The sequence below is a fragment of the Triturus cristatus genome, chromosome 7, assembly GCF_964204655.1.
Source record: "Triturus cristatus chromosome 7, aTriCri1.1, whole genome shotgun sequence".
NCBI classification, from domain to species: Eukaryota; Metazoa; Chordata; class Amphibia; order Caudata; family Salamandridae; genus Triturus; species Triturus cristatus.
Window position 1 is genome coordinate 1020992816 of NC_140590.1, and position 288358 is coordinate 1021281173.

General features: G+C 46.6%; 1 protein-coding gene and 2 long non-coding RNA genes across 6 annotated transcripts; 1 reads left to right on the top strand and 2 right to left on the bottom strand.

Annotated features, from left to right (window-relative positions):
• Window positions 1–4205: 4205 nt before the first annotated feature.
• On the bottom strand, window positions 4206–107088 carry LOC146811036 (uncharacterized). 2 transcript variants are annotated; one of them, XR_014966674.1, is made up of 3 exons: window positions 106938–107088; window positions 105346–105497; window positions 4206–4417 (listed from the first exon to the last, which is right to left on the bottom strand). It is a non-coding gene; the product is annotated as an uncharacterized LOC146811036 (long non-coding RNA). The 2 variants fall into 2 exon arrangements; XR_014966673.1 differs by lacking the exon at window positions 4206–4417 and adding an exon at window positions 76838–78522 and having other exon boundaries at window positions 106938–107087.
• A 4-nt stretch (window positions 107089–107092) lies between these two features.
• Window positions 107093–211377, top strand: LOC146811037 (uncharacterized). Of its 3 annotated transcripts, none has more exons than XR_014966675.1 (4): window positions 107109–107218; window positions 120799–120866; window positions 210825–210899; window positions 211285–211377. It is a non-coding gene; the product is annotated as an uncharacterized LOC146811037 (long non-coding RNA). The 3 variants fall into 3 exon arrangements; XR_014966676.1 differs by having other exon boundaries at window positions 210828–210899; XR_014966677.1 differs by lacking the exon at window positions 120799–120866 and having other exon boundaries at window positions 107093–107218.
• Window positions 211378–242790: 31413 nt separating this feature from the next.
• DUSP1 (dual specificity phosphatase 1) lies at window positions 242791–246917 on the bottom strand. Its single transcript, XM_085618078.1, has 4 exons — window positions 246156–246917; window positions 245308–245459; window positions 244430–244649; window positions 242791–244057 (listed from the first exon to the last, which is right to left on the bottom strand). The coding sequence occupies exons 1-4, from the start codon at window positions 246523–246525 to the stop codon at window positions 243693–243695; spliced, it is 1107 nt and encodes a 368-aa protein (XP_085474204.1). The 5' UTR covers window positions 246526–246917; the 3' UTR covers window positions 242791–243692.
• Between the last annotated feature and the right edge of the window lie 41441 nt (window positions 246918–288358).

Below are 288358 nucleotides of genomic sequence, written 5' to 3' on the forward strand. Positions count from 1 at the left end.
CCGGTATGCGTGGTAAATGCATTTTCGTGGTAAATGTTATTCGTGGTAACGGCATTCGCGTTGTAACGCATGCGTAGTAAAGGCATGCGTTGCAACGGAATGTGTTGTAATGACATACAACCGGGTAATGACAGTATGATCTGACTCCTTACACCCCCAGTGGAACATAGAGTCAGTCTTCCATGCCCCTGCATCACTGCCTCATTCGTGAGGAAGGATTTCTATGCACTTGTTGGCGCATGACAAAATCCCTCTAAAACAAAAACACTCACACACACACAACCACAGCCAATAGAAAGAGTAGCAGCAGAGCCATTCAAGACCTTCTATATACTTACCCAGGGACGGGTCCTGCCCTGATTGACTTCTGTAATGTACCCCCTACACTTACCTCTACTTCGCTGCTATTTTCGGCACACGTCAGGCTCTGCATCACATTCACAGTGAGTCTGACTCCACAGGGCCTGGTACACATCCATTCCCGTACAGGGTCGCTTCATCATTAATCACCATGCACAGCCTTTCGATGGGGTCTGGATCTGGTGTGCAGCAGTCTATTCAACATAAAGAATATATACTGCGCATCTTGGTGGGCCGAGCATGCGCAGTTTTTCACTGCCACTCGGAAGGTCTGCAGCTGTGTTGCACATCTTCAAACCCTTGACATGAATGTGGGAAACAAATGAAAGGTTGGCAGCATATCCTTTGTAGTTTCACTGGCTGACTTTGTGTAGTGTGACTTACTTTAAGGCTGGATAAAATAACGTTAATCTGGAGCATCTCTTGAGTAGCTGTGAGTTTTCATTCATGCACTCACTTCCTTCCTGCTGATTTCCTCACTTGTGTGTGTGGCTGATGATTTGCATTGCCTCCCTCTTGATCTTCCTACATGTCTCCCTTGATACACCCAGCCTACCAGACAGCATAAACTGACTGGTTGCAAAAGACTTATTGTTGGCTTACTAAATACTTACAGTGGCATAGAGACTGTGCACTGCTTACAATAGGTTGGCTATATTGTCAATCCCATTTGCTAGCCTCTTATTTAATAGCTTTCCTTGTCCATCTTGTGTTTGTCCCTCCCCTGGAGCATAGCTTCTTTACTTTTTTAGGTTTCACCTGCACAGCTCTTGCAAAATGTGTTGTACTAAAAGAAAAGAAAAATCCTAAAAGGGCTACCACCTTTATTTACCATTGGCTGGCTCTCACGTCGGTCTTGTTTCCTTGCTTCCTATTGATCAGTGCCCCCTCCTTGCCTCCATCTTTCTCCCTGGCTTTGAGTCTTTGTCCTGCCATGGAGAGTGGACCAAGTACTGCCTGGTCGCCAGTGTCCTTCCACTGCAGGCTCTGGCAGGTACCCTTATTTTCTTTTTTGGGGGGGGGGTTTCTCCTCCACCCACCCCTCACTCCCCCATCTCTGCTAGTTTTTAAAACCCTTCCGCTCGCCATTGTTCCTTTAAAACCCATTCCCTGCCATCTTCACACTCTCCTTAAACCACCCTCCTGCTTTGCTTTGTTTCTAAACCTCCGCCCCCGCCCCTCCGCCTCCCCTCTCCCACTCTCTATTGGGTTTCCCACCCACCTCCCTCGTGTCCCAACCCCCCGACGCTAATTGCTTACATGTTGAACCACAGTGTAACATGGCTTAAAGTTTTATTTAGAAAAGCAACCTTGTTCCTGCAAAATACCCTCTCCAACTGCTATGTGTTTGTTCTCTTTCTCTTGCTGTAGGGTCTGGGATGAGGGGAAGAGTCAGCTGAACAGGCGAGAATCAACCTCTATATTCCTCACTCAGAAGGCAAAACAAGCATTGGCATGAGAAAGGGCGAGTCGAGCGCACCATGGACAACGGAGGCAGATGTGAGGGGCTGGGAGCAAGCCAGTGGCGGCTCCTCCACAATGGTGGAGGAACATCACCCCACTGCCTGGTGCAGAGCCAGCAAACAAAAAATAGAACAATGCTCTAGCATCGTTTTATTTTTCGATTGCCGACTCTGAGCCAGCTTGTGCATGGAAGGGTGGGGCATGGGAGGGGAAAGGAGGAGTGCTACGTGTACTCCATTCCCTAAGTGCTCATGTGTGTTTGGCCGGCCGTCTCAGGCCAACCTATGCACACATGCACAAGTAGGTTTCTCCAGCATGGCTGCATTCAGCAGCCGGGCTGGAGAAACCCCCAGAGACTCTATGACCTGAGCGGAGTGTCTTTCCTGCCCGCTCAGGCCAATCCCCATTCTGCTCTGCAGCACGGGAAAAGGATGGGAGTCGTCCCAGGGGCTGCTGGGATCCAGGAAGAGGCCTGCAGGTGCAACACAACATGAGAGGTGGCCAGTGGAGTCAGGTACATTTTTTTAAATACTATTATTAACCTGCCCCCGTTCCTACCGCGCATAATCGCCCCCCTCTCGTGCTCCCCACAACCTCGTCACCACCCTTTGTAAGTGGCCGCCGCCACTGGAGCTAGCACACAGACAAAAGACGATGAAAAGGCTGGGACAAGCAACAGCAGAAAAAGGCTGGAATGGGTGAGGCAAGGAACAACGAGAAGACAAGGGAGGGCTGAAGGCAAGCAAAAGGCTGTAGGGCGGGTGGGGAAGCAACAATGCAGACAATAAAGGAGAGAGCGAGGGTGGAGGCAAGCAACATGGACGAGAAAAAGCAAGTGGAGACCAGCAACAAGGACGAGGGATGGAGATAGGGTGGTCGGTTGCGGATGAGCAGCACTGATGTGGGAGGAAGGGAGGAACATGAAGACCTAAAAAGGCGAGAACTGCTTAGGACATTGCGCATTCATACTGCACATGTCCTCAACTACATTGTTCAAATTAGGTGTGTTTATTGATCCACTCATATGTAATTATTTTAATTAACAAAGGAAAGATGAAAAGCTGAGTCAGTCCTGGCTGGGTCTGCAACTCCCAAACTGAAGACGATTTTTTTCGGTAGCCTCTATAGCTGTGCCATCACCCCACTGGCCCATATTTTCAGGCTTACCCTATCCACTGCCAAGCGTAAAGGATCACACGAGGAAGGAAAGAGTTGAAGTCATAGGGCACTTCTCTTCTGTACCTGGAGACTGCATTAGTCTTGTGGTGTTTGTTGTACTTTCCTCTTGTTAGCCTAGTCAGACGCCTGTCCTTGTGTTACCCCTTGTAAATACTGTGTGTGGTTAAGGAAATGTTTTAACAATTCCTGTTTGACCAAGGCGAGTATACATTTATTTGACAGTTAAAGATATAAAACCTTTAGATTGTGCAAATAAATACCATGTTTTAGCTAGCACAATGATAATCATTGTTTGTACTTATGGTAGATGAAAAGTGGAGCCACTTATCATGGTGTTTGTATAATACTGCCTCTGTAATAATTAGCATTGTATATGTATCATCAGTGAGTGATTGTTACATGGGGATAGAGTCAGATATAGGCCACGTCAGAACATATCTCCTGATTTAAAATGCTCCCTCTGCTGTCACTCACCTCATCTCTCACAATTTCTTCATTGCTGACTGCTCTCTAACAGTTCCTCGCACCACGTGTTTTTTGCAGTTTTATATAGTGTGAACTTGACCCGAAGGTATTGGAGCGCTTCACATGTGCACCATTTATAATACATGAAGTTGCGTTTATGTTTTTGGAGGGCACAGGGAGATTATGTGATTTGCCCATAATCATAGGATGTGGAGCTGTCTCCTAGACTGGAACCTGGTTCCCCAGTTCCAAATTCGGCAGCTCTGGCAGTAACGCCACATCTTCTCATGGTATATATCTTATGCCAACATACCCACAACTATCTTCCTGTCTGTCTCTTTCACCTCCCTTTCTTTAACCCTATCTTGACTCTTTCCGTCTAGCTCTACAGCTATCCATACATTCATCACTATGTTCACCAACCTAATACCACCCATCTGCCACCCACTCACCCATCCTTCGACCATACCCCAATCATCCCGCCAACATTCCATCCAGCAGCTCATTTAGCTCTGTAAATGTGTGGGAACAAAAAGGTACCCCAAAATTTAGACACCTTAAAATTTACCTCATTAAGTACTCCCACAGTTTACTGTATCGGAGACACTGTGAAACCCCAATCTCATGGGGCAAGGTTTCCCCGAGTTAAGGCCCATTCCAAAACATCAAAATCAAGAACAACACAGTTCATCAAGAAATAATGAATGAGCCAATCAATGACTGAGTTCCATATCAGTGAAAGTTAAAGGGGTTTTATTACAAAAATTCAAAGTAGGCAGTAGAGAGTGCATGCCATGAAGGCTCTTGGATGCAGAATTATACAGAGTATGTTAAAGTCAGAGCATGTTCCAATGGGCAGCAGAATCAGGAAATAACCAGCCAGTATCCCTAGTAGAACAGGAAAGTTTTCTGGCTCTCCCACAAAACTGAGGTTTTTTTCATGCAAAACCTACATAGAAAATAAGAATGATTACAAAATCATCATGGTGTGGGCAAAAGTATCTTCACACATAGGCACTTTCCCATGCACTTGAATTATTAACCCCCTTTATTCGTATCTGGAGATGTTCTAACAAATATGAAACATTTCTCTGAATAAATAGATCCAGTGCGGAAACGGAAAACAAAGCTACATGTAACAATATTGCATTCAAACCGGTGAGGGTTCACCATGAGCAGGACAACAACATCAATGGAAATAAACTATTAGGACTTCAGCTTGACTGTGCGCTGCGGAGGCTGTGGGGAGAGGATGTGGGGGACATGAGTGAGTGTCAGAGATGACTACCAATTTAATGCAAAACAGGGTTTACACAGAAATGTATCCTAACTAAAACACATTATTAAACACACTTTTACAGATCATAAGAAATGTTTTTCTAATGTAATTATGTTAATTGAAACTATAGCTATAAAATCATATGTGAAAATGGCTATTGCACATTTTTAATGATACCCAAAAATATAAATCCACAAAACTCTAAACAAATCTTTGTCTCACATTATTCATCCATCTACTCATTCAACCATCATTTCTCTGTCTGCTCTTACAACTTTTTTGTACTACTTTTCAGCCTTAGCATGTAACCGAAGTAAAATATCCAACATCCCAGATTCCCAGCCCAGAGGCTTGGGAGGATGCAGTCTGTCATCGTCTTAAGGTAGCCTAATTGAGCTGGACAACACTGTGGCCCATATTACTGACAGCGAAACAGCATAAAGTGCTGCACCACAAACGAAATAAAAGCTAAATCTCAAACTGAGCTGGTACTCATTTTATCAACATTGGTGGGGTAAAAAGCGGAGTCGAGGCAATGCAATACCCGCTGTGACCACGCTTGATGTCCGATTTTGAGTATGGTATCTGCTTTCGAGTTCTGATTTCTTTAAAATCATCAATATACCTTGAATTACAGCGGAGTGAACTCTGACCTGACCTGGCCCCGAACCTCACTCACGGATACAGGAGGATCTGTTTCCAGAAGGATTCACAGTTGAACCAGTTGCATGTTGCAGGTGAAGCACGTGGGGCTTGAACAATGTCAATATAGCCCCGCGCCCACAGGCCAAGACGTGCTAATGTAACCACTCTGACCCTGGGGGTGAGCCCACCATGCACATGGAACATTTAAAAAAAATGTATTTAAGCAGCATCAGCTATCCAAGGAGTACACAATGTACGGAACAGAAGAATCTAGGTCATTCAAGTTCAAATTTAATTATTAGAGAAAGTCTGGGGCGCTTTCTATTGGAGCTACAAAAAAATCAAGCATTGGCAATGCCAGCAGATCTGATTGTAGGTGCCAGTCTTTTGGCTTTTTCAATTCTTATTTTGATTTGTCATGGGTTTTGCAAAACTTTACTGCTGGGGAAGCTGCTGTCCCTCGTCACTCTGAAAAAGCCATTGGCTAAAAGTAAAAGTATTTTGGGGTGTCAAACAGCACACATTACCACAGAAGTCCCCAGCACTGTAAGGAACTTCTTTGTGTGTGTGTAAGTGTTCCCTGATAAAGGGCTGAATGCCATCGGTCACAGTGAGGCTAGCACATTTCTGAAGTGGGCTGGCCTACTGCACCATGCTGTAAGTTGCAGTGGGTGAAACAAAAATGTGGATAACACAATAACGGACCAATGGATAAAGACGGCAGGCGGATAGTCTCTATAAGTAAGTATATTATACATATTATTTTAGTAAAATAAAAATGCCTTGACTAACCCCAGACCAAAAAACAACATTGTTGTAATTCCAGCCATTCTTCTTCTAGTAGCAGAAGACCAAAACAGTGCCATCACTCCACCACCCTGCAGACACCACTCAAACATACAGCACTCAGGATATCTGCAGGCATGTTTAGCAAACTCAATGGGCCCCTGCCATGGCACTGTTTTTTGAACACATGTTCCACTTGTTCTTAAATTCAGGTTAAGGCCGATGGGTAGTAAAGAGCTATATAAATTCAGATACCATACTGTAACTGTGACCACAAATGACTGTCTGTGTTGAGCCTGTCTATTACAATGTCACTGCTCCCTCTGTACCTAATAGAATCTAAGAGATTTAAATGCTTTCCTTTCGGCCTCAATGGTGCTTGCGTATAAGGAAGAGGGGTTGAAGAGAAGTGTGTCCTTACTAATAGTCTCTAGCTCGAGAGGCCCTTCCCTGAATACAATGCTGAACCTAGCGGCAAAATCAGACCTGAAACATATTGTAATGTTTGCCCCGTGCCCTGCTGCACCAGTTTGACAATTGGCATGAGGGTTATAGGGTGGACCACTCAAGGAAATTACTTTAGAGAATAAACTGTTGTCACAGGCAAAGACTAAAAGACAAAAAGTGACTTTTGGTGTATGTAAAACATGAGAGAGAGAGAGAGAGAGCTTTTCTACTTATCAAAACGGTGTGACCCTAGGCAAAATGTTTATAACAGCAGCACCCGGGAGATTAAGTGATTTGCCCAGAATCACAGGATGTTCAGCGTCATTACCGAGACTCGAACCCAGTTGCCAGGTCGAGGGCCCTAGCCCTTAGGCCAACTCCTCTCCTATTTAGAAGACTATAATGTGGCTCCATCCATAATAAGAATATAGGCCACATTAGCGGTTCACGTGAATATTGACTTGCCTCTTAGTTCATTATTAGCATTGCCATCAAACAGGAGGCGTGAATGTTTCTCAGTTCATATTAAAAAACGGTTACTTTTAATACATATTCTGTCTCTGCAGCGCTATAATCTGGTGTACTAATTTGAAACACTTCTGCATAAACGTTTTGGAATTTTGAAAGGACTGTATCGTATCCTGCACATTATACATGCCAAACATTTTCATGGCTTGACTCATACATGGACAATTAGAGCCAGGCCAGACCATTGACTCGACTCTGGCACGACGTAACCTATTATTTGCTAACGTTCCCCCCTCTGTTTGCGAATCGGACCTAGTACGTTAGAGTCCGGAGACAGGGCTGTTATTTCTGTTGGTTTTTCTTGCTGTTTTCATTTCACTAAGAGCTTTTAACTTTTTAACTTGTTAATTTTTGGAGCAGAAACGTTAAAAAATATATATATATAGAGAGAGAGGTGTGTGTGTGTGTGTGTGTGTGTATGTGTGAGTGTGTGTATATATATATATATATATATATACAAAATTCCAGCAATCACCACCTCAGTCACGAAATTACCAACAAGTAGTCAATGTGCACTCCATAAAAGTACTACTTGAAGGGGTGCAAATTTACTACATTTTAGAATTCACTGACATTGGCAGTAGTATGCCTGGAAAGCTGTGCCACTCTCAGATTTACAGGGCATACAACTGGCCTCCCTCGTGTTCCTAACCCTGACATCAAACTCCCTGAAGCCCCAGCCCTAGCAGCTTTAAAGGCAGCCTCCTTCTCGAACCCTCCAGCTATGGCAGCATGCGCCTGCCTCAGATCATCCTTCCCAGAGAGAAGCCTCTTTTCGTCCATGCTGCCTTGTTGGGTGGGGTGAGGGATGCTCTGTACAGTGAGCCAAGCTCTGAGATCTCCTGATATGACGTCAAACCTCAAAGCCATTTCCCTGAACCTGACCCCTGTTTGAGACACAGTTTAGAAAGAGTAGTGTTCAACTGCACCTCGCAGCTTTATGTCTTTCACACAGTGGACACAGCACAGTGACATATGCAAATTGGCACGTAATCAAGCATTCCCGCGCCTACCTAATGGTGTGGCCAGCTGCCACGTCATCACTCCCGTTTTTTTTGCCAATGTTGGCCACCATCTGCGAAAAATATTTTTGGGATACAGCATTGACAAAGCAAGTAGGTGTCAAAGTTGAAACCAGGTGGCTTTTCCAATGCTTCTAGGCAAGTAATTTTCTATTTTGTGTCCTATCCCCCGAAAAGTCACACCACAATAATTCATTTTTGATCGAAAGCAGAGCAAGTAATGCAATGCTCTGCTTTCTGGGTTTGACGATTCAGAAATATTGCGATTAACGATTACGCATGATTTCTTTAGCCTGGTGTGTGTATGCTATGCATGTGATTCCAAATGAGAAATTGTGATCTTTTCAATTAATTTTGTCGAGTAATTTTGCCAAATTGTTATTTTTTTCAAATGGGCCGTATTGAATTGCAGTTTGCCTTTTAGTCATGTATTCTCTTTTTCATATTTCTTATATTTAAGACGTAACTGCACAATGTCTAGTTCATTTCATAAAAGCAAAAGTTCATACTTTTTGTGTTAAGTCACCATCTGCAAGACAGCCCAATAAAGTCAACATCAGGCCCCATGCGGGGCCTTATCTGTCATTTCTTGCTAGATTGTCTGAGGCGGTGCCTGGGAGCTGGGCTGAGCATGTAGAATATGTTCCTTGCTATGAACGGAATGCTGGCTTATTTCCTGCACGACGGGCTCTGACGTCAGAGCCTTGCTAAAAGGCAAGCTGGCACGAAAACACAGAATCTATCCATCTTCCACACCTCCCCTCCTTCGTCCATGTTTGGGGGCGTTTAGGGGTAGGAGATCGTGGGCATACACAGTGACCTAACGCTGGGTTTGGGGCATTTTGTTACATCTCAGTAGACAGACGCTCGACTCACTCAGCTATCTATGTGAAATTAGTTTGGTGGTCCCAGAACGGGTGCTCATAGGGAGGCGGGACAGATACCCAAAGCAGCAAGAGACAATATTTAGATTAATACTAGACTCACATAGCAGGACACCATCTCAGTGACGAGCTGGCCAATCAGGGTTCTTGCTCCATGAATTTTAAAAATAAATGGAAAGTAAAGATTAACTCTGCAGCAACAGTATAAACAAGTATTGGCAAAGCCAATAGATCTTGCGTTGTCCACCAACCATTTGGCTTTGTCAATGCTTATTTTGTTTCCTCATGTTTTTTGTAAAACTTTATTGTTGGGGAAGGTGCATGCCCTCATTAATCTATAAAAAAACAAAAAACATTGGCTAAAAGCCAACATTTTGTTTGTCTCAGAACGATGGACATTGCTATATTAGTCCCTTCCACTGGAGGGAGCTACTTTTGTGTGTTGATGTGTTCCCTGTGAAAGGGCAGAATGTTGTCACTTCAAGTGAAATTAGCCCGTGGTTTAGGTAGGCTCACCTACCGCTGCTTGCTATGACGGGTGGAAGAAAAATGTGAATGACACTACCTGACCAATGGATACAGAGGGACAGCTGAAATCCCCTTTAAGCATATTAGACATATAATTTTAGCAAATTTAAAAGGTCTTAGCCAACGCCAGACCTAAAAATAATTGACAACAAAGTGATGTGCTTTACATGTATCTGTCAAGAAAAATACATAAAATATTGTAATATTCAGGTTTTCACGTGTCACAGGAGCATTATTTTTCTACGCTATGTTGAAAATGTCCCTGCATAACTGATGATACCTCGTTCAACACAGCCCTAAAAGCAGCCCCTTCCTGTATCCCATTTGACCACTGCAGCCCTGCCATAGAGGTCTGTCCACAGTGGGAAGCAGACATAGATCATGCTTTCCTGCCTCGTATATTTCAGCCTTCCGTTTTGAATCTCATTCAATGTCTCTCGTCACCCTCCTGTGGCGGTGTGGCCATCGCTTCACTGATCCATCAAACGCTCGACGCGTCATGCACTCTGACTGCACAAGGTGCTGCTGGGCACCCTCAGGGCAGGAGGGTGGCTCTCCATAGAGGTCGACGAGCTAGAGAATTTATGCGGAGAGTCAGTTTAATTTGTAAAAAAAAAAGATAAGTGCCAGGGCTCTAGTCAGGAGGCCATTGCAGCTTGCAGCCGCCATTGCCACTGCCGTCGTTGCTAATGACAGTACCCACACAACTACTACGAAGCAGCACACTACAAGTGTGACAATTCAGCCTATTCCAGGCCCCCAAAGCTATGAAAATAGCTGGGCGGCAGGTATTAGTTGTTGTTAATGCGTACTGAATTAATAAACAATTGCTGTTCTGCTCATCTCTAATTTATACAAACAGCACCACCAAGTGGCAGCTGTCATAAGTGCCAGTGTTGACAACTAAATGATGGTGCCGAGCACCGGAAACCACTGGCTAAAATTAAGCAATGGGGAGAGCTGAGCCAGAGCCAAGCCAAAGTCGAGTCAGGGGTCTGGCTTGCATCTTAGAGCCAAGTAACAAGCTCAGCCAGCAACTTCCTGGTCAGTTTATGGCAGTCATGGTGACAGGAAGAGGGAAAGAGGGATGCACAGGGATGGGGCTGCTGCAGACTGGCCCATTGGTGGATGTGCCACATTGTAACAGACTGGTGCCCGTCTTAGGCCAATATTAGAGGCAATCATAGTCAGTCAGTCACATGTCACAATACTGACTCTGCCCTAACCCTGCCAGCTTTTCACATAATGCTGTGCCTTCTCAATTCTATTCCTTGGCTTATCTCCCCCCCTTTTATTTCTCCCCCATTTCTCAAAACTCTTCATTCCAAATGTCCTTTCTTTTCTTGTCCCTCTGCGGGGAGTCACCTGCCTCCCTCTCGGCCCTACCTCTTTCTAAGCACTGGCGTTCTTCCCCGGCCATGTCTCTCTTTCTATCTCCTGCCCAGTTTCTTCTACAACCTCTTTCCCCTCCTTTCTTTCCCCTCCTTCTCTGGCTCGCTTTTGACCCGAGGGTCCTGTAGGGCCGAACCAGAGCCGAATCCAGGCTTCAGTGACTCGCCCACCTCTTGCTCTATACTGGGGCACTACTTCTTTTTGGACAAAGAACAGGTACACATGACGGCCACATCAAACTTCTTGTTCAGGGAGCTACACATGCATTTTGGCATTCTTTTTCAGGAGAAACACAAGGACTGCGGGGCCGACTCACAAAGAGTTTCCATGCATGCGTTAGATTTAGATATAAAGACAGATTGCAGGAGCGTTCAACCAACCAGCACCCGCAGGCTGCAGTCTTCCCCCATAGCATTGTGGGACTCGTAGTCCTAGCATTTTTCATTTCGTTTCTCAGTTTTTTTTTCAAGAGTATGATAATGATACATTTTTAATGAGGAAATATCTTTTTATTTAAACAGTTAGCATAGGCCAATGTTCATACACGTAATCTGGCATCAAAGGATATGAAAGACGCAGTTACTACATCTACCACAATCCCATTGGGCAGCACTGAGGATCACTGTTATATCCTACTTAATTGATTATCATTTTAGTCCAGCCCTGCTGCCACTAGCTGCTCAGCCAGAGCGTGAGATGGTCATAGAATGTTGGTGTGCCTGTGATGCATGGAATGCCTGGGTGTCTGAGTGGATGAGTGTTGGCAGTTGAAGATGGGCTGAGCAGCTAGGGAGGCTGCTCCTGGTGGGGCTGGTACCACACTAGGCTGGCTGGAGTAGAGACAGATGTAACCTGAACTGGAGACTGAATAAAGATGGCTTAAGAATACCTCCTGGCTCCAGGTGTCTTTCTACAGAGATCACAACATTTATTTTGGCGACGAGGATGGGATCACAACAATCACACCTCTGAAGTGTTTGCTTGCTACCAGAGTCCGTATTCATGAGCTCCACTTAGGCCTGGAAATCTTAATATAGGCATCAACGAACTGTGCTTGAGTCACAAACTAAAGCCAAAGTCAAAGTCAATATAAGTCGTCAACACGTTCTATGGGGTGCGTCATGTATGCAGCTCATGCAGACATCAGGTCCACTTAATGGGTGTGCACACGTGGCCAAACTCAGGGGGGTTTGAAGAACCACTAGCCCAGTAGTAACTTTTGCAGTATTCACAGCCCTCTCATATATTATGCAAATGAATAGAACATTTTGTGTACCAAACAATGCACTATTATCAAATTATGTTTTCGAAAGGGTGATATGTATGGGGAAAAAAATCAATAATTGAAGAAGGAAATAAAATGTAAATAATTTTGTGATTAATCAATTTTGCTAAGCTTATTCGTTTGGAACCTACTCAAACCATTAATGTGCACTGACAGCAATAAGAAAATTGTTTTATGTATCCCAAATACACGTGCTTTGATTATGCACAACTCATACACATCTCCGTGAATCATCATATAGCAATTACTTATGCAAATGGGGTATATGTGGTTTATATTTTGCAAAAGTTGTTGGGGCAGATTTACAAGCCCCTTGCGCCTCATTTACGCTGCCGTTGCGTCACTTTTGTGACGCAGCGGCGGCGCAAATCCTGCGTCATAGTGCGGGGTACTTACAATGTGACGTACAAGATGCGTCACGTTGTAAAGCCCTGCGCCACATGTAGGCGTTCCTGCGCAGGGGGGGCATTCCGGCGCAGGAACGCCTCCTAAAAGGGGCTGAGTGAAATCTACAAGATTTCACTCAGTGACTTTTAGGCCCATGCTGCGTCAAAACCCTGCGCCTGCTTGAAGCAGGCGTAAGGATCGACGCAGCATTAACAAGATAGGGCCCCCCAGAGCATTGCTGGAGCTGCGTCGCGCTTGCGACGCAACTCCAGCAATGCACCACTTTTACGGCACAGATGCGTCACGCATCTGTGCCGTTTTTGCCCCATGGTGCGCCGCATTTACAATGCGGCGCATCCATGGTGGCGGAGCTGTGGCGGACAATAACTGGCGCATCCCTGCTGATATTCAGGGATGCGCCAGTTATTGTAAATATGCCCCGTTGTTTTTACTCAGACTTTTATTAATCGGGCGCTGTGTTCAGGCTTGATCACTACTCCATAAAAGGCTGATTTACTCGAGTGAAATATCCCCAATGCCTTGAGCAGACCATGCGATAGCCACCCCACCTTTATTTATCTGAATTTTACGTTTTTTCCCCTTAATTTTAGTGCCTAGGCCTCTTAGTCGACCTCTTAGCTCCCTTAAATGGAATACCCGCTACTACGATATATGGCGTCATTTAATCCCCCCAAGAAGTTGACATTTCGCTACATTTTGTACTTATCCCTACTAAATATCCAAAGTAGGGCAATGACAAAATTATGTTCTCCCACTTTCTGCTGCCAAATTTCTTTTCAGGGTGTTTCTAAATGTTGGCACGTATGCCCCTTTCTGACCAGGCATCCTGTTTGCGCAGACAGGATGTGTGGCATTCCTGCAAGCCGGCGGCAGGCGCGGGGGTCCTGAGGAAGACAACCGAAGGTGGAGGCCACCTCCTGCCACTGCCCGGTGGAGACGGTGGCCAAGGGTGTCTGCCGCCATCCGGCCTTCGTCTCCTGCAAATAGAGTCCTCGGCCACCATGTTTACTTCCTCCCATATGTTCGTAGAAAGTTCAAGAATGTCGCCGGATTCTTCGAGTCGGCCTATTTTCCTGCTTATTGTAGCACACAAAGGCCCTGCTTGAGGCCTGATTTACCGTTTGGCAGGCAGCGCCTTAGAGTGCCGTTGACAACAATGCACTTGTGATACAGCAGACAGGATATCCTCTAGGGGTTTTTAAGTGCATTTCTAAGCTTTATTAATCGTATGTTAATGTGTTATAACCAAAGCTAACTATTCCTGCGTCTTAACCTTGTTTGTTTAATAATTTTTGTGTTGCGTTTTTTTGACCAGGTACAACTTGCTCAAAAAAGTACCAGGCGGCCGAGCCACAATGCAACCCACCTTGGGCAGCCAATTCCCACTGCAGACGGCCTTCAGCCTGGCCCTGTCACAAACCCATTACAGGTGGCCGACCACGGTGCGCATGACTATAAACTACATTCCCTAATGGCAAAGTTGGGTTTTTAATTGTATTTGGTCTCCAAATGTGTCTGTAGTCTGCTGACATTTTGCAAGCACACCTAAAAAAGCGCCAATAGACCAGGACTTTGACAAATGGACCCGTGACAGGCATGGAACTCCCAAATCTGCACATTGTCTGCAGCCTTGGGATTGAGACCGCAGTCTATAGAAGGGGGCTCAACATCCGTCCATATAGTCCACAGTCATGTCATCAAGGGCATTGGCATGGTACATTTAAATGGCACCCATAGTTCGCCATCTAGATATCATGACTAAGCCTCTGCAAAACTTGCCGTATTTTCTTTGTGGAAATTATGTGAAACTCCAAGAATTTATGTGAAATTATACGCTAATATGCGAATTGCAGGTCCAGCACGTGTTCAAAATGGAAGCAAGTTAGGCCTCAGACTTGGGGCTCTATGACAGTCGGGGTCCACAAGTCCTACAGGGCTTCATGGATCCTGTGACACAGACAATATTGGGGGGAGCGGTTTATGTATTTGGGAACTTTTTTGGGGTCTCTAATTTAGGCGAGAGAGTCAGGATGTGCTCACCATGTCTCTTTATGTGCTTATCTTGCCTTTCCAAAATGTTTGAAGGATGTGGAGACTAAGTAAATATTAGAAACATTTTCAATTGTAGGTGTCCAATCAGATTATCCAAGTGAGCGGTCTCTGTTTTGGATCCACTGACCCAAAATAGATGACAGGAGAAAAGTTCAGTCGTTTAATAGAATGTGAGTATTGTTTAAAATGTGGGTTCGCAGATGGTCCTCAAACCCAGGCTTGCAGACCATCCACACAATAACAGTCCGGAAATCTCTATCTTGAATTACAGATTATCTCAATGTGAAGCCGAAAAACACTTTTAACACTAATTTCTCAAAAAGTACTCAACGGACTAACACCAAACCAAGCAAAGGCACTTCCTTGAGTAAATTTCACTTTTGTGTCACATGTGGAATTCCGTTTAGTTGTTTATTCTGTAGCGCAGTTCAAAGCGTCCCATGGGAGTGAAAAAAGCCAATTTCAACTTTGAATTTTATTTTTGCCCCCATTGAGCACATCGGTATGAAATTAACCATGCCAAACTCAAATTGCATGAACATGTTTTGAAACGCTTTGTGCAGACAATGTCTTTTCAATGGAAAGTCAGGCCAAACAATAGCTAAACAGTCACACTTGCCATCTGTGTAAGATATTCAATTTCTATCTATTTATTTATCCATCTAGCTCTATATATATATATATATATATATATATATATATATATATATATATATACACACACACACACACACACAAACACACATATATGTATATATATTAACAAGTGGCGTAGGTAGTTATAGTTGCGTTAGCTTTTCCATAGACGAGGTATTTTTTGTTTTTCTAATAAATTTGGCACCATTTGACGAATATTCACAAAACTTTACAAAAAAAAGCAGATTCACTTCAGGTCCTTATTGTGAAGTTTTTGGGTGATCTGCCAAGCAGGGGCTGAAAAAAAAGTGGGGTCCCAAAAGCATATTTCCCCATTCATTTTCCATAGACTTCTTTAAGAAGTGCTATCGGAAAAGCTGCTGAACAGAATTACAAATTTGGCAGGAAACTAGATCTTGGTTCGCAGAATGTTCTGTTTGTGATCGGGTATAAATCCGTTCAGTATGGTAATCCCAAGCCACGCACGACCAAAGACCATGTGTGGTGTGAAATTGGCTGCCTCCAGGTGGCTGCCTGCACATGTATTTCTTTTTTTATAAATATATTTATTAACATTTTCTTAATTACATTACAAAGATATTGTTCAGTAGCAAAACGTAGTATCATATTCAGTGTGACATTGGCATCATACATAAACGACAGAGGTGGACAATCAAATAGCTGCATCATATACATATACATCGTTTTGGGCCCCTTCCTGTTTCGCAACCCATCCACCCACCATAGGAGATCATTGTGTATCAGAGAGTGAAAGTCCATAATGTGTAAGCCATGGTTTCCATATTTTCCAAAACTTTTTGGGACATCCCCGTGCTTTATAAGTCGTCTTTTCCCCCAACATATACGTATCCATGCTTTTTCCCCATTCAAGTAGAGATGGGTTTGCCACTGCCCTCCATGCCTTAGCCAGGTCGCGTTTCGCCACCACTAATCCCAATTGAAGTAGGGTTAGCTTTGGTTTGGGGAGATCAACTTCAGTGGATATTCCCAGCAGAACAAACTGTGTACTGAGTGGAATTGTCTCTCCCAGGACAGTACCCAGGCTGCCTGCACATGTTGATGTGCTAACTCCTTGATAGAGCTAATAGGCCTGCTTCTTCTTATATTTTGGTATTCTGACCAGTTGACAAAGTCAGTAGGTATGCTTTACTTAAAATGAAACCTTTATATTGTTACATGACATAGTCAACCATGCACAGTGGTGGGGCGTTGGACGCCCAATCCCACGTTGAGCATGAATGAAGGCCCTGTATGGCTTGGGGTTGGATACCCTCTGAGGTTGGGCCCAGGCTGGACCAGGGCCAACCATGGCCAGACTTGATGCCAGGCCCTGGGCCCAACCCCATGCCATGATTGGTAATGACATCTTATTTTACATTTTTAAAAATTAACTGAAAAAACAAAGGTTAAAGTGACATTATAATCACTAATTGTAATGTTACTTTACATTAAAAAACCCTTAGATATTCACCGGGAAAAACAAAGGTGAAAAGAATGCTATAGTTAGGTGAAATGTCAGTTAAAATATACGGTTTTAAACTGACAATTCCACGGAAAGGCACCAGTTATGGTTACCTTAAGTAACTATTACTCGTGCCCTTGCAGCACGATGCTAATTATTGCAAATATAACATCACTGCAACATCTAAAATGGCCTCATTGATGACAACACAGTGCATGGCGGAACAAAGGATTCTATTATCAGAAGAGGAGTACCTTGAAGCCAGATTCTAGGAGTTTTTTTCACAGGTTACAGTATTGTTACCTAAGGGGAATGAATTTGAAGTGCAGCGATAACGGCCATGGCTGCATATATTCAATATGGTCACTGTCACCTACCTAGTGATTCATGACCAAAATTCTACCAAACACATGGACACAAGGTACGGAAGCCACAAAACCCAATGTGAGACACATGCACAGACAGAGCTGACGCGAAGCAAGAAGTGCCACACAACAACTTCTTCCCAGGAAGGGCAGGGACCATTTCACGATGCACACCCAGGATGCCACACCTAAAAACAATTTCATCATTGCTGGAGCTTCCCTTCATGGAATGATAGTCCACATTCACCTGCAAGTCGTAGCCCAATTAAAAGGGCGCACAGCACAATCAGCGAAAACATTGTCAGCCATTCCACACCCAGCCAAGGACAAATAAACGCAACCTCCAGTGAACCACTGAAGCCAACACCACCCACGCCTGCAACTAGACAACTTCCTTTGAATTAAGGCTCGTGCATATGGACCTGTAAAGGAGCAGCACACCTGAAAATTATACTCTGAAGGCACACTGCTTGAAGGTATTCCACACTACTGCAGTCCTACAACACTAACAAGGTATTGCAGAGTGAAGCTCACACAACAGGAGAACTGCAGCACTGGAACATCAAAACACTGGAACATTGGAACATCAAAGATCTTCAGTTGCTACCGGGCTATTGACTAATGGATGACATACACCCACCTCAAATTGAATGCCTCCAAAACCGAAATACTCACCTTTTGGCAACTGGAAAAACTATGACCCTCTCTACACCTGGCCTGACGATCTAGGACCACGGCCAAAAATATCTAATGAGATAAACTTTCTTGGAATTACCATTGACACCAAGCTATCATTAAATGCACGTGTTTAAGGTATCCAAATCAAGCTTTCTCCCAATGAAAACACTGCAACCCATATTTCCGCACCTAGGATTTCCCCACAAGGTTCAAGACAAAATCTCTCATGTCCTATCAAAACTGGATGAGGCTAATGGTCTGTATCATGGCTCACCTTGTCAACTATAGGAAAATTACAGAGAATGCTGCTGCTAGACTTCTTCAACCTGTAAAGTCACAAGCACATATCTCCCCTGCCTTGAGGGTCTTACACTGGTTACCAATTGCCAGAAGATCCACTTTAAAGCTGATTTGTATCACACACAAATGTCCACTCTTGCATGGAAAAGGACTACTTTTCATCAGGAGCAAAATCAACAAATACATACAACAAAGGAGCCTATGCTCGAGAATGCCTCCCCACCACAAAATTCCCAATAAAAAGAAAAAAACATGGACGGAAAATCATCTTTCTCTGGTCAAGCAGCCAGGCTATGGACTTTGCTACCTACAAACATAAGATGAACTGGCACCCATCTCATTTTTAGAATATTAGTCAAGAACTGGCCCATCCTCATGTGATGACTATACTCACAACACAACAGTGTACCACAGTAGTGCACTCAGACATGACAACCTAATCTTCTCAGTATATGTAGATGGGGTTGTCATTGTGCATGTGTCATTTTACATTGAACTATACCTCCTGTTATAAGCATATACATTTGTATAAGGGGGAAACGTATATTACACTAACAAGATACATCTGTATATTAGTCCATGCCAATATTGCTGCTTCTATCTATATATATGATGGGTTTATGCCTGCAACTAAATACTTAAGAACATATACATATGGGTACTTATATAGCAAGGTTTACTCCAGCCACTAAAACTTTACCAAGTGTCATGTACATATATGTATTTATATATGTATGTATAAGTTAATTTCAGTTTTGTTATTTAAAAAAAATGCTAATTTCAACCTTTGCCCCATCGCTCCTCACTTTTACTCCCAAACTTTTCTGACTACTATCAACTCCCAAACATCCTTATCAAACTTCTCCCTCCATTTAGGCCAATTCACTCAACTAACAGGCACACACGACCACTACTTACAAAAACAACTTACTACTTCCTCTTTTCCAATCCATTCCTTCATTCCATCCCTCCTCTAAGCTCTACTAAGCACAAGAAATCAAGAGCACAAACTTAACACAACTGATGCAAAAGGAAAAAAAACAATCATCACTAATCTACTAAACATTAAACTCTGTTGTTGGGTTCCAGAGTAGCGTGCAAAGCACTTCAATGCCTCGTCAGGGGGTAGTAAGCGCAATATAACGTACGCTAACTTGCCCATTGGAATTATAAATTCCCAGTAACTGCACTTGTGTGTGGTATTCCACTTATGAAGTATTCAGGTGGAATATAAGAGAAACAAATTCAAGAATCGGCAATGGTAATTTAGACTTCTGCATTTCTCGGTTATTTTACTCTCTAAGGAACGACCTGGACTCCCAGTAATGGCAAATCAGAGGGGGAAGAAATTCCGGAATTCATAACAGGCTCTTGTAATAAGGCTCAGGTGCATAGAAAAACTTTATTTTATCATGATTAACATGTGCTATGTATTAGCTCTATCTCTCTCTCTCTTTTTGTTCCTTCTTTCTCTATCCTTTTCTCTCTTCTCCTTCCCTTCTTTTTGTCTCCTCGTTCCGCTTTTTCCCTCTCTTCGTTCCTACCGGATCCTTCTCTTTTCCCTCCCTGCTACTGGAACAGAGTCATTTGCATTTCAAGGTTAACTATTGCTCATGCAACACTATATGTCATCCAGGTGCTTCACACTGTCTGGAAATCGCGGCATTTCTCTATTTGCTTCAGTGGACACCATCTCATATCTGAGGTGTTGGAAGACGGACCCTGGGGGAGTGGGAGAGACCACCCAGGGGGGCCCCCACACTGTACGAAGTAGCCGAGCGCTGCTGAGAAGCCTCCTAGGAGAGGTCCTTCTCCTATACCGTACCAGCACAGTAACACCACCACACAGGACTCGAGGCTGTTTATCACGATGAGCAATTCTTTATCAGCATTTAGGAAGTTACGGTTATCGATATATACAAGGGGGGATCGAGGGATACGCAAGAGTCTCAAAGTCTTCGGTAGGGACGGAGTAGCGGGACAGTCTTTGGTAGCAGCTGGGTACGAGGGTACCTTAGGCCCAGTTCTTGTTCCTCAAGCTGGAGGGACTCCGTGTCCCGGAGTGGTCGAGCCGCGACGGCGTCAGCAGGGCTCTGGTGATCAATTCGTGGAGCTTGAGCCGCGACGAGGTCAGCAGGGCTCTTAAGGTGGTTCAGCTCAGCTCGAGCCGCGACGACGTCAGCAGGGCTCTGGGGGAGGCTTCAGCGAGGTTGGGCCGCGACGGCGTCAGCAGGGCCCCGATGTTCCGTGAGGTTCCTTGTCTCAATAAGGTGGAGCCGCGACGCAGTCAGCTGGGCTCGTGGTATAGGGTCAAGCAAGAGTTCTTCTCCGTAGGGTCAGCCGCGATTCCATCAGCAGGGCTCTTGACTCCGGGATACAACTGCCATTCCCTTGCGGGGCCGCCCCAGATATAGGTCTGGAGCCCTTTGATGTCCGGACCCTCGCGCCTGGGGGGGGCGGAGAGGCCGGGCTGGGAGAGGCCAGACGCCCAGCGGGAGAGGCGCCAGGCCCGGAGAGGCCGGAGGATGATCGCACCTAGGTGTGGAGGGACGGTGGGGGTCCCATCGAAACTCTCCTCCTCCGGGAGAGGTGAAGTGGCCATGTGGTGCCCCCTGGCCAGATCTTGGTGCCTCAATGTCGGGGCTTCGCTGGGGCCGAGGCCGGGGAGAGCCGGGTTGCGTGGGCTGGTGCATGGAGCAAGCATGGGGGGAACCCCGAAGAGATGAGGGGCTCCTGTGCGGCCTGGAAAAGGGGGCCGCTGAGGCGGGTGTAGGCAAACGGATACAATCCAAGGGGGACCTCGAAGGGAGGAGAGGTCCCTGGCGGCCTGAAAGGGCGGCCCGTGTAGGCCGGTGCGGGGGACGAGCACAATCCAAGAGGAGTAAGACCACGCCACGAGGCCGGGTCCAACAGGCGTCCCCCCCAGCCGAAGGCAGGGAGAGTCACCCATTTCCTTGGGGGTTCTCCTCGTCGAGGCGGAAGAAGCGGGACAGGCCGTCGGCGTTGGCGTGGTCACTGCCGGGCCGGTGTTCAACAGAGAAGTCCATCCCTTGCAGCGAGATGGACCATCGCAGCAGCTTGGGGTTCTCGCCCCTCATTTGCATTAACCACCGCAAGGGCCGGTGGTCGGTCTGGACCCGGAAGTGGGTGCCGAAGAGATAGGGCCGGAGCTTTTTGAGGGCCCACACTACAGCGAAGGCCTCCCGCTCGATGGTGCTCCACCGCTGCTCCCGGGGCAGCAGCCGTCGGCTGATGAAGGCCACGGGTCTGTCGAGTCCCTCTGAATCTACCTGGGACAGGACGGCCCCAATTCCATATTCGGAGGCGTCCGTCTGCACCACGAACTCATTGCTATAGTCAGGGGCCTGTAGCACGGGGGCCGTGCACATTGCCGTTTTGAGAGTCTCGAAGGCCGCCTGGCAGCGGGGGGTCCAGTGCACCTTCTTGGGCTGTTTTTTTGACGTGAGCTCTGTGAGGGGGCCGACAATGCTCCCATAGTCTCTGATGAATCGCCGGTAGTACCCGGTGAGGCCCAGGAAGGTACGGACAGCTGTCTGGGTGGTGGGGGGTTCCCACGCCTGGATGGCATTAACTTTCGGTTGGAGGGGAGCCACCTGACCGCTCCCTACTTGATGGCCCAGATAGGTCACCGATCCTTGGCCTATCTGGCATTTGCTGGCCTTGATCTTGAGCCCGGCCCTTTGGAGGGCGGTCAGGACTGCTTTGAGGTGCCCCAGGTGCGCAGCCCAGTGGCTGCTTTATACGGCAATGTCATCTAAATAAGCCGCGCTGAAGGCCTCTAACCCGGCCAGGACCTTGTTCACTAGTCTCTGGAAGGTGGCCGGGGCGTTCTTCATGCCGAAGGGCATCACCCGAAAGTGGTAGTGCCCGTCAGGGGTGGAGAAGGCGGATCTTTCTTGGGCACCGGGGGTGAGCTGGATCTGCCAGTACCCGGCGGTGAGGTCAAAAGTGCTCAGGTAGCGGGCTGCCCCTAAGCGGTCGATGAGCTCGTCGGCCCGGGAAATAGGATGGGCATCGGTCTTGGTAACGGTGTTCAGGGCCCGGTAGTCCACACAAAATCGTAGCTCCGGGGGGGTGCCTGGTGCGGCGGCCTTGGGCACCAGGACGACGGGACTGGCCCATGGGCTGTCGGAGGGCTCGATGACCCCGATTGCCAGCATCTTCGCCACCTCAGCCTGGATGCAGGCCCGCACCCGGTCGGGTACTCTGTAGGCTCTGTGTCGCACGGGGGGACTGTCCCCAGTGTCGACGTCGTGGACACACCATGGAGTCACCCCCGGAGTGAGGGAGAAGAGGGCCGCAAAGGGCTGCAACAGTTGCTGACAGTCGTGGTGCTGTTCCGGGGTCAGGGAGGGGGCCAGGTGGACGCCTTCGATGGTCCGGTCGTGGTCGCTGGTCCGCAGGAGGTCGGGTAGGGGCTCGGAGTCGCCTTCGCCCCCGTCGTCGGTCGCTAGCGGTAGGCTTAGTTCAGTCCGGGCAAAGTGTGGTTTGAGCCGGTTAGCGTGCAGAACCCGGAGGGGGTTCCGGGGAGACTCCATGTCGATCAGGTAGGTGACAGGGCTCTTCTTTTCCACCACCTTGAAGGGCCCGGTCCATTTGTCCTGGAGGGCGCAGGGGTCAACCGGTGACATGACCCAGACCTGCTGGCCCGGCTCAAACTCGATGGTAGAGGCGTTTTGATCGTACCATCTTTTCATGTCCTCTTGGCTGGCCTCGAGGTTGGCTTCGGCCGGGGCTCGGAACCTTCGTGTCTGGTTGCGGAGGGTCAGGAGGTATTTGTAGACGTCGGGAGGGGCATTTCGGGGCTTCGTCTCCCAGCCCTCCTTGACCAGGCTGAGGGGTCCTCGGACTGGATGCCCGTACAACAATTCGAAAGGGCTGAACCCCAGGGACTTCTGCGGGACCTCCCGATAGGCAAACAGGAGGCACGGCAGCAGGACATCCCATCTCCGCCGTAGGGGCTCTTCCAGGCCCTTGATCATGCCTTTTAAGGTTCTGTTGAACCGCTCGACCAGTCCGTTCCCCTGAGGGTGGTATAGGGTGGTGAACTTGTACGTGACCCCGCACTGCTGCCACAGGGACCGCATATATTTAGAGATGAAGTTCGTACCTCGGTCGCTCACCACTTCTCGGGGGAACCCCACTCTCGAGAAGATCCCCATTAAGGCCCGGCCCACTACGGGGGCTGTCACAGTTCGAAGCGGGATGGCCTCAGGGTACCTGGTTGCGTGGTCTATGAGGACCAGGATGAAGCGGTGACCCAGGGCGGTCTGGGGGTCCAGGGGCCCTACGATGTCTATTCTGACCCGTTCGAATGGGGTGTTGACTGCTGGGAAGGGCTGGAGAGGGGCTTTGACCCGTCCCCCCGTCTTGCCGCTGGCTTGGCAGGTCTGGCAGGACCGGCAGTGGTTGTCCACGTCACTCCGCATCCGGGGCCAGTAGAAGTGGGTCACCAGGCGGCTGTAGGTTTTGTCCTGCCCCAGGTGCCCAGCGAGGGGCACATCATGCGCCAGGTTAAGGAGGAACTCCCGGAACCGGAGGGGGACCACCAGCACTCGACTGGCCCCTAGTTCTGCAATCTTCTGCTCGCTGTACAGTAGTCCTTCAGCCCAATAGACCCAGTGGGTTCCGGTCTGGTCACCGTTGGCCTGCGAGGCCGCTTGTTGCCGGACTCCTTCAAGGGAGGGGCAGGTCTTCTGTTCCTGCAAGAACTGTTCTCTGGTGGGGCCCCCGTCGTGGCGCCATTGGGCAAGTTCCGGGAGGGTGCCGAGAGAGGCGATCCCGTCCGGGGGGGGCACCGTGGATCTGGCATCGGTGTCCGCTTCTTCCTCGCTGGAGGCAGGCGGTGGCACGGGCCCCTCGGGCTCGACGGTGTCGGCGACCATGGTCGAACGGGGGGCCTGGGCGGCCATGGACCGGGTGGTGGCGCAGGCCCATTCGGGTAGTCCTAGCATTCGGAGATGCTCTCGCCGCTCCACTTGAGCCCAGGGGGAACTCTCGAGGTCGTTCCCCAGGAGGCAGTCCACCGGAGCGTCGTCGCGGACAGTCACCTTCAGTATGCCCGTCACCCCTCCCCATTCGAAGGGAATTTGTGCCATCTGGCACATGCTCTCGCTGTTGTCGGCCGTCCGGACGGGGCATAGCACATTTGGCAGGATCTGTTCGGGGGCCACCAGGTGGCAGCGGACTGCGGTGACACTGGCTCCGGTGTCACGGAGGGCTTCGGCCCGTCGACCATTGATAGTGACCCACTGTTGGTACTTCTGGGTGTTGCTCGGGATGGGGGTTCGGGGCACCATTTCTCGGCTGCCCAGGCAGACCAGGGACATGGCCGCCGGCTCCCACTCAGTGGACCCCCCGCTGAGGGGTTCTTCCTCTTCCTCCCCTTCTCCCAGGGCGGCAGCCACTAGTTGTCGCGGCGGGGGCCCGCTGGTCCCACTTCGTCGGTTCATGGGGCAGGCAGGGTCGCTGGCATAGTGTCCTGTTTGTTGGCAGCCGTAGCAGGTTATCGTGGGCCTGGGTCCGGTTTTGGCTGGCGCCGTCCCTCTTCGTGTAAGGCACAGGGAGGTGTGTTGCTGAGGCGGCCCCCGAGGCGGACTCCGGGGCGGCCCGGCTGGGATGTCCCGACTCCTGTTCGACCCTCCTCCCCCGCCGCGCTGGCGGGGGGGTCTGGTGGGGTTTCGCTGGTACTCCCCCATCGAGCTCCGGGGGACTCGGGTGTTAACCCATCGATCGGCCTCGGCGGCGAGCTTCCGCGGCTCGGTCAGCTTGCTGTCGAGGAGGTGTTGTCTTAGCTCCACGAAGCAGTTGTTGGAGAGGTGTTCCCAAATAATGAGGTCGACCAGCTGCCCGTAGGTGGTGACCTTGCTCCCCTTGATCCAACCTTCTAGGGCCCTGCTGAAAAAGTCAACATACTCTACCCACGTGGTACCGGGGATTTTCTTGCAGTCTCTGAAACGCTGGCGGTACATTTCCGCGGTTAGTCCATAGCGGGTGAGCAGGGCCTCCTTCATATGGTCGTACGAAGTCATCACCTCTTCCGGGAGCTGGAGTAGGGTGTCTCGGCCCTCGCTAAGGAACCGACCCCATAGGCCGGCACCCCAATCCTTCCGGGGTACCCGATGGGAGGTCATGGCCACCTCGTACGCCTTAAACCACTGCTGGATGTCGTCGTTTTTATAGTACTCTTTGAGGACATCTTTGGGAATATGGACCTTGGCTTCGGTGGGCGGCAGAGGGTCTCTATTGCTGGGGGTGCCGGTCTCCCCCTTCTGGGCCTTTAGCTCGAGTTCTTTGAGGCCCCGCTCGTGTTCGAGGGTCAGCCTTTTCTCCTCCAGCTCTCGATGCCGCTTCTTCTCCTCTATCTCCTCTTGTAGCCGTAGCTGTTCTATGGCCAATTTCTTTTCGGCCAGCAAGAGTTAGCCGTCCAGCCGAAGTCGTGCGAGCTCTAGCTCATGGGTCCGGACCTTCTCCCGCTCTCGTATTTCTTCCGCGGAGAGGCCGGTTTCCAGGCTGTTTCTCCCTCCGTTCGCGGGGGTCGGAGCTGGTGGCGCGACTGCATTCAGGGGCAGGGGACCTTCACTCTGGGAGGGACCCGCCTCGGACTCTATCCAGGTTCTCAGGGCTTCCTGCATCTCTTCCTTGGTACCTAGGCCGGTGGTCGCAATGCCCTTGTCCTTGCAGAACTGTTTTAACTCTTTGTGTGTGTACTCTTCCAATCGTTCTGGTTGGAACTCCATGGTCTCTGTTCGTCTGGATGGATAGCGAGTGGGTTACTTGCTTGTACGCTCTGCGTTCGGCTCGGATCCCGCTGCTGCCACCAAATGTTGGAAGGCGGACCCTGGGGGAGTCGGAGAGACCACCCAGGGGGGCCCCCACACTGTACGAAGTAGCCGAGCGCTGCTGAGAAGCCTCCTAGGAGAGGTCCTTCTCCTATACCGTACCAGCACAGTAACACCACCACACAGGACTCGAGGCTGTTTATCACGATGAGCAATTCTTTATCAGCATTTAGGAAGTTACGGTTATCGATATATACAAGAGGGGATCGAGGGATCCGCAAGAGTCTCAAAGTCTTCGGTAGGGACGGGGTAGCGGGACAGTCTTTGGTAGCAGCTGGGTACAAGGGTACCTTAGGCCCAGTTCTTGTTCCTCAAGCTGGAGGGACTCCGTGTCCCGGAGTGGTCGAGCCGCGACGGCGTCAGCAGGGCTCTGGTGATCAGTTTGTGGAGCTTGAGCCACGACGAGGTCAGCAGGGCTCTTAAGGTGGTTCAGTTCAGCTCGAGCCGCGACGACGTCAGCAGGGCTCTGGGGGAGGCTTCAGCGAGGTTGGGCCGCGACGGCGTCAGCAGGGCCCCGATGTTCCGTGAGGTTCCTTGTCTCAATAAGGTGGAGCCGCGACGCAGTCAGCTGGGCTCGTGGTATAGGGTCAAGCAAGAGTTCTTCTCCGTAGGGTCAGCCGCGATTCCATCAGCAGGGCTCTTGACTCCGGGATACAACTGCCGTTCCCTTGCGGGGCCGCCCCAGATATAAGTCTGGAGCCCTTTGATGTCCGGACCCTCGCACCTGGGGGGGGCCGAGAGGCCGGGCTGGAAGAGGCCAGACGCCCAGCGGGAGAGGCGCCAGGCCCGGAGAGGCCGGAGGATGATCGCACCTAGGTGTGGAGGGACGGTGGGGGTCCCATCGAAACTCTCCTCCTCCAGGAGAGGTGAAGTGGCCATGTGGTGCCCCCTGGCCAGATCTTGGTGCCTCAATGTCGGGGCTTCGCTGGGGCCGAGGCCGGGGAGAGCCGGGTTGCGTGGGCTGGTGCGTGGAGCAAGCATGGGGGGAACCCCGAAGAGATGAGGGGCTCCTGTGCGGCCTGGAAAAGGGGGCCGCTGAGGCGGGTGTAGGAAAACGGATACAATCCAAGGGGGACCTCGAAGGGAGGAGAGGTCCCTGGCGGCCTGAAAGGGCGGCCCGTGTAGGCCGGTGCGGGGGACGAGCACAATCCAAGAGGAGTAAGACCACGCCACGAGGCAGGGTCCAACATGAGGCCTTTACCAATGTTGAGCCGGCACCCTTTGCATTCCACAACAAGTAGGTCTAATTTTCCCTTTATTGGTATGGTCCTTCAATTGCCAATGTGCAAAATGAAGTTAGTAAAAAGACAGGACTGGCTGAAGATTCCAGACATGACGCAGCTTGAAGGTAATGCACACTTTATGGCAGTCCACCTCTAGTCTCAGGCCTTCGGCCTCCTGAACGTGCATCACCCGTTGCCCCCCCACCACCTCCTTCTACCGCCCCCACCCCCTTCCCCACCCTTCGCCATCTTATTCTTTCCATTGTCTCCGGCGATTTCAAGAGACCCCGTTAGGTATGATGATCTTTTCCAGAATATATTTTCTCTTTCACCAAAAAGTACTCCCCCATTTCCCAATCACTGGTACGCAGTTAGGTCTGCTGGAACAATCCCTGAACTTTTTCTAAGTGGAAACCCCTATGTGAAGCTGCTGATGGAACACCACTACTGAGTGGGAAAGGAGGCGCGTCCTTTTGTTTTATATTCCCTCACACACCCTAGTGGTGTCATGCTTCATCATCGGGACACCCTGACGCCTAGAAGTCAGGGTGGGCTCGACCATCTTTCAGGGAGCTCTTAAGAAGATGTTTTTGGCCAGGGGGATAAAGATTAAAAACCCACCAACAGATCCCAGTTTCCCTTTATTCTTTTTTAAAAAAAATCTTTTTTTCTTTATTAAAAGGTACAAACTTACTGAATCAAATTAAGGGTTACAGTGAAATCAAGGTAATTACAGTACAATCATTCAATTACATTGGACGTTACATGGATGGGGAGTCATCATCATCGGCTATTTGGGGAGGGGCACATATCTCGCCCCGATATGTATTCCAAGGGGACCAAGTCTTCAACCATTTCCGGGGGCAACCACGGGCGATGTCCACTGTCTTTTACCTTCCGTTTCCCTTTATTCTTGGATCTGCCGGGGATAATAAAAAATAGAAATTGGGTCGGTAGAGATATTATGGTCCTAAGACCCTATACCCAACATGTTTCAGTCCGTGTTAGCCCCATAAAGGGTGCTGGACTTTCTTCAGGGCAAGACTATGTGCCCCCTGGTATGAGTAGTAGAAGAGAATTACCCTATGCGACTTTATATAAGGGCAGATAGCTGCTCCTTGTTAACCTTAGACAAGTGTGTCTCGTATATTCACTCCATCTGGGGAAGGAAAAAGAGAGAGACACCACACAACCACAGTTGTATTTTAAGTTCGAAATTGTTCACATCTTCATGCGTTCATGTTAATTAACCCGTGGTGAAAGGTTTTTCTAATGTAAAAACGCAGAAGTTGCGCGTGATATCACAACCTATCCTATCACACGCTCGTGTTTTTGTAATGCCCATTTTTGTGGCGGCAAATCGCCGCATCCTGTCATCTTCCACTCTCTAGTGTTTATTCGGCATTTACGAAACATCTGTGTCATTCCCACCCACTCAAACTTGTAAACTTAAAATCGCCATATCTCTCGATATTGTGAAAATGTGTTAAACATACACTCACTCCGTACTTGTTCATATGTGCACACTCCTTACCCCGTTTTGGGAGAGGTTTCAACTCCTCGTGGAACCTCACCACACTTTGGGGTAGCCCTGTAGTCAAACTCTGCTTATTCAGAGTAGTATGATCAATCACGAAAATCAGGATTTTAATTTCGGTACGTTTTTGAAAAGCCCAACTGGTAAATCAACGTTTGCGATGGGAGAGAAAGAACAAACAACAACAATGAGAATAGTGATAGGGGCCAACTCCTGAGTGGGGTGGATCTCTCTCATACCTTATAGTCATAATTCAGGTTCGTATTTACTCACGCCATCAAGGGTCCTGCCCCTCATTCCGTCCTACTTGAAGGTGGCTCCACTGCTTGGAGTTACGAGTGTTCCTCGATCTTCCGTTATAAAAGAAACTCTAACTGTTGAATAGTGACGTGTAGCCCCGCTCATTTCCGGGTCGCGTAGTTCGAGTCACAGCGACTTTTGTGAGTGTCATGGGTAATGTAGTTCTGTGCTAGCAGTTTAACACTATTCTCATGGTGAATTATCGCCCCCAACACTTAATTTGGTGTCTGTAGGGTTTAAAGAGGTCACACCTTAATGATATAGTTGGAAACCTAATAACGATTCTATCGTTTTTGTTATAGTTTTGTGTCTGTCACTGGGGCTCATATTGGCATTCTTAGCTCCAAGATCGTTTTTTCTAACTCTAAATACAGGACTCTATTTCTCGCTATTTAGGAGGAAAGATCGAGGTACCTCGGAGCAGGATTAGTTAATCACTATCACTGTGGTATTGGAGAGGTTTCTTAGAACCTGAATGCTAATTCCAAATAAAACCAAAAATTTAAATGGCTGTGATGCTAGCGAGATTGTGGGGGCTGTGATTAGTAGCGCCGATTGTGCTTTATATATAAGAGAAAAGACTGACTGGATTAGTGTGGTTTGAAGTGGTTGGTATGCATATTGTGATAGAATCTCTTGTCCTGTCACGTTTAATGGAGATTGTGAGGGTGGGGCTGCCCAGAGTGACTCACTTTAAATTTAGGGCAACCACTCTATAAGATTAAGGTACAAGCTAATCCTAGCTCGTCATTATAATTACCCTATCAGACTGTAAAGGCCCGTAGACACAAAGTTGGAGGTTATTTTTGGCCCGTGTGACTCATCTGTACTTTAAATTCACCAGGCTTTCTATTGGATTTTTCACGGAAAGATTTAGTATAAGATACTGCCCATGGGACTGGCACCTCGGTTTCGGTTAGCTACCTATTTTTGTTAAGTTGGTTCCACGGTATAGAATCGTTTAGTCCAGAGACGTGGGTTTTTAATCTATAGACCCATCATTGTTCTCGTTCTAGTAGGATTTTGGACATGTCACCATCACCCTTCACCTTCTCGATTACTGTCCACCACAGATCTGCGTCTGTATGTTTTTTCTCCATGTAATGAGCAGTGAGTCTGGTTGATACTATTGCCCTTCTGATTGTGCTCCTATGCTCGCTTATACGCACCTTTATTTTTCTCCCTGTCATCCCAACATACATGTGTTGGCAAGGGCACTTAATGAGGTAAATTACCTTGTCGGTGTTACAATTTGTGTGCGACCGTTGTTCCCATGCATGATGCATGCCTAGGTCTATTTCTTTTGTGTGCTCTGTGAAAAGACAGGCCACACAGGAGCCACATGGGTAGTGGCCCATGACTCTTGGCTGATTCCATAGTGTCAGTTGGTGTGTTGCTTTTGTCTTCTGGAAATCAGCGTGTATGAGGGAGTCCATAAGACTCCTGTTCCGTTTGAAGGAGAACATCGGTTTCTCAAAATTCAGTTTATTTGCGGTCAGGACTGGCCACTTTTTGTTAATAATTTTTTTTATTTCATTAGATGACGCATTGAAAGTCGTTACACATATAAGTGTGTCTTGTTCTTCTTTCTGGTGTGATTCCAGCAAGGCCTCCCTAGGTGTATTACAGGATTGTTTTTTCGATTTCTCAATGATCCTCTTTGGGTAGGATCTCCCTTTCAATTTTTTTGCCAGATTTTCTGCTTCTGCTTTGTACTCGTTGAGGTCCGCACAATTTCTGCGAATTCGTAAGAACTGGCCCACAGGCAAGTTTTCTCTCAGGGCGCGGGGGGGGCGCTATTAAAATGCAGTAAACTGTTTTTATCTGTTGGTTTAGAAAAAAGGGAGCTGGTAACCCCACCATTCTTTGCACTGATTTTAACGTCCAGGAATGAGACCAGTTCCTGATTATGGGACATGGTAAATTTCAAGTGTGTATTGAGTTGATTTACCCACGCATGAAAATTTGCCAAGGTGGCTGTATCTCACTCCCAAATCACCACAATGTCATCTATGCAGCGCCACCATCCCTTTATTTGGTCAGAATAGGGGTTTGGGGTCCAGATATGCTCTTCCTCTAGTTGTCCCACATACAAACAGGCTATACTGGGCGCAAATGTGCTGCCCATCGATGTACCGTGGACCTGGAGATACAATTGCTCCTCGAACCTAAAGAAGTTATCTACTCGAATGCTTTCCTCCTGCGGAATACTGGTAACAGTGCTTCCACATCTAAACACACTAAGACATTGCACCTAGGGTCGTATGTAACATCTTGTAGGACATTCAGCCAAAAAAAAAACTCCAACTTTGTGTCTACGGGCCTTTACAGTCTGATAGGGTAATTATAATGACGAGCTAGGATTAGCTTGTGACTTAATCTTATAGAGTGGTTGCCCTAAATTTAAAGCGAGTCACTCTGGCCAGCTCTACCCTCACAATCTCCATTAAACGTGACAGGACAAGCGATCCTATCACAATATGCATAACTACCACTTCAAACCACACTAATCCAGTCAATCTTTTTTCTTATATATAAAGCACAATCGGCGCTACTATCACAGCCCCCACGATCTCGCTAGCATCACAGTCATTTACATATTTGGTTTTATTTGGGATTAGCATTCAGGTTCTAAGAGACCTTTCCAATACCACCGTGATAGTGATTAACTAATCCTGCTCCGAGGTACCTCGATCTTTCCTCCTAAAGAGCGAGTAATAGAGTCCTGTATTTAGAGTTAGAAAAAACAATCTCGGAGCTAAGAATGCCAATATGAGCTCCAGTGACAGAAACAAAACTATAACAAAAGCGATAGAATCGTTATTAGGTTTCCAACTATATCATTAAGGTGTGACTTCTTTAAACCCTACAGACACCAAATTAAGAGTTGGGGGCGATATTTCACCATGAGAATAGTGTTAAACTACTAGCACAGAACTACATTACCCATGACTCTCATGGAAGTCTCTGTGACTCGAACTACTCAACCCGGAAATGGGTGGGGCTACACGTCCCTATTCAACAGTTATAGTTTCTTTTATAACGGAAGATCGAGGAACACTCGTAACTCCAAGCGGTGGAGCCACCTCCAAGTAGAACGGAACGAGGGGCAGCACCCTTGACGGTGTGAGTAAATACGAAGCTGAATTACGATTATAAGGTATTAGAGAGAGCCACCCCACTCGGGAGTTGGCCCCTATCACTATTCTCATTGTTGTTGTTTATTCTTTCTCTCCCATCGCAAACATTGATTTACCGGTTGGGCTTTCCAAAAACGTACCGAAATTAAAATCTGATTTTCGTGATCGATCATACTACTCTGAATAAGCAGAGTTTGACTACAGGGCTACCTCAAAGTGTGGTGAGGTTCCACGAGGAGTTGAAACCTCTCCCAAAACGGGGTAAGGAGTGTGCACATATGAACAAGTACGGAGTGAGTGTATGTTTAACACATTTTCACAATATCGAGAGATATGGCGATTTTAACTTTACAAGTTTGAGTGGGTGTGAATGACACGGATGTTTCATAAATGCCGAATACACACTAGAGTGTGGAAAATGACAGGATGCGGCGATTTGCCGCCACAAAAATGGGCATTACAAAAACACGAGCGTGTGATAGACGAGGTTGTGATATCACATGCAACTTCTGCGTTTTTACATTGGAAAAACCTTTCACAACGGGTTAATTAACATGAACGCATGAAGATGTGAACAATTTCGAACTTAAAATACAACTGTGGTTGTGTGGTGTCTCTCTCTTTTTCCTTCCCCAGATGGAGTGAATATACGAGACACACTTGTCTAAGGTTAACAAGGAGCAGCTATCTGCCCTTATATAAACTAGCATAGGGTAATTCTCTTCTACTACTCATACCAGGGGGCACATAGTCTTGCCCTGAAGAAAGGCCAGCACCCTTTATGGAGCTAACACGGACTGAAACATGTTGGCTATAGGGTCTTAGGACCATAATATCCCTACCGACCCAATTTCTATTTTTTATTATCCCCGGCAGATCCAAGAATAAAGGGAAACTGGGATCTGTTGGTGGGTTTTTAATATTTATCTCCCTGGCAAAAAACATCTTCTTAAGATCTCCCTGAAAGATGGTCGAGCCCACCCTGACTTCTAGGTGTCAGGGTGTCCCGATGATGAAGCATGACACCACTAGGGTGTGTGAGGGAATATAAAACAAAAGGACGCGCCTCCTTTCCCACTCAGTAGTGGTGTTCCATCAGCAGCTTCACATAGGGGTTTCCACTTAGAAAAAGTTCAGGGATTGTTCCAGCAGACCTAACCACGTACCAGTGATTGGGAAATGGGGGGAATACTTTTTGGTGAAATAGTGTTAGAACACGGGAGGGTGCACTCCCCTCCTTAGTTCCTCTTGGCCCCTCATTAAGCTAGGAAGTTTTTCTTGCTTACATTGTGTATCATATATTTTCTCATTGCAATGTGCTGCTTGTAGTTTGACTTCTATTATGGAGAAAGACAAAAACGAGTGGCAGAATGAAAAGCAACTGCACGGATGGGCGATCTATTCACACCATCCCTGGGTCATTCATTTTCCGACCTTCGTGTTTTGATACTCTTCTATCATTTGCACAATGTCCCTCTCTGTCACACTTCACTGGGGGCAGTTGCTCCTCTTTCTTTTCAAGCTGCCTTCCCTTGTCTCTGGTTTCTTTATTTTCCTTCCTTCTATACATCCGAGCACCCTTCACGTTATATTAATTATTTCACAGTTTGTTTTGCTACATCAGCTTTTTGTCGATGCCAAAAATGTGCCCTAATTTCTGGACAGCGACTTAGTCCCAAAGCCCTGTCCCGCGGCCCTTCTCGAGACATGCAGCCTGAGGTTACACCTCAGAGGGCAGCATAAACCCTTATTATGGTAATCCCATAATCACCTGCGCTAAATCTACCTTCTCAAGGCACGAGCCGGAAGCAGAAAGGCACGTCCTGTCAGCACGTGCTGTGGCCAGGCTGCAAGGAACAATAATCTCACCCTGTCACAGCCTAAGGCACCGACCGAGGGCTCATAGTCACATCCTAGTTTGATTGTCTTGCAATGTACCCAATCCGGCGAACTTCATGACAGTTCTATTGCACATTAAATGTAGCAAGCAGATGTGAGGGGCTGTTTCAAAATACAAATCTAAAAGGCATAAGACAGACACATTTAGCACAAAGAGAGGCATGTAGCTGTATTATTGACTGTGCTCTGGGAGCGCTACCGTGGTGTATGCACCAGTTTTTTTGGCACACTGGGACACCTCCGCCTTTTTCTATAGCTGAGACTGCCTTAAGAAAGGGAGACCCAATTCCCCTAACCACAATGCTGTGAACTCCTAAATTAACACACTGGCAACAGGTGCTTCAAGAATGAGCCCCAAAGGAGGCAAAAGCCAATTGGTAAAAAACCTCCTGACAAGATGGCGCAGCAAGAAGGAATTACCTGGAGAACTACATCCAGGTAAACGGTTGAAGATGAATGATGGGAAGGCCAGCAAACTCTGAGAATCTTCAAAAGCCTTGGAAAAAACAATGGCGTTCCAAGAAAAATGGTCAGGGACAAAAACGTTAACTGGGGCAAAGAACATGTCTAAAGTTACTTTTCAGAATGCAATGTGGCACAGGGAACCTCCATCTTACTTCTCGATATGTAGTGGAAGATGTGCCATAATTCCTTGGATCCTCAATTTTGATTTTGGAAAAAACTGATAGGATTTTACATGAATCAACCATCTTAGATTGGGGAAGAAATAGAGGCCCCACCCACATTTATGGCTTTCGGCATTGAATTCTAGGAAGAAGAAAGACATGGAGCACCACCAATTCTCAAGTTGTTCCATAAAGAAAATGAGGTTTATGCAATTCAATTCCCCAGGTTGTCCCCATAGCGCAGACTGGTTGACCAAGACTTCTGCATCACAAGAGGTAGTGCTTGGGGATGGATACGACTTCCAATGTAAGCCGGCTGCCATCAAAGGGAAATCTTTCTGCTGAAGGCTCTCTAAGGACCACTTGAGCATGAGTTTGTTTAATGTCGCAAAGTCGCACATAAGCTTCTTCCCTGGCTAGCAAACAGTATAATCCTTTCTGAAGGTCTTGGTTTATTCAAGAATTACTCAAAATATTAATGAATTAAAAATGGGGCATGAACTCTAGGAGCATTTTCACAAGGCTGTTTACTTGATGGATTTTACTTTCAATATCAAGAGTCCCAGATGTCTTGTACTTCATATTCTGGAGCGTCGTTGACCAAAATAGTCAAAGGCAAGGGAAATGCGCATTGATAAAGACCTACCCAATAAGGCTTTAAATAAAAGACTATACATTTGGATGAAGTTTTCAAGGTACAAAAAGCTGTATTCCACTCATCTCCTGCCTTGATGCATACGAAATGACAGGCACCTCAGAGGCCCAATTGTTGTCTTTTATTAGTAGAACAAGGTATCTATCCTTGATGGTAATGTTGTTTACGGTTTTGTAATCAATTTAGGGTCGAAGCTCTTTAGTAAATTTTGGATCAAAAAACATTAAAGACCCAGTAGGAGACATTGAATGGAGAATTAGACCATTTTGCAGATTCTCCTGTAAGTTTTCCATAAGGACCTTCCTTTCTCTTTCAGGCAAGGAGCACGTTTTTCCAAAAGGAACAGTGGAACCGGCAAGTCAAAATGATGCCTGCAGGCTCTTCTTCATGCTAGCTTTCTCCCTTTGTCACTGTCTTCCTATCCTTCTCTTCCTCCATTTTTCTCCCTTTTCTTCCTTTCCGTATCTCTTGCACTGGGTCAAAGTTGGAAGATGAAAATACTTTGCTGTCCTCAAAAATGAGTGCTAGTGATCACCGTCACTACAAATTAAACACTGCATTGTAGGAGAGATGAGGGGGCAGACTAGAAGAGTAGGCACTTGTGTCTGCAGCATCCATCTTGCTGTCCTTGAAATCAATGTAATTATTTAATAGAGAAAGTAATCTGTAATTTTGACTTACCTCAGTATTACCAATCATCGATCCCGATCATCCAAGTCTCCCTTTCTTAATCTCAGTCATTACTAAATGGAGAAGAGTCTACACCTCCTATGAAAGACACTCAGCAGCTATGCTTTTTTTGTTTTTTACATTTAAAGTAAAACAAAGCCTACCCTGCCCCCTTTCTTTTCCGCAGGGTCATCCAGGGGCACATTCGCAGAAAAATTCCTGAGTTGATACAAACCACCAGTCTCAGGCTATAGTGACACATAATGGCTTATCAGTAGCAACTCCTACCAGGAAAAAATCTTCAGAGGATGTGGCCTAACGACTAGAGCGGTCAACATTGAAGCTGGGGAATCAGGTTTGAGTCTCGGCAGGGACGATCAACATCCTGTGATTCTGGGCAAATCACATAATCTCTCTGTGCCTAACAAAATGAATGTGCCGGTCTGTAACACAACTGGTGCTCATGTAAAGAGCTCTGATACAGAGTTCGCGCTATAAAAAACTCCATAAAAAAAAAGCTAGCTTCTACCTCAGCCAAGGGCTCAGAGGGAGAGCAATACTTAGAAAGCTATATTTTGATCACAAAGTTGTTTAATGAGAAACAGTGTGAGAGTTCCACACTGACAGGCGTTGGGCTCTCTAAAGGCATTCTAGGCAGACCACTGAAGCCTAAAAGGAGACAGTGCTGGAACCAAACCGAACAGATCTGGAAGGAGCCGAGGATGAGAGGGGCACTGAAATTCTATGAAAGCCTACCCCTGAGAGAACGCCATTCCTGACAGGACCCCCATTAATGACCATTGACAGTACAAGGCTGAACTCTTGAGAGGGAGTGCTGAACAGTGACCGCATGATCACAGAGGGAGCTCCAACCACTTAAAGCATACCTTCACAGCCGAAAAACAGAGATGCTGGCTCTTCCCAGATGAGAGTGTTGACAAACCAAGGGAGCACATATCACTGGGAGAAGCCAGTCAGCATCCATGGCCAGCTGACGAAAAATAGATACCTATTTCATGACTGACAGGTACAAGCCTGCCAGTGCATCCTGTAGCCTGATCCTTAACCAGAAACTGGGGTTATTTGTAAATGAGGGCTACGCATAGATAACAAGCCTTCTCTTAAGTTTGAAAACACTAGAGAGGAAATAAAGCATTCCCCTGATTCACAGAGTTTGCAATAGCTCTCAAGGCCAATCTTTTTAAAAATGTTCAGCATGAAGTTTCCCCCATATTATCATGCTAATCCCAAGAATACACAGGCCACCTCAGCAGTGCTTCCTAGCAGTGCTGTATTCTGGTGCTGCTACGAGAAGTATGTAGTAATATGTCTTATACTTATTTGGTTACTTGTTCCATAGCTGCTCAGCCAGTGTGAATGTGATGCATGGAATGTTGGTGTGATGGTCTTGAATGGAATGTTTGGGTGCGTGGATGCTTGAGTGTGACAGTTGGTGTATGGGCTGAGCAGCAAGCACACTGCTCCTTGTGGGGCTGTATCTCTACAACTCAATTACCTGTAACTGAATTCAATAAATCTACATGAAACTACAGCCTGGTTGCGGACCTCATTACTACAGATTTTTGGCGACGAGGATGGGATACGAACCCACGCGTGCATACATGGGATTAGGATCCCATGTATGCATATTGTTTGTTCACTTATCCTCCACGAAGAGGTTCTAATGGGCACGAGTCCCATGTACTCAATTCTTTTGTTCACTCTCTAACCTCTACATAGGGGTTCTAAAGGGTTAGAGTCCCATGTTCTATATTGCTAATGGGTACAAGTCCCATCTTTTCTGTTGCTTTGTTTACATTTCTAACCCCACGTTGGATTCTATTGGGTTTAAGTCCCATGTGTGGTTTTGTTTTGTTCACACTGTTGTACGTGCTTACTTTTGTTTGCTAAGTGTTGAATTTGTTCTGTGCTTTTTGTTTGTTGTTTGGTTTATCTTTTTAGCAAACACAAGGAGATGATGGACAGAGTGCTGAAACTTTTCAAACACTCACCCCCAGTCACAGATCTGGGTTGAATCCATCATCGTTCTTTAGCTCAATTTGCCACCCCAGTTCAGACACAGCTATATACAAATCAGTCTTGACTCTGTGCCACATGGAAACAGTCCAGCCCGAACTGCCAAGCCATGTCTTCCCTGGACCGGAAACAAGCATCCTGGGACCGGTTTCGGGCTAACAGCCCTCATCAGCCAGGCTAGCTTGAATCCAGTGGCAAAGTGAGGAAAGGACCCACATCTGGGCATACCCTGCTAATGTAGGGCATACAAAGCAAACACAAGGAGATGATGGACGGAGTGCTGAAACTTTTCAAACACTCACACCCAGTCACAGATCTGGGTTGAATCCATCATCGTTCTTTAGCTCACTTTGCCACCCCAGTTCAGACACAGCTATATGCAAATCAGTCTTGACCCTGTGGCTCATGGGAACACTCCAGCCCGAACTGCCAAGCCATGTCTTCCCTGGACCGGAAACAAGCATCCTGGGACCAGTTTCGGGCTAACAGCCCTCATCAGCCAGGCTAGCTTGAATCCAGTGGCAAAGTGAGCAAGGGACCCATGTCTGGGCATACCGTGCCAACTTAGGGCGTACAAAGCAAACACAAGGAGATGATGGATGGAGTGCTGAAACTTTTCAAACACTCACCCCCCGTCACAGATCAGGGTTGAATCCATCATCGTTCTATAGCTCACTTTGCCACCCCACTTCAGACACAGCTATATGCAAATCAATCTTGACCCTGTGCTTCATGGGAACAGTCCAGCCCAAACTGCCAAGCCATGTCTTCCCTGGACCGGAAACAAGCATCCTGGGACCGGTTTCGGGCTAACAGCCCTCATCAGCCAGGCTAGCTTGAATCCAGTGGCAAAGTGAGCAAGGGACCCATGTCTGGGCATACCGTGCCAACTTAGGGCGTACAAAACAAACACAAGGAGATGATGGACGGAGTGCTGAAACTTTTCAAACACTCACCCCTAGTCACAGATCTGGGTTGAGTCCATCATCGTTCTTTAGCTCACATTGCCATCCCAGTTCAGACACAGCTATATGCAAATCAGTCTTGACCCTGTGCCTCATAGGGGCAGTGCAGCCCGAACTGCCAAGCCATGTCTTCCCTGGACCGGAAACAAGCATCCTGGGACCGGTTTCGGGATAACAGCCCTCATCAGCCAAGCTAGCTTGAATCCAGTGGCAAAGTGAGAAAGGGACCCACGTCTGGGCATACCGTGCCAACTTAGGGAGTACAAAGCAAACATAAGGAGATGATGGACGGAGTGCTGAAACTTTTCAAACACTCACCCCCAGTCACAGACTGCTCCTGGTGGGGCTGCATCTCCACAACTCAACTACCTGTAACTGAATCCAATAACCCTACATGAAAATCTACATCTTGTTTGCGGGCCTCGTTACTACAAAGGGAATAGAGCCAAAAGAGTGCCAATGAAACTCATCCTTCAGTGTGTTTGATTGTGTGACCTCCTTACTGTTGTAATGCGATCCAGCGTGTGGATGGTAGGTTGTGGAATGTGGAAGTAGAATATGGAAGGTGTGGGGAGTAAGGATTCTTGTTGGGATGGTTGGTGGTGGAGAAAGACAGTCCTGGAAGGTTGGCGTCTCCATCCTTTGTTACTTGTAGCTTTGTATCGTCAAATTAAACACCAAACCAAAAGAAATTACTTATTTTCACTTACCTCAAAAGCCAGGTGTTTAGACAGAATATCAGCAACAAAAATATCATGGGACAAAATATTGTGTCAAGTATATTGAGGACAAACATATTGCGAAAATGAGTTTCTATAGGTAAGCAACGTTTTACTATGTATAAATCCACATATATGCATCTTGACGATACATATATCTTCAAGGTACTTAGATGTGGGGAGTTAGAATAGTAAATCGATACTTACTTATTTGCACTTACCTTCTCGATATTTTGGTCTTCGATATTTTTGACATTATATTCTATGCACACGATATTTTTGTTTCCGATATTCTGTCAGTGATCCCTAAGCAATTGCATGTTGCCCGTTACTAGTAGATTTTGGAACCACAGTCTGCTGTACTCCAACGGTGCAGCCTATTGACCCCTTCCCCTTGTAAAAGTATAGTAACCTCCATAAAGGGGATCTTCTTGTAGTGACTCGAGTGTTTGTGGGTTGCGTGTTGTACCACTTTAAAAACAGGCTCATGTGCCTAAAAACAGTGTATGTTGGTAATGTGGCACAATAACATACCCAATCCCATTATCCTATTTTTTCTGCTCTGTGAAGCCTTACTGTCGTCTTTGAAATGACTCTGAAATGTAACCAGCAGAATGCAAGAATTATATATGATGAATTGTTTAGCTCGTGTCTGGCTTCTGCCTGGAATAAACATGTACATAGCCCAAGCCAGCTCGAGCTCTCCAAAGTCTCAAAACGTCTAGATGCCCTAGGAATTAAATCAGCTGGTGTCCAAACCTTGAATGTACTACACTCTCTTTGCAGGGGCTTCTTCTTAACAGCCCACATGCAACATAAATGCTGGTGAAACACTCAATTTCAAGATCCTTCAAACCTGCCCTGCTTAGATGTCTGGTACTTCCACACAATAAACAGTGTGCTTTGTAGCTCTACAGTCTGGGCCTAAGTCTAGAAATAAGCGAATGGCCTTGCTGTTTTGCCTGTATGCCTGTAGATTCCCTGTGTGGACCTCCACTGAGCAGATAGAGACCCTGACAAACCCATTTATTGCATTGCTGCCCTCAAGCGGGTATCTTCCCAGAGACTAGGGAAACTGTATCAAGACAAAAATGTGCTGAAGAGCTGATCCCCAAAGATGTGAGTAAGCCTGATGAGCATGTGACCCTGAACCATCAAATGACCTTTGATCAAGGAAGGAATGTCCTCCCTCGAATAGCCCTTCACAGACTTACCTGGAGCTGGTTTGATGGTGGGATAGCTCTCCCTGGCATAAAAAAGTACTACTAGGCGGCACAGCTGACAGCTATTAACCATTGGGTCCATCTCCCGGAACGGGAGCCAGTGTACAGGATAGACAGGGATAACATGCAACCAGGGGGTTATCTTAGAGCCATCTATGGGGGTCCAGAGGCTGCACCTTCTCTCAGCCCTACTGCGACTACACTAGCCCTCTGTCACACCACACTTCACAATATAGGGTGGAGAGACAAAATCACACAGGCCACCTCTTTGTGGGATGTGGCAAAGTTGGGCACTCTGGCGACACAAAAAGATTTTGATAAGTGGGACTAGATTGGTCTGCCCAAGGTGGGGGATCTGTGGAAGCATGGGGATATACTTCCATTTTCGGAGTTGCAGAGAGTTTACAAGCTGGCACCCACTGAGACCTACCAATATTTACAAATCCGACAAGCTCTGCAGAAGGCAATCCCTAGGGGTGAAGACCTCCCTGAGCCCTCCCCACTTGAGAATTGATTACTGGATGATTACATGCCAAGGAGGGTGATCTCACTTACCTATATAAGATTGTTAAATAATTCTCCTGATACTCTGACCAAGTTGCGGACGAACTTGGAGCGACATATAGGGGACTTTGGAGATGAGGAGTGGCCGGAGGCCCTGGCTTCCCCTAGGTAGGTGGCCATACATTCAAGATTTTGATTGGTACAATTAAAAATCCTTCTTCAAAGCTATTATGCATGTACCACACTGGTCAAAATGGGCAAAACAGATAGTGCTCTCTGTCCCAGGAGGTTTGGACAGGAGGGCATTCTTTTCCATATGGTGTCGAGCTGCCCAGCGCTCCAACATTACTGGGGAGGGTGCTTGCTTGCTTTAATTGTAATTGTAGATGTCGTGGAGAGTGATTTGACTCTGTGCCAAGTGGTGCCTCCTAAATGTGTGGGCTGAATCCGACGACCTGAATCGTATGGACCGACTCAGACTCACATTGGAACTGATGGTGGCCAAGAGAATTATAGCTCGCATGTGGAGGTCCAAATTAAGCCCAAGTTTGAGGGACTAGAAAGAGACATGGATTGGTGCATGCTGGCTGAGAGGGTGGGCTATGTGGGGAGGGGCTGTCCAAACAAATGGACAAAAATATGGGGAAAGTGGAATGCTGATAGGGGCGAGCTCTGTGAACCTCTAGTGTATACTAACCATGATGTCCTGTAGTAATGAAGGTATGGATCTTACCGCTGAACAGTGTATTGTTGGTACAATGGTTGAATGTCGATATGTTTCTATAATGCTGGTACTTTGTGAGTGGATGTGGCTATCTTTTCATTATGATCAGGAATGTCTGCGGTCACAACAGTTTTCTTTGTTTGATCTTCTAATGAAAATAATTATTTAGAAAAAGGAAAGAATGACCTGATTCTTCTTGTATCATGTCTAGTACACAATAGCCTTTGCCTTGCAACTGGTGAGCATAGTTCCCAAAACAGCCTTGCGAGTAGATGCTGGAAGAATGCCCCTGTACCGAAGTAGGGCCCCCCCCCCTCGACTCTGCTGGGTGTGTAGCACCGTATGCTATAGATGCTAAGATTGTTCCACATGATTTTTAAAGACTGCTTTGTGACCTTGGCCCAATTAGGCTTGCAGATTTCCAGCTTGATGGTAAAGCAATCCCTAACCGATTTCTAAGAGAAAGAATCCCTCTGAACCCAGGACCACTGGTCCCCTCAGTCTAGCATCTAAGTTACTAGATACACAGTCCTCACGTGTAGCAGGCCCTGCTTCTTACAGGGAGAGAATAGATAAAATTGTTGCTCAAGAGAACATATTTATTGGAATTTTTATACCACAACCATCGGTTTCTGATATATTGACACTTTTCATGTTGGAGTCCCCTGTCACTAGCAGGAAGCTTCCCCAGTACCCCAGCCGCCCAGGGGAAATGGAACATTCCTCCGAGTCTGGCAAAAATCATGGAGATCCTTAGAAACTGAGACAATTGCACTTTTATACAACTTTCTGGAAAAAGCAAGAAGAAGTGTTTTGATGTTTGTGGAGGCTCAGCTCTGGTTCCCCCTCGGCACTGCGCTGATTTCGTGCATAGCTTTCAGTGTTCAAACATTATACCGATGGCAGAACTTACATAGGATAACATTGACCCATTGCTGAACTATTGCTTCCTACCTGATATTTCCTGAAAAAATGAACCACAGAACAGGAACCTGAGCCAGTCACTATCCTCAGCGCAGGCCGTGGTGAGGCTAGCAGAATGGATAATAGACCTCATACATAAAACAAGCAATCGCAAAGTCAACAGGTTTCCCCTTTGAGCCTTGTAGAGTTTGTCTTTTGTTTGTATTCATGCTATACAGCATCTCTGAGCTGAGCAGCATGGCTTAATAAGAAACAAAGTCTGCAACCCGGCCAGCTAAATCATTTTGTAGACAAATGCACCGTGCAGGTGTCCCCTACAAAATGACACTGCCGCTTATTTCCCAAATCAGATTGGTATTGGCAAATAAAAAGAAACAAGCATTGGCAAAGCCAATAGGTTTCGATTATGCAAGACCTATTGGCATTGTCAGTGTTTTTTTTTTTAAATATGCTGCACAGTAGTGACAGATGCTGTGCAACATGAGTTAAAGCAAATGAAAAAACAAAGTGTTGTGGCATGGCCAGCGTTGACCGCGTCATAGCGTTTCTTTTTGTTTACTTTAAGTCAGGTTGGACAGCAGCCCATGCCGCTGTGCAACATCTTTAAAAAACATTGACAAAGCCAAATAGCTCTGCGCAAGCTGTTTGGCTTTGTTAATGTCTTCTAAAGAGAATGTGGCATTACGTCCAGAACTGCTGTCTGTGAATATGGAGAACCAGGTTTGATTTTCGACATCGGCTCAACATCCTGTGAGTCTGGGCAAATCTAAAATGAATGTGTCCATGTGTAAAGTAAATGGTGCTCATGTAAAGCGCCCCAATAACTATGGGTCGAGTTGATGCTGTAAACATGGGGAAAAGAACATTAAAAAAAACAAGAATGGGGAAGGTGGGAAACAAAAGGGGTGGCGTGAGTGGGTCAAAAAGAACAACAGGGTACCTACAAATAAATAAATTACAAAATTAGTACCTTATGAGCCCAGTAGAAAGCCGGAGGCCAGGAGAAAGCGCTGCCAATAGTAGGCAAGGAAACGAGAGGGAAGTGGGAGTCAACGAAAGATAAGTACAGGTAAGTAATTGAAGGGCTTTAAGCCCCTTTAAAGATTTTTTTTTTGAAGAACAATGGCTTTTGCTGACAGCACTTGTGTGCTGTGGGCGAAACCTAGAAATGCATGGAAGTGTTTTTTGAGGGCAACAGGAGAACCAACCAATGTTAAGCAGTGGGCGGGCTCCAAGCTCCACTATGTTTTTGATATGCCCACAATATGTCTTTTGCAAACAGAGAGTTGTACTCTCTGGTAGGCTCAACTTAAAAAGGTTCACACTCTGCATGGGTCTAACTCAGCTCCAAAATCTTTGCAACAGATTTGTTTGCATGCACCAATCTGGCATAGTTTTTTGTGAACTCAAATTTGGTAGACCGACATGTCTTTAAGTGGCTCTAAGAGAGTGTAGATGTGAGATAAAAGGAAGCTAAGTCTAAAGTCCCTTAAGCCTTTTCTGATGGAGACTTTAAAGTCATTGCCGCCATTAAGAGTGAGTGACATAGCTAGCCCATGTGCCCCCATGGAAGGTCCCTGCATTTGCCGCCCTCAGCAGCATCTAAAAACTGCTACAGCCATTTGACTGGGCGTGGAGTCCCATGATGATGCATGCTACTAGATATCCAGTCGGTGAGGACCCTATACAAAACCTTAGGGTTACCATAGACAGGTTCTAACAAATCGAGTAAAGGCAGATTGATTTTGTGAGTCCAGGCGACTCAGATTCAAGATTAGGGTATCCTCGTCCTTTTGGTTATAATAATAAAAAATGGGCAACTGACAAGGATCCATCATTCCCTACTTTGGTTCGTGAGAAATGTGTAAATAGGCACTTGACCACCACCATATTTTCTTGCAACATGCTCCTTCTGCTGCACCTCCTCACCCTTACTCCTTTGTCCTAGGGGTGACTTTAGGTCTGGGGTGTTTTATGTTCTAAACTGCCTCATATTGTGTTATGTGCTAAAAATTCTTTCCTGTCCTGGTCACCAACTTAGCATTTCAATTTCGCAGAATCGTTTTTCCAGCAAGAGCTGCAGTACGTGGAAATGATCTAATAATTCATGCCTTGAACTCACCCAAAACAGGATTATGACACATACACAGCATTGTAAGATGTTTCATATCAGTTATCATACCCTTATTAGACAAAGAGAGAGAGGGTCGTGAGTTAGTCAGATCCCAGCCTAAAACATGTCATCGATAGAGACTAAGAGGGGATAATCGCTTCAAGAATTGTTAAAAATATTAAAAAGGAGGAAATCGATTATTTTAAAACAGATCTTTTCAAATATATTAATTTAAAGGTTTTACAGCTATTCTTGACAAAAAAAATTTGAAACATTACTTTATGCTCGGTTTACCTCACAACCCAGATCCATAATTTCTTTGTAGCAACAATTCATGCTTGTGCCTCGAAGACAATTTCAGACTTCTCCCTCAGGAAATATCATCCCATACATACCTGCCCTGCAGCCTAACATGGGTTATCCCTGTGCCCAACATGGCCAGTCCAGCTTTGGGACCACAGGGTGGAGAGCAACCTGTTTGAAGTGCATTGTGCACACACGCGCCAGGTTCAAAGCATAATTCTAAGCATAGAAGCCAGGAACACCTGCAGAATTTCTACCTCATCCAGGTGGACTTGCACAAGAAAGAGGAAGAAAAATCCTGCATCTCTCTTTGAACTTAAGTCTTGGAACATTTACATCTGCAGCTTTCAGGGATGAGCAGACACCAGAGCAGGTGCATGTAAACAGACTGACAAAACGTACTGGAATGTTGCAGCCAATGATAAGAACTAGGTTGTTCAGGTGCAACCGCACCCACAAGCCTGTTAGAGGCCTGCCAGAGAGTGTCCATTTATCCATAGAGGCCAAGCTGTCTTAGATCATTCCAAATGCTGAGCAGGTTCTGAAACAGTGCAGCTCCTCCGCTAAGGCGGAGGAGCGTCGCCCCACTGCTTTTTGCAGTATAAAAAAAGGAAAAATAAAATTACAATAATTCGAGGTATGTTTTATTTTTTTATTTTATTGTTTGATTAATACCATGATTATACACAGCATTAAAAAATCACATAGTACACAGTCCCCCTTGGTAGCTTGGCACGAGCAGTCAGGTTTATCTTAGAGGTAGTTTGCAGATAACCCACAGTAATACAGTGTAAGCACTACAAAAGGACACCACACCAGTTTGGAAAAATATCAAAGATTTGTATATACCGAAGACAAGACCAAAAACGATAAAAAATCTACAATACATTAATTAAAAATCTTCAGTTATCAAACTATGCTTGAAAAACAGTTCCTTGATGTCCATAGCTCTGTTTGGGGCTAGCACGGCATCGTGAGCAAACAAAACCAAACAGTTCTGGCTGACTGCGGCATCGCAGGCCAGCTACGGTGCCAGGAAGACCCGCAAACAGTATCTTTAGAGATGCAGGGCATCAGCGACCTCTCGTTGAGCTTCTGAAAGCCCAGCGTCCACAGACATTGGTTTCGGAGGTCAGTGCAGGAGTCGTCAGGCCCTTGAAGTCACACGCATTGCAGATAGAACTCCTCTCTGTTGAAGTCAGGAGTGCTGGCATCGGGAGGTGTTGGGTTCTGTGGTGCGAAGTGCAGCGGTGTGGCGTGTGGTGCCCTCAGGTCGCGGTGCGTGCAGCAGCTCGGTGGCAGCGTCAGATGGCGTTCTTCAGTGAGACCAGGGTTGCGGTGCGAAGTGAATGCGGTGCTCGTCTCGGTGCTGGCAGATCACGGTGCAAGCAGCGGCATCATCGTTGCTGAAGCGCCATCGTCGGCTGACTAACTGGAGTCGATTGCAGCAGCGTCGGTAGGCCAAGGCTGCGGTGCAGGATGAGGGCGGTGCGTTGTGTAAATTTACGAGCAGTGCCCTCGAACCACGGTGCAAGCAGCGGCATCGATTTCAGCGTGGAGTGACGTCGTCGGGGATACCAAGGCGTCGTCGTGAAACAAGGCGGTGTGGAGTGTGGTACCAACCGGTCGCGGTGCGAGCAGTGGCTTGGTGGTGGCATCAGTGAGACCAGGGTCACTGTGCCCTCTGCGGTGCTTTCGGCAGCGGCGTCGTAGACGGTGTCGAGTTGGTTTTTCTTCTGATGCAGCACAAAAGACACAGTTCCCAGTGCTGAGGGCAGAAGAGCTTGAAGTCTTTGCTGTTCCTGAGACTTCTTGAACAGGGGGCAAGCTCTACCTCAAGCCCTTGGAAAAACTCACAAAAGTAGATTGCAGAAAGTTCAGTCCAGTCCTCTCACTGCCCAGGACAGAAGCAGCCACTGCAGGCCAACACAGCAAAGCACACAGCAAAGTGGTGGTCCCTCCTCACAGCTTCTCCAGCTCTTCGTCTTGGCAGTCTTCTTGGTCCCAAAGAGTTCTAAAGTTCAGGGGTCTGGGCCCCAATATGTATATCCCCAAATCCTTTGATCTGTTAGGCAGAGAGTGTCTGTGTCCAGCCAGAACCAGTTCTACCTTCTCTGGGGTGGCTTCCAGGCAGGAGGTGGAGACGGCATTGTCAGAGGCAGACCAGGCCCATTCAAGTGCAAGGAAATCTCTTTCCCCTACTCTAAATGCAGCACAGATCTATTCAGCCCTTTCCTGACCCACCTAGACTATCCGGAGCCACTTCTGCTCCCCAGCCCCTGTCATCCAAAACCCAGACAGTCAATCCACAACCCCAGCAAAGGCACACAGGATGGTTAGTCAAGAAAATACCTACTTTCTAAAAGTGGTATTTTCAAACACAGAATGTATAAATCACCTTCACTAAAAGATGCATCTTTAGATTCTGAGTTAATTCATAACCAAATTTGCCTCCTTTTCTTCCAACATCATGGGGATTCTGAAGGTACTCAGGGTTTGTGGATTCCCCTGGAGGGGTCACAGAAATGAGCCAAAATACAGCAAAATGTAGTTTTTTGGGGGAAAAATGGGAAAAACGGGCTGCAAATGAAAGCATTTGGGTTTTTCCCTGCAAATGTTATCAAAAAAGGGGTTGTGGGGCTGAAATAACCATTTTCCCAGCTTTTAGGGGACACCAGACTTTTGTCAGAAACCCAACATTTTTTACACAGTTTTGGCATTTTTCTGGGACATAGCCTATTTTTGCTATTTTTTGTGCTTTCGACCTCCTTCCAGTTAATGGTAGAAATGGGTACAAAAGCAATAATGGATTCTGGAAAGCTATACATTTTAGAGAAGTAGATAAAATTCTGAATTCAGCAAGGGGTCATTTGTGTAGATCCATCAAGATTTCTTTATAGAAACTAACACTTAAATATAGGATAAATTGAACATTTGTTAAAGAAAAGCCTTTTGTGTCAACGTTTTCACCTGTAACTTCTTCTAATTATGACAGCTCTTTGAAAGCAATATACCTTTACATCCGCTGGACATTACTGGTTGTGGGGATATATAGGACTTGTAGGTTCACCAAGAACCCGACGAACCCAGAGCCAAAAACTGAGCAGCAACTTGCAATGGTTTTTTATTATGTACCGGGTATATAGTAATTATTCTGTAAAAATGTGTACATGGAAAAATCGGTATGAACGACACCTATGTATTTCTGAAATGGGAACAAAATATAGAGTTTAGAAACAGTAGATATTTGCACATTTCCGTAATTGGGAATACTCATACTAGCATGAGAATTATCAGTCATTTTTTAGAATGACTTCTTTTTTACACAATGTCTTTCATTTGGAAGGCAGAAATGCATCGGAAGTCAATAGGTAATAACAGTTTCTTTACAAACCTGAATTACCCTAAGTCTCCCGATAAAAATGGTACCTCACTTGTATGGGTAGGCATAGTGCCCACAACAGGAAATGGCTCAAAACCCAAAGTGAACACACCACATTTTCACAATGCAAAGTGACCCTTTTTTAGCAGAGTGCCTAGCTGTAGTTTTTTAACCCTAGCTCTGCCGGCACCTAGGGAAACCTAGCAAACCTATACATTTTTGAAAACTAGACACCCAGGGGAATCCAGGATGGGGTGACTTGACTGCTTCCCACCAGGTTCTGTTACCCAGAATCCCTTGCAAACCTAAAAAGTGCCCAAAAAAACACATTTTCCCCACATTTCTCTGGTGGAAAGTTCTGGAATCTGCGTGGATCCACAAATTCCCACCCACCCCGCGTTCCCCAAAGTCTTCCGAGAAATATGGTACCTCACTTGTGTGGGTCAGCCTAGTGCTCGCGACAGGAAACGGCGAAAAAAATGACGTGGACACACCTTAATTTCGTAGCGAAAAATTACCCTTTTTTGGCAAAGTGCCTAGCTGTAGTTTTTGAACCATAGCTCTGCCGGCACCTAGGGAAACCTAGCAAACCTAAACATTTTAGAAAACTAGACACCCAGGGGAATCCAGGATGGGGTAACTTGACTGCCTCCCACCAGGTTCTGTTACCCAGAATCCCTTGCAAAGCTACAAAATTGCCAAAAAAACACATTTTCCCCATATTTCTGTGGTGGAAAGTTAGAGAATCTGCGTGGATCCACAAATTTCCACCCACCCACTGTTCCCCAAAGTCTTCCGAGAAAAATGGTACCTCACTTGTGTGGGTCGGCCTAGTGCCCGCGACAGGAAACGGCGCAAAACGCAACGTGGACACACCTCAATTTCGCAGTGAAAAATGACCCTTTTTTAGCAAAGTGCCTAGCTGTAGATTTTGAACCATAACTCTGCCGGCACCTAGGGAAACCTACCAAAACTATACATTTTTGAAAACTAGACACCCAGGGGAATCCAGGATTGGGTGACTTGACTGCATCCCACCAGGTTGTGTTACCCAGAATCCCTTGCAAACCTAAAAAATTGCCAAAAAAAGACACATTTTCCCCACATTTCTGTGGTGGAAAGTTCTGGAATCTGCGTAGGGATCCACAACTTTCCACCCACCCCGCGTTCCCCAAAGTCTTCCGAGAGAAATGGTACCTCACTTGTGTGGGTCGCCCTAGTGCGCAAAACACATCGTGGACACACCTCAATTTTGCAGTGAAAAATGAACCTTTTTTGGCAAAGTGCCTAGCTTTAGTTTTTTAACCCTAGCTCTGCCGGCACCTAGGGAAACCTACCAAACCCACACATTTCTGAAAACTAGACACCCGGGGGCTTCCAGGGAGGTATGGCTTGAGTGGATCCCGGTGCCTCACTCATGTGGGAGGCCCAAGTACCCGCGACAGGCAAGGGCCCACAACGTAGTGAGGCGACATGAAAATTGCCTATCTCAAAACGACCTGGTTTTGCAAGGTGGGTCTCTTGGGTTTTTGGCCCAGTGCTCGGCGGCCACCTAGGGAAACCTACCAAACCCACAATTTCTCCTGTGGGAGACCCAAGTATGAGTGAGGCACAGTTTTTATCGGGAGACTTGGGTGGTAGGAAATTTGTGTCAGCCCGGTGATGCCACTACTTTCCCACACAAAAATGTGTGAAAAAGGTGATTTTTTCAGCTAAATTTGAGGTTTGCAGGGCATTCTGGGTAAGGAAACGTTAGGGGTTCCACGCAAGCCATACCTCCCTGGAATCCCCCGGATGTCTAGTTTTCAGAAATGTGTGGGTTTGGTAGGTTTCCCTAGGTGGCCGCCGAGCACCGGGCCAAAAACCCAAGTGACCCCCCGTGCAAAAGCAGGTTGTTTTGACATAGGCAATTTTCATGTCGCCACACTACGTTGTGGGCCCTTGCCTGTCACTGGTACTTGGGCCTCCCACACGAGTGAGGCATCTTTTTTATCGGGAGACCCGGGGGAACGCTGGGTGGTAGGAAATTTGTGTCAGCTCGGTGATGCCACAACTTTCCCACACAAAAATGTGCGAAAAAGGTGATTTTTTCAGCTAAATTTGAAGTTTGCAGGGCATTCTGGGTAAGGAACCGTTGGGGGATCCACGCAAGCCATACCTCCCTGGAATCCCCCAGATGTCTAGTTTTCAGAGATGTGTGGGTTTGGTAGGTTTCCCTAGGTGGCCGCCGAGCACCGGGCCAAAAACCCAAGTGACCCCCCTTGCAAAACCAGGTCGTTTTGAGATAGGCAATTTTCATGTCGCCACACTACGTTGTGGGCCCTTGCCTGTCGCGGGTACTTGGGCCTCCCACACGAGTGAGGCATCGTTTTTATCGGGAGACCCGGGGGAATGCTGGGTGGTAGGAAATTTGTGTCAGTTCGGTGATGCCACAACTTTCCCACACAAAAATGTGCGAAAAAGGTGATTTTTTCAGATAAATTTGAGGTTTGCAGGGCATTCTCGGTAAGCAAACGTTGGGGGATCCACGCAAGCCATACCTCCCTGGAATCCCCCAGATGTCTAGTTTTCAGAGATGTGTGGGTTTGGTAGGTTTCCCTAGGTGGCCGCCGAGCACCGGGCCAAAAACCCAAGTGACCCCCCTTGCAAAAGCAGGTCGTTTTGACATAGGCAATTTTCATGTCGCCACACTACGTTGTGGGCCCTTGCCTGTCGCCGGTACTTGGGCCTCCCACATGAGTGAGGCACCGTTTTAATCGGGAGACCCGGGGGAACGCTGGGTGGTAGGAAATTTGTGTCAGCCCAGTGATGCCACAGCTTTCCCACACAAAAATGTGTGAAAAAGGTGATTTTTTTCAGCTAAATTTGAGGTTTGCAGGGCATTCTGGGTAAGGAAACGTTGGGGGATCCACGCAAGCCATACCTCCCTGGAATCCCCCGGATGTCTAGTTTTCAGAAATGTGTGGGTTTGGTAGGTTCCCCTAGGTGGCCGCCGAGCACCGGGCCAAAAACCCAAGTGACCCCCCTTGCAAAAGCAGGTGTTTTGAGATAGGCAATTTTCATGTCGCCACACTACGTTGTGGGCTCTTGCCTGTTGCGGGTACTTGGGCCTCCCACACGAGTGAGGCACCGTTTTTATCAGGAGACCCGGGAGAACGCTGGGTGGTAGGAATTTGTGTCAGCCCGGTGATGCCACAACTTTCCCACACAAAAATGTGCGAAAAAGGTGATTTTTTCAGCAACATTTTAGGTTTGCAGGGCATTCTGGGTAAGGAAACGTTGGGGGATCCACGCAAGCCATACCTCCCTGGAATCCCCCGGATGTCTAGTTTTTAGAAATGTGTGGGTTTGGTAGGTTTCCCTAGGTGGCCGCCGAGCACCGGGCCAAAAACCCAAGTGACCCCCCTTGCAAAACCAGGTCGTTTTGAGATAGGCAACTTTCATGTCGCCACACTACGTTGTGGGCCCTTGCCTGTCACGGGTACTTGGGCCAACCACACGAGTGAGGCACCGTTTTTATCAGGAGACCCGGGGGAACGCTGGGTGGTAGGAAATTTGTGTCAGCCCGGTGATGCCACAACTTTCCCACACAAAAATGTGTGAAAAAGGTGATTTTTTCAGATACATTTGAGGTTTGCAGGGCATTCTGGGTAAGGAAACCTTAGGGGTTCCACGCAAGCCATACCTCCCTGGAATCCCCCGGATGTCTAGTTTTCAGAAATGTGTGGGTTTGGTAGGTTCCCCTAGGTGGCCGCCGAGCACCGGGCCAAAAACCCAAGTGACCCCCCTTGCAAAAGCAGGTGTTTTGAGATAGGCAATTTTCATGTCGCCACACTACGTTGTGGGCTCTTGCCTGTTGCGGGTACTTGGGCCTCCCACACGAGTGAGGCACCGTTTTTATCAGGAGACCCGGGAGAACGCTGGGTGGTAGGAATTTGTGTCAGCCCGGTGATGCCACAACTTTCCCACACAAAAATGTGCGAAAAAGGTGATTTTTTCAGCAAAATTTTAGGTTTGCAGGGCATTCTGGGTAAGGAAACGTTGGGGTATCCACGCAAGCCATACCTCCCTGGAATCCCCCAGATGTCTCGTTTTCAGAAATGTGTGGGTTTGGTAGGTTTCCCTAGGTGGCCGCCGAGCACCGGGCCAAAAACCCAAGTGACCCCCCTTGCAAAACCAGGTCGTTTTGAGATAGGCAATTTTCATGTCGCCACACTACGTTGTGGGCCCTTGCCTGTCGCGGGTACTTGGGCCTCCCACACGAGTGAGGCACCGTTTTTATCAGCAGACCCGGGGGAACGCTGGGTGGTAGGAAATTTGTGTCAGCCCGGTGATGCCACAACTTTCCCACACAAAAATGTGTGAAAAAGGTGATTTTTTTCAGCTAAATTTGAGGTTTGCAGGGCATTCTGGGTAAGGAAACGTTGGGGGATCCATGCAAGCCATACCTCCCTGGAATCCCCCGGGTGTCTAGTTTTCAGAAATGTGTGGGTTTGGTAGGTTTCCCTAGGTGGCCGCCAAGCCCGGGGCCAAAAACTCATGGGACCCCCTTTGCAAAACCAGGTTGTTTTGTGATAGGTAATTTTGATGTCTCCTCAATTGGTTTTGAGCCCTTGCCTGACGCGGGCACTAGGCCTACCCATGCAAGTGAGGTACCAGTTTTCTCGGAAGACTTTGGGGAACGCGTGGTGGGTGGAAATTTGTGGACCGACGCAGATTCCAGAACTTTCCACCACAGAAATGTGAGGAAAATGTGTTATTTTGTACACATTTTTAGGTTTGCAATGGATTCTGGGTAACAGAACCTGGTGAGAGCCAGTCAAGTCACCCCATCCTGGATTCCCCTCAGTGTCTAGTTTTCAAAAATGTACAGGTTTGCTAGGTTTGCCTATGTGCTAGGGCCCAAAATCCACAGGTATGCACATTGCTAAATAAAAGTCGGAGCCCAGTGGGCTTTCTGCCACCCTGGGGGGGAATCAGGGAAGGGGGTTTCATCCCGATATATGCCCCTAAAGGGGGAGAAAGACTGTGGCTATTTTTTGTGGGGGTGGGGGCATTGGTATGACCATTTTGGGCAGCCCCCACCCCCACGCATAAAAAAAGCCTGTGTACTCGCTGACGCCTAGTGGGCTTTCTGCCCCCCCAGGGGGGATCAGGGGCCACTGCCACCATCTGTCCTCCCGGGGGGGGCAGAAAGACTGGAATTTCTCTTGGGGTGGGGTGGGGGTATTGTCATGCCCATTTTGGGGAGCCCCTACCCCTACACTAATAAAACAAAAAAATCCATGGTTTCTAGTGGGCTTTCTGCGCCCCCCAGTGTGGGCAAGATTGGGGGCTACAGCTCCCATCTGCCTCCTGGGGGTTAGAAAGTCATCTTTGTGGGAGGGGGGGTGGGGGCATTGGCATGCCCGTTTCAGGCAGCCCACACCCTAAAAACAATTACGCAAAAAAAATCCCTGATGGATAGTGGCCTTTCTGCCCCTCTGGGGGGGCAGATTGGGTCAACTGCCCCATCTGCCCCCCAGTGGGGGGCTGAAAGGCTGTGATGGTGGTGCAGGGTGGTGGGGGCATTGACGTGCCCGTTTCGGGTAGCCTCCACCCTAAATAAAATCCATCACCCTAAATAAAATCCCTGGCGTCAAGAGGGCTTTCTGCCCCCCCGAAGGGGCAGATTAGGGGCCAATGCCCCATCTGCCCCCGGGGGGGCAGAAAGGCTGTAATGGTGGTGGGGGGGTGGGGGCATTGGCGTGCCCCTTTCGGGCAGCCTCCACCCTAAAAAAAACCTTCTAAAAACAAATCCCTGGTCTTCAGTGGGCTTTCTGCCCCCCCGAAGGGGCAGATTACGGGCCAATGCCCCATCTGCCCCCCAGAGGGGGCAGAAAGACTAATGATTGTGGGGTTGGGGGCAAGGGCATGCCTGTTTTGGGCAGCCCCCACCCTTATTTTTACTTTCTAAAAAAATCCCTGGTGTTTAGTGGGCTTTCTGCCCCACCGAAGTGGCAGATTAGGGGCCAATGCCCCATCTGCCCCCCGGGGATGGCAGAAAGACTGTAATAATTGGGGGGTGGGGTGGGTGCATTGGCCTGCCTGTTTTGGGCAGCCCCCAACCCTATTTTTTTTTAATTCCCTGGTATCTAGTGGGCTTTTTGCCCCCCCGGGGGCAGATTGGGGGCCAATGCCCCATCTGCCCCCAGGGGGGCAGAAAGGCTGCAATGGTGGTGGGTGGGTGGGGGCATTGGCATGCCCATTTTGGGCAGCCCCCACCCTGAAAAAAACTAAAAACAATTCCCTGGTGTTTAGTGGGCTTTCTGCCCCCCCCCCCCCCCGAAATGGCAGATTAGGGGCCGATGCCCCATCTGCCCCCCGGGGGGGCAGAAAGAATGTAAGGTGTGGGTAGGGTGGGGACATGGGCCTGCCCGTTTTGGGCAGCCCCCACCCCTTTTTTTTTTAATTCCCTGGTGTCTAGTGGGCTTTTTGCCCCCCTGGGGGGGCAGATTGGGGGCTACTGCCCCCATCTGACCCCCTGGTGGCGCAAAAAGACCCAATGGTGCCAAAGTCATATGGGGGGAGCAAAGGCCCTTGCCCAAGGGGCTGCTCCCCCCTCCCTTGTGTCTAGTGGGTGGATCCCTGCTTGGGGATCGCCCTCCTGTGGCGATCCCCAAGCAGGGATCCACTGGGGATTCTCCCCTTTCCAACGATACCTCTCCCGTGTTTCTACGTGCTCAGGGGGCTGAGATAGCCCCCTGAGCTTGTAGAAATTGAAACTGAAATGAGCCTCTTGGCTAATTTCAGTTTCAGTTTCAGTGTAATGACGTCGGCGCGACGTGCGCGCCGATCGTCATTACACGGAAAGCACGGGGGATCCTCGGGAGCTGGGGAAGCTCTTCCCCAGCTCCCGAGGCTAATATGAATTAAAGGGAATCCCTCTGGTGCCCACACCAGAGGGATTTCCGAGGGAATGCCTGATGACGAGCTGGACTCGTCATGGGCACACAAGAACTGTGTGCCATGACGAGTCCAGCTCGTCATGGGCATTCAAGGGGTTAAACTTCAATTTCCTACTAGTTCCCAGGGCCAGTTATGTTTATAAGATGTTATAAACAAACTCCCTATTCTGTCCTATGGGGAACAGGTAGCTTGCAATAGTGAAAAACGAAATTGGCAGTAATTCACTATCAGGATATGCCACACACACTAGGGCATGTCCTACCTTTCACATACACTGTACCCTGCCCACAGGCGCACCTTGGGCCTACATTAGGGGTGACTGACATGTAAGAAAAGGGAAGATTAGTGCCTGGCAGGTGGGTGCACTTGCCAAGTCGACATCGCAGTACCAGACAGCACACAGGCTCTGCAATGGTAGGTCGGAGTCACATTTACAGGCTGTTTGGGTGGGTGGCACAATCTAGTGCTGCAGCCCACCAACAACATTTGATTTACAGGCCCTGGCACACGCAGTGCACTTTACTAGGAATTGACACATAAATCAAACAGGCCAATCATGGAAACACCAATCCACAACACATTTGACCACAGGAGCGCTTGCACTTTACCACTGACCAGCAGTGAGAAAAGTGCGCAGAAACACTAAGCCAGCACAAACAGATTCAAAACTGGGAAGTCAGAAAGCAAAAACTCAGGGGAAACACGCCAAAAGATGCCAAGTCTGACACATCTTCCCTCCAGCTGAAAGTAAGGAGAGCTACCCACCCTCCTGGGAGTTCTCTTCACTAAGGCGAAAGAACCTTGACAGACCATCTGCGTTGGTGTGTTCTGTGCCAGGACGGTGTTCCACCATAAAGTCCATTCCCTGTAGCTGTAGAGAGATGGACCACCTCAGCAGTTTTGGATTCTCACCCCTCATTTGCATTAACCATCTGAGGGGCATGTGGTCTGTCTGAACCCGGTAGTGAGTCCCAAACAAGTAGGGCCTCAGCTTCTTCAGTGCCCAGACCACAGTGAAAGCTTCCCTTTCTATGGCACTTCACCTCTGTTCCCTGGGGAGTAGTCTCCTGCTAAGGAAGACTACAGGCTGGTCTAGGCCCTCTTCGTTCAGTTGTGAAAGCACCGCTCCCACACCATGCTCTGAAGCGTCAGTCTGCACGAGGAATTCCTTGGGGAAGTCGGGTGCCTTGAGCACAGGTGCCATGCACATGGCGGCCTTCAGGGCATCAAAAGCCTTCTGGAAGGACTCAGTCCAGATCACCTTCTAGGGCTGCTTCCTGGAAGTCAGCTCTGTTAAGGGGGCAACAATGGTGCCATAGCCCTTAACAAACCTCCTGTAGTACCCGGTGAGACCTAAGAAGGCTCTCACCTCTGTCTGGGTCCTGGAGGGCTCCAAGTCAGAATGGTATCAATCTTGGGCTGTAGGGGCGCCACCTGGCCACTTCCTACCTGGTGTCCCAAGTACACCACAGAACCCTGCCCGATCTGGCACTTACTGGCCTTGATCGTGAGGCCTACCCTCTGCAGCGCCCTCAACACTTCCCTGAGGTGCTGCAAGTGTTCTTCCCAGCTGGAACTGAACACTGCAATGTCAGGCATGCGGCACTGAAATCCTCCAGACCTGCCAGCACCTGGTTGACCAGCCTCTGAAAGGTGGCAGGGGCATTCTTCAACCCAAAGGGCATCACCTGGAACTGGTAATGTCCTCCTGGGGTTGAGAATGCTGATCTTTCTTTGGCCCCATCGGTTAAGGCAATCTGCCAATACCCAGACGTAAAATCAAACATGTTGAGGAACTTGGCAGCTCCCAGCCGATCAATGAGCTCACCCGCTCTGGGGATGAGGTGCGCGTCAGTCCCGGTGACGGCATTGAGCCCACGGTAGTCCACACAAAACTGCCGCTCTGGAGTGGCACCGGGTGCAGCAGCCTTTGGGACCAAGACCACTGGGTTGGCCCAAGGACTGTTGGAGGGCTCAATCACCCCTAACACCAACATCTTAGAGACCTCATCTTTGATACTGGCACTGACCCGGTCAGTCAACCTATACATTTTGTGCATCACAGGAGGGCTGTCACCGATGTTCATGTCATGGGTACAACAGTGAGTAACATCTTGGGTCAAAGAGAACAGTCAGAGAGGGCAAACTGTCCTAACAGCTGTCGACAGTCACTCTGCTGCTCTGCGGTCAAATGTAGGGGAGAGGATCACATCTTCCACTGACCCATCGTGCTCCTTGGTAGATAGGAGATCAGGGAGAGGTTCACTCTCCTCTTCCACCCCATCATCTGTTGTCAAGAGCATGCTCACTTCAGACCTCTCGAAGTGGGGTTTGAGGAGGTTCACGTGCAGGACCCTCAAAGGGTTCCTTGGAGTCCACAAATCCTCCAGGTAGGTGACATCACTTTTGCGTTCCACCACCTCAAATGGCCCAGTCCGCTTGTCCTGCAAGGCACAAGGTTCCACTGGGACCATGACGTACACTTTATGCCCAGTTTGAAATTCGACCAGAGTGGCATTTTGGTCATAACACTTCTTCATTTCTTCCTGGCTTGCTTCTAGGTCCGCCTGAGCGAGCTTCCTGAAGCGGGCAGTCTGGTTTCTGAAGGCCAGCATGTAACTAAACACATCCTGGGGAGATTTCCTGGGAACTGCCTCCCAGCCTTCCTTTATCAAACTCATAGGTCCTCTCACAGGGTGACCATACAGAAGCTCAAAGGGACTGAACACAAGAGACATCTGTGGCACCTCCCTGTATGCAAAGTGAAGGCATGGCAAGAGGACGTCCCACTTATGCCCCATGGGTTCTGTTAGACCCTTAATTATGCCCTTCAAGGTCTGGTTGAATCTCTCCACCAGACCGTTACCTTGTGGGTGATAAGAGGTGGTGAACTTGTAGGTTACACCACATACCTTCCACAGGGATGTCATATACTTGGATATGAAATTGTTCCCCCTGTCAGAAACCACCTCTCTGGGGAACCCCATGCAGGAAAAGATCCCCATTAATGCCCGGCCCACCACTGGCGCCATTGTTGCCTCTGAGTACCGGGTGGCATGGTCCACCAAGACCAGGATGTACTAGTTGCCCATAGCTGTTTTGGGATCCAGTGGCCCCACAATGTCCATCCCTACCCTTTCAAAGGGTGTTCCAACAACTGGAAAAGGTTGGAGAGGATCTTTGACCTTCATCCCACTCTTACCACTTGCCTGGCAAGTTTGGCAAGACCTGCAATGTCCATCTGACTGCCTTCGCATTTGGGGCCAGAAGAAATGGGTGACAAGCCTGACAAAGGACTTGTCCTGCCAAAGGCACGTCATGAGCCAGACCCAGTAGGAAGGATCTGAAGTGCTGGGGTACCACCAGCAAACGGGCTCAGCGACCTTAGGCTCACTGTACAGGAGACCATTCTCCCAGTAGATCCAATGTGATCCGGACTGATCACCAGCTGCCTGGTCTGCAGCCTGTTGCCGCAGACCCTCTAGAGAAGGGTACTCTTTTTGCTCCTTTCAAAATTCCTCCCTGCTGGGACCCCCTTCTTGCTGCCAATGTGTCAGCTCAGAGATGTCCCCCAGTTCAGCTACCTGCTCCCCTGTAGGCACCGGGGTGTCCCCCTCAAGGTCAGCCTCCTCCCGGTCCGTGGGGACGTCAGGGACCAGTTTCCCACACCCCTTGCCCTTTCGATTGGCAGGGACTTGGGCCACTGTTTCAGTCTCAAAGTCCTCTTGGTAATCCTTTCTGGCCACCATTGACCGATTGGACACGCATGCCCACTCTGGCAACCCAAGCATCTCCAAGTGAGACCTGAGCTGAACATCCTTCCATAAGGACTGCTCCAGGTCGTTACCTAACAGACAATCTACAGGCATGGAAGGGCTCACAACGACCCTCAAGGGACCTGAGACCCCCCCCCCCAACTCAAAGGGAACCTGTGCCAGCATACACTGGTGCTCTGAAGTGTCCACAGCAATTACTTGGTGGAATGCCCCTGGGACTACCTGCCCCTCAGAGACCATGTGACACCGGACTGAGGTCACACTGGCTCAAGTATCTCTGAGAGCCTCTACCCTTTTCCCATTGATGGTCACCCAGGTGCTGTATTTCTTTGTGTTAGGGGGCACCTGGTTTCCTGGGACCATCTCACTGTCCCCTAGTGAGACGAGAGTCATTTCTGCGGGATCACCACCGTCCTGTGGGTACTCCTACTTCCCAAGCGCTACTCTAGCCAACACCTTGGACTACCCACCGGTGGGTGGCTGTGCCCCCTTAGGGCACCTGGGGTCCCCCTTCATGTGACCCACCTGGTCACATGCAAAACACTTGTGGGGCCGGTCTTAGCAGGCTTTCCTGAAGAAACCGCTTGTTTCTTATCTCCGTGGGGATGTGAACCTTTACCCTGGGTGTTATTTTGGGGCCCTTTAGAGATCTCCTGTGCTTTACCCTTGTCCCCTCCACTTTTCTGCTGGGGACCCTGCCCACCTTTGGCTGAGTCTCCCCCAAATGCTTTCTTGTTGATCCTGGTACTCACCCAGCGGTCCGCCTCCATAGCAAACTTCCTGGGGTCAGTCAGCTTACTATCGACTAGGTGCTGGCGTAGATCTGCAAAACATAGACTAGACAAGTGCTCCCATGCCATCAAATTGTAGAGCCCCTGAAAATCGGTCATATTACTGACCTTCACCCAGCCATCAAGTGACCTGTAAAACATATCTACACATTCCAACCAAGTGTTGGCATCAGACTTCTTACTGGACCTGAACTGATCCCTGTATTTTTCAGGAGTGAGACCACACTTAGTGAGAAGGGTCTCCTTCATGTCAGCATGGTGAGGTTCTACCCCTTACCCAAAGCTATTAAAGTATCCCTTCCTTCTTCTGGAAACAAAGGCCACAATCCTGCTCCCCAATTCTTCTCAGGGACCCCATTCATGCGTATCGCTGCCTCGTAAGCCTGAAACCACCTTTGTATGTCATCCCCCTTCTTGAATACCTTGCCCATATTTTTAGGGATGTGCACAATCCTGTCTGCCTGTCCTGGCGGGTTGCTGCCACCATCTGAGCTGGCTCTACTCCTCTGATCCAGCTCCTTTATCCTGATCTCATGATCTAACATCATCCTTTTCTCCTCCATGGGTAACTTAAAATCTCCAGTTCTACTGCAACTCTCCTTGCTTCCCGCCTGTCCTCCCGCTCCTCTGGGAACAGGCCACTGCTGCCTGGCTTGGAGGGTTCCACACCTCCCAAAGCACATCCACCCCACCCTAGGAGCAGGATCCTCCGCCTCTCTACTGAGATCACCAGACTGCTCGCTGGCATGTCTGGCTGCTACCCAGGCCCTCAGCGCCTTTTGTAGCTCCTCCTTCCTAGTAAGGTCTCTGACTTGGACTTTTAGGTTTTTGCAAATCGCTTTCAATTCCCTAACACTGTAGGATTCCAACCTATCTTCCTCAAAGTCAACTTCCAGGGATGCAACAGATGATACTCCTGATTCTGGCATGATGAAGTAGCAAGTTCAAACTGGCAAGATCAAAAATAGGTCAAAAACAAAAAGAACCAGTGAACGACCATCGATCCGCAACTTTCCCCCTCCAACGGGGTACGAGGCAGGGGTGTCGGTTGTCCCCACTTCTTTTCGCCTTGGTGCTTGAGCCCCTGGCCATTTGGATCAGGGGAGATCCAGAAATAAGGGGACTCAAATGGTCGAATGACCATGAAGACAACATTTTGCTCTACGCGGATGGTATTTTACTTTATTTAGCCTCTCCAGCCAGCTCACTGAGGAGGGTACTCCATATTTGTCATATATTTGGTGTGCACTCGGGATACCGGATTAACTGGTCCAAATCTTAGCTGTATGTCCTGTGGCGCTAGCCCCAATCCAACCCGCGAGGCTATGAAATTCCGGTGGCGAACCAGGGCTTTCGGTATCTGGGCATCTTTGTTACTTCCGGTGTTAATACTTTTTTTGAGCGCAACGTTTAAGGTCAGACACCCGACATTGGCAATCTCTCCCTCTCACTCGCTTGAGGCGGGCGTCCCTGTTTAAGATGCTTGCGCTCCCGCGCTTCCTCTATGAGTTGCAAAATGCTCATAACCCTATCCCGGACTCTTATTTTTCCAAAATCAATGGTGTGGTGCGGGGACTATTGTGGGTGGACCGCCCGCCAAGTATTGCTATGAACAAACTCACCATGGCGTGGTACGACGGGGGTATAGAGTTACCTGATTTAAGACTTTACTACCAAGCTTCCCAACTCTAACCGATCAATAGATGGGTTTTCGGTCCACACGACGATCCCAATTTTCGCACTGATCATTGGCTCATGGGGCAGGGGGGCTATAACAGGGCGCTTTATACCAATCCCCGTAAACTTAACTTTACTGGCCCCACTGCCCGCACGGTCGAGGTGTGGCATTGACTCATGAGGAAGCTGGGGTGGCACAACCGGCTAACTAAAGCAACTCCTCTCTGGGAGCCCGAGCTCTTGGGTCGCCTGAGAAACTGCCCCAGGTTTGACAAATGGGACACAATCGGGATTTCCACGGTTGGGGACATGTGGGTGAAAGGGAAATTCGCCACGTTTGCTGACCTCCAGAATAAATATCAACTAGCTCCCTCAGAGACCTTCCGATATCTCCAAATTAGCCACGCTATTTCAATGGCCCTACCGAGGGGAACCCCTCTCCCTGATTCCTCCCCATTGGAGGACCAGCTGTTGTTAGATCCAATGGACCACAAGGCCATCTCCCTCACCTGTAAGAAACTGGTGAATAATCGTGCAGATCCGATGCAGAAATTACGTACACGTTGGGAGGCTGACCTGGGTAGTATGGATGACGACGATGGCTTCTCCCTCAAAGAGGTGGCGATTCCCATACGCCTTCGCTTCATTCAGCTCAAAATCCTGCACCGGGTTTACTTTAACAACAAACTATTGTTTCGCCTGGGCAGAAGTCCTGATCCACTCTGTCTCCGACACTGCAATCAAATAGGCACATTTACACACATTCTCTGGGAATGCCCACACATACAACATTATTGGGAAAAGGTGACTCGCCAAATGGCCAGGACATGTGACAAACCCCTGAATCCATCCCCTAAACTCTGTCTCCTAAATGTGTGGGAAGCTACTGACCTCTCCCAAGCAGAGTAAGCATGGGCCTCAATGGGCTGGATCATCGCTAAGCGCAACATCGCGCAGAAATGGAGGGTGGCTGCGAGCCCCCTGATAAGTGACTGGGCTAGAGACATGGATAGCACAATGATCGCTGAGAAAACTGTATTTAAGGGATGTGGATGCCCCAAGATATGGTACCATAAATGGGGAAGGTGGAACAAATACAGGGGTGACATCTGCGTCTCCCCTACTGTGGAACTGCGGCGTGAGAGACAAACACTGATGGCCCAGCTTGCATACGAAATTGTCTCCTCCCCACTGGCGACCTAAATACCTGTGTCCGTTTTATCTTATCGTTTCATTTTATCATTGTATTTCTTATCCTGTGTTAGTAATGTATTTCAAAGCGGAATGGACGCCTTCCAGAGGCAGCGTACTGACTTAATTTCTCACCACTGTACGATGTGGGATGATGCCTGTGTTTGGTTTTGGACATTTTATAATGACTGTAAACTGCTATGCACTGATGCTCTTTTTGTTGCAAACAAAAAAAATTTACAAAAAAATAAGCCATTTGTGGCTTAAAAAATAAAAGAACCAGTATGAGGCACATAATGGTCTGCGATATGGTAGTAGTGCACACCAATCACTGTAAGTTAAGTGCAAACGCAAGTCCTATCCTCTCCGCTGACACCAATGTTAGAAATGGGGGACTCTAGTTCGCAGAGGTAGGTACCTTTGTCCAAATAGGGACCCTTCTTCCTAGTCAGGATAAGGGAGTTATACTCCTAAAATAAACCCTGCTCACCCCCTTGGTAGCTTGGCAAGAGCAGTCAGGCTTATCTTAGAGGCAGTGTGTGAAGCATTTGCAGTAATACAATGTAAGCACAACAAAAGGACACCACACCAGTTTAGAAAAATATCCAATATTTTTATATACTTAAGACAAGACCAAAAACAATTTAAAAAAATCCAAAATACAATACTTAAAAAGCTTCTGTTATCAAAATATGCTTGAAAAACAGTTCCTTGATGTCAATAGCTCCATCTGGGACTATCACGGCGTCAAGAGCAAACAAATCCAAACAGTTCTGGCTGACCGAGGCGTTGCGGGCCAGCTACGGTGTCAGGAAGACCCGCAAACAGTACCTTTAGAGATGCAGGGCATCTGCGACCTCTCATTGAGCTTCTGAAAGAACGGTGTCCGCAGGCGTCGGTTCGGGAGGTCAGTACAGGAGTTGTCCGGCCCTTGAAGTCACACGCATTGCAGATGGAACTCCTCTCTGTTGAAGTCAGGAGCGCAGGCAGATGTCGGGTGCTGTGGTGCGAACTGCAGCGGTGCGGCGCCTTCAGGTTGCGGTGCAAGCAGCGGCTCAGTGGTGGCGTAAGATGGCGCCATCGGTGAGACCAGGGTCGCAGTGCGAAGTGAATGCAGTGCTCGGCGCGGTGCTGGCAGATCGCAGTGCTAGCAGTGGCATCGTCGTTGCTGAAGCGCCGTCGTCGGCTGACGAACTGGAGTCGATGGCACCAGCGTCGGTAGGCCAAGGCTGCGGTGCGGGATGAGGTAGGTGCATTGTGTAACTTTACAAGCGGTGCCCTCGAACCATGGTGCAAGCAGCGGCATCGACGTGGAGTGGCGTCGTCGGGTATACCAAGGCGTCATCGTGAAGCAAGGCGGTGCGGAGTGCAGCGCCAACAGGTCGCAGCATGGTGGCGGCGTCAGCAGGCATCATCGGTGAGACCAGGGTCGCAGTGCGGCGTTGCAGCGTTGCCCTCTGCAGTGCCTTCAGGACACAGAGTCGGCAGGGGCATCGTAGATGGCGTTGAGTTGCTTTTTCTTCTGTTGCAGCACAAAACACACAGTTCCCAGTGCTGAGGGCAGAAGAGCTTGAAGTCTTTGCTGTTCCTGAGACTTTTTTAACTGGGGGCAAGCTCTACCTCAAACCCTTGGAGAAACTCACAAAAGTAGTTTGCAGAGAGTTCAGTCCAGTCCCTTCACTGCCCAAGACAGAAGCAGCCACTGCAGGCCAATACAGCAAAGCACACAGCAAAGTGGTAGTCCCTCCTCACAGCTTCTCCAGCTCTTCTTCTTGGCAGTCTTCTTGGTCCGAAAGAGTTCTAAAGTGTAGGGGTCTGGGCCCCAATATTTATATTTATATCCCAAAATCCTTTGATCTGTTAGGCAGAGAGTGTCAGTGCCCAGCCAGAACCAGTTCTGCCTTCTCTGGGGTGGCTTCCTGGCAGAAGGTGGAGACGGCATTGTCAGAGGCAGACCAGGTCCATTCAGGTGCAAAGAAATGTCCTCCCACTACTCTAAATGCAGCCCAGGTCTATTCGGCCCTTTCCTGACCCACCTAGACTATCAGGAGCAACTCCTGCTCTCCAGCCCCTGTCATCCAAAACCCAGACAGTCAATCCACAAACCCAGCAGAGGCACACTGGATGGTTAGGCAAGAAAATACCTACTTTCTAAAAGTGGTATTTTCAAACACAGAATGTAAAAATCACCTTCACTAAAAGATGCATCTTTAGATACTTAGTTCAGGCATACTAAGCTTCATTTTCTTACCTAGTTTCCAGGGCCAGTTATGTTTATAAGATGTTATAAACAAACTCCCCATTCTGTCCTATGGGGAACAGGTAGCTTGCAATAGTGAAAATTGAAATTGTCAATAATTCACTATCAGGACATGCCACACACACCAGGTCCTACCTTTCCCATACACTGCACCCTGTCCACAGGGGCACCTTGGGCCTTCCTTAGGGCTGACTGACATGTAAGAAAAGGGAATGTTAGAGCTTGGCAAGTGGGTGCACTTGCCAAGTCGACATGGCAGTACCAGACCGCACACAGCATCTGCAATGGCAGGCCGGAGTCACATTTACAGGTTGTTTGGGTGGATGGCACAATCCAGTGCTGCAGTCCACTAACAGCATTTGATTTACAGGCCCTGATACACGCAGTGCACTTTACTAGGGACTGACACATAAATCAAACAGGCCAATTATGGAAACACCAATCCACAACACATTTTACCACAGGAGCACTTGCACTTTACCACTGATCAGCAGTGAGAAAAGTGCGCAGAAACACTAAGCCAGCACAAACAGATTCAAAACCGGGAAGTCAGAAAGCAAAAACTCAGGGGAAACATGCCAAAAGATGCCAAGTCTAACAAGAACATACTGCTTGTGGCAATAATCACAATTTAAAAACCTCCATGACCAGTTACTGAAACTAAATGTGTCGAAGACCACGGAGATAGGTAAAATTTCTAACCTCTTCTTCATTCATTGCTGCCCACACCAATACATCAGTTCCTCTTCTTCCGGGATGCCTGGCTCCCACCATGATATCCCTGTCCCGTGGAATGATCCTTGGAATGGCATCCAGTGTTAAGGTTAAAGGTTGCTCTGTCATCTGGCCCTCTAGTGCCCAATGCCTTATATCCCTTCTGTCTTGCTACATGATGTTTCGCAACAGGTTATGGATGGTGTGGGCAAAAATCCAGTAAACTACTCTGTTGACGGGGCATGCCAAGGATATATATTTTGATATGGTAGGTGTGCCTTGTCCATTGTCTCATCCTCATCCACATCACTCTACCCGTTACACACAGCCCAACCCACCCGCCTTCACGTTCCAATTAGCGTAATGCAAATCTATCACTATTTCAACACTGTGGTTGCACCCTGGGTGGGTATAGGTTTGTGCATCTTAGGAGGCGCATCAAAGCACAGGATGTTATGCCTTCATCAGCCCAATTTCCTTTACACCCAAGTGGCCCTGCATGTCCCAGCTACATGGGTTCTCCCTGGGCAGTGTGTGCATATTATGCATGTGTGCAATACATAATCCCTTTGTTGTAATTGCCATACGCTGTGTTCCACCAGAGCCTAAACAGGCCCATCCAACCTCTATGAGGGAGCAACCTGTATGGAAAAATTTCATTTCCATATGGACCAGCCAGCCTGACACTACACTCATTTCAGGCATACAATTCACTGCCAAGGCTGATAACCCGCAGCACGCTTTACGCTGAGTCACAGGTTAAAACAAACGTGTTTACTATAGGTTCCACCTGAAAAACTGTTTTAGCAGCAGGCAGGCGACCATGATCTTGGAGATAGAAATGTCTATGAGTCTTTCACTTGTAAGAAAGCGTAGGATGTCCAATGTCCTCTCCGTACAACATGGTTGTCCAGCACATCAAACAGGCATCCTAATATTTGTGTACTTGATATTCTGACATATAGCCAATTCAGACAAAGCTCCAACAAAAATGATGAGATTCGGCCCACACGAGGGGCAATGTAGGTTTGACGCAATGAAGTGGTCTCTTAAGGATGAAGTGTTGTCTGTGTCAAATCACAAAATGTGCTGATAAATCACCCTTGCTAAAGGTGTTACAACTTTCAGAACCTAGTCCATGAGAGGGCTTGCGCCTTCAGACCTCTGCCACTAGTATACATTTCCTGGTTAGGGTAAACACTTGTACTGTTGTATATTCCTTCCCTAGCTCTGCTGTCTATTCAGAGGTAGTGGCCTTCCTGGAAATATCTTGATTTTCTTATGGACCAATGGCCCTTTATCCCACCACACGTATATTGAGCACCTTATAATATCTTGCCCATGGACTGTGCATGTCTCCTTAGGCTGTGCTGTTCAAATTACATGTTGCAGTTCAGCACACCGATCTTCAGCGTGCTGTGGAGCCAAGGAAGCTCGAGTCAATGCAGTTTATCTCAGTCACTTTTTGTTCAGCTGCAGCCTGAAAGCTGGAGTTCAGACAGAGGTGCTGAAGTCTGGGCATGGTAACCATAAGTAATAGTCAAGGCTACTGGAATTATGTGGCAGGGGAGGGCCTAATTATGCGGTAGGGTTGAGTAAATTATGCAGCAAGAAAAGGCAAATTATGTGGCTAATGTAGCAGATTTTGTACCACTATTTTTTAATTATTTTGTCCTTTATACACTTGTTAAGATTGCCTGGGCTTTGGTTGCATCTCATCAGTACCAGTTCAACATCCAAATACAGCAATAAGCAACAGAAATGTGATCAGTCAACCTTAGCAAAAGGCCTTCCACTACCCAGCAATATAAGTGTCCCTTCGTTGTTATTAACTTTTGAACTGTTTGAGCTAGTAATACATTTTTGTTGTTGTTAAAATCTACAGATTATGCAGCGGGTGATTAAATATGCGCCAAATGCAGCAAATGCATAATTATGAGAAAATTGCATCAGCTACACAATTGTATAATTCCAGTGGCCTGGTAATAGTCTATAGAAAGTGGCTTGAACTGCCGTGCCTATAATAAACTACTTTTTCCAGACCGGAACAATGTAAACACTACCATGTGTCACATGTTCCATGTGATCAGATCAAAAGGTCATAAGCACCACATCAAACCATCCACAACTGGTCAGCTGCTCTCTGGGAAGTGTGCAAGTGTATTTCGAGTTAGATTTGCCACATTGTAGGGTGTAAAATAAGGAACCTGGGTGAAGAGTTGTTATTATTTGTGTCTGCATTGACATAATGTTAAAAATATATATCTTACTGAAATTAAGTATGTAGATTACTACCCAGTATCTACCATTAAATGGATTGGAAGAAGTCCCTGACAACAATAATCAGCTTGGGAAAAGTCGTACAAATCTCAGCTTGGCATAATTCACGGGGGTAAGTACATGGTATAGCTAATTGTTGTTTAATGTGTGCAAATACAATAGGTAAACGAATTCCACAGACAACATATGTGATACCATTTATCTACTCTCTTATATACTGATTCTTCATACTAAGGAGGCTTCTGTGTAACTATAGCTCATTTGCGAGGGAAGGCAAGGGTGGCTATACAGTCAATCCCTTGGTACAAGTCGTCTGACAGCATGCCTTTCTGGAAGCATCTACACAACACGTTACTCCTCATGTAGAGAAAATTTCAGCATATACGAATGAAAAAGTTGTCTGTGTTACCAAAATGCAATTACATTGCTCATTACGAGTCATGTTGTACATTTTAGAGGATGCAAAAAGAACAACTGATGGACAGAATGCAGAACAATATCATACATTCACGCCAGTACAGAGATCTAGGCCTAAATCCATCATTTTTTTGCTCCCCATTCCATTCCAGTTTGAACCCAGACATATACAAATCAGTCTTGACCCTGTGCCCAATGGAACAGTCCAGCCCGAACTGCCAGGCCACAGGGGCGTAACATTCACTCCAGTACAGAGATCTGGGCCTAAATACATTGTTTGTTGCTCCCCATGCCATTCCAGTTTGAACCCAGCCACATGCAAACCAGTCTTGACCCTGTGCCCAATGGGAACAGTCCAGCTCAATCTGCCAGGCCAGGTCCTCCCTGGACTAGAAACAGGCATCCTAGGAACGATTTCAGGGTTTCACCCCTCATCAGCCAGGATAGCTTGACTCTAGCGGCATCCATACCCGTCCCACTCAGGGTGACAAATGCAAAAAGAACAATTGATGGACTGCATGCAGAACAATGTCATACATTCGCCCCAGTATAGAGATCTGAGCCTATAGCAAAACAGAGAAAAGGCTGGGAGATTGGCACACTCTACCAAATGTGTAGATCGAATTTCGCAAGCAAAGAGATTTCTTAGAGCAAATGCCTATAAGATCTCTGGTGCTCCGGAGGAGGAAGAGCCGTCCATTCTTCCCCAATAGAAAGATTCCGGAATTGTTGTTACTATTCTCCAGGCACACAGAAATGAATTGAGGTTGTGGTATCAAAAGTCTTTTTATTCCTTGATTTTGGTGATACGAGCTCTTTTGCCAACACATGTTTCGTCTCAAGCTGTTGGTGTCACAGCAGACTTCCTCAAAGCAAGATTTTGGTCTCTCCAAACAAACTCAATATTATGGTCTTTGTCAGGTTCTATCAACGGTCGTCACATTAGACTCAAGCTGTTAGTCGCTGTGCTTGAATTCATAATATAGAAGAAGTGGATATATTTTAAGTCGGTGTGTACGTTCCCTTAATTATCCGGTCCGGTCCCCCGTAAGTGTCGGCAACAATACTTGTTACCGACACTCGCTGTGGACCGGATTCGAGGGTTGATGCCCCGAAACCGGTCCCAATGATGCTTGTTTCCGGTCCAGAGAGGACCTAACTTGGCAGTTCGGTCTGGATTGTTCCCATGATGCACAGGGTCAAGACTGATTTGCATTTAGCTGGGTCTAAACTGGGGTGGCATGGTGAGCAAAAGAACAAAGGACTTAATCCAGAACAATTGACTGGGGGTGAATGTTTGATTTGCTCTGCATTCCGTCCATCATCTGTGTGTCTTTTGCTTTGTCGCCCTAAGTGCGCTGGGTATGCCCAGACATGGGTCCAGGGCTCACTGTGCCACTGAATTCAAGCTAGCCTGGCTGATGAGGGGTGATGCCCCGAAACTGGTCCCAGGATGCTTTTTATATTTGGTCCAAGGAGGACCTAGGTAGGCAGTTTGGTCTGGACTGTTCCCATGAGGCACAGCGTCAAGACTGATTTGCATTTGGCTGGGTCTAAACTGGGGTGGCATGGTGAGCAAAAGAGCAATGGATTTAACCCAAATCAATTGACTGGGGGTGAATGATTGATTTGCTCTGCATTCCATCCAGTCCATCATCTGTGTGTTTTTTGTGTACATTTTAGTGGGTCACATGGTAATGTTTTCTCCTGCAGTAACGACTTCATGGTCAGTTTTGTAAGACAGCAACCCCACTGCCAGTAACTATAAACTTTGCGCTACACAATGAAAGGAAGTAGACTTCGGCATGTTGTTCTGCCGTCGTTATGTTTGTCTGTGAAGTTTACCACTGGTGTAGTGCGTATTTATGCCCTAAATGTTAGCATTACGGGCAGTGCTGTCATAGTTTTGCCTCGTGAGGGTATTTTCACGGATTAGGCACCAAGCTCTCAATGAAGGTGTCGGGAAAGGTGGATGAGAGGGTGAAGTGCTTCTGAGTCAGTCAGCCCGCAAGGTCTTGCCTTTGGCGCCCCGGGTAATTGCTGCCGGTAGAGGCGTTATCAGCACACAGTCCTACTCCCCCACCCCCAGGTGCACATCTGGACAGTGGGAAGGGGTGGCACCAGCCCGGGCTCCTTTCAGGAATGGGTGCAGCTCGGTGGGTGTCAGCAGGGTTCAGGGCTCAGGACTGGGGCATCCTATGGTACCCCGCTCCCATCTCCACCACACTCCTGTTTTCTCACGCGTTGGCAGCTTCGAGTTTGGCGTGTAGTCGTTCTGCTTTCGGTTTTACTACTCTCTGCTGGGCATGACACCGGCGCTGCCTCGGTCTGTCTGTCTCCATTCTCCCGACGCCTTTCTACGCGTTTTTCTGTTGCTTTCAGGGACGTCACCTCTCTACCGTACCTACCGTTCACTTGCCCTTCAGCCATGCGGCTCCTCTTTTTCAAAGTATTTCCAAATCTACATCTATCCCTCCTTGATCTTCCCTGCTTAGCTTCTGTGTGTTTCTCTCTTTCTTTCCTGGCCAAACCATTTTCCTCAACTCCTATCCAAAGCTTTACCTCTCTCCACTACTTCTTCTCTACGCGTTCCTTTATCCTTTCTATTTCTCTCTTTGTATTGCCCCCTTTATCTCTTCCCTTTGCATTCTACCTATTTCCGTTTATCTTTTTGTTACTCTCCTTAACTCCGTCTAACTTTTTCTGTTTCTCCTTCATCACCTTTGTTTCCCTCTTTCACCACACATCGTTATTCCTCTTACCTTTTCCTTCTTTCTTTTACTGCCCATCCTCCTCCTTCTCTTTTTCTTTTCCTCTGCTTAGCTTCTGTCTGTGTCTCTCTCTTTTCGTGGCCAAGCCATTTTCCTCCACATTACTAGGCTCCCCTCCACAATTTATTTTACCTACGATATTCCCTTTTTTTCTTCCTCCCTACATGTATGCCTCTCGTTTGGCACTTGTCTTCCCCATTTCTAGCTCCTTCGTGCTCCCTCTCTTACACCAGTGAGCTATCTATGCCCCCCCTTCTCCACGCGTCTACAGTTTGAACCACGTTATTCTGTTTGCGGTGGCTGCTCACTTCCGAGTAGACGGATGAAGCCGGATTTCCCCGTGAGGGATGCTGAGGTGTTGTCTGGAGTCTCACCCGTTTGGATGACTCCCCGGGGTTTCACACACCTGGAAAGTCGTGTTACTACCTGGCCTCATATAATGGGCCACACCCTGGCTTAGAGCAGAGCAAGGCGGGCACCGCCACTGCCAACTGGTAATTACAGTGTAATAAAGGCAAACCCGCAGCAGCCGTGGGCTGAATACACACGCCCACGCCACTGCATGTGTACTCCTTGGAAATACGGGGTACTCCACTCTGAAATCATTGGGAGCAATCTAAAATAACACGACAAGCACAAGACGTGTAACCCAAATACAACTATTTGAACTCTGTGGCAAAAACTGTCCCCATTGCGTAGATCAGAAGGATGGCACACCGGGGGCAAATATGGAGATTTCCCAACACGCTGGCACTACTCAAAGGAATCTAGGGCAAAAGTCTGAGCTTGTAAGATGTAGGGCATTGTGTTGCTTTTTTTCGGTACAATTTCCATGTATAACCTTTTTTCCCTTTGTGGTGTCAGCAGGAATGAAGCTGAGCAAATGTGATGCTAACTTTCATAGAAGGAAGGAAAACATAAAGGAAGTAAGCATTGAAATATAGAAGAAGTAACATAAGAGAGACGGATGGGAGAAAATTATGATTGGAATGGTGTGGAATTAAGAAAAAATGGAAGGAAAGAAAGGCTGGGATGGGGCTGTCCCCTACATAGCAACCCCAGCCATGGTCCCTTGTGTCCGGACATTCTTATTATGGCCTAGTGCACGCAACAATCATGCAGGCACACTGTGGTCAAGGCGATCCTCAAAGTTGGGGAACCAAGAGCCTAGCCCTGTGGTCTGGAGGGCACATCAAACTTGCACTCGAGCTGACACGACTACTGTCTGTGGCTTGGGACATATACATTAAGTGGCGGTGAAAGCCTATGGTATGTTTTCGAATTGATGGTCATAAACAGGCCTTTTAGGGAGATTGTGCTGCCTACCAGCCCCACTCCGGTAGAGTTCCGCTTGCATGTGGTGCTCAAACCCTGCGCTGACAAGCAGAGTGAATGTTCACATATACTTGTTTTGTATGTGATGCTGTTAGCTGGGCTTCATTTAAAATGTATATGCTTGCACAGCACACTGGAATACATTTAGGATAGGAAATGTACTCTTGGCACTTCAGCAACGAAGGAAACTGTCGCAGACAAAGAGGTGTGGGAGAATGGAAATAGTCTGCAGCAGTGACTATGTGGTAGAGGGTCTGTAAAATATCTTTCAGAGAATTGTGGTCAGGGCTGGTAGTGGACCAGGGCAGGGGAGCCCTCAGATTATTTTCAGATATAATGGGAATCTTTCTGGAAGAACGTGCCCTATTATCTCCCTTGAAGTGCTACTCCATTGCCTGTTGCCAGAAAGGTGCAGAGCTTCACACTAAATTGTGCTGTCATTGTGGGTGCTCCTGTTAGCAACATCCTAGTCACTACCTGACTTAATTATTTATTTTTGTGATTTTATATAGCGCGGTCTTGGCCCGTAGGCATCAGAGCACTTTACAATAAAGCAGAACGTATCCATAACAAATAGAAATTATGCATGTAACATCCAAGGCGGAGAGAACACCAGGTTAGACTCCCCGTGAGATAGAGCGCTTCGCATGTATTCACTGTAAAACATAGCAGTGGCAGGCAGGTAGTAAAGTACCATGAGTTGGACAACAATTTGTTAATGCTGGTTGAGGTTAGTCTGCTCTTGTGGGAGCATGAAGGGATAGGAGCGGGTTAGGCCAGGTGTTGTTCAAAGAGAAGAACTTTGAGGACTTTTTTGAAGATGACATGACATGGTCAGGCAGAGGCTCGTAGAGGGAGAGTTCCATAATCTTGTGGCGCTTCCGGAGAAGGATTGGCTCATGTATTGCTCATGCTTGAAGATGGGGGGGTTCAAGGAGTAGCAATTTAGCGTTTTGTGAGTTTCGACCTGCACACGAGATTTTCAGTTTCTCGGAGAGGTAGAAGGATAAAGAGGAGTGTAGAGCTGTACGAGTGATGCAGGCAGTTTTAAATCGGGCTCTCGCGTCTATGGAAAGCCACTGAAGTGAACGTTGAATGGGGAAGATGTAATTGAATTTCTTGTGTACTTTCAAGAAGCGCACTGCTGCATGTAGGGCTGATCTGAGAGGACCCAGGTGAACTTTGGGAATGCCAGGAACAAGTGAAATTCTGTACCTGAGTCTGGAGAGCTCAAGCGCCTGGACAACATAATTAAGGTTGTGTGAAGGGATGAGGTACCTGGCAGGGGAGGCTCCTCCGCTACGGTGGAGGAGCATTGCCCCACTGCTTTCTGCGTTGGGAGCGGGTGGGTGTGGCTGCTCTACTCTCCGAGCAGGGCAGGGGAGGAGTGGTGTGCCGACTCCTGAGTGCGCATAGACTGATTGGTTGGCCCTCTCGGGTCGCCCAAACCAGCCTTTGTGCACTCTGCCCTTCTCCATGCAGGCTGCATTACAGCCTGCATGGGGAACATGCCCACCCCATAAGCCCTTGGCTGGGCGTCGTCCCAACCAATCACAACTGGTCGCCACTGGTGACCTGAAATACCAACAACTACCAGTAGCTAATCCAATCTCCCTAGAGGACATAATCAACAATCCTCAAAGTGACTGGTTAAAACTCTGCTGACCAGCCTGACCCCACTTGACGTAGCTGCCCAATTCCGAGCTCCAGGGTGATCAAAGGCAGCCCCATGAGGTTCCAACCAGCATGGAAACACACTGGGAGAATCCAAAGAAGGCAGAGCTGCCACGACGGCTAACTCAAAAATATGAAGTACGTGCTCATTGCAACCGAGTGGTACTACCCAGGTAAAACTAGAAACTGTTGAACTCTCACAAGTGCCGCATGCACTGAATCAAAGTGGGTTGGGACAATGTTATAAATTTATTGTAAGGAATGACCTATGGGTCTATAACCACGGAACCAAGGAAGCTGTTTGCACATTCTATAGTGAGCATGCTACTGCACAGTCTGTTCTTATCTGAAATCTGTAACTCAGTAAGTCCTGTTATCACTTAGCATTTGCCTCTTTGCAAACTGGGCGAGGATTTCTTTGAGCTAACCCACTGACATATTAATAGTTTTACTGCTTCCCATAGTCTGGGGTAAATAACATTTCTGATACGAATGTCTTTTCCTGTTTATCAATCGGGAGAGTCATTACATTGTATAGGCCTGGCAGATTTAAACTTTTTGGGATATGGCCATGTTATATGTTTTGGTATAATTTCTCTCTCCCTTCGCACATATAAAAGTGCTGTTTATTGTCTAGGAAATTCATATATATATATTTGATGTGTAATTGCATAGTCTCTATTGTTATGTAACTATTCTGTCTTTTAAATTGTGAGTTTTGTTGATGTTTTATACATGGTGGTTCTATGTATGTAATATTTATGTGAGTTTTAGGCATATGAGTTTGTGGGTCATTTGTAAATATCAATGTTTTCCTGATGCATGTTGCGTGCTGTTGACGTTATGTTTTGTCTATAATTGTTACAGCCCTGACGAAGTTCCCTCTGGCAAAATTGGGAACGAAACGCGTTGGCTGTGTGCCGGTTTTAAAGATTGACTGAATAAAAGAAGTAATTTTGGAACAAAAATTTCTGCTTGCTTGATTGACTCCGCAACGAGTGCACCTTCCATTTCTCTTGAAAATTTGAGTACTATTTGCACCTCTGGACTGCGGGTGCAGGAAGTGATTGCATCACTCCTTAATATATTGTACATGTGGATTGGATGTGCTTGACCTTGGTCTGCCATTTGTTCTTCTTCCGTTAACTTATTTAATTGACTGTCTAGCACTCTTTTCCTACTGTTATTTATTAACACATGAAAATGTCCAAATTTCAGGATGGTAGTGAAGAAATGGCCCTGAACCTTTTTAGCATTAGTTCCTTCCAATACCCCTGTAACACAAACCATTCCCACTACGACTAGTTTAAAAACATTGTTCCTCAGACTCGAGAAACTAAAAAAACACAAATTATCCAGCTGGTGGGACGGGATAACCCTTCAGTAATATGTGAGTAATAAGAAAATCCCACGAGGGCTAAGAATTCTGATTCTTCCCACGTTCGAGGACCTTAAGGAAAATCTCCTCAACGAGTGGGAGAGTAATCTCGAAAATGCATCACAAATAATGATGCAAATATTGATATGCCATGCAAGGGACAAGGGAGAGAAATTACAGGAAGAAATAGAAAATGTAGAGAAGGAAATCAATGCAATGGAACAAAAGGAACTCATAACCCAAAAATTTGCAATACTTAAACAAGTTATGGAGGAATAGCAACTCTACCTTAGAGACAAGAAACTTAAAAAAGTTAGGAGCGATGACAGGGATTATCGATACGGGTGCATGTACACATTCGCCCCAAAAAATTGATAATGTTCAAAGAGGTGAGGAGAAGAAAAGACCCAGGGAGGAAAGAGAGGAGAATGACGAAGTACGCTCCATCAGTAGTGCTTCCTCCTCATCATTGAATAGTGTAGCATCAAACGTCACACAAGACATCCCTTTAGCAGCGGGAGCTTCTTTTTTTCAGAAGGAGCTCGCCAAATTAAGAATAAGCAAAAACAAAAAAGAGACCAGCCAAAACCCGCAAGGGAGGCAGGAGGGCAAAAGGCAGGTACAGGCAGAGGCCGGGGATCCTTGAACAAGGGGAACACGGGAGCAAGTTCCAAATGATGAATGACAATATGATATGTAATGTGGCAATATGTGACAATATATCTGCTGAAAATGATTTGAAAATTGTAAACATGTTGAATAAAGTGCTTTACAAGGATGAAATGTCCATTCTGAGTAAAGGCTTGAATTTCTGTCCCACTCAGAGTGGAGATCCGACAAATGTTCATATTGACATGTACAAATTTGTCAGAGTATTGAAGTTAAGAGATTATTTTTCACAACATACCACCAAAGACATGGAGCACACTGAGATCCCATGTGTTGCAAGACAAACAATTGGGGAAATTTGTAATGTCCAATTACTGCTAAGTCTGGATGGGGATGCTGGCCCTGAGATGCCAACATTGCTAAGTGATTTTGAAATTGAACAAGATCCGAACACCAATAGTGGTTTAAAACCCAGGTCCAAATTTGTACCCGCATTTAGTTATCGCCAGAATATCAACACTTTTTACGACAGAGTCACTAGGGACCTATACAAGATGGAGATATCTAGGAAGACCCTTACACCTATTAAACAGAACATTACCGCCAAAGAAAGGGAAGCCTTGAACAGACTCAAATCCGATGAAAGTATTGTGATACGAGAGGCAGACAAGGGCGGTAATGTTGTGGTTATGAATTTCTGTGATTACATGTCAGAAATAGAACGGCAACTTAATGATGCACATTGTTACAAGAAACTATTGGTTAACCCCGTTCAGAACTTAACTCAATTGATCAACTTGAAATTGAGCGAATGGAAAGAGACTGGTCTTCTGACACAGGATGAATTTGAATACCTTAGGGTACATTATCCTACGTACCCATGTATTTATGTCCTGCCCAAAGTCCATAAAGGGGGTCACATCCCCCCTGGGTGCCCGATTATCTCGGGTGGGATCACCTACTGAAAAAATCTCAGAATTCGTGGACCTAAGGCTTCAAAAGCATGTTGTGAACTTACCATCGTTTATCAGAGACAGTAAAGACATTCTTGTCAAACTAAAGGATTTCCAGTGGTCTGAAGACCTCACATTTGTGACCTTTGATGTTGTAGGTTTATATACCTGCATACTTAAGGAATTTGGTTTACTGGCAGTGAGGACATTTCTGGATAAAGAGAGTGCCAATCTGTATGAATTTAATGAGATGGTTGGAGAAATGATCAATCTAATCTTGGATAATATTTTTTTCCTGCATGACAAATGCTGGTTCTAGCAGATACTTGGGACTGCGATGGGCTCCAGGTTTTCTCCCTCGTACGCCTGACTTTTTATGGGCTGGTTTGAGAGGGAGTATGCCTGTAGCCGACGTGCCTCCCCCTGGATAGAACATATTGTATACTGGGGGAGGTACATAGACAACATTATTTGTCTATGGTCAGGATCCAGTGAACAGCTGCAGTAATATTTTCTGTATCTAAATTCAAATGACTTTAATGTTAGGTTCACAATAAACTGTGACAAAGTGAGAATTAATTTTCTTGATATACAGTTTTAGATCAAGGATCAGGTGATCCAGAGTATATTATACAGGAAGGACACAGCATGCAATGGGGTCCTCCATGCTGAGAGCGCCCATTCCCAGTCAGTCATTAACAACATTCCCTTCAGGGGAGATGACGCGAATCCGCAGGAACTGTAGCGAAGAGGAGACCTACCGGAAAAATATACATGAATGTGAAAAAAGATTTTTTAAAAGAGGATACAGAAAAGAGATTCTAAACAAAGCAATCACAAAAGCTAAGCATCCAACGAGGGAAGATTCTCTCCGTGATACTCCAAAACAATGGAAAGAGAGTGCAAATGAGAGGCCAGTGAGTCTGGTTACACAATACAACCTCAATAGCAGTAAAGTCCAGAACATCTTGAAAAAGAACTGGGGATTATTACTAGATGTACCTGGGTTGAAGAAATGCATTTCTGATGTACCCACATTAACTTACCGTAAGGGAAAAACGTTACGTGATGCTTTATGCCCGAGCGATGTCATCAACAAACAAGGACAGAACACATGGCTACCCTCTAAACCACTAGGCTTCTCACTTGTGCTTCCTGCAATGTCTGTCCCTTTGGCTGCAATAAAACCACCAGTTTTACATACAATAACTCTGTGTCCTATAATATTGCACATTTTATAAATTGCAATACCACTCATGAAATTTACGTTTTAGGATGCGACTGTGGCACCATTTATGTAGGCAGCACAGTACGCCCATTAAAAACCCGCATACAGGAACATCGAAGGGCAATACTCAACAAAGACAGCCGTTACCCGCTTAGCGACCATTACAGGGACATACATCCTAACAACAACACATTCTGGTTCCATGGTATTGATCACATCCCAGTTGGGAACAGAGGTGGGAGCCGCGAACTCCTTGTCAGACAAAGGGAGGCAAAATGGAGTTGTTGCCTCCAAGCTACCCTGATGGGACATTACACAGATAGGGAGCTATACTATTTCTTGGGTTAAAATTTGATTGACCCGCCCATGTGGATTTAGTATGTGGTCTTTTATACCATGTCATATGGTATACCTCACCTACCTATTATAAACTACACTTTTCCTATTCCTTTTATGAGTCTACAGCATCCAGGATCCTCTACTGAGACCTCATTTTTATTTGACTCTGTGCAGCGCCATTCCTTACTGGTTGCGCGATGTAGAATTTCCAGCGACACTTCTACATTACGGTTGATCTCTAATCAAATAGGAACAGATTCCGAGCTATGGCCATTAACTGTTAATATTCACTACACAATCTTTATACTCAACTGCCATCCTTGTATAGTTTGAATAGTCCTCCCTTTTGGGATTTGATTTTCCTTGAGCACATTTCCCATCGTATCCCGTCACTAATATGTGTATCTCTATATTTGGTTGTTCAACCTGACCTTCAGATCAGGTCTTGTTGTGGTTTCGCTGCCTCCATGTACTTAGGTACGGATTCTTTATTCCTTATATTTATCCGAATTCTACGGATCGCTGTTATTCTACTTTTTGGCATCGAGACGCTAAATTTAGGCGTTTTTGTGCTTTTTAATAACACTAGCCGACTCTGCCGTGGTTTTCTCACTATTCAGGTTAACTACTCTCCCCCTTAGATTTTCGGTATATTTGGCACATTCTAGCCACTTCAAGATGGCTGCCGCAGTTTTAAAATGGGACCATTGGTTGAAGACGTTCCTTTTACGTCTCCTCCTACGTCTCTGTCTACGCCCATGTGACCGTAATTCTCGGCATGACGTAGTTCATACATTGGGCTTTAAATATTGGCGCCACCTTGCCTGGACCAGACCTGCCGGTTATCATGCAGAACACGAGAGTATACTGGTTTACGGGTAAGATGAGCGCAGGTTTACTTTTAGCTTTACTTTTGTATAATTCATGCCACTTTAGTAGACATAGTAGGGTTTTAAATATTCTCGTTATTGATATGCTTTATTATACAGTGGCACGGCACCTTCTGGGGGTCGATAATAGTTATTATCATGTACTACATGCACCCAAATCGGGGCTACGAGTTCGCCGCAATGTGCTTTACGGCTCCTTTACTTTTGGTATGCCGGCATGATATTTTAACATTACATTCTTTTTATTGAGCGTCTTAGGAGTTGACAGTGTATACTTATTTCTTTAAATTATATACGCCAATTGGTACTAAGGGTGCGCCGCATTACCATCGGAGCTCCCCTGGCTGGGGTTACTCGGCATAAAACCCACAATAATACCCGTTAGATTAAGCACGTCGCAATGCTTTTATAGTTCCTTGACTTTTCGCAACTTGTTATGGCATTTAATATTTTTTACCATTTAAATTTATTACAGACTTATGTTTATGTGACTCCGATAACACGATTGAGCCTTGTCGCCATTAATGTGGTTACTCACCACGCTATGAAGACATATTGCCTATTCATTTATTATTAAACTTTATATATTACATTATTTATAAAGTTTGGTGAGCCTTTTTCGATACAAGCGTTTGCGGTTGGTCACCGTGTGCCTCTTTTGTATATTGCACTTTTCTCCTCTCCTAAGGAACATATCTCCTCTCCTATGGAATATATCTCACTGCTCTCGGAAGCACAATGGCCCTTTTGGGGTGCGTTCTCTATAGCCTTTTCTCCTGTATAGTATTTCCTTCTCTAGTCCTTTTTTTCTGGTTTATTAGGTCTGTTTGCCAACATGATATGTTGTCAACCCTTTGTGCGATTTTCGGTCATAGAGGTGGTTGATAATTACAACGGGTGGTTTTCTCGGAACATGGTGTGGGTTGCTAAACGTTGCTAGAAAGTGAACCCTGCCATAATGGAACACCTAGTGCTGTGTCTGACACTCGATATTCTCGTTTGAACATGGTATGGGTTGCTAAACGTTGATATCAAGTGAACCATGACATAATGGAACACCTAGTGCTGTTTCTCGTTATTCTCGTTTGACAGAACATCCACCAGGACCTTTTTGTCCATAAATATTATTAAAATTGCTTTAAAACATTAGAAACATTTCATGAGGCTAAAAAGTGCATTCTAATAATTAGGCATTATTAGCGCTTTCCATAAACTAAAAGATGAATCGTTATGTGGCCCAAAAGAGTCTATGTTCAGATCCATGCGACTACAGGTTCTTAGAGCAATTTTGAGCGGCGCCATCCGGTGGACGTGACAGTTGAAAGGTGGACTGTTGGTTGCAAAAGGCTTCTGCGGGTTTGTGCCGTTGTGACCAATCCATAGTGGCTGAAGTATTCTTGCTTGTTTAAAAAGGAAGAATTTGATATTTTGTAATTGAGGTGGGCGCAGCCAGAATGTCTAGGCGCACAGCTTATATTGATTTATGACGAGTGCCGTTTTCTTGAGACCCCTTCGTGTCAGCGTAAAAGTTTAGAAGAGTCCGAAGTTTTTTGCATATGCAAGGTTTTAGCGTTGAGGTGGTTGTTCCTTGTCGTTGCCGAGTGGGGCAGTTGGACTTAAATGCCATGTAAGTTTGTTTCGTCCAGTCTCTCCCTTCTGGCATTCTGCTTTTTTCCGCTTTTTCCAGAAATTTGACAAGATGGCTATCTAATTGGATGTTTTTGCCATCAAAGCAGGCTTTGACCGCCTGCCGGCATGTTCTTATTCCCAATTTCTTTAGGGTTGGTTTTAAATGATAACTGCGCTCCTTTTCCAGTACTTTGCAAATGCATATTAGGTGAAGAATGTCCTCTTTTGGATCCCCACATAAATGGCAATTTGTTATCGTTTGTGGCCGTTTCCACGGGGGAAGATGGTTTTGTGATGGAAGAATACCCAGCCGTAATCATATAAACTTCTCCTTTATAGTCCGTGTGTAACCGACTCCTAGGTAGCTTTGGCTGGAGCTGCTGATATAGTTTTGGATGATGGTCCAACCGTGAGCCCTGTTGGCTAGTGTTGCTTTGTCCTCTATTAGCGAAATAATCCTTACAGATTTATTTACTAGTTGTTTGAACGTACGATGAGATCCAATGCTCTTCCAGGCATCTTGTAGTTCCAAGGAGTCTATTGAATGCTTTAAATAGTTTGCAGCTGTACTCTTATTTTTCCTTTCTAACTCCTTCCAGAGATGGGGATCCAAGCTTGAGACATCAGCTCCCTGTATTTTAGGCCAACTTTTGGCATAGGCGCCCATTCTTTCTATTCTTTGATTCCTCAGGCCGAATTCAAGCCTTATTTGTGCCTGTGAGTTGTACTTAGGCAGATTGAATATCATTCGCATAGCCCTGGCTGTTGTGTTATCCAGTATCTGCGCATCCCTCCCTCTGAGGCATTCGCTTCCGTAGGTGATGGCCGGTATTAATTTTTCTTGGATTGCTTGTAGTAGTGGGGTAAAACTACGGCCAGCTGCTTTCGTTTTAAGATTCCTCAGTGCGACCGATATTGTGATTCCTCTCCTTATTATTGGTTCTTTCTGCGGTTGAAATGTCCCTTTTCTATCAACAATTACACCCAGATATTTGTATTCATCCACAGTTTCCAGTGTTAGTCCTCCCATTTACCAGCAAAACTTGGGTGCAGATGTCTTCGCGTTTATTCTCATGGCTTTTGTTTTTGAGAGGTTTATGCGGAGGCCATTCGTTGCCGAATAATTATATGTTGTGTCGATTAGGTGTTGTAACCCTATCGGCGTGCGGCTAATAAGCACAATATCGTCTGCATACATCAAGTTTGAAAGATTTAGTCCTCCTAGATTCGGGACATGAGGGTTACTTTCGTCTAGCATCAAAGAGAGTTCCGACATAAAGATGTTAAAAAGGGTTGGAGCTAGCACACACCCTTGTTTAAGACCCTTGGTTGTCTGTATTTTCCTTGACAGTCGCCTGAGCCCAACTTAATTTGTACCCACGTGTCCGTATGTAGTAACATCAATTGTGATAGTAGGGTTGATGGTATTTTTCTGTTGGCCAGCTTCTCCCATAGTAGATTTCTGTTGATGTTGTCGAAAGCTAAGTAAAATCGATGAAACATACATAAAGAGGCAGGTTTGCGAGTTTGACAGCATCTATTAGGAGTGTTAAAGGCAGAATATTTGTTGTTGTTCCCAATTTTTTCCGAAAGCCTGTCTGGGTGATGGGGATCACAGCATTTTCGTTCGCCCATTCCTTAAGCTCCTCTAATAAGAGGGCGGCATAATATTTGGCATCATTGTCGATTAAGGCAACAAGTCTGTCATTTTTTGGATCGTTTTTGCTGCCTGTCTTGTGGATTGGCGCTATTATTGAGCCTTTCCATGAGTCAGAGATTATTTCAGTTTCAGAAATCTGTTTGTACAGTCGTGATAGCGCCGCTGTCCAGTATTCTGGGTTTTGTTAATGCAAAATGGGGGAATTCCGTTGGGGCCCGGCGCCCCCTCTGTCTTTCCTTTCGCTATCCTGCTTATAATTTGTTTTTCTGTGAAGGCCAATGTAGTTGTCTCCGTTAGTTGTACACAATCAAAGATTTTATTGTTAGGTTCTAATAGCCTCGTAACGGAGTGCTTTGGTATTATGTTGAAATGAAACATAACGTTGTCGGACCAAGCTTCTTCGGTAATGTGAGAATTAATGCTGGGTCTTCTGGGTTCTGGAGGTTGTTCACCGTATTCCAGAATCTTCCGCTGGTGTTATTTCCTTTTGCGTCATGGAGAAACTTAGCCCATAGCTCTTCCTCTGGTTCCCTTTTTAAGTTCCAAATTAGTTTCTTTTTGATGGTTTTTAGTTTTTGCAGTTCCTTTTGCACATCATTGTCCGTACCGTCTCGGTGTAGTTGACGCAGTAATTTGTTAATATTTCTCTTAAGATTCTTTAGGTTGATGTTTTGTTTTATTACCTTTGTGGAGCTTGTTTGGTTTTGGTCTTCCATTGTTGTGTGGGCCTTTTTTTTCTTGTTTATGCAGTCCCAAGGCTGCTAGTGAATAGCTCCCATCGACTTAAATTATCTGTCTGAGTCACAATGTTTTTTTCCCACAGTTTTTTCGCTTCCTTTTCAAAGTCTTCCAGGTTATGCGTTTTACATTTTATTCTTTTTTGTGTGACCGAATGTGAAGATCCCACGTTTGCTGCTGGCAAGGTTACCGCTGCCCCGTAGATGTTGAGGGTAATCTCTTGCGGTAAGTGGTCACTGGCTGCCATTGCTCCTATTGTAGTGATGAGAATGTGAAGTCTATAGTTGAATTTGCGGTCACGTTATGAAAAGTGGCTGCTGAGGGGCTGTCGTTGGTAAAACAGCCGTTTAGAGCTACAAGATTAAGGTGATCTAAATCCTTTCAGCTGTCTCTAGCCAGCCTGTTTTGTTTGCCCCATTTGCTTGCATCCTGTTGTGGGATGCCCCATAAACAAAACTGCTCTTCCAGAAGTGCATCCCTTGTCTGGGGCCCTCCAAGATACATATTGAAGTCCCCTGTTACTATGAGGTTAGATGTTAGCTCCTCTGACAATGTTTTTGTCACTTCTGCGGTCGGTAGTTTCATCCCAACTTTTTTTTCTCTCGAGGGTGTAAATATACATTTAGCAGTATTAGCTTTTGGTTTTGTTCTTTTCCCCCTAGATCCAGCTCTATTGTTTTTATGCTGTTGTTACCTAACTGACGTCTTTGTTCTTTATTTCATTAATGCTCTTTATTGAGGTGTATATTGTTTGGCCTCCTTTTAAGTGGCCGTATTTGGCATTTCTTATAGCTGGTAGATGATATGCTTTGGAGCCCTGTATTTGGTACGGTTGATCTGACCAGGTTGAAGGGCAATTATATCAAATTTTTGGAGGTAAAGTAGAAGCCGAGTATCGTCTGCTTTGTTCCCTAGACCGTTTATGTTCCAAGAACATATTCTTAGTTGGTGATTTATTGCGGTATTTCGTTGCAAATTTTGTCATGCCTCCAAGGCCCTTATGTTAATAGTCCTTGCTATCCAATTCCAGTCATTTTTTCCAGGTGATCCTTGGGCTTGTCTTGGGCTCAGTCAGTAGGTGTCCATCTGTGAGATTGATGAACTTCGAGCCTCCTTCAGGACACTTTTCGTTTTCTCTGTTTTTTGTTTATTTTGGATGCTGCGGTTGTCTCTCTCTTTTTGTGTCTGACATAGTGGTTCTGGATACCCTGTTTTTTCCTGTCTTTTTAGGCGTATTCCCCTTGCTTGAAAGTGTGGTTCCATCTCCATGATTCTTTCGGCTATTTCCTGCATGGCCCAAGTTGTTTTAGTGACCTCTTGGTCTGACAGGTAGTTATAGTGTTCAAACGCCACAGATTCTAGGTCGTTTGTACTTATATCCGTCAGTTTGCTGATGGTGGATAATAAGCATAAAATGTTGCCTCGGTTTAGAATATCCCCTCTGCCTCTTGACTTGTACTCCGGAATGAGTAAGATTAGGCCCATCGGCTCCCTCCTGCCTATGGCCCCGTTGTTTGGGTTCTTCCGTGGCTGGTTTGACCAGTGTCCAGTCAGCTCTCTTTCTTAGTAGTGGCTCTTCTACTCGCGCTTCTGATTCCTCCGTGTCTTCTACCGACATTGGGCCCTGTGTCACGAAGGCTCCTTTGATGCTTACTATCGACGTTCCCAGCCTTTGGGATTTTGGTGGATCAGTACTGTCTGCCCTCTCTTTCCCATTGTTGGGCTTAATTTTTCGGATAATGGTTTCTGTTTTGCGCTGGCTGTTTGTGCCTTTGCCTGTGTGGTTGGAGTTCTGACTTTGTGCGGATTGTACAGTCTCCTTGGCTGGTGATGTTGTGGTGGTCGCTGTTGGACTGTCTATTTCTGCTTCGTCTACTTCTTCTGGAGTCGAGTTTGCCACTTTGAAGGATGCTTTTATGTTACTGGTCTTTTTTCTCCCTTTCCTTTTTTGTTCTCGTCCTCGTTTATTTTGTTCCCTGAGTTTTACTGGGCTTTCATTCCCCAAGCTTTTGTCATGAGGGCTGTGGTGATTGATGATTTCTGAAACCTTCCCCTGTTGCCCCTGTTGCCCCTGTGCATAGCTGGGCTGTGTGTTCGATTGCTCAGAGCGATCCTATCGGTCTGTGGCGATAACTGTCACTAGGTTGCTGGTATTGGGTCCTGGATTTGCTCTTACTTGGTCCAGCGCGTTAGAGTCCTTGGTTGATGGCTGTCTTAGGGTTTGTGGCTCTGAATTTCTTGATGGATCTCATTTTCTGTCGTTAGTGAGCTCTTGATTGTTTCGCTCGGCCTCTGTTACTGTAATTGATGGCTGCAGAGTTGGCAGGATTGCTATCCTCGGCTCAAGCAGGTAGCACCTTTCGTTAGCGATGCTATTATTGACTTTGTAATTTTCCCTGCAGCCGCTGTTGCCAGTGCCAGTCATTTCGGCTTGGGTGGGGCTTTCCTTGGGGGTGTATGTTCTCAATTCACCCACAGCCTTCCCCTCCATCCCACTTCCTTGATCTTAATCTTAATCTTGCCCCCGTCCGGCCCTTATGCCTCTCTCATATCTCAACGTATCTTGTATTATTTTTTGAGTGTTTTTTTCCGCCTCCAGGGGCAGTGTTTTGGGCGCTCCCCTCAGGTTCCATGGGGGAAGGGAGTCCCTTGAGGTTGCTAATTGAAGTACTTAGGAGCGTGCCAGGATCTTTCAAAAATGAGAAGATTGTGTAAATTTTTGGTTGATGGCCCTTATTTGCTGGTCTACTCAGGGTTTACGAGTCTTCCTCTTCACAGATCAGGTTTTCTGGTGGAGATAGCTCCTGCACCAACAAGTTTTTTGTTTCGTCTGGTGCCTTGGGCTTGCTGTTGCCGCGCCTTCTTGTCGGAACGTTGTTTGTCACTTTCCTGACTTTCCCTGACCTCATTGCGCTCTCAAGGGGTTACAGTTGTAGTTAACCCCCCCCCCCCAGGTGATTAGTTCTAAATTGTCTGCTTGCTTGCTTGCTAGCCTGCTAGCCTGCTCGAATGGTTGATTTCTTTGGTGTTGATTTGATTTGATTTAATTAGTTGGTTTGGTATGATGTTTGGCTGGTTTTCCTGGTCTTCCTATATGGATTTCTGAGTAAAACTTTCTACGGTTCTCCTCAGTACTCTACCTCTAGGCGCCTTATTCAACTCCTTCTTGGTGCCCGCATGGTGTTGATAGGCATGACGATAGGCATGGGAGGAAACCTAATTCACCACCCAGATCGCTCCCCCAGTTCGGCCTGTTTTTCCACCTGGCGGAGCTCCGGCTCCGGCTCTGTCACCCGCTCCCGCTCCTGCTTCAGCTGCAACCACTGCAGCCACTCTATCGTTGTATCGTTGTATCTGGGAGTGAGCTATCTGGGAGTGAGTTTGGGGAGTCCGGTGGCTGGAGGATAAACAGGACACTCAGGGCAGGAAAGGGCCGCGGGGTTTCCCGGGTGTATTGCTCTACCAATAACGAGCACTCGCTACGGCTGCTTGCCGTTTGCCTCAGAGACTTGGGAACTCAGAGGCGTCACACCAATGTCGGCAGTACCTCTTGAGTTCTCACGCTCACCATCCGCAATCGCAATCGCTGCCTTACTTTCTCTCTATGGAGATGTCGGTCCACAGGAGGCAGTGTTAGCGGTGGCTCGGCGGCTCGGTGATGTGGCGATGGTGTTTGAAGGGAGTGGGAAGCGAGGGAAGCCGATTGCTGCGCTCTGCTCCGCTGCTGCTCTGCTCTGTGGCCACCCCTGTCCTCTAATACAATCCTGGAGCCAGTTGCAGTTCCACCCGCGTCCACCCATGTCCAGGGGGGCGGCAAAGACAGGGAGTCAGGGACCAAAAGCAGCAGTCAAGCAAGGGGTCAGCTATTTCAACCTCATTTCAATCATGTTCTGCTGGGCCAGTTCACCATCTCCTCTGCTGCCCGCTTCGCCACACTTGCAGTCTGCTTACATCGCCTACAGCGCACCAGTCTCTGCGCTCCGTTCTCCGCTGCCCTCCGCCACCTGCGGTCCTCAGCTCCGGTGTCAGATGGATCAGCGCACCGACCGGAACACCGTGGAGCACAATAGAGAAGCACTGCAGGACTCCGGCCGCGTCCAACAACACCGGATGCCCAGCCTGTCTGCAACTCACCATACAGGGGTGGAGCGGCAAGTCTCAGCGAGGCCACGGGAACCGGGGGGGTGCGAGGGGCCACAGACAGCAGTTCCCAGGCAACAATTCGGAGAGGCAGCGAGGCAGCGTCCTCCTTCTCCTCCTCTCACACTGGCGGTTTGTCAGCGCGAAAACACGGACCGGAGCAAATCGATAGACAGCACAACCCTGGCAGTCAGTGGTAATGGCCACCATGATATTTGATGTGTAATTGTGTAGTCTCTATTGTTATGTAACTATTCTGTCTTTTAAATTGTGAGTTTTGATGATGTTTTATACATAGTGGTTCTATGTATGTAATATTTATGTGAGTTTTAGACATATGAGTTTGTGGGTCATTTGTAAATATCAATGTTTTCCTGATGTATGTTATGTGCTGTTGACGTTATGTTTTGTCTATAATTGTTACAGCCCTGACGAAGTTCCCTCTAGCAAAATCGGGAATGAAACGCGTTGGCTGTGTGCTGGTTTTAAAGATTGACTGAATAAAAGAAGTAATTTTGGAACAAACATTTCTGCTTGCTTGATTGACTGTGCAACGAGTGCACCTTCCATTTCTCTTGAAAATTTGACTACTATTTGCACCTCTGGACGGAGGGTGCAGGAAGTGATTGCACTGTGGATTGGATGTGCTTGACCTTGGTCTGCCATTTGTTCTTCTTCCGTGCACCTGCACTTATGTTAAACCTCATAGTTTTTGTGTCGAAATCCCCTAACACATCCTTAGAACCATATGCATTTATTATTTCTAAGTGCAGTGTGTAGTATTGTGTCTTGGACTCTATTAAAGTACTTATATTTTTCACAAAAAGAAGTGGTGGCCTGTGCAGTAATTACTGTGGCTGTTGAGTTCTACATCTCCACGCTCAAACTACCTCCCCGAGAAGCCCTGGACTAGTGTTCGCCTCCCTACCACTAAGGGTCAAGTGCCTAAAGGGTGTACTTGGTGTTCAGTTGCAGGATCACAGTAGGTCAGACCCCTGGTCTACAAAGGTATAAGGCCATAAACCACCACAATTGGGGCTCTGTAGCCCCTGTTTGCCCCGTGGCCCGCAAGCCACGAGTTGAGTCATGAGCTGACATAAGTAAATTATAAAAATGAATAATAATAGGAAGGAAGGGAACTAGAAATGAAGGGGTGCAGTAAGGAGAATGGAAGCGAAGGGTAGAGAGGAAGAAGGGACATGTAGGAGTGCTAAAAAGGGAGGGGGGGGTTTGTTATTGTTCCCTTTTTAGGTCTCGCCTAGCGTTGCAGCGCATGCGCTGCTCACTCTGCGAGATCTATTGTCGTCGAGGAGACTTGGAAGGGGACTTGAAGCCCCGCCCATTCTTCCCATTGGCCGGCATCATTATTTATGTAAAATGCTGACCTCCGATTGGAAACGAGGCTTCTTGGTGAACGCACTGTCTCCTTTTCGGCCAGCCCATCTGGACTGGATCGTGTGCTTGCGGCTTGAGACTGCCTCCTTTAATTAGTGGGTGAGCACTTTTTTTTTTACATTGGCGCAATGGCGACGGCTTCTTCTGAAAGGACTTTCTCCTTCCTACCTGATGTGCGTCTGTTCCGTGCACTTCCCTCCCACCCCCACGCTGATTGTTTAATAATTCCAAACATACATTATCAGCACGGCGCCTGTTTCTGAGCGCCACGCTGGGTTTGCTTTCATTGTCTTTTCCCAGCTCCTCCATCAGTTTTAATCTCTTTCACTTAGGGGAACACTTTCCGCCATTTTGTCCCCGTGAGCCTGGGAGTCGCGCTCAGACTTCCACGATCCAAAGTCTCACGTAGGTGTGAGCGACAAATACGGGCAGCATGGCACCCACGGGGAAGGAGAGCATGGCACCAGTGGTCTGGCAGCACCGCCAGCACCCTCCAGAGAGGCCGGACAAGATCAAAGCCTGCAAGCTGGGGATCTCGCACCTCGCCTGCTACGGGACGGCATTGTCCCCAGGCCGAGCAGGTTACACAATAGGCGCCTCCCCTCGCCTGACCCCTTTAGGACGGAATATAATTACCTCAGGTGAGTGAAGGGCAGCCCTAAATAGGCCGGATAAGGAAATTGATGACTGTTTGGAAGGCCTGGCACCCTCCCTTCTTAGAAATGCCAACAAGTTTATTCAGCGGCCATTTGATGTACTGTTAAATGCTAATAGATAGTCAATTAGGCATCAATGGGATTAATAGCAAGCGAATAAACGTGTTTTGTTTAAAGCATCCGCCGATAATAACTGGCCCATTAGCCCTGTCTCTGCTGGGACAAATCAGCCGGGCTGGTCGTTTCCCTGCCGGGCTTCATGGCATGCCCACAGACATGCCAAACACAGTGGCGCCCGGCTAACAAAGTGTTAAATGTTTAGTAGGGGCTGCTAGATGCTACATGACTTCTCCGTTTCTGATAAAGTGGCCATGCGGTCAGAGATGCCGATTTTAGTACTGAGGGATGAGGTTCGAGTCTTAGCTCAACATCTTTTGATTCTAGGCAAATCACTTAATCTCCCCGTGCCCACCAAAAAATAAATGCATCCTTGTGTGAAATAACTGGGGTTCATGTAAAGTGCTCCGATACCTTAGGGTCAAGTTAGGGCTATATAAAACTGCAACAACTGATGCACTAGGCATTTTCGGTATGAATCTTTAATTACAAAGTCAGAGGTTGATTGGTTTGTATATGGGGTTCAGTCTACTGCCATGTATCTGAAGAAAAAGTGAGAGAAATGTGCATTTGCAGAATGTGGTTCTGAAAATATCAGCTAACTTCGGGATTGCAGATTCTCACACTGTGAACAGTCCGATGTTGTTTGGAGATAGGGTTTTGGATGTGCCAGGAAGTATGGCGCCTTGCTGTATGTGCATATAGTAAAAGTAGTGTGTGTGTAGAACAGTGCTGCCAGGTCGGAGGAAATACCCTATAACCCCTGTATGTATATGTGGCTTCCAGCTCACACAAGTTACTGAAAAGCCAAGTCCTGGGCACACGTTTGTATAATAAAAACAATTCTTGTTGATGTTCTGAGCATTTATAGAGCTGTTATTAAAGTCCACTCAAATAGTCAATGTTAATATCTTTAATCTCAAATAGAAAAAGGACAGCCAGCCAACATTTGTTTCGTCACAGACTGTTGGTCAGTGGGTCAACGTCTCCACGGATCTTAAAGATGAAGGAAAACCTCTGTAAATCGAATAGGGAACCTCCGGGGTATGAACCTCACATGGAACAGAGAAGAGTCAGTGCCAGCGGTCCTATGGAATTACTTCTACACTGAAGATCATGTAGACCGGCTGACTCGCCCATTTACAAGCTGCTGGCACAACTTTGGGATCACCAATACCCTGGAGGGTCCCTATTCGATTCACAGAGGTTTTCCTTCATCTTTAAGATCCGTGGAGACGTTGACCCACTGACCCACGGTCTTTCAATCATTCACTTTTGGGATCACCACTAGCCGGGGCTCCCCCAACATTATATTGGATCTCAGCACCTTTTTCTTTAACCAGACCAGCCGGGTTAGAATTATCACTGGCGGAGCGCCCTGAAGAAGTCACGGGATACTTCCCATTGTGACGAAACACGTGTTGGCTGGTTGTCCTTTGTCCTTCTTAGGGCTCGCGCCTGCGTTGCAGTGCGCAGCACTGCTCACGCAGGCGAGAGCCCTTTTGTCCGGGGTTTCAAAACGGAGCCTGGAATCGCACACGCTTGTGCGTGTGCTTTTGCTTTTGGCTTCCGTTATTGGGCTTTGAGTGCGTGTTTTTTTTAGGGGTGGGCGGAATTTGCGGAATTAACCTTCGCAAATTATCGCGAAAATGTTTAAAATTATCGCAAACAAGCGGAAATATCGCGAAGATGCGGAAGTTTTTTTCCGGCATGTTCGCGAGATTTTCTGCATGGTTGCGGGTCGCCAACTTACCCATGTGGTTGCTTGCGGGCGCGGCCATCTTGTTTTGAGTTGTTCTCGCGGTGCATGATCGCGAGAAGAAAGACGTGATCGCGCGACGCATGACGTCACTGCGGGCGCGAACTGTAGCGAGACAGCGCAAATGGCTAAAAACAATACAACATCTCATGGAGAACGCGACCGGATCAAGAAAACTTGTCGGCGAACGCAGGGATTCAGGTAAGGCGATCGCGCGCGCGCGAGAATGTATTATTTTACAGCGCGAGCAAGAAACAAATTATCGCCAAGCTGCGGAAACCGGAATTTTTGACATTTTCGCGCTCTCCGCGGAACGCGAAAATGTCAAATTATCGCAATTTCCGCGAACGGAACGAAATTTTTGCCCAGGCCTAGTTTTTTTTACACAGAGCACGCAATAGGCCAAAGGCGGACGCATTGCTCCACCCATGGCCTATTGGTGTCTGTTACGCGCACCAAAGTCAATGTGTTTCAATTATCGTGCCCAGACACGGGCGCGATAATTGAAAACATATGGCTCGCGGTGGCGCGCGCACTCCACTCGCGGGCGTTTTTTCTTTTTTTTTTTTACATTTTTCTGCCATGCTGAAGCAAATATGCTCAGCTTGTTTCACAAACACTTCAAATGTTGCTTTTTTTTAAAAAGTATGCATTATAACGGGGACATTTCAACGTGCGCACAACACAGCTGCTTTTGTCCTCTTGTGCTGAAATAAACATTGTAAAAGGATGATAGTCTCGCGGCGGTAAGCTACACAAACTTGATTCAGGTTTGCTATGCCTAACTGGTGTGGTCAGGGAAGCTAGGCCTGCTGCTTTTGGTGCTATAATGTGATGTGCATAACGAATCATTAACAAAAAAAGGAGGAGGTAAAAATTAAATTGTTCCTATGCAATCTGTTTGTATCTTATAGCTTAAACACTATTAAAAAATGCTTCCTAAGTGCAAAAAGAATCATTGAAATACTAGGACTAATCAATAAGCAGACCTGGTGCACGTTCTATATAAGATGGACAGATTGTGGCTGGATATTTCTTAAAGGGAGTGGGAGACACAACTCCTTTTCTAATAGCTTTGCGCTGCCCATATGTCCAAAGAAATAAATCAAAGATAAGACCGGCTGATTGTACCAGCACTGGTGGGATTCGGAGCAGTGGCACAGATGCCGCTGATATGCTTTTAATTTAAAAGTAAAGCTTTTTGTAAAAATGATTTAAGATGCCAGTGATAATGGGATGAGCTGGATGAGACTACATTTGTTCTGTCGGTAGGAGGGGTTGGGAATTAGGGAGGGCGCTGACACATCTTTATCAGCTACAATAGCAGACAAGTGCGAGCTGCATATAAGGCCCGCTCATATCTAAGTGGTTACCATTTTTAACAGATTTGTGGGGCTTAGCTCGACATACGCAGGGCACAAGTCCTAAAAAAAGAAGTGGGGGGACGCTGACGTCACGACCGGAAGTGATGTCATGAAAGGTGGCTTGCACCATCAGACTCATTGCCTCCCCTCGCTCACCCCTTAGACGCGATTGCATCAGAGAAGCCAGCGCGTGAGCAGCGTTCTGAATGGGCTCCGATCTCGCCCCAGAGAGGCCAAAGAGTGAATGTGTGGCTCCATTTGCTCCAGTTATCGAGCTCCCGGTAAAATAAGTGGGGGGACGCTGTCCAACCGCGTGGTACCCCGACTCGAGCCCTCGACATACGGATGGCATTAAGAGCATTACAGATTTAGAAGATGTGATCATCATGAGAACAAGAAGAGAAAGTCTGCAATGAACCCAGAGCTGGGCGAGCTGGATGACTTTCCTTAATCTGCCATAGATATTCGACAGCACTTGACAGAAATCAAACGAAACATGTTTGACAGCCATCATTACGAGTAAATACTAGCGGAAAAGGATGTACAATAAATAATTCTGCTGCATGGTCTGAGCATTCCACTAGAAAAGTCACCAACAAAGCGAGTTTACAGTAAATGCATCAATGCAATACAATGCAAGTATTGTGTGTGCAATTTTAGATTTAGCCTTAGACAGCTGCTGCTGAACGATGTTTGTGGGGCGCAAAGATGCCCCTAAGAGTGTCCGAGCTCTCTCTGCTTTGATGTGCTGCCGTTACATCCGAGTTCATTTTAAGTGCCGTTTACGAGAAAGAAAGACTTTTACTGCAGTATTTCTCTACTTTTCACCACACTTCATTTATAGTGTTTGTAAAGTTATGGTGTACACTGTGAATTACTGGAAGCATTCGTATGAAGTAACGGGTAGGCAGGAAGAACAACAAACAAGCATTTGCAATGCAATAGGTCTCGCATTATTAAAGTTTGAGCTATTGGTGTTGCATTATTTAACAATGCCAATAGCTCAAACTTTAATAATGCGAGACATATTGCATTGCAAATGCCTATTCTATTTGAGATTAAAACTATTAAGATTGACTATTCGAGTGGACTTTAATAACAGCTCTATAAATGCTCAAACATCAACAAACATTGTTTTTATTATACAAACGTGTACCCAGGACTTGGCTTAACAGTTCGATGTTGTAGGCTTATTGCTATCTGGGAATCTAAAAGATGTAAATATTAAAGACCCCCGAAAGGTCAAAATAGAGCTTTGGAAACAGGAGGCGTGGGTTTTCGATTTCCCATTTTTTGTGATTTATTACTTAATTACGTAGGAAGCAAATCCTGTTGAAGACACCTGCATCAAGTTGGCCCGGTTAACTGGTGCTCAGTAGCACCCTTACTTTTATTCGGTATTTTATTTTACCCTCTCCCGTGTTCACGCTGCTCATTTGTTATCCAATCTGTAAAACACCATGACACAACTGGGCCCAGCAGAAAACATTTGCAACTGGTCAACTGGAATTTGAAACGAACGGGCAAAGTGCGTCAAAGGCATAGATCCAACAGTGCCTGAGGTCTCAGGCATGCCTCTGGATCTCCTGATAAATACCAAGAAAACAAAAGCTGTGAGTGTTACATCTCCTGTCCTGAATTTGGCCATTTCCCTGCGCACTGAGGACGTGCTTCTTTCCACATGTTATTTGTAATTCTCTGTGCACTGCATGCATATCAGAAAGTAACTCAGAGACCTTGCACGAAAGTATTTCAGTAGACAGCGCATACTTTGCAAATTGTTTATAATTGAACGATTTCCCCTGGGTGATCTATGGGGACAAGTTCAATCATACGTTGTAATAGTTTACGCGGTTTGTTTTGCCATTGCACACCCAGGAGAGCATATACAATTCATTATGCGGAATGAGACATATCTGATTGGGTATACCACTGTCACGCTGCACAGGGTTGCATAATGCCTTCAGTGCTGCTTAAGACGTCTCTGATTGGCTGATACCACTGTCACAATGCACAGGACTAGGACATGCCATTATTGCTGGCTCCACGGAGTCTGCCACGGGCTTGGAGAGGTTGGGATGCAGATTGCTTCACGGCCAGCCTCTTGGGCCCACCCCCTTATGCTAATGACATTAGCTTGTTAGGGTCAGACTACGGATCCTGCAATCACCCTTGCATAACACAGGCACATAAAAAATTGGTGCAACCAACGTCCGCCGCCAAAATTTATTGGTCTGAAAAAATAATTTAGGTCTCATTAAACATGCATTTCCGTCTGCGGGTATTTCCTATTGAGCCCTACTGATAGCAAGGGCGCTTCAAGGCGCCTTAAAACTGCTTCTTTCATAAGCACTGCCCACATCTGCTTCCAATGGGACCCAATCTGAACCCATATCCGCCAAATAGTGTTGGTCCCTTTCTCAGGCTTTTTCAACCCAAGTGATTGACCCAATTGATCCTAAAAGCTAGCGACTAAAATATAGTGTGTCCAATGTATCTGTCACTCTTGCAAGACTGCTGATTGTATTGATTTTCAAAACTAGACTAAAACCGCCATCAACAACACAAAACCCATCTGAAATTGACAGCTGCACTACGAAGACTATCAGTACCAACCTCACACTCCACACAACACATCCTTCTCTCGTAGTCTTTATCCTCCCAGAACACTATGCGCCCAAATTTAAATGATTCCCTAACACACCCATCTAAATGGATTCTGCCACAATACTCTAGACTCTGCTATGCTTATCTCACAAAAAATTCACACTCACACATACCACCCGAGGACAATATCAAACACTGCCACCACAACTTATCCACACACATGGATCACCACTATTTCTAAAATGTGCAGAACACCTCACAGTCCACTTACACCCAACCACAACTTACTATAATAACAGTACGAAAATAGACCTCCACCTCATCACTGGCTAAGCAAACTCAGGTAAATCCTTGCTAACCAGGACACAGGGGGCACAGTAGTAACGAAACTCAAGCCTCCCTCCCCCCCTACAAAGTACATGGAGGGAGCCCCTGGAGCTCACCCTGCCCCCCACCGTGGAGCTGCAGGTGCTTTTGTTACGTCACTAAGGGGACACCACTTCAATTGACACACATTCCACAACATGACGCCTTTAGGATACCACATTAAAATTCCGTGTGTATGTTTTTGTTGTTGTTGCAGTTTTATATAGTGCAAACTCGGCCCAATGGCATCAAAGCGCTATACATGAGCACCAGTTACATTACACTCGGTCATTCTTAGGCACAGCGACATTAAGTGGTTTGCCCAGAATCACAGGATGTTAAGCCGGCGCTGGGACACAAACCTAGTTCCCCACTTCCAAAGTGGGCTCTGGCGGTAACGCCACATCAACTCTCCATAGTAGCTGTTTGCCTTTAGGAAGAGTGAGATTGGCCTGCAGGTGAGAGTGCCACAGTAAGAAGTAGAGGCTCGTGTGTATTGTTAAATTGGTCAATTGTCAACACACAGGATGACACAAATGGCCCACGGAAGAAGTTGGAAAAATGAGCACACGTGGACACTGGGACACAAAGTAATCCATTCAATCCTACCAAAGGAGAGTGTGCAGGAAGAAAATAAACTACTTCTGAGCAAAAATGTATCCTTCATAGCTCCATGAAGCCGTACCAATGGCACACATGTGTTATACAAATACTAAGTATCGTAGCATGGCATATTGCTTTTGCTTGAATGGGTAAATGTAAAAACAGTGTACGGTCTGCAGTAGAAATACTTAGCAACCGAAGCGTAGTTAAATGTAGTCTCCCACTGTGACATATAAGTCCGAGGTGTTACTATTCCCCCTCCCCCACGATATAATATACGTTTTATAATACTTTAATGTTGTTTGTCCTGTTCCACTGTATGCCTCCCTGATCAGAAACTTTGTACAGGCAGATTGTAACTTGAAACCGAAGTGCTATGGTTTTGGTATGCTGCACTGGAGAAAATTTAATAACCTACATTTACATAAAAACAGGTACATGCATCAATGCATCTCCTCATAAGGCCAATACAAACAAGCATTTGCAATGCAATAGGTCTCGCATTTACGCAAGTTTAAGCTATTGACATTATAAATGATAATGCCTTTTATTTATATTTTAAAAACTAAAACATAAATGAAATGCATTTTCATTTACAATGCCAATACCTCAAACTCGTGTAAATGCGAGACCTATTGCATTGCAAATGCTTGTTCTTTTTTCCCATCCAATCCTCCTCACCGATGTTTGATGATGGAGCTTTACTGGCGGGGCGAGGGCAGTTATGGAGCAAATAGGCCTAGCACGCTACAAGGTTTATGTAAGACTAAGCACTCCCCTTCTGCGCACAGAAATGATGGGCAAAACCCTACAAATTGTTAGCCTTAACATCCGGGGCCTTAACCACCCGGTGAAGCGCTCGGCAATCCTGTCCCTCCTGGGTAACTCTCAGGGGGACATCTGCCTCTTACAAGAAACCCACCTCCTACAACGGACGTACATTGCATGCGCTCCCGGTGATTTCCCCACCAGGTATGGTCCTCCAACACGTCCCAGAAGACCAATGGGGTCGCTATTCTCTTTAGTGTGATATTTTGCGGCAAGCTCTTCTCTACAATTGCAGAAATTTAGCTGTCAGGATTCAATGGGAGACCTCACAATTCAAGCTCACTAACTTATACACCCCAAATACACAACAGGAGCAATTCATACGCAAAGCCCTCGAGGAGACTTTGGCATGCGCAGATGCAGAAATGTTGGTGGGTGGAGACCTTAACTTGTTAATGGACACAATTCTAGATCGCTCAGGACAGCGGCACGCACAATCAGGGTCCCTGTGGGCGGATGGCCAGCGCTGGCTCTCAGATCACGGTTTTCTCGATATCTGGCGCAGCCACCACCCAGACACCAGATATTGCACATACTATTCGGCAGCACATAAAACGTACAGGCATATAGACCACTTCTTAGCCTCGCCATCGCTGGCCCCGAATCTCTCTGATCCCACCATTGAGCTTCGGTCTCTGTCAGACCACGCCATGATTACGGTTTCATTGCACAGGAACAGGCATTCTCCATACCTGGTGGGATGGCACATTAGGGACAGCCTCCTACAATCCAAACCTGCAGCAGAGAAGATTTGCGCCTGAATCTTAGACTATCTGAATATCAACAACACAGGGGCTACGTCCTTAGCCACAGTGTGGGAAGCATTGAAGTTAGTGGCTAGGGGAGAATGCATCACGATCTCTGCGGGAGAAAACAAACTGCGTCGGGAGAAAAGGCAGAGCCTAGAGCAGGAAGTGAGGGAGGTGGAAGCAATACATAAGAGAACTGGGGCTCCTGGAGTTTGGAGGGAATTAGAGAAGAAAAGACTTCTGCTGGCGCGTCTGGGCCTTGACAGGGCAGAATATGCACTTTTGAGGCTTCGTCATAAATTCTTTCTAAGCAGCAACAAATGTGGTGAAATGTTGGTGGAAAGACTTGGAGCAAAGACTCTAGTGACATCGATTCAGTCCATAAAAACCGTCTCAGGAGACACGGTGCATGTAGAACGGGACATAGCGGGGGTATTTCAAAACTTTTACCAGACCCTACACTCGGAAGAGGACGTGACTCAGACATCCTTCCACCCTTTTCTCCGGGATATACATGTCACCAGACTGCCAAAAGCCATAGCAGAGCAGCTGGACCAACCAATTCGTACTGAAGACGTGATCACAGCCATCACACACCTCCAAGGGCATAAAGTCCTGGGCCTTGACAGGTTTATGGCGCAATTCTACAAACTGTTTTGCTCAGAACTGGCACCCTTATTGACACGAATATTTGACTTCTTCCAGGAGACAGGCTCACTAACTGACTCGATGCTGGAAGCTTCAATATCTGTTATACTAAAAACCAATGAAATACCCAGTAGAATGTGGCTCTTACCGTCCTATTTCTTTATTGAATATCGATGCCAAGGTGTTCTCCGGAATCCTAGCGGCTCGGTTACACACGCTGATGGTGGGACTGATAGACCCTGACCAATCGGGCTTTATCCCTACCCGGCAAGGGGGAGACAACACGAAGAGGCTGCTACACCTCATGGATGTCATACACAGGTTTCTCTCCATTGACGCCGAAAAGGCGTTTGACCGGGTGAGATGGTCTTATCTCTTTGACACGTTGCAGCATTTCGGTTTCGGGGCGGGCTTTATTAAATGGGTCAACTGTATATATCGTGCTCCGAGAGCCTTTGTTCGGATCAATGGAGTGTCTTCAAATCAGTTCCCTCAAGCAAGAGGCACCTGACAAGGATGTCCCTTGTCGCCGCTCCTTTTTGCACTCTATATGGAGCTGTATGCGCAGTAAATCAGCGACAACCCTCGGATCAGTCGTATTAAGTTTGGAGCGGACACACATACCATCAGCCTATATGCCGATGATGTGATTCTCTCATTAACGCACCTACAGACATCTCTACCGGCCCTGCTAGCGGCTTGGAGCACTTCAGGAAGTGTTGGGATTCAAAGTGAACCTAAGTAAATCCCAGATCTCAAACCGCTCGGTAGCCCCTGACCAGAGGGTCCAACTAAAAAGAACACTCCCACTACCATGGGCAGAGCAGTTCATAACGTACCAGGGCATCTCGATGGTCTCTGCCATTTCTAAGACCCTGACGCTGAACTATTCGGCCCTTATAGCACAGACGTCGTAGGCTCTGAGCAGCTGTGCCCGATTGGGCCAGACCTGGTTCCGAAGGGTGGCGGCACTTAAAATGACGGTCTTGCCGTGCATCTTATACACTTTTCAAACCATTCCGTTGGCTCCCCCCAAAAAGTGATACGATCCTTGCAGTTGGCCATCAACAAATTCGACTGGGGGTGGGTGAAAAGGCATGAATACCTATTGCCCAATCAACCCGCCCCAAGCGGGAGGGAGGGGTGGGACTCCCTTTGATTCATAGATACCCGCAGGCAGCACACCTTCGGTTTATAATTAAATGGAACCGTCCTCTGTCAGAAAAAACATTAGTCCTTCATGGATCAGAAGGTCGCAGGAGTCAACACATGGAGGGAGGTTTGGCCCCCCGCATAAGCATAGAGCATGGGGCTTGTACTCCCCAGTGACATCACACACAATGAAAACGTGGGACAGAGTGGCATGCCCCAAGGACCTGACGTCTTTCCACTCCCCGATGACTCCGATTACGGGGAACCCTGACTTTCCTCCGGGGTGCAACTCAACGGTTTTCGATAGATGGTGAGAGAAGGGCGGTAAGCGTGTCAGGTCGTTATTCGACCCGGACGGCTTGATTCCCTTTGATCGCCTGAAACAGGACTAGGAACTCCCTCCGTCGAATATGTTCCATTACCTCCAATTGCGTCAGTGAGTCACCGGACCCGCATATCAAGAGGCAGCATCGCGGAAGCCGACGGCCTTTGAGAAATGGATAGTACACAAGCATGACGATAAACACCACATATCAGAGCTCTATGCGATGCTGACAAAGAGTGCGGGAGGGGACCGCTTCAAGGGACAGCAACGATGGGAGGAGGAACTGGGGCGGGTGCTCTCGGAGAAGGTATGGGAGGACATATACTTTAGAGCTCCTCATACAACGCATAAAACAGCAGGGACACAGTCAACATATAAAGTGCTTTCATACTGGTATCTTACCCTGGTGCGCATTCACTGCTGGGACAAAAGCCTTTCTGAGAAGTGCTGGAGGGGGTGCAGTCAGACAGGTTCGCTTTTCCACTTGCTCTTGCACTTCCCCAAGTTGGAGCGCTTCTGGGGGGCGGTCCTTGATGACAGAGATAGAGCATTTGATACTGCAATCCCGCACTTTCCAGCATACACGCTCTTGGGTCTTCCGAATCCTCTGACATTTCCCCTGCGCTCCTTAAGAGGTCGACAAATGGCTCTTGCACTGCTGGCTTCACGACACGTAATCTTTGCTAGGTGGGGCACACCGAACGTCCCAGACCATGTAACATGGCTACATAAACTGTGGCTAACTCTGGCAATGGAACGCATGTCAATGGTGGCGGAGCACAAAGAGGAGACTTATAGCGACCTTTGGTCCCCATTCATTCAGATACTTTCGACCGAATTGCGGGAAGCCACTTGCCCTCAATATTTATGTATCCTTGCGACTCATCTCTAGCTGAGGGGGTAACACCGAATGTTATGCGGAACCTGCTCATGCGATCAACTCCCACAGACTGATGGGAATAGATAAACCTGCCTGGGTTGATGCCGCTGGGTTGAGGGGAGAAGAATGAGGGGGAGGGGGGAGAAGCAGGGGAGGAGGGAGGGCGTTTACCTTTCCCTTCCCTTTTTAGGTCTCGCTAGCGAACGCAGCGCATGCGCTGCTTCACCATGCGAGACTCAATTGTTGTCGCTTTCGTTCCCGAAGGGAGACAGGAGATGGCACGCGCGGACAGGAGATGTGCTCGCATACGGACAGGAGATGTGCTCTCCGTACGTGTGCACATCTCCTGTCCCCCCAGGCTGGCGTTACACAGCGTGCGCATGGCGCGCTTTCATTTTCCCTCCCCCCGTCTGCTCTACGAAGCCAGCTTGTTATAATGTAGGTTCTAAAACGTAGCCAGGGTTAAGCAGCCTACAGTGTTGTGGTAGGTTTGGGGAAGCCGGGGTGTTATTCGGAGCTGGCGAGTGGTGAACCTAATGGGGGCAGCCCCCAGTAGCTGGTGTTTTTTGGGGGGGGTTTTAAGCAGTTTTATGTAGCGCGAACTTGATTTGACGGTATCGGCGGGCTTTCAATACAGCACCAGTTACATTACCCAATGACACGTTAATTTTTTGTGTGTTTTTAGGTGGGGGGGCTAAAGAGAGGATGTGGCGTAATGGCCAGAGCTTCCGATTTTGAAGCTGGGCAAATAACTTTATCTATCTGTGTCTACCAAAATGAATATGTCCTTGTGTAATGTAACTGGTGCTCATGTAACGCGCTCCAATACTTTCGGGTCGCGCTATCTAAAACTGCAAAAAAAAGTGATTTGCCCAAAATCACAGGATGTTGGATTCACCTGGATCCCCAGTTCCAAAATCGCCAGCTCTGGCCGAGTATGTATGTGTCACGGACAGATGATCTGCTAAACTCCCCCTCAAAGCATAAAGGCCGTGCTTCCAGAACGATCTTTATAGAGATTACAAGCAACACAGAGGAACGCCCCCAAACTGGAAGTTGTACTGCCTCCAAAAGGTAAGTATGATACTCCTGTGAGCAGAAGGGACTTATTACAATTATAAAGTTGTGACATTGTTGGCAGTACTTAGTGAGGCACTAGGTTTCCGTGGTTTACGAGCATCGTGTAAACAGTGTACTGTCAAGTCAATGTATGCACACACGTGCTGCATTCAAATGTCCTTGCAGATTGTGAACGTGTAAACAGGAAGACGTGCACACAGAGCAGGTGCTTGCTCACTTTATCGAAATAATTGTAAATATGACCACTTTGGTCAGGGGAATGCCCTTGCACCAATGACATGGGCACATTAGCAAGCAGGTTCGCGTGCTGCATCGTAATGACTCCCACTCTCAATTTACTTACGTGCACGTGCTACATGCTACTTACAATAAATCTTTACCGTTATTGTGAATACGTACATAGCAGTCAATGCCCTTGCAGTTTTTTTTAGCATAAATGTAAAGAGGTGCACATACAAATGCCAGTTCAAGTTGTGCACTCCGTTTTATAAACAAAGGCACGTGCTCTATGTCAAAGCCCTTGCACATAGTACTCACATGCATGCACATAGATGGAAATGCTACGGCGGAATGCTCTTGCACATTGTAAGCACATACACATGTAAATAGGTGCACATCCTGTAACAACCTGACTGTAAACGTCCTGTACTCTGGTTTATCAGACTGCCCTTGCACATTCCAGATAGATACTGTTAGAAGTGTCACATGGTGCATACAAACACCCAAGAAAGTGCATGCACCTGCTGCATCATCCCCACTCCTATCACACGTGTATATTGTGTACATGATCGTGGAGCTCCAGTTAATATTATGCGCCCCCCCCCCCACCCTAAGGAAAATACGGTGGCCCACAATTATAATAACGGGTCCCATCAGATGGTGGTGTGTACTGTTACCCATACTTTCTGCAGGCTGTGACTGGCCTTAGAGGCCCCTGCTGAAGGCACCACCATGCCTAGAGTCTAGCCTTACGTCAGAGGATGGTACACCAGCCACCCACTCCCTCCTCACCCCCAGTGACTGCACAGCAAGCTCCTGTCAATAGTGGGGTCGAGTACAGCTGTAAAACCTGGGGGTGGGGGTGTGCAGATTAAAAACACAAGTGGGACAGACAACCTGAACATGGGCTGAGTTCTCGGTAGGGCCTCACTCTGAAAGGCCACCTGGACTGGGTCACACACAGGTCTGCAGCCTGTCCAGGGACTGACTGCCCCACCCATGCTGGCTTTTTAAAGGCAGAGACCTGGTGAGAGGATGGCGACACTCCCCGGGTGGTCTTCTGTTTGGCAGTGGCCCCCAATATTACTGCACCTTCAGCATGCAATGAAGAAGAGTCCAGCCTGTTGTCAGCGCAGCCCTCCTCGTCCGGAGCTCGACAGACAGTAAGCAGGCGCGAGTAGGCGTCCCTCCAAAACTCTCAGCATTAGTGAGGTCAGAGGTTGGTCTGGGGGTTGCAGAAAAAGGTCTCCTTGCGCTGGGCAAAGGCACTGCATAGTTGTGAAATAATCAGAAAGCAGGCATGAAAAACATTTAAATTCAGATATTTTAGCAGTCTTTTCTTCCACCGAGTGCTGGGCGTAATAACAAGCATTTGCAATGCAATAGGTCTCGCAGTTACGCGAGTTCAAGTTATTGGCATTGTAAATAACAATGCCTTTTATTTAGGTTTTTAAAAAGAAAACAAAAATAAAAGGCATTGTTATTTGCAATGTCAATAGCATAAACTCTTGTAACTGCGAGACGTATTGCATTGCAAATGCTTGTTCCTTTCTCCATTGGTTTTGCTTTTCTTTCTGTTTCCTTTTGTTTTTATTTGCCCTCCGACATTCATGATCGCTGCCGGCCCTCTGGGTTGTTGGCATACAAGCTGTGTAATCCACTTGCTGTTGAAACGCTGCCGGCCCCCAGGTGGTAGGCTCTTAGCTGTGTTTGAGCCTTGGCTCTTTCAATAAACGGAATGGTTCCATAAAAAGGGATGTAGGAAGGATGATAGAATGAAGAAGAAATGATGTAATAAGAGAAGAATGGAGCAAAGATAGGACTGAGGGATAAGAAGGAGCAAGAAAGGAATGCACAGTGCCGAAGAAAAGAATACATTAAGAATCTATGGAAAAAGGAAGAGCGGGTAAGAGAAAGGTGGCATGATGGAATAGAATGAGGGAAAGATGTATAGAAAGGAACACAAAATAAATTAACAAGAAAAAGTAACCAGTAAAAAAGCGAATGAAGACAAAAGGAAGGAAATTGTGAAGAGAGAGAGGGAGGGAGGGAGGGAGGGAGGGAGGAAGGAATGAACGCTCACATTGGAAGGAGAGGTAGAAAGAAGAAAAGAGGAAAGAGGTGAAATAGAATGCCATGATTTTGATAATAGAGCTGAATAGAAGAGCGAGAGGCTTCTCGTGTCATGAGTCTTTGAAAACTGCTTACCCTCTCCTTGGTCAACGCAACCTTTTCTGTGAGTCGGAACATGAGTGATGGGTCGTGAAGTGTTTCGAGAACACTGTTATTCTAGGTTGCATTCATAGTTCAATAGTAGTCCTCCTTGGAGTGTTGTGTCCTGGTAGCAACTGGTCAACCTCCTGTAAAGGGGTAAGAATGAGAGAGCTTAGGAAGAGTCTCTACACTGGTGCACCTGCATCCTTTAGAAATGTAAGTGCTGCTTAGTCTATGGTGTATAAGAATAGAGGAAAACTAAGACAAAAGGGAGGAAGGAACAATGAAAAGGAAGGCAGTGTGCAATGAAAAGGCAAATGAAAAGATGACATGAAATTGGAGGCAGGTGAAAATTAAACTTTGAAGTAAGAGACAAATTTAATGGAGAATAGAAACCAAATACAATAATGGAACCAAGAAAGAAAAGAAGTGAGGAAAGAATAATGAATAAAAGAGGCAAACAAGGAAAGAGGGGAAGAAACATAGAATGAAAATGAGGAAATTCGGAACAAAGCTAGAGAAAGGAATGGTAAACGTAGAAATGGAAGCCAAAAAATAAGTGAACAGGCATTGGCATAGCCAATAGGTCTCGCCTTTGGGACATTATAAGTGTTTACGCATGCAACAGTTAATGTTGTTGCACCAAGGATGCATTACTAAATACTTATACAGTCCCAAAAGCGAGACCTATCGGCTATGCAAATTCTTCTGCATTGATCAAGTGCAGAAAGAAGACAGAGGGGGTGACAGAACCAGAAATTTGCAGATTCTGTTGTCTAAATATATTATCCAGTTGCACACAAAAGTTCCTCATGGGCTGAATAATGAATAGGAAATGTGGGTACATATAGGCCAGTAATAGGCGTAAAGGTTTTGCCTCCACTAAACTGCATGGTGAACTCAACAATTTATTGGTAGCCATCTGAAACTATGTTGGATGAATATTGTCAGCAAGTGATGCTCCACGAGGCCATGTATTAAGCCGACGGGGTGAAAGGTTGCCCAGTCAGAGAATGATTGTACCATACTGTGACTGAGTTATATAGAGGGGGCATTAAAGAGTAATGACTACTAGCAGTCGATTTTACGATTGTTCTTAATTGATTGAATTGTGATCAGCAAACGCAATAATATTATAGATTGCTTAACATATGAAGTATTGACTTTTATGCATGTTTATTTGCGGACCATTACACCCCTCCTTGCTTTTTATTTGTATTTTTATTTTGCACTGCATTGCATTGAGTATTCCTTGTGGACACGTAAAGTGAAGTGTTACACTGACAATTCTGAGTGTATATAGAAAGTAACAGGTTGTATATCGATGTGACAAAGCACATACAAATGTATATTACCCTGCTGACATACCTAAGTTTCACATTGAAAGATGGCCACCGCTCGGGCGGGGAGAAGATGGCGGCCGGCTAGAGTGACCGGTCGGGAGCACCATGCTCTATGAGCGGAAAACGGATTGAAGCGCTCAAGACCACCACAAAATACTGTGCCTAAAGGGAATCAGGGAACTAGGAAGACATGCTGTCTACAAAAGTAATCTTTTTTGATACGGAGTTAAAGCACGAACTTACCGTAATTCGAGGGAGCAGTGAGAAGGCAGCACCAGCTGTCAGCAGTACGCAGCGCGTGGTCGGAGGCTTCAGAAGCACAGTGGAACTGCCGCAGGGTGGCCGCCAGAGTCTCCTTCCGGGTTAACCTGGGAAGAGTGATCGCGGCTCTCAGCGATTCACTTCCCCCATCAAGAACGAACGGGACGCCGCGAGGGGCAAGCGAAGCGTGGCTACACGAACCGCTTGGAGCTCACACAGCTGAAGGCGAGGAAGACGAAGGCGAAGAAAAGTGCATGAAAGGGGTAAGCAAACTAGCAGGGGTTGAAAAACTTAAAGGGAACGTCTCAGGCACAGGGCGAAGGCATCACCATATCATCTGGAGAGGAGTGGGGGGGAAATTCAAGTACCTCTTTTTCCCCAGAGTTAGGCACAACGGCTGACAGTGAATTAAATAAAGGCACTAGTTACTGCCTAAGAAATAGGCAGTTTCTTGGGAATACCCCGATTGCTGCACTAAAATACAACATAGCCCCCCTAAGTACTAGAAAGAAGGGTAAGAAACAGGTTACGGCTGCACTCCCCACCAGAACTAAAGGGAAACAAAATAAAGGGAAAGGAGCAGGTGCATCAGGTGCAGCCCCGGGACTCAAGGTTAAAGTTACCCCCTCCCTGAGATCATTCTTCAAAGCACAAGTGCAAGAACAACTTGGTCAAGTGGAGGGCGAAATCATACATCCCAATAAATCTCACCCGATAGATAACCTTTCTGATAACCTTTCTGACAATAAGTGAGTGGGTAAGGAGGTAGGTATGGAGGAAAAGTCATCACAGGTGCAAGAAGCAGAGGGTAACACAATAAAAGAAATCCAGACTCTAAGCACAAATGCAAATGGAGACAGCACAGTACGTAGCAAACAACATTCGAAACCCTCTGAGCCCCCCCAGAACAAAGACTGGAAAGAATGTTAGATGAAATGAGGGCTAAATTTGCAATCTCTTAGGAAAATCAAACTAAGATACAAGAGGCTTGTGAGATGCTGGACACTAAATTGAATGCACTGGGGGAGAGAGTAACAACAGTAGAGGCAGCAGTTGAAACCCTGAGTAAAGAAGTGGAACTGCACCAGAAGGAAATTAAGGCACTGAAGTCAAATGAAGGAAGCCTCAGAGACAAGCTAGAATCCTTGGAAAATAAAGCAAGGAGGAATAACGTAAGGGTCTTGAATGTGCCAGAAGGGCAAGAAGGGGACGACATTAAAAAATACATAGTATTACTGCTAGAGGAGAATTTTCCCTGGGCAAAAGCAGCAGTTTTAGCGGAAGACATACAGAGGGTGCATCAAGACCCCTTTGGCAAAAACAAGACGAGGAAAACCCCGAGGAAAATCCTGATACATTTTAAAACCTTCACCCTCAAGGAAAAAATTATGAGTGAGGCCTTGAAAAAGGGCTCCTACAACAAAGACGAGTGGTCATTCAGAATTCGATCAGACATTTCTAAGGCAACTAAAGACAGACAATGGGAACTTGGACAGTAGATGCAAGTTAAGATCTCTTGGTGCAACAGTTCAGATGCAGTTCCCAGCAGCCCTAAGAATAATGTGGAGGAATAAAATGCACAACATTAGGGAGCCAAAAGAGATTGAGCACATTTTGGAACAAATGCAAGAGCAACAGTAAAACAGAATATCCGTGCGGAGAGCATGGAGCTCAAAGAGGGCTATCAATACTGCCCAGTGAAGAAAGAAGGCAGGCTTCTCCAGGGAGGGATGAATCAATAACGATAAAAGTAAAAAAATATAAGCACATGGGTGGGGAGCAAAATAGGGAAAAAAACAAAAATAAGTCCTCACAATACAAAACGAAGGAGAAAGGGATCGGTAAGATGGTAGGAAGACCCCAGAATAAAAATTAAAAAAAGACAAAGCACATACGAATGTATATTACCCTGCTGACATACCCAAGTTTCACATTGAAAGATGGCCACCGTCATTTTGAAATGTTTGGTTATATTTATCTTGCCTTCTTTTATGTTTGCGAAATGCACTTCATGTTTACGCTGATACGAAGGATTTAAAATTAATTATGTTTGTGATTTAAACTGACATTGAGGAAGTCGAAGTGCCGAAACGCGCCTGTCAGTGCTGGCTACTTGTCAATAAATTAATGCTTTATTAAAGACCCGGGAGTGCACTCATTGTTGACCACACAACAGCGAGACGCCATGTGTTTGAAAATGTTAGCGGCTCACCACCGCACGAGTGGCACCCGAGACGTGAGGTGCAGCGGAAGGTGGTAGTTCGGTTTGTAGATAGATAGATAGATAGATAGATAGATATTCAATGATTATTAAAGTTTAGAAGTAATACACCAGATTTTTGATTTTACACAAATTCATGTTAAAATACTGTTTCCAATTCCATTCATAATTTCAGAGCTGGACAAATATCTGACATTTTTATCTTAAACTTAATGAAAAACCCAACTTCATCTGTCATCTCACTTCTCTATATTTATCCCTCCCCCTTCCTTCAATGTTCAACTTGTCTTGCCACCAACCAAATCTATTGCCAGATGTAATGGAAGTTCCTGGAGCACTGCAGCGTTTCCTATTATTAATTGCTCTATGGGCAGGGCAGGGCTGATGCCCTTTCAGCTGAATAGTTGTTGCAGTCCTACATTAGAAGTACTCGAGCAAATGGGTGATTTCGCTCCATTTGTTGCATTTGTCTAACCGACGAGCTCCTGGCCTTCTGGCTACATATACATCAATTTTTGAGGCAGAGTGCTTTAAAGCACACGTGCCAAGCCAGGGCCATTGGCACATTAGACAATATTACACAAATCGACATGACATGTGTAAAATGAAAAAAATATAAAATACCCCTCTGGCAAACGTCAGATGTGATAAGCTGGGAATGAAAGAAACAGGAAGATGCTACGAAAACTGAGGGAAAGGTTAGTAGTTGTGTTTGCTTTTCAGCAAGGTACCACGCTGCCAAAATGTGGTGTAGCATCCTGCACATCTTAGAGTTCCATACTGGTTGCCAGGTGACTCAGAATGTTATTATGTGACTGATGTGCAGTTGGAGCCAGGGTGTTAACCTGAAGACAGGCTACTTGTGGATGAGATCCTTACTCTTGGAATAAACTACTTTTATCTAACCAAATCTACCTTTTTGTGGTATTGGATTCTTATAATTGGCGACAGAGGATGGTTCTTTGATTCCAGGAAAAGATGTATGAAGGATCTCAATACTACCTTCAGGAATGAAGAAAACTTCCAACTTTCACAATCTCTTCTAACAAGGTATCAGATCTCCGTTTTTTTTATTGAACTACCTTGGTTTGAATGACATTTAATGTACAAAAGATTGAAGGAATTAGCGAATATCCTTGTCTCTTTCTATTTGTCAACTACTTCTTTTTTTTTTTTTAAAGAGATCTGACTGTGTCAGCACATCCATTCACCTTCGTTTGGGCCCGCAATCTATCTATTTATATCAACTTTACAGGAAAAAATTTATGATAATTCCAGTTTTGAAGTTGACTGACTTTTTGAGAGCTGTGAGGTCGGCGTGATTTCGTGCTGATTATGATTGGCCATATAGATGAAGAAGATATCGAATGAATTGACTTAAGAAGCATAAGATTTTCAGAGTGATAAAGTAATTACATCGACTGGCGCTTCATTTGAAATACACGTTGGTCAAGACGGGCGCATGTTTTAAAACAGCGGAGAAGCCTTACCTCGCTCTCCCGCGTGTCTTGCAGCGCTGTCATGGTTACTTCTCTTTGTGTTTCCTCAGCCAACTTCATCTTCTCTTCGGCATTGTTTTCCATTGAGCCGTAGGGTACGCAGAGCGACATTCACACGTCAGACGTAATTACGAACGCCCCATGTAATTACGTTTGACGTACGGCGTGGGGGCCATTTTGAAAAATGAAAGATTTTGGTGGAGCGCATAATACAAAGTTGAGCATTTAACTGGAACGATAATGTGCAAGGCAAGCTGTGCTGAGCGCTCTCATCGGCTATGTCAAGCGGTGAACGCCTTAGCTTTGGATCTTCACACCGCATCACTTCAGTGATGCGCACACTTTACCAATAATTTGAATACACGCAAGCTATAACGCTCAACTTTTAACATCGGATCTTCACAGCGCGTCACTTCAGTGATGCGCACACTTTATCAATAAATTGCATACGCGCATCAACGCGCCATGAGCCACGACTTCCAGCACTTTACATAATAAGGCAGCGCTTCACCACAGTGATGCGCACACTTTATTAAAAGTTGGTAATCAAGTGTGAAAAGTGTTAAAATCACACAATCATAGCGTGCTGCTTCAGTGGCTCGCACACTTTATTATTTATAAAGTTTTTGTTGCAGAAAGAAGATACCAAATGCAATTTCATAATTTCATTTATTTATAAAGTTGTATAGGTACTCACAACGGAAGACGTCCATGGTGACACGCACACCTTAATTGAATACACTCACTGTCTACAGTGCTTTGTTTCAGTGACACACGTGTGCAAATCTGCTGAATTTTTCATAATTTTGCATATTTTAGATATTTTGCACCTTATTACTGTAAATTTGATCAGTGGTGATATCTTGCTTGTCAATTTGTCATGTACCTTGGTCTTCAATTGTTACACTAATACAAGGTTGCATACGAAGATTGTGAGAAGTTATAGTTTGTCAATATGCTAAATGTAACTGCACCCCCTTTCTTCTTATCATCTCCGGGAGATCCACCAATTAAATGGCAAAAATGGCGCAAAGTCTTTGAGAGGTGTGCCAGAGTTTGTGGATCCTCCCTAAGTGCTTTGAGAAAGACTGCACTGTTACTTCATTGCTTGGGTTCGGAAGGACAAGAGGTCTTTGACCGTCTTCCGGAATTGGATGATCACAGCCTCAATGAATATGAAATATGCATAGCAATACCGCTACCTGCTGGTCTTGGTATGCTGGAGGGAGACTACCGCTCCCATACTGCCCAGAGCTGCCCCTGACGCTGCCGCCACTGCAACGCTCCCAGAGGCGCTTAAAATCGAGCACGGCTTGCGCTTCGCGGGAACTGCTACCTGCTGGTCCTGGTGTGCTGGAGGGAGCCTACCGCTCCCATACTTCCCAGAGCTGCCCCTGACGCTGCCGCCCCTGCACCGCGCCCAGAGGCACTTAAAATCGATCGCGGCTTCCGCTTTGCGGGAACCGCTACCTGCTGGTCTTGGTGTGCTGGAGGGAGACTACCACTCCCATACTGCCCAGAGCTGCCCCTGACGCTGCCGCCACTGCAACGCGCCCAGAGGCGCTTAAAATCGAGCACGGCTTCCGCTTCGCGGGAACCGCTACCTGCTGGTCTTAGTGTGCTGGAGGGAGACTACCGCTCCCATACTGCCCACAGCTGCCCCTGACGCTGCCGCCACTGCAACGCGCCCGGAGGTGCTTAAAATCGAACGCGGCTTCCGCTTCGCGGGAACCGCTACCTGCTGGTCTTGGTGTGCTGGAGGGAGACTACCGCTCCCATACTGCCCAGAGCTGCCCCTGATGCTGCCGCCACTGCAACGCGCCCGGAGGCGCTTAAAATCGAGCGCGGCTTCCACTCCGCGGAGCGCGCGCGGGCGCGCCGGGCGAAGCCAGGGCCAAGGGCGGGCCCGTCTGCGCCCGTCCGAGACAGGGCGAGGCTGGGCTGGGCCACCCCCTTACCATTTAATCCCGGAACTGACTGAGGTACCCAATTTAAACACCAGAAGGTACTGTTTTTTTCTGTTAAGACTTTCTCCATGACACTTCACCTTGTACCCTGAATTGTGGAGAATTCCCTAGTGGAGGTGTACACTGTTAATCCATAATCCATCATCTTGGAGTTCAAAATGGGGAAAAGGAAACTACACTGTGCCAAGTCCGACAAATCTTCTAGCAATCCTAAGGATGTGAAAATGACTCTGTTAAATTACCTTACGGGTGCTGTAGGCGTGATAGAAAAACAGATTTCGTCAGTCGAGGAGTCATTAAGTGTAGAAGTGCAGGGATTAGTAGGGAATGGCCGGGAAAAGAACACATTATGTAAGGGGGTTGTGGAGAGCTGCTTAACAGAAACCTCTGGTACAATGCTAAATGGAAATGGTTGTATCCAAATAATAAACAGCGTTATCGAGGAAGTCTCAGTCAGTGACAGGGATTCTGACCCCTGACCCCCCCCCAAAAGGCAATGTAATTCGAAGCTACAAAAACCTTCTACTAATGTCCAGGTAGATCCCCATATGCCCATGATTGACAACAGCCTTACCAAGAGTTCCTTGACTAAAAAACAGGGGAAAAAATGTTATACACAGAAACACAAGGACAAAGTCACTACCTCAGGTATAATAGCTAGAAATAGTTCACAATTACTAGGTGACAGTACGAAACTAGAAACTTTACTTCTAGATTTAACAAGTTATGTTAAATCATATATGGGCACCCTGGAAGATAGACTAAGTCAAATTGAAAAAGGTCTAGAGAAGATTACGATAAATCAGAATCTAATCATATCTAGTAAGAACCCTTCTAGTCAGTGCACTCACAGTTACTCAGCCACCTTAACTGGCTGCCAAAGTCAAAATGTATTTAATAAACCCCTAGTAAAAGTAAAAGTTAGTAATCCCGTGGATAGTGATGACTCACAGAAGAAAAGTGCGGTAGGTATAGATAAAAGGATTATAAGTAACAATGGAGACCTACGCATAGCAGAGAAGAGAATCTCAGTAAGTCGACAGGGGGGCATAGTATCTAATGACTTACAACCCGGATCAAGCCCATTTCCGCTTTTGCCTCAAGTAAGCCCACGTCAGGTACATAATCTTGATCTTCCGCCGGCAGCGGCTCCATATACGCTAATACTGGCAAATGTTCCTGTTCTTAAACTAGGAGAAATTGAAACATGGGACACATTGAGAAATAAAACTATCCATTGCTTGGGGAAGAGAGTGGGACTAACTGCTGAAATGTTTGGGGCATTTAAAATGGTGAGGCGGGTTCCCTGGGTAGGTGAAAGTCATAAAGCCGTTAGTGGTGATTGCATTGCTCTCTCCCTTGGATTACCCACCTTGGTTAGGGAAGTGTTGAACAGAGTAAGGGAAGTGGATACTTCAGGAGTAGGTATAAATATATTCCCACTGGGATTTTTTTATCGACCCAGTTGGCCCAAGAATCGATCAGAATCTAACTGTAGATCACTGTTAAACTACCAAGGGAATTATAATCTGGAGATGTCTTATAGATTCGAAATTTTGCAAACACTAGATGAGAATGATTGACTGGTAGCTAAGGAAGGCCGGAGGCCTAGTTATAATGAGAATGATAACCTGAAGGATTGTGAACCTGATAGACTTAATATGGACACAAGCTTGAAGTTCGGCAGGACATAATGTACGATCACAAAGGAAAAGGACGTTAACCTAAGATCTAGCTTTAGTGGTCCATTAACATCTGCACACCCCAATGTATTAAACAGTGGTGAGGGTCTGGGGTCGGTATTGACATGTCAGACTGAATCTGTCACAGAAGAAATTTGTACTAATAAATAAAAAATCCAGAAGGTTATTAGTGTGCTATTTTGGAATGTGGCAGGCCTCCGGAGTAAAGAGAATAACCAAGTTTGGCTTGAATTTGTTGACCGTTTTGACATCTTTTGTCTTCAAGAAACTTGGCTAACTGAGGAACTTCATATTGAGGGGTATGGGACATTTCATACGCCAGCTATTCAATCGAATCATGGTAGGCATAAGGGGGGACTCTGTATCTACATTTCGAATCTTTTGGATGTGCACAAAATCTCCATAATAAAAACGACTAATTATTACCAGATAGGTTCGATTCATGTCACCTTGAATTGCCTTTTAATCCTGATACATTTTTACAATAATATAGAGAAGGATCTTTTGGGGGACACTTAGAGTCAGCTTAGTGACGATATTGGAAAATTGAGAGCTCCTAAAGATACAGACATGATCACGATTTGGGGGGGTGATTTTAATACCAATCTATGCTCCAAAGCAGAGTTAGGGGCATGTGGTTTAACAATTGAGGATGATGATCTATTAATACATTTTGAACATACGGAGCGTGGAGAAAAATGTAATGAACTTTTGTTTGCTCATGATTTTGGCTTTGCAAACCGACTGTGTTCCCCTAGCGTGGAGTTTGATTACACCTTCGTAGGTAGAGGCTGTAGATCTACTATCGATTTTATCATCGTCCCAAACTGTTATGCAAATTGGTTAGCTAATTTTAAAATACACCTAAACGCCTTGAGTGACCATCTGCCTCTAAGCATTGATTTAGTATTGCCAGATGCACAGATTAGGCGACGAAGCAACAATCTGGTTGGGACACAGGGTATCCATCTAGCTACTCAAAAGTCAGTGAAATATACTATGATATTAATGATACTTGTGAGTCTGCAGATGATGTAGATTGTGGTCAAATTCAAGTACAGGTAGTCCAAAATGAAGAAAAAAAAATTGCCCCACTGACGAAATCTATGTAGAGGGTAAACCAACAAAAGTGCTCTTTGATTCCGGTGCTAAGATCACCATAATTTCAAAAGATTTCTACTTAAAAGAGATCAGAGAGAAAATCAAAGTTTATTCTCCCGATATTAGATCCTTTGCCTATGGGGGTGAACCCATTAAGTTATTTGGTTATTTCTGGGGCTTACTTGAATATATGAATAGATTAGCCAGCGCTAAAATATACATATCACAGAAAGGTGACAGTATATGGAGTTGGTTCCACCAGAGAGATCTTGGTGTGATTCCAGACCCAAATGCCTCTCCACCTATTTTACTCAAAGAAAATGTTATCTCTAAGTCAGTACCCACTGTTGAAAGTAATACTGAAAATGACCTTACTTGTAGGTTAAGAGAAGGGTTCCCCAAGGTATTTTGTAGTACCTTAGGTTGTCTTAAAAACTATACTCATCACATTCGCTTGGTGGATGGTGCCAAACCAGTTTGTTGCAAAGTAAGAGGTATTCCTGTTGCGGTCAGGGAACAGGTAGAGACAGAATTGGAACACTTAAAAAAGGATGGAATCATTGAAGAGGTTGAAGCAACGCAATGGCTTGCTCCAGTCGTGGCCGCAAAGAAGGCTGATGGCTCTCTTTGGCTATGTGTGGATCTTAGGGAATTAAACAAATGTGTAGTGATAGATAAATATCCTCTACCTAAAGTTGCAGACATGTTGATGTTGTTAAAAGGAGCGAAAGTCTTTAGTACTATAGACCTGAAGTCTGCATACCATCAAATCAGACTGGATGAGAGTTCTAAAGACTTGACAGCGTTCGTTACGCCCTTTGGCACGTTTCGTTTCTTGAGATTACCTTATGGTTTGGTCTCAGCAGCCTCAGTGTTTCAGAGGGCGTTGGAGACGGTTTTGAAAGGGCTACCTGGCGTAAGAGTGTATCAGTATGATATCTTGGTTTTTGGTGCAGACGACAATGAGCATGAACGACGAGTGTTACAAGTTCTTAAGAGACTAGATGAATTTGGGCTAACTGTCAAGATTGAAAAATGCTAATTTAAAAGGAGGTCCATAGACTATTTGGGACATACAATTGGTGAAGGGGGAGTTTCACATAAAAGAAAGCTTAATAACGGCCATTCAAAAAATGCCTCCCCCAAATAACAAAGAAGAATTACTACGTTTTTTAGGGATGGCTGAATTTTACAGTAAATTTGTGCAAAAGTTTACATCTCTTTGTGTTTACATGAGGGCTCTGTTACATAAAGGATGTGAGTTTATGTGGGATGAAAAATGCGAGAAAGAATTTTGTTTTCTTAAAGAGAGATTAAATTCTGCACCCAAACTCAGCAGCTTTGATCCTGACAAGAAATCTATTTTACTAACCAATGCCAGTGTAAAAGGTCTAGGGGCAGTTCTCCTACAAAGAAACAAAGGAAATGTTGAGGTGATCTTATTTCTGTCTAGGAGCTTAAGAGGAGCTGAGGTGCGGTATTCAGTGATAGAAAGAGAAGCCCTTGCGGTATACTGGTCAATAAAGAAATTGAAGAATCTGCTGTGGGGTGGCACATTTGAGGTCAGGACAGACCACAAACCTTTATGCGAAATCTTTAAACAAAAAGGAATTGACGCAGTCTCTAGAAGGATTACTAAGTGGGTGGTTGTACTGCAGGATTATAACTTTGAAGTTAAGTACATACCTGGTATACAAAATAAAGTAGCTGACGCCTTGTCCAGATTAGTTTTTTGCAATGATTCATGCACAGATGATGAGGAAGATGGAGAAATGGTTTGCTTTGTTGAAGGGGGAATTATTGACAAAGAAATATGGTTGAAGGCTGTTCTTGAAGATGAAGTTTTAGTAAAAGTAAAAGAGTGTATAAAAAAAGGTTGGAATGCCAAGATTAAAAATGAAGAAGTAGACAAGTTTTGGCACGTAAAGGATCAAATTTCAGATCGAGAAGGCTTACTTGTCAGGGGCGCGAGACTCATTTACCCTACTGTACTTAGAGATGAACTCATTTCATTAGCACATGTTGGTCATCTGGGAGTCTCTAAGACCAAAGAGCTTTTGCGCTCATCTTATTGGTGGCCAGGTATGGATCTATGAGTGGAACGGAAAATAAGGGACTGCATGCAATGTACTTTGAGTGAGAGAGTGGTTAAGCCTAAAACCCAACCTATGGTTATTATCGATCGGCCTGATGGTCCATGGAAAGAGGTTGGGTTAGACATTGTAGGGCCAATTCGCTCGTCTGGCACTGAATGGTACATACTTGTCCTCTATTTATTCTCACGAGGGCCTGAAATTGCAATAACGTGAGGAATTGAAACTAAACATGTCAAAGTTTTCTTGGAAAAACTCTTTGATAGAGAGGGCATACCCAATGTGATTCTCACAGATAATGGTGTTCAATTGGTTTCAAGGGAGATGGAGGATTTCTTGTGTGCTCATGGGGTCAAGCATAAGAGGTCTTCCTTATATCACCCAGAGACCAATGGGCTAGTAGAGCGCTTTAACCGTGTGCTCAAGGAAACTATTGAAATGGCCAAATCAGAGGGTCTAGATTGGCTTTCTGAAGTTTAAAAAAAAAATCAGAGTGTATAGATTATCCCCTCATGCTGTCACAAAAAGGACACCGTTTGAATTGTTTAGGGGGAGGTGTGCTAATTCTATAGCAACACCCTCTTGGGTGAATGATTTACAGCCAAATCGCTTTGTTGAAAATGAGAAGGATGACTGGGGGTTGTTAGAATAAAAAAAAATAGAAGAAAGAAAAAAAATTCATGACGTAAAGAAATGTGTAAAGAAAACTGTTGTGAAAGTAGGGGATTGGGTGTTGATTAAAAATCCTTGTAAGAGTAAATCAAAGGATGCTTTTTTAGGTGGCAGTGCCATTTGTCCTTTGACTGCGCTTCCGTGTTCAAACTAAACTAAAATTGAGCTGGCATCGGTGATTCTGTGCCATAATAAACTAAGAGATCCATCTTTCCTCTTTGTTTTGATGCCTAATCAAGGGCTGTGAGTGAAACACGCGATTTGGTGTGAAGTTAATCAAAAATCAATAGCTTTCCTATTGTGTGCGTGAAAAAAATCAATTTGAATTAGATAGAAAATGTGTGTGTTATTTGGTGTTTTTTTGGTGACGGCTGTTAAACTAATTGAGTTATCGCCCATCGCCCGCCCCGTTGGGGTCAGCATACATAGCATTTGGCTTCATCAGATGCAAGTAGGCCGGAAGATAAATACCGGAGTGTAGGGTGTTAACTTGATGCAATGATTGGCATATGGGTACCAAGAGGTGGGTGGGGAGGAGAGCAGACCCCTGCAGTGAGGGGGTGAGAGACACAGCCACCCTCTGCTGATTTCAAAGCATTCCCAGATAGGAATCTTAGACCTACTGACAAATTTTTGAGAAGGTAGGGGACATTTTGCGTTAATAGAGCTGATGTGAGCAACATGAGTGCAAATTCCTCGGGTATTTGTTTAAGTGTGGGTGGTGCGAGGAACTATGGTATATTTTACACAGAGCGAGGAAGGGAAGGACACATCTATTCTAAGTAAGACGCCATCCACGAGAGAAGCCACGCAGAGGCATAAACTGAATATCCCAAGAGAGTGGGGGTGGGGTTAGTTGCCTGCAAACGGGTTGCGAGTTCAAAGAACGATTGCTTCTAAAATTGATTTTTCCGGTGCCTTGCATATTTCTATGTCTGCCTTTACCCACTCAATGCCTTTCTAGTGGAATGCTTCAGCACTGTGATGTACTACGGAATGTTGGGTGCTGATTGAAGATAAGCCACAGTTATGATGGGGCTGAGCTGCCTGCTGGCTGCTCCTGGTGGGGCTTATTCCAGGATACTTATCATCTAACAATAAATCTTCTTGAAATACCTCAACCTGTCTGGACTACATTACTACATCTTTTTGGCGACGAGTTGATCTTACCTACGTTGGCAACTAATGGAATTCAAGTTTCAAGAAGGCAACTAAAGAAGTCAAGTTTCAAGAAGGCAAGAGATTCAAACCTCATCAAATATCAAGCAAAGACTCTGGCTTCAGAGCCCCACCAGTGACCATCACACCGGTCGCCCCAACCTGCGCATGCCAGATTCTTTTTCAATATTTCATCAACAACTTCAATTTCAAAGAATATTTTCACTTTTTCAACTATCCAACTATTTCAAGAGGGAAGGTAAAAGCAGAGATTTATTTCTACAATCTATGCTGTTTTTTCAACTGCTGTGGATGTGCCAGATCCCACTTCACAAGCTTGTCTCAATTTAATGGGTTTTTCAATCACCGCACAAAAACATTGTGGGTCTATGGATGGTCTGCCTTCAAGCGTCGTTCTATATCATAGCAATCCCTGTGCGCTTTATTCAACTTCAAGTGGCCACATCCTCTCTATCTGAGTCATGTGTCTACATCTATGTCAACTGTGTGGCATCTACAATTTACATGCATCTGGTAAAATATTCAAGACTCAAGGAACATTTACATTCATTAAGCTGTGGTATCTACAAACAAGTAATTCAACGCCCAGCGGATGCCCAGAAACTACAGGTACCTACAGAGTAACGTGGTAAAATATTCGAGACTCAAGGAACTTTGTTGTGTTCTCCTCATCCAGCACAAACTATCTTTCTCTATGTTTGTAGCGGTAATTATGACTGTGTTATTTCAATGGCATGAAGTGAGGTGTTGCTATTTTGCCTCTTCGATCTACTGTGTCACCAGCAGCTTTCAAAATGGCACCATATAATCTGCGTGGGATGTTCATACTGGTTTTATGGAACTCTATTCTGGTTTCTAGCAGTGCTCTTTGGTGTTTTTCCCTGAGTTTATTTACATTTTGTACAATCTGCATTTGGAAAGACAAGTTTGTGTCTCCATGTGATTCATATACACCAACCTGCCGTGTTGGTTGATGTACACTTGTCGTTTTTTTTGGATGGAGTCTACAGGTTTGGCTGGCGCCATTTGTCAATACATGGGTGTTTGCGGTTGAAAATGCACAGTTTCTTCAGCGCGAGCCGCCCATTCAAATTATCTTCAAGTTGGCTCCAGCGTGCTCCAGCGCGCGCATCTTACCTCCGTCATTGTTTCCTTAGGTTCCTTCATGACATTTTCGCTAGCTGCTTATAGACGCTTTGCTGCCAAAACGTGATGCGAGCCACTCCGCTGAACGTCAAAAACGTGCCGCCATCTTGGGAAACTGCGTTTCAGTGTAGTTTATATCTCCTTGCCAACCGTGTGTGGTTTCTTTTCAATAAAGTTTATCTGTTGTTGAGAATCACTTGCAACGACGTGGGACGGCGAGGGATGAAGCCTGTTTTCACCGTGTGGTTTCTGTCTTCTGTAGTTGGAGTCACAATACGTCAGCCTGCGGTGGAAAGTGACAGTTCCAAGGAATTTTTCCGTGGTGAGATGGTGAGACTTCTATTGCCAATTTCTTCTGGTGCTTTCACATTTGGCTCTATCGCTTATGTCATTGAACTGTTTTCTATTTTTTGCGCCAACCAAAAGTTTTTATCCGTGGGGCATACCTGTGCTTTTCTTCACTCCGGTGACAGGCACACCATGTTTTAAGACTGCCTGTTTGTTTTCTTGTGCACAGCATTTGGTTTGTCTTGTTGTTTACTTCATTTTCTGAGCACACAGGTGGTTCATTCAAGTTTTCAAGTACATTATTTTATTATGGCATGTCTTCATGAATATGCTCATTTTCAATTGCCACATTTATTTATGTTTCAAGAAGGCAAGTGACATGCTCTCAAGAAATCGATTGTTCAATATTTTTTTTATTTTTTTATTTACAGTGTGCAGGTTGGCAGAATTTCAAAAAAACTCAAATTCTCAATTTTCCTCTAGTTTTTCAATTTGTGCATGGAATGTTTCCTGTACAGAGTTTGCTTAGTTAACATTAACATACGTGCAGCTTTTCCTGTAGGAATTGCACATATCAATTTATCTACTCAATTATCAATGTATACGCATGCGTCCAGTATTTCTTGGTAAGAAATGTGTATCTCTATCGATTTATCAATTTGCATGTGTTCTAGTTGTTTTCAAAAGGGCAACATTTCAATGTTTATCAATGTATATGCATGCATCCAGTATTTCTGGGTAAGAAATGTGTTTCTCTATCGATTCATCAATTTGCATGTATTCTAGTTGATTTCAAAGGGCAACATTTCAATGGTTTTCAATTTGATTGAGGTTGTCAATATGTGTTGTTGCTTCCTTTCAATTATTCAATGTTTTTCAATGTTTTCAAGGTTGTCGATTTGGGGTTTAACCCTCTCAAGGTTTCAATGGAATTTCTATCGAGCCGCGTTTTTTCAATGTATAGTCATTACGAGGTTCTCTCTGTATGAGTTATATCTCTTTCAAATGTTCAATAATATTCAATCTAATTTTTTTTTAATGCTGTTTCACAGGGCGGTGTGAAGGATCTTTTGTTTGTTCCTCTGCCTCTCTGTTTTATATCTTTCTATTCCCTTTCTCGTTGTTTAATGAAGAAGGGAATAAGAGTACTTATTTGTGTTTGTACCTTTAGGTGGTTTTCTCTAAGTCTTTCTTTCTTCCTGTTCCTTTTGTGTTTTTGTTGGAGAAGGGATGAAGAGTACCTATCCTCCCAGTCTAACTATTCTTTTTGTTCCTTTTATGTGTTGGTTTGATGATGGACTAATAGTGCCTATGTTATGTCAACTTAAGGAGCGTGTTTGTATTGTATTGTGTTCTCAGAGAAGGAATGTGTCTGATTTTATTCTATCATTTCTTTTCTGTATTTTCTGCATGCTGTGCATTGGTTTCTGTCACATCTGTCTGGCCAGTGGGTGTGATAGAGGTTAATGATTGGTACGCTTTCTTTGACAGGTGTTCCTATACTTCTATGTTTAGTTTTCTGTTGTGGAAGAAAAGGAGGTATGTTGTATTCTATCTATTGCATATTTCTATGTCTGCCTTTACCCACTCAATGCCTTTCTAGTGGAATGCTTCAGCACTGTGATGTACTACGGAATGTTGGGTGCTGATTGAAGATAAGCCACAGTTATGATGGGGCTGAGCTGCCTGCTGGCTGCTCCTGGTGGGGCTTATTCCAGGATACTTATCATCTAACAATAAATCTTCTTGAAATACCTCAACCTGTCTGGACTACATTACTACACCCTCTTAAAAGATTAAAGTACATGTAGAGACAATGGCGAATTTCTCCCACAGCTATCCCCTCTGTTGGTTTTGTTTCTTCACTGGTAAGGATGGCAGCGCATGGATTAGTAACCAATAAATATATTAAGATCCAACCGGATCCCTCTCACGCTGGGAGGATGTATGATATCGAGCTGCAAAAGGGCCAAAGGGCAAATTGATTTGTTGGCAGCACGATGTCAACTTCAATGATTGATTTTGGATCCGGCCTGTCAGTTGTGTTTCCCTCCAGTGTAAAGCAAGCATAGGTCGGGTAAAGAAAAACACTTGTGATTGCTGCGCGGGATGTCTTAATTAATTAACAGTGCTCCGAATGGAAAAGACAGGAGGGCAGGTACTTATCTCAAAATCCCTGCAGTGAAGCAACATTTCTGTCCATTAAAAGTCCCCGCAGCCCGGTAGGGGGGACACCTGAGAGTCTTAAACAAGCATTGGCCGCGCGGCCCGCGAAAGTGATCGCGATCAAAGACAGATGGTGGCTGCGCGCGTGCACGCACGCGTGAACGCAAGCGCTAGGCCACCAAAAGCCCGTGGCAGCCCTTTGAAAACCCATACACTAAATTTCTCGCAGAGCAGTGCATGCGCTGGCTCAGCGAGACCTCAAAAGGAATGCAATATGTAAGCAAATTGGGAATAAACTATGATAAAGGGAGGGAAGAAAGGAAAGTCTAAAGGAAGAAAATAGGAATGTAGGACAGTAACAGAGAAGAAATTATGGAAAGAAGAAAATAGATGCAAAAGTAAGAAAGTAATTAAGAAAGAAAAGGAAACACACAAATAAGGAAAACATAATGATTACATAGTACAAAAACTGCATACGAGAGAAAAATAAGGGAAGTAACAATATAAAAGGAAACAGAAGGAAAGAAAGAGAACAATAGAATCAACAACTACACATTAACATGCAAATGAAGCAAGGAGTAATTGAACACAGTACAAAAGCAGACGAAAGAAAAATCTGTGAAATAACCAAGGAAAGGTGAAATGCACACAACGAATACAGTGGAGAGCAGGACAGAGTAAATATATGAATGTTTTCTTCTGAAGAAAGGAGATATATATATAATGCACTTGTTCTGAAATGTTTAACGGTGAAAGCTATGGAACCATGATCTCATTCTTAATGTCAGCCATCCTGGCAAGCTAAATACGGGTCAGAAAGAGCATAACATAATTTTCATTCGTGACATCTTTTCTTAGATATGTTATCGTTGCCAGATCTGATCACTTTTATCAACTGTGGCCTCGCTGAATAATACGGCATTCCAACCACTGAGGACAGAAAAATAATCATTTAACTTGAATAGCGTGCTTAAAATCGAAACCATGTGTTTTCCACATTAAAAACAAAACCATATCCAAAAATCTGCAGACCTCTGGCCGCTCCAGGAATAGAATGAGCTATTCTCGGGACCCGTTCCAGCAACGTAAAAATAGCATCTTTAAATCACAGCCCCCACTCCCCTCGGCTCGGCTGTCCTCGCTGATGCCAAGCGCGCGTTGGGGGGGCCAGCCAATGGGCGCCGGGGCTGCCGACCCCAGGCCCTACATGACCAGAGAAGGCCACGCGCCGCTAATAGGGCTCCGTCGACGTCTGTCTGCCGATGTCACGCTGGGGCATGTTCTCCCCCTCGCCAGACCACCGCCAACCCTCTCCCTCATCTTCCCCCAGTTTACACCCCCCACACACGCAGAGCTTGGCCCGGGCATCCGGATTCCGAGGATTTAGGAGACCCGCGTGCCACAGCGGCGTGCAGCTGGGCGTGCGGAGTGACGCAAACTCTCCCTGGGAGCCTGGCTGACTGAAAGCAGGTCCCGAAAGAGGGCAGGAATGAAGGCTCGATGGTTGCCATCCTGGCCTAGTCCCTCGGGGCAGATCGGATAACCTGTGCACGAAGGCAGCTAAATTGAGAAATGTCTGCTAGCAGTGCTTAGCGAAGGAAGGGAGGATTTTTTGGAGTGCTAAAATGGCATAAATATAAATGTGGACACCGGACACTAACAAACCCATTGCGTAACAGTAACCGCGAGGCCAACCAGGAGATGTTACAAGTGGAGAATGTTCTCCACGCCAAAGGAAAGGAATGGGTTGGTACCTGGGAAATGTAGGCATCACTGGCGCGCATTGGACTGGATCCTGTGGACCAGTTATATAAGATTATATAGTGCAAGATTGGTGCTTAAACTTCATTGTTCTTACTTATACTGCACCTGTCTATACTTGTGTACTCCTTTGTACACATGGGCAAATTTTGGACTATTGATTACTTCTATGCTCTGCTCAGTGAATCACTGTGTAACTCTGTGACCGCTATGCTGATCTTTGCAGTTCTCTGGCACTATGCACCTCTCTATACCTGTGTGGAACTGCATTCTGCACCTTTTGTAAACCTAAGCAAATCAATAACTTTAAGCTGTTAAATGTACATCAGAGATGCCATATGTGCCCGATTTGTGCATTGAATAGGCATCCCTGTACACCTGTACCCGAATAGCATCTGTTACCACGCATGCCAAAACTACGTGTTGCTTAACAACGCAGTCAATACCACAACTGTGTCATTAACACGAGTTCCGTTACAGCGCAAGTCATTACAACGACTTGCTTTAGGGAAGCGCTGGACTTTGGAATAGTTTAAAATACTATTCCAACTCCAGTCGGTGTATCAGTAGGGAAGGTGTTGGACTTAAAATCCAACACCAGTTCAACACCACTCCCTAAAGCAAGTTTTGTAATGACTTGCGATAGAATGGTACTCATGGTAACGTCGCAGCTGTGGTACTGACTGTGTTGTAAAGGCACTACGATGTAATGCCTGCGTTGTAATAGATTTATTCCCCTGATTTCTTTTGTATTACATTCAGTTTTTCCTGCCTTATTATGTTATTCTTCAATTTGACCAAATAGTGCTTGAGGATCTTGTACCCATGGAACAGACCTAAGTTCTATGTTATGGTCATTTCAGTCTTTTCAAATAATTCTATAATATGAGCCTTTGACACTAGAGCATTATAACTATTATTCACATTAGTATTCAAACAGTGACCCTGCGGTTGCTTCTCCTCCTCAATTCTTCTTTGCAGGGGACCACACCAGTGCTAGAATGTGGGTCTCAGGTTCTGTTCATTTTGTTCTTTTTGCTGAGAGTTCATGACAAAATCACAAGAGCTAATTAACTTAGTCATCGTTTCCAGTCAAATAATTGTGGCTGTGAGCAGTCAGTCAGGAGATCTTTCTTTATGTCAGTGGCTGGGGGAGAGATCTATGTTTCTGAGAGCACAGCCTTTTTTACTGTATCCCTCGAGGGAAGTCTACATTACTACATAATCGAGACCCTCTTAGGCCCCCCGCGAGTAGATGTTATCATTTGAGATATGACTTTTGAAGCTTCTGCCTTACTTTCTTATGTCTGTCTGGGGCCTTCCACATAATAACCGCCCAGACTCACCTCTCGAAAAGGTGAGCGAAGAAGCCCGAGACCATGCCTCACTGCTGGGAGAAAGGAGTTCCACAAAGCAGTTGTTTTCTCATGTCCAGCTGAAATCCAAACAAGTGCTCTGTGGTCTGCCATGGAAGAAAGCCCCTGAAACAGTCCCGGGATCCATATCTGGTTGATAAATTACAGGTTTCACTTGGGGCATAGGCCTCGGCATTAAAATCTTAGCTCTCAGCTCCTAAATGGCGAAGTACAGCTGTTCCCCCTTTCTTTGTTAAAAGTGACCCAGGCCAGCACGCCTATGCGATCTAATGCCTAAACATCATCTTCCATAGACCAATTGTGAAATACAGACATCAAGAAACATTGTGATGGTAGGTTCATAGTTAAAATAACCAATATCACTCTAAAAAAGCAGAAGAGTAGAAAACAACGATTCAACCACCAGCACCCAGTGAAAAACTTGTCACAACAAAAGGATATCATAAGGGGCAAAATCTTGAAACTGCACTGAGTCTGTAGCTAACTCCAAAAGGCAAAAAGAAGCTGTAAACTGTCTTTTTAAGGTAATGCATACACAGAGAATCAAAATAAACCTACAAGCGTTTCTAAATGGCCTTGGCGGTGATATGACCCTGTCCCCCATGCACAATCACAAAAATAAAGTAACACAACAGAAGAGCAGACTAACTACACACCTCAAGAGCACAAGACTTCACTAAAAGAGAACATCATTTAAATACCCGATCTGCCACCATTCAGACGCTGTTACCTGAATTTGTGATCAACTCTATAATTCACCAGTTAGAAGATGAACTTCATTACTGGAATGTTGCCAGACACACCACAAACCTACCTGTTAACATGAGCACTGAATAAAATCCCCTCTATCCTTCACTTCAGTCCGACAGTTCTCAATGGCCTAATACTTGCCTGAAACTCCTCTCTGTACTATTTACACTACTTGGGACACTCATTACTTAAATCCATGTGCCATAACCCGATCCTAGCTTCTTACTGAAGTCTAGACTGCGTATTCATGTTGCACTAACATTCCCACACATGATGACTCCTTACTGATGAGAGAGTGTACATGCACTAGCTCTTCAAAATCTCATCAGGGTACAATCTTAACATGAGTCGAAATACAAAAACCCACTGGCACACATACTGGTACAGTATTGTGATGCAAAATGAAAAAAGGCAGTGAATTTGTTTTAGTTTAGGGGAGTTTAAGGAGGCAGAGCAGATGTTCCTTATCACAAATCCAACCTTTTCTCTTTCCTCGTTCAAATTATCACATTTGCAGTGTTTCTCCCTTAGGAACAGTGCAGAGTTGTTCGAAGCTTCAGGAAAACAGACTTTTTCTGTTTGAGCACTTACTATCCACTAAAAGGGGATGTTGGGGCTTTTTCTTGTGATTGTTTTGGCCAACTAGTGATAGCATATGAGGGTGTTATTTCAGGATGTAAAAGTACCTGCCCTTCTCTCAGCTGGCAGTCCAGAATGCATCCAGATGCCAGCTTTGATGTTCTACCCACAAGTGTTGGACTGTTCCTGGTGATGGAGACCCCAAATTGGAACCTACAATGACTTATTGTACCCTGCGCATTCAGACCTTTTAGAAAACAAAGTGAAGCCTCTTAAGACCAATTGAGGAAAGCATTTTCCTACCGCCACTGCTGTTTCCAGAGATATAGATCGTTGACCTTACAATCCTAATAACCTTTGGGGCCTCAGAAAATGTAGAGTGTGCCTAGCTCTTTCAGTGTCCTATGCACCGTACCCAGGGCAGAAGCAGTATTCAAACACACGTATATGTCTCTAATACTGGCCTTGAAGTCCATGCAGAGCCTAAATCTTTACTGTTGAGCTGAACAAGGTTCTGGGGTAAGTTTAACAGCTTTGACTTGAAATGTCTGCTGATAATAAAAACCCAGGAACCTCACAAACTCTGGTTTTCTCCGCTGGGACCTAATGGATTTGTTTGCAGTTTCCAGCTGTAAAAGCCTAAATTGCTTACTTTGAACCAAAGTAAGCCAAGACTTTTCTTACTACTAGGCTGTGTTTGCACCTCTTGTCTGTGTGTTCCCTTTCAATGAGTATTACTAGAAAATGTAAAGACCATAGCAACTTGACGATGCGAGCCCTATGGTAAAGGTTCTGAAAACCAGTCCTACACAGTGAGTTGTGTTTTCGCTCCGCCTAGCAGAATTGGAATATGGGTGGCATTATACGTCCCTATCATTGAGTGCCATGCATTACATGTTTTCTTCATTGTGTTCTGGTTTAGCTGATCATTTTTTAAATTATTGAATAGAAGACACATCACTTTAAACAAAAATAACCCTGGTTGAACATTCACTTTTATTAGTTGCAATACAGACTGTGTTATATTGTACCTAAGATAAAACGCCTGTCTGCATCATAGACTGAGTTTTCATTGCAAGGCCGCAGCTCATCATATGGAAAAGTAAAAGAGAGAAAAGATACTAAACTGATTATAGAAGAGGAATCAGTAAGATCATTGGGGAAAATATGCTGGGTTTAGCGGTTGTGATGTGACTGACGCATTCGTGAATGTGTGGTGCTGAGGACAGAAGAGAGGAGGTGGCCTTCAACAACATAGGAGGTGTTTCCTATGTTAAATACAACTTCTTCCTTTCCCATAGGTAGGATACCAAATCCTAAATCAGTCCCCATAACAACTGTCACCAAAATCTGTGGGACCCAGACAGAATGTGGATAGTAAGAGGAAGCACTGTCAGACTGGCAGCACGCGCTCCTGCAGCCAGGTTCCACCTGGCACTTCTCGTATGCAGGCTGGCGGCACCGCCTCACAGCGACAGACGCTCAGCATCGTACAGGACATCTTGTATATGATTAATTACTACCAACACCGGCTGTTGCGTATCGCTACCGGTGCAGCGCTTCTGTTAATTTTGGATGGTCTATAATCCTACTGGCTTTTCATGATAGGATCACTTTAAACAGCAGCAGCTACTCCGCAATGGCGGAGGAACATCGCCCCACTGGCTCAGAGCCAGCAGCTGAAAAATAAAACAATATTTTATTATCTTTTTTTCTTCAGATGCTGGCTGAGCCAGTGTGTGTAGGGAGGGGTGGGGCAGGCCATGGCAGATAGGGTGGAGTGATGTGCACTGCTAAGTGTGTATGTCAGTCTGGCCGGCCGCCTTAGACCTGCCAAACAGACAAGCGCAGTGAGGTTCCTGCAACCCAGCTGTACTGCACAGCCGGGTTGGAGAAACAGCACAGACTCCCTGTGCTTCAGCGAGCGTGAAACCAGCCCGCTCAGGCCTTTCCCCGAGCTGCTCTCATTACGCCTGGTAATAGCATGAGAGCGGCGTGGGGATTCGATGGGGAGCATGATGCTGTCCCAGGGACTGCTGGGAGCGGGAAGCAGAGGATCACCGAGGTGCAAAGCGGCCGACAGCATCATGTAAGTTTTAGTTATTTATTATTAAACCCCCTTGTGCTTATCCGCCCGTGCTCCTCCCACACTCCCTCCACCTGTCTCACCACTTATTTGTGTCGGCCGCCACTGACTTTAAAGCCAAAATCTATGGGCCAATCTACCACTAAAGACACTGCACTTTACTTAAACTGAACAGTGAACGCAATTTGAGGCCCTACTGTCTTCAACTAACACATGGGCTTAGGAATTAAGGCGGGAGTATGATAATGGGGTATTGTGTGGTGGGCAGAGGCAACAAGGTACAGAAGGTCAACTAGGGTATTGTACTGTTATTTTGGCTGCATGGTTTAGCAAACACAACCATTTCGGTGCACTATGCCAGGGCACAATGTTCAGAAGCACCGCAGGGTAGCCTGCAGTGTTTCTTCTGGATTCTTAGATGAAGCATAAGGTGGACCACACAGCAGGAATTACATTACATCCATCAGAGCCACACTTCCAGAATTAGTTAAGTGAATATTTAGGGAGCTGTTAGAAGGTGGTTCTGACACTATGGGCCGCCCGGATTTTTTTTATTTTTGAGCACCTAATTGTTGAGCTTTTACTGTGGGGGAGCCTCATAAGTTGGGACTCACCCACAGTGAACTCAGGATGTAAGAGACTGCATGGGGATTTTACTGGTGTTCCCCTGGCTTGACCAGGCCACTGCGCAGCAGCTGGAGTAAGGGACACCGGGCTGGTTACATGCAGACACATGTGTACATGTGTGTGCACACGTGTACGGGCAGCTCAGGGGAGATTCCTAGCGTGTGCAGTCCAGGAGCAGCTACAAAGTGAATGGTGTGGCAGGACTTATGCAGTATTGGGTGGAATAGGCTTTATACACTGGAAACATGCCAGGGAAAGTCAGTGTGTCTTACTGTGTTTTCACTTCATTATTTCCCTAAGGGAATGTGGGGCCCATGGCTAAATTAACTTCCACAAGGCCTACAGTTTCCAGACATGCACTAAAGTCCATTGTATTGGAGGTGAAAAGAAGTATTCTGCAGAGTCCAAAGTCATATTTGTACTGCTTTTGGGTCATCCAGAACTGTCATATTTCTGTGAGCCAGCCAGGACCAGACCCAGGCTGAGGGCTGACCTCAGCTGGATGGATTGATAACCTTTCTTCCACAAGCAAGGGCCTCCTCTCCACGAAGGGAAGATGGGAGGGGCTAACAAGGAGGGAAGGTAGTGTGGGGGATGAGGCTTCAGACATGTGGCCAGAAACCCTGGAGGACACCATTTTGAACAAGCTCAGAGGCTGGACAAGGAGGGAGCAGGGGCAGGGACGTGATGTGTCGCTGTTTGATAGGACCAACAGAGACTTTCTGCCAGCCCCCTACTCAACTTTTAAAAAGTGCTTGCACAGGAAGAGAAGCTCTCTGGGGTGTGGTCTGCTGAGGGTGAAGGTGCTGGAGCCTGGCGCAATGGGCAGTTGGAAGGAGAGACCCCCTGCCTGCCCCCAGGACCCTATCAGCACCAGAAGAAGAGCCCAGGACTGGTGCACAGAAGCAGGGGCCTCTGCGCAGGGGGAATCAGAGACCCTGAGGGAAGAGGAGAGTGTTCCCAGTGGCGGGGGCTGGTGAGTCCCAGAAGGAGAGCCTGGCGAGAGGCTGGCGCAGGGAGCCAGTGAAGAAAAGCACCCTGCTGAATCAGAGACCCTGAGGGAAGAGGAGAGTGTTCCCAGTGGCGGGGGCTGGTGAGTCCCAGAAGGAGAGCCTGGCGAGAGGCTGGCGCAGGGAGCCAGTGAAGACAGCACCCTGCTGAATCAGAGACCCTGAGGGAAGAGGAGAGTGTTCCCCGTGGCGGGGGCTGGTAAAGAGGAGCATGAAGTGCCCCATAATGCCTCGCCAGGAATTTGGAAATCTGCTGTTTTGGTGCTTTGTGGCCCCCAGAGGAGAGGGGCCACCCTCACTTGTGAAAAGGTGCTGGGGGAGCGGCTGGGGGAGCACAGTCTTTCCCCCCCCCCAGCACGAAGAAATCTGCCATTTTTGTGCCTGGTGGCATCCAGAGGAGGGGGTCAACCTCATCTGGGAAAAGGGGTGCAGGGGGGGCTGCAGGAGACCGCAGTCTCCCCCAGCATAAAGAAGAACAGTCCACCCCTAAGTTTCACGGGGCATCTGAAAGAATAACCCCTCAAGGGCTCAGCAGAAGGGCTGAGTTGGGGATGTCTGGAGAAGGGCATCCCCTGGAGGTGAAGTGGTGTAATTGCACCGAAATGCATTTACTATTGGTTATTTCTTTTTAGGTGGACTGAAAGACACATGTGTAAAGTGAAGTACCTGTGCAAGGTGATGTTAAGCTAAATGGAGTTATGTTGCTGGACCTTCCTGCTAGGGGGTCTGGCTGTATTTATGTAATCCCATGCTTTTACCTATGATTCCTTTTAAAGTGAAGAGGCACACTGCAGGAGAAGTGTAGTTGCCAGGAGTACTTCTTTTGAAGGGACTGTAAGTCACATGTGTAAGGAGATGTCATAAGCCAAGTGGGGTTATGTTGCCAGACAGTCCTGCTAGGGTGTCTGGCTGTATATGCGCAATCCTGTGATTTCATCTGTGATGCCTTTAGGGGCTGTAATTGCAATGCATTCAAATGATCAACCAAGGTGATGAGTACTGTCATTCTAAAGTGTGCGTAAACATGGATTCTTGCTGCTGCGCTTAGGTGAAGACCCCAGATAGCTAGCCCTTAAGATATAGAGGTGCATACTTTATGGTCAGTAGGAGATGCTCAGTCAGGGTCATGTGTCACCAAGGCAGGTTTACCCCTTTTTAATGCTTGTTGAGGTAATGGGGTGGGTCGCCACTGGGATGGTGCCAGTGCGCAGGGCCCTCGCTCCAGGTTATGTTCAACTAACTGCATTGGGGGCAAGTTGATGTGCATACATGGGAGTGGTGGTACTAGACCCCACCCCCCCTGCGGCAGGGGTGGAGATGTTATGCAATGTCACAAAGTAATTCCAACAGCTTATGTATATTTGTAAATTGGTGCATAGTATTGAGTGGTGTGTGTGTTTAATAAATGTACTCCTACTTTTATAAAGCAAAGTACAGACTGGACAATCAATTATTGAGTGTTATTTTTGTGCACCTACAAATGGCGATTACTAGCCCACACCACCTCCCTTGAGTAAGCCTCAGACTGCTCTGCAACGCTACCCTCTGAGAGTCAGGCGCTACAATTGGGTGTTTGGTTCCCAGTGAAGGACAAATGTAGTCATGTTATTTGTGCAGGCCTCACAGATGCTGCCTCGTTTTCCAACATTGGTGTCTAGCGGCGGGAAACATAGTATCCCATTCTGGTGTGCATTTATAATTGTAATATTTATGATAAGTCCAGTTTTGCCACACATTACCTATGCAGCAATGAGCAAATGGAAGAGCACAAGGCTCGGAGAAGGGTTCAAAGTTTTGGTTATGTGAACTAAAGGTATGGGAAAGGAAAGCCCCGCGCCCATATGTGTCATGTGAAGTTATTATGGTTTAAATGTAAGCTGTATTGATATGACTGTGCTATGTTGATTATAATGTGCTAGCGGGATGGTGCTTTCCAGGAAATGATTGCATACAAAAGTTCTAAGCCATATTGTACACCTTTGAACCCTAACACTACATACACTACACCTGCATGAGGAGGGTGTCTCCTCAAGAGATAGGGACAGCAACTGATACCTACAGCACAGGTGGGGGTGTAGGGGTGGATTGACCTTCAAGGGGGACAGGAGAAGTAGGGGTCCTGGGAGGTTCCCGTGCTTTTTAAGGGCAGGGAGGGTTTCCACAGGAGGGGCCCCAGATATCCTCCCCCCACTGGAAGTTTCTTGCTAATGGCGCAGTCCAAAACCACTGGAAGGGTGGGGCAGGAGGTTTCTTTACCCCAGGTAGTAGCGCCCCAGGGGTTCCCATGGTGGGGGACCCCAATAAACTTTTTCCACAGTGGGAGGAGGGTGTGGTAGAGTTGAGTGTCCGGCAGGTCCCCCAGGTTAACTGGAGGGGAGGTGAGCAACACAGGGGTGGCCCCTGGTAGTGGGTGGCCCCCAAGGAGGGTAGTTCTTGAGTGGTGGTGTGTAGTGGTAGCCCCTAGGTACCCTAGATGGGCTAGGTAACTGACCCAGTGGAGATCTGAGTGGGGGCGATGTGCTCCCTAGTTCCAGGTGAAGGGTTAGTGGTGGACCCTGAGGTGTCCGGGTCGGGTGGCTGGTGACCAGTCAGGTAGGCCCTGTGGGTCTTGAACCCCAGGACCAGGAGCATGGGGGTGTTCCTTAGCTCGAGGCAGGAGGTGGACTTCTGCAAGGTAGTACCACCCTGAAGCCAGGTGGGGCCTATCTTAAGTGAAGGGACCCTGTGTTTCGTGAAGGGGTGGTGCAGGCCTAGCCGGGATCTTTAGGGTCCCTGGCTGAGAGTGGTAGTACTACCCTGAAGGCAGGTGGGGCCTATCTTAAGTGAAGGGATCCTGCTCTTCATAAGGGGTGGTGCAGGCCATCCAGGGACCATGTAGGTCCCTGGGCGGTCTCCCAAGGCGCTGCAGGGAGACCAGGGAGAACCATGAGAGGTGGGCCTGGGTCTAGCTAACTCGGGGCCCACAGGCTCACTAAGGGTACTCCGGGAGGAGAGCGCACCTCTCGGAGGGAAGGGTACATAGGCCCTGTTCTCGCAGCGGAGAACAAGGAAGGGGTCTAGGTTCCCGGGGTAGTTTCCGGGTGGAGCTACTGACGGGGGGAATGAGCTGTAGGATGTCTGATGAGGCACCCTCAGTGTTCCTCCCTGGCACTGCCAGTGTGGTGGTGAGGCCGGTCTGAGGTCCTATCAGGGAGCCAGGCCAGTGGCCAAAGGGTGCTTTTCTGTGTGGGGAAGCACAAGTGGCTGTGCTTTCTTTAGGGAAGACAGTCATCCCGAAAGGGTGGTGGCAGCAGAATGACCTCAGCGGCAGGCTGAGGGTGAGGGTCCAGAGAGATTGCATCTTTGGGGTGCAAGGACCAAACGGAGAGAGGGTACTGGTTGGAACAAACTCTGGAAGGGAGACCAGCTAGTGACCCAGGGGATGGGATTTAGACCTATCCCAGAAGACCGCATCGGTGCTGAGGCACTGGACCCTTGTCCGGAGAAGTGGTAGGCATAGTGTTGCATGCCCAAGGGCAAAGGTGAGCATAGTTAGGCTGAGTCCATGTAGACCATGAGTGACCTAGAGGTATCTAACCTAGAGCCCGGAGGGTTCTTAGGGTAGTCTGGGATCCCTGTCATGGGTGGAGATTTCATGGATGGGAGGAGTAGGTGGTCTAAGCGGATAACTGGTCAGTAAGGGGGGTCTGGTCAGAACCCCTTATAACTAGTTATCGCTGACTACGGGAAGTGTACCCATGTAGAGTGGCTACTTCTTCCCTGTAGGAATCAGCTGGGCGCGGCGTGTGTTAGAAGGTGGTTCTGACACTATGGGCCGCCCGGATTTTTTTATTTTTGAGCACCTAATTGTTGAGCTTTTACTGTGGGGGAGCCTCATAAGTTGGGCCTCACCCACAGTGAACTCAGGATGTAAGAGACTGCATGGGGATTTTACTGGTGTTCCCCTGGCTTGACCAGGCCACTGCGCAGCAGCTGGAGTAAGGGACACCGGGCTGGTTACATGCAGACACATGTGTACATGCGTGTGCACACGTGTACGGGCAGCTCAGGGGAGATTCCTAGCGTGTGCAGTCCAGGAGCAGCTACAAAGTGAATGGTGTGGCAGGACTTATGCAGTATTGGGTGGAATAGGCTTTATACACTGGAAACATGCCAGGGAAAGTCAGTGTGTCTTACTGTGTTTTCACTTCATTATTTCCCTAAGGGAATGTGGGGCCCATGGCTAAATTAACTTCCACAAGGCCTACAGTTTCCAGACATGCACTAAAGTCCATTGTATTGGAGGTGAAAAGAAGTATTCTGCAGAGTCCAAAGTCATATTTGTACTGCTTTTGGGTCATCCAGAACTGTCATATTTCTGTGAGCCAGCCAGGACCAGACCCAGGCTGAGGGCTGACCTCAGCTGGATGGATTGATAACCTTTCTTCCACAAGCAAGGGCCTCCTCTCCACGAAGGGAAGATGGGAGGGGCTAACAAGGAGGGAAGGTAGCCTGGGGGATGAGGCTTCAGACATGTGGCCAGAAACCCTGGAGGACACCATTTTGAACAAGCTCAGAGGCTGGACAAGGAGGGAGCAGGGGCAGGGACGTGATGTGTCGCTGTTTGATAGGACCAACAGAGACTTTCTGCCAGCCCCCTACTCAACTTTTAAAAAGTGCTTGCACAGGAAGAGAAGCTCTCTGGGGTGTGGTCTGCTGAGGGTGAAGGTGCTGGAGCCTGGCGCAATGGGCAGTTGGAAGGAGAGACCCCCTGACTGCCCCCAGGACCCTATCAGCACCAGAAGAAGAGCCCAGGACTGGTGCACAGAAGCAGGGGCCTCTGCGCAGGGGGAATCAGAGACCCTGAGGGAAGAGGAGAGTGTTCCCAGTGGCGGGGGCTGGTGAGTCCCAGAAGGAGAGCCTGGCGAGAGGCTGGCGCAGGGAGCCAGTGAAGACAGCACCCTGCTTAATCAGAGACCCTGAGGGAAGAGGAGAGTGTTCCCAGTGGCGGGGGCTGGTAAAGAGGAGCATGAAGTGCCCCATAATGCCTCGCCAGGAATTTGGAAATCTGCTGTTTTGGTGCTTTGTGGCCCCCAGAGGAGAGGGGCCACCCTCACTTGTGAAAAGGTGCTGGGGGAACGGCTGGGGGAGCACAGTCTTCCCCCCCCCCCCCCCCCCCAGCACGAAGAAATCTGCCATTTTTGTGCCTGGTGGCCTCCAGAGGAGGGGGTCAACCTCATCTGGGAAAAGGGGTGCAGGGGGGGCTGCAGGAGACCGCAGTCTCCCCCAGCATAAAGAAGAACAGTCCACCCCTAAGTTTCACGGGGCATCTGAAAGAATAACCCCTCAAGGGCTCAGCAGAAGGGCTGAGTTGGGGATGTCTGGAGAAGGGCATCCCCTGGAGGTGAAGTGGTGTAATTGCACCGAAATGCATTTACTATTGGTTATTTCTTTTTAGGTGGACTGAAAGTCACATGTGTAAAGTGAAGTACCTGTGCAAGGTGATGTTAAGCTAAATGGAGTTATGTTGCTGGACCTTCCTGCTAGGGGGTCTGGCTGTATTTATGTAATCCCATGCTTTTACCTGTGATTCCTTTTAAAGTGAAGAGGCACACTGCAGGAGAAGTGTAGTTGCCAGGAGTACTTCTTTTGAAGGGACTGTAAGTCACATGTGTAAGGAGATGTCATAAGCCAAGTGGGGTTATGTTGCCAGACAGTCCTGCTAGGGTGTCTGGCTGTATATGCGCAATCCTGTGATTTCATCTGTGATGCCTTTAGGGGCTGTAATTGCAATGCATTCAAATGATCAACCAAGGTGATGAGTACTGTCATTCTAAAGTGTGCGTAAACATGGATTCTTGCTGCTGCGCTTAGGTGAAGACCCCAGATAGCTAGCCCTTAAGATATAGAGGTGCATACTTTATGGTCAGTAGGAGATGCTCAGTCAGGGTCATGTGTCACCAAGGCAGGTTTACCCCTTTTTAATGCTTGTTGAGGTAATGGGGTGGGTCGCCACTGGGATGGTGCCAGTGCGCAGGGCCCTCGCTCCAGGTTATGTTCAACTAACTGCATTGGGGGCAAGTTGATGTGCATACATGGGAGTGGTGGTACTAGACCCCACCCCCCCTGCGGCAGGGGTGGAGATGTTATGCAATGTCACAAAGTAATTCCAACAGCTTATGTATATTTGTAAATTGGTGCATAGTATTGAGTGGTGTGTGTGTTTAATAAATGTACTCCTACTTTTATAAAGCAAAGTACAGACTGGACAATCAATTATTGAGTGTTATTTTTGTGCACCTACAAATGGCGATTACTAGCCCACACCACCTCCCTTGAGTAAGCCTCAGACTGCTCTGCAACGCTACCCTCTGAGAGTCAGGCGCTACAATTGGGTGTTTGGTTCCCAGTGAAGGACAAATGTAGTCATGTTATTTGTGCAGGCCTCACAGATGCTGCCTCGTTTTCCAACAGGAGCACTTTGTAAATAATACTACACTCTTTTCCTACTATTTGATAAATACCTGAAAATTATCTGATTGAATCAAACAATGATTCAATTTACATATTCTTCAGCTTCTTTTTATTCTTAATAAAACTATAAGAAATTCAAGCTCGATTTCTTTCCTTAGTCACAAGTAAAGTCCTCCCAAGTGTGAAAGCAAACTGCTGTTCAAAAATCTAGTATGCTTTCAGATTTCTGTGTTTCAATGCTGTATGTTAGGCCTTTCTAACAAGAAAGCTTTAATTAACTAAAAAAAACATTCAAAATAATACATGAAGGGTATGGAAAAAGTTCACATTAGATGCACGTATGCTACTAAAATATCCCGACTGGAATATGAATTAAAAACGCGTTGGAAAAAAAATTGAAATTCTTTTTAAAAGGTTCACAAATTCTGCAGGGAGAGTAGAAAGTGAAGGGTTAGCATTAAACATTATTAAGGGTCGGGTTGTAGGACATACCATGTAGCTGTAAAGAAACACATTTGGCACCAAGAGACTAGGCTGAAATCCCAGCTTCCATATTTGATCAAATGGTGTGATCCTGGAAATACATACTGGTTTTCTAAGGCAGGTACAGGCAGGCAAGGGACAATTTGTGAAAATTACACCGTACGATGGACTTAATGGCTTTCCTCAGCTTGCAATCTTTTTTTCTCTGAAGTGTCACATATATGTTGTCACTCCTCCACACTTCCTCAAAGGAAACATACATCTAGCAATCTAATATGAATGCTAGATCTGCCCCTAGCCACACTGTTTTCGTTCCATCATGGCCAACAACTATGTGCAATTTGTTGTGCAGTGTGGTTGGTGAAATTGCAATGTAATCAAACCAGAATCACCACTTCTACGTAACATCCCAGGCAGGCACATACTGGGATTATTCATTGTGCATATGGATGCACCTGTAAATGTCCATAAGGGGGCTTATACTACTGCTGCCTATCCTCTGTACCACTCCCTGTGCTTTATGAAAGAGAAGCTTGCACTACTGCTGCCCATGATTAGCTATACCATTCTGCTAATTGCCATCCGTGTTAAAGTCTTTTCAATATGCAATTGTAGGAAGATGGAGTATTATGTGATGATGCTGGTTAGGCTTCACCATGCAATACTTTCACAAACCCCAAAGATGGTCCTTGGATTCGCAATAGTAAATCCTTAGCTTGGAGTTCCCTCAAGGTGCAGCGTTGAGTAAAGGGAGTGGTTGCCAGACTGGCGACCACTAAGCCTTAGCAGAGGTAAGCCCAGTAGAAAATTAGTTTGACATCTGGAGGTCCAGGGGAACACTGCAGCTGCCTGAAACTTTGTGGAGGGCAGGACTGCAATTCCCACAATGCACTGGACTATCTACTTCTGGGCGTAGATGGCAAGCAATTCTTTGGTTCCAGTACATTATTTTTACCAGAGGCAGCAGAAGACTAGTGCCACTATTTCAAGGGAGTATGAGGTTGCTCGGGCTCTCACAGGGGTCCCTCTGACTGGGAACAGACCTTTATCCTGGGACGAGCCTCGATCGTGCAGTTCCAGGAGTGTTTCAACAGGTGCAGAGTCTCCCTCTTTTAGTTTGTGCAAGTCTTATTGTCACAGACTCGGTTCTCTGCTTTGTCTTCTTTGATGCAAGTTGGCTCAGAAGTGACGTTCTGGTGGCAGGGGTAGCCCTTAAATCCTTAAGAGTTAGGGGAGTTAGGGATGTGGGTGCGGATGTATGACGTTACAACGCACACTTTTACAACGCATGCACTTACAACGCATTTTTTACAACGCATAATCCATTACAACGCATGACATTACAACGCATGACACTACAACGCATTTTTAAAAACTACCTTTACAACGCATTTCCATTACAACGCATACTACCTTTACAACGCATACCATTACAACGCATAATATTAAATTGCATTTAAGGTAAGTATTAGATAGTATAGGGGTAAAAGTTACTTTTCTAACTCCAGGGGGTGCAACAGTAGGGTAAGTGTTGGATAGTATAGGGGTAAAAATTACTATTCTAACTCCAGGGGGTGCAACAGTAGTGTAAGTGTTGGATAGTATAGGGGTAAAAATTACTATTCTAACTCCAGGGGGTGCAACAGTAGGGTAAGTGTTGGATAGTATAGGGGTAAAAATTACTATTCTAACTCCAGGGGTGCAACAGTAGGGTAAGTGTTGGATAGTATAGGGGTAAAAATTACTATTCTAACTCCAGGGGGTGCAACAGTAGGGTAAGTGTTGGATAGTATAGGGGTAAAAATTACTATTCTAACTCCAGGGGGTGCAACAGTAGGGTAAGTGTTGGATAGAATAGGGGTAAAAATTACTATTCTAACTCCAGGGGGTGCAACAGTAGGGTAAGTGTTGGATAGTATAGGGGTAAAAATTACTATTCTAACTCCAGGGGGTGCAACAGTAGGGTAAGTGTTGGATAGTGTAGTGTAATATTATGCGTTGTAATGGTATGCGTTGTAATAGTAGTATGCGTTGTAATGGAATGTGTTGTAAAGGTAGTTTTTAAAAATGCGTTGTAGTGTCATGCGTTGTAATGTCATGCGTTGTAATGGATTATGCGTTGTAAAAAATGCGCTGTAAAGGTAGTGCGTTGTAAAAGTTGCGTTGTAAAGGTTGTTCCCCTGTGGGTGCACATGGCCAATCGGATACTTGTCTCAGCAGATAATACGTCCCTGAAGCGACCAAATACGGGGGTGTAGGTCATCGTTTCTACCCAGAACCCACTATTCTACCACTTCTGAAGATGGCAGAAGTCTTCCTTAGCTGTACATACCGGGTAGCCCACCCTAGAGGTATGGCTAGCTTTTTGAGGGTATACACTCCCTGACTACCTCATTTTCCCACCTGCCAGGTGCAAATGTGCTTGGGGGTGGGTGGCTGTTTCCTCCTTTGGAAGGCAGCCTGCTTATATATCACAGGCTCTGCAGCTTTTGAAGCTCACCGCCTTGATGTCCCACATCACTAGCCAGCCTGTCAAGGGGGAGGTGTGACCTCCTTTCCATCTAGGCCATTATTTCTGACTCCTGGAAGAGTACACGTCTCCTGGTCAGAGGCTCAGATTCCTGTCTTGGTGGCAGCAAGTGCAGGCTATCTGCCAGTGCACAGGAAAGGGTGGGGAAACCAGGTGGGCCTCCTCTAATTTAGCCACCTGGGTTCATGCCACATCGTCCTCAACACAAGCTTTGTGTCAGGGGTGATGAGGCACGTTGTGGGATACCATATTTAGGCAGTGCCATAATGGAGCTACCAACCTCGGGTTTGCCCAGGAGCTAGCCAATGTTATCCTATGGACATCTATCACTTATAATGTGCTTTAATGGTAAAGGTCACTATAGGGACATATAAGCTTGTACTAACATGTCCACACCTTTAATCCCTCTGGGATTTAGTATTCCTTTCTTAGGGATGACTGTCATATATTAAAAGCAGTGCACTGACTTTGCACACATGCTGATGGCAAAGTCGAGCTTGAGCAGTTTGCACTGCTCCTGCAGTCTGCAATGGCAGGCCTTCTATCACTAGTTTACTTGGGTCACTCTGAGTGGCACAAACAGTGCTTTAGGCCCTGGTGACCCCTTCAACACCCATGCCCTGCCTACCACTGGTACCATATACTAGGAACTTATAAGGGGATTAAAGACCTTGCCAATTGGGGTTACCAATTCACACATAACAGTTTGGGGAAAGAGGACTGGCACTGGGGTCTGGTTAGCAGGCTCAAGTGCACTGTCAAGAGTCGAAAACCAGCATCCAGTAGTCCAAATGGGGGCAAAAAGGGGGGGCATCTGCAAAAAGGGCCTGTTTTATTACTGTAATTACTGCAACTATAGGCTTTGTCAGTGCTGAGGTGTTTTGAGATGAGAGACAGCGGCAGGCTCTTAGTTGCTCCCTTCTCACGGGCACCCAGGTTGGTTTACTCAGTGAGCCACGTGCCAGCTCATGTTGAGAAATGGAGAAAAAAAGCTGATGCCCCTTTAGTATAAGTCCCTCGACCATGGGGCACAATAGTGACACGACACAGGAAAGACAAAGCTGAAGGTAAGCCATACAGAATCACGCAGTCTCCTTTATTGGTGTGTATCACTGCAGTACTTTCTTTAAAAGTACAATTCCAGAAGACAAGACAACCTTAACAAATGCATCTCACGCCTCCAGCATGCCTGCCTCAGGGCCCATGGGGTGTAATTATACCTTCACCGTCAATCTGAGAGAAGCACACATTCCCTTCGGTGGCAGAAGCTGCCTTCGAGAAACACAGGAACACCTCTCCATATACAGTGTACATGAGAAGTTGAGAGCAAAACACGTTTACTCAGACCATTCTCTGCTCCAAAGCCACTTTTTTGGCCCTTCAGTAATGTCCCCTTCCCATTTTTTAATATTTGTTTTGCAGTTTTATATAGCGCAAACTCCACCGAAGGTATTGGAACGCTCACTAGTTATATTACATTCCAAAAGGATCTATTCATTTTTGGGCACATGGAGATTAAGTGATTTGCCCAGAATCACAGGATGTTAAGTATGCCTAGGTTTGAACCTGCTTCCCCAGTTTCAAAGTCGGCAGCTCTGGCCATAGTGCCACATCCTCTGGCTCCAACAGGTCTCTCTTTTGTCTCATATGATATTCTGTGTGGTCTCACAGCCTACTACTCTCCCCACATGTTCCAAATACTATATAACCTGTACGGAACATTTTAGTCTTGTGCCCAAATATAAGTGGTCTGCTAAATTGAGATCCCATGTACAGTGACTTGAGGGTTCAGGGGCAGGGCCGGACTGGCTGTAGTGGGCACGGGGTGTTTCCCCGGTGGACCGAGAGGGTAGGGACCGGTTTTCGACTGGTGGGGCTGTTTTTGTTACTTGGGCCCGGTTTTGCAGCAGTGCTGAAAAATCGTCCCCTTGAAACAAAAGCGCAGCAGCAGTGGTCCTGCCAGCACAGCACTTCCCCCCTCATCCCGCCCAAAGCCCCCCAAACCTCCCCTCAGGAGCACTGGCGTAACGAAAGTTGAGGGGCCCCCCTTCAAGGTACATAAAGGGGCCCCCACTCCGTATTTCCAATGGAGCTCTCAGGACTGAGTACGGTGCGGAGGGGGCCCCCTGCAGCTCGGAGCCACCCCGCACCACTGGGACTGCGGGGGCCTGTGTTATGCCCCTGCGCTGGAGGCTGGTCAGACGTAATTGCCAGGGCTGGTTTGCTATCCCAGCCCGGCCCTGTTCAGAGGTGGGTAGAGGTAAAGGGAAGTGAGATTGACAAGAGGGTTCAGGGGTGGGTAGAGGTACAGGGGGGTGAGAGTGGGTTGATGGTTCAGGGGTTGGTAGAAGTAAAGGGAGGTAAGGATGACTTGATGGTTCAGGGGCGTGTAGAGGTAAAAGGAGGTGAGGGTGACTTGAGGGTTCATTGAGGTAGAGGTAAAGAGATGTGCGGGTGAATTGAGGGTTCAGTAGTGGGTAGAGGTAACGGGAGGTAAGGGTGATTTTAGGATTTAGGGTTGGGCAGAGATAAATGTGAAACATAAATATTTTGAAATAGCCACGTTTAAACATGAATAAAACATCCCCTAAATTATAAAAGATGTAACCAACAAATAATTAAATGAGGCACAGCGGCAAACCTTCAGCACTTGGATATACCAGGAAGCGCAAGCTTCAGCTCCAGTATTTTTAAGTTGTCTTGCAAGCAAAAGCAAACAAGCATTGGCATAGCCAATAGGTCTCGCTTTTGGGACCTTGTAAGTATTTAGTTATGCAGCACAATATCCTTGGTGCACCAACAATAACTGTTGCATTGTTAAACACTTATAAGGTCCCAAAGGTGAGACCTATTGGCTATGCCAATGCTTGTTTAGTTTCTTTACTTTGGATATTGCTATCAGTCAGCTTCCTTTCTTTTTTGCGCTTGAACACACTCTGCTTTCACTTTTCTAACTTTTAGTTTACCATTCTAACACTGCTGTCCACAATGATCGAAGGGTACATTCAAAATAGAAAAATGACTGCTGTGCATCACAACGCATGCGTGCATCACGACACGTGCACGCATCACTAATCAGCTCGGACTGGGTTTTCTTTAATAATAAACCACTGCAAAACTGATATGCATGCGTACGTCTGTATGATGATGCAGGTATTTCCATTGCTTGCCCTTTTAAAGACAAGACCTTTTGACTTTGCCAATGCTTATTTTATGATGCAACGGTCAGACAACTATCTATGATGAAATGTGCCATTGAGAGATTTTAATGTTATTCATATTTTTAAAGGTGTATGTGAGGAGCTTTGCCCACGTCATTTTCGTACATCAGGTGTTTATTGTTAAGTGCTGAGCATTAGCTGCTTCTTGCAACAACTCACCCCACTAGCCAATGTCACAAGCACGGGGGCAGTCTGACCAGAAATAACAGAATCCACCTATTTCTCACACCAGGATGACTCTTTGTACTATTGGATGAGGCCGGCATGCGTGGACACCTCCTAATGGACACCCGTAAACATTTATGAGGACGGGGTGAGAGGTTAAACAAGACTTGTTATTTTTCCGAAGCCAGGCCCTGCTGGCAGTGGCATGCACCTCTGAAAATCATACACGCTGCGTGCCAGCAGGGCCTAGCTTCAGAAACGTAACATTTCTTGTAGATAGAAATGTTTCTGAAGCTAGGCCCTGCTGACACGCATCGTATATGCTTCTCAGAGGAAGTGCATGGCAGGGTCTAGCTCTGCTTCAGAAACATTCTTAAGTGTCACTGCACCAGTGTGTCTGTGTTCCCGCTATATAAACATTAACACTCTTTGAAGTGCAGAGTCACTCTGCACTTCAAAGAGTGGTAATGTTTATATAGCGGGAACGCGACCCGAACCAAAGCGCTACAGGCAGCTGCAGCGCCGCAGGGGCGGCTGGCTTACGTGAGCGTGTCTGGACTTTGCAAAGCCCATGATCAAACTAGTAGTCAGTACGCACAATCGGAAATACTTTTTTAATCACAATAGAAATAAAATCTTAATCTTCCCAGCCATGCCTAACGAAAAATACTTTGTTAGGCACAACCGGGAAGATTAGGATTTTTATTTTATTAAGTGATTCGCCCAGAATCAGAGGATGTTGAGGCGACGACGCCGATACTCGAATCTGGTTCCGTTCAGGTAAACCAGGTTCGAGTCTTGGCGTCGATGGCTCAACATTTTATCGTGCGACGTAGTGTGCAGCAGGGTTCATGGCCCAAGAACCCTGCTGCAAACTACGTTGCACGATAAAATGTTGAGCAATCGGAATCATGGTCATAATGCTCACCCACCAAATTATTTGTTGGAAGGCGGGTGACAAGTTATGGTTGGAGAACTGAATCATGTGAGGAAAGGTTAAATTAAATAGATGGTACCTTCTCACATAAAGGTTATAAGGAAAAATGTGGTAATTCTAGATTGGAGTGAGCTGGGGAACAGGTCCTGGCTGGTCAAAGTATAAATAAGGATGAAATTTGTTATAACTCACTTGTGCTCCGTTATTCTCTTGCCAAGGATGAAATGTGTTATAACTCACTTGTGCTCCGTTATCCTCTTGCCAAGGAATCTTACAATGTGTCCTGTGGACGTCACATGTGCGGGACCCCCCATGGAAATAATGCCAAAGATTCTGTCCATTGCCCGGAAACAACATCGGGTTGTAGGGTGAAAGGATGGGTAAGGGGCAGAGGCAGGGGAGACGGACGTAAGCCTAAGGGCGAAGGGATGACCCCGCGTAAATGTAGGGACACAGAAGACAATACTTTCAGGGTCAGAAGTGCAGAGGCGGTGTCAGAACATGGCGGAACTAGGGGGCGGGAGGAGAGGAGACAGACGGGAGGGGTTGCAGTAGAAGAGGAAGCCTTCCTTGGAAGAAAGGGAGGCTGATGGCTGATTCGGGCCGGCAAGAGCTAAGATCGATCGCGGTAAAAATGCTACCACCGGCCACAGCTTGCAGTGCATGTGCGCGAGTGGTGCTTGCGCAGCAGTAATCACGCCATATGGCGCCTCTGCTCAAGCGCGCGCCCGCGCACATGCACTGCAAGCTGTGGCCGGCAGTAGCATTTTTTGAAGCCCATACTTAAAGTCTCGCCAGGCCAGCGCAAGCGCTGGGTCAGGCGAGACCTAAAAAGAGTACCCCCAATCCAAGCACAAGCATTACCAAAGAACACTAATAAAAAAATCAATCAGTACTTGGTCCATGCTCCAGTGAAGAAAAGAAACACAGGGACACAGTGAGGCTGAAAGGTGCTGATGTGATCATCAAGTGAAAAGAATGTAAGAGTGACAATGAAGCCAACCGATTGTAAGTAATGAACGGGCTAAAATACCACTTTTAGAGTTGTTTTGTTTTTTAAGTAACACTAGATCGTCGCAAGCGACAGTGCATGCATGGTGTCTCAGGCGAGAACTAAAAAGCAGTGAATTTAAGACACGCACTTTAGTCAAGAAATCACGTTTGGATCTGCACCAGGTTAAATCAAGTACATTATATTGCGCTAAAATGCTGTGGACTGATTTAAACTCTAAGCCTGAATAAACTCTAAAGCTTAGAAAAGCAAATTGGCACCTTTCCTGGTACAATCAGTGCCTTTCAATGAACATCCCTCCTAAGGGCCTAGCAAATGTTTTTTTTCCTACGGCCGCCACAAAGAACTACCACACACCAATTTAAGTGTATGGGTGTGTAGTTCAGCGCTATGCACATCTGGAGGATGGTAATAGCATTTTGCTTATGGAGCTATCCTAAGACACCCTAGAGTGTGCCTGCTTGTGCAATATGGAGTCCTTGCTGAGCGTGATCTTGGGCTTGTGTGACGGTTCACTTTAAACCGAGGTACATACGAAGTCACGTGACTTAAATATGTACATCACTTCCAGCAATGCCGCACTCAAAATTGTGTGGAAATGCCATTGTTCTAGGGTTTGTTTATATTATGCAACCTGGTTACTAGCGGCGGTGGCTGATGAGCTTCGTGAGATTTTTTGTTTAACAACAAAAAATTATTTGTCAGCATCAGGAAGCCACAGAAGCTCCTTCCTCACAATGAGGGAAACTCCAAGCGGTTGCCATGGGAACCTAAAATATTTTTACCGAGATTTCATAATCTTAAAGCTACAGTACACCGCTGAAGTCACCTGCGCTGGGATGTACAGGGGGTATGATACTGTGAAAAGCGATAGGCGATGGGAAGTTTTACAACGATGACAAGACATACAGCTTTTTTTTTATTTGGCCTAGAGCACAAGGGCAGCTGAGAGAGGCTTACTTTCTAAAGAAACAGCAGCACGTTTTCCAGAACTTGTTCATTGATAATAAAAATGACTGTCAGTGACATGATATGGGAGTAAAATGCTTATTTATACATAGTAGATCTTGGGAAAAGAGAGTAACCGCCCATTTTCAAAGAGGCTGTTGCTGTTATGTGTGTGTGGCGCACAGTTAAGTTGCATGGGATGGGAGTGGACAAGTGGTAACTCCACCTACAGTCAGGAAGTGGTGAAAACAAACTTTTCAGACCCACAAGGACACATAAAACCAGGTCTACAAAAGAAAATCTGCAGCTGCTTCTCTGGACATTACTCTGGCTCCCAAGTACATAGAGAACCTGCCCATTGACTTGTAATGGTTGGTACTCCTTAGGTATAGGTGCATTGTGGCTAAGTGCACCCACCCACCCATCTCTTGCTGCACTGTACAGGTCTGCTTGAGACTCCTCATGTCCAGCCCCGTAGGGAGGGAAGCACCCTTCTCGTCTGCAGTTGGGCTGCTGTGCACAGTAGCTTCTTAATCTCACTCAGGAGAGAGGCAGCATGTGCACCTCTAAACAAACACAACAAGATGATGGACAGAGTGCTGACACTTTTCAACCACTGACCCCCAGTCACAGATCTGGGTTTAATCCATCATTCTTTTGCTCACTGTAGCACACTAGTTTGGACCCAGCCATATGCACATCAGTCTTGACCGTGCACCTCATGGGGACAGTCCAGCCCAAACTCCCAGACCAGGATCTCTCTGGACCGGAAACAAGCATCCTGGGACCGGTTTCAGGGTATTACCCCTCATCAGCCAGGCTAGCTTGAATCCAGTTGTCCAGCGAGCAAGGAACCCATATCTGGGCATACCCTGGCCACTTGGGCGAACATAGCAAACACAATAAGATGATGGATAGAGTGTAGAAACTTTTCAACCACTCACCCCCAGCCAAGCATGTGCACCTCTGTCTGGAATGGACAAGAATTAATGTTACCTGCCTCCCGGGATTGGCACAAAAGTCATACATAAGCCAAGAGGTCTCTGATGGCTGACACTAACCTTTGGTGACGAGCGCAGGTAGAAAGGAAGCCATCACTGGCCCCAATATGGTCCTCAGCCTTTGGCACGGATTGAATCCACTTCTCATCAGTGCAGACTCCTGCGTGACTAATTTTGCCCACAGATCAAGGCTAGCTTGAGCCAGTGGTAGGCCGCACATCATAAAAGTGTAACTGCATTGTCTAAAAAGTAAGGGCAAGAGCTGGACCTCTATTGGTTCCCAAAGTCACTTTGTGCGGTGACATCCAAGTGGTCTCATGAGTGCTTTCTTTTCAATGGAGCGAGTCCTTCCCTCTCAGTTAGTTGGAAGGTGGACCTGACTCTCACTCTGAGGCATACAGGAGCCCATTTACAGGGCTCTGGGTTTTTATGAGAAGACGTTTAGAGAGGAAAAACCTGCTGTTTGGAGTTTTCTTCCTGGACTAATGCTACGTTTCTGGACGATATCTTGGAATGAATTTGCCTAAAGTGAGACACATGCCAATTTACAATCCTCTTGCTGTTTGCCTCCCTATTTATCTTACTGGCCCAAAGATCATCCTAACAGCCACCAGCCTCCTCTCAGGAAGTAGGGGAGTGGGAGGGAGAGTGCCGAAAGCACAAAATAACCATGCTGGTGTTCAGAAGTGAATGAGCAATAAACACTCCTTTAAAATGTGTTTTTATCTTGTCACATTTGCTGACCATTCAAAGACAGAGGTAAAATATTAGGCCCTGTCTAGTGAGGGTGGTTGGTGTTTACTTTTGGCTCTCTCACAGCAAAGCGAGAGGATTTATGTGACAATCTTGCTGACCACTGGGGGCTGCAAGGATAGGCTGTGGGATGTTATTTGTTTCTAGCACTGAACAAAACTTAAATGCCAGTAAATGAACTGTACAAACATTCCAGAATATATCTGAGTTAGGAAAGCATAAATTAAGCATATTTTATTGAAATTCTGAAGTGTGGTGGAATCAAAAAATTTGAATGTGATCAAAACAAATCAATGCACTAGGGGATGCCAATTTCCACACATTATTGCTTGTGCACTGTATATCTTTATCAGTAAAACTGTATGCCTGTGGAAATGTATTGTCAATTTCAATTCAAAGTGTATTGTCCATAATCGAATTGTGCTATCACATCATGCATACCCCATTCTATGCCATTCCACTCTTTACCACTCTACATCACTCCATGAATGTCTACATCACTCTGTCACTCTACGCCTCCCACCCTATGTCACTACATACTGCTCCATTCTTCGACACTCTACTCCACTCTACCCCACTCTATGCTACTCGACTCTATGCCACTGTACTCCACTGTACTCCATGACACTCTACACCACACCTACTTACTCCAGTAAAAGGAAGCTCCAGTCTACAACACTCTACTCCACTCTACACCACTCCACACTACGACACTGCACTCCACTCTATGCCACTCCACACTATACCAATCCATGTCCCTCCATGCCACTCTACTCCACTCTATGCCACTCCATTCTACGCCACTCTCCTCTACGCCACTCCACTTTATGACCCACCCACTCTACAACACTCTACTCTATGACACTGCTCCACTCTACACCACTCCATGCCACTTTATTCCACTCTGTGCCACTACACTCTACGCCACTCCACTTTATTCCGCAAACTTTACTCCGCTCTATACCACTCCACTTTACACCACTCCATTATACTACTACACTCCACTCTATGTCACTACACCACTCTACAACACTCCACTCTAAGACATTCTACGCCACTCCAATCTGTGCCACTCTACACCACTCCACTCAACAACACTCTACTCCACTCTACGACACTCCACTCTACGACACTCCACTCCACCACACTCTATTCCATGCACACCACTCTACGACACTCCACTATACACCACTCCACTACACTCTACTCCACTTTACGCCATTCCACTCTACACCTCTCTACTCCACATTCAATGCCATTCCACTCTGCCACATTCTATGCCATTCCACTCTGCCACATTCTACGCCACTCTACCCAGTCTATACCACTCCATTCTATGCCACTCCACTCTGCAAGACTACTTCACTCTACGCTCCTCCACTCTTTGTTACTACACTGTAAGCCAATCCACTCTATTGCACTCTACTCCACTCTATGCTACTCCACTCTACACCACTAGAGTCTACACCACTCCACTCTAATCTACTTTATGTCACTCCACTCTATGACACTCCACTTCACTCTACTGCACTCTACGGCACTCTATAGCACTCTATGCCACCCCACTCTAGTCCACTCTATGGCACTCTATACCACTCCACTCTACCCCATTGTAAGTACGCACTCCTAGCTAGTAACTTTCCCGCTACCTCTACGGCTTTCGGCATCCTTGAAGAGATAGGTCTGCAAGCCGATGCAATTCGGGGAGCCAAGAACCACAACTCCCCGTGTACCTCTCCCTTCCAGGCTTCCACAGAGGCCACCAATGTTCCACAATTCATGGGTGGCTCACTTAGTGCTATCTTACCTTACATGAGATCTGCAATTAAACACAAATTTGAATTAGAATGTCTGCTCCAAACCACAAAAACACTGAAACATGGGCTACTGCCTCTTCTGAACAAGACTGGCCGATAGCGCTTCCTTGGGGCTACTCGCTAGCCAGCTTGGCCCGATTAGGGAAAGTGGGCAGTTGGATCGCTATTATTTACAGGTCCGAGTTCAAAATAGCTTTTGAACGTGTTCTGCTGCCAGGTGCAGATGCCATGATGTTCAACATCAAAATCAGAAAAGTGTTAGCCTTTCTTGGGCTGCTCCTCTATGACCATCCGGATCCAAATCCCTATTCGCTCAAGCCTTACAGTCCCTGCTGCAATCATGCCCAGACTCCTCGACATTCACCATATATGGGGATTTCAACTTTTATCTAGAATTTAGGGATGATGCCTGTACCGCTGTCGTGATAGACACTCTTGAAGCCTTTGGTCAGAACCTACCCACAAGGCACATATGTTGGATGGGATTTTAACAAACAACCCTTCCATTAGCATCAACAGAATTCTGCCACTTACCAGGACCGACCCTATGGCAATTTTCTTCAACCTACATGATGGGCACAACAATGATCCGCTGTCACCACCCCTACCTCTGACTAAAGCTCGGTCCTGGCGTAACATTAGTTCGGAGGTGCTTACTGACCTGTCGAACAACAATATGCACACATTAGCTGAAGATTCTAACCTGGCAGCCGAAAGCTACGATGATTGGATCATGTCACCCATTAATCAACTGGCCCCAGAAAGAATTGTCAAACAACGTAGGAATAAACCTACCACACCACAACCTTGAGCTGAAAACACTAAAATCCACCTGCAGAAGCTTAGAACGCGAATGGAGGAAGGACTATAGTACGAAAGCCAAAAAGAACTATAACCAATCATTAACTGACTATAAAGCAGCCATCATCAGCTCTAAAAAGAATAGAGGGGGCCAAAAACTCCGCTAGAGAACTCTTTAAGACCATCAATGCACTAAACTCCAACAGTACAATGTTTTCTCCCCATATCAAGTGTTTGTTGATCAAATGGCCACCTTCTTTCAGTCAAAGGTACAAATAATATATTTGGAATTAGAAAGTCTGAGCGCTGGCTGCTCCTCTCCTCAGGTCATTTTCACGGACGACGTGTCACCTATCACCTGTCACTTGACCAGTTTCTCCCCCTTGACAATCAACAGGGTAAATGACTTATTATTGGCGATCAAGACTGGCTCTCCAATGGACCCATGCCCTCCAAACATCATTTATGGGGTCTCGTACAAAGTTAGCACCCTGCTCATCCCCCTCCTGAACAACGTTATCAATAATGGTGTCTTCCCAATCTCTTGGAAGAAAGCTTGTATCAGACCCATTTTAAAGAAACCCTCCCTGGATCCTCTCGAAGTAACAAACTAACGCCCGATTGCGTGTCTGCCCTTAGCAGCCAAAGTCCTGGAAAAAGCCATTAACTCAGAGCTCACGGAATACCTAGATACCAACAACCTCTTGGACTCAACACAACATGGCTTTCGATCTGGCTACTCCACGAAGTCTGCACTAATTATGGCTACTGAGGAAATATGCTGGCAAATCAACAGGGGTGGCAGGGCCATCCTGATCCTACTTGACCTATCAGCCACGTTCTATACGGTTAGTCATACTTAGGCTATCAGGTTTTAGGTTTAAACATATAATAACTGATAAAACCCCACCGAAAGGAAAATAGTCATCATCGGTGTAAACATATAAAAACACTGAAAAAACACCTTTGCAACCACAAACTAAGTGCCATTCGAAGAAAGGAAAAGATGAGTGAAAGAGACATTTTTATTTCTTCCTGAAGGGGCCAATACAATGTAACTTTGCTATACAAGGTAGCATCAAGAAAGACTGGGCTAACATTATTCTGCTTGAGTTTTGTTGTTTAGGGATGTCACTAAAACATTGTTTTTTTTTCTTCTGCTTTTTTCAGTTTTGTGGTCTTTGGTCTAAAGATGCAGTCTTTAGAAGAATGTTTTAGGTCTTATTTAGTCCTTTTATAAACTGTAGAGAATCAGGAAATATCAAAATCATATGTGATATTTTGGCTAGATTTGATTTTACTGATAGGTAAAATGGCTGGTTTCATTAGAATCTTTCCTAGTATGTACCATCACATTTACCCACAGACAGAGAATGGGTGAAATCCTTTGATACATCAGACCTTTTTCTTGTGAGTCTGTATTGATTGCAAGTGAATTGCCAAACACCCCAAGCTTTAAACATTCAATGCAAGATGTATGGACAGGTATATGTGAAAGAATGTTCTCACCAAGCATCTGAGATAGTGGTGAAAACATGACACCAGACGTTTGGTAAAAATGGAACGCAGTGTCACTTGGGATGCTGCTGAAAAAAGTTCCTACCTAGTTCAATAAAGATTGGAGTGATATTATTTGTATTTGCAGTAATTCTGCTATGTCTGTGAAACAGTTGTATGATGGTCTGTTAAAATCGATACCTGAGCTGAAGTGCCTCACTGTAAGAGATTCTTGTCACTTGCTAGATGGTATGCTGAAAGCATCTTTACAATCTTCAGAGTTAATGAAGAATGCTATTGACTTTGTAGTCCATTCTGGTGCAGTAAAAAGTGTATTTGGACCTCATATACCCTGTGCACACCCTATCTATACACATGTACTATCAGTGCAGAAAGCAAGCAATAAGTTAAATTAAATTAAGTTCCATAAACACACGGAAAAACACGGTTTCTGTTATTTTTAATGGCGCGAAAATGTGTAACCACTGATAACCACTGTTTTTTTAAGGTATAGAATACACTGAAAAAACCCCACCAGAATTTATCAGAAATAGAAACTGAAAACAGGAAAGCCTAGTCATTCTGTACTTACGTGACCGCTAGAGGCAGTGGGACCCTTCTCACCTCCTTCCTCTCAGCTAGAGAACAAAGGGTGTGCTGGGACACCCTAGAATCAGGCAAATTTGACTGACTGGGGGGGGCGCTGCCACAAGGGTCCGCTCTCTCTCCAACGTTGTTTAACATCTATGTTACCCCTTCGGCCAAACTTATCAGGGCCCATGGTTTCTCACTAGTATCGTATGCGGATGATACCCAAATTATTATCTCCATTTCATCAATGACAGATTAGGTGGCAGACAGATTCCATAGCAGTCTAAGGCACATTGTGAAATGAATGCATAAGAACTACCTAAAATTAAACACGAAAAAAACCGAGGTCATGGAATTTGGAAATGGTCTGCCAATCTGGACCCAATCATGGTGGCCAGCAGCAAGTGGAGTCTGTCCTACCCCTGCTACGAAAGTGAGAAACCTAGGTTCCTTATGTGATGCCCACCTCAACTTCTCAGGGCAGATCAATCAGCTGACATCTATCTGTTACTTCCTTTTAAAAGCGCCACGTAAAATCCTACCTTTTCTACCTATGGATTTGACGAAAACAGTTGTGGTGGCCCTTATTCTCTCCTGCCTAGACTACTGGAACATCCTGTACCCAGGCGTTGACAAACGCCAGCTCTCTAAATTTCCATACCTACAGAATGCAGCTGCACGTACTCTGTTAAACATTCCAAAATATAGTCACATTTCTGGTGCCATTAGAATTCTACATTGGCTCCCAGTTAAGCAGAGAACTGAGTTTAAGGTACTTTGCCTGGTTCATAAAGCCATATATAGGGGTGGGCCGAACGACTACCATAAACTATTCCAATGGTATGCCCCGCCGGATTTTAAGATCGGCCAACAAAGCACTGGCCCACTTTCCTAGAGTTAACAAGACTGGATGGGGAGGCAGATGTCTCTCCTTTATGGCATCTAAGCTCTGGAACGAACTTCCACTCAATATTAGGCTATCTCCATCTAGGTCCCAGTTCAGGAGACAGGTTAAAACTTGGCTTTTCCCCCCCTATAGCGATCAAGCGTCTCCTGACTCTTGACCTTTGCACCGTCTTGCTTCCTCTAGCGCCAAGATGCCCCGGCATTCATGTGCTTTATAAGCCCTTTAATTACTTACTTTCTACGACACTCTACATTATTCCAGTCTACAACACTCTACTCTACTCTACGTCACTCCACCCTATGCTAATCTTTGCCACTCCATCTATGATTCTCTACTCCACTCTACACCATTCCAGTCTACAACATTCTACTTCACTGTGGCCCACTGCATTCTATGACACTCTACTTCACTCCACTCCACTCTACACCACTCCACTCTACGACACTCTACTCCACTCCTCTCTAAGGTACTCTACTCTACTATATGCCACTCCACTCTACACCATGCTGCTATATGCTACTTCAGTCTATGGCACTCTACTCAACTCTATCCCTCTCAATGCCACTTTACTGCACTCTACGCAACTCTGCTCTGCTCCACAATACTCTACTGCAATCTATGACACTCCACAACACTCCAGCTGTGCCACTCCACTCTACGGCACCCCACTCGATGACACTCTACTCCACGAGATTCGAAGCCACTCCACTCTGCGACACTCTATGCCAGTCCACTGTAAAACTTCATTTCACTCTACACCACTCTATGCCACTCCATGACACTCTACGCCACTCCACTCTACAACACTTTACTCAAGTCTACACCACTCTGCTCTGTTCCACTATACTTTAGCCCACTCTGACACTCCACAACACTTCACTCTATGCAACTACACTTTTATACTGCACTCCACTCTACGACACTACTCCCTTCTATGACTCTCCACTCTATGACAATCTATGCCACTCCAATCCGCACCACTCTACGCCACTCCACTGTATGACACAGTCAGCATGCTTTCACTACCTTAAATACCCTTCATGAAGCGCACCAACAACTATGACTGGGAGCAGTGAAATCCAAGTTTTTGACTTTAGTGCTCCCCGACTGGAGCCGTCACTCTCTTCGATTCAGTAGAGGTGATAAATATTTTAATAAGAAATACAGATAAGTGTTATACATTCAAAGATGTATATAGGTAATCTCTCCTCAAGAAACCCTCCACAGACCCAAACAATCTCCAGAACTACCACCCCATATCATTGCTCCCGTTTCCCACCAAAGTCTTGGAGAAGGCCATCAACCATCAGCTCACCAAACACCTGGAGAGAAACAACCTGCTAGACCCCTCCCAATCAGGTTTCAGAGCCAACCACAGCACCGAGACCACCCTGATTTCTGCCACTGATGACTTCCGCACCCTACTCAACAGAGGAGAATGTAGATTCTCCAAGTATGTGTAGAGAGATGGATTTCATTGAAGACACAGAGGCTAGCATTATGTTTAACACTTTTAGGCAATCAGCTGATGACAGTTGGAGAGGACGCACTACCGTACGCACACTTCTATTTCATGCACCTAATCTGACCTACACACCACATCCCAATCTAAAATGGCCTCCTACGCCGTCACGTGCGCATGCGTGGCAACGTATTTCCTCGTACTGATCCCTACGAGGCTCAAACTACGAATGCTTGCCTGTATGGGGACCCAACGATATGCAATACGCCGAGAGCATATGCACGAGGAACACGCTTGCGGCGCAACGGTAAGCTTATTTTTAAAACTGTGGCCCGCGAGGAATCCGAAAATCGTTTGCTCACGGCGCAACGATCATTTAAAACTTTTCTTCTTCTTACAATATTAAATCACCTAAACCCACAACTAATTAACTGACAACCGATTTAACCCATAAATTGGGTAAATTTAGTACCAAACATACATACAACAAAACGAAATAAATATTAGTTTCCAAAACGAAAAAACTAAAATATCCATCCTAAACATTTAGCATATATCTATTTCATAAAATCTCTCAAACCATTTTAAATTACTTTAATTATTATACCACAAGATTAAAATGTAGAAAAACAATGAAGTGATCCTCATCTGTCAAGGAGCAGCATATAAAAGAGGAAGATGGCTGCTATGACAGAGGTTTTATGTGTATTTGGACATTATAAGTTCTGGAAGTTTAAGAGATGTTATTTTTCTGCTTTGAAGTGCTGGAAGGAGCTGGCATTAAAAGAGTTAAGCATAATGCTAGCCTTCGGTCTTGTCATGAAATCAGACTGATCCTTCACATCCTCTCTGTAGCCATCATGACCGTTTCCCACCCCACACTCATCAAAAGACTGCACCAGGTTGAAATCAATGGAGACTCACTCAGATGGATGGGGTCGTTCCTCATGGGACGCACGCAGAGAATCTGCCTCCCCTTCACCTCGCAACCCAAGAGCACCATCTGACGCGTCCCCCAAGGTTCATCCCTCAGGCCCACCATCTTCAACATCTACATGATGTCGCTAGCTGACATCGTCAGAACCCACGACATCAATATCATATCCTGACCTACGCTGACGACACCCAGCTCATCCTCTCGCTCTCTGCAGGCTCTGCTACAATGAAGACCAACTTTCACAACTGCATGAAGAACGTCGCAGCCTGGAAGAAGGACAACTGCCTGAAGTTCAACATGGACAAGACTGAAATGCTGATCTTTGGCAACAATACTCCCTTCTGGAACAATACCTGGTGGCCCATGGAACTCGGACCCGCCCCCACACCAAAAGACCACACCCACAACCTCGGCATCGTTCTGGACAACAAAATCACCATGAAACAACAGATGAACACTGTCTCCTCGGCCTGCTTCCAACTCTCCGCATGCTCTGAAGAATCTTCAAATGTCTACCGACAAGCACCAGGAAAATAGTCATGCAAGCCCTAATCCCCAGCCGTCTCAACTATGGCAAAGTACTGTATGCAGGCACCACCAATTAACTCATGAGAAGGCCTCAGATGATACAGAACGCAGCACACAGACTGATCCTCAACTTGACCAAACAGACCCACATCACCCCCCACCTGAGAAACCTCCACTGGCTCCCCATCCAGAAAAGAAACCAATTCAAGCTACTGACACACGCCTACAAAGCCCTCCAAGACCAAGCATTATCATACATGAACCACCGCATGAACTTCCACCAACCATCGATAAACCTTCGCTCTGCCTTCCTCACCTTAGCACAGACACCGCACATCTGCCAGGGTAACTGGCTTCTCACACCTTGCTGCCAAGTCCTGGAAAGCCCTCCACATCCGAACATCACCCTTCCTGACAGACTTAAGAAACTTAAGACCTGGCTCTTCAACTAAGCTTAGCAACCTAGCGATATGCCATGCTATACAAGTACTGATTGATCGATTGAGAAAATCTTTGGCAGGTTACAAAATATATCCTAAGGGAATTTAGCAGCAAAGCATTTAATTCAAAAGTATAAAGAACTCAATATCATTGTAGGTAAAATTCGGCGTAGACCCACCTTCTAAGAATGGGGAAAGGGAAGTGTGTTACCCCAAGAAATATGCATCTTAGTATAGATTTCTCAGAATATGAACCGACAGAGAACAAGTAATAAGAAGCAATTTACTCCAGAATACATTTGAGGATGCTCTCATTGGAGCATTACATTGAACGAGCAGACATTCTCACAGTTACTTTGATAGTCCAATGGATACATTTCATGCTGTAGCCTGAGGCAATTGAGGCATCCTTGGAATACAGCAAAGAGGTCTCTGACAATGGTTTTCAGTTTGTGTGAGTCTTGCAATTCTGTATGTGTAACAAAGAAAAAGACAACATAGGACACGTGATGTTGAAACACGATGGAGGACATTGTAAACATAACTTAAGTTAGCATAAGCCAAAACTGTGATGCATTCAAATGAAAGGAGACCTGCTCTCACAACAGTACTCCACTCTACAACATTCCACTCTACGACATTCCACTCTACCACACTCTACTCTACGACACTCCACTCTACGACACTCAACTTTGCACCACTCTATGACACTCTATGACACCTCATGATACTTTACGCTATCGGACTCTACTCTACGACACTTCACTCTCTCTACAATACTCTACTTCACAACATTGTATGCCACTCCACTCTGCAACACTCTACGCCACTCCACTCTATGACACTACTCCACTCGGGGTGACAAGTGCAAAAAGGACAATTGATGGACAGAATGCAGAACAATGTCATACATTCACCCCAGTACAGAGATCTGGGCCTAAATCCATCGTTTTTTTGCTCACCATGCCATTCCAGTTTGGACCCAGCCATATGCAAATCAGTCTTGACCCTGCACCCAATGGGAACAGTCCAGCCTGAACTGCCAGGCCAGGCTAGGTCCTCCCTGGACTGGAAACAGGCATTCCCAGGACCGGTTTCGGGTTTTCAGCCCTCATCAGCTAGGATAGCTTGACTCCAGTGGCATGGAAAGCACGGGACGCACGTCTGGGCATACCCGTCCCACTCGGGGTGACAAATGCAAAAGTATGCCCAGACGTGGGTCACGGGCTCACTGTGCCACTGGATTCAAGCTGCTTAGCAGTTCAGGCTGGAATGTTCCCATGAGGCACAGGGTCAAGACTGATTTGCATATGGCCAGGTCTAAACTGGGGTGGCATGGTGAGCAAAAGAATGATGGATTTAACCCAGATCTCTTGACTGGGGGTGAATGTTTTGATTTGTTCTGCATTCCGTCCATCAATTGTGTGTCTTTTACTACTCAACTCTACAACACTACTCCACTCTATGCCACTCCACTCTCTGACACTATATGCTACTCCGTGACACTCAACACCACTTCACTCTATATCACTCTAATTCACTCTATGCTTATGGCCAGTCCACAGCCAGTTTACGGCACTCCACATCACTCCACTCTGCTCCACTTTACTCCACTCCACTGTATGACACTCTAAACCACTCCACTCTACTCCACCCCACTCTTTGACACTCTACTTTACTCCACTCTACGACCCTCTAGTTCACTGTACACCACTCACCTCTATGAAACTCTACTCCATTCCAATTTACAACACTACTCTCCACTCTACTCCACCCTATGACACTCCACTCTATTATACTCTACTCCACTCCACAACAATCTACTTCATTCTATTCCACTCTACTCTTCACCACTTCACTCTATGACATGCCACTCTATGCCACTACCTTTTAGCCATGCTGAACAGCTGCCACGTTGGTGAACAACATGGCTAAACTAAATAGACCAGACATATTGGCTATGGCCATGCTTACTTAATAAAAGGAGAGAACAGGAGAGTTGATATACTCCGCCTATACTGCAAATATGAATGAGTAATTAAAAGAGCGTGGGACAGAAGGAGATAGGCCTACTGTTCTTTGTTTTTTTTTACTTTTTGGGGAGGAAGTAAAAGCAGAGGGAGCACATGAGTGGTCAGTTCAGAGTGAGTGAACCACATCTGTCAGAGAGGGTGGTTGGTGAAGGTGAAGAGTGCTTAGGTAGGGGGGGTCGCTCAGGAGGGAGCTGAGTGTAATGGATATTTGATGATAAGAATACATTACAATTACTAATATAATACGAATTGTCTGAATAAATTGAAAAGCATAATCAAAATAAATACAGAAGGAGTGGTTAAAAAGCATCAGGTAAGACCTCTGACCCTTGATCTAGGTCCCCTCTCTCCCCGCAGCTCCGCTGTGCTCTCTCTTGCCTCCAGACCAGACCTCCTCCTTGGGAGGTTCAAGGCTGCTGCCCGCTCCTGCTGCCCACTCCAACTGGGACCAGACTGCTGTAACCTTTCTCAGCCGTTTTGTTTCTTAATTTTTTCCCTGTTGTGCCACTGTTAATGTGCCCATCTGTGTCTTGCTCTTATTCCACCACTGTTTTTATTTTCTCGTGCCTGCCTGTTCCTTTTGCCTTTCGCTGCTGCTGCCCCTGCAGCCCCTCCCCCCCAGAATTCCATCCGGAATTCGCTCCCAGAATTCTCTTGCTCCCGCATCCCAGCCTCTCCTCCCTCCCACCTCACCTACTTAATGGCGGCATCCGCCGGCGCGTAAAAGGCAAGCCCGTCTGCGCCTGTCCGTGATTCAACCACAGCCAGCGCCAGGAACCCTGGACCTCCCACTACCCATCGCTATGACACCACCGCCCTCCTCGCACTCAACCCTGGAAGACTTAGAGAATGCCACAAGGCCTCGCCGAACACGACCCACGGCCAGTTCTCCTGACTCCACTGCCGCCAGACCCTCACCGCCACCCCGGCCTCCAACACCGCCGACGCCAGCAATGGCGACACCTAAAATGCATCCACCTCAACATACGCTCCGTACACAAACACGCCATGGAAATCTGGAACTTACTCGACTCTCTCTCGTCCTACATCGCCTTCTTCACAGAGACCTGTACCAATGCATCCTCCGACCCTGACATCAGCACCGCCATCCCAGATGGATACAAGATCCAGAGGAAAGGCCCCAACCACCTAGGAGGGGGCCTTGCCATTGCCCACAAGAGCACCCTCCGCCTCACCACCTCCAGCAAAACCTTCCCCTCCGCTGAACACCTGCACTTCCAGATCCAGACCACCCCCAAAGCCACACGCTGAGGAACCCTCATCTACAGACCCCCCGGCCCCTGAACACCCTTTGCCACCACCATCACTGACTTCATCGCACCCCACGCCATTGCCTCAACAAACGACATACTCATTGGAGACCTGAACTTCCACCTCGACAACCCCAGCAACCCCAACTCCACTATCCTTTGTGACAACATCGCCAGCATTGGACTCAAACAACTCGTCAACACACTGACCCACCGAGCAGGACACACCCTCGACCCTATATTCACGGCAGGAAACAGCATCCAATTCAGCCACACAACGCAGCCACCATGGACCGACCACCACTGCGTACACTTCGCCATCAACAAACCCAAGGCACCCAAACCAGCCCCATGCCCAGCATGAAGGAACTGGAGAAAGGTTACCGACGAGCAGCTTAACTCACCTGGGCACTGGATGCAAACGACGCAGTCAGAACTCCACACCTGGATCCCCAACTGTGCAGACGAGCTTGCCCCGCTATGCATCGCCGACAGACAATGGCCCAGGAAAGCCGCCTGGTTCACCATCGCTCTCCAAAAAGCCAGACGCACCTGCAGACGCCTGGAGAAGAACTGGAGAAACACCAAGACATCCGAAAACCACATCACCTACAAGGACGCCATGACGGACTACTACAACCACATCAGAGCCACCAAGAGGAACTTCATCCACAACAAAATCCTGGCTAACTCCACCAACTCCAAGGAACTTTTCAGTGTCATTCAAGAATTCACCAACCCAGGGGGGCGTTAGGTGGCGCACGTCCGGAATGGCCTCCATGGCGTGAGGCTCCCGTCGCCCGGTGTTGTAATCCGGCATTAGATCCTATTTTCCTGCCTCCAGTCGCCTGTGAACGACGGAATCTGGTGCCTGGCGTTGCCGTGCCGACTCGGTGAAAGTTACGGCCGAGTCGGAGACCGACAGAAGCGTGTGGCGGACGTGCAAGGCCTGACCGGCACAAAGCCTGATTCATCTGGTGAGAGGACCCGGCGGGCGTCTCCTACGCAAGACCGCGGCGCCCGTGGGGTGTGTGGGCCCCTGCATCGCGGGAAGTGTGGATCTCGAGAGGTGTGCTGGCGGCTCATGGGAGCGACCCTGCGGGGGCAGATTCGGCTGGCGGAGTGATCGGGGGGCCCTCTCCTGACTGTTGGTGCCGGCGCATACACTCATGCTGGGGCCGGAGCAGAGTATCCTCGGCGGAGGGGCTGACCGGCTGTGGGACCCCGGTGCGTGACGGACCGCTGCTGCGGGCTGCTGCAGATCTTTCCCTACCTGGGGGGTGCGCTGATCCCCGGCTGTGGCGCCTGCTGGATCGTGGCCTGCGGTGAGTGCCTCGGGGGATGCTGGGCGCCTGAGACTGGATGCAGCGCTGAGGGTCTGGCGTGCGGTGGGAAAAGATTCGGCCACGCCACGTGAGAGATTGCCTGGGGTCGGATGCTGGCGGAGCTCTCGAGGAAATGATGCTGCTGGTCTCTTCGAGCCTGACCGTGTTGCTGTGGTCCCGCTGCCGCCTGCCTGCGGTGGCGGAGTGGACTGTCGGATCGTCTTCTTCTGGGCTCCCCCCTGTCTTCTGTGGGCTGCTCGCTGATGTCCTTCGCGGCCTACAGGGGCACGGCTGCGGGGAGGCCCTGCTTGCTGTGGATCCTATGTGCTAACGCACCTGGAGCGGTGAGTGAGCGGCGGAGGGCCCGGAGAACCCACCTGTGAATGCCTGCTGCGGTGGGGGCTGTGGCGCCAGGCCGCTGCTGGGGGTACGAAGACTGACGCTGGTTGCGTGGTGGGTGCTAGGTGTGTTTGGGAGCATCGACACCTCGCTCATACCTGCCCCGGGTGATATTGCCGGACCTGTGTACGCCGGTGTCTGCCCTACGGAGGTGCCGCCCTGAGTAATCGCTGGGGTCTGGGTGCAGCCTGTCGTGCCACACGGCACTGGCTGGGGTGTGACTGCCCGCCCTGCTACAAACTTACCACAGACGGCCTGCCGGGCACAGCTTATAGTCGAGTGTGGTGTTTCGCCATTGTGTACGGGCTCCCCCCACCGCGCCCTCATCATGGGGAAGCCGGATGCCCGGCAGCCCCGCATCCACTATGAGGCCAAAAAAAATGCTAAGACTGCCCCGGAGGGGGACGAGGCTGGCGTGGCGGGGCCCAGTAGGGATTCCCCCAGTACACCGGACGCGGACATGAAAAATATACTGCTAGAGGTCCGGCAGGGTATCACGGCGCTGGCTGACAAGATGGATGGAATGAATGCCCGCATGGACAGTATAGTACGCAAACTAGATGGCCATGAGGAACGGATCAAAGAAACCGAGCGCCGCATATCCGATGCGGAGGACACCGCCACGCGCATGCAGAGTACGGTGGCCCAGATGGATAAACTCTTGAAGGTCATAGCTGCCAAAAATGAGGATATTGAAGCGAGGAGCCGCCGGAACAACATCCGTATTTTAGGTATTCCGGAAACCACCAATACAGGGAGACTAGAACTATACATTGAGAAGCTTTTGCTAGCGGTGGTGGGGGCGGAGGCCCTTTCCTCTCAATTCGTGGTGGAGCGGGCGCACCGCTCGCTGGGCCCCAGACCCCCTGTGGGGGGCCCTTCGCGCCCTATCATAGCTCGCCTCCTCAACTACAGAGATCGCGACGTGGCCCTTCGGGCGGCGCGGGAGCATAAGCAGCTGACCTATGAGGGGGTGCAGTTTACTATTTTTCCGGACTTCACTGCTGCTGTGCAGGAAGATAGGCGCAAATTCCTTCCGGTCAAGCAGAAGCTACGGCAGGCCCAAATAGATTATGCCCTACTGTATCCCGCTCGTCTCCGCATCACTTATCAAGGCAAACAAACTTTCTGCACGAGGCCCCAGCAGGCTGAGGAATTCTTGCAACAATTGAGGAGGCGGAACAGACCGTCCCGCTCTCCGGAGGTCTCTTCTGCACGTGCCACCTCTGATATTGACTAGCCCCGTCACTGGCCGCTGATGTGCCCGAGACGGCAGAGATTCTCCTCTTCGGCATGGAACCGGGAGCCGTGGCCGCACGCTGTCACGGATCTTTAGGAGGACTACCCCTTTATTCCAGAACTGGCGGCGGAGGGGAAAGGCACTGTTTCACCGGGCACCCTTGCTTCCCTGGTGGGGTCAGCGGTGCTCTTCTGCTGGACCTAGGGGGAGTAGGGGCTACTCGTGTGCCACCTGGATAATGTCACCACTTGGGAGAACCCTCTTTATTGTTTTTGACTAAACCCAGATAGGGGTTTCATGGCCCTGGTAATGCTGGGTAGTTGGGTTGGGGAGGGGGTAGGGAATATTTCTCTGGCATGATTGGGATGCTGCAGTGGGTGGGGGAGGATGGGGAGGGTACAGTTCAGAGTTTAGTATGGTATTGGTTTTTTACAGACATGCAGTGTAATGTTGTTGTATCGATGATTATTGTGCGTAACATAGTCTTGCAGACCTCACAGGCTGATATGGACAGGGTACATGATGGATTCCACCCCTAAAACCAGCTTAACTGTTTTATCCTGGAATGTGAGAGGGCTGGGAGACCCCAGAAAGCGTAGGCAGATACTCACTTATCTAGACCGCCATAATGTTCATATAGCATTCCTACAAGAAACGCACTTTAATCCTCAGGGCTGCATGCTCTTTGCGGGTAAGTGGGCGGAACACAGGTTGTTTTCCTCCTATTCCTCGTACGCATGAGGTGTGGCTATCCTTATCAAGAGACGTACCCCGTTCGTCCCTCAGGGGGAGTTTGTCGACCCGCAGGGTCGATCTGCTATATTGTAGGGAAGATTGGGTGGGGATTCGATTGCATTGGTGAGCTGCTATGGCCCGAACGTCGACGCTCCGGATTTTTTCACGGTGCTCTGGGGGAAGATAATGGATATCGGTGCCACGCATGTGATCTGGTGCGGGGACTTCAATGTGGCCCTTAACCCACTACACGACAGATCCAACACAGCGCCACACCACTATAACAGGTCGCGGGCTGCACTCCAGGGGATAGTGGATGAGGGAGGTCTCATTGATACTTGGCGTCACATGAACCCCACCGCTAGAGAGGGCACCCACTGTGTGTCTCGGGCCGACTCTTGGGCCCGCATAGACTACTGCCTGGTGTCACGGGGACTGGGGCCGGCTCTGTAGGGAGTCACTCACCTGCCTCGTACGTACTCAGATCACTCACCCGTGCGGCTGACACTGACGGTGCCCGGGTGGGAGACACCCCGGGCCGGTTGGAGACTGCACCCTACTGCCCTGCTGGACGCGGTGTTCCACGCTGAACTGCTAGAGGAGATTCAGGATCTTTTTCCACGGAATAAAGGGTCTGTGGACTCGGTGGAAACTATATGGGAAGCATTCAAGGTGACGGTTAGGGGCATATGCATGTCTAAGAGCTTTGGCGTTTTGCAGGATATTCGTGGTACTCTCCGTAAGTTAGAGGGGGACCTTAGAATGTTGGAGCTCCGCATGGCTGGAGGGGAGGGAGGGCAGACACATTCAGAATTTAGATCTAAACTATCGGAGTATACTGAAACAGCGCTTCGGGAGTCCAAATTTATGGGAAAATACTGGAAGGCTCGGCGATATGGTGAGGGGGAGCGCCCTGGGAGGGCTCTAGCGGAGGTCATACGGAGGCCCCGGTACTCTGGCTATATCTTGGAGATAGCTGACCCACATGGAGAGACGCATAGGGACACAGAGGGGATTCTGACAGCATTCACATCACACTATTCCGCACTATACACATCGCAACGCATGGATCATCTGGAATTTGATACTTTCCTGGGGGAGGGTGCGTTGGGCTGGCTGGAAGATCATCACAGGGAGTTCCTGTGTGCACCATTTGAGTTAGATGAGGTACGCGAAGCAATCATGCAGCAGAAGTCTGGTAGGGCGCCGGGTTCGGACAGCATTCCCGCTGAATTTTATAAATCCTATATAGATACTTTGGCCCCTATATTGAAGGAGCTTTACCAGGAATCCTTGGAGTGTGGGGTACTCCCCCCTTCCATGAGGGAAGCTCTGATAGCCTCTCTCCTGAAGCCGAGCATGGTGGCATCCTCCTGTGACTCTTATAGACCGCTGTCACTCCTTAACTGTGACACCAAAATCCTAGCGAAGCTCATCGCTAATCGGGTGCTTCTCCTGATGGGAAAGATGGTCCTACCAGACCAGGCCGGTTTCATTCTGGGACGGGCAACGTCACATAACCTTCGAACACTGTTCTCCGTAGTACAGAATGTGTCCCCGGAACTCCCGCTGGCCGCTATTTTTTTGGATGCTACAAAAGCGTTCGATTCGGTGGAGTGGGACTACTTATTTGGCATACTGCTCCGTATGGGATTTCCCCCCTTATTCGTGTCTTGGATGCAACTGCTGTATCAACAGCCTACTGCCAGGGTACTGATAAACGGTCGTCGCTTGTCGCCGATTCACATTACTAGAGGGACTAGACAGGGATGCCCGCTATCCCCCTTACTGTTTGCCCTCGCGATCGAGCCTCTGGCGTGTAGATTACGCCAACATCACAGGGATAGAGCGCTTCGGTGCCCTTTCCGACAAATACTGATCTCTCACTATGTTGATGATCTGACGCTCTATGTCCGGGACCCCCAGCACAATCTCAATCCTATACTGCGGGAATTTCTTGTATATGGCAAGCTTTCCGGAATTCACATTAACTGGGCAAAATCGCAACTGCTGCCGTTGACGGCGGCAGTGTCCAGGTTTCCCCTGGATTATCCGTTGGAGTGGTGTGATACTGATCTGCTGTACCTAGGGATCCAAGTGTCTGGGGACAGGGACGAAATGATACGCCTCAACTATGGTACGGCTTTGGACCGGCTTGCCACGCATATAACGAGGTGGATCTCCCTTGCCCTGTCTATGGCAGGGAGAACATCTTTGATCAAGATGGTGATCCTTCCACAGTTCTTGCATATTTTCCTGAACCTCCCTTATAACCCTGGGCATAATTTTTTCAAATTGCTTCGGTCAGAACTGATACGGTTATTTTGGGGAGGCAAGCAGCCCCGAGTGCGATGGGCAACACTTACTCGACCGTATGAGCAGGGTGGATTTGATATCCCGGACTTCGAACTATACCATGCCTGTGCCCAGGCCCACTATGCATACTTCTGGGTACACCCGCCGGACTGCATGCCGCAGGTCGCGGCGGAACATTGGCTAGCAGATCCTGTCCCACTGGACGGATTGATACACGCTCCGCCTCGCTCGCGCGACACTGATCCAACCACAGTTACGAGCACGGTGGACGCGTGGCATTATATTCTGCGTATTTTGGGGGACCCGCCTTTATACTCCTCGCTACTGCCCTTTTCATACCACCCGCAGCTATCCCTGCTGCAGGAGGCGGGTTTCAGACAACTATGCAGGCGATTACAGATAGGGAAATGGGGAGATCTGTTTCGTGGTGGTGTGTTTTGTACGTCCGAACAGTTTTTTGGAGATAGTCGCCCCACAGCCTTAGAATGTTTTCTGTTTGTATGACTTCAACAGGGCATGCGTGCTATACTCCCGCACTTCCCCCAAGAGCCCACGAACTTCAAGCCACTTCATCAGATGGTACAGATGGCCGACCCCAGACATTTGGTGTCCACCTTATATAGGACGATTCGAACAGAGCGCGCACCACCACAGAGTGCGGCCCGGTCGCTGTGGTCCGTAGATCTTGGCGCTGACGTGACAGATGAACAATGGCTCTATTGCTGCCCTCAAACTGCACACATATCTGCTAGCTGTCGTTTGCGCATAATCCATTACAAGTTTTTGCAACGCATGTACTGTAGCCCGGCCAAAATGTTTCGGTTTGGACTTCGAGACTCGGATCACTGTGATAGGTGTGGTGCTGGTGGGGCAGGGTTCTTACATCTAGCCTGGGAATGCCCGCAAGTGAGAGAGTATTGGACACAGGTAGTTGGTGCAGTGTCTGGTATGACGTCTGTACCGTTGGACTGTGATCCCTTGTTGGCGCTCCTCGGGTATACTAAACATATTCCCAAACCATATCGACCCTACATTACCATCTCTCTTTTATTGGCAAAACGCAGAGTGGCCTGCAGGTGGGGGAGGGGACGAGCCCCTAAATTTAAGGAGTGGTTACATGACATGGTTTACTGTCAGGAACAATTGTCGATCTATGCGGAAACGCTCCTGTGTGCCTCCCGACCTAGCGATATTTGGGGCCCCCTTACAGATTGTTTACTAACACACACAGTGGATGCCCCGACGGCGGCAGCTGGTCCTAATTAGGGGGATGGGGATCCGCATGCTACGGGATAGGGTGTGGGAGGACGATTAGGAGCACTATCTGGACTGCCCGGCCTTGGGGGGCATGTGGCCCCGTGGTGGAGATACAATGGGTGATTGTTCTTATAACGGTTATCCGCGGATCCCGATGTCATGCATTGGACCCTCATTGTCGTACTGTGTAGGAGTGGGATACTTGTGATCCGTAATGTTGGAGGCCGACAACGATGCAGTGGGGGACACCCCTATGGCTTTAACTGTATAATGATCTTGGTCCTTGCAAATATTGTAGTTTGCCGCAGGCACTGTACGCTCAATCTATGTTTTTTTTTCTTTTTTCTGATGCGTTACTGTTATTACCTGCATGTCTGCTTTCATATCCTTCTGCAGAGCTTTGTTTTGTGTAAAACGAAAAATCATAAATAAAGATTTTAATAAAATACAAAAAAAAAGAATTCACCAACCCACGCAGCGAAGCCACAGACATCACCCCATCCTAAGACCGCTGCGACAAGTTTGGAACCTATTTCCACCTCAAGATCAAAAACCTCTACGACAACTTCATCGAACATCCACCAGGCACCACAGACAGCCCCCCAGAAATACCAGCCAGCCCACCATCTCCAACTGGACACCGATCACAGCCAAAGACACCACCTCGACCATGAAAAACATCCACTCGGGGGCCCCCACCAACCTCTGCCCCCCTCACATCTACCACAGAGCCGCAGCCGCCATCGCACTCGAACTACAATGCACCATCAATACCACCTTCAAAACAGGCACCTTCCCAGATGACTGGACGTGCGCAGTCAGACCCCTGCTCAAGAAGCCCACAGTTGACCCCACCGACCTCAAGAACTATCGGCTCATCTCGCTCCGCCCCTTCGCAGCCAAAGTTGCAGAGAAAACAGTCAACAGGAAACTGACACGATTCATTGAAGAGAACGCCGTCCTCGACCCGTCCCAATCTGGATTCCAAAGCAACCACAGCACAGAGACCACCCTACTCGCCGCCACAGATGACATCCGCACCCTCCTGGACCAAGGCCACTCCGCAGCCCTCATCCTACTCGACCTATCAGCAGCCTTCGACACCGTCTCCCACCGCACATTAGTCGCCAGACTACATACAATGCAGGCATAAAAGGAACAGCCCTGGATTGGATCCGAACAATCCTCACCGGAAGAAGCCAAAGGATCAGACTCCCACTCTTCCTCTCTGACCCCACAAAAATCACCTGCGGAGTCCCACCCTCTTCAACATCTACATGGCCCCCCTTGCAGCCATCGTCTGACAAAACGGCCTCAACATCGTATCCTACGCCGACGACACCCAGCTCATCCTCTCCCTCACCAAAGACCCCACCACTGCCAAACTCAATTTCCAGAAAGGAATGCAAGACATTGCAGTCTGGATGACCAACAGCTGCCTGAAGCTCAAAGCCGAGAAGACAGAAGTTCTCGTCCTCGGTACCACCCCTTCTGCATGGGACAGCACCTGGTGGCCGACTGCCCTCGGAAGGCCACCTACCCCCTCACACCACATCAAGAACCTCGGCATCGTACGCGACTCATCACTCACCGTAAACCGACAGGTCAACGCCGTCACCTCCAGCTGCTTCAACGCCCTCCGCATGCTCCGCAAGACCTTAAAGTGGATCCCCTCTGAGTCAAGGAAGACAGTCACCCACGCACTCATCACCGGCAGCCTGGACTATGGAAACACACTCTACGCCGGCATCAACAAGTCCCTACTCTGCAAATTCCAGACAATACAGAACACCGCCGCCAGACTCGTCCTCGGTATCCCCAGACACGAACACATCAGCCAACACCTACGAAGTTTCCACTGGCTCCCCGTGGAGAAAAGAGTCACTTTCAAAATCCTCACTCATGCCTACAAATGCCTATACAACAACGGGCCCAAATACCTCAATGACAGAATCAACTTCCACGTACCCAAAAGAAACCTCCTATCTTCCAACCTCACACTGGCTGAAACCCCGTGCATCCACAGAGCCAGAACAGGCAGAAGATCCTTCTCTCACATTGCAGCCAAGACCTGGAACGAGCTACCGGCAGACATCAGACGTGCCCCTCCCTGAACACCTTCAGGAAGACCCTCAAGACCTGGCTCTTCGGCTAAACAGATCTGCGGACCCCCCTCAGCACCTTGAGACCCTCACGGGTGAGTAGTGTGCTTACAATTCCCTGATTGATTGATTGATTGATTGATTGATTGATTGATTGATTGATTCATGTTTTAAAAGGCTACCTGTATCACTGCAGTCTTTTTCTTCTTTTTCTACTTTGGCTGCACCAGGAGGAGGGACAATTAAAATAAAAACTTGCAGACCTGAATAAAGAGGAGATAAGGAGGACTGGGTAAGACAGGATGATGGCAAAGTTATATAAATGAAGCATGGTACACAGACAACAAATAAGAATGTAAATAAATGGACATTGAAGAATGCTAGGGAAGACGAATGAGGGGGCAATACACAGGTGCATGAGAAGATACATGAGAAGGATGACCAGGTGTGGGAATCGGAGGTTGTAGGCAAGAGTGAATATCCTATTGGCAACTGAACGTTAAAGTCATCCTCCCCTCCATTTACCTATCCATGAACCATTACCTACCTTTACCTCTATCCACCACTGAAACCTCAAGTCAGTCTCACTTCCTTTTACCTCAACCCACCCCTGAACGGTCAAATCACTCTCACATTCCATTACATCTACCCACCACTGAAGCTCAAGTCACCCTCACGTCTCTTTACTTCTACCCATATCCAAACCCTCAAGTTACCTTCATCTCCATTTACCTCTACCCACTTCAGCACCCTAAAGTCACCTTCACCTCCTTTTACTTCTACTTGCCCCTGAACCTTCAAGTCAACATCACCTCACGTTACCTCTATTGACACCAAACCCTCAGATCACCCTCACCTCCCTTTACTTCTACCCACAGCTAAAGACTCAAGTCACCCTCACATCTATTTACTTTGCCAAATCTGTAAATCCTGAACTTACTCTCACCACTACTTACTTCTACCCACTGCATAACCCTAAATTCACCCGCACCTTCCTTTACCTCTTCTCAAATCTGAAGACTCAAGCCACCCTGACCTCCCTTTACCTCTACCAACCCCTGAACCCTCAAGTCATCCTCAGCTCCCTTTACTTCTACCCATCTCTAAACCCTAAAGTCACTCTCACCACCCTTTACCTCTACCCACCTCATATCCCTAAAGTCACCCTCACCTCCCTTAACCTCTACATACACCTGAACCCTCAAGTCAACATCACCTCCCTTTACATTTACCCACCCCTGAACCCTCGGATCACCCTCAGCTTCCTTTATTTCTACTCACCATTGAAGCCCCAAATCACGCTCACCACCTCCAATAATGACAAGTCACCCTCACCTCCATTTACCACTGACCACCCCTGAACACTCAAGTCACTCTCATCTTCCTTTACTTCTAACTACTCCTGAACCCCCAAATCACTCTCACCTCCCTTTACTGCTGTACACCCCAACTGTAAAATGACCCTTACCTCAAATTACCTCTACCCCCATCTCAAGCCTCAAGTCACCCTCACCTCACCTCCCTGTACCTGTACCCACCCCCAAACCCTCAAACCATTCTCACCTCCCTTTACCTATACTTACCCCTGAGCCCTCTCTGCCCTTTACCTCTACCCACACCTGAACCCTCAAGTCACCTTAACCTCCATTTACCTCTACCCACTTCAGCACCCTAAAGTCACCTTCACCTCATTTTACTTCTACTTGCCCCTGAACCTTCAAGTCAACATCACCTCACGTTACCTCTATTGACGCCAAACCCTCAGATCACCCTCACCTCCCTTTACTTCTACCCACAGCTAAAGCCTCAAATCACCCTCACATCTATTTACTTCGCCAAATCTCTAAATCCTGAACTTACCCTCACCACTACTTACTTCTATCCACTGCATAACCCTAAATTCACCCGCACCTTCCTTTAGATCTTCTCAAATCTGAAGTCTCAAGCCACCCTGACCTCCCTTTACCTCTACCAACCCCTGAACCCTCAAGTCATCCTCAGCTCCCTTTACTTCTACCCATCTCTAAACCATAAAGTCACTCTCACCACCCTTTATCTCTACCCACCTCATATCCCTAAAGTCACCCTCACCTCCCTTAACCTCTACATACACCTGAACCCTCAAGTCAACATCACCTCCCTTTACATTTACCCACCCCTGAACCCTCAGATCACCCTCATCTTCCTTTATTTCTACTCACCATTGAAGCTCCAAATCACGCTCACCACCTCCAATAATGACAAGTCACCCTCACCTCTATTTACCACTGACCACCCCTGAACACTCAAGTCCCTCTCATCTTCCTTTACTTCTAACTACTCCTGAACCCCCAAATCACTCTCACCTCCCTTTACTGCTGTACACCCCAACTGTAAAATCACCCTTACCTCAAATTACCTCTACCCCCACCTCAAGCCTCAAGTCACCCTCAACTCCCTGTACCTGTACCCACCCCCAAACCCTCAAGCCATTCTCACCTCCCTTTACCTATACTTACCCCTGAGCCCTCTCTGCCCTTTACCTCTACCCACACCTGAGCCCTCAAGTCACCTTCAACTCCCTTTAAATCTACCCACCTGTTGTATCTACGTGTGTTGCTGCTTAGCCAGTCTTCTTGGGTGTGTGAGTGGAATGCCTGATGACCATTGGAATGTTGGTGTGCCTGCCTGACTGGGAGGTATGACAGTTGGAGAGAGTGGGCTGAGCAGCAGAGATGCAGTTCCTGGTGGGACCATTTACCAACCTGATTTAATTCATCTACTATGTAACTACCATCTTGTAATCAACCAATAAACATCTATTTGGATCTACCATATTGATAACTTCGTTTGATTGCAACACCACCCCTAAGGCCTCGAGGCACCCTCACCTCCATTTACCTCTATACACCCTAACCCCTCAAATTACCCTCACTTCCATTCACCTCTAGCAACCCTTAAACCCCCGTACCTCCCTTTACCTCTACCCACCCTTGAACTCTAAATTCACACTTACCTACCTATACCTCTACCCACCTCTGAACCCTAAAATCACCCTTACCTAACTTTACCTCTAACCACCCTTACATCCCTTTACTTCTAGTCACCCCAAACTCTAAAATCACCTGTACCTCCCTTTAACTCTAACCCACCCATAAACCCAGATGTCACCTTCACTTCCCTTTACCTCTTCTCACACCTAAACCCTCACCTCCCTTTATTTCTACCCACCACTAAGCACTCGGGTTAACCTCACACCCCTTTACCTCTACCCTCCCCCAAACTGTCAAGCCACCCTCACTCCCTTTAAATCTATTAAAACCAGATCCCTCAACTCATCCACCTCCATTTACCTCTTTCCCCCCTGTGCCCTCAAGTTACCCTCACCTCCCTTTACCTCTACCCACCCCTGAACCCTAAATTCACCATTTACTCTCTTTAACTCTACCCACCCTCAAACTCTAGAATCACCCTTACCTCGATTTCACTCAACACCCCCTGAACCCAGAAGTCACCCTCACTCTCAAAGTCACCTTTACCTCAATTTAACTCTACCCACCCATGAACCCTCAAGTCACCCTCTCATCCCTTTACCTCTACCCACCTGTGAACCTCAATCACCCTCCTCTCCCTTTACCTCTCCCACACCTAAACCCTCAAGTCACCCTCCCCTTCCTTTACTTCTACCCACTGCTGAACTCTCAAGGTACCCTCACATCCCTTTACCTACCCCTGAAATCTCAAGTCACCCTCCCTTCCCTTTACCTCTACCCACACCTGAATGCTCAAATCACCTTCGCCTTCCTTTACCCCTACCTACCTACCCTTGAACCCTAAGATCACCCTCACCTCCCTTTATTTGTACCCATCCTTGAACTCTAAGATCACCCCTCCCTTTCCCTCTGCCTACCTCTGAACCATAAATTCACCATCACCTCCATTTACCTCAACCCATCCCTGAACCCTCATGTAACTCTCACCTCACTGTACCTCTACCAATCCCTAAACCCTCATGTCATTCTCACCTCACTTTACCTCTACCCTCTCCATAACTATAAAGTCACCCTAACCTCCATTTACCTCTACCCACCCCTGAACTCTCAAGTCACCCCTTTCCTTTACCCACCCCAAACCCTCAAATCACCGTCACCACCCCCATACCTCGAAATCATCCTCACTTTCCTTTACCTCCAACCATTGAACCCTAAAATCTTCCTCACTTTCCTTTACCTCCAACCATTGAACCCTAAATAATTCACCCTTACCAACATTTACTTACATACACCCCTGAACCCTCAAGTCAGGCTCTCCTCCTTTTACCTCAACCCACCCCTAAACCACCAAGTCACTCTCACATCCCTTTACTTCTACCCACCACTGAAGCTCAAGTCACCCTCACGTCCCTTCACTTCTACCCATATCCAAACCCTGAAGTTACTCTCACCACCCTTTATCTCTACCCACTCCAGAACTCTCAAGTCATCCTCACCACCCTTTACCTCTAACCACGCCTAAACCCTCTTCACCTTCACCTCCATTTACCTCTACCCACTTCAGCACCCTAAAGTCACCCTCACCTCCTTTTAATTGTATCAAACCCCTGAACATTCAAGTCAACATCACCTCATGTTACCTCTATTGATGCTAAACCCTCAGATCACCTTCACCTCCATTTACTTCTACCCACAGCTGAAGTCTCAAGTCACCCTCACATCCCTGTGCTTTGCCAAATCTCTAAATCCTGAACTCACTCTCACCCTTACCTCTACCCACTGCATAACCTTAAATTAACCCTCATCTCCTTTTAAATCTACTCAAATCTGAAGACTCAAGCCACCCTGACCTCTCTTTACCGCTACCAACCCCTGAACCCTCATGTCATCCTCACCTCCCTTTACTTCTACCCATCTCTAATCCCTCAAGTCACTCTCACCACTCTTTACCTCTACCCACTTCATATCCTTAAAGTCACCCTCAAATCCCTTTACCACTACCACCACTAAACCATAAAGTCACCCTCACCTCCCTTTACCTCTACCCACACCTGAACCCTCGGATCACCCTCATCTTTCTTTATTTCTACTCACGATTGAAGCCTCAAATCACCCTCACCACCTCCAATCAGGACAAGTCGCCCTCACCTCCATTTACCACTACCCATCCCTGAACCCTCAAGTCACTATCACCTACCTTTACTTCTAACTACCCCTGAACCCTCAAATCACTCTCACCTCCCTTAACTGCTGTACACCCTAAATGTAAAATCACTCTTACCTCAAATTACCTCTACCCACACCTCAAGACTCAAGTCACCCTCACCTCCCTGTACTTCAACCCAACACTGAACCCTCAAGCTACCCTCACCTCACCTCCCTGTACCTCTACCGTACCCCAAACTCTCAAGCCACCCTCACTGCCCTTTACCTTCACCCACCCCTGACCTCTCAAGTCACCTTCATCCCCCTTTAAATCTACTCAGAACTAAGCCTCAAGCCACACTCACCTCCATATACCTCTATCAAGTCCTGAGGCCTCAAAGCACCATCACTTCCCTTTACCTCTGTACATCCTAAGCCCTCAAATCAGCCTCACCTCCCTTCACCTCTAGCAACCCTTAAACCCTAAAACCAACCTTCCCTCCCTTTACTTCTACCCACCACTGAACTCCAAATTCACACTTATTTAACTATGCCTCGGCCCACTGCTGAACCCTACAATAACCCTTACCTCCCTTTTCCTCTACCCACCCTTACCTCTCTTTACTTCTAATCATCCTCAAATTCCAAAATCACCCTTCCTTACCTTTAACCAAAACCCACCCTTGAACCAGGAAGTCACCTTTGTCTCCCTTTACCTCTACTCACACCTAAACCCACAAGTCACTTTAACCTTCCTTACTTATAACCACTGCTGAGCCTGCAGTTTCACCTCACATCCCTTTACCTCTACCCTCCCTCAAACTGTCAAGTCACCCTCACCTCCCTTTAAATCTATTAAAACCAGAGCCCTCAAGTCTTCCACCTCCATTTACCTCTAGCCACTCCTGAACCCTCAAGTCACCCTCACTTCCCTCTACTTCTATCCACCCCTGTGCCCTCAAGTCATCCTCACATCCCTTTACCTCTACCCACTGCTGAACTCTCAAGTTACCTTCACAACCCTTTACCTCTAGCCACCCCTGAACCCTCAAATCACCCTCACCTCCCTTCACCTCTACCCACTGCTGAACCCTTGAGTTACCTTCACAGCCCTGTATTCCTACCTACCCCTGATCCCTCAAGTTACTCTCGCCTTACTTTACCTCTAACCTCTAAAGTCCCTTTACCCTTAGCAACCCTTTAACCCAAAAATCACCCTTACCCCCTTTAACTTTACACACCCCTGAGCACTAAATTCACCCTCACCTTCATTTACATCTGCCTACCCCTGAATCATCAAGCCCCCCTCACCTCGCATTTAATTCTACTCACCGAGAACCCTCTAGTAACCTTACCAGTCGCCTCAACTCCCTTAACTCCAGCCATCCCCAAATCCTCAAGGCACCCTCACCGCTCTTTACCTCTACCCATTCCTAAACCCTTAAATCACTTTTTTTCTTAAAGAACATAAGTGGTTTATCTTCTAAGAAATGTACTTAATTGGGTTGTTGATTGAAGGGGAGTGTGAGCCCCTCTCAACCAACAGCCATAATTCTTGTCAGGTTAAACCACAGACAGTCACTAAATTAAACAGTGCTTAACACTCTGGTAGCTTGGCACAAAAGCAGGTAGGCTTCACTTAGAGGCAATGCATAAAGTATTTATACAGCACTTCAAACAGTAATAAAATGAAAACACAACATAATAAAAACCCAACACTAATTTTGAAAAATAGAGTAAAATGTAATCATTATTTGACACCAACTTAATAAAAATTCAATCAGCAGAACCAGAGACATGAAATTTCGAAGATTTCAGGTTAGTGCTGCTCCTAAAAGTACAAAGCGTCACTCGTGTTTATCTGGTCATTCTAGACCAAATGCAACTCACAAGTTCAGGCTGACCGAGATGGAGTGCCATCTGGATATAGGGCCACGGTTAGTCCGCTGAAAAAGTTAACTTCTAAAGTACAGCACGCAGATTCCAGTTCACGGTGGAGAAGGCCGCGAGGAGCAGGGAGAGCATTGTGAAGGGTCATTGCTATAGAGCAAAGAACATACCGGGCTTTGCGGCCAAATGTCACTGTAGTGCGAAGATCCTGTCAGCTGTTTTAGATGGTCATTGAGTTGTTGGTCACTGTGGGCTGTCGCTGCTGTAGCGCAAAGTGCAGAACTCACAATGACGGTCCTCACTTGCGGTCACTATAAAGTCAGGTTCTCTGGAGCTTCACGTTGGCAGTCAGCATGGGCGGTAAGATCTTGGCGCGAACTGCTCGTTCCCGGTTGTGACAAGCCCAAAACTTCAGGATTTCGTCTTTTCTTTAAGGAAGAGCTCAACTAATGCCACACCAAGGGTCCCACTTGGGAATCAGGAACTCACTCTAGCAGAGGCCAGCAGGGCTCAGGTAGGTCCAGTTGCAGGTGTAGGCAGGTCCAGTTGCAGCAGGTCAGCTGGGCAGAGAGTCATTTGGAGCTTGTTGTGTCCCTGTAGTTCAGAACATAAAGTCAGTCAGCTGACCCTTGGAGTCACTTCAGCCTGGGATGAAGGGTGTAGGTCCAGTATTCTTCTCAGCAAGTAGGCCAGGTCTCAAGCAGCAGGGCAGGAAGGCGTCCTTCTTCTTTACTATCCACAAGCCCATGAGTGTACTGAAGAGTAGGTGTAGTGGCCCCCTTCTTATACCTGGTGCCCCTGTTGAAATGGGAGAAGCTGAGGTTTTCCCCCTACGGAAGTGTATAGAATTGTTTGCCTCCCTGCCCTGGTCCGAGTCTGACTGAAGGCAGAATACGCTAGCTGAAGCCCTTTTTGTGTGAGATGAGCTCTGTGGCAGGCATTGACACTCAACAGTGGAGGATGTTGAGACTAGTGAAAATTAACCCAGTGACTGAGCCTTTAGGTTCAGTGACAAAGCTCTCAATCATGACTTGTTTATAACGGCCATCACTGAGAGCTCTGGAGTTGAGGGCAAAGGCAATGCAAGTTTCTCACAGTGCCTGTCAGTGGGCCAAAAAGGAAACAATAAAAGAAAATATATACTTACCCACACTTCCTCGTTCTCTGTGTTGCCTTCTGGATTGCAGTCTGAGCGTAAGTCTTCCAGGAGTCTCACCCAACTACCCTCTACCAATCCAGATGCTTCTCTCATGCTGCTGATGATGTGAGCAGCATGAGAGAAGTGCCAGGATAGGTTGGAGCGGGCTGCTTTGCCACTCCATCAGGCACTGGGGGCCTGCATCTGCTCTCCACCCAGCAGAGAAGTTTAAAGCGCGTATGTCAGACTGGCTGTCGCAAGACAACTGGCCAGAGGGACATGCATACTTTAAACTGGAGTGAGCACAACTCCTCGTCTGCTGCCACTCATCAAAGAATGCTCAGCCTGGGAGCAGTGAAAAATAACATGGTAATTAATTTTATTATTATTTTATTTTTCACCTTTGCTCCTACACACTACTGGAGGGGCCGCTGCTGGTTGAGCTAGTGCCTTCAAAGTGCAAGTGTGGTATGTAACAGCTCTGTGCCACCATTCTGCCCATCCTTCCAACTCCCAGACCCTCTATTGTGATGCTGTCTGGGAGGAATACACAAAGGACAGCTGCCAGCTACACCTAGTCATGTGACACAGGAACAGACTGCAGGTACCAAATGGTTAAGAAAATGCCAACTTTCTAAAAGTGGCATTTTCACAACTGTGACTTAAAATCCAACTGAATCATAAAAGAGGATTTTAAATTACATTTCCTCAGACATTACACATGACTTTCCTGACTGCTCCCAATAAAAAGGTATCTCTTTTTAGAAGTAATAAGGTAACCCAATATTATCCAATGGGAAAGGTAGGGCTTGCAATAATGAATAACAAATTGGAGAGACATTCACTATTAGGGCATGTAAAACTTAAAACTACATGTCCACTATATACACTGCACCCGATTGCGGATTGCAATTGTAATTGAGGAATGCAATAAAAATTGTTTTTGCAAAAAAAAAAAAATACACTGCACCCTGCCCTATTGGCTGTTTAGGGCCTCCCTACGGCTGGCGTATATGTATTAAAAGGAAGCTCTAGGGCAGCCAAAAGGTTTCTTTTGTCAGGTCTAAATGGCAGTTTAAAACTGCACACACATGCTGCAATGACAGGCCTGAGACAGGTTTCAGGGGCTACTTCAGTGAGTGGACAAATCAGTGCTGCTGGCCCTCTACTATTATTTAATTTATAGGCCCTGGGTACAGGTAGTACCACTTTACTAGGGACTTATAATTAAATTAAATGTGCCAATTGGGTGTATTTTACCATGTTTAAAAGAGCGAGCACGGGCACTTAAACACTGTTTAGCAGTGGTCAATTGTCCAGAATCCTAAAACCAACGAAAATAGGAGGGGTGAAGGACAAGGTTGAGAGTGACACTAAAGTTAGGACCAGGTCCAACACCTGCATGGTAAAGTACTGCCTGGTAAAGATAAAAAAACTTACCTTTGTGGTAAACATCCTGCATGGTAATGGCTGCATGGTAAACGTTGTGTCCACTCAGGCAGAACACATCTCCGCTCCTTTCTTAAACACTCTTTTACCGTCACCCTAGCATGCCTAAATGTTTTGGGGCACTGTCGGTTGTTTTATGCCCTTCAGTATGGCAGGCACTATTGCCCTTTTGACAGTTTTTCCCCTTTCGCCCTTCACCTGCTCCCCTCAACACCCTATACTTTAGGTCTCGTCTGAGACAGCGCATGCGCAGTCACTTGCGATACATTTTGTTTACTTACATGTGGCTTATAGCCCACCCATTGCTTACCTTTGGTTGGCTTCATCATCACTCTGATTTCCTTGCTTTTCTCTGGTCAGCGAGTGCCGGCTTCACTTCTTCTTTGTGTGTTTGTCCCTACCCTGGGCAGGGCTCAAATTCTGCTTCACTTGTCTAGCGTCCTTTCACTGCTTTCGAAGGTACTTTTTTGCTCTATACTTGCACCCCTTTCACCTTCCCCCTGTCACCCCTTCCGCTATCCAGTTGTTCCTTGCCCTATCCGCCATCCACCCACCCCTCTGCTTGCCCCCTCCCGTCCCACCAAATAAAAAGCAGACAAAAATCCCGCTAGCAAGTTTTAAGATGCTACAAAGATGCAGATAGTGCTGCGCTCCCGGCTCTGTGTGTCCTTTCGGTGCTGTCTTTATGGGGGACCAACACGGCGAACCTCAGATTATGGATCTTCATGCTCATGGGTCTGTATTTTCACACAGCATGTTTCCCGCTGAGTACGTGCAAAGGAACACCATCACAAGCACAGAATGCAGTACAATACAATTCTGTTGCATTAAAGATCCCTCCACAGGAGGCTTGCTGGCAAAGTAGGACACAACCGAGAAAAGAATGTTAGTCAGCGATTGGACATGGAGAAATTGATACATTATCAGAAATATGAGGAACACGTGCTAGAAATGTGTCAGAAATGCCAACTGCTTCAATCGTTTTGCCAGAGAAAGAAAAAGTAGGGTATTCAGAGTTTCAGAGCTGACTGACTACCACAAGTATCAATAAGGAATGAGGGACTTTCCATTGATGACACTTCCTGCTTATGTCCCATTTTGATCTACAGGAATAAAAGCATTCACAGAGCTGCCAGCTCCCCTCCAACTGCCCTAAATGGCTGGGTGTCGATTCGGTGGGGGCGGAGGGTGCTCGGTTTATTCAGGATGTTCAAGTGAACTATGGAGCAGGTTCGGGCAACCTTGCCTCAGTGCCCACATTCACCACAATGGAAACACGGGGCAGTGCAACCTCTCGCCTTCCACATCCGCAGATTCTTCCCAGACTGCCTGCCTCCCTGTCCCACCCACTCATCCTGTCTCCATAGTCTCCATGTACACTCCCTCTGACGATTTCCTGAGAAGATGCATTTGAAAAGACATTAGTTTAGATTAGGTAGATTCTTTCTTGTGCTGGTGCACAGAAACACAGTGATTTGCAAAGGGAACCAATTCTGAACCAATCTCCAAACATTTTCATTGGAAACCGTGGTCTGGTTAGAGTTTTGAAGGTTAGTGGTCAGTCGACTGCATATGTCATTTTTTAATCAGTTGTAAAAATTTTAATGGGTGAGACTGGTGGTGATTGTACCACATTGGTTGCTCCTCACTGGTGTTGGTGCTCTTTATCCAGCAAATGTATACTTGTGTAAGTAGCTCCCTTACCAAGTACTGCTGGGCGCCTTTATTGCCAGTTAACAATATTCAGGTTGAGTCAGGCATATGTTCAACATTCTGTCTGAATGTGTGCTTGTGGACTTTGGCTTGTAGTCAGACCCCCCAGGATATAGCGGCATGGATTAGCAAATTTAGCGGCACAAATATGGAAATTTAGCGGCACAAATATGGGAATTTAGCGGCAATTTAGCGGCGTTTTATTTGGCAGTTTATCCTACAACAAACACAGATCTCTTTGTTTTTTGAGTTATTTAACACCATGAAGCTATGTATATTTGGTTTATTTACAATGTAGAGACTTTGTTTGTCTTCAAGACTACAAATAGGACATAAACCTGTTACTGAATAAATGCCCAGGGTACCTGTATGCTTGTCGTGTTAATCTTGCAGTTCTTCTGAGCAGTCCAAATGCAGCCCAATATTGTGCTGCTGATTATAATGCAGGAACAATAATGCCCGGATGGATTGCTCTGAGAGGGACCGTCGTCTGGCTGACAAAATAATTTTGTAGATGCTGTTGCTCCTTTCAGCATCTGCAGAACTGGTCACACAGTCCTTGTACACAGCTGCAAGCTGTGAAAGGACTGGAATGCGGTCAGCCATCCCACACCAAAAAAGGTCAGTGTCAATCACCCCAGAAACAGATGCCTGTACTGCTTCTGGGCCTACATGTTCAAAGTAGAGGTAGCACCGCTCGCACCGCCCTAGAGCCGGCCCTGGGTGCCAGATTAAAACAGGGTTTGATTGGTTGTGGTTTAAGACGGGGCAGGGTAAAGTGACATTTAGGGCTAGGCCAAGAGGATATAGGGCCTCTTCAGCGAAAGGTGGGTAGCGAGCCAGACCTGTTGGTAGGCCTTAGGTTTTTGTAAATGGCTATAAGAAATGGGCATGGCTTAGGGCCTTTTGTGGTGATGCTGATTAAAAGTGGGGGGTTTACATGCTGGTCAGGTAGCCTTAATGGGTCAGGTCCATGTTTATATACACACAGATATTTTAAAGATATTTGTAAAGTTAAAATAAGTGGATCAATCAATGTTCTAATAATGTATACTTTGCGGTGTGTATGCAGTTCTGGGATGAAAGGTAATAGCTCGCTGTTCTATATTAGGACTTTAAGTTATAAATTGCAAGTAACAAAAGGATGTCTCTTTTGAAAGCAGTAACCTGCTGATCTGTTTACATCCTACGCATTCTGTAATCTACTTGGTACACGTTCTTTGCAGCAGGCACATTAACCCTCTGCACTAACTTCACCCAAGTCAAACCCTGAACTACACAAAATGCTGATCTCTATCCAGGAAGATAATTAATCACAGGAGTTATCTTGACATTTATGTGAGGCCTGGCCATTGCCCGCGGAAAGAAACGCTGCGGCAGGTGCTTCAAAAGCTTAATAAACTTTAATTGACGGAGCCCCCAGGAAGCCAGCACCCTAAAGCCAGCCCTGAATCAGAGTGCAACGTATAACTATATACAATCTATAGCCCTTCTGCTGCGGCGGCCAGCACGGGTCGATCCTTCACTTTTATTGCCTGTGGAAGCAAATGTTAAGGGCGAGAGACGCCTCCCAGCTCACAGCAGCTTACCTGGGCCTCTGGGCCTCCCGAGACGACGACGACGATCCGACGATCCACCACCAGCCAGACAACGATACAATGACGATCCAGACCAGCAGCGCCGCTCCAGACCAGGTGAGTCGCGTCGTCATCCAGTCGTCAGCACTGCCTGCTGTGAGGACCCCTCCTTAACCCCCTTCTATTGGTCTATTGGACCCGTGGCAAGAGCCACTGGCCCAATAGAACAATAGAAGAGGAAGAGAGGCGCGTGATCTGCTGTCTGCTGCTGGATGGGGGTGGGACGCCGCCAGGATGCCAGGATTTCGCGGGCACTTTTGTAAAAATCGCGGCATTTTTACAAAAGTGCCGATTTCGCGATTTTTTTGCAAATCCTGGGGGGTCTGTGTAGTATGGTGTTAGGAGCGCGCTGAGGGCCCAGTCCCTCGCAACAAGGGTGGGAAGAGAATTTCGTCTGTTACCAAACAATTCACTGCTTAAACAGGTCTTTCCTAAACCGTTGGTCTCTCTCTTGTGACCTGAAACTAGGGTCCGCATTGCGCAACAAAGTGGCATTCATCGCACTTGTGGCCCATCATTGGTCTGTTGACTGGGTGTGTGTGTTTGATGCTCCGTCCATCACCACCCCCTTTTGTACCGCTTTGTTTGCCATAAGTTGGCAGGGTATGCTCAGACGTGAGTCCCTTGCTCACTTTGCCACTGGATTCAAGCAAGCCTGGCTGAAGACGGCTGAAATGCCAGAAACCGGTCCTAGGAAGCTTGTTTCCGGTCCAGGGAAGGCATGGCTTGGCAGTTCGGGCTGGACTGTTCCCATGAGGCACAGGGTCAGACTGATTTGCATATGGCCATGTCTGAACTGGGGTGGCAGAGTGGGATAAAGAACGGTGATGGGTCAAACCCAGATCTGTTGACTGGGTGTGAGTGCTTGATTGGTTCTGATGCTCCGTCCATCACCACCCCCTTTTGTACCCCATCATTGGTCTGGTCCAGAACAAGAGGCAATGGTCGAGCGTAGCTTATGTGTAGCGGCATAGTCTGAGTATTAATGGATGGTGTGAAGGTGAGCGGTACCTGGAGATCTGACCTGTCAAACCTGGTACTGAGCTGAGCCCGGGTCAAGAAGAAGATAGTGTCTAACAGCACCGTCTGCAATACTTACAATTTCTTTTTGAACTATTTGTTTTGTAGAATTCGGTACTTTCTCATCAATCTAACACAATCCAACACTTCCTGTCTTTTTTCCTTTTTTGGTATAACTGCAATTCCCCTAAACAGATGATGTAATTCCATCTGCATTGCAAGCCCCAGCTGCTTTGTATGTAATGACCAAAAATAAACTAGAAATGCTATGCTGTTTCACCTTATTGCTAATGAATCACATACACTGAGTCAGTAAACCTATTTTAGCATCTGCAGCATTTCAGCTTTTCATTGTACATCTGCATACTATATGTTGAAGTCATTTTTTTCAGATCAGATCACAATCAATACATTCTAATAATTTTTATTGTATAAAAGTTTTTGTTGTAGCACGCATACATTTCAGAGACAGTTCATCAGATGTATAATTGTAGGTGGATGAAATCTGTACATCGCCCATCCCGTACTTATTTATTAGTTTATTCCAGATGTGAATAAGCCCAAAAACACTACAGTGATTCTTTGCACTGGAGTATGTGTCACCGAAACTATATGTTTGTGACACAAATCGGTGTCATTAAAAGATGAACATATTTGCAGTGGGAATGGGATTAGTGGGAATAAAACTCCAATTATGCAACATAATGCAGCACATTTTTTGATGGCATTACTTCACTATTTTGCACTTTTACACTGTCTGGGCATTGGGTGCTCCTCATTAGTACCAATTTAACACCCACATATAGCAATAGGCAACAGAAAGGTGACCTTTCAACCATTGGAAAAGGCCTTCCACTGCGCAGCAACACACGCCGCTGCGTTTTAAGGAACTTTGGACCCATTTGAGCAATAAACATTTTATTTTGTTAAAATCAGCAGATTATGCACCAGATATTGGATTATGTGGCCAATGCGGCAAATCTAGAAGTATGCGAAAAGCAACATGGCCGCACAATTGCATAATTCCAGCGGCCCTGTGAATAGGATTACACCCACAGGCACAGGGTACAGCCTATTTAGAATTCTTAGAGGGAGAGAACCGTTTACGAAAAACATCATGGCCTGTAGGAATATGAACATTTGCAGTAAATAGTATCCTTCCGTGGTGAAAAGTTATTTGATAAAAATGCAGAAATTGTACAAAACGTACTATGACAAGAAGCACGGTGTAAAAGATATGTATTTAGCATCTTATGATTGGGTGAGAGTGAACCTGGGCCACAAAACAAGGAAGGATTGTAGCAAATTTCCGGAACCATTGCAGGTTGTAGACGTTTATGCTAAATCTGCTTTGATGAGTGATAAAAAGATTTGGCATTTTTGTAGAATGTCCAGGTGCAATAAAGTACTTCCTTGGCAATTTGCAAAAAGGGGGCAAGGAGATTCCCTACCTTCTATGGAATAGATGTGGGATGATGTTGGTAATACAAGCAAAGAAATAAGAGCACCTACGTTGATGGAAGTAAATGGGAGTGATAGTGTGAAAGTCCTCACTCTGGTTGCCAAAACAACAGAGTTGGGTAGTAACACTGCAGCAACAGGTGTGGGTAGGTCTTTCGAGTTGCAAACGAAATTTAAGGATTTTGTAACGTGATTGTATATACACTGTCAAGGAGGTAATTGCATTGAGCTGTGGGGTTGCTAATTTTTTTCTATCTCTGTTCTCTTGTTATTATATTAAAGAGGGAACATGGGGTGGTAGCATGTGCAATGGGAAGTACTCCCATTGAATGTGCAATATGTTAAACTTATACTACCACTGCCATTGCATGTGTATCTTTGCATGTAATACCCTTTTCTGTTTTGTAATTGGTTTTTGATTCTAGTATTTATTAAGTATATTGTAATGATGGTTAGTTAAGAAGGGGAGATGTGGTATCCAGGTTACCTGTCCCTAGGTAACGGGATGTCAAAGGTTCTGGAATGTGGGGACGTGAAGGGAGCGTGGGGTGGCAGTTGGAAGGTTGACTGGTAGTGGGAGGGCGCTACCAGCTTCCTCTCTAATAAAGTACGACTTCCCTTCAAGAAGGTCGTTGTAAATTAATTCCAAGAGGCATGAAATAAGACGAAATGGAAGATATATTTAAAAGCACAGTTCCTCTAACTGCCTAGCCTAGCGCTCCTCAGGTTAAGCCTGAACATTCTAAGGTGCACTCCCGATGGAATTCTCGGAAGGGACCACCCAGGGAGGGGGAAAAGCAGTGCACCAACAATCATTATAAAAACATAATCACCATAAGATAAAAGGTGATCATGAAATAAGAGGGAGATTATAACAAAGGTGCTTTGTTCTTACACTCGTGTACTCTGGCATGGATCTTTCTGGTCATCCTTGTGCTGGTCCCCCTGGGCTTGGACCTGATTCCCGGCATTCCTGGTCCTGTACCTCCTGGCTCTTGCCACCTGATCCTGCTCTCCTAAACATGCTTGTCATGGTTGTCCTAGTCTTCGTCTTTGTGGCTGTGCTCCTCTAGTCCTCGCCATCCAGGACCTGTTTGTCCTGGTCCTAGGGCTCCTGTTCATGATCTTCCTGGTCCTCTGAGTCCCAGCCTTCCTGATGCTGGTCCTCCAATGCAGGTCCTCCTGTCCAGAACCTCCTACCATTGGTCCATTTGACCCTCATCCACCTGAACTTTCTTGTCTGGATTCCCTTGGTCTTCTTTATCTTGGTCCTTCTGATGCTGGTTTCATGGTTGATTTGCTCATGATTATTTTGCTCCTGTTGCTTCTGGTTCTCATCTCCCTTTTCCCTTACTAATAAGGGTCCCCCATCTCTAAGATTGTCACTCAGGATTATGTGTTTTTTCTGCTTCTGGATTTTTTATGCTGTGGTAAATGGAGAGGGAGGGGTAGGGAGGGGAGTGGAGGGCAGAAAAAAGAGAAAAAGAGCCCAGTATAGATTCAGGACGAGCCCAAAGAAAACACTGGGGTTAAAGCGCCTGTTGCAAAAAGATTAGGGATTCCAGCAGGTTTAATGTCTAATAGATATTATAGTGGTAAGTTAATGCTGGTGGCTAATGCACTTGCTGGAGAAATGTGTGTGTCATCTCTATTCACAGGTTTAAGGCATCTTAAAATAGCAGAAAGGATTTTTTTAATAAGCTTTTTTTTCAATTTTACATGAATTAACATTGTAGCGGTATAGAGATCAGACACAGAATGCAAGACAAGGGGACAACACGCCAGCTCTTACTGAGAAAATTCACACCATGCCCGGGGAAAGAACCACAGAAGCACGCCATTCAATGACAAAGACTCACCCGCACCCCACCCAGGGATCCCATCTAAAGGAGAAACATTATTCGGGACCATATCTTTCCTCACTCCTCAGTGCAGACCCAGGGGACAAGAACCAGTCCATCAACTCCTGCCACACAATGATAGCCTCCTCCATTTTTTCTTCCTGATTGCCAAGCTTCATGTGGATCTCTTCTGCTAAGGACCATTCAGCTACATCCCTGTGCCAGTGGTCCATCTCCGGAGCACGCTTCTCCATACAGGTGATAGCCACCCTGCGTCTGGGAAGAACCAGCGCCAGCTGAAAGTATTTATAGGCTATCTGGCGCAATGTAGGCCTTCAGACCTCTCCCAGCAAGCAGCATTGTGGGCTCACTGTCACCTGTTATCCTTGTGAGTTCACACACCACCCGGGCCCAGTAGTCATGGTCTTCTCTACAGCCCAGGTGAAATGATGAAAGTCGACCCCTCAGAACCACATCTGGGACAACTATCATAGCGGGCCTGTGATATACGATGGAGAGTTCAAAGGGTCCGGTAAGTGCGCTGCAGGAAATTATAATGTACAACTTTAAATCGAGCGTTGCACAACACTATCTGTGTAAGTGTACTGGTGCATGCCCAATCTGCATTCTCCAGGTGCGCTCTCAGGTACCCATCCCACCTGCCCGAGCCCACAGCCGGCTCACAGCATCCGCTCTTAGTGCTTTATACAACAAGGGTATCACGTGCCAGCCTGACCCACAGGGCTCTGAAAGTGGCAGATGCTCCAGGCGCCGCGGGGAAGGGGGTCCATGTCTGTCTGACCATTTCTACAAGGTCAACGTTGTGCAAAAAGTGTCCTGGTCCCAGCGCAAACTCTGTTTGGGCATTGTCTAGGGACATTAAATGGTCATCGGGATACATGTCACGCTACTGTTCACAACCTGCATCCCTCCAGGCCTGGATGGACATATTTTCAGCCATTTGTCACAATTCCCGGTAGAATGGGGAGCGTCTAAACACCATTGTAACTAACTTTTTCTAGTTTTGTGCCATCTGCCGCAATATGAATGGGAAGTCGCCTGAAACCCCGGCACCTTCCCTTGATTTCGCCGGCAGCAGTCCTACATCGACCGCCCCAGTCAGCAGGCATTTCTCCCAATTGTCGCCAGGGTCTAGCCATTGCGCAGCGAGCTGCATATTTGCTGCACAATAATGCAGGCCAAGTGGCAGCACAGAGGGTTCATGTTCCTGATTCAGCGCACAAAGTCATGTTGGTAAGTGGTCACAGATGTGTGTTATATGTATTGTATTGTAATTGTATTTATATAGCGCTTACTACCCCTGACGAAGAATCAAATCACTTTTTCGGCAAGTAGCACGCTACTCTGGAACCAAAAAAGAATTTGTGGTGAATTAGTCTAGGGAAATATGAAATTAAATTGTGCGGTGGACCTGTTAGTCTGTTATTTGGATTGAAAAGGATAGTGGAGGGATGGACGAGGGAATGGTTTGCATTATAGAGCGCTTGCTACTCCTGATGAGGTGTTGAAGCGCTTTTTGGCGAGTAGCACTCTACTCCGGAACCCAAGAAGGATTAGTGGTGAATTTGTGTACAGAAATATGGTCATATAGTGGATGTAGTCACCCCAAGGGTTAGTACCTCATTGAATACTATGTACACTCCCCTAAATTCTGAATTTAGGGGTCCCCCTGATCCCTGCGGTTCAGATTTGTCTGCCTGGGAACAGAGGGAGGGCAAAGAAGAGCCGAAGATGTGAGAACAGAGGTCCTGTACCGAAACTGGCTCCAAACCCTGCCTGGCTGCTTGCACCACAACAAACACGAAGACAGACTCGTCCAGAAGCTGAACACCCTCCCCAAACACTTGGAGGACTGTCCAGCCCTTCAAAAACCATGCAGCATCTCCTTCAAGGTGGAAGAGCCACTCCCCTGCATCTGCAGGCATCGACCACACGTATTCAGTACTCCATTTTGCTGGCCATTGTCCACAGAGGGAGCATCTCGCCAGGACGAGGTCACTGTGGTTCTAGGAGGTCAGCCCAGTCTCTCCAGTGAGTTTCGAGACACTAAACCCTCCAGGAGCCTCACAACAACAATACCCTGGGTACTGGAGCATTTGCTGTAACCAAGGCTTGTTGAGTGTCCAGCCCGGACACCACTGACGCCAAAGCCGACCTGCCCACAAGGAACTCCAGGATCAATGAGGTCTACACAGAGAGTGGCCCTGCTGTTCTGTTTTCTTTCCCTCTCCAGGTCACCCAAGTAAATTGAGAGCCTACAACGCAAGCGACCCACCAAACAAAACACCTCTGCACCCGAGCCCCACAGCCCGAGTTCACGTAAACTGACTGTGTCCCTTTGCAACAGAGACCATCAAGAGTCGTACCCCCCCCCCCCCCATGTTCTGCCAGACTTGTCCCCAAGTCCTCACTTGCAGCCTTTATTTTACATCTTTTCTGCCTTAGACTTTGTGCGTAGAGCCCAAAGCTACCAACACAACAATCAAATCTGCACCTGGACTCACCAGGGCAGGTAAAACCAAACTGCTGGTGGTGGCTTGGACCTTGGCCCTAAGCACCTTAGCCCCAAAAGGCACCCTCAAGAAACGCTTGCAAGTATATGCATGCAGTGTATGTTTTTCCAATAGTATGACATTATCGCGTTCGAGGCTCATGCTCCAAAAACCGCTATTTGAGCATTTTTCTGTTTAACTGTTAAAAATCATATCCTTGAAAGTACGGTATGTAAGGTAGCTCAGCAAGTTAATGGTGTTGGAACCCTTGTATTTCCTGCAGGTGACATTGTTTCTGTTGGATAGTACTAAACAATTATTATACTGTGTGTTGTATAAGTGTGCTTACTCACCCCTAGACAAGCATCCATGGCATTCTCACACAGCATGCACAGACCTACATGGCTTTCCGAGATCTAAAAATAACTTTCAGATCTCACCTTATTGCTTGGCAACTTGCAAAGTAACATGTGAGAGTATCTTAGTCCCCCTGATGAGCCAGACCAGCTGTTCGCAGCATTAGCTTCAAAGGCTCCCAGTCAGGACACAGCGCAGAAAGGGGCTGATGGTCTGTTAAGGGACTCATTTGCACCTCCCCTAAAGTCACAGCTAAGCAAACAGTGCCGTGAATACCCGATGACGTCGTGGGTGCAGGGTTCCGTCTTTAGCCCAGCGAAACTCAAACAGGATGATTTGTTTTGACCGGCCTAAGAATGCCTGCCGGGTGTGAATTCCGTCTAGATTGCCCAATATGATCGCACTGATATTAATCAATTTCCCAACGTCCCCTCTTTCAGAAGATAATGGAACGTTGACATAGAGAAGGTGATAATGATTCGCCCAGGATCACACAATGTGGTCAAATAGTGAAATCATGGAATAGAGCTCAAGTCTTGCGAATCAATACTAACTAGTGTCATGTAGCGAATATCTATTCGCTTCAAACTTAAAAACAGATCTGGAATCACAGTTTCAACCACATTCAATGGAGTTTCCCGGTAAATAATTATAAATTCTCATTTAAATTGCACGTGAGTGAGGGAAACAACCTCTCTCCGAGCTGCAGACAGACGCCAAGCTGGTCTGTCGGACAACTGATTTTGCCCCTGCTCTACAAGCCTTTTCACAGGCTCTGGCCTGCTCAAGAAGCTCTGGATTCCTATCTGGGATAGTCCGACTGCGTCGTCGGGCAACATCTAACCTTGAACAGATGTGGGTGAACAGGTGATTCTCTGAAATGCGTTTACAGCTCACCTCGGGTGTACTTCCCGGAAGGAGAGCCAAACAGACACACCTATATTTATTCCTTCTTTAAGAAATAAGAGCCTAAGGAAGAGACAGACGTGCTTAGTCGATAGCCAGTTTTCCTTAGGGAGTGCTTACCTGTCACGAAGTATTCCCCGTTTTGCCAATTAAGGGAAAGGACGCCCGCTCTCCACTAGTAGATAATGACGTGGGCAGGATCAGATAGCCCTGTGAAATGGTGAACCTAGGATTAAAACTGCTCACAACGTGTCCCTTAGATCACGTCTTCCCATAATGTTTTCCAACCCCTGTGGACCATAGGCAGGGCCAGACTGGCCGTAGCAGGCATCAGGCATTTCCCTGGAGGATAGGAGGCTGGGGCGTTGGCCCGTTTAAGTTATTGGGGGCCGGTTTTGCAGCAGTGCTGCAATATCAGCCCCAGTGGGGACCGGTTTAGTTTAGCAGCAGAGCTTCACACTAGCACCCTCGCCAGCCCCCTGACCTCACCCTCCGGGGTGCCAGACTGGTAGAATTGCCAGGGCTGCTTTGTGTACTCAGTCTGGCCCTGACCATAGGGCCCACAGTGGTTGGGCAACCTTTATGGGAAGAAACTAAACAAGCATTGGCATAGCCAATAGGTCTCGCCTTTGGACCTTATAAGTGTTTAGCTATGCAACAGTTGCATAACTAAATACTTATAAGGTCCCAAAAGCGAGACCTATTGGCTATGCAAAGCGGCCACGAAAGTGAAAGCGATCACGATCACGATCAAACATCAAAGCGGCCGTGCGGCCGCGAAAGTGAAAGTAATCGCGGTAAAGCGTGGCGCGTGCACCCGCGCACATGCACTGTAGCTCTAGGCTGGCCTGGTAGCACTTTTTGGAGCCCTCTCAATAAGTCTCGCCAGACCAGCGCATGCGCTGGGTCAGGCGAGACCTAAAAAGGTGGAGACTTACATCTCTGTCTGAATGTACTTGCATGGGGCATTTCCATTCATAAGCAATTTCAGAAGTACATCTGGAAACCTGTACCAGGCACAGATTTATAGGCGCACTTGTGTGACCTATGCAAACACACAAATTTAAGGTCGAAGCCTACCAGACAACACAGCTGTCTGGTTGCAAAGACATATTGGGGACACACTGAAATCTTCCCTAGGAATGCATTGCGCCCATTACTTACCTATGGCTTTGTGTTTTGTAATTCAATTTGCTTACTTTCTATTTGCTTGCTCAATTTGTTTTAGGCTATCCAGCATGTCTCTATTCCTAGCGCGGAGCATAGCATGTTTATCATTATCACCTCTCTGACTGGCTCCTTGTTGGGGGCTCGCTTTCTGGGAACTCTTTTTTTCTTTTTTAGGAGGCACTCCATGAGCATACCTGTTTTCAGTGGCCTCCCCTGTATGCTGGTTCAGGAAGCAGGAAACATGCTGTATTTCCTTAGAAAGTTTTCCTGCCTCCTCTCTTTCTGCTTGACTGATTCTACTTCTCTCTGCCACTACCAGTTGATCAATCTTTCATGCCTGTGAGGAACAATGTTGTGTTTACAAGATTGCTTATTTTAGTCAGTACTCTTTACTTATAGCATAATTTAAACAATCCTCTCCCTCAATTTCACGCCCATGCCATAGACGCTGGAAGCACCCCCAAAATAACCATACTGGAGTTCAGAACTGAATGAGCAATAAACAGGTCTTTAAATTTTGTTTTTATCTTATCACATTTGCTGTGCATTCAAACACAGTGATCAAATGTTAAGCTCTATGTTCTGATGTTTACTTTCCTTTCTCTGACTGCAAAGTGAGAGGATTTACGTGACAATCTGGCTGGGCACTGGCAGTGAAAGGACAGGTTTTTCTAGCACACAACAAAATGTAAATGCCAGTAAATGAACTATACAAATATTTCAGAATATATCAGAATTATGAAAGCTCAAATGAAGCATATTTTTTTTGTAACTCTGAAGTGAGGTGGAAACAAATTTAGAATACGATCAAAACTCTACTCTATGCCAATGTATGCCCCTCCACTCTACGACACTATACTCCACTCTATGCCACTTCACTCTATGCCACTGCTCCACCTAATGCCACTCCAGTGTATGACACTCCACTCTGTGACACTCTACAACACTTCACCTTATGACACTCTACTCCACTCTACGCCACTCCTCTCTAAGCAACTCTACCCCACTCTACACCTTTCTGTGCTTCCCCTCTCTACGACACTCAATTCTATGACACTTCACTCTACGACACTCCACTCTGCACCACTGAACCCCACTTTACTCCATGACACTTTACTCCATTATACACAACTCCACTCTACCCCACTCAACTCCACTCGTCTTAACACCCTCCACTCTATGACAATATACTCCATTTTACACCACTCCTCTCTATGACATTCTACACCACTCTATGCCACTCCACTCTACACCACTCCACTCTACAGTACTCTATGACACTCTATGCCACTCCACTCTGCTCCACTCTATGACACTGTACAAAATTACACTTTCTGAAAATCTATACCATTCCACTCTATGACATGTTACTCTACTCCACTCTAAGCCACTCCACTCTACGATGCTTTACTCAATTCCAGTATGCAACACTCTACTCCACTTTAGGCCACTCCACTCTACGACACTTAATTCCAGTCTACAACACTCTGCTCCACTCTGAGCCACTTTACTTTATGCCATTTCATTCTTCGGCACTCCACTATACGACACACTACTCCACTCTACGCTACTCCACTGTACCACTCTCCAATCTACTTCACACTACCACCATACTCTGTGCCACTCCACTCTACGCCACTCCACTCTGACATTCTACTCCACTCTACTCCGCTCTACACCACCCCACGACACTCTGCTACAGTCTACGCCACTCTACACCACACAGCGCCACTCTATGCCACTCTACTCTACTTTATGTCACTCTACTCCATGTCACTCCACTCTACTCCACATCATTTCACAGCACTCCATGCCATTCCACTCACACCACTCTCCACTACGCCACTAACTTTTACCCATGCTGGTGTACAACATAGCTAAAGCACATTGGTGCATCCAACAGCTCTCGCATAAGCAAGACCTATTGGCTTCGCCAATTCTTGTTTTTTTCTCCATAGGGAAAACATTTTCCCCTACTCTTCCAATGAACATAGGGGAGGGTCTGTTGTCCTTCCGAGCCCAATGCTCCATTAAATCTCTGACCATTTCCAGGGAGGAAAAGGGTCAGATGGAAGTTTGGAGAAGTCCATAAATATACATGTTTGTGGGCGTTCCCAACCTTCTGAAGCAGCTACACCTTGCTATACCTTGAGTGTGATTTACTTCTGTGGACATCTATGCACTTTTGGAAGAAATAAATGTATGCCTATTGGGAATCATGCTGTGAATTCCTGGCAGATGTAAAAGGAGGTCTTTTCAGCCGTAAACATACATTAATATGGCTGAAATACATTTGCGTCTAGGGCCCTCTGTGTCCCCTTCTTTGTCTACAGATCATGCTATGTCAAGTTGCTATTTTAGGTAATGCTTTATGCCACCAATGGGCTGCTTCTGTGTTCTCCCAAAGTGGATTGACCTTTGGTGCAGGGGCACTTCTTTAGTCTTCTTATAACGTTCACTCGAGTTTTACTTCCGTTGATCTGTAGTTGGTGGTGTCCATCGCACCCTCACACACCTTTGTCCTGCTGTAGCCATTTTTTTTTTTGCTGCAACAATGGAATTGGCCTAACTGGAGAAAGTCAACTCACCGCAGTCCCATATCTTGTCCCGCACCTCAAAATATTTATTTATGTATTTAATGAGATTTTATAGATAGGTACGTCCTCCTCTTGGATACTTCAGAGGGTTGAAAGAGCTCACAACATACAGTTTGTTGATAAAAAGAAAAGGAATGGAGATTGTAATCTGATAAAATGGTCCACACCTATAGTCAATGTTTTTCGATGGCGACCCTTGATCAGCAAAGTATGTGTCAATATCTCCGTTTTCCTGGATCGCAAGTAGCTATGTTCGGAACTCCGCAAGGGATTGAAGGTATTCCACACTTTAGGGCCCTGCCCACCTTGGAATCTGCTCCATGTTTTCATCTCTTTAATGCCCGTTGAGGGATCAAGCGGGTGGATGCCAATATGATGTATTTTGGATGGGTCGGCAGTGAGGGAGCATGTTCTACAGATATATTGAGCCTTCAGCCAAGTAAGCTTGGCGTAAAGTGAATAGGGCCTAGAATTTAACATCATTCCTTTTTTCTTTACTTTTCATAGCATGATTATGCAGCACCTCGTCATTGCACTGGTTTTTACTTCAGGTGTGGTATAGCGTTGTGCACCCAAAGCAGCTTCTTTTCATAATGCCCTTGTGGTGGAGCACATCTTGTCCTCCTGCGTTCATTTTTCAGCATCTTCTCTTCATCCATGCTCGCGCCCTATCTCGCATCCGTGTCCCTCAAGGTTGCTTGCAACATATGCCAAACGATCATGAAATAAAGAGTGAAGGAAATAAGAACGACATCTAGAATACTCCCTTTTTCAACCAATGCTTTTTTCTTCCAAAAGAAGTGTACCAGATCCTGTCCCGAAGTTGACCCCAAAATATTTGCATATCGAAACACGCCAAAGTGGTGTTATTATTTTACCAAAAAAAGTGTCTATTTTTTTCATAAGAATGTGTAATTACGCTCCTGATTGCTCAAACACTAACCACTATCACTCGCTGGTGGTGGTTGTCTTTTCCCTGTTTTTTTTTTAAAAGACAAAATAATGAAAAGCATGTTGTAATTTAAAAAAAAAAAAAATTGTGATATGCAGACTTCTAAAACTTAAAATGTAACACAATGGAAAGTGAAGTAAATTCATGCAAACGTTGTGCCCTATTTAGATGAAGCAATCGATTCTTACATTTGCATCTGTGATATATGAAGCAGCTTGAGTAGGTATAATGTATATGCTAGTGTCACACAGTCATACAAGGGGCTGCATGTGTGTTATGATCACACACCCCGTAGAGAGGGTAGCTGGGAGAGACCCTGCAGTCTGTCCAATGTTCCTTAATCAAGGCTCCTTGTTAGGTCGAGGACCGTCCGGTCTGCCGAAGGCAGAACCGGAAGTCGGAGATTTAATGTTTTGGAGAAGAGGGGCTTGAACCCGTCCCTCTTCTCCATTGGCTGGCCTCTTGAATGCTGGCCAGCCATTGGAGAAGAGCTCCGTCACTCCGAACAGGCCCCGTCCTTTTCAGATTCGGGGCGTGTTTTTTTCAACTTTTCTAATTATCTCCTCCAGCCAATGGCAAGAGGAGAGAAAAGCAAAACACGCCCCCGAATCCGAAACCGCCGCTGCCTCCTGTGTACCAATAAGCCTTCTTCAGCTGTACTCGATATAGTACTACTTACCAGCTCCGTTTTAGCAGTAAAGTTGTGAAAACATGCAACAAAAAAACCTAAGGAAACCACCTGCCAGCTACTTACACCAACCGTCCATAAACGCACCAGAAATTGAGACCATTCGTCCGTCATTTCAGTACGTCCGGGTCGCATAATAACAACCAATTCCAGTGCTGAATATATGATTGGATTCAAAGCGACTAGGTTGAACTCGGAATATGTAAAGTAAGCCAGGATAGGCGGATTGGGGAGTAGCTCGGCTAATACCGGAGCGCTGCACATAATTCCTACGTTTTCATTGGCTGGAGAGGCTGCATGCACAGATTTCCGACATTCTCATTGGCTGGGGATTCAGCATGTGCCTCTGCGGTAAATAAACAACGTCTAAATATCTCTTAGGAACGTTTGACCTAAGATCATAAAATGTAGGCGGGTTGCGACTGCCCGTCGGGACCTGGGTAGGTTCTACGGTTGCCGGTCCCACTACTGGATTGGAGTAGGAGAAGTGGTGCTGTCCTTCGGCGATATGGTGACAGTTCGGAGCGAGGCTCCGTGTAGGGGCAGGGTGGTGATCTGAGTACGGTCATGGGATACATCGGATGGAGTCTTGCCATCGTGACTACCTGCTCCAGTTACTTTAAAAAAAATTGTGGGACGTATAATCTAGTATTTACCATTCTATAACCAAGGCTGCAAATCTCAGAATTCAAAGAAATAACACCTGTACGGGAGCTGCTCATCGTACATGGACCCAAGAAACTTGGCAGAGATGTGACTGGTGTGCCAGTGCATGTGTCAAGGATAGTCTGTAGTGTACAGACGGGGTGATTGATGTGTGCCAGTGCGTGCGCCAAGGACAGTCTGTAATGTACAGACGGGGTGATTGGTGTGTGCCGGCGCGTGCGCTAAGGACGGTCTGTAATGTACAGACGGAGTGATTGATGTGTGCCGGGCTTGCCAGGGGGTCCTGGCCTGGCGAGTGTCCACAGACCGATCCGCAAATATTACCAGTGGAGTGTCCTGGGGCAGACACCCTACAGCCTCCGATGAATGATGTTGGCAGACACCCAGGAACGTCCATATGCGGTGTCCACAAGCAGGCAGCCGGGACCCCATGGACGTGTTGGTTGGAGAAGAGTGTTCACGGCAGGCTCCATGCAGCCCTCGCCGTGGCAGACACCCGCAATCTTTCCTGAGTTGTGTTCTTTAGCCGATGCCAACGAGCGCCCCTGAGACACCAACTAACATCCAGTGAGGTGTTTTTGCAGGAGGATGCCACATGTACAGACACTTGGTGTGTGGTGTCTGGACTGAATACGGGGCCTCCAATAGTGTCCTGTGTGATGCCTGTGAATAGACACCCAGGAGCTCCCCCGTGAGATGTCTGTAGGCCCACATGGAGAAACTCCTACGGGAGTCTGTGGACAGACACCTGGGAGTTTCCTTGTGAGACGTCTGTGGAGTCACATGCAATATTGTCCTGTGTGGAGTCTGTGGACAGACACCTAGGAGCTTTCTCGTGAGATGTCTGTGGGCACACATGCAAGAGTGCCCTGTATGAATGATGTACAGTTAACCAAGGCGAGTTCACAGGAATTTTTTTCTAATCCATGGTAAAATCCCACTCAAGGTGTTGTGGTAATCCGTTTATTTAGACGCTTTCCAATGGTCAAAGATGATTCTTTTAAAACCAGGCTCACAAGAATTAGACTTTTTAATGGTCAAACAGCTAACACGGATTTCGCCCCCTTTGCCTTTTTCCAGGTCTTTTCTGCTGATGAATCTTTGCAACTTGACACGCCGGAATCCGTCAGTAGTAGACTGAGGTTGCGATCATTATTCGACAACTGGTAGTTCCAATCTCCAAGCAAAATGAAATCAGAATTTAGCTCCTTATTTGTAAGCAGGGCCTCAGTATTCGCTTCCTGCATATGTACTGGTCTGTATATCTGTCTCCTGAGCTTGAGCTATCACTATCAATACCTATGGCCTGGTAGTTGCCTAAAGTCCCCGCCTCTTCACCCTCAACCCTTGGGGTGGGCACGCTCCCGGCTCCCATGGGGCTCCCCTCCCCCCTTTTACCCCAAGGCAAACAATTCAAGCACCACACTGCTTTGGATTAGGGGTCGGAAACCCACGGCCGTATTTTATTACATAAAATAAACAAACATTAAAATGTATTATTATTTACATTATGCACACAGTACGCAGAAAGTCCAATACATTGATAGGTACAAGCTGTCAATTCGCTAACCTTAACATGTTTCTAATACATATCGGTTCCTATCATAAGCTAAGCATTGAAGATATTCTCTTTCTTCGTATCCCTGTTAGAGCCTACGGCAAGGTCAACAAGCATTACAATGCAACGGTCTATTGGCATTGCTCATGACATTTTTGTTTATGTTTTTGTTTTTAAAACATGTAAAGAAACGGCATTGTTATTTACAATGTCAATAGCTTAATCAGTGTGTGTAGGTGGCTCTGTGTGTGGGTGCAAATGCAATAGGTCTCGCATTTGAGAGTGATTAAGCTATTGACATTGTAAATAACAATGCTGTTTCTTTAAATGTTTTAAAAACAAAAACCTAAACAAAAATAATGTCATGAGCAATGCCAATAGCTCTAACTTTACCAATGCCGAGACCATTGCATTGTAAATGCTTGTTTTTAGCTCTGTCTTGTCCTGACTCTGACTCTCCGCACCCACAACCAGAGGCGCAACTAGAGTCAAATTTCAGGGGCTAAGAAAAAGTTTCGGGAGGGGGGCTGAATCTTTAAGCAATAGGCAGAGTGGAGCTGCAGGGGATCTTAGAAGGGGTGAAACAACAGCGAGGCCTCATTAACATGCAAATGGTATTTTAAAGACCTGTGAAGTACTCGGTGCGGCTGTGTGTGCCCGGGAAGCTGTCTCATCCCTGGCTGCCACACAAGAGGGAGGCTGAAGCCCTTTGAGTCCAATGGGTGTTGCGTGCCTGCCCACAACCCACCCCAGCTTATTCATCCTTTTTCCAACATGGTCATCTACATTCGACCCACGATTCCTGCTCACTCCGCCACCTATCCAATCAGCACCGAAAACCAACTCACCGTCATGAAATATCACTCTGTCCGCTGTAAAATTAGTTTCTTGGGGAAGACACATGACTCCTCCATTATCCCCCCCCCCCCCCAAGTCATCACCTACTTTACTCTCTCTTGATACATTTCGTCCATCTCTTTTATCTGCTCCTCCCCCACCCCCCAGCGCTTCGAGGTACCCTTAAGGTGGAGCTAAGTGCCATACAAATAGTCAGTACAATATAAAATAACTTTATTCAGCCCTCCTGCCGACACATATTTCAGTCTGATTAGAACCATCCGCTACGGACACCCCACTGTACCCCAATAGCCAAACGTTGGCAGGGCCCAGACAAATGAGAGTGGGGTGCCTGTACTGACACATGTAACGCGGGAGGGTCACCCACTGTCCTCGCGCATAGCCTAGATGAACTTTTCAAATACGTCATCCATTAAATGATTATACAACAAGGGCGGTGAGCAAAGCAAGCAGGCAGAGCGAGCTTACTTTTCAGAAAGAATGTTGTCATTCTCCTTCTTTTAGCAATTTCTTGCCAGAGTGTACTTTTCCTCCACATCTGCCCTGCAGATTTATGGCGCATTCCTGCTTTGTTGTGTGAAAGGCTAACATTACTTCATCCCAGCGCTGGGACGCTGTGTACAGCGAGAGGGCGGGCGTGTTGTGAAAGGGGAGAACCGGTTCTGGGCAGTACATTTCCGTGCAGGCCTCGGGGCCCTGTAACAGAGAAGGAGAAGGAGGGGCCGTCGCGTTGTGGTGTTGTTACACGTGAAGGGGAAAGTTAGCTCGTTATGTAAGGTAGGCCTGGCTGCGCACGCAGACTCCGAGGTTTAGGAGCAAGGTGTGTTCATGTATTTTAGGTGTTCATGTTGTTACTTACCGTGCTTTCGAGCTGCTTGAGGCACACGAGCTCACAGAATCGTATACACGAAAGCAGAACTAGAGCGCGCAGTCAGCCTCAGCACGAGGAGGGTACGTCATGCAATAGCAGACTAGGAAGGCAGCAACAGCAGCGCGTGCAGTGCCGCGCGCGCGGCTTCCGCCCACCCAAACCTCCTCCACGCGCTCCATTGTGAGGCAGTCACCTGTTTGTGCGGTGAATGTGGGAGGAAGGTACTGCAGCAGAGCTGTGTGACAGACGGTGCTATAAATACGTTTGACTTTAGCTCTGGCAAGAAAGCCTGTCACTGCACAGAGAGGCCTGGGCCTGTTAGCAGTGGCGTAAATCAAAATGATGGGGACCCCTTCAGAATGGGCTCCCTGAACGGTTAAGCCACCCTACACTGCAAGTGCCTGCTCTGTAAAGCAGCTGACATTGCATGCATTCTGAAAGGCATGCAATGGCATGGCTTAGAACATGAGCACTCGCATTTTTTTAAAAAGGGGCCACAAAGTATGGTCTGTGGTGTGCCCGAGGACCGCATTGATGCCATTGGAGTGAGAGTAGTGCTTTGCGGGGCCAGGGTGGGGGTAAGGTGGGAATCAGTGGGAAAGCGAAGCATGTACATGGTGTGGTCAGTGATGTATGGAGTTATTATTAGGGTTTCATTCCGTACTGACCTTTAAATAAAACTCTAGTCTCCCCGGGTCATAACACAGCCCCTGCGTTGCGGGTGGCCCCCGAGCTGCAGGGGCCCCCTCAGCACTGTACTCAGGCCTGACAGCCCCGGATTAAATCCAGAGCAGGCCCCTCGCAGGGGGGCCCTTTCAATTTTCGTTACGCCACTGTAGTCTCCAGAAGAGTCATAGATGTGACAATACTGTGTTATGCTGAATCTGAATAGCTATACCTCTACCACACCTTGAGATAAACCTTCTCTACTTGCTGTTACTATCTTGGGAGAGTCAAATGTAAAAAAAAATAAAACCACTTCATTGTTGAATTGGAATGAAATAGAATTGCACAATGTGAAAACAGAAAACCTACAATGAGTCCCAGCTTCCACACTTGACCAAATTGTGTGATCCTAAGCAATTGTTTTATTTCACTTAGGCTCCCTTAGACTCTTGAATACAAAGATTTATAACGTCTTTAATACCTCTACACAGCTATGGTGTATTAGGAGGACAAGCTTTTTCTAAATGCTTATACCCAGTAGCTGGACCCAAACTCTACAAAATAAGTGGAAAAGTACTATGCTAGTTATCCTCTACGATCTAAACTATAAAACAAACGAGCGCACACATTGGATGAGGTCATCAGTGATGTCATGAACGCTCATCTATGATGTCATCCGTGATGTGATCAATTATGTCATAGAATATGTCATGATTGTTGTCATATGTGAGGTCATAAGCTGTGCATGGCAGGGCACAAGTTATAATTAGCGCTGCTAACTAAAACTAGTGAATTTCTGTAGCTTTTTAGTTCACAATGTTAATGTTCACACTGACAAATTCACCTAACTATAACATTACTTTAACCTTTGATTTTTTTCAGTGACAAAAAATATATATATGTACTATATATATGTGTACATATATTTATATATCACCAGTGTACCTATTCAATATTAGATTTTGCAACGCTTCAATGTTCTTCCTTCAGTATTCCTGACCCACACCCTGCTGAAGAAGGACAAATTAAACAACTAGACTCAATAAAAGCTAACAAAAGACCTTTTAAAATGGACAGCAATGCTGAGTAGAGTCTTCAAAGCATCAGACACAGAGCTGCAGAGAAGAAACAGATAGGTACTAACCCTTTGCTGGGAGATGAGTAGAGTGCAATAGTGGAAGCTAAAATAGAACAACATGAGGCTTTAAGAATGTTGAGAAGTTGAATATTGTGAAATGGATCATTAGGGTCTTGAATTTTGGTGTAGAGAGTCGGAAAATATATTCTTAGAATGTGTAAAATTATGGCCAGGAATAATGACAAGTGGGAAGTGGGTTGCTTGACCCTTGTATCCAGTTGATGTGATAAATTTGATTCTAATAGAAAATACTCAGTGCCACCTGTATGCAACATCTACCTTACATTTTGAATTAAACTCAAAGGGACCAATTTAAAGTTTGGTGAACAGGGTACTCTGTCAGGAACACAACAGAGTATCGTTTCAGCCAAACGCTTGGTCTGCTGCCTCATTTAAAGATTGGCAGACATTATAATACAGAAAATGTACTCAAATGGAGTAGGGGCTGTCGGAGTATAGTCATCACTCCATTTATAGCAGACAGTGAGACATGTTTTTTTTCTGTTTATCACCACCTGGAAAAGCTGGGTGGTAAGGTACAGAAGTAAACAATATTATCTCCCACATGCTGGGAGATAACTCCCAGAGTGTGGGAGTGATTCGTTTTTTTTTGTTTTTTTAGAAACATACTCCTGCTTTGTAAAAAAAAAATGATGAATGGCCATCAAAAACGATGTTAACCCTCCACCAAACGTTTTGTACTTTGAAGGCGACAGCTGTGATGATAGTTCCTTTCATGGTACAAGAATGATCACTGGGCCGGCAGTCCAGTACCATCAGAAGCGTGGAGGTAATGTCCTTGACACCATGACAAACTGTCTGGTTAGCAAGGTCACCCTCCAGTTACCTGTATATTTTTACAGATGGAGTATCATTGGAATAGTGGTGATAATGTCCCTGCCAGCCTGATAGACTGTACTCCATCTGTAAATGTCTAATCTGGCCCCATACACTTGCACCACCTTCCTGTTCCCACCTTACACATTTCACTCCCATGATCCCCTTGCAACATGGGGTGAATGATGTCACATGAATGAGTGTATAGCTCATCACCAGGAGCAAGAGAGGGGAGGCAATTCAAGCCGAGGAGCGAACAAAATGAATTAAAACTTTCAAAATCTGAACCGACTCAACTTTTTTTCAAATTGTTTTTATTAACCTGTTATACGTGGCTACAAAGAACTTTTAAACATGGCCAAGCATATCACACATCAGTTATGCTCATATTTGTTTCACCTCCTCTATTAATTAAGTTCTCTCTGAGATCCTATTCAATTATTCTTTGTTGCAGATTTGCCTCATGCGGTGAGCATGCAATTTCAGCTTCCACTGATTTGTCTAACTCTTTTTCCCATTCATCCAGTGAGGGAGCTCTCATATTTTTCCACCCCATCCACATCTATTGTTTGGCTTCTAACAAGTGAAGATCTGTAAATCAGCAGATCCGAACGAAATCAACTTGCATATCTTAAAAGGACATTGTAGGATTAGACAGATATATTGATTTAACATTAAACTAAGGGAAATCAGCACTCCAAATTCAAAATATGCTTGCTAGTGAGGGTGGTTTTGTGAACTGTCTTGGTCATGACATCAGTGTTCCATAGTTTTAGTGATGTCATATTGAATGTTCACCATATGCTTGAAATTGTTACTTAAATAGTCTTAAAGAATAAGCTCATCTTGAGCTCATACACGCATGAACATTTTGTAACAGATGGGTCTACAGATGCTGATATTTCATACACAAGAAGTACTCACAATTCTTCGTTAAACCCACGCTCCTTGGTGGCACATGCAATGGACAGCTATGGGGTATTGACCAGCTCAAGCCTGAAAATTGACTTATACTGAACATTGACTGCTACACGACTCTAGAACTGACATAATCCTTTTACTTTTCCAAAACAAGGCTGTGGTGATTCTCAATGAGAAGCGTTCACTTAGAATACAAGGATGTCAGGGTGAACTTTTCAACTTTGGAAGCAAGGGTGTGTGTGAGAAATCATGGTCAATTTCTATGTCACCACCTGCCTTTCTGTTATACATTTCAGCTGTCAACTATAAAGACAACTTTCTGGAATATTGGCTGCCAAATAGCAAATTTCCTAAACACCATGGACTTCACTTATAGTGGGATGCTAACAGGACATCCACCGTAAACGAATGAACGTCCCATTCCAGACATGGATCACCTGCGTCAAGTAGAGTCTCAGTTTTCTACATAACATTTTCAGCCAGCTCCACCATTGGACACTCCATAAATGTGATACCATGTGCTGCTGGGCTGCCGCCGCGAAGGTATTCGAGGGTCGGCCCTAGTGAGACGCTGATCTTGACCACATGTAAATGTGGTAGAAAAAAGGAAGAAAATCCAAACACCTCCTCCCACATGTGAATGGAGAATACTGCCATTGTCTCTGTTATTGCTGTTTTGTTTTTCAAGGGGAAAAAACTGCTCATGAGATTTGTTTATAAAAAAAAACAAGAAAATACAGTCCTTACACCATAACACGGTGCTGGACAGCAATTGTTTCAGCCCATTGCTCTAGGTTTAACTCTCCAGTTGAAACATCAGGGGTGTACCTTGGTCAGTAAGCCAGATGGAGCTTCAGATTTTCAGACAATCACGCTAGCGTATTATGTTAATCATAACATGAGAAGCAGTGCATGAGGGGACCTTAGGGGCCAGTAGAAAGGGAAAGGAGTGCGGATTGTGAGAGATACATAAAACACAGTATTTAGTAGAATAATCATATTTTAAGACCTTCAAACCAGAGAAAAGTGTGTATGTGTGAGTGTTTTTGTCTGAGGGGGTATTTAAAAATCCCAGATGAAATCCGAAAGACACATTATCAAGCCTGACTGAAAGCTTCTGTACCCGACTATTTAAAATATTTTATATTTATTAGGAGGGTGTAACACCCCAAGCACCCCCTTGAAGCTACGCTCCTGGAATATATGCAGGAATCACAGTGGAAACTGATTCCGACATCGTATGCCCCCATATCTCTGAGTAAGGAGTATTTCTCCACCCCCTCCCAAATTACTGATGCCATGTATACAGGGACATCATGAAATTTTAGGGCAAATTCTACCATACAAGGAATTCTGAATATGATTCAAGTGAGTCATCGGGCTTCAGAATGACGGTATGCTTGGTAATTCTTCAAGAGGCCGAGTTCTGAATATAATTATCATAACGTTGCCAACATACAAGATTGCTAAAGCATCACTTCTGCAAACCTCAGCATGTATTTTCTAGCTATTTGGCAATGTCCTTTCGCATCACACACTGACATGCATAAGGAAATTGAAATTCTCCATATGAGTTGCACACAGTTTGTCCGACAGATATATTGTGGTTTCGCTCATATTGCTCTCACTGGAGCCCATTGGTTTAGGGCAAGCACCGTCTGTTGGCACAAAACATCCTTTTTAGGTCTCGCCTGACCCAGCGCATGCGCTAGTCTGGCGAGACTTATTGAGAGGGTTCTAAAAAGTGCTACCAGGCGAGCCTAGAGCTACAGTGCATGTGCGCGGGCGCGGGCGCCGCTTTTACCATGATTACTTTCACTTTCGCGGCCGCAGGGCCGCTTTGATGTGTGATCGCGATCACCTTCACTTTCGCGGCTGCAGGGCCACTTTGCATAGCCAATAGGTCTCGCTTTTGGGAACTTATAAGTATTTAGTTATGCAACTGTTGCATGGCTAAACACTTATAAGGTCCCAAAAGCAAGACCTATTGGCTATGCCAATGCTTGTTAGGTCTTGCCTACTAGATAGTGTAAGTTGTCTATCTGCGAAAGGCCCATCATGTATTTACAGCTATCCCATTGCTTTCCATTGGTTAATTCTTATTGTCACTCTCATTTGCTTGCTCCTTTTTAAAATTGCTTGCCCTCCTCTTCTTGTATGTTTACCTCTCCTGGGGCATATCCTCTTAACCATTCTTTTGATTAGCTAAGTTGTCTCCTTCCAGTGCTCACTTTTAGAGAATTCCTTTTTTCTTTTTTCATAAAGAACTCCAAAAGAGTGCATGTGTTTTCGAGCTCTCTGCCACATGTGTTTCTCCTCTGCCAACTACCCCACGCTCCGTGTTACTCTCTTCTTCATGTGCTGTTTACGCTCTCTCTCTCTCCCGAGTGCTTCTCCCCCACATTCTCCTGCGCTCCCTCTAGCTGTCTCACTTAGATTCTTCTCCCACCATCTTGTTTTGCTGTCTCCCTCATGTGCTTCTTTCTCTCTCTCTCTCTCTTTTGTTCTTCTCCATGCCAAATTCGCTCACCCCCTGCGCTCTGTGTTGCTCTCTTCATCTTGTACTTCTCCTCCCACACCCTAGTTTCAATTTCTCTTTTGTGCTGCTTTTACCCTCCTCTCAACACGCGCTCCTCCTTTGACCTCCACACCCTGGTCCTTTTTTATATTTTATATTGCAGTTTTGTGTTAAAAAATATTTTAATAATTGACCAATCAAAGTGAAGTCTGCCATTTAGGAATGGTAAAAAAACAAAAAAGGACGATTTGTGCCTTTGTCATACTGTAGGCAGGAAAATAATCAAAGTATCATTAAATTATTGTTTTTAATTTGCTTATGGCCTGCAAATATGGGTTTGTGACCAGTCTGCAGAATAACAATCAAGATATTTTTTATAGCACTTACTACCCCAGGTAAGATGTTAAAATATCACTAAATTTTCAACCTCTTCAGGCCCACCGAAACATTTTTAAATCATTAGTTTCTCACAGTTATTGTGGAGGGCTTTCCACAGAATTTGGCACTCAGGTAGTGTATGCAGCTTCAATTCAGCATTTTTCTTGCAATTCCTTGCAGAAGTCAAACGTTAAATGCTGGGTTAAAAAAAGGTGTGTTTTTCCTATGTTATCGCCCTTAGAAAATTCTGCTCACAGCTACAGCAAAAAATGCAGTGTCAACGTGGAATTCACAACAAGGCGGTACCATGCGATAGTCTGCCTAAACTGCGGACAATGTCCGCGATACAACCACCTCAATGGAGATAAAAACACAAACCACAACACCAAAAAACCTGCGATGGGCCAAAGCGCGATGAGGAAATCAGCGATAAGCAGCGCCAGGCCTGCAACACACACCTGGCCGGTGGGAAAAATCACCGTAAATGTATAAAAAACACCCAAACACAAACTGACCAACACCCAAGCACCATGGAGGCAGCAGGAGCAGGCGCAGAGCACGAGTGCAACCCCACAAGAACCCAGGACAACCAGCCCGGGACATCGGGGACAGGGAAGGCAAGGACAAGAAGAAGAGGAAGACGAAGTTCAGTCCACAGGCGAACAGGATCTTGGTCACGGAGGTGATGGAACACCATCAACAACTGTTCGTCACCTCCATTGGGCACCAAAACTGGAATATGGCAGGACATCGTGGACAAGGTGAATGACGTCGGAGAGCACATGAGGACAATGGATGAGGTCAAGAGGCGATGGAATGACATCAAGCTGAAGAGCAAGGAGAAACTCGCAAGCCAACCAGAAGGCAGCAATGCAGACTGAAGGTGGAGGCCCAGTGCCACAGCTCGAGCTGGATGACATGGAGGAGCTGGTGTCAACAGTCATCAGTGTGGATACAGTGGCCGGAGTCGGGGGACCGGACACTGCTCGACAGGACACAACACAACCGCAACAGGGTGAGTGACCACCAGATACTGGGGGGACTGGTGGAGATGGCCACGATGGCACACATGCACAATCAAGGATAGCACAGTGCACACCCTCAATGACTCTGGGTCATCGCCCAGATCCATAGACTGTCACAATGTACAATGCCATGCTGTCTGAATGTCAACATGTCCCATGCGGCTACATACATGTGGATACATTGCAATACACCATCTCCCCTTCACATTGCAGGGTCAGCGTCAACACCCCCTGCAGAGCAGTTCCAGCCACTCTTCACTTATGACGAGGAGGACAATCCCAGCATCGACACCCAAGCCCTCCTAGACATCATTGACATCATCTGCGACTCACCTCCAGGATCAGGGCTGCCCAGCTGCATCGAGGAGACCCCACCCACCACCCAAACCACCCAGCAGGAGGCACCCACGGCCCGCCAGTCTCCCAAGACCCCCAGGAACAACACATCTCCACCCCCTGGTGTGTCAGTGACCCGCAGTGCGGCAGGCGTATCCACTCGAGCACCTGATGTGTCACTGCCACACAGTGCGGCCGACAACCCTCCTCCGGCCCCTCATGTGTCAGTGGCACACAGTGCCCCAGCCGGAACTGCAACACCCACAGGTGGGGCAGAGTACACATTCGGGGATGAGGACGTGGATGGGTTTGTGATCAGGAGGCGCTAGCTTTCATTTCTGCAACCTGTCCTGTTCTTGTTTGGTGCCGCACATGGCCCCATGACCTTCCACTGACGCCGATACACTCTGATGCACTCACCTTGAACAGCGACATGGACTGTCATATCCTGTTTGATGACCAATGACACGGCGACCAGACTGCGGACTGTACCCTACCTCTTCCGCAGTACTTGTCATCTCCTGATGGACTCTGGCTGGCCCTCCACGGGCCCATAGTGTGTAGTGTGCTCTGCATTGCCCTGTACCGCTCCAGCTGCAGGACTGCACTGGATGTGCAATAAACATCCAGTGACGCACTGCTGTGTCATGTCTTTCATCATTCATGTATGAATGTGTGGGTGAATGTAGGGACAGTGATTTCCCTTGCGTCAATGATGGTCATCCTGTGGGATGCCAGTCAGAGGGTGCTACATTGCATACTGTGTACCGGGTCCAGTAAACACTACAACAGGGACACACGCATCAGTCACTTCCATGTCCAGACATGGACTGAACCACGCCCAGATCCCACGAGTCATTGTTGCAAGCCCTGCACTGGTCCGGCGTACGGCAGGCCAGACCACTCCTCTTACGCTCCAAGGGGGGGCCCTCATTGCTACCTGTCGCAGGCGTACTCGCTGGTGGTGTGCAGGTCACTGGTCTAGTTGTCAGCATGTCACAGCCACTCCCTGAGGGCAGGTTTGCACGCACACCACACCCATCCGGCACAGGCGTCACAGGCCATGTGACTCCGCCAACATAAGTGGCCGACGACATCACATTCCCCTCTGCCGGTGGAGACTGGATGACGGACGCTCCACGGTGCTCAATCATAAAGGGCCCATGAGTTGTTGTGCACAAGGTTAGTGGCACCTGAGGCCTTGCGGCCGTCATGGGCCTACCACCACGTGGTGCTGATTGGGGTTGAAAAGGGTTAGTGGCACCTGGAGTATTGCGGCCAGCACAGGCACCCTGCCATGGGACGGTGACTTTGGGTGCACTGAGTTAGGGGCACCTTGAGCTGCTGAGTGGGTGTGCAGCCTGCGATGATGCCCCGTCCCGGCAGTCCGGACAGCTCAGGTTTTGTGTGCCCTGCTGGACCGCAGTGTAGGCCAGAGCCAGCGGGCAGCGCAGGCCTACCGCCACGTGGCGTTGCTTCCGGATCACAGAGTTGGTGGCACCTATTGGGCTGAGCGGGTGTGCAGCCTGCGATGAGGCCAGGTGCACTGGTATGTCCTCTGCCATGGAGTAATCAAGACCCAGCACCAAACGTCTGTCTGTGTATAGAGAGCCGCATTAAATTCAAGGCGCTCTGCTTTATGTTCAAAATCAAACAGGGCCTGGCACCTCTGTATCTGCGATCACTTGTTTATCCTTATGTCCCTTCCCGGTCCCTCAGATCAGCATCTCAGGGTAACTATGTGATCCCTAGATTTAGATTGGTTAGAATGGGTGGTCGCTCCTTCTCCCATCTCGCTCCTAAGCTCTGGAACTCTCTTCCTGTCTCTTTGAAATTGGAACCTACTTTCACAAAGTTCCGTAGGGACCTGAAAACCTGGCTCTTCCCTCAATGAATAGCTATCTCAGTTTTTGGCCATTACCATCCTTGGCGCCGGGAGACCCCATGGTGGGTAGCTGTGCGCCGTTATAAATTCAACTACAATACAACGTGGGACCTGGTGGCCTGCGGAGCGGGGCAGCATGGTGTGGAGTGTGCCATGTCTGCAGGCACCGGGCTTGTAGCAGCACATGGTGGGACCTCCTGTCTGCACGCCGGTGGCGGAAGGTGAGCAGTGCGGCCTGGGTGTGCATGGGCGGGCATGCTCCGATGTGCAGCGGAAGGGGCTGGGGTGCCTCTGACTGGGTGTGCACGGGCGGGCAGGCGATGTTGTCTTGTGCAATTGTGTGTACTGTGCCAATCATGTATCTGGACTCTGTTTCAGAAGACGGGTCTGTCTCAGATGTGTGACCTAATGAACTGCACTACATGCCGGCAAGTGACACACCAGTGGCAGCAGGTGAGCAGTGTGGCCTGGGTGCGCAGGGGCAGCGCTCTCTTTCTCCCCCTCTCTTCTTCTCTCTCTCCCCCTCTCTTCTTCTCTCTCTCCCCCTCTCTTCTTCTCTCTCTCTCCCCCTCTCTTCTTCTCTCTCTCTCCCCCCCTTTCTTCTCTCTCTCCCCCTCTCTCATTCTCACTCTCTCTTCTTCTCTCTCTCCCTTCTTCTTTCTCTCTCTCCCTCTCTTCTTCTCTCTCTCTCCCCCTCTCTTCGTCTCTCTCTCTCTCTTCCCCTCTCTTCGTCTCTCTCCCTCTCTTTTTCCCTCTCTTCCTCTCTCACCCCTTCGCTCTCTCTCTGTCCTTTGATGTGCGCAGGACACACCTTCTCATCATGATTTTTGTCTTGCAGGCTGTGACCTACAGATTGGCCCGAGGGGAGCCGCAATGTGTCTTCATTTCATTTCAGTGTTCATTTTAATAAAGTTTGATTTGTTGCTTCGGAAATGAATGTGTGATGCTCATTTTTGTGACTACACATGCATGTCACCAGTTGTGATTCTGCGACATCATGAGGATAATTTTGTATGTGATTGGGTGTAGCTGATGTGGCATGTCTTTGGTCGGGGGTGCCGGGGAGGGAGGTCCTGGGGGTGGTTGCGGCTGGTTTTGTTTCCCTTTCGGCCCTCCGGGCTTCATGTTCAGTTGCCCGGGTGCATCTGCTGTTCTTCAGGTGTGGCTCTGGCCTGGTCTCCCTTTTGTGGTCCAGGCTGTGGCCCGACTTAGCACCAGGTCAGAGCAGGTGTTATTTTCCTGGTGCTAACGGCCTTATCGCCTGTTTTGTGTTCTTATCGCAGTTCTAGCTGTTCGTTGTGAATATTGTGGAGTGGTGTTGTCGCGGCTTTTGGCACGGGAACGCCTATTCTGCATCTCATTAGCGATAGTTGCGGGGGTCATCCGCGGCGATGTTTTTTGCGGCTGCTATCGCGTGTAAACTGGTGCTGTGGGCTGTTAACACCAGCTTGTGATTGGGACGATAAGTTTATCGCAACTTTGGCTGCGATAAAGTGCCGTGGACTCAGCGATAGATCCTTGTGAATATGGCCCAGAGTCTTGGTCAAATAAATTCCACACGAAAGTGGAGACACTATGGCGGATATTCACAAGGACTTATCTCCACCTTAACGCATCAAAAGTGGAGATAGATTTAACACCCCATTCACAAGCTGGTGCAAACTGCTGACACCGGCAGTATTCCCACCATACCTGACCCAAAATCTATCTCCACGGTGAACACCACCAGCTAACTCTAATGAGATGCAGAGTAGGCGTTCCCGTGCAAAAACACATGAAAAAACCACAACACCACTTTCACAACGAACTGCCAGATCGGCGATGCGAACCAAAAACAGGCGATAAGCCGCGGTAGCAGCAGGGAATTAACACCTGCCTTTTGCTGGTGTTAAGCAGGACGACTACCTGCAGCCTAAATGGGAGCCCAGCCAAGAGCCACACTGGAAGACCCACAGATGCCATGGAGACAATGATCATGCAACGTGGATACCCATGAGGGTCACAACACCCACCGCAACCACCCCAGGCCCGCCTCCACACCCAGGACCCGTCCCGCTCCCCCCCATCCCGGGAACACCACAGAGGCAGTGTACACAAAGACAGCGGACCCACCTGAAACGCACCTGCCGCCCAAACCCAACGCCAGAGGAGGACATTGCCCACAACAGGCCCAAATGGACAACCATCCCCCGCATCCTGATCCACATCCCCCACCTGCTGACGGTACCAACCTAGCGGACAACCAACATCCCTCCGCAGACAAAGTTGCCGGCTGAGCAGCATATGCCAGCCTCTGGTACCATCCAACCCACAACTGCCAGAGTCGGAGGAGTCACACAGCCAGCCCCATCCAAGGTCATCACACCGGTCTTGGATGCCAACATCAGCCTGGTACCCCAGCACCCCCACATCACCCACACTGCGCAGGAGCAGCTGGAGACCAAGCAAGGCCCCTACACCATAGCTGGATTCCCTAACGTGTCAGGGACAATCAACTGTACACATGTACCCCTCGTGCCCCCTGCCCACACTGCACACAACTACCACAACAGAAAGCACACGCATACCATGAATGTGCAGGCAATAGTGGACCGCCCGGGACTCCTCAACAATGTCGTGGCCAACTCCCCAGGCAGAGTGCATGAAACTCACATCTCCCAACAGTCCATCATCACCCAGCGCTCCCAGGATGGCACATATGTAAATGCAGTGCCCGTTGGTAAGTCCAAAATAAACACACCACACACCTCCAGCCCACAGTCATGCAACTCACGATACTGCCAATGGGCACGCAGCACAACTACATTCAACATGACACACAATATGCCAACCGACCAGACACGACAACATGACTCCATTGGGAATCCGGTCTTGCCATGCCCACAACCCAGCCACGGCATGGCACCACAGACACACAATAGCAGGATGTGAGGAAAGGCATGGAGCAGGCATGTGCGAGAGCGGCAAGTGACTAAGGAATGTGAACCTACCCAATGCCAGGTGTGGCATGGGGGTGCCGGACAGGCCATAGAGTGCAAACCACAGAAATGGCCATGTGGAGATCAACTGCTGGTGCATGAAGTGTAATGGCCAGTGGACTCAGGCGGCATCCCCTAACAGCACTGGTGCCACTACCTCTGTGTGCAATGAGTCATGGGCACCATCTGGTTGGACCTTGGTATCGTCAGAATCTATTGGCTGGTGGTTTTCTGCATCTTCATCTGGCTGGATGGGACTTGGTGTCTGACGTGTCTGTTCCATTCATCTCCACCATAGTGACTGTTTCAGCATGGTCCTGCCCTCTGCATCATGCCCTGGGGTACACTTTCCACTGTCCACCGAGACACTCCACGACACACCCCTTTGTCATCTGCGGAAACCTGCTCTGCACTTGTGACCCTGCCCCAGTGCCCCGCAAGTCAGCAGCCCATGACGGTAGGCCCGTGCAGGACGCTGTGCATCCGGGGCCTCTAACTCTGTGCAGCACAAGTCATGGGGCCTTTATGGTTGAATGGTTGTGTCCTTTACGATTAACACTGTTGTCGATTTCTGACTGCACCAGGCAGCCCTTGCCGGCTGGTGTGCACACACCCCACACACATCCAACACAGGTGTCACTCGGTATGTGTGCCTGCTAATAAATGTGGCCATGCGCATGTACCCATAGCCATTCACACCATCTGAGCAAGTGTGTCCGTGTGCTCATTGTGTCAGCATGATGGGCACGGGCCCTGCAGCATCACAGTGTGCTGTCTTAAGCGGACGTTACCATGTCACCTCAGCGTTGGCAGTGACCCTGGACATGTAGCCCCGCACGCACCCCCCTGCATGCACAAGCCGCGTGTGCTGGTCCGCGTATTTCAGGTCAGCGCAGGGGTGTGCTGATTCGGCAGGGGGAGCAGGGCGTGGCTCGGACCTGGCCTTGGGCAGGAAGTTCGATAAGTGTGTCTCTGTGTTGGGGTGTTGTCGCCACCAGGGCCACAGTAGTCGATGTTGCAATGTGTCCAAGATGGCCTGCCATGTACAATGTTTTGTTGCCAATGGGGCTTGTGGGGTTGTCTGCTGGCTCGAGTTGCCTCCATTGTGCTTGGCAGTTGTTTTCTGTTTGGGTTGTCTTTCTTTTTCAGGCTTTTGTTGTGCTTATTCCCGCCTGCCGTGTGTGTCATCACACTTTTTTTGTGTTGTGGTTTGTGTTTTTATCTCCGTCGAGGTGGTTGTATCGCAGACATTGGCTGCGGTTTCTCAGACTATCTCATGGTACCGCCTTGGTGTGAATTCCACATTGACACGGCGTTATTTTCCTGCGATAGGCTGCGATGTGTAAAGTTGCGTTTGCATTATTTGGTGATGTTTAGCACACGTTCTTGTGAATATTCCCCTATGAGCGGTGTCCGACTCCTTGGGAGGGCCAGAGATCACACAAAGGAGTGGAATACAGGGCTAAAAATGAGGAAAACATAACAAATTTTGGACTGAAACATCTCTGTGTTGACAGCATTTGCTGTCATACAGCCACTATTTTGTATTAAAAAAACAACAAATCTTTCAAATTCAGATAGTCAGAAAATGGTGAATTCCCAAAAATTGCAATGTTTATGAAATTCCCAACTTTTAATTAAAAAAGGTAACAAAAAATAATCATGGCAATAGCTGTTCTTGAAACGGTGCACTGCAAGGGCTGGCTTCAAGCCAGACGCTGTGGCCGACCTCTAGCAAGCATGGCTGAAGGCCATGTGTAGTGAATGTTGTCCATTCCCAGGGATAGAGCAAATGACATGGCCAAGATGTATGCCCTGCAGTCAAACCCCACTGCATGCTGCCAAAGGCCATCCATGACTTCAAATGAGTACATGGCAGGTCAATGCAGTAAATCATAATAAGCATATTAATTCACTAAAAACATAGTTAAATATTACTTATGGTTCATCAAACACAAATTCTAAAAGACATGAATTTCCCCGTTTACTCATGCCCAATATTTAACCAAATGTTATTTTTACATTTGTAAAGTTTCACCCTAATGGATGAATAAAAATATTTGATCAAAGACTTTACTACTTATTTTGGTTTGTGAAATGAATGAATGAACTGAAATGGTGACAACTCATCTTACTCAGCATAGAAGCAGAAAAAAGGCAACAAAGAGAAAGGGGTATCTTTTCAGCGGTTTCCTGAAGGTACTGTATGAGTCAGTAGCTCAAGGAATGGGTAGAAGGGATTCCCAGACTTTTGCAGTGAGAATTGAAAAAAGTAACCACCGTTTGTGGAACGTACAAGGGTCTTGGATGGATGTATTTACTGAAGAGAAAGAGTCGGATGGGAAGGTTGAACAGCTCTACAGCATGGGCAGATAGCCTTAAACAAGCCGGAGAAGGACAGCAAGCTAAGGAGAGATGTAGCAAAATGTCCTTATGTTGAGAATAAGATGTTCAGCCGCATTCTGAACCAGCTGAAGCCTTTGAGAGACCGTTTAGGAAGACTGATGTAAAGAGAATTACAGTATTGGAACTCATTTCAGAGGATCACAGAGCAAGCAGGAGTTACTGGGCCCAACCAAGGGGTTTGAGGCGTTTTACTCCCAATGTCCTGGGGCCAGACCTACTATGAGTCCTGAGTAACAGACCAAGTACTAGCCCTTTTCAACCCTTGACGTTCAGTAGTATTTCGCGTTGATCTCATCGAGGGGCAGGTAGGTGTGAGACATAAACTGGCTCAAAGTACAAACTGTAACCTCAATAAGGTGATTTTGCAGTCAACTACTTACTTTTATGAAAATGTAGTATTTTGATATAAGCATACAAACGCTGATAAGCAATACACTAATATCAACATTCTCCTATGGTCAGCGCACCAGCATCGTCCTGGCCAGCAATCCCTGAGGCCCGCCTTGCTGTCCTAGTAAGACTGGTTATTCCCTATTTGATACTGGAGGGGACTTTCAGGCGCAACCCACTCTAGTCCCAAAGCAGTAACGTTTATGAGACCCTTGCTTCGCGATGGCTCCAACCTGGCACACAGGGGTTGCAGACTTGTTCTGAACAAGTCTAAAAGCCCTTATTTCACAAAGGCCCCACATGGCATATTGGGGTCACTGACTGTTTCTGCACTAGGGCAACAACCCTTACTTCACTGTGGCCCTCACCAGGCACACGGGGTCACTGAGTTCATAAGTGCTGCATGCTCAACCAGAGCAGACATCTCACACTTCGCTCAGCAGGATGGCCACTGGGCCTCGCTCCCTCCAGGTGCCCCCCTCCTCCTCCTCACAGGGTCTACTGATCTTGGAAGGCAGGTAGCAGGATGATGCACCAGGCTCGGGGCAAGTGGTCTTGACTTCCTGGGTAACTCTCCCCCACCAAACAGGGAGGCTAGCAGACCTTGGTCCTGAGTCCTGGTTCTGCAAAGGAGATGGTGTGGTGATCTTCCCTCCTGTTGAGCAGCGCCGTTGAACCACTTGTGGGTCTCATGCTCCCACTTTATAGTCCAACTCCAGACACTAATTTTATTTGGTGTCTGATCCGTTACAATTCAGGCTTTGGGGGTCAGCTCCTTTGAAGTGCTCTCTCCTCTCTACTACCCTTCGTTAAAAGGACCGCCCGCCACATCAGGAGCGGCTTCAATTCTGACTGACCCACTACACAGTAACCTGGGATCACACCTGGCTGTCGGCCTTCACTTAAGTACGCCTCATGGAGGTTCAAAGACCTAAGTCTTCCTTTCTGTCAAGATTCCCTGGTCCACAGTGCCACCCTTATCAGTCTCAGCATCTCCCTGACTATGAGCACAGGTCCCACTGACCAGTAACTCCTCCTGGAATCAGAGAGACCTTTGATGTGTATAGAAGATGCTATGCTCCCATTCCTTCAGTCTATGCCCCCACCCCAGACCTTAGCAGTGTTGGAAATACATATCTACTATTTGGGGGGTGCAGTCCTCACCTCTTCTAATTCCTCCATGCCCACAGGCCTTCATGTCGTACCATACACAGGCACACACGCATCCCAGCCTGCACATGCAAGTATCACCCGTGAGACGCCATACACAATCCATTCAGTACAAAGGTGAGTTAAGTACACAAACTTTACATGAGTGAGCCAGTAGGCACCACTCCTGTGATACAAGTAACAAGCATTGGCATAGCCAATAGGTCTCGCCTTTGGGACCTTGTAAGTGTTTAGCCATGCAACAGTTGCATAACTAAATACTTATAAGGTCCCAAAAGCGAGACCTATTGGCTATGCAAAGCGGCCGCGAAAGTGAAAGTGATCGTGATCACGATCAAAACATCAAAGCGAAAGTGAAAGTAATCGCGGTAAAGCGTGGCGTGCGCGCCCGCGACATGCACTGTACCTCTAGGCTGGCCGGTAGCACTTTTTGGAGCCCTCTCAATAAGTCTCGCAAGACCAGCGCATGCGCTGGGTCAGGCGAGACCTAAAAAGGCCTGTTAACTCTATTGATCACTATGAAAAACAAAGCGGGTATGCTGCCATCACTGTGCTCACGTCACTTAACTCCAGGTTAGGGTAGTAGCCCACTACCACTCTGGTGCTTGGTATACCCTTCGCAGTCAAACAAGACCGCATTACCAGGAGACAGGTCTAGGTCACTGGGCACACGCATGATCTGTGTCTGCCTAGGAACAAACATCATTACAATGGGCCCAGATATCCATAATCCATGCAGCTAGAGCACTCAGGGAAGGGGTGCTACTCCATCACCATGCAGGGAACTTTTCTGTCTCAACATAAAGTAATCCAGTCTTGAAATTGTGGTAGGGTTAACTATTGTTTTGTGATATTCAAGGAGAAGAAACAACACACTTTTAAGAGAGCCGGTGTTGAAATAACAAGAGGAAAATAGTTTGAAATGTGGAGTTCAAATGATATATTTGTGTTATAGATGACACAGAGGTTCTTGACTGATGACGCAGGTGTTGTGGGGGAAGGTGGTACTAATTCAGATGGCCACTAATTAGAATTCTCCAATAGGGACGCACAAAAATCTGAATTTCAGTCTTGTATGAGTTAAATCTGAGAGGGTTTGTATTTATCCAGTTCGGAACGGCAACCATGCACTATTTAACTTCATCTACCATAATGAAGGTGTGAGAGTCAAACCCCAGTATTTTACTGCACCCCAATATTGTGATCATTCATATCTGGTGGCTCAGTACTGCACGCTTGATTTTGCAATAAGAGTCACCACCATCCTCAACATCAGGCCCAACAAATTAGCAGATTCATAAAATAGTGACTGGGACCACTAAATAACTGAGTTCTAGATCAAGGAATAAAAAGTCAAAGGGTTTCTTTCCCAAAAATCTCAAAATAAGCAAGAGAGAGAAATGCAAAATATATGGTAACGGGTAGTTCCACTTCAGTCGTTGGCTGACTTCACTGTGTGAACCCATGCACATACACAAAATAGTCATTTTGCTTTTTGCCATTTTTGGAGGGCGTGGGGGGGGGGGGGTGAGTGGTTTGACAAGGGCCCAAGAGCTTCTCCAACAATAATGTTCAGCACCAAAATAAAATTACAACCCAAAAACAAATTGGCAAGGCTTGCAGCCAACAAAAGACCTATTGGCATTGGCAATTCTTGTTTTTTTCTTCTGCGTACTCTGTGTTTATTGCACTCTCCTGATCCTCACTCATCCTTTGCTGTGCTACACCTTCTGCTCACATCCCTCCTCATTCCCCAGAAAAGAGTAGCCACGGCAAGGCACTGGCATTGGACCCCTCACACCTGTGAGCCCCCATGCCACTGCACCGGAACATCATTGGTAGCTACGCCCTTGAGTGCCTAGTTTTTGTTTTAAATGTGCAAGGGCTCCAAGTTTTATGTTCTGGCTTTCCAGCACAGCTTTCAGCCTGACTTACTGTTACCAATTATTTAATATGGCTCCAACCAGAGGAGTATTAGTCTCTAACCTCAAGTTAATGGTTGTTTGACGTATCATTCCACCACATTAAGTGGTTGTGTTGTAATGTATGGGGTCCTATTTTCTAGCTCAAAAGTATACAGAATCATCTCACATTCAATTATTTGTATCACGCACTCAATACATACAGGAAACATCTTTTTTTGTATTCTGGTCTTATTTGCAAGTGAAGTTGTCTTATGGACCTATTGTTGACAATCCTTTAAAATATAGATGGATTAGCTTTGCCATCACCTAAGGACTGTCTCACCTCATGCTGTTGGTTGTATGATGTATAATTTTGGCCCCAAGGATGTTTACATTGTGATGCATGAGGGGCTATTTTATCGCTCAAAAGTAGACAGGATCATCACAAGTGAAGTTCTTAATTTCATGCAATTGATATATACTGAAAGGAATCATTTATTGCACTGCAGTAAGTTTTTAAAAAATGTTTTAGTCAGGGTTTGCTTTTTGACAATTGTAGAGTATGAAATAAATGATAAACAAACAGTGCCAAAGTCAATAGGTATACTTTAATATGCCAGCACAGGCATTCGCACCAGTTATTTGCATACTTTTGCACATTAAAATAGGACCTTTTCGCTCAGGTAAGGGGTGTTTCATTAGTAGTCAACCACTAGCGCTATTGAAGGCTGGTGGTGCCGAATGCCAAAGCTGCCTAGTATTCATTCCCACATGTGCCTCTTTTTTTTCTGCCACCCTAATCTTCATTTCTTTTTATATCACTTTTACAGGTTCATGTTTAGCCGTTTTACCCTTTTGTCACTGTTTTCAGCTGAAAGATGTCGACCACGTACTAATGCTAACTGTGAGTAAATTTGTTTCCCGCAAGTGCCCTGTTTTTAATCCTGGCCCAGGGAGGCATCAACAAAGGATTATTGTGTACCCTGTGGCTAGTTTTATTATCACTTTTCACCTGCTCTGCTGCCCTCACTATCTTGAGTTAATCATTGCGGTATTTAGTATACACTCCTTTACAAACTAAAAAACATCCCTGAGCTACTTCTCTGCGAGGGGCCGCAGCCCGTACCATGGTGCCTAGCCAGAGGAGGGGAGGTTCCCAATGAAAGGCGTGCCACCTTTGGTGGGTGAGGGAATTCATCCTTTAAAAGGGATACCCCCTTTTGAGCTTGCTCTTCTTCTGCAACAGTTGCATTTCTTAGACCCAATGGTTTCTTGTTTGTGATAGACTCATAAGGTTAGGGGGCCAACCCTTGCAGGTTTCTAAATCTCCTTGAAGCCTCTTTTTGTGATAACTGGGTAAGAATCCCCAGCTCTGAGGGCCCCAACACTGGCCTGCTACGCTGGGAGTGCCTACCGAGCCTACCAATGAAGTAAAGAACATTGGCTTCTGGCTTGACTGTACCCTGTCCATGAAGCCACAGGCAGCTAAAGTAGCCTCCACATGCTTCGCCACCATGAAATGGCTTAAAAGGATCCTGTGGATACTTCCTTTCTCTGCTCAAAGAACAGTTATCCAAGCCCTGATACTATCTCGGTTAAACTATGGCAACGTCCTGTACTTGGGGGCAGATAAAGCTGTGATAAGATGCCTTCAGGTGGTTCAGAACTCTGCCACTAGTCTCCTGTTCCACCCTCCCTAGCACTCCTCTGCATCTGGCCTTCTTTGCAATCTTCACTGGCTTACAGCGGACAAGCGAATACATTTGAATGCACTTTGCTTTATGCACCTAATCAGCTCGTGCTCTGGGCCTGCAAACATTGATGGTTCCCTACCTCTCCTCCCACACCTTGTGCTCAAGCAATCAACCTAAAGTCAAACGCACCCAGATAGGTGTCTACTCCTTTTCCTTTTTGGGCCCTAAGTTATGGAACTCTCTCCCTGGGACCTTGAGATGTTGTGCCTCCTTATCTACCTTCTGTAAAGGACTGAAAACCTGGCTATTTCAACTCTCTTCTCTAAGCTGTTCTACCTGTCCAGTAGGCGCTGGGAAACCCTGGGGGTAGCTACGCGCTATACAAAAACTCAATAATAAAGGTGGGTAGATTAGAGTGGAGAGGAGTTGTATAGATTGCAATGGAGTTTGGAGTGCAGTGGGGTAAATTGGACTGGGGTAGATTGGAGTGGAGTAGAGTGGGGTGGAAAAGACTGAAGTGGAGTTGGGTAGATTGGAATGGAGTGGGTTGCTTTGAGGTACATTGGAGTGGGGTGGATTGGGGTCGGTTGGAATGGGGTAGAATGGAGTGGATTTGAGTGGAGTAGACTGGGTAGATTGGAGCAGATTGGGTTCGATTTGAGTGGAGTATGGTAGACTGGAGTGGAGTAGATTGGGTTAGACAGAGTGAAGTGGGGTAGATTGGAGTGGGGTACAGTGGGGTAGAGTGGAGCGGGGTAGGTTGTAGTAGAGTGGGGTAGATTGGATTGTAGTGGAGTGGATATTGGTAGATTGGAGTGGAGTGGTGTAGAGTGAGGTAGATTGAAGTGGGGTAGACTGAAGTGGGGTTGATTGAAGAGGGCTAGATTGGAGTGGGTTGGGTCAAATTGGAGTGGAGTGGGTTAGAATAGACTGTGTGGAGTAGAGTGGGGTAGACTGGATTGGAGTAGATTGCGAAGATTGCACCATAGTGGAGTGGGGTAGATTGGGGTACATTGGAGTGGAGTAGGGCAGATTGGAGTGTGGTAGAGTGGATTAGGATAAGGGGAATGGAGGAGCATAGATTGGAGTGGCTTGTTGTGTTGTGGATGGAGTGGCGTAGATTGGAGTGGCGTGGAGTCGAGTGACATGGTGTGTTGTAGAGTGTCTTAGAGTAGCGGGGCAGAAAGTGCAGTGGCTTGTCATAGAGTGGAGTGGCGTAAAATGGAGTGGTATGGCATAGAGTTGAAGGGCATAAACTGGAGTGGTGTACTGTGGTGTATGCATGGTGTGATAGTGCACTGCCCTTACAGACAGCACATTTTGTATTGAAATGACCATTATATTTGCACCGAAATATAGTTTTATTGCACACAACAGACAATGTGTGCCAATGTCATCATCTAGAGTATTGCTTAGTTTCAATAGTAATCAAATTTTTGTTTCCACCACACTTCGGAGTAACAAAGAAAATGTGCTCAATTTGTGCTAATTCTGATATATTCTGAAGCATCAGCACAGTACTTTTTTGTTGTTGTTTGCTAGAGAAAAAAACATCCTGCACCCTTTTCTCTTACATGTGTACTCAGCAGGCTCATCACATAAATTCTCTCGCTTTGAAGTCAGAGAAAGAAAAGTAAACACCAAGGTCCCTCGGAAGACTGCTTGTCATTTGTCCTCTGTCTTTGAATGCACAGAAAATGTGACAAGATAAGAACAAGATTTGAAGGCCTGTTTACAGAAAGCGAGTTTGTGTAAGAAAACAATAAACAAAGTTTGGATAACGGTAGGGACAAACTCAAGCTCGCCAGCCTAAAACAAATAAAGCCAGAAAATAAAAAGCCAGAAAATGTGAGATACAAACCATAAAGCCAATGGATAACAATGGACGAAATGCATTCCTAGATCAGCTTTCTGAATGTTCCCAAGATGCCTGTATCAAACAAGACAGCTGCGCTGTCTGGTAGACTTCAAACTAAAAACGAGAGCTGGTGTCCACTACTTGCTCAAAGTAAGCAAAGAGAGCTCCACCATGGACTGACAAAATCTATTTTTGGTTGCTGATACAGGGGAATCTCAACAATTTAAATAGATGCTATACCAACAGCTGGGTCATCAAGAAAGAGAGTCAACAAAACGTACAATGATTCAATGTGGCTAAATACTAGGGCTTGGGGGCAATCTCATTGCTCATGTGCATCTTAAGAAGACTTTCATCCAGCCGGAGACACAGAAGACTGAGGGATCAGGTCATACTGATGAACAGGGGATGGTCCAGCAATCAGATCCTTTCAGGGGTCAGATCACATTCATGCACTGGAGGGTGGATGTGCACTTTCCAGCTGGCTTCACACACACGCATCAGGGGCCTGGTCACAAGTATGTACCAATAGCCTTCAACCAGATACTTCTGGTGGTCTGGCCATGTGCATGCACACTGCAGGTGGTTCAAACAGAGGCTTGAAGGGTCTGGTCAAACACATTGCACTCAAGTGTGAGCACGCTGCAGGTAGAGGATTCTGGTGTCTAGTCACACACATTCCCTGGTGGGCATGCTTGCACCCTGTAGGTGAATTCACTCCACTGGCTGCCCTTGCAGAGATGTGCTCGTTCAGCGCAGAGCACATCTGTTGGAAAGTAGAATATGCTTTTTATGGTTACCCCCACTTTTTGCTTCATGTGATACTGTTTTTGACTAGTCTGACTGGGATCCTGCTAATCAGGACCCCAGTCTATCTGCTTTCTTCTTAAACTGTTATGTCATGTACATAGGTACACTCCGGATTGGATACTTGTGTACCCTTGTCAGTCCCTAGTATATGGTACCCATGTACCCAGGGCATAGGTACCCCAGAGGCTTCCCATGGGCTGAAGCATGTATTATGCCACCCATGAGAGGTCATGCAAAATGGAACTACAGGCCTGTCATTACAGTCTGTGTAAGTTGGTGCATGCACCACTTACTTAAGATATAGTTTTACTATATCTACGGGTCACTACACCTAAAAACTATAAGTCACCCCTATGGCAGGCCTTGACAATCCTGAAAGCAGGGTGCTTGGTTCTAAGTGAGAGGGACACCCCTGCAGCCTACGGAGTCCATTCTCCCGGGTTGTTAGTACTGCAACCATTTACGACATATAGAGTGGCATTATGCGACCGCCTGATGACCAACTTTAAAACGGCTGAAAGTAACCCTATCGTGTTTGGTGTCAAACATTGTGGAATCATACCCTCAAACTGGTAACCGGTGTGGGAGGTATGATTCCACCACTCAGAATCGAGCTTTGTGAGGTCCCTGGCGTTCCCGGTACCTCAGGGGAAGGCAGAACAATAGGCATCCTGTCACAGGGAGGTGTGACCACCTTCAAGACAGGATTTAGTGTATTAGGCCTGGGTGGGTGCGCTTGCTAGCGAACGAAAATCTGCATGAGGGACACATTTGGTGTTCCTGTGCATAGTCCAGTTCAAACCAGTCATGGGAGCCGTTGGCTCCTGCTCTGGCGCAAAACTGGACAACGGACATGGGAATAAACTCCCCACTGTCCAGATCCTCCCCTGGGAGGGTTCCCTGAATCTGTCAAACCCTCTCCCATGGGTATGAAAGGACTTATCTGGCTGTAGGACCCTAGATTCGATGTGGACAAGATTCTGAAGCAGAAATCACTGAACTTCGACCGTCTGGACATTGTTTGGGCCTGACTTTGTCTTCCTCTCTGTCCGAAGCATTGTCTGTGCCCGTGCACCACACAGGCTCTGTGCAGGACCTGTGGAGCATCAAGGACAACTGAAGATATCTCCCTTGGAGTGAAGGAGTCACTCCCCTGCAACTGCAGGCATCACATCACGATTGACCGGTCTGCTGTTCCTGAGCTCCTATGTACTCTGAAGGCTCCAGCAACACAGGACGTGGGTTTCTATGTCTCTCGAGGTCCAAGCTGCCCTCTCACCTAGTTTGAGGTCTGAATCCCTCGTGCAGGCTGCAATACCCGTACCCCTGTGCACCGCCTCTATTTGCAAGTGCATATGCTTGTTGGCGATTCCCGAGCAAATGCACTGGGCTCTGAGTAGCCCCAACCTCTGGCACCATTTCCTCCAAAGAACTCCAGCCTCCTTTTACTAAGTGATCCGTGTGCTATTGCTTTGCGAAACTGCTCAAGGTCCCATTGCAACTCCTGTGCCTCCGGCCTGTGAGTCTCCTTAAGGGTCAACTTGCTTTTCTTGGGCTCCCCTGGTTGCACCAAGCCTGCCCTGAATCCCCTGTGTTTGGCGAGTCTCCTGAACCTTGCTGGTCGAACCGTAACCTTCTTCGACCCTCTGCGTGGGTTGCCGTTGCCAAGGCTTGTTGGTGCTCCAGCCGGACACCAACCCCTCAGTCCTCGACATCCTACATGGGACAGCTCGTATTCGGCTCCTGGTTGTCCTTGACGTCTCCTGATCCCGGTGGCTGCAGAGTCAAGAACCCCTTTGACTCAACTGAAGCACACAACATTGGTGGGCATTCGTCTACTGAGCCCCTGGTCACCCCTGAGTGGCCCAGACTCTGTCCCCTCTGCTTTCAGGCACTCTTTAACAAGAATCCACCTTTGGTTTCCGACTGACTCTTTTCTTCTTTCCAGCAGTGGCACTTTCTTGAAGTCCTCTATTGAGATTGACAGCGGTTTCCGATGCCACTTCAGCCCTATGCACCCAGCTTCGCTGGGATAGGTAACTCTGGGACTATGGTATCCACAGTTGGGATGGCTCTCCAACCTCCTAAGTTCCACTGGGTTTCTTCGAAATCCATTGGGAAGGGACTGCATCCGCAACTTTCCCATAGAATTGTACAGAGCACGAGGTTGTGTTCCCACACTGCACCCATCCTCCGTGGGGTCCCTCCTTACTCACCTTGGGTGGTTCCCAGGGCCAGGCTGGCCGTAGCGGGCACCGGGCAATCCCCCGGTGCGCCGCACGGGTGGGGGCCGGTTTTTAGCCCATGGGGGCCGTTTTTGTTACAGGGCCGTTTTTGCAGCATAGCTGCAAAATCGGCCCTGTAACAAAATCGTCCGAAAACCGGCCCTGGCAAAGACCTCGGCGGCACCCCCAAGCCATGGGGGGGCCCGCCGAGCACTTAGCCAGGGCCGGTTTTGGTTCCCAATCCAGCCCTGGTGGTTCCTTGGGGTCCCAGTGAGTCTGCATCCTAGTCTGCACACTGTCTTAACTCGAGTGGTGGTTCTTATGCCAATATTTTAATATATGATTTGGTCTCCCCCGGAACCCACTGTGTATTAGTGCTATTTACTATTGTTTCTGTGCTATAGTATTATGTGTTTTGTGAGTATCTTCATGCAGAAGACAGTGTCGTATTTAAAGAGTGTTATATCAATAAATACATATTTTTATAACTACTGTTTGGTTCTCCTTTCATTTAACCAATACTATAAGTTTGCTAAACATTCCTTCAAGACTAAGCCTGAAGGCTGCTCTCCACAGCTACCACTTGGATAGATTTCCAAGGTTATCTTTGACCTCTTAAATCACCATAAGGGTTGTTTGGACTGGTGCAGGGTGCCCACTTTAATTAGTGGACAGCATATACCAGGCCAACTTCTCACAACATCACATTGCTGTGAGTGCACCGCTTAAATCGCACAAGATTTCTAGGTCCAGGATGTGCTCAGGAAGAGGGAAAAGAAGGGAGAGGAGGACACAGTTCAGGGAGACGACAAGCAAGAGAGGCTGGGGTAAGCACACAGATAAGGAAGTGTCTAGGACAAGTACATGGAGAGTGGGCAAGAGGGGTTAGCGTGAGCACACAGACAGTGGAGGATGAGTGGGAAGGGATGGGGCTGTCACGTGGGTACATTCAGATCGAGCGAGAACACCACCATTTTGCAAATTTACACTTAAAGTTGACATCTTTTCTTGAACACTGAACATTGACATTTGACACACATTTCATTGCATGCCTGTGAAGGATAATATCCTATGAAATAGCTTATACTCACATTTCCACTTCATGAGCATATTAGCAACTACCTTGAACATTCTGTACAAAGGCTAGGTTCATTGCGCAAAAAGTTGTCACTTATTTTTGTCCGCTCGGCAACAGAGCTATCACAATAGGGTAAACAATAGCAGCCTGACTGTGGCCTCGGCATGGCAGCATAGATGATGTTTATTATATAAACAGCATCACTTCCTTGTTTAGTTAGAGGAGCATTTCGCTGGCACTGGTGAGGTCGCTACATGCCGGAATTTCAGCCCAGCTGATTCCTGTTTACCTCACCTCTGTTTACCTCACCTCAGCTCCCCATCAAGACAGGCACCCTGATGACAGTTACTCACAGGTAATGAGGAGTTAGATCAGTCATAGGGATTTGGCAGATTCACCCACCCTAGACAAACTAGGTTAGGTAGCGGTAGGTAGGAGTACAAAATAACACAGTACTTATATGTCAGCATATATCCACTGTTATAGCACAATGGTTAAACTCTTTACCTTTTTCACCATTCTCAAAATGCTAAATATGCTATTCTATTTCCTTCTATTGATTATCGCAGTGCATGTCGTTAATACAAAAATCACAATGATTCAATAAATATTGAAACGCCTTGCTGAGTATTTCTTTTGTATCTCTTTGGGTATGCATGAGTAACCAAAGAAAACGATTCTAGATCTCTTGCCACGATTCCTTGGGGAGTCAGAGCTGTCATGTTCTGAGGTTGCACAATCCATTTGTGACCATACCAAGTTAGGGGTACAGAGGGTGTGCACTGGGAGCTTGCAGGACTACGGCCAACATATCCTGAGAGTGTGCACAGAATCAGTCTCGCACAGTATTGATGTTTATGTTGTCCAGCAAATGCACAGTTTTGCTTGAGAAAGTATAAGCCATACGACAGGGCAAGCACAAGGACAATGTAGGATGGGCCGAAAGGACTGGGGCAAGCACACAAACAACAAAGCATGGATGGGAGGGACTGGGATAAGTACACAGACAAAAGAGGATGGGTGGGATATGGGCTTGGACAAGCACACCGACAATAAAGGGTGGGGGGGAGATGGTGGGGTAAGCACACGGACAACAGGAGCGGCTGGGGAAGCAAATAGACAATGGAGGGTGAGCTGGTGGGGCTGGGGATGCAAACAGATAAACATATGGAGAGTGGGTGGGAGGATCTGGTGGAAGCACATAGACGAGGTTGGGTTGGAGAGGCTGGAGCACCACATGGACAATGTAGGGTAGGCTTAGGGGAATGGGCATCCTCTAAGTCCACAATAAGGCAACAAAAGGTCTCACAAGAAGACAGTACATGTGCTGGCTTAGGCGGGAAGAAGGCGAAGGCCAAAGGGTTAATTTTATTTTGCATTTCACAACTCTTCGTTTTGGCGTTGCAACATAGGATATCATCATTGATTTTTGTTTTTTCAGCAAACAGCCTATTGCATTGAGGGGCTTGTAGTTATGAATTTACCAGTTTCATCATGGGCTCAGAACGACAGCATGCAAAGCGATGTTGGCTAAAATAGCAGAATTGGCTGGAGAGGTTATACATGACATGGAACCCCTTCTTAGCTTTGTTACAAGTTGCATACTCCATTAAAAAAAACTGCTTGTTTCATGCGTAAAACCAAAAGTAAACTCTGCTGAATATTTTGTACAGGTTCACTAGTTCACTCACTAGCAATGGGACTTGTGTCTTCTTATGTGTAGTGGAAAGTTTCATACCGAGGTTCACAACACAATAATGCTGCAACATGAACAGCTGCAGCACGACCGTCCCTAACACAAATAATAAGGGCGGGTGGCAGAATGAACACCACACGATTCTCTCACATTTAAAGGAGAGATACAACACACAACAGAGTGAGTGAGACACACTAAAGGGCTGCTGCATGATTTCCATAGACATACAAAACTCCTAGAAACACCATACTGAAGAACCGGGATTTAAACCCAGCGGCGCAGGGGGCACGCCCGAAGTCTTCGGGTCCACCTGTCTTAGAGAACAGAGACACGGGATTCTTCTTGGTGACGTCAAAGATCAAATTTATTAGCTGCAGCCAGTAACAGAGGTCCTAGAAGTACAACACGGTGTATGTTCTCAGGAGACTGCTCAGATTCATAGAGCGGAGCATCGTATTTTATGCCAAAAATCACATTCCTGGCTAGCATCAATTACTTACAAACTGACCAATCAGAAGATGACGTTACAGAGGTATCACATAACGACAAACCCACTTTCAGTTGTCCAGCCCACCAAAAATGACAAGGCGAAATCCAACGTTCTTGCTCGAACAGGCCGGACGGGCCCATCATAAAAGACCTCAACCCAAGTCGATAATTAGGCCATAAAGGAAGGAACAGAAACAGATGAAAAGCAAGATAGAGGGGTGTGTGCGTGTGTCATAAAATCAGCAATGTCCTGCTCTTTGATCTCTATCTAACCAGCTGCCTAACAAGGAACTGGCTCAACAAGTTTAGCCTCGGGCAACAGAGTCAGTTCACTCAGGTCAAACAGGAGCCAACACGAACTCATACTAAAGTGTATGTGTCCCTAGAGACTTGTTTGGCCACAGTCATCCCGTAGTCATCAGCCTATGTGAGGGCAACCACAAAATGGCTGCTATGCACAATATGAAACCCAAGGGTTCAGACTAAATCGTCGAATACACAGTGAATCCATCGGTGTAACATGATGAAAACGCTCATGCATACCGCAGTCGTTATTTGCGGTTCGCTGATACCAAAATCGTCACGATACGACAACCTTTATTAAACGGGTTCAGGATTCACGGAACCTCAGACCCTCCTTTTGCCCTTACATAGGCAATAACCTAAACTCACGTCAATCTGAATCCAGGTCTATATTCATCAAATCATCAAGATGTTGCTGTAGCATCATCCTAGTACTTAGTAACTCTCTCTGGACAGGTCTCCTCGAACACGAAGCAGCACAAAGGCCACATATAGCAGGAGCACACTGTACACAAAGACAGAACAGGAAAAGGATAGCTAATATCATCCCAATGACCATCAGAATCTCCCATCCCCAGGTGGATAACAATCCCCAGAACCATCCCATTAACGACCAATCTCCTTCGTCCACATGTACAGACTCGGAGATCTTATGTAGCTTGTAAATGGCTTGGAAAACTGTCGGAGCGTTGTCTGGAATGAAAATGCAGCAGCTCGATTGAATCAATTTACATACCCCTCCTCTATCTGCAAGTATGACATCTAACGCAACTCTGTTCTGAAGAGTCATAAGGCGATCCCACTGGAGCTCAGCAGTCAAGTTACTAAGGGCACCGGCAGTTTCGACTATGGTGGACTCAACCACTCTCGTTAATTTCCGTACGTTCCTGCTGTTAACCATAGGTCCCCAAAACGGCAGAAAACCCTTCAAAAAATCTCCCAATTCTTGTCCTGCGGTATCTTCCTTATTGAAGACACCTCTAACAACTCTCATCTTGTGGTAATCTGCCGCAGCTGTAAATGTAGGAGGCAACAGGAATGAGACAAAACATGTGCCCGAAAAATTAGGGGGCAACCATGTATATGCTCTGTCATGGCAAATGAAGTAGGTACCCTTAGCTGCTAGAAACGATGGGGAAGTCTGGGACGCAAAAACATACGTCTCAGTGCAAACACTCTTCCCTAACTGAGCTCTCGGATTCTTGCCATTACCTTGCAGACAGTAATGACCCTGATGGGGTACTATCCAAATCGGAGAGGATCTTTTCGCTCGCTGGTTCCCACTCAGACTAACTCCATATCCAGTGACGTTCCATCCAATATACGCTAGCGTCTCATCTCTCGGGATAGTCTCATAAGAATCTATTCCTCTAATCATGTCGACTACTCCCTTGACCAGAGCACTATTCTTCGGATTATCCTTCACAGAACGTAGGGGGTTAACTTCACGGGCATAAATGAACATTGTTCTGTATGCCCACACAGAACCATTGTAGCTAAATGGCAAGACCAGGTAAGGAATACCTTTATCGGTAGTATGGGGCATAAGGCCACACACCCAACAATTGGTTCTGTTCACTACTAGCTGGTGCTGGTGCAGAAGCTGAACAAAGGAATTATTAACGAATTCCATTCTCCTAATGGACTCATGTTCGGGCAGAGGGTGAAAAGAATGCGAAGAAACAGTAGGAGGAGGCATAGGTTGCGTGGTGGGCATAAATGTCACTTGAAAAGAGAATGTCACATATCCAATTAAAACCATCATTAAACTAAACAGCATAAACAGACATAATATTAAAACATGTTTTCCACTTATTACTATACACATTTTGCTCTTGAAGCTCATTCTTTGAGCAGGTCTCTCCATCCCGAAAAACTCCATCCTCTAATCGTGCTGCTCGCGGCGGATGGGTGTTCCGTGCTAAGGAATGCGCCTGTCGGTCCAGGGAACACCCTTAGACCAACCAGAACCGTTGACCTAACGTCTTCGGCTTGCACTTCCAAAGACTTGGCACCGCGACCCTACAGCTGAACCCGGGTGGCGGTTCGAAAAACAAAAATCAAAATAGTTTCTCGGAGGAGAGCTAGCCTTAAAAATAGCAAAGAAAAAATTTAATTTTTTATTTGTCCCGCGACTCTCGGTCGCAAATTATAACGCTCTTTGCCAGGCAATGTCTGTTCTCGGAAAAGTAGCTCAGGTTCAACAGTGTTCAAACGGTTCGATGGATTCACAGCTTCTTGAAGAAGATCGTCACTTTCTTGCTCCGTGTTTGTTCCAATCAAACGGGCATCGCTGAAAGGCAGAAAACGAGGCACGGTCTCAGTCTCAGAATCAGGAAGTCCTTTTTGGACCCACCTATTGTACGGCAGAGGCAAAGGGGCCCTCTTACAATGTACGCCGTGAATCCAGTTCTTTTTACCGTGCACTCGTACTGCAGAACGGGTAGATAACAACACCAGGTAAGGTCCTGTCCAGCGGGGCTGCTCGTTCTTGGTTCGCTGAAAATTCTTCACGAGCACCCACGCGCCAGGTTCAATGGCGTGCCCTGGATCTTCAGAAGCCTGTGGCAAGGTATCATGAACCTGTTGATGCAAACCACGCAATTTAGCCGTCAATTCGTACAGGTAGTCAAGCAATACAGGGTGCTCTATCTCACTAAATTTTGTCGGCCGCGGCACTCCCCAAATATTTGCCGGGCGACCAAACACAACCTCATAAGGACTCAGACCCATTTGCGAATGCACAGTCATTCTTGTGGACAGAAGGGCTAACGGCAAAGCATCGGGCCATTGTAGACCTGAGCTCGCTTGAATTTTGGCCAATTTCAATTTTAACGTGCCATTGTAGCACTCAACTAGACCAGCTGACTGGGGATGATTTGCAGCGTGGAACTTCTGCCGGATTCCTAACCCATCACACACTCTCTTCATCACTTGACCCACAAATTCACTCCCATTGTCACTCCAGACCATTCTCAGCAAACCATACCTAGGAAAAAATTCCTTAATAAGGGCTTTAGCTGTGGACAATACAGTATTGTCCTTCAAAGGGTAGGCTTCCACCCATCTAGAAAAAGAGCAAACGACCACTAAGACATATTTCAGGTTGTTGCACCTCTCCATGTGGATGAAATCTAGCTGCAAAGCCTCAAATGGATACGTTGGAGGAGCAAAATGACCAGCTGGAGTTGGAGTTCCCTTACCAGGATTGTACATCAAACAAACCATACAGTTCTTGACCAAATTCTCTGCACACTTAAGAATTCCAGCATTTTGCCATGCTGGAGCCAACAACTTACAAATCCCTTTCCCACTGATATGAGCCATTCCATGTGCCATCGTAACCACTGGAAGTACATACGCATCAGGCAACAACCATCGCTGATGCTCTGACAACTCAAACCAACAACCATTCGAGTCCAATTTACCCTTGCTTTCTCTCCATTCATTCAACTCTTTCTCTGTAGCTTTGGCTTGGATGGATTTCACACTCTCAATCGTATCTTCACACATACTTCTATCTGGAACCCATCTTGCCGTACCCGCAACATACATTCGACTCATCACATCTCTCGCAGTCTCTTTCGCGACTTCATCTGCAAACGCATTACCACGACCAACATCATCCTTGACTCTCTTATGCGCACTGCATTTCACGATCGCAACTTGCAACGGCAAAGTAAGAGATTCAAGAAGTTCATTCACCAATTGACCATGTTGGATCTTGGTCCCATGCGAAGTCAGAAACCCACGTTCTCACCACAACCTGTCGTCAGAATGAGGGGTGCTTCGAATTCACAAGGTCCAACAGAAAGAGACAAAGGACTAGAAATCGGATTACTAACAGGGGCGCCAGAAAAACCTACTGAAACATTCGTTAAGCCAGACAAAGGTGCGCCAGGGAGTTTAGAGTGCATGATAGAGCTCTTTGCAGCACCAGTATCCAACAGAAAAGACTCTGACACACCTGATGCAATCACTTCAACAGACGGTCCACTCTGATCTACTGGAACTGAAACAACTCCCTCTCTTTGTCTGTGGCTGTCCTAACAATCATTACCTTCCATATTCTCACCTTCAACGTAATAATCATCCGCATAGTACTGAGCCGTCCTACCAGACGCACCATTCTGCTGATCAAAACAATTCATCGAATTCTGTGGAGGCAAGGAACGCGCAATCTGAGACATACCACGTCCTCTACCTCGCAGAGCTTGTTAAACACCTCGACCTCTCACACCAGAAGCACCATGCGTACGCTGTAACAAAATAGGACAACTATTCTTGAAGTGACCCTCTTCTTTGCAATACGCGCACTGATTAGGGCCTACAGGAAAACGCTGTTGAGAAGACTCGAACCTTTGCGAGTTTCTCTGATATTGTTGGGGTTGCTGATAATCACGCTGGGTATTGCGAGGTGGATATGCTTGCTGCAAAAGAACCTTAGTCTTCAATTATTTAGTCTTTTTATCCGCTTTCTCTATCTCATCCTTATTTCTATTCTCATAGCACTGGGTAGTAGCCAATATCTGTGCTGACGAAGAAACGGCCCAAGCACTCTCAGAATCCTTCAACCTATGGCACAACTCGGGAAGCAAATTATGCACAAACTTGTCAATGAACAACCGTTGACCACCTTCTGTACTCATGTCTTGACCACTGTGGTCTCTTCAAATCTAGAGAAAAAGTCGGACACAGTTTCGTCTTTCTTCTGCTTGCATGCAGACAACTTGTCCCAATTGACACGCATAGCAGGCATCAAAGTCTTCATATAATCAATAATTCTACCAGGGAGGTCAGCAATCACGTCCTCGGGTTTAGCACCACCTACTTGTCTTTCATCTGCAGTTCTAAGGTTATTCCATGTATCACCTAATTCCTGCGCATAATCCGTATGACGAATCTTACCCCATATAGGCTGTGGAACAACATTTCCGAACAACATATCTATATCAGCCAGATTCATAATACATGAACCCGCAGTTTGAGATAGCTCCTTATAAAACCCCGCAGGATTTTTACGTGGATCAGGCAGAGTCTGCTTTAGAGCTAAGACTTCGGCACGCTTTCATGGAACATGTACCCAAACTCGCTGGAAATGTGGCAGAACAGGTGGATTAGCTTGCGCATCACCAGGTCTCCAAACTGGAGGAACCTCACGCATCGGATATTGACGCGCCTTTCTCCTAACTGAAGAATCAGGCTCAAATAATGACTTAGAAGGAGACTCACTCCTAAACGACAACAATGTCGCGACAGCTCTTTCAACATCAAAACCCACTATAGTTCCTTTCGCAAACTCGGACTGCACACGGAACAACTCAGGCGGAGTCTGTCCTACCTCACTATCTCCCCATTGTTCACGAAGGAAAGAACACATCATATCAAATACATATCTTTGTTTCGGTGCTTCCCATTGATGGAAAACATCCATAACACCCTCAAGATCATAGTGCGAAGGATAGGTAACCCATGTACGCGCCAAGTGATCCAGCACTGTCCGTTCATCAGGACCAGGCAATTGACTACGCAATTGCTTACACTCTACAACAGGAGACATACCCAAGGAACCCAACAGAGGAGAAAAGAGACTAGCAACCGCATCAGTCATTCTCCGTCGAGCAGAAGGAGAAGGCGACAAAAGGATAGGAGACAAAGCAGAATGGGAAGAAACCAAAGGCGGAACAGTAACAGAAGGAACAGACAACACAGGTAGAGGAGTAGCAGACAAAGGAGGTAGCAAAGTCGGCGGCCTTTGAGAAGGTTGCGCCAAAGCAGTAGTAGCCAGTGGAAGAAGAGCTGGCTGTTGAGGAACCACTAGAGGCAAAGCAACCGGGGGTTGCACAACTACAAGTGGCGGAGGTGCGGTAGCACTCTGAACATAAGGGGGTGGCGAACTTAATAGATGCGACATTAAAGGATCTTCCACAAGATCTTTCTTTTCCTCTTGCTGTTGAAGCGGCAAAGCTGGATAACATTTGTCTACCGCTAATTTACGTTGCCTAAACATCTGTTCGCTTTCTTGTTCTTCTTCATTATCCCTAAACTTTATAGCAGCTTGCACCATTGACATACCTCGTTCACGCTTATTTTGTTTCGCTACCTTAATTTCCTTCTGTTTGGCTTCCTTTCGCCAAAGGCGGAAAGAGTCAAACATTGCCGGCCGGGCTTTCTTTTTGAAGAGTCTGACTTCTAAATTATCTAAAAATCTCCGTGTCATAACTACCATATTGGGGCCATTATAGGACACCATCCTTCCTAGTATACCCAATCCATACATCATTATACGTGATGGGGCCCACGCCATGTTTTAAATAGAGCTCGTAAGTCGGAGTTCCAATCGGAGGCACCGGACACGAGTCCTCCAATCGGGAATCCCTATTACAACCATAACAAAATATCTTTCCAAGTCTGCTAAGACCAGGCATCTTTGCTCACTAGTCTAGCTACAAACTTCAAGGGAATATCAAAACAATAGCCTCGTGAATACACGAGTCCCTCGGCTTTGGGGCCTGCAGGTACCAAATCAAAGCGATCCCGAAGGATACCAAAACAAACTAAGGACTGGGAGACGCTCCACTCATACTTAACTGAAATATCGATGACGTCGCCAGAAGACCCGTCTATCGTCTCGCTTTGTAAATCATCAAAGGGCTCCAAGACAGGGCGACAGTCAGGGCAGCAGTCCTTCGTAGCCGTCGGAAAGCGGGGAACTTCGCAGCAAAGACTTTCGGACCACAACGACATACAGGGGTCGATAAAGTGGTAGGCCTCCCTCCAGAATTTTCACATGAAGCTCCTCACGATCTTCAGGCTTGGACCGGTACCGCTGAAGTCGCCCCACGAGTTGGGCGCCAACTGAAGAACCGGGATTTAAACCCAGCGGCGCAGGGGGCACGCCCGAAGTCTTCGGGTCCACCTGTCTTAGAGAACAGAGACACGGGATTCTTCTTGGTGACGTCAAAGATCAAATTTATTAGCTGCAGCCAGTAACAGAGGTCCTAGAAGTACAACACGGTGTATGTTCTCAGGAGACTGCTCAGATTCATAGAGCGGAGCATCGTATTTTATGCCAAAAATCACATTCCTGGCTAGCATCAATTACTTACAAACTGACCAATCAGAAGATGACGTTACAGAGGTATCACATAACGACAAACCCACTTTCAGTTGTCCAGCCCACCAAAAATGACAAGGCGAAATCCAACGTTCTTGCTCGAACAGGCCGGACGGGCCCATCATAAAAGACCTCAACCCAAGTCGATAATTAGGCCATAAAGGAAGGAACAGAAACAGATGAAAAGCTAGATAGAGGGGGGTGTGCGTGTGTCATAAAATCAGCAATGTCCTGCTCTTTGATCTCTATCTAACCAGCTGCCTAACAAGGAACTGGCTCAACAAGTTTAGCCTCGGGCAACAGAGTCAGTTCACTCAGGTCAAACAGAAGCCAACACGAACTCAAACTAAAGTGTATGTGTCCCTAGAGACTTGTTTGGTCACAGTCATCCCGTAGTCATCAGCCTATGTGAGGGCAACCACAAAATGTCTGCTATGCACAATATGAAACCCAAGGGTTCAGACTAAATCGTCGAATACACAGTGAATCCATCGGTGTAACATGATGAAAACGCTCATGCATACCGCAGTCGTTATTTGCGGTTCGCTGATACCAAAATCGTCACGATACGACAACCTTTATTAAACGGGTTCAGGATTCACGGAACCTCAATGCAATTGCCATACCATTTAGGATGAGTGCTCACCTAACTAGTGTTGCGTGCTTCATCAGTGGGTTTCATACCTTGAACTGAGAAGAATTTGAGAGGACTACTGGTCACTGTGATAGCTTACCTTGGTTGGTTGAGGTTATGTCACATATGTCGACATTTAGGTTTGACCTTTTCTGAACTGTCAGACCTATTTTAAACATGTATGTGGTGAACTAAACATGGTTTTTACTGCTGCCTATCTACTACAAGAGTAAACGCAGGAGGGCCGAGTAAGGCACCCTAATGCTCTTTTTCATCTACATGTTTTTGTGCTTGAGTATTTGCTCCTTTGGAGTCAGGGGTCTTTTCCAGAAATATTGGGATCTCACATCAATTGTTGTGAAACAATGCCTGCTTCATAGGGCCTTTTCACCAGCCTCAAAAGGAGGCATGCAGTGAGACAGATTTTCTCTAGCCCCACTCCTTGAAGAGGCCTTGGGACATATAGATGGCGAGGCTGTCAGCTTGTGCAGCCTGCTTCACATGGTGAATCACTACAATTGCAGCCTGCGCTGCCTAGCCACATGCACAGCTTATTGGTGCAGGCAGTGGGCACGCACATGCCTTGAGACCGTGACCCACGCATCTAACACCAAAGCATCTCCTGCGTCGCTAACAGTGCCAATAGGGCAGTGCTCGTGCTGCGGTGACGGCTGGGTTCCAGAATTCTCCACAGACCCACCTGTGTGACCCCCTGTGTGGAAGAACCTTGCCCGGCAGGTTCAGGAGAAAAGTTCTGTGTTCAGTTGGACTTTCTGACCTGCTGCAAGTGTCGATGACGGCCACTTTAACGTGGTACCAGCATTTCCTCGAAAAAAATATCGTTTGGATTTTTTCGCTTTAGCACCTTAGATTATATTACCGCACTGAGTGGTCTTTATTAAAAATGAGTGAACCACACCCTTTTTGCAGTAACAATGTTATTAATTACTCAAGAGGCAAGTCTGGTGTTTTGATTCTCCTATACAAGTCTTTTTTTATAGCTGTAATAGCACTCTGGTCTATTAAACCATACACAAGAAAGATACTTTAACTTTGGGTATCCTGAAATGAAATGTTTCAAGATGCTTTCTTGTGTGAAGATCATGCAAAAAGATGCAGTGAAGAAAATGAAGTGTTTAAGGTCACACTGTTTGGTCAAGCTTGAAAGCTGGGATTGAAACCAGATTTCCTGTGAGACATTGTACAACTCAGAGTCTAGGTGGATAGCACATTCTTTTCCCCTTCTACCCTGATGAAAATTGTATTAGTGACCCAAGTGACAAGTCAGTTGATTTCTGCCTCCTGTACAAAGCCTTTATTGTTGTAGTCAGGGCCACCAGAATTATGCAATTGTGTGGTTGCACGTTTTTCACACAATTATAGATTTGCCGCATTTGCCACATAATCCATTATCTGCAGCATAATCTGTAGATTTTAACAAAAAAAATGCTGATAGCTCAAACGGTTCAAAAGTGACAAAAAAATGTAGTGATGTATTGCCGGGCAGTGAAAGGTCCCTTGCAAAGGGTGACTAACCGCCTTTCTGTTGCTCATTGCTATATTTGGGTGTTAAATTGGTACTAAAGAGGTGCACCCAATGGCTAGACAGTGTTCACAAGTGTAAAATGTATAAAATAATGAAGTAATACTATCACAAAATGTGCTACATTATGCCACATAGTCTGCCTTCCCTTGTTGCATAATTTACTCAACCCTGCTGCATAATTCGGCCCTCCCAGCTACATAATTCCAGTGACCCTGGTTATAGATAGAGCAACAATACGGGCTATTAACCCATATGGAAGAGAGGTTTTTCTGCTGTGCACATCCTGAACTGGATAATTTCAAGTTGTCCTCAAATGTGATGATTATAGAAAAGGAGACATAGGGAAGAAAAGCAATTACCCAGGTTTAAATTGTTTGGTTAAGCTGGGAAGCCAGTGTCTCTACAATAGACCCCACAACTAGTTTTTGCCCGAGTCCAACAAAAAGCTTCTGACTGGACTAGGCATGTTATTATGCAAGTGCTTTCAAAAGATCCTTTGTTCTTAATAAGAACACGCAACAGCAGTGGAAACATCCATCTTCATAGAAAAGGCACAGCTTGAGCAGAAAGTGCAAAACGTGTCTCCTTCAGAAGGCGGTACATCTATGGTATCATCAGCACCAGCTTTTCGCATCACACAACAGGTGCAATATGCACAGCAGCAATGCAAGCGTCACTGCCTCACAGAATAGGGACAGTGTGGCAGTAGCAAAGCAAGCTTCCTTCTCTCACGGAAGGCAGAAAGTGCAATTTTTCACATGGCAGGTACAATATGCGCATCAGCAGTGCAAGCTTCACTGCCTCAAGGAATAGGGACAGTGTGGCAGTAGCAAAGCAAGCTTCCTTCTCTCACAGAAGGCAGAAAGTGCAGTTTTTCACATGGCAGGTACAATATGCGCAGCAGCAGTGCAAGCTTCACTGCCTCACAGAATAGGGACAGTGTGGCAGTATCAAAGCAAGCTTCCTTCTCTCACAGAAGGCAGAAAGTGCAGTTTTTCACATGGCAGGTACAATATGCGCAGCAGCAGTGCAAGCTTCACTGCCTCACAGAATAGGGACAGTGTGGCAGTAGCGAAGCAAGCTTCCTTCTCTCACAGAAGGCAGAAAGTGCAGTTTTTCACACGGTAGCTACAATATGCGCAGCAGCAGTGCACGCTTCACTGCCTCAAAGGATAGGGAGTGTGACCGTAGCAAAGCAAGCTTCCTTCTCTCACGGAAGGCAGAAAGTGCAGTTTTTCACATGGCAGGTACAATATGCGCAGCAGCAGTGCAAGCTTCCCTGCCTCACAGAATAGGGACAGTGTGTCAGTAGCAAAGCAAGCTTCCTTCTCTCACAGAAGGCAGAAAGTGCAGTTTTCTACATGGCAGGTACATATGTGCAATAGCAGTGCAAGCTTCACTGAATCAAGGGATAGGGACAGTGTGGCAGTAGCAAAGCAAGCTTCCTTCTCTCACAGAAGGCAGTAAGTGCAGTGCTTAGTTTCCTGCAGAATAAGGCCTGTAGGGCAGACTAGTACAATCGCTCACAGAACATGTACAATTAAGGCATGAGTGGCACACAGTTTACAGATATCTAAAGCAGGTGCTTAATTTACTGCCAGGAGTGGACAGGTGGATGAGTTGGTCAACCATTCTCACTTGGGTAATATTCGAAGTCGACCCGTGAAAGCCCTGCTACTGTCACTTGGAGAACTGCTGAATCTTTGGCATCCCATGTACTGAGAAGCAGCTGTTCCCTGGTAAGGCATTGTTATTTGGAGCAGCCTCCCCACGAGTCGACCTAACTATGCTCTAGACAGGCACAGAGTGCCAACCTCTTCGAAAAGGATTCCTAGGTGCGCGCCTGTGCAAAATGCTGAGAAACCCTAGGGATGCACCCTGGATTTTCGGATCTGGGAATGGCAGCCCGGAGGTCGCTGCAGAGACAGCCTTGAGGGGTCTGATTACGCACGTGCTGGGTGCGAGTCTGCCCCCTACAGGTGGCTAGCCCACACAGTGTGTTTCGGAATCTGGTCACACCTACTCGCTGGAGTCTTGGCCTGCACATTGGATGTGGCTGCGCACAGATGCATTAGGGCTTGGTCCCAATCACATGCGGTTGAGCTGCACACAGCATCGAGGAGGCTGATCGATCACACTCATGCGCGAGGGGGCTGATGACACCCGTGCGTCGGGGGCGAGCCTGCACTCCAAGGTCTAGGACCCCGCTGCAGAGCAGGGCTTCTGCGGGTATGTCATTCATAAACAAGATAGGTCGAGAGTGCGCCCGGGCAATATGGCTTCTGTGGTTGGACTGTGTATGGCACCAGTCGCCTTTTACTTGCCGCGCACGTGGCCCACTGGTGACTCGAAGAGGTGCTGCTTGTATAGCGCCACAGGGGAGCGCTATTCTGGTATCTTCTTTGAAACCATTGAGGCTATAAAAAGGACAGCTCTACATTTTGGGGCGAAATCCCTTGAATAAGGGGTGCTATAGGTGCGTAGATGTCAGATGTGTTTCGTACTGCTTGACAGCACCGTGCCTTAAAATTAGCTCACCCTCACGAACACCACTGTACCCTCTTCTTTAATAGTAAAGTTCATAGAAACTGGGGTAAGGAGACAAAGAGCTCGGCGCCTCTAACCCCCAGCATCAGCCCTCACTGCTGTGGTATATAGTCACGTGTTCATGTGAGGTTACTTTGAGTCTATCAAGAAATTCGTAGACTTCAGTTGTTGTGAGTCGTCTTTGAGAGTTAAACTAAAACTGATATCAAACACTGGGGCGGGGGGCGCCAATATGTACAGTGCGATGTGAAAAATGGACGGACACATACATTCTCATTTGATATTTCCTGACAATCCTGATGCTTTGAAAAATGAGGTGTTTACCTCGAAACACGTGTTGGCTGTGTTGGAGTTTTGGTGTAATTAAAATAAAATAAAAACTTTAAGTAACTGAAGTGCAGCGTCCAAGACTTATGAACACTAAAATTCTTGTATAAACACAAGAGTAACATCCTTTACGGAAGATGTTACTTTTAATGGCGGACACGTGGTATTATTGCTAAATTATGCGCATTGGGGCTTATGTAAAAAAAAAAAAAGTTCTCCAATAATTATGGTCACATGGCGAGGGGAGGGGGAACACGCGTCCAATCACACTTGGCCCAGAGCCGCCATTCTTGGTCTTGTCAATTGTGTGGCAAGACCAATCAGCCAACGTCTGTACTGTACAAGAGGCTGTGAGGTACCTCCGTCCCCCCAAGCAGCTAAAAAAAAAAACAAGCATTGGCATAGCCAATAGGTCTCGCCTTTGGGACCTTATAAGTGTTTAGCCATGCAACAGTTGCATAACTAAACACTTATAAGGTCCCAAAAGCGAGACCTATAGGCTATGCCAAGCGGCCCTGCGGCCACCTCATCAAAGCGGCCGTGTGGCCGCTAAAGTGAAAGCAATCGCGGTAAAAGTGGCGCGCGCGCCCACGCACATGCACTGTAGCTCTAGGTTGGCCTGGTAGCACTTTTTGGAGCCCTCTCAATAAGTCTCCTCAGACCAGCGCATGCGCGACCTAAAAAGTCTTGGCTGGCGTGTTTGCGCCAGGGCCATCAGCTCTTCACACCAGCGCGCAAAGTCACAGTAGGCCTGTAATGCCTACCCCCCCCCCCCTTCCCACAGCAGCGCCACCCAGAAGAGAGCACGGATCTGGAAAGGGACATGAGAGGCGGGCGCTGCTGGAAGGACGATGAGCCCATGGCACAGACAAGCTGCCTTATATGCGACGGATTCCTCTCTAGTCCGTCAGCCTTTTGCGTATGCGGTGTAGTGCGTTCCGTTGGTTCTGTCCTTCCCCGCATCCACATGTTCCCCCTCGAGCAATATCAAGGCCAAGCAGATGTCGGTGGGCTTCGTGGATGGATGAATTGACGGCTATGTGAATGAGGTGATAAGATTCAGAGATGAACAGTGGGATCTATGGACAGACAAACAGACAGACGTGGCCCTTGTTTTCCAGTTGATGCAGTACTGTGATGAATTCTCTCCCAAACAAACACACTGAGCTTCGTTAGAAATATCATAATTTATTTTATCCGTATAAAAATTCAGGCCTTGTAACAAAAAGGACGACTTCCTCCATAAAAGGAAATATATTATCTGGATTAATAAATAATAATAGCAAATATACAACACTTGGCAAAAATCACAAGGGCCCCTAAACCTGGGGCCCTGTCGTCAGTGCTCGGGCGAAACAACCGTTCCTCGACCGATACGTATTTACAGGAATACAGTACCAAAACATACTGAGGTAATTTCAATTCCTTACAAGTTAAAGAATTTACAGGCTGGGGTTGTCAGCTGCCACATACACATAGAAATAAATACACAGACTGAGGGTTGACACGGACAAAAAGTGACTGTGTCTTAGCTTTCGACAGTGTCACTGAAGTGCTTGGAGAAGGACTCGAGGGATTGTGAAACAGAGACGGGTCTCGGTTGAGGGCAGTCCTGGTCCCATACGAACATGCCGGCCAGCACGTGGTTGGTGTCAGTCAGTGTTTGTTGACTTCGCCTGCACGTCTCTGGTGCAGCCGCCATTTTGTTTTGGTGCCACAACATGGGGAAGTAAAATAACCAGTGCATGAAAAACCAAACATAAAAAAACAAGCAGCAGCGGTTCTCGCCGTCTCGCGGTGCCAACACTCTTCTGACGATGCTGGTACCGCCCTGCTAAATAACAGCAGGCCGGCTCTGAGGGGCGCCATTTTGTTCCATTTAATGTTGAAGTTTTTACTAGGAAGTGCCAGCACGTTGAAATTAAAGGAGTGTGTTCTCAGAGCCCAATAGGACCTGCCCATTTAAGGCACTACTAAAGACAACAATAAAGTGTCTGTCTCTTACAAGAAAGTTATTGCACATTTTGAACAACGTGAGTCAATTGTCTGTGTTCCTGAAAGAGCGCTGGGGCCCTCAGCAGGACGGGGACGTGGTGATGGGGCTCTGTAGGTATGACAGCGCGTTGCCGGGCCCGTGGACGGGCATGGACACCGGGAAGTTGAAGACTGTGGTGGTGCCGCGGTCGAGGGACGAGATGGCCGGGCTGCCCGCCTCTGCAGAACAAGATGGCGCCAAAACCTGGGACTCGAACTGCAGCAGCTGGCCCATGAAGCTGAAGTTGGGCGAGATGATGCTGCGCCGCTGCTTGACGAACTCGAAGGCCTCGTCCAGCTTGACGCGGTTGGTCCTCATGAGGTAGGCCAGGCAGATGGTGGCCGAGCGCGAGATCCCGGCCTGGCAGTGGACAAACACCCTGCCCCCGGAATTCTTCACCGAGTCTGGAAAAAGAAGGCGTGCAGCGGGTTACATTTCAGATCTATGGCACCTTTACAGCCTAGCACAAGATGTATTTAGCCAGCATCAGAGCCCATGTTCCTCAGACCTAGTAAACACCCACAGCTGTCCCTTCTCTGCATTACATTTAGCGTAGGGGCTGGTGGAGGGGGTACAAGAGGGCCAAGAAAACTCATTAATGTAGGCCGAAAAACATCTGGGGACTTACAAGGCCAAAAGAAATGGACTGAGCCCAACACCCGGTTCTTACACTATGTTACCTACAATGTGCACCCATCTTTCATAACTGTTTGGGGTAAAGGTGTAGCGGGAGGGTGGATAGCGCTTTAATCTATAGCGCCTACACGCCAACGTACCGATGAAGTCAATGGCGACGTTGAACCAGGAGCTGATGTCGGCCTTGTGGCTGTCCTCCACCGGGATGCTCTTGTACTGGAAGTGCTCCTCGAAGTGGTTGGGGCAGTTGGCGGACACGTTGATGAGGGCAGTGATACCCAGGGCGTCCAGCATGTCCTTCCGCGATGCGTGGTAGGCGCTGCCCAGGTACAGGAAGGGCAGGATTTCTACGGGACCCCCCTAGAGAAGACAAAACAATGGAACAGTTCGTGAATACAGCTGCAAAGGTATTAACAGCTAAAGCATACACAATATTCACAAGGCGCTATACATGTCACCAAGCCGTGAAATCCAGGTTATAGTGAAATTAAAGTGTTAGGTAATCTTCAGGGTTACATCTGGAAATGTAACTTAAGCCACACTATAAGGCCTCTAATTAGGCGAGATTATCTTTTAAAAATTAACTATATGGCTTGCTACCGATGGCATTTGCTGAATAGTGCATCTATGCAGACGGGCGCTAATTCAAGCATGTGTGGTGCTTCCAAACACAGGCCTCCCCTTTGCGCCAAGAGGAATTATTGCAGCTATAAAGTGAGCATTTCAAAAGGATAATCCTTTGAAAATTAGAATAGTGAATATGAGAATGACTTCATAATCCAAATATGTGCAGGAAGGGCTATTTAAGTGAAACGAATTAAATTAACCATTTGGCGCCCAAATGTAAACTACTGAAAGATAAAAATCGCCGTACTTTGCTGTTTTAAATGTCAGTAATGGACAACTTTGTTTCCGGGGTGTTCCTAATCGGGGAGGCCGGTAGCTGTGTACGTGCTTAGGTGCAGTGTTTACTTCATATCTCCTGTCAACGGATGTCTGCTCTGCTGAATGTACTGACCTGGTCATAGAGGGGGGTGGGGCAGGAGCTGCACCCGGAGTCCGCACTGCTGGGGGGGCTGCTGGGGGCGCAGAGGGGCAGGCTCAGCCCGGCTGGAGGGCACGGCTTGGTACAGAGCTCGGGGTACTGGCTGACGAAGGCTTCGTAACCGCCTGAGAGGAAACAAAAGCAAGAGAGACGACCGTTAGACTGCAGGAAATTCAAAACACCCTTTTGTGCGACCCTCCCACCACATGCGCAGACCCCCGACTCACAAAACAACAGCTGAGGCGGCTGCCAGTTCGTACCAGTCAGACAAAGGTCACCAGACACGCGCTTAATTAAATGCAAACAACTTCCCACAAGAATGTTTTTAAAAAGCACCTTTCATTCAGATTTCGTGTCAACCATCTGTGTACACAAACACCCAATCTTGTTAACTTTATTTGTTATATGCGCTTCTTCTTACGGTCAGTAATGTGGATTATACATAGAAGTAACTCTTTCCCATGGACAGTAATATCCACAGCAGCAAAAAGTGAAAATCACTCGTGAAATCAACTGTCATTCGTACACAAGGTTGGGAAAGTAACATTGATCAGCGATCTTAATTCATTCGATTCGTACACACGCTCCCGACAGTGACATTCAAGCGTGAAAGTAACACTCGTCCGTTTAATATTTAAGACACTGCGGCATTCATTCGAATTCGTAACAAGGCTGACCCCTGCTGCACAGTTCACACCTGCAGACACTTTTCACGCCTCGGCCCCTGTACAAGTTAAGCAGGCATATCCCATCACCAATCCAATGAAAAGTGCCCTCTTCTCGCTCCCCCGCCCTCGTGTGAGGTGCTGAGCGCCACCTACCGGTGAGGTGGTAGAGGCTGCTCGCGGCGCACTCCCTGCACAGGGTGCTGGCCGCCAGCAGCAGGGTGCTGTCCTTCTTCAGGGCCTGCATGTCCTCGCTGCGCTCGTCCAGCAGCACCACGGCCTGGTAGGAGCCGGCCCGCAGGCGGGCCCGCTGCTCCTCGGACACCACGACGTGCTCCAGGCCCATGCAGCCCTTGGCCCGGCGCCGCACGATGCTGCTGAAGCGCACGTTGGACGAGCCGGGGATGTGGGACGAGTTGAAGGAGAAGAAAGACCGGCAGTCCAGCATCAGGCAGGAGGCCGCCCGGTCCGACAGCAGAGCCCCCAGGGTACGGCAGTCCATGGCGCACACCTGCATATTCACCATACTCCGCTCAGACCGCCTTGATGGGCAATGATCGCACACGGCTCCGGCTCTGGTCACAAAATCTCCCGTTTTGTAAAACAAAACCAGTTAAACTTCTTGGGTTGCTTTTTTTTTTCTTCCACAAACGTTGTGTGTAAACAGTCCACAAATTTCCGTCTAAACACTGGGGGTTGGTGGTTCTGATTTTCCCTCTTTTTTCTTCTTTGTTGATTCCAAGCTGTGTAATTTCCAGGTGTTTAGGTCTCTTCTTTTCTTCTTTGTTTTCAGGTGTTTCACTTGAATTGCAGTCGGGGTGAATTAAAGTTCCCAAGAGCCAGTTTTGGAAATATGTTCCCTTTGTTGCTTTCTAGCGGTTGCACGTCCTTGGAGAATGATACAGCTGGCTCTGGCTTGGCTTTTAGCTGTTCCGCTCTCCTTTTTATATGAATCGAGCGGTAGGCGGAGTTGTTGTTTTTTTGTGAATGAGGCTGGACCACGTGGGGTTCTGACTGACGTCAGTGTGCTCTGCGGCGAGAGAGAGGACACTCCTCCCTGGGCCGCTGCCAAGTGTATGCACGTCATCCCCCCTTAGCAGCGAGTCAACCCAGTGCAAACAACAGGGAGGGGGAGGGGAGCGGCGCGCACACTGAGCAGGAAATAAACTGCTGTAACCCCCAAGCTGCTGCTCCCCCACTGGGACAGCTCTCTCTTCTTAAAGGTACACACTGTCCCAAGGACAGACACAACGGCAGAAAAAAAAGCACCCGCAGAGCGGTACACTCAGATTTTAACATAACTTTGGAATGTGATGGGGCTTAGGGGAATGAAAACACAAAAACAAAAAAAGGGCAAAACAAGGAAAATGATTATGATTGTTCATCTAGGAATGTACACATTCTTCACCCTAGCAGTCAGATCGGTTTTGAAACGAGCTCGTAACAGTTTGCAATTGATTGCGGGTAAGGGGTTGAGAGCTGTGCGTTTATGGTTGTGTGTAAATGAATTCGCTTCATGTCTGTGTTTTGTGGGGACACGTTACATTTGAAACGCGACCCAGGTGTGGATATGTTGGGACAGTTGAACCTCTGACAGACATGCGATGTGTTATTAGGTAGCGCTTAGAAACTGCTCGTGTATTCAATTATGGGGTTTGTAATAGGGATGATTGTAGGGGATTAAGGAGAGGGATTGGTGGGTGACTTCTAGCTCCCCACATAATGTTTATTTGTAAAAAAATGTTTTTGTTTTATTATTACAGCCGCATGTAATGTCTCCGTGGACTGCTGCTTTCATGCCACGGTGCTTTTGCCCTCCTGGCCATAGGTTCAAATCCAGGCGGGTTGACTCAACCTTTCACCATTAAAAGATCAATAAAATGAAATAAGTACACTTGAGTTGGGATACAATAAACGCCTCCTATCAGCGCCTCGATGATGCCCCAAGGGCTGAACGTGCGCTTTACAGATAGACATATTATGTTATTATCATAGCATATTTTAAACTTTTTGTGTGATCTGTTTTAAATTACTAGAATGCATTAACTACCTGCAACCTCATAATTTCCCTATAAACTCACAATATTTTCTCCTAATGCAACGGAAACGTTCTTTTTTTTTAACATTCAGTAACAATAATTGTGTAATGGAGGGATTAAGAAAACACACGCTTTCTTGTAAACGAATTAGAAATAAAAAGTCCATTAGAACCCAGCAGTTTTGAGGGTGATGTGTCCTTTTGATACTTAGTGAACGCAGGGTACTTTTCATATTTGTAATGAACTGGTCCATGTTTTTTATATCACAGTAATTAATGTGTGCTTGTGTTCCGTATGTGTACTGTGTGCGTTCGTTTTGTGTGTATTTTATGCATGTGTGCTTTCGTGTACGAGTGTTTGCTTCTGGCACTGGCCACGTGCATTTGTATGTGTGCGTCAACGTAATCTAGTTTGACTGAGTTTGTATGTGTCTGTGCCTCTTTGTATACGTAAGTGGAAATTGTGTGTTATTGATTGTGCTTCCCTGTAACTATGTGTGTGTGCCTAACTGTACCGGTGTGTGTTTTTGTCCTTCCTTTTATCAGTGTGATTGGTTTGTGTGTGCACTTCTCTGTAAATTGTGCAAGGGTTCGCTTAACCGTATCACTGTGTGTGCGCGTGCGTGCTTCCGTGTACCATTGTGTGTCTGTATGCTTCCTGTACCCGTGTGTGTGTATGGACTCGTCTTTATCAGTTTGCCAGTGTGTTGGTCTGTGTGTTTATGCTTCTCTGCATCAGTGCGAGGGTGTGCGTGCTCCCCATCATAATTGTGCCAGTGTCTCTGCTTCCGTGTGTGTGTGTGTCTGACCCTTGTGCGCTCGAGTGCATTTCCCAGCGCCCACCGCTGCTTGTCTCGCGGCGCTCACGAGCCGCAGACACCAGCTACGTGCACGCTCCCGGCCTCTGGGAGCTGTCACAGGACGAAAGCTCACTTCCACCCCAGGCCAACACATGACATGTCACGCTAATGCGTTTTATTTCACGGATTACTGACCATGGGCCCCACACACAGTCATATGACCTCACAGGAAATGTGTAATTCCACAGTCCCACCTCACAGAGAACACCACAAATGCAGAACCTTGAGGTCAGCAAACATTTCAGGGACCTTAAAAGGGAATCAATCACTTCCCCGTCCATCCATTCTGATAAAATAAGGGTTCGTTTATGTGCCGAGCACCAACAGGACAAAACTATTCTTCTAATCCCCTCGTACATATATTCCCGTGTGTCTGCCTCGGCAGTGTGTACTTTCAGCCCTTTGTTGGGCACAGGGGAGGGACAGCGCCACACAGACGGTGTATTTGTTATAATTTTCAGTCCCAAAAGATACAGCTTTTGAGAGGTTCAAGGTAGCGGCTTAAATTGTAGTAGTTGAGGAAGTTCTTCTGGCATACAAATTCACATGTTTTCATTAGGTCGAATAACAAGAGGACAATGGTTTATCATGTTACCCTCACGGGTGCGTCATGATAATCTCTACCCGCACATCTGTACAGCGCTTCGATGCATTTTACTTGGTCGGCGCTATATAATTGTACCGACATATACATTTACACATTCGAACACGGCCCAGAAATCACCCAGTGCGCTCTGTCACTGAAGCGCATGACGTTTCTGAATACGTAGGGAATGTGATCCAGGGTGGGGTGGAAAGGCATGTGAAGCAGGGAGTGGCGCAGAGGGCGTGTTACACCGGGTGTAGTGCAAAGGCCGCGGAGAGCGAGGTTATGTAACAGAATCAAACACGGAAGGTGTTGTCAAGGGCTCGACTCTATCCTGTGCTGTTCTGTGTATGGTGTATGGCACAGTGTAACTGAGTAACTGCACATATGACTGTACGTGAGTGTGCAGATTAGTGAGTAAGTCATCACCTGAGTGACTGGACAAGTGACTGAGTCAGCCAATGAGTGACTGCTTCTTCGTGTGAGTGAGTGGCCGCGAATGAATGAGAGGCTGTGAGCCTGTATAGATTGTATGTGTGAGCATGTGAGGGAGTGTGCAAGTGATTTGCTGACTAATTGTGTAGAGGAGTCAGTGAGTGTGGCTGAGTGAGTGAGTGTGAGCATGTGAATGAATCACTGTGTAAGTGAGCTGCTGAGTGTACTGGGAAGTGTTTGAGTGTAACTGTTCAAGAGATTGAGCGAGTGAATGCATGTGACCTTGTCCCCAGGAGCAAACTGTGGGAGGTCCTTGGGAAAATTGAGGTTCCGTGTGACTTATTGTCTTTGATTGAAGAACTTTACACAAGGAATTTTGCTAGGGTAAGATGGGACCCTGGCGGTGAAACAACCACAAATTTAAAAAAAACAGTGACCCCCCTGCTGCTAATGTGGGATCCTAGGGCAGGGAAATAACATAATGAGACAAGCATTGGCATAGCCAGTAGGTCTAGCCTTTGGGACTTTATAAGTGTTTAGTTATCCAGCACAATATCCTTGGTGCAACAACATCAACTGTTGCATGGCTAAACACTTATAAGGTCCCAAAGGGGAGACCTATTGGCTATGCCAATGCTTGTTTGAACATGCGAAAGCGTTCACCCATAGTACATCAGACTGCATATCTCAACAGCCAGAAGCATTTATTGAAAGTGATAGTTTTCAAGTCAAGTTTCAAAAGCTTTATTCGACAGCATGTCATAAAAGCAAGTACATCCTAACAATTTCATAAATACTAAGCTAAAATATAATATAAAAATACATTAAATCATAATGCTGGCGAATAACATCAGATAAGAACGACATCAATGGATAAAAATTTAAAAAAGATCAAATACTGAATAAAAAGTTAATTAGACATTTCTTGGTGACAAAACATTCATTGATCAGTTCCAAGGGATTTCAGGGCACGAAGACGTAATATCCATGCCCACCCCAGAAATTTTGCAACACCAATAGCCAAGCAGGGGGTGCAATCAGATTCTAGAATTCTTAGGGCTTCCTTGTAGCTACGTGTTCCCAGATTTAAACATACTGGCTTTAACCACCTAAGGCGGGGGGGCAATATACAACGGACACACAAACAACAAGTGACCAATATCCTCAATCAAATCTAAACAATAATGACATTTGTCATCCTGTGAAGATGACCATTTATGGGTAAAAGCTTTTACAGGGAGAGACCCAATTCTGAACTGGAAATACAGTTTCCTATCCATGGGCCTCTCTATAATGTCCCAAAATGCCTCACAAGATGGTAAGAATTTAATATCAAAAAAACGACCAGTCAAGTTGGAGTCTTGGCCAGCACGAGAGGCAGATGTCAAGGTCATATCCCAGTACAATTTCTTGAGGATTGGTTTTGATGGAAGATTTGAACCGTTTGAATCATTCCATAGATGCCCTAGCTCCAGTTTTATAAGCAAATTCTTAATTTCTTTGAGCCATAAGATGGAGTGAAAACGGTCAGCCCTAATAATATCTTTCAGGGCAGTAGCGTAGTGTGCAAGTTCTGGCGTTGCCATAATCCGCCGCCAATACAAAAGTGGACGTAATCGCGCCAGGTCCTCAACTTTTTTCCTGCCTAGATCATATTTTAACGGAATCATTGGAGTGCTTTGGGGAACACCTGTTAGGCTACGTAGGAACTTGTTTTCAGCCAACCTTAAGCAATTCAGGTTGGCGAAGCCCCATAGTTCCGAGCCATACAGGGACGCACTAATAACTTTCATGTCATAAATTTCCAGGGCGGGTCTAATTGGTTTGGTCAAAGAGGATTTATGCTTAGAAATGATTGCACCTGCTAGCTGATGAAACTTTAGGACAGTAATGTCAATATGGTTTGACCATTTCATGTTATTCTGAAGGGATATTCCTAGATATGTGAAAGCCTCAACCTGCTCCAGCGGAATACCATTAAATTTAATCACTCCTCTAAAATTTTGTCGCTGGTTTAAACACATAAATTTAGTTTTGGAGGTGTTTATCTCAAGGCCCCGTTCTTGGCAGAAATCGGCAAATATATTTAGCGCTTTCTGTAGTCCACTTGGAGTTCGCGAAACCAACAGCGTGTCGTCCGCGAACATGAGAACAGGCACTCTGGATCCTGCCAGTATAGAGGCATCCGTGGGGGAACATCCAAGGTGATCAACTATCCCATTAATGTACAAGGAAAACAACGTGGGCGCCAAGACATAACCCTGTCGAACACCACGTTCGACAGGAAATGGGTCAGTCACCTCTCCCTGGCTTCCCCATCTAATTTGTGCGTAATTGTTCTGATGTAAGCGGACGAGTAAGGTTAGTAGTTCCGGGGCCATACCTGCTTGGGCGAGGACCCTCCAAAGTTTAGAACGAGGCACCAGGTCAAAAGCTGATCTCAAATCTATAAAGACCGCGTAAAGGGTCCCGTTGGTCAGCTTCACATTCCTCCAGTAAAGAGCTAAGAAGTAAAAGACTTGGTCAATAGAGCTGGTGCAAGGTGTAAACCCAGCTTGATATGGTGATAAAATATTATTGTCTTCAACCCAAGATTGTAACTTATTTTGCACTAGTCGACCTATTAGTTTTTGTGCTGAATCTATGAGACTAATAGGTCTATAGTTGCTTGGGAGTGATTTGTCCCCTTTTTTAAAGACCGGGATTATTTCCGCCCCTTTCCATGAAGAAGGAATGGGTGCACCCATGGCTACTGAGTTGGCTAGCCATTGAAAATATTGGCACCAAGATAATCTGTCTGTTAAAAACACATCCGCGGGTATCCCATCCATTCCCGGTGCTTGGCCCACTGTTATACTATCCAAAGCTAAGTTGACTTCTTTGATTGAAAACACCTGCGTTTGGAAATAGATGGTAGGGGGAAGTGGATGCTCTCCTACAGATGAGGCAGAAGCGTACTGTGGTTTAAAGAAATCTACCCATTGGTTTTTTGCCACATTATTTTGAGGGGAAGGTGCAGACCCACCTCTATCCCACTTTACTGTAGCCCAAAATCGTTTTTGGTCTTTGGCCAAGCATGCGTGTTTCAAATCCTGCCACTGTTTCTCATCCCAGTCTTTCTTAGCTACTAGCTGGGCTTGTCTATATAGCTTCCTGGCTAATCTCACATCTTCCGCATCTCTTGATCTCAAAGCAACACTCAAATTCTGACGAGCTATTTTGCAGGTTTTGTTGAACCATCCCTCCTCTGGTGGACATCCCTTAATAGCTTTTCCAATACTAGAGGGCTTCATAAAGAACCCTTGGAGTTTTGAGAAAAAGATGTTATGGGCATCAAGCATAGTTAAATGGAAATTGGTATTAGTTGATTTGGAACTTAAATTGGCCACCTCACAAATAGTCACTTTCTTAAGGTCCTCTAAGTTTCCCAACTTCTCTATAAATCTATCCCATTTAACATGTCGCATGTTGTTCGATACGACAATGTCCAGGGTTATTTCCCCCCCCCCCAGTTTTGGATTCTCTAGGGGTATTTGACAATTGTAATTCCAAACACAGGGGATTATGGTCACTTTCATCCCGTGGGATTATGGACATATCATTCAGTCTGTTCCAAGCTCTAACATCCACCAGGAAATAATCAATACGACTAGCAAACCTGCCATTGTCAAACGTGCTTACGCCCAGGCGATCTGACTTAGTGCGCCCATTGGCAGCTCTAAGCCCTCTTTCTAGACAAAGAGCTTTAAGTTGGATGGCTGCAGCGGACCATCTCTTGACTGGGGGGAGATCCAGCTGGGGAATACCCCACCTATTGTCCTCTTCGACAGCAAGAAATTGGTCCTCAGGGCCAAGAGGCTCAAAGGTTGTGTTAAAATCTCCTCCTACGATTTTTATCATTTCAGGAGGGAGCGCTGCAAGCTGGTAATCCAAAACAGTTGTCACATCAGACAAAGTTCCTCCAACCATCCCTCGAGCATAGGTGTTAAAAATAGCCATACCCTGGTCATTGGGCCAAGTGAGGTGTAAAGACAAAATATCTTTGGATGGAAGGTTGGGTTGGGTGATTTTACAACATAATGATTGACGTATCCATATTATTAAACCACCCGATGGTCGGCCTTTTGCTTTTTTAGTAGCAGGTATATGGAAATTGAGAAATCCAGTACGAAAGACTGGGACCAGAGACCACGATTCTTGGAATAAAATTATATCAAATTGGTCAACAAAGCTGCACCATACGCCGGAATGTAGCTTATTGATTATACCTGCAAGATTCCAGGATAGAATAGTCAATCCTGAATCAATTGCAGGAGGGCAAGGAAGGTTGTTAGTCAATTAGCCTTGTGTCTCACCAGTTGTCCTGCCCAGACAGTCAATAGTAGAGCTTAAAGTACCTGGTGCGACATTTACTAATATATCAAGTGCTGAACTCGCCCCTCCAAGATTGTTAGGGAATATAGGCCCCAATAATTCAATGGCATCAACCTGGATTTCTCGTTGGTTCCCTACTGCCCCAATGTCTCTGGGGCTAACAAAAGTTGTAGAGGTGGCCACAGTATTGGGCAATACTATGTTCATGTTCACCAAATTAATTCCATCATCAAGTCAATCACATGCATTTAAGTCAGATAACACCCCAAATCTATTTTCTAGACTAATGTTCCAATTGCTAGTGGAAACACTCCTACCCCCTTTGCTTAAGGACGGAGTCCACCCTGGTCTCAGTGCTACTCCATGTGTATCTCTATTTCTCTTATAGTAAAAGTATTTGAGAGTTAGCAGGATGATAACACCCGGTCTTCGCTGCGGGGGGTTTATATTAGCCAAAACATTTGGGAGGACTTCAGGATTAGAAAAATTAAGGACCACACAATCTCCTTTGAATTTTTGTGGATGGTGCCCTAGCCATTGGACCCTTCTAGCCATAATAATTTCCCCTGCTAATTTCTGCTCACCCCAAGGAGACATCTTCATGTTGTTCACCAACCAGTGTAAAGATTTACTGATCAAAGAAGATGTAGTTTCTGTTTTATCAACAGTCAAAGCAGGGACATTGGCAAGAACCAATGTAAGGGGTTCAGCCTCGGTGATACATTGGAATTGGTCACTTGCCAGTGTTAGGGCTTTATGACTATCTATACTTGCCTTCTGGAGGATTTTATTGATTCCGGGTTGCTGGATTGGGACATTAACTTTCTCATTTGCTACAATACTTAGTCCTCCATTAGAGGGCACCCCATTTATAATACATACATTTGGAGATAATGGTGTTACTCCAGTGACTTCGTCCACTGGTCTATTTATTATAGCGTTCAACCTAGCAACCTCAGCCATAAGATGATCAATTTTAGCTACCAATGGTGTTATGATACTTTCTATTTTAGTATCAATCATGTTTACAATCTTCACAGAGAGCTCAATCTCAGGATTTTTGTTGGATAGCGACCCTGATACATCTTCTTTATTAGCGCTTTTATTCACAGTGGTTGCCCTTTTCCTCCCTAAACGAGTCCCATTATTTTTAAACTGGGATTTTCTACACGCTCTAACTAACCTGTTTCTCAAGGGAAGGGCGGGAGACTGTGGGTCAGCCCCTTCACCAGCCTCTACTATGTCTAAGACAGGATTTAATGGCGAATTAGGAGCTAGGGGTACGCAGGAATCAAAGATATCACTGTCTGAAATCACTAAATCGGAGGAAATGCTACTAGTAGCCTGTGAAGGAGAGTCCAACGGTAAGCCAGACAAAGGAATCAACGGTGGGGAATTAGGAGAACATGTTAGCCCCAGTGATGCCCTCCTGTCATTGTTGATTTTACTAACAATCTGGACCAGGTAATTGTCCATAGTATTTGCCGTTGAAGGATTCCTTTGTTTAGACATTATGTCCATATGCTATAATACTGGCTACAGATAAATCTGGTGATAGTAACCCAAAGCGTCAACTGGTTTCAACAACAGCGGTACCTGTAAAGTATCAGCCCCAAGGGAGGTGGCACGTAGGCACAGACGACAATACTGTGGCCCGTCCCAGCCTCGCTCGACCTCGGACGGCCTCAGACGGCCCGCCCTTTGCCCGGGCTTCGTCCGGCGCCCACCCGCGCGCGTCCCGCGACGCGGAAGGAGCGGCGTTCTTTTAAGCGCCTCCGGGCGCTTTGGTGACGTCGGGGGGCGCTAGGGCGCCTGGGATATGTGGTCTCCCCTCACCAGGGCCGCGAGGCGATGTAGCGGCGGTAGCAACGGCAGAGGGACCCACCGCAGAGCACCAGCAGAACTCAGGTGAGGGATTGAGGGCAGGGCACCGACAGCTTCAGCTTCCCCTTCGCAAGTTCAGGACTCCGGTTTTCAAAGCTTCCCGCTCCACCGAAGGAGCGGCGTTCTTTTAAGCGCCTCCGGGCGCTTTGGTGACGTCGGGGGGCGCTAGGGCGCCTGGGATATGTGGTCTCCCCTAGCCAGGGCCGCGAGGCGATGTAGCGGCGGTAGCAACGGCAGAGGGACCCACCGCAGAGCACCAGCAGAACTCAGGTGAGTGATTGAGGGCAGGGCACCGACAGCTTCAGCTTCCCCTTCGCAAGTTCAGGACTTCGGTTTTCAAAGTGATAGTTTTTAAATAGAAGATGAGAAACATTTCTGCCCTCTGCCGTGATGACAATGAGATAGCTGAGAGGCAAGTCAGTGCCACATGTACCCTGTATGTGGCTTAGATTCTTATTATACACAAAGAAACATTATAGTTTAGCAAATAGTTTATAGATTATTAAATCAAACACAACTGAGATTTTTGTGCACAGTAGTACCCTCAAAAGAGGAAGGCGGGGCCAGCATCGGCCCTGCCGCCATTATGGTGGTCGGCCGTGCCCCCGTATCTTTCCCGTTCCATTGGCCCCCGCACTGGCTGGGGGCCGTGCCCCGGAAGCGATCGGATCGCTTCCGGGTCATGGAAGACTCCGCCGCACCCCGGAAGTGATCAGATCGCTTCCGGGGCGCGGGTGATCCCCTCACCAGGAACCAGTTTCAGCTGGTGGATGTGCGGTAGTATAAAGCCGGGGGGTGCGCGAAGAGCAGTCTCTTTGCTCTCTGCTCCCCTCTGCAGCACACCCGTCGCGTGTGCCTCCTCCCTCGGGAGGACTTTTAACCTTTTTTCCCCGCCCACCATCCCTGAGATAGATGTTTGTTGAAGCGAAATATGTTACTGTGTTTTTTCCACAGGGGGTCAATTGCGAAGAAAATTTGGATGTAAATGCCTTTTTGTCGTGTTTTAGGCAGTATTTCAGGTCAGGCGGTAAGGTCATTGGTTGGACAGACTAAATTTACTAATCTTTTGGGGCGCCTTATTAAGTGGGGCGCCCAGAGGGGAGGGACATGTGGCTCTCACCAGACTCCAGGGGCAGTTACAACCGGTTGGTTGCAACGGTGCGGGGACAAACGGGGGTTATGCTTTCCATTGGCTGGTTGGCCACCCCGCACGTGGGCGTAAGTAAGCTGCGCTGTCTGCATGGCCCCTTTATGGAGTAAGTCTTGAACGTATGGGGGTTGCCTGGAAGGAACTACTTCCGGGTCAGCTGGGCCCCCTGCGCATGCGCACCCTGGTTGGGGGGCGCGGGACAAATATGGAGTAAGTCTTGAACGTATGGGGGTTGCCTGGAAGGAAGTGTTTCCGGGTCAGCTGGGCCCCCTGCGCATGCACACTCTGGTTAGGGTGCGCGGGACAATTTGGATTAAAGGGGGAGGGGCCAGCGTGTTGACCTTGCCGTAGGCCCAAAAGGAATATGCAGAAATGTGATCAGCAATATGTTTAGACTAGGATAGGAACATTATGTATTAGAGCTTGGTTAAAGCTAGGAATGAATCAAATGTACCGAATCCTGTCTTATCATTTCATTTCTGCGTAATTATATATTTGTGTGCAAATATGTGTGTTTGTTAATAAAATACGATCGGGGGTCGACGACCCCCTATTCCAAACAAAATGACTGTATTGGTTTCTGTCACAATAGAAGGGAGGAGGGGGCGGTAGGCCGTACCGGACCATACAGGACAGAACCTTCCTCAGTGGTTTAATCCGTGCCCACCCCTATCACCGACAGCAATGGCAAGCACATTACCCTACTTCAAATCACTTTGTTTTAACCGGACATTCCAGGAGTCCATATTTTTAAATCTAGCTTTAGCCCACACCATTTAATTTTACTAAATTATATATGATATATGTATAGGGTCTTGTAGCCAGGACTCTTTATTCTTTGTTCTGGTGTTGTGCTGTTCTCATTTTTCTTCCAGCCAGCACAAGATACAGCATGGGTCAGTTTGGTCACCCCCTTCAGCCATTGGCTGACTTCACTATAAGTGACAGCATTCTACTCTTTCACAAGGAGCACATCAAAGTGTGCAGCCTTAAGGCTATAGGCTACTATGGTAATGTATGCTTTCTGTTTTAGACATTATCTGATATTGGTTTTTAGGTCTCGCCTAGCAGCACGCATGCGCTACGAGACTTATTGTAAGGGGCTTCAGAAAGCTCACCACACGCACGCTTGTGTGTGTGTGGCCTATTGCTTGTGGTTACCCGCACGGGCGCCATGTGTTTTGAATTATCGTGCCCAGACGCATGCGCGATAATTCAAAACACATGGCTCGCTGTGGCGAGTGCACGCGCACCACTCCCGCGCTTGTTTTGTTGTTGTTTTTTTTTTTAGAAGAATGTGAACTTCACTGGCTGTGCTGTTTTGATCACTCAAGTACATGTAAGCGAGAGCAGGGGCGGTTTGTTTGAGATCTACAATAGCTTTCAGAACAGAAATAGCAACTCCCCAGCACGCTTTCCAGCCTGCTTGAAAAACACGCTGAGTTCCGGCTGAGCGCCATCCTCTGTGGGAAATACAGAATTCAGGCACAAGCCAGGGGCGAGCTCCACCCAGCACAAGGATCTAATTTCAACGTCTCGCGACGGCCACGGGCTGACGCGACTGTCAAACGCGGGGCCTAACATCCCAAAACCGGGGAGACGCAGTCTGCTTAAAACAAGTTACCGATGCGCCAAGACTCATGGAGAAAAACATACAATACGTTTCTGAATCCTGTTACATATTTGAATGCCAGCCTTTAAGATGGCTCGATCCAGAGCACACTGTTTGTGTCACAAAATGAATCACAGCTCCAGTGTGTCAATACTGTTCATTGCTTCGTTTTCGTAGTTGGCAATATCAAATCTGGTGCAAAAACAAATTTGTGATTTTTTTTCTCTCGTAAAACTGCACGTTTCCACTTGTAAGCTATTGTCTACAATTACCACGCAGGGGTTTAATTGGTTCCCAAGACTTTCTTCTGTAAAATAATTGTACCACTTAGCCACAGTTGATTCAATTGCTCTTTCCGTTTTCAGACTAGTAGCAAGTGTTGAAGCAAGTTAAATGAGGTAACTGGAAGAAATTCCTTCCTAGACAGCACGCCTGAGACTGCTTAAAGTTTGCAGCTACTCCAAACATGAGTAACTATTAAAACAAGCATTGGCATAGCCAATAGGTCTCGCCTGTGGGACCTTATAAGTATTTAGTTATGCAGCACAATATCCTTACTGCAACAACATTAACTGTTGCATGGCTAAACACTTATAAGGTCCCAAAGGCGAGACCTATTGGCTATGCCAATGCTTGTTAATATTTTGGCCTGCCAGTTCCACCAACAATAACATTTTACAAAAGCAAAGATGAAACAAAATAGGCCCTGGCAAAGCTAAAAGTTTGACAACCAGTGTCAGTCCAACTGGCTTTTCCAATGCTTGTTTTAATAGAAAATACTGAGCATAAATTTCCAATATCTGATTTCTAGTGGTTTTTTCTTGCCAATACTCATAACCCAATGGCCTGCGATTAAGAAGACTCTAAAAAATGAAACTATTTCACTCGTTCTGTAGATAATAACTAATTACTAGCATGGTGAGAGTGAGCAAGGAGTACTGAATAGGGGCCATGCCCGGCATTTGCTTGGATTCCTTAAACCAAATAACCAAAGTAATTTGATATGTGCAGTGCTCTGAAGTAACCGTTATGAGACAAGCAGCGCTATATAAAACTCCTAAATAAATAAAGTGAGTCTTTACCAAAAGCTTCTATACATCTGTTTTGGTGGGCTACTCCAGTTCCGTCTTCTCAAGGCCATGGTACCACCAAACGGACCTGTGATCAAGCAGTGCTGTCCTCATGCAGCACCAGCACAACACAAGTGCAGTGTGTGTTTTGGTGCAGCACAGTGCCTGCAGTCTACTTTCTGTGTGAGTCTCCCTCACTGAGGACCCCTACGGACCTCTCGTGCTCATTTCTGGAAGGGGGTATGCCATGTAGGAGTTCGCATCTGTGGTGTTTTATCTTTTGCGAAACACATAGTCAGATACAAAGGACAGTCGGTCTCTTATTGTTCACCCATCTGCCAGTGTACTCTCAACCCAAAAATCACAATCTAGAGTGTCCAAGTGTCCCAGATTTGGCAGGACAGTCCCACGTTTTCCCCAACTTTTTCAGGAAATTTAGTACTTGTCCTGGTTTTTAGAGGGGGCAACTGAACGTAGAGGGTGGCAAGATTTCAAGTGTTCTAGGGCAGTTTTAGTTGGTTGCATGATGGTGTCACGCATGCGTTTAGCACACGTGCCTTTTTAATGCCGGCATTAGAACGAAGACTTTGCTACGACGCGTTCCTTTTGCACGCAAGTCGTTACAACAACTTGCTTTAGAGGGGCGCTGGACTTTGGATCTCGAACGAACAAAAAACCCCTCCCTGCAGAGGAGGTCGAAGCTACAAAACAAGGTAAAGACCAGTGCATGCCCTAACAGCCGATGCCTTGATCTCAGCAACACGCAGGAGTGGCAGGAAGCATCGGCGCACGAACCACAATAATGTTTAAGACTCCCCGCCGTGACCACCCAGTTCGAGTGCCCCCCACATCCCACAACTAGATAATGGGTAAATGTAGGGTCTACAAAACAACGGGCACGAATCTAGGGTGCATGAAACGAACACCCAGATGCCACCACCACAGCCGGGCAAACAAGCATGATTCATCGCGCAGTAAGCTTGATATCAAGCACACCCCCGAACAAAGACCAATGGGAATAATACCGATCCTTTAGGTGACAAATGCATGAAGAATGCATTTAGATGCCTCACATTCCTGCTGCCGGATTAACAGACAACATACCAAAGTATGTTAAAATCATGCTTAGAGCACAAAATTTATCGATATGGGCACAATACTGATGCCACCAGATGAGAAACACTTCCCCCGCGTTTAACCACACAGGGGCTATTAAATAATTCAGCTGTGCACTATAGTAGATGCATCATAGAAGCCAACAATAAAGCATGCATGCGCGCACACCCCCAGAATAGACAGCATGTCCATTCACTCTCCCTTGACAGGTGTCCAAATACATAATTTGTGACCAGGTGCCCTTTGATCCCCAGCAAGACCCCAGAGTTGAACAGTTGGATGACTTCCACAAAAACATACTCCAAGGTAGGATCCCCTCTTTTCACACAAAATAACACATCGGATGATGGGTTCCAAAACGTAGAGAATAACTCATTCCTGCTTTACGCCCATTTCACACGTAGGACTGCACATTAAAACAGGAGCCCCTACTAAGGAAACCTTATACATACCTCAAAAGAACACAGGAACAAGCTGACCCAAAGGTACGTCACCCCATAACGTCTAAAGATATGTGGAATCTAGTCCACACATCACTAAATTAAGGGACATAAGGGCTATCTAAAGATAGTAACTGTCTGTTTCAACATCCACACAGTGTCCGTAAAGCTTACAGCCCTGAAGAAGACCTTCCCTGAAATACACCACAGCCCCAACACGAAGGACGAAGCGCATCAGCGCTATCACAAAGGGGCCAAGAGCTATCATTAATTGTTTTATCTGCACATAAAGGGGTGCACCACGGGAGATGGAAATCAGGACCATATCCTGACACAAACTAAGGCTCTGTCCCCCACCATTATAGGGCCAAGTAGTACTGCGTAGCACTAGAGATAAGAGGATTCAAGTGGCAAATGTCCCTCTAATAGGACAATGTAGGACACTATATGGTATGTACTCAATAAGTAATGTCATGTAATGTTTGTTGTTTTGTCCTTTGTCATTTAGTCTACAATTGTAATTATTATATGTACAATGTTTCCTTGAAACATTCGAAAAAAAGCAATGAAAAAAGCTGTAACTTAAGAAAAGAGGACTTTTGACTCATTTCACTCAGAATCACATGAATATTTTCATTTTAGAGTGATATATTCAAGTGTACTTATCAGCTGAAAGCATTAAATAATTATTGGTCAAGCCAGAGACATTGGAAGAAACAATACTTGAGTTTCTTCCACTAAAGAATGTTTTGATTGATGGTCTTGGAGGCATTTCTTGTTGAAAAATGAAGTGTTGATTCCAGCCTCCAAAGTCCATAACTGAATCCCTCTCCTGGACGATACGCGGACTTTGGATTAGTATAATTTACTATTCCCACTCCAGTATGCGCAACAGTAGGTTAGGACTCTAAATCCAACTCCACCAAGGCGCCGCCCCCTAAAGCAAGCCGTTGTAAAGACTTGAGCGCTAAACAAATACGTGCTAATGACGTGTTCATTCTTTTGCCAGCTCTGTAAAGGCACAGCGTAATTATGGCGTCATACTAAAGCACGTTTCCCGTTTTAGCTATGAGCCCTTATCAAAAAGCATTTTAGTTAGCACGGATGGCAATACATTCTATAAAGTGTCATTTTTCCCACCAGTGCTGCATTGTCTGTTTTCTGTTTTGGAAAATACTGTCAATTACGTCACTCTGAGCCCCTTGGTCCGTGCAAGATAGTTGTACTAATAGTATGTTTGTGGAATTATCCTGTTTTTGAAAATGTTGTCACCTCCACGAGGGCGCATAGATAGCCTGGGCAGACAGGGGAGCTGCATTCTTCCAGAAGTCACTCTCATTCACAATGAAGAGGTTGAATTGAGTTCTTCTGATATTCACTGGAGCAAGAAATGTATCATCATTTGGGTATGGATTATGGCCCCGGAGCAAGTGAGGTATCCTAAAGCCCAGGACGCTATGGGCTCAGCATCTTTGACCCTCACCCCCACCCCCAACCTGATGGTGGCTGTTCTGCCCGCCATCCATACCTGATTGCCTCCCCGCCATATTAGTATGGCTGGGGGGCCCACGGCGGACGGAAAGACCGTCCGCCGCTATTCCGCCGGTCGACTCGTCGCCCGGGCGGAAAAGGGGCATGATATGGTGGCAGTGTCTGCAAGACACCGCCATCCATATCATGATGCAGGCGGAGTGCAGTCTTTCCATGGCGGCAACAAAGGCATGCGTTTTTGGCTGTTGGGGGCCCGTTGCGGGCCCCCAGAGTGTTTGGGGGTGCACATGGGGGGTACCTATGGTACCCCCCTACATTGGCGTGGACAAGGTGGCAGGCACCGCGCGGTGCCCGTCACCTTGTGCATGGCAATGCACAACGTGCATCCACAGCATTGTGGCGGGCAGTGCTGTGAGCACCGCCTGCTACAATATTGTGAATGGGGGATGTCACCCCCGCAGTGGCATCCTAATGGCCACAGCGGGACCGCCGCACCTCTGGCGGATGGTCCTGTTCACTGTTACTGTGGTGGGTGGACTTTGTCCGCCCACCATTGTAATAGGCCCCATAGTGTTGTAAAGTTTCTTCTGCTTACGAGCACACTGGGCAGATAGGACTTGCATCTGCCTTAGAGTTCCACTTTGAACAAAAAGAGAGAAGTGGAATAGTGCCAGCCCGAGACTTAACATACAGATGTCTGTTAGCTGGGGTTGAGAAATCCTTGCCAACCTCGCAGCGCCCCAGCAACTGCATCACACCCATTCCTCCACCACACAGACACAACAAAGACCGTCCTCTGTCCCCCCCCAGAGATAGGTAGCTAACCCCCTCCCCAATCTAACAGAGAGACCGAAAAGAACCAGAGACTCTATGCCTGAGAACAATGCAGCAGATCTCGCCTCCTCGGACGACAATCCTATTGCTGTCACCCTCCAATCCAAAATCCAGGTGATCACCGGACTAGGACGAGACCAAGCCCCCCCAAACTCACCTAGGCCACCGACCAGCCGCACTAACATCCCCACGGCCCCCCTAATGAAGAAACCCAAAACAGAGACGACCCCCACAAACTGCATGCTCATAAACTGCAGATAAGACACCTAACATGCCACAGAACTAGCAGAATCCATCCTCACTCACGACATAGACATAGCATTCATCACCAAAACCTCGCTTAATGATTCCTCCCTACCACTCCTGGACACTCTCGTCCCCCAGGCTTTACAATCACCAACAAAGACAGAAAAGACCATAGAGGAGGAGGCTTAGCAATCATCCACAGAGACAATATTTCCGTGACGGAAACAGACTTCTCCAACTACAACACCTTTGAGTGCCTAACTGTCAACATCAACACTTGCAACAAAAAAAACACTAACCTGCCACCTTATCTACCACCCCCAGGCAACTCCACCACTTTCACTGAACACCTGTCTGACCTGATTGCCCACTGCTCACTACGAGATGCGAATAACCTTATTATGGGCGATCTCAACCTACACTGGAACGAAAATAACAACCCGCTAATCCAAAACCTGAGTGAGTTACTATACAATAACAACCTTACACAACACTGCACCACAACACTGCACAGAAACAACTCACAACAAAGGAGCAACCCTAGATGCCATCATAACCAAACGTGACACAGTGACGATAAACCACACCCTGCCCGTAGATTGGTCCAACCACCACTACATCCTCTTCCACCTCACTCAGCCAGGCACTATACAACCCCCCACCCAAGAACAGCCCAAATGGACCAGAAATCTCACTCAGATCAACATGACTGACCTGGAGGAAAAAGTAAACTCCCTCCTCATTACCTCCTCGAATGATCTATCCACCACAGAACTCACTGACCACTACAACACATCCCTGACATCCATTCTAGACCAGATAGCCCCTCTGAAACTAAAAAAAACAAAACAGGAACATCCCATCCAGATCCTGGTTCAATACGGACATCAACAACGAAAGGAGACAACTTAGAGCCATAGAAAGACTCTGGAGAAACAACCCCTCCGCTAGCCTTCTTGAACAACTCAAAGCAGCTTGGAGAAAATACAAAAAAAATCCGTAATGGAAAAAAACAACTTCTTCTGCTCCGCCCTGGACAATGCAAAAAACAGGCCCAATGAACTGTTTAAAATCATCAAACAACAAACAACCAAGCCCCCTGTACCCTCCACCCAGGCCTCCAAGGAACTGTGCAAAAACTTCGCCATCTTCTTCAAAGAAAAAATCTCCACGATTGGACACTCGCTAGACACCAGCACCAATCCTGCCTGCGAAAGCTTACCCCCAGCTCCAATACAAAGCACATGCCTACACCACACAAATAAATGGAAGTCCTTCAATCCCATCACAGAAGCCGAGATTATCAAGTTAATCTCCACCTCCAAACCCGCTTCTCACGTCCTGGACTCTATACTCACTCAAGTGACCAAAAAACTCAAACTCTCTGGTGCAGAATCATCAACAGCTCCCTGAGATCCAGCATCATACCTGAATGCCTTAAAGTCAGCCAAGTAACGCCACTACTAAAAAAAAACAGGCCTTGACTGCATGGACCTGAACAATTTCAGACCCGTCTCCAATCTCCCCCTCCTATCCAAAATCCTCGAGAAATGCGTCCTTTCACAACTGACTCAACACATGGACAACATCAACCTTTTTGACCCCCACCAATCAGGATTCAGAAAAGGTTACAGCACTGAAACGGCGATCCTCAATATCACAGATGATATCCATAAGTCACTGGACTCCGATCACTGCTGCCTTCTCATTCTTCTCGACCTATCGGCAGCTTTTGACACGGTAGATCACCGACTTCTCATCAAGGCCCTACAAGAAAGGGTAGGTGCCGATGAGAAGGTCCTCTGCTGGTTCACCCCCTTCCTCCAGAACCGCTCGCAAAGAATAAAAAAAAAAAAACTTTACCTCCGACCTCCACCCCGTCAACAGAGGTGTGTCCCAAGGATCAGTGCTCTCACCACAACTGTTCAACATATACATGGAACCCCTCACCACCATACTTAAAAAGGCGAATATCCCCTTCCACCTATACGCCGATGACACCCTGATCTATCTAGAAAACTCCTCCCCAAACGACATCCTCAGACTTAACAACACTCTAAAAGAAATTCAACGCTGGCTGTCCCAAAATCACCTTAAACTCAATCAGGACAAAACGGAGATCCTCCTCATCTCTAACAAAGAAGAGAACCTACAAATCGCAGAATGGCTTAAAGCTATGGATGCTCTAAACGGTAATCTCACCCTGGCTAACGCCGTAAAATCCCTAGGAATCACCCTAGACCCTAAACTGAACATGACCAACCACATCAAAAACTCTGCACAGACTGCCTTCCTCAACCTAAAGCTTCTCTACAAAGTTAAACCATTCATCCCTACTAAAGACCTCAAACAAGCTACCCAATCACTGGTGCTATCCAGACTCGACTATGGCAACACAACCTTAACCGGCACCACAAAATCTCACCTGGCTCCCCTCAAAACAACCCTCAAGGCAGCAGCCAGAATGGTCACTGGAATCAGGAAATACGACCACATTTCACCAGCACTGAGAGAACTAAAATGGCTCCCAGTTGAACGGCGAGCTAATTTCAGAGCGGCCTGCCTCACGCACAAAGCCCTTCACACTGGAAAACCGGACTATCTGGCCGCCCAACTCAAGGGGGCCGGGCAGACAAGAAACCACAGGAGCTCGAACTCCCTCCTTCTCATCCCCTTGAGAACACGCAAACATAAAACCGCCACAAGATCATTCGCTGGAAACGCGCAAAAAATCTGGAACTCCATCCCAGCAGATATCAGAACTATCCCGTCCTTCACAAAATTAAAAAAAAACACCTAAAAGCCCTCCTCCTCAAACGCTCCCTCCCGAATGGATAGCCGCCCTCCTCACGCTATCCCTGACGCCGGTGCACTCTGACTTCACGTCGCTCAGATCCACCTCAGCCCGCCTCTAGACAAGTGTGCAAAAAAATTAGGCTGCCTCAAGATTCTCGGACTACCTCAATAAAGCATTCAACAAGGCTACCTCAGGACTCAACCACTACCTCAAGAAGCCTCAGCACTCTTGGACTGCTGAACTTTATGTGTAATGACTGCTCTACCATGTAACTATTATGAAACACTGTTGTAAAGCGCTCCGATACTCCCAGGTCAGGTCAGCGCTATATAAAACTCTAAAAATAAAATAAATAAATAGATATAATCAAGGAGCTATTCAAACTCACTATGGGGTTTAAACTCTAAGAATTTTGCAGGGAGGGATCCTAGGTGTATGTTGCTCACCTCAGTACCCCACCAATAGACCGAAAAGGTATCCTTAAGTGAGTTCTTAGGGAGATGCAACAAGAGCCCCTTATCTAGCCAATGACCATCGAGGCCTAGTTGTAGCAGATTATCCCTGGTGTGGCATACCCCTTTCATTTTGAAGTTCTTATCTATTGTCACTATTTCCTTGAGGGCCTCATAGTTCTCCGCAAGGGCAGGAGTATGTTTTAACCTGCGCCAATACAGAACGGGCCGAGTTGGACCTTATGGATAACAAGTTTAAATCCCATGTCCCACAGTAAAGGCAAAGAAATACACCTCCACCCCCTGGAAATGTACTCTTGCCTGATTCTATGGTGCATCCTCCAGCTCTGGGTTTAACAAGGGTTCTGCCTATTTTAACCTTCCTGCGACCTTCTGCTCAGTGTCCAGTCTTTACATGACTTTATCATAACTATTTCTCCCACCCTAACCCAAATGCACCTAACCACAGCCCTCATCCTAACCCTGAAGTGAGCCTCTCCATAATTGGTAAGACTAAAATATGGCAAGAAAAACTAGCAATCCAATGGGAAACATTAACCCACATTGGAAAAGAAAAGAATAGAGAGGCAAATACTTACATATTTCAAAAACTACCATAATACACTGCAACGGAAATGAATACACTGAAAAAGACAAGAATACATTTGGGGGGAAAAACGAATATACTGAAACAGTCAAGAATACCGGGCCCTTCAGACCGTGTACTGAAAAAGACAAGAATGCTCAGGAACAGAACAGAATTTAAGGTCAAACGTAGGCAGAGCCGCTGAAAAAGATAAAGAAGACACTGAAAGGAGAATATGAAAAATACAAAAATACACTGGACCAAAATAAAGTATATTTAAAAAGAGCAAAATACACTGGAACAGAAAAGAATATACAAAAAATGTATGCCAGAGGAAAATATATTAAAAAATACAATACACAGAAACAGAAGACAACATAATTAAAAGGCAAGAATACTGAAAAAGAAAATATACTGAAAAAAGACACGCACACACAGGGCAAAATAAACTATACAGAGAAAATCAAGGTTACATTGCAAAAGAATATACTGGCAAATGTGAGAATAAACTGAAAGAGATGATTATTCACTGGAAAAGGGGAGAATGTAGTGGTAAAAACAAGAATATTCTGGAAAGGTTTTAGCTAGAAGAGACCAGAATAGTCTCTCGGGAGTTGTCCCTTTGTAAAAATACATGTAATGTCTATTTTCTGACCTGGTCAACAAGTGCTGTTAATGATTGACGACAATAATTTAATTATTGCTGAGTCTCCCTGCCCCCATATCTGATGTCTCTTCAGGGAGGAAATGACGTAGTTGATGACAGGTACAGGCTGGCCGTTGTAAAAGCATAGACACAAGAGCAGGATATCATATTCCTCCAGCCTACAAGCACCTAAAATAGCACAGCGTGTCTAGTCCCGCCCAAACGGGCCCAGGGTACACCAGAGTCTCTGGGTGTCGCTCGGGCTGCAGAGACAGGCAGGGGACACTAGCACGGTGATGTGTCCCCCAAATTAGCACATTATGTCCTCCAGTAACATAGCTCAGTGGGTTCAGCTCCCGCATAGTGATCTCTGTACAACCTGCTGGTCACAAGCACACATGCTGCAAGGCATGAATCAACTCTTAGCCCCTCCCTCTAGATGTAAAAATTGAATTTAGATGAATGTAATTCCCCCCAAAAGTAAATGAGGTAGACTACCTTTTCAGCCCATTTCGAAACACCACACTTCCACGTCACTCCTAAAATTTGCATTTATGGAATAGCAAAAACACATTACTTTATTATAAAAAAAATCAAATCGTGTAAAAAGAATAAATACAAGGCCAAGACGTGGAAAAAATAACGGATTTGTTAAAAAATATATATATTGTTTGTTGGGGGGGAAAAGTACTACAGAAAGCCCAGATCCACTAATTTATTAGGTAACTAATCCACTACTTCTTCGTCTTGAGACATTAAAAGGGCTATTTATCCGAATGGTACTGAGCAGAAGCAAGGATGAACGATCTAAACTGTGAGCGCTAACAGCCCTCTCCCCCCATGTTGTTTTCTTATTTCTTCCTCTTTTTCCACTGTTTCAGCTTCGGGCACCTGTGAAAGCCACAGCACCCTTCTGTCTAGGCCCTGCTCTGAAGCTCAATGCACCCCATCTTGTGCTTTGTGCCTGGTCATGTCAAGCCCCCTTTGTTACGCCACTCTTCTTACTTGACATCAGTTGTGGTGTCAAGTTCTTCCCTAGTACCACGTCGCGCTGGAATCCTGACTTACCAATGGGTGTTTGAGAAGAAGGAACATGCCCACCTAGAGCTATTTAATGCTCCCGGGCCTCATCTTGGGTGCTTGGAGGACACCCAGGCTACAGTCACTTGCTAGCTGGCTTTGTCTGAAGACAGGTAAACAACAAACAGAGTGGACTAAAAGGGGCAGGAGATGCAAGAAAAAACAGAAGGACAGTACCAAGCACCCTCCCAAAAACTCACATAACTCGAGGATAGAAGTCCAAGGTGTGGATCCCGAAAAGAAGGCCAGAGGTCCAATGGAAAAAGGCCTTTATAGACTGAAACTGGGGGAAGTGCTGGGGCTATGGAGCAATTCTCACAGAAGAAGTCCTTTCAGGTTCCCAGGGATGACCAGTGATATGCAATCTGCTAGCCCGACATTCACTGTAGAACAGAAACTAGTATGGATCTCCCTCAGGGATATCGATATTTCTAGACGTGTGGTCAGAAAATGCAGATATCCTTGCCACAAGGCCCAGGATCAACAAGCAGTTTTTGGAGACCATCCATATAGACAGAGAATGACTTACCACTTAAGAGACATACTGACCATATCATCATGCACAAACTGATGCAGAAGAACACGGTAGACAGCTCCTTCCACATCCACACAACACACCCCAAACGATAGTGTGTCAACGAGATACTCGTGAACTGGACAAGACACTCTTCACTTCACGGATATGGCAGAAAAGTAACATGCAAATGTAAACGATGTAACGTGGCAAAATGTATCTGCTTGGGAAATTTGTATTGGCACAGGCATATTGGAGTTGGACTCTGCCAAGTGTCCCATAGCCATAGTGGCTTTACAAGTGGGCAACACAATTGAGTTTGGAGTTATTTCTGATGATTGCTCAGCACTAACGTCATTAAGTGAGTAAAGGACTTCTTTCAGACTCTGTCACAAGTTTGACCTGAGAAAGTAACAGGTATTACGAAGGACCTACGAACAGGCCAAAGCAGTGTGATGTTTAGATCACCACTGCAAGACTGTCCTCAGGAACCATTTGATTGCGTGCTCGTTCATTACCAGCGGCATCCGAGTGGGGCCATCATGTCCCGAAGGACGATCAGGCTCATCTGCCTCTTATGGCCAGCGCAACGGATTCATACATGGCAGCCCAGGCAGGCAGCCCAGGCAGGAATCCGTGAGGACTGTTTTAGGCGCCACAACCTGTAGGTCAATTGATATTTAACACTTGATTTACAAAATCAAGTGCTGAGGCAAGATTTTTTCGCACTTACCACATTAGAGGATACACAGTAAGATAGACCAATCAAACCAGGGTGAAAGTCAGGGAGACCAACCCCCATATACTCCCATATGGGAAAAAGGGCCAGATGTGGACTCAAGTGGAGATGTGCTAATCGACATTTCATTTTGATAAGGAACACACATTTTATTGTGGTATATTGAAGAATCTTTCAGTGCTGAGTCATGTGTGGTATTGCCAAGTTCAAAACTGTGAGGCAGTTGGCATCACTGTGGCTTATCTCGTGAGATTACAAAAGAGATTTCAATTCCTGCAAGACTTGGCTGTGGTCTTGGGTTGTGGCTCATCATGAAAGAGGAAGAAGGCTCGTGCCCTGGTGACTGTTCTAGAATGTACTCTGAATTATTGGAGAACACCAACGCATTCACAGGCGCTGTAAAAGCCTTCTTTACCCATTACATGAAACACGGTAGGATTGTCCCACACTTTTTGGGGGTTTCCTGACTGTCCAGAGTGGAATCCTCTCTACTCATATACAAAGTAATGAGACCTGCACGACCCAGAGTTTCTTGTGGTAGTAAAATAGGTCGTATTCATTAACACATTCAAACAAGTTATAAAGCAAGAAGCAAACTGATGTAACTCGTAGTCCAGTAACCGAGAATAATTAAATTGCATTCCCTTTCTGTCAGTGTACATGCAAAGGCGAAACCTCTAGTGTGCACGCACCGGGGCACCATCCTGAGTAATGCCTGACGGGGCACCATCCTGAGTAATGCCTGACGGGGCACCATCCTGAGTAATGCCTGACGGGGCACCATCCTGAGTAATGCCTGACGGGGCACCATCCTGAGAAATGCCTGACGGGGCACCATCCTGAGTAATGCCTGACGGGGCACCATCCTGAGTAATGCCTGACGGGGCACCATCCTGAGTAATGCCTGACGGGGCACCATCCTGAGTAATGCCTGACGGGGCACCATCCTGAGTAATGCCTGACCGGGCACCATCCTGAGTAATGCCTGACGGGGCACCATCCTGAGTAATGCCTGACCGGGCACAGTCCCAGACCCTTCTTACCGTACCCAGATAATCCAAGGTTCCCATATAGACTTCAGTGGCTAAAGCTACTCCTTTCATGCCCATACATAGATCATGCTGGCCCCACATCCTGGGAGAAAAGGAAGCACAGAAAGAAAATACCCAGAGAAATCCCTCAGTGTTACTAAAATTAAATTACCATCAGTTTTTCCGTATTGTTATAGCAATTTTACCACACCACCAACTAAAAACGACAAAAAAGAGAAAGGTGGATATGAGGTAGTAACAACCCTCTATTGCACTGTTTACCAAAGATATTACACATGCTAATTCTACCACTTTTGAATAATCGAATTCGTAAATACAATCACAAATACATTCTGGATTAGGAGGCAGGGAGAAAATGTGTCAGATATCCTTGTGACGACAGTTCCAGGCAGGATGGTGGGGAGGAAAGGTTGAGCCCGGGGCAGTCAGCCCTTTATCCAGTGATCCCACTTGGCAGTGACGTCACAAGCCTCGAGAAAGACATCCAGAGGTGCGCCTCTACTGGAGCCTGAAGTGGCCAACTGGAAGGCATTCTTGAAACCTCTCCATGCCATACTTGCCCATCTTCACCTCATGGTCAAAGAGTCAGTAAGGAGAGGAGTAGCACCCATCCGCCTCAACCTTAAATTGGCTGTCTTGCTCCAATCAGAGCGCACACTCATAGAATTAGAACTATGCTCCCAGAAAACTAAGAGATTAATAATATCGAGCTGTTCCATGTTCTAATGGCATCTACATTTTCGCAGGGTTTAGGCCTTAGGCTAACCCCACCAGGAAAGAGTTACTCATCCGGAGATCTTTCAACATATTATCCAATGTAGTGATTTCTTAAGCAAAGGCAGCAGCTTTCACCATTCACACTGAATGAGGAACAGGAAGGAGATTTCAAGACTCATGTCCCTTGCGGGGTGTAGTTCAATTTCTAGATTGGTACAACCTCTAGGCCCTAAAGATTGAACCATTGCGAAACTGTACACATTTCAGCAGGATGCAAGAAGGCAAGGCTGTGCATTGAATATATTGTGGTCAAATGTAGTTGTGATGTTGCAGGAATGCATAGTGTCCGCTTACAGCGTTCATTGGCTATCCAGCAAAGGCCTCACAACCAATTCCACTCGGAGCAGGTCCGTCAGTCTTATTCCTTGTGAGCACGGTAATGCGATATTTCAAATCTGTCGAAAGACTGCCTGAAGGAGTTGCAACAGAGAGGTCCTGTTGCAAAATCTATTCATTGACATCTCTTAACCTAAGAGTGCCCCCTGCCCCCGATCTGTGTCTGACACATGGCTGTGGATTGTCAGCAGGTTTGGACAGGATCTACTCCTATCTTCTCAGAGAAAGCCAAACTGAACAACATCCCCACAAATCGAATTTTACAGGAGAGAGGCACTGGTCATGGCCAGTTGGCTCAGACTGCCAAGAGTTCGGACTGTCTACAGAGAGCAGTCACAACTGTAGCTCCAGGAACACAAGTGTAGGCCACAGCATAAATAACTACTGCCTTGGAACACGTCCTTGACATCGGCATCAATTACTTCTTTTGAGATGGACATACACTGACTGCCAACAAACCACTCCAGCAGATCAAGAGGCCCCTGCCCAATGCCAGTCCATATTCATGTGGCAGCTCTGTTGGTATCTCTGGTTAGTTCGGAATGATGCATATGAAATCTTCATTAATTAGAGCTTTCGGAGGCAGGTTCCATTGTATTTTATGTGTTAGTCAACTTGCTGAACAGATGTGAAATCCTCCCCAATCTAACCTGATATGCAGCATCATGGGCCACCCTGCATCCAAGCACTTGATGGGATTCTATTTGATTTGACCTGTCTCACAACCAAGTCGTGTAAAGTCTATCCTTTCAATGTACAGCAGGAGGACTTAATCTCATACATAGCTCTCTCAGTATAAAGAACCAATACCTCTTGACATAAGGCTGCTTCTGGATAACTAATTGCTATTTACACGAAGTGTCCCTTCCGAGCTACCCTTAAGTGCCCAGGATACGTTTTTACATCTACTGAAGTGCCCTAGAACCAATTACATCTGCTTTGTGTGTTGAAAAACTCAAATAATCAAAATCCTTTTTCAAGTGCAAGGAAATAATCTGGTTTGTGGTGTGCATTATGTAAATTGTTCAACTTTGACACATGTTCCTTGTCAGGCCCAGCTTCACCACTCCATTGTGAAGCACCATGGCCAGGCACAGGCCTTCCAGGACCATACAGACCAGAGCACAAGTGATACTGGCCTGGCTTTGGGGATAATAGAGGTACTGCCCCTGCTATGGTGCTGTACACTGGTGAAAAATCATCATAATCATGCCAGTTCCACATTGCCCATCAAGTAAAGCACCGCTCCGCTTCCATTCCCTCCTTCCCCACCTCAGTGGCGGCCATGACTTCAAGTTCCTGGTGAGTGAAGCCTGGCGGATGAGCCAATCAGCAAATAGAGCTACTTCTTCAATGATGTTGGCCTACTATCAACCTTGCCCACTCAGACATCTCCCAAGTATGCCAGTGAGCTGGCGGAGAGTGAACAAAGCGGGCTTTCAGCTGAGAGGAGCAATACTTCTTGTTTACTTTAGGGTAGGTGTGGATAGCCCAACTGGCCATGAACATAACTCCACCAGCCAAGGTTCCCTGGCTGACCTGTCAAGCACTGTGAGTTACCACTATACCTTATGTGAAAATGTGGGCCTCTCACGCTCCATGCTTTGATTCAGTCCCAATTACGGGTCGTGTGCTGCTATGCTTCCATGGAGCCGCGGCCCGTGCAGGTAAGAGCAGTGGGCCGGGCTCAACATACGACTGCGAGGGAAAATTAAATAAATCATTAATTTTCCCTCGTGGTCGTCTGTCGATATCCCCCCTCCGCCGGGCCCCACAGCTCTTACCTGCACGGGCAACGGCTGCTTCCAAGATCTGTCCTTCCTGCTTAACTACAGGATTGGACCCTGTCGTCAGCCATGCTTTACTTCTGGAACACAGGAGGCGCCATTCGCACCCTATTGTTTTAGAGAATGATCTGGCTACTCATAGCCATCGACTCTGTAGCCCCCTTCCGACAATGAAACCTCATTTCAGACAACGCCAAAACTAGTGCTAACCCTGCAGTTCTTGCTGAACTTTTTCTGTTGTAGCAGAATCAAGACCGATTTGCATTTGGCTGGTCAGAGTCCAGAGAGGTAGAGTGGATAAAAACATACAGCCTCACTTTTATATGACTCTCTTTAGTGACTGGTGTGGCGTCTGTGTTGTGCCGTGCTTCGCTTTAGTAGCCAGTCTTGGGCCAGCGATCTGCCAAGCTTTTCTTTAAGTGGCAGGTGTGGGGCCTGGTCTGCCGTGCTCCTCTTTAGTGGCAAGTGTATCCCCTGTGTTGTATCAAACATCTGTGTATTGGCAAGTGTTGCCATATGAAGTGCCATGCTTCTCTTTAATAGCACATCTAGAGCTTGTCACCCCCAAGCTTTGTGTTAGAAGCAGCTATGGAGCACATGTTGTGCCATGCCTCCCCTTAGTGGTAGGTGTGGGGCCTCTCTTGTGTTGTACTTTCCTTTGGTGGCAGGTGTGTGACCTGTATTGTGTCAAACGTCTCTTCACTGGCAGATATGTGTTGTGTCGCACTTCTCTTTAAATAACACATCTTGCACATGTGTTCGATCAAGGTTTGCTTTAATGTTAGATGCGGTGTCCATGTGGGGCCACGCTCCCCTGTAGTGGCGGCTGGTGTGGAGCCTGTGTTCCATGCTTCCATTTAGAGACAGGTCGTCCCTGTGGTCTGCCATGCTTCTCTTTGGAGATTAGTCTTATGCCTGTGGTGTCTGCCAAGTGTGGCGGGTCTATGCTTCCAGCCCCGTATGAATTACCCACCTTTATCCCAGAGCACCTTCTTAATCAAACAGCTACTAATCAGAAAAAGGTTCCGATTTCTAAACTCATATGTGATTAATTGCTCCCTTCCAGGAAGCACCCCATCCCGGTGAGGTGATCATCACGTGACAGGGCCAGGACCAAGAAAGAGTGTGGTGCAAGCAACCACAAGGTGATGTGGGGGGATAGAACACATTAGTCACAGAGTCGATGGGGAGAAAGCCACTTAGAAGACATTAGTCACCGAACTGGAAACAGCACGTCCCCCTGGTGCCACCCCAGCCTGTGGAAACGAGCAGTTTCCACATGTGCTTCTAAAAGCCACCTTTGGCAACACTATCCTCTCTGCTGGTAAACTGTCTGGTATGCCCTTTGCTTACTCATAGTTGTTGACATTTCATTCTCTTGCTCCGGGCTCGCCCCTTTGCTGCAGTTCTCGTCCGTTCTTCCCCCTGTTTGTGTGAACTGAAACTGAAGCCTTCCTCTACTGAACTGAACTTGTCATATGGTGCACATAAACACCGACGCTGAATATATTTAGGCGGCCCAGCACGTGCACCTCTGTGATCACACGCAAGCAGCACTGTGGTTCCATTAGCAAAAAGATTCTATATTTTCCAACTTTTGCAATAGTTGGTGTTAACTTTTGCCTTGTAGAAGTCACAGTGGTTTCCCCACTGCTTTTGCTCTGCTATGTACCTTTGTATAGCGCTTGCGACTGTTCAAGCTTTTATTCCTTTGACTGGGTCCCAAGTGCTCTTAACACCTGTAACTGAGGGCCTGGGTTAGACTCTGGTGGATGGGCAGCTCCGTCACAAACTTGGCAGATATCCCACCTGCCTTATTACACCTGCTGCATGATATAATGATGTGATAAGGTGGACCGACTAACTCATCTGCCAAATTCTAGTAGGGCGCTTATTCTTGTTTCCCAAAGGAAGGACTTGTTGTAGTTAAAAGCTGACATTTTTGCTTGACATTTCTTTCTGACATGACTGAAGTCCCAATGTACGGCCTGTGATTTGCCAAATTACAGGGTTTGCAATGAAAAAAGGGCCATTTACAAAGCCTTTCTAGAAGTGGGTAAAGGGCTTCTGCCAGACTTTTCTAATTGCATATATAGGAGGAAGTGTGAAAGGGGCAGCCACCTCTTATTTCCAATTCACAAAAGTATGTATCAATGGTTTGTGAGTGCCATTGTGGTTGCCCAACATTGACCAGTTACCCAGCCCTGCGATGAGGTGGTAACTGATTTGCAAAGGAGAAGTGGCCGAGGAGGTGAGGAAGGCTTATGAAATTGTGCTAGATGGCCCAGGGGGCAATAGTTTTTTAATGAACAGAGACTGCTTTTAACAAACAAGCATTTGCAATGCAATAGGTCTTGCATTTACGAGAGTTTGAGCTGTTGGCATTGTAAATTACAGTGTATTTTATTTATGTGCTGTTTTTAAAACAGATAAATAAAAGACATTGTAATTTACAATGCCAATAGCTTAAACAACCGCAATGGAGCGCACACCGCTAGCCCCTCCTCCGGGTCGCCCCAAGGGAAGCTGGTACATGAAGTTCCCGAGTGGTTCACCCCAGTGGGTGCAAGTAAGCACTGAGGCCCTTGACGGTTGCTTGGCGGCCCTCTCTTCCACCCCTAACTATTTTCTCTACTGAGGAGGGAAGTTATCCCGAAACCCGAGCCATGTCTCGGCGATATTTTAAAACCCGGGACATGTATCGGGTCTAGAGACTATCTGTTTAACAAGTACTTACTTGCACCCACTGGGGTGAACCACTCAAGAACTTCATGTACCAGATTCCCATGGGGCAACCCGGAGGAGGAGCTAGCGGTGTGCGCTCCATTGCGGATGTTTATATAAATGGCTCCCTTGAGCTTTGAGCTGACGAGCTCCTGGACGACGCACCTGCGTGCCTGTGCGGGCACTGAGGCCCTTGACGGTTGCTTGGCGGTCCTCTCTTCCACCCCTAACTATTTTCTCTACTGAGGAGGGAAGTTATCCCGAAACCCGAGCCATGTCTCGGGCGATATTTTAAAACCCGGGACATGTATCGGGTCTAGAGATTATCTGTTTAACAAGTACTTACTTGCACCCACTGGGGTGAACCACTCAAGAACTTCATGTACCAGCTTCCCATGGGGCAACCCGGAGGAGGAGCTAGCGGTGTGCGCTCCATTGCGGATGTTTATATAAATGGCTCCCTTGAGCTTTGAGCTGACGAGCTCCTGGACGACGCACCTGCGTGCCTGTGCGGGCACTGAGGCCCTTGACGGTTGCTTGGCGGCCCTCTCTTCCACCCCTAACTATTTTCTCTACTGAGGAGGGAAGTTATCCCGAAACCCGAGCCATGTCTCGGGTGATATTTTAAAACCCGGGACATGTATCGGGTCTAGAGATTATCTGTTTAACAAGTACTTACTTGCACCCACTGGGGTGAACCACTCAAGAACGTCATGTACCAGCTTCCCATGGGGCAACCCGGAGGAGGAGCTAGCGGTGTGCGCTCCATTGCGGATGTTTATATAAATGGCTCCCTTGAGCTTTGAGCTGACGAGCTCCTGGACGACGCACCTGCGTGCCTGTGCGGGCACTGAGGCCCTTGACGGTTGCTTGGCGGCCCTCTCTTCCACCCCTAACTATTTTCTCTACTGAGGAGGGAAGTTATCCCGAAACCCGAGCCATGTCTCGGGCGATATTTTAAAACCCGGGACATGTATCGGGTCTAGAGATTATCTGTTTAACAAGTACTTACTTGCACCCACTGGAATGAACCACTCAAGAACTTCATGTACCAGCTTCCCATGGGGCAACCCGGAGGAGGAGCTAGCGGTGTGCGCTCCATTGCGGATGTTTATGCCAATAGCTTAAACTCTCTCAAATGCGAGACCAATTGCATTGCAAATGCGTTTGTGCTATAAAAAATGTAATAAGCGATAGGAGAGAGCGTGTCCTGCCAGCTGTTAAGCTTTTTGAGAAAATAGTGCTCAGAGTCTGTAATTAAAACCTACCGAGTAACAGCACACGTAACAGAGGGTGTCGCCATGGGAGGTTACAAAATGACACAAGGTGGTACTAAGGAGGAACTACTAAGCCTATTGACCAATGAAAAGCCACCATTTACAGCGGACAATGGCACAAGCCAATGAAAAATATAGGCGGAGAGTGGGCGGAGCTTCAAGTTCCTACTTGAATACAGCATGCCTCGCAGAGCAGCGCATGCGCTGCCCAGGCGCGACCTAAACATTTTCCCATTTGGGAGTGTAAATGCAGGCTTTGGAGGTCTGCTGTCCATTGTCTGCGTCTATCCCTGGATTCACAGACAACAACCGGTTGCAAATGCAACCTTTGTCATAATATTAATATCATTAGGCAGGTCATTTAGTGCCCCCCTGCAAATGGCCAATTTGTGATTCACCTTATTAGTACAAGGATTGCATCACAAATTGCACACAAATTTGAAGAATATTCAGTGTGCAAAACTGCACGTCCTGGTTTGAAAATGGGTTTTAGTTCATCAGGATATTTTCCGTCCCTAACAATTCTAATTCAGGCCCTTAGAGTCACTTCCTAGGTAAGGTAACACACCAGCTCTTGATCTTGGGGGATCTCAGTTGGACAAACTTTGAGGTTTGCAGTCACAGCTGTAAATTAGAAGTGCTTTGAAGTCACTGTATGCTGTCTGTAGGTGTTATATGTAGACAACACTGCATCTTATGTTATACTGGTCATTTGAAATGAAAGCAAGACACTAGGAGATGGCTTTTACAAGTTCAAGAATTTGTTACGGGTTTATCCCTGCAGGTTTTCTTAGTGTAACCTCGAATGGAGTGGGTGTTTTTTGTGACTCAGTGCCCCCACTCCCTCCTTTCAACTTGGAAATCGTAGACAGCGAGGCCATGACAAGGTAGCAAATTAACGCCACCCAGCTTTGTGTATATGATCAGGCAGCAACTCACTGTCACCTTCCTTCTGTGGTCAATACTGAATGGGGAATAAGCCAGACCTGACTGACAAAGCTGAAGTTCATTGAATTGCGCACAACTAGGAGTAATGGTTTTAGAAAGTTTCAATTTGTGTATTAGTAGTTTTCAATCCTCTGCAAGCTTAGATATTGGTAATCCATTTATTTAGTTTTTTCAAATCCACCACTTTAAATTGGCGCAGGTTTAAAAACGGAAGTGTTATTTCAAAAGTTTAACTACATCCATCTCATTTCCTTGTTGTGCCATGGGAGTGCTTCCGCTGCAATGCATTCATGATGATCTGGCCGTTGTGTGCAGTGGCTGCGTATTATTCCACTTTATTCAAATTAATGCTTTAACATTTTGTAACAGGAACAGGGCAATCACTTAATACAGGGAATGTGGGTGTAGAGTGGTAGGGTGCCTGGCAGGGCCGGACTGGGAATCAAAACCCGCCCTGGCAAAGTGCTCGGCCGGTCCCCCGAGGGGTTGGGGGTGCAGTTGAGCTCTTTGCCAGGGCCGGTTACGGCCGATTTTGTTACGGGAAAGATATTGCAGCTATGCTGTAAAAATGGCCCTAAAACAAAAACGGCCACCAGGAGCACAAAACCGGCCCCCACCCTGGTGGCCCACCGGGGGAATGCCCGGTGCCCGCTACGGCCAGTCCGGCCGTAGTGCCTGAAAGTAGTTAAGAGATGCACAGTCTTTGCATGGCTGAAATGGGCCCGTTAGCCCTGGTTTGGCCATAGTAGTCAGCACCAGCTTTAGTGCTGGTGGCGCCCAGTGCCACAATCTTTTTGGGCACCTGCCCATGACCTCCTTCTGCACTACCTCCCTCACTACCAATCTCCAATAGTGCCCCTCATCTGTCCATACCCCCTCTCTGACATACATTTAATTTTTTTAAGCGCTACTCATTGGTCCCTGGCACTCAGTTCTGTGATATCCATGGTACACATTCTTTGCAGCAGGCACATTGATCCTCTGCGCTACTTTATGACGTGTTGAAACTGCGCTAGACAAAATACCAATCTCTCGCCAACAGGAACACTAATCACCAGCGTTATTTTGACATTTTAATTGTTGTCTGAAAACTGCTGGACATACAAGGAAGTACACCTGCATTTAAACGCCCATCACCAATGTCAGCGCCAGGTGCGGCTGCACTAGTCGCACTGCCCTGATGGTAATACTTGGTCTATTTGCATCTTTCTTCTCCACGCCCTCTCACTTCTTTCTTTGCCCCCTCTCTTCTCTACCTTTTGCCTGATGCCATTTTTCTGCCCCCTCCCATTCCATGTAATGCTGTTTCCGCCACTGTGTGACCCTTACCCTCTCCCCGCCCTTCTCCATTGTTATTTTACTTTACACAGCGGGTTTGAAGTGTTTGCCCCACTCGCTCAGACTCTGCCGCCAGTTCACAGCTACTCTGCCTGAACCCTCTCTACTGTTCGACACTCTTCCTGCTGCTCACCCCACAACCCCTGGTCACCTTTCTACCTACGTGTTGTTGTGAGCCAGATATAACAGCGGACGCTGATTGCCTCCAAGGCACACATGGCGCTGACGGCTCCGCGTTCCTTTCACTTTGCAAAGTGGCGTCATGCAGCGCTCTTCACCCACCAGGCAACAACATCCTCCTCACGCACTGCGTCACCGCAGACAGAAGCCAGACGCAGCCTTGGCCCTGCTCCAGCAGGATCAATCTGGTTCGAAGTGCCACGTTCTCGAGGGAATACAAGAAACCCCTTCCGGTTCACACCATTTTGACCACAGATTATTGTTACATAGTTTTTTTGCTAAATTGACTTTATTCTTTATCAATCCTTCCGAGATTATGACTGTGGCAAACAGTAGATTTCAACGCCTCGTCAGGTGGAAAAAGCGTTATATATAAAAAAAAAACTCACAAAACCTATATTTTTCTGCAATTTGCAATAATTTTAATGTACCCTATGCTTCCCTCCCACCACATTCTCTATCCCATAATCGCTATAGGCCTGAGTAACAGGATCATATACGCTCAGTCAGGTTCGTCTCTTGTAGGTCTTGGAGGCTTCTATTCATTGGCGAAACACACTACGAAGCGAGCTTACTGATCACATGCTGCTGGCGGAGGTACTGGGTGACGTGAGGGCTGGCTTCCGCTTGGCCCAACCAGACTCGAAATACACATGCGCGTAAACACACACTAGTATATATGCAGACACATCATTGAGTGTAATGGAGTGTGTATCTGCTGTTCTAACTCCACAGGCGCATTGATTCCGGGATAGGTTGTTCCTTGGGACACAGTAAATATCGCGGTGCTTTTAATTTCTGATACACCCGTTCAAAAATACCTACGCACTCTTTGAGGACTGGTCCTCACAGCACTATTGTCCTCACATCGATGGCATTTCTCTAACTTTGTCAGATGTTACTAGCACTATTAAAAAATACACAGACACACACACCTCAATCACACTGCTGGTGCATACATCTACAGAGCGTGTTCCGTGTGTATGAGGAAGTCTTCACTTGTGTTCTACCTCTTGTGAGTTTGAGGGGTACTTTGACACCTATCCTGGCCTGTTATTTGTGTTAGAATGATTGCACTGCTGCTGCCTATAGACATAGACCGCAGCAGTGCAAGCCTTCTAACACAAATTCATAGACGCAATATTTCGTTAAAACCATCTAGCTACACAAAAGCAAAGATAAATGGCGCTGGCTATGCTTGTTATCGCATACAATCAGATTTTTTTTCCTGAGGAAAACAAACACTGCTTGCTTCATTGTTGACGCGTCTACAAAAGACATGAACATAACACCTTTTTTTTTTTACCTTATGGAATGCTGAGGACAGGTTATCAAAAGTACCACAGTTATCAATACCACTGAAAATGTACGTTCAGTCGCCTATCTGCTAAAGTTTGGACTTTTGGCTGTGCAAGAAGGATATCTGCTGTTAGTGATACCTTTCAAATCTTTCTTCCTGTCTCTTTAAACTTCTGTTAAAGCTTTTATAAAGGTTCATCTGTTCTTTTTCAAGTACAGAAATAGAACCTCTCCTCACTTCAATGTCACCATGACATCACCTCTCTTAAAAACAAGCCTCTGATGAGCTGCATTGAAACCAAAGTTCTTAAAGGAAGATTTGCTAGATCAGCTAGGGCAATATAAAACTCAAAATAATAATACTCTGTGGCAGTTGAACATACAGCTACAGTCAGAAACATTATACCTACAGTCAGAAACATTATATCTACAGTCAGAAACATTATATCTACAGTCAGAAACATTATAACTACAGTCAGAAACATTATACCTACAGTCAGAAACATTATAACTACAGTCAGTAACATTATACCTACAGTCAGAAACATTATAACTACAGTCAGTAACATTATACCTACAGTCAGAAACATTATAACTACAGTCAGTAACATTATACCTACAGTCAGAAACATTATAACTACAGTCAGTAACATTATACCTACAGTCAGAAACATTATAACTACAGTCAGTAACATTATACCTACAGTCAGTAACATTATAACTACAGACAGCAACATTATACCTACAGTCAGAAACATTATACCTACAGTCAGAAACATTATAACTACAGTCAGTAACATTATACCTACAGTCAGAAACATTATAACTACAGTCAGTAACATTATACCTACAGTCAGTAACATTATAACTACAGTCAGTAACATTATAACTACAGTCAGTAACATTATACCTACAGTCAGAAACATTATAACTACAGTCAGTAACATTATACCTACAGTCAGAAACATTATAACTACAGTCAGTAACATTATACCTACAGTCAGAAACATTATACCTACAGTCAGTAACATTATAACTACAGTCAGCAACATTATACCTACAGTCAGAAACATTATACCTACAGTCAGTAACATTATATCTACAGACAGCAACGTTATAGATACAGTTGGAAACATAATAGCCAGAGTCTGAAACATTATACATACAGTCAGAAAAATAAAAGTGTTATAATGAAGACTATAGACAGCTGTTAACATAGAACTGATAACAAACACTCACAGTGAAAAGTAGGGTGCATGAAGACTAATGTGAACCCAAAAGGAACTGATGGGAGCTGGACCAGACTGAACACAGTGCAGGAGGCGAGGAGAGTGAAGGAGGAGGGGAAAGGATGCTCAAGCACAGAAGATACAAGAGGTCGCCTACCTCCTTACAATGCTTTTTATCTATTATGTCTAACATTCAGTCCAGGTTTACAACACGCGGTAGATGTAACCTTAGAATTAGTCTTAGATTTCGGTTTTAGGTTTAGCATTAGTCTCCAGGTCAGGGCCCAGTAATAAGTTTAGGTTTGGCCATAGAGATATATCTAGGGATGGCATACGCATGGGCTCAGATCGAAGGTTAGCCAAGATATTAAGGTTAGCATTAGGCTTAAGCTCAGAGTTTAATATTAGATTTAGTGTTTGTTCATTACATTGTTTTTTTTCCTCCATTTTGCATGTATTCTGGGATTATATTTTCTTGATTTTGGGTATAGGCGATGTAGTCAGGATTCTAGATATTTACATTTCTGCATTTTTTGCAAAGTGTAATTGTTTTAGGCACTTCAGTGTAGGTGTTATTAGATATCAGAGCAATCATGCCTCAGTCCTCCCTAAGTGTTCTATCATGGATAGCAGAAAAAGGCCTCAATTTCACTATCTTCTGAGTGGCCTGGAGGGCTGAGGCAGATTGTCACTTTGTCAAATGATGAGCCCCAACTCTCCCAGCTATTCAGAAGATCAGACCTGTCAGGAATTCTCCTTTCCCTGTAAGCCGAGGCAAGTGCTGAATTTCTGTAACTTGTTCAAACGATGCATTACCTGTCAAGTTTACTACTGAGGGAAGCATGTGAACCTGTAGTTAACCAAAGTCCTCCTCACATCCCTAACCCAGGCCAAACACAAAACCTCTGGTCGAAGGTAAGGCCCACGGGCAAAAAGGGAAAGAGAGATACACCAGTGTTGGGTTGACTGGGCAGAATACAACACCTGACAGGCTGAGACGGTGGTCAGGTGAGTGACAGTAGCTAGAAGATCCCTTTAGGTAACAATGTCTGGAAAAGGGATAGTACCCGTTTAGTAGAAGACTATCAAGGAGAGCTAACTTGATCAAAGTAACTGGAGTTAAGCTTTCATGTGGCTGCCATATCACTGCTGTGATTATCGGCCAAGAATAGATACATCCCTCCTCGAAAGCCACAAGCTGGGAACCAAATACTTCTTGTGTGAACTACAAAGCAAAGGAACAAGGCTCTCAAACTCTATCTCCTGAAAGGGAAGCAGAGAAGTGAAAAAAACAAGAGAGTGTGGGACTTTAGTACACTTAAAACACAAACATTGCCAGATTCCATACTTAGTGTGTGAAAACTACTTACAGCGATCTGCATCTCACACCCAGGAAGTACACTTTACCTGACCCCGGTGTGATGCTGAAGCCCTGCCCCTTGCACGTGCCCCAGCTGCCACTGGCCCAACTTCTGGCAACATCACTGCCTGAAGCCTATCGTATATAAGCTAACAGGTAGCCTGTTCTATCTAATAGTTTTCCCCTCTATTCTTGTTGCCCTTTTCTGCTTGGTGCAATCCACGTATCCTGCCATTCCTGATAATTAGATGACCTTGTAGTCCTGCCAAGTTTTTCAGGTCAATGTATAACTAGGTGTACCAGTCCAAGTTTTTCTTCGAATTCTAGGACTTATAGTCTTGTTTATTCCATTGTAAAACCATAACCTCAAGTCCCAGAATTAACAGTAAAAAAACGTGAACTGGAACAGCTCACCACCCATGGACCTGGGAAACACGGCAGCCATGAGTTGTGTGGCATCTTATAATTTCTGGCATCAGCTTCCTGTGGAACCTTACTGGAACTGGAATCAGTGCACATACAGATGTTTGCAGCAGGCACATCAAACCAGCTAGTTGTCTTACTGAGGCTGAACGTGTGACCTGAATGCTTTACACAGATATGTGCAACAACAAAAAAAGTCAATGTGACGTCTGACTGGAAGCCCGCTGAGCATACTGTGATGCGAACCTTTACTATGCAGGCTGCATGTAGAACTCTGCAGGAGGCGCATTTTACAGGAAGGCATGGAGGCTGACCACATACAAGCACCTTTAACGATGCTGAACTCTACAGCAGTGACAGAAACATGATTTCATAAACACATTGCTGTCACTAAATACATACATCTAATATAAACCAGCTGTATGGGAATTTTATAATTTTTAATTAAAAATATATATTTTTCTTCAGAGTTAAGAGACTTTCTAATGATATGCTTTGCCCCAGGCCAATGCATTGAAGAAATGTTCACAGCCTTTGGCCATGACTCCCGCCCTCAACACAGACTGAGAACCCACAGAGTGTGGGCTTTGGTCACACCCCGTGCCTAGCCTCTGTGCTTCTAGAACCTATTTAAGACCTGTTGGCTTCCTTAATGAACGTCTAGCTTAGGTAGTCGACTTGAAAAAAGGCCTTTGCACCAGGCTGTGAACGAAGGCCACAGCCAGCACCCATTACCGATGGCTCCTGGACACAGGGCACGTAGCTTTGGGATGTGCACAGCATTTTCTGGGCACAGGCAACGAGTTGTGGACACAGGTCATGTGCATCGTGCTCTGGGAACACATCCATTGTGCTGGAGCCCATGATACATGGCGGTCAATGTTCCTTCTCTTTAACTCAAGTGCCCCTAAACCATGTACCATGTATTATTCTCACGTTAAGGTTGTTTTTCTACTAAAATTTGCAATCGACATTTTTTAATCTGAAATTTGCCCTTTTAACTGTACCGAAAGGACTTTTCCACACCTCTACCGAACTTCCCACACCAACCTTAGTTAAATACTAAACAACATGCCTCCCTGTGTCACCAGAGATTGTTTTATAAAATGCAAAATCCTGATTTCAAAATAATGGTAAAAACAAACTTGAGGACTTATGACAAACAATCACATTTCTCAACAATTCAAATTTTAATTGATAAAGATTGTGAATTCGAATTTGCGATTTTAATTGGAAACAGAATAAATATTTTAACCCATTTGCCCTCTGTGTTTTTATTATTATTACTTTTATTACAAAATAAGCTTCACACAGTCTTATAAAACATTTAAAAAATCATGAGCTTGACCAGTTTTGATGTAAATTTGGTGTAAATCCCGAGACTCTTTTTTTACTTTCGTCACCCGACTTTTGGAAGTTTCCCAAAGTTTTGTCAAACAGTGGCAAAGATTTTAAAGATCCAAAAATACTTGTCCTCTGGGCCCCAACTTTAACCAAGGGATATTTAAGCTGGTCAGTCAGCCCTCACAAACATTGTGGAGGCCATTTATAACAGCCAGAAGGCAATGTGTGTGGCTAGTGAGCACACACAAGGCATTAGACAATATCCTGCCCAACCTTCAAACACAGCTCCAATGTTCTCTACGGTATTGTATCAATAAGCTCACACTATTTATTTATAAAGTTTTATATAGCGCGAACATGACCCACGGGGGTATCAGAGCGCTTTACAATATACAGTTGTTGAGTGTTAGATGGTGGAGGTAGTATACATAGATTCGATATTCGCCATTCAATACAAAAGAGGTAGATAGGAGTATATGGGTAGCATAGGTGACTAGTAGTCATCAAGGAATGATCCACGAGGAATCAGAGCGATTTACAATACACAGTTATTACATATTAGGTGGTTGAGGTAGTATACATACATTCGATATTCGTCATTCAATACAAAAGAGGTAGACAGTAGTATAAGTGTAGCATAGGTGACTGGTAGTCATCTATACTCTACAACACGTACATCTGACACAACAGTACATTTATTTTGGGGCTGTACTTGTATGCGACTGATACACAGAATATGCTGTGCGCACATCAACAGATGTTTCCAATATGCAATAGACAACAGCCACCAGAACACATCAGACAGAACACTGAGCACAAATACAGAACAGCCCATACATTCCAAACAGGAGGGGATCCCCGGGGGCAGTGTAACAATACTAATAATAAATTTAGCAACTTGACAGTGCCGGATTAAACACTGTGTAGGCCCCTAGGCAGTCTAAATGTCAGGGGCCCCCTTGCAAATGATCCAATGCGTTTTTAATTTGACCAACCAACAATTTTAATACACCAATTTTATTACACAAAACTTAACATTAACAATTATTAATGGTTTAAAAGAAAAAAAGTTGATTTTTTTTTTAAAACTAACAAAACTTTAAATATTCACTTTCCTCAATTTGTTTGTGGTGAAATCTTACAGGATATCTTGGAAGTCTACCTTTTTGCAAGACGTATTAAAACAGTATTTTCTCTACAGCGTCTTTAATGTAAAATTTTCATTTCTTTGAGTTGATTCATTTTTTTTCTAGCTTCTGGAAAGTATTTAAGAAAGCTTGACTGTAATTTACTTTCAAGATCAAATTAATATTCGTTAGATCCGTTGTCGCGGGT

Coding starts and splice junctions, on each gene's coding strand:
- DUSP1 (XM_085618078.1), bottom strand. CDS start 246,525: ATGGTGAATATGCAGGTGTGCGCCATGGACTGCCGTACCCTGGGGGCT. Junction 245,460..246,155: donor CAGCCTCTACCACCTCACCG/GTAGGTGGCGCT, acceptor GTTTCCTCTCAG/GCGGTTACGAAGCCTTCGTC. Junction 244,650..245,307: donor CCACCCCCCTCTATGACCAG/GTCAGTACATTC, acceptor TGTCTTCTCTAG/GGGGGTCCCGTAGAAATCCT.